The following is a 285,060-nucleotide window of genomic DNA, read 5'->3' on the forward strand; positions in this document are numbered from 1 at the left end:
ATAATAATAAAAAATATTGCCAGGCGGTGGTGGCGCACGCCTTTAATCCCAGCACTTGGGAGGCAGAGGCAGGCGGATTTCTGAGTTCGAGGTCTATAGAGTGAGTTCCAGGACAGCCAGGGCTGCACAGAGAAACCCTATCTCGAAAAAAACAAACAAACAAACAAAAACAAACAAACAAACAAAAAAACAAAAAAAAAAAATCCAGAATGGATGCAAGTAGCAAAGGTAAAATTCTTTTTTACGAGAATTGGGGGGGGGGGAAAGGGTTTCGAGCACAGAGAGAGAGAGAGAGAGAGCCCTCGCAGAGGGACGCCTTACAGGCTGCGCCACCGCCAGTTTGCTACAAAGGTAAAATTCTTGTGTGTTGGGGTTGGTTTTGTTTTGTTGACACAGTCACATTGTGTAGTCCTGGTTGGCCTCAAAATCTTTAGTTAACCCAGGCTAGTCTCCAATGCACAATACTGCCTCAGCCTCCTTACTGTTGGTATTTGTATTAGGCAGGATTCTCAGAGGAATGAAACTAAGTGTGTGTGTGTGTGTGTGTGTGTGTGTGTGTGTGTGTGTGTGTGATAAAGAGTGATGTATAAGACTGACTTACACAGTAGAGTTTGAATGGCATGATGGAGAGGCTGAGAACCCAATAGCTGATCAGCCCAGGAAGCAAGATGACTCAGCTCTAGGTCTAATGCTGAAGACCTGGAAGATTCCTGGAAAGCTACCATTCAGTATTCAGTCCATACCGGAAGCTGTAGTGTGATAGATGGCAGTGGAGATGGTGGTGGCAACAATGTATACTCTGGCAACAATGTATACTCGTAGGATGAAAGGAAGGCAGTCAAGTGATACTGCTTCTCCTTGTACCTCTTAATGTCTGTACATCTTCACGTAAGATGGCAACTAATCTTTTCTCCCTCAATACTCTCTGGAAACGCCCTCACAGACATGCCAAGAAGTGTGATTCTTACGTGATTTCAGATCCTACCAGGTTGAGGAGATTATCACAGGATTACAGGCAAGCCATTGCACTGGCTAAACTCTTACCTCGAATGCTGTCATCATATGGATGACACTGATAGGCTGGTGAGATATGAGTTGTGGCAGAAAAAGGCAAAAGTAGAATTTATCTAATATACTCTAGTGCAGCTTCAGCTGGCAAAACAGTATGAAAGACTGTCTGGGCGCAGGCATTCTAAAGGGCTCTCTCTAAGGGAGGCTTTTCTGTGTGGGCAGTTAGACAATGTTACAATGTCACGGTGCTCTGAAATAATTACAGCTCAGGTTTAATCTTGGTTAGCAACAGTGTAATCTTGAGTTGAAAACAGTCTTCTTCTGAGTCAACAATGGTTCAGCGAGATCATCCATCCTAGCTGGGCAGTGGTGGCTCACACCTTTAATCCCAGCACTCAGGAGGCAGAGGCAGGCAGATCTCAAGACCAGACTGGTCTACAAAGCCAGTTTCAGGATAACAAAGGCTACTCAGGAAAACCTTGTCTCAAAAAAAAAAAAACCCCTATCTCAATTACCCATTCTAATCTGGCAACCATATCTTGTAATTAAGGCTTATTATCGTCAACTCCTTTTGAAAGGATAATGGTCCAGAGTCACCTTGCTCTGAGACCAACCTGTTCTGAGCCAAACCAGCCTTGTTTTGAATCACAGCACAGCCATGGCTCTTAGGAAATGTTCACAAACGCTTTTGTAATTTTCTTCCACTGCTTTTTCTTTTCCATCTGGAAACATATGCTTCTTAACAGAGAGGAGGCATGAATGCAAGAGGTGCTTCCGCTTCCGGTTGTATAAAGATGTAGGTAGCAGAGAGGCTAAACTACAATTATTCTAAATAACTTAGTTCCTACTGGTGAGATGCTCCTGAGCAGAGAGCAGGCCTTGGTGATGGCCCACTGCTCCCTTAGTGGAAAGAGATCAAAGACAGGCATGTCCCCATTATGTGCTCTTTGCCAGCAACCTCACAGGTACAAGATGTACACACACACACACACACACACACACACATACACACACACACACGCTGACATGTATAGACAGAAACCCATGGAGACCTTGAGGTACCCACTAGCAGACACCTTTAGAAGTGCACTTGTCCGTGTGCCCACTTGGTGCTGAAACTCACAGCTGCCTGTAGCTTGAGCTACATCTGATGCCTACATGGACACATGCACATGTACCAAAGCTCTCACGCTAGCGTTCGAAGCTCTGCAGAGCTGCGGGGCACATCCTTGTTACCAGGCAGGGACTCAAACACTTCCCACACCAACCTGTTATGCACTAATACGGAGGAGGGAGTAAACACTGACTACGCCCCTCCTTGTAATGCCTCTCTTCCATTGGTTGCGGGAGCAAACCTCTCCCGCCTTCTGTTTCTTCTGGTTCAGCCTTCGGACCTCCATTGGCTTAGGCAACAAGTCCTCCCAAGAGAGGCAATGGGCGTGGTGCGGAGGCGTTAAGAAATAGATGGGCGAGCTTGCTAACCAATGAGTACGTGTATACACCTCAGCAACTGAGATTCGCCAATGGCGAGGTAAAGTGGGCGGGGCTCTGCAGCTGTCAAGCGCCCCCGGCCGGTGGGGCGTTCGAGGGGCCCGTGGCGCTTGGGGACCCTCCGCCGCCTGCGCGCAGCCTGGGGCCGGCATGGGAGGGGTGGCTGGGACGGCATGATGAGCTCCCTGGGCAGCCCGGTGCGGGCCTACGATTTTCTACTTAAGTTCCTGTTGGTGGGCGACAGCGACGTGGGCAAGGGAGAGATCCTGGCCAGCTTGCAGGACGGAGCAGCCGAGTCTCCTTACGGCCACCCGGCGGGTGAGCGCGGCCGCAGCACCCTGAGGCGCAGCGCTGGGGTGTCGGTGCGAGCGGCCTCTCCAGCGTGGGTCTAGTCCCGGAGCGGCTGGGCAGGGCTAGGTCCCGCGTGTTGGGGAAGATTGTGCTCTGTGGGCGGAGTCCGCAAAGCAGCTCAGGGTGGGCGTCGAGGGAGATCGCAGGTGCGAGCGACATGTTTGGGAGAAGTGCGTGGGATTACAGAAGGCGTGGGCAGAGAGGCAGCGGACCATGGTGCAGAGGAGACAACAGTCTCCGAGGCTATGACCTTTTGGTGCGTGGGACTGCAAAGCAGAGAGTAGCAAGACTGGACTCCAGCCTTTGATTCCAAGCACCAAGCTCTGTGTCCTAATGGACAGCACTTCCAGAAGGAGTAGGAGGAGTCTAAGTGACCCTGTAGAGTTGGCTAGGGTGTAGGAAGGAACTCAACTAAGAGGCTGGAGTCCAGGAGACTGGACACAGGTGAGACCAGAGCGTCTCAGGCTCCACGGCAGTGAGCAGTGTGTGTCCTAGAAGCTCGAGGTTTGAGACCCTGCACCTTAGAGGAAGGAGAAAGAGTGACAGAATCCTGAGCATAACATCCAAGAATAGTCACGCAGTGATCCGTCCCTCAGACTGGCTGTGCACAGACATTCTGTGACTGCCTAAGGTGTCACTGTGGGAGTTTCAACCCGCCTTTCAAATACAGACCCTGTCCTGAGGCCTGCCACTTTCTGTTCTCTGGGATTGCAGACTGCTTCCTGCATCTCCAGCCCCCTGGCAATGCCACAAGGGCTAGCAAGGGTCTAAAACTGTGTGGCCCGATGCCAGACTGCCAGCCTGGACAGTTTAGGGCATAGCTCTGTTGGACAGCGTTACTGTGAGAGCAAGGGCATGGATACAGCCCTGTCTTCCTGTCCTGATGCTCAGTGAAGGCCAGGCTTCAGCAGAGGCAAAAGAGTAAAACGTTTAACAAGTCCCCAAAGGCGACATGAATTCCACAGTAGATGACTGGTGTGGGCAGAGGGAAAGATGTTGATGGTGAGCAGACTTGCTACTTGTTGGCTTGAGCAAGGCCCACTGAGCTGTTGCTTTCCTCTGTATTCTGTCGTCAACATGGTCTAAGAGACTGCGGGGACCTGATGCCGTGGTTGTGGCCTTTTGATTTACTACATATTTCTTCTAGGGCTAAGAAAAGAGCATGGGAAGAACAGGCTAGATATTGTGGCTCACACCTGTAATCTCAGCATTCAAGAGCAGAAGGGCTGGGGAGAATTGCCATGAGGCCAGCCTGGGCTACAATATGAGACCCTGTCTGGAGAAAAACAAAACAGAATGAGAGAGGGAGTAAACTAGGGAGGAGAGATTAAACAGGAGAAAGGTAAACAAGTGGGGGAGAGACAGACACTAAGAAGCTTGGTCTTTATTTTGTTGTAAGGACATCTCAGGAGGGGGTTCTCAGTGCTCTGGCAGCAGAAGGTGAGTTGTTTGCAGCTTCATGCTCCACTCTCTGCATCCATGTCCGGGTTTTGTAGCCCACTTTCCAATTTTCATACTGCAGAGGTTCTTAACATTCAATTTTGTTTTGTACATATAATATCAGTGCTTGGTATTCATGTAGTATTTAAATGAATTCAGCTCTGGCTAACTCTTAACTATAGCTACTCCTGAGTTCCTTACAACGCTGCTTCACCTCTGAACTCAAAAACTTTCTCGAGTTGCTTGCTCTGAGAGCACATGGTCTGTCTTTAGCCTGGTAACGTGTTCACTGTATGTCTGGCATTTGACGTTGTCATGGTGAAAACATCATGTCAACTGATTTTCTAAATGGGTGATTTGCCTTGTTTTTAGGAATTTTTGAAGAATGTTTTTCTTTGCCTTACCTTGCTTAATCAGGCCATGACTCAAAAAAATTTGATATGTATTCTGAATTCTTAGATTAAAAAAATACTTTCTTAATTTCAGGGTAATTTGCTTTATGTCCATAAAATATCTCCCATTGCTTTTGCATTAATTTCTCATTTTCTGTTACAAAAAATGACTACAAACTGTCTTAAAACAACAGAAGTTTATTCTCTGCACAGTGTGGTGTCAGTAGGACAGGGTTTCTACGTGGAGCACTAGGAAGGTGTCTTCTTGTCTTTTTCAACTTTAGGAACCTTGCTGCACCCCCAGGGTTCTTGGCCCCTTTCTTGGTCTTCAGAGACATTGGTAGCCAGTGATCTTCTCAGGTCCTTTCTCTCTGACGTGAACTCTCCTGCTTCCTTTTTTTCCATTTCACAGGACACATCGATAATTCCTGTCCACATCGACAATCTGAGACAGTATCTCTGTCTCAGTGCTGTCTACGACCACCTTTTATTCCACTGCAGTCTTCAATCTTCCTTTCCATACACCCTAACATTCACACATCACGTAGGGTCAGTGTGTGCACTGACTACAGGTCTGCAGCTCTGCCTCTCACCGCTATGCTGGACATCATGGCGTAGTTTCCGTGAGCATTTACCTCTTTCTACTTGCTTTGCTCATTTTTTTTTGTCTCTTTCCTCCGACTTTCTATGACTGTCTTGTCTTTTTTTGTTGAGCATTTTGATTTTAGTAAATTGTTTACAACTGTTTCTGTAGTTGTTAATTCCAGAATGATGTCATTTCTTTTCTTTCTTTCTTCCTTTCTTTCTTCCTTTCTTTCTTTCTTCTTTGCTATTTTCTTTTTTTTTTCAATTCAGTTTTTACATTTCATTAAAATCTCCTTGAGGTGCTGGAGAGATGGCTCAGTTAAGAGCACTCGCTGCTCTTCCAGAGGTCCTAGGTGCAACTTCCAGCATCCATACGGTGCTGAAACTCATAACTGTCTATAACTTCATACATGCATGCATGCAGACAAATCATTCATAAACGGAAAGTAAAAACAAATGAGTCTTAAAAAGGAAAAACGGGGGGTTGGGTAGGGAGATGTGCTGTTGAGAGCACTGACAGCTCTTCTAGAGGACCCAAGTTCAATTCCCAGCACCCACATGGCAGCTCACAACCATTTGTAACTTCAAGATCTGATACTCTCAGGCAGACACACACGCAGACAAAGCACCAATGCACATAAGATAAAAAAAATATTTTTAAAAACTGGAAAAGAAAAACCTCTTGAATTTATACTTCCCAATTTAATGTTCTGTTAACTTGCTTGCTGTGTTGTCAAAGTGGTCAGAGTGAACTTTGTTGTTGCTGTTGTTCCTTGCGTCTTTTGTCATGTTTTTCTTTCCTCTTAATGTTTTGAGGTGGAATACATGTATAGAATTGTGCACACTCTGTTATTACATAGTTCAGTGGATTTCCACAAACCTAGCATGTCATGTCACCAGTGTCCAGTTTAAGACATGACACTGCCAGGCTCCTGAAGCCCATGTTGCCTCTTCCAGTTACAGCATACCCTCCAGATAGTCACAGCCCTGGATTTTGACAGAATGGATCACTCTTGTCTGAATTTACCCTGTGGGAAAGAGAATCACACAGTGTATGGCCCTCTGAGTGCCTCTCCTGCTCCTTCATGCATGTGAGGGTCTCCACTGTATATGCAGTCATGGCTGTTTGTTCTCATTATCTGTAAATCCCTTGTGTGGCCATACTATGGCCTGCTGATCCTGCGGGTTATGAGAGTTTGTGTGGTTTCCAGTTACTGATTACAGTGGTTTTCTTTGCTGTACCCACATAATACATGTCTTTTTCGTTTCTGTTAGCAGTACTGAGTTTGAGATGTGTATACGGCTGACTGTGTAGCCTAGCCATACAGAACGAGCTTACCATATGTGTGGCTGTGGGCCCAGTTCCAATAGGCGCACAACACAAAGTAACAGATAGGGAAACTTACATATACCTTGAACTTGGGTAAATGCGCCTAAATTTGCATGTCTGCCTGTCAGTTGCAGGAGCTGAGGTGTCTGGAGCTTCACCAACAGTTAGTACTTTCCTTTCCATTTTATCTCTTCCCAGTTGTTTGGGTTTTTAGATTTTTTTTTTTTTAATTGTATTTTGCCTTGTTGTATGTAGGTACTCCACATCCATACCTGGTGCCCATAGATATCAGAAGAAGATACTGGATCTCCTAGAAATGGAATTATGGAAGGTTGTGAGCTACATGTAGGTGCTGGGAACCAAACCCGGGTCCTTTGCAAGACCACCACGAGCTGCTGAGTGCTGAGCCATCTCTCTAGTCCCTCTTATTATTTCTTTTGGAACGGCTGGGTGTTTTGCTCATTTGGCAGAGTGTTTTCCTAGCACACATGAAGCCATAGATTTGCTCCTCAACACCACAATAAAAAAAACAAAGCAAGGGGTTGGGGAGGTTGCTCAGTGGTTAGAGCACTGGCTGCTCTTGAGAGGTCCTGGGTTCAATTCCCAGAAACCACATATCAACAGACAACTGTAACTCCAGGTCTAGGGGATCTGCGGCACCAGGCATGCATGTAGAATATATGTGTGTGTGTGTGTGTGTGTGTGTGTGTGTGTGTGTGTGTGTTTGCAGGCAAAATACCCAAACACATAAAAAAATTAATCATTTTAAAAAACTATATGTAGCAGCATATATCAGCAATCTCAGCATTTGAGAGAACAGGTTGAAGCAGGGGGATTAGGAGTTCAAGACTATCCTTGGATATGTAGCAAGTTCAAGGGCAGCCTGGACTACATAGGGTCAGGCCTTAAAAAACAAACAAAATTAAAGCATTTATTTAGGATTCTTAATTTATCTGATGGCTAGTGAGATTAAACACATTTTTATTTTTAAATTTATTCTTTAATAAAATATTTAAGTCTTTGTCTTTTTCTTGTAGTTTGATTATTTTTAATGTTGGGAGGAATGTTTAAAAATATTATTCCATGAGTATTTATGTCAGTTAGTTGTTCATAGTGACTCTCCTCTGTGCATCAGTTTGTCAGTCATTTAGTAGTGATTTTGGACAAACAGAAGACTCTAATTTTAACATAATTCAAATTACCAGTGTCTCATGATTAGAACGGAGTTTCGAGTAACAAGTGTCTTCCTATTGACAAACAGTGATATGTTCCCCTCTCAAAGTTCTGGTGTTCTACCTTTGATACTGATGGCTGCCTTCCAGCTGGAGTATGGTATGGTTTGTTTTCCTATTGCTGTGATAACCATCACAACCAAAAACAACTTGAGAAAGGCTTTATTTCATCTTACAGCTTAGTCCATCATGAAGGGAAGTCAGGGCAGGAATGAAGGCAGACACCATGGAGGAATGCTATTGACTGGCTTGCTCAATTTGATTTCTATATATACAGAGGCCACCTACCTAGGGATGGCACCGCCCAGAGTGGACTGGGCCCTTCCACATCCATCATCAATAAAGAGAATGCCCCCACAGACTTGCCTACAGGCCAGTCTAATGGAGGTATTCGTTCCATTGATGACTCAAGCTTGTGTTAGGCCGACAAAAAACAAACAAGCAAAAACCCAAAACAGTGAACACAGGAAGCAATATCCATTTTTAATTTTTTTTGACAGTTAACTGTGCAGTTGGAGAGATGTCTCTCTTTCTTTGTGCTACATCTTAGACAGCATGCTTGGCATACCCTCTGGGTATGAGCAGTTGGTCTGCATGTTAGCCAGCTTCTGGTTTCTTTAGCAAACATCTGAGGTATTCACTTTAGGAAGGAGAACGGGTTTATTTAGCTCACAGTGTTGGAGGTTTAACTCATGATCAGCTGGCCTTGTGCTTTGGGGCATGGTGCAAGACAGCAAGTATATCATGGTGTGAGAACGTGAAGGAGGAAAGCCCCCTATCTCTTCAAACAGAGAACAAAGAGCGGGCTGAGGTCTCACTGTGACCTAAGGCTTCACACAAGCCTTCTCAAAGGTTCCACCATTTCCCAAACTGTCACCCTAAGAGCAAACCTTAAGCGTGTAGGCCGCTGCAGACATCCATTCAGACGATAGTGGCTGGTTTGTCTCCCCCTGAGCGTCTGTCATTCAATCTCTTCCTGTCTTGCTGAAGGATTCCTGCAAGATGCATGTTCTCTTTATCGTAACCATGTGTAGGTAAACCTTTTTATCCATCATCTTGGACATTTTACTATCCTTTGCCCTGCAGCCTACGAGGATTCTTGCTATAGTATCTGTTTCCTGGGGGAGCCATCTTCCATTCTTGTGGTGACTGTGGTAATGTTTCTCCTGCACCGATCCTGCCTAAGATTCTCACTCCAGTTCAGCAAACTCTAGCTCAGCCCTTCTGGAATGTCCTTTTTATTTTCTTTTGCCCCAAGCAGGCATGGAATTGAAGAGGGTCAGAAGCCACACCATATTTCCTCTCATAGTCACCCCACCACAGGTTTCTTCTTTGCCTCAGCTGGTGACACTTCCCATACCAACTTGTGACCTTCTGAGGGCTTTTCTGCATTTTGTGAATTTCATTAGTGGTGAGAAAGGGTAGTAGATTAAACAGACCCCGAATGCTACATCTGTTGCTGCCCAAATGTCTCCAGGAAACTAGGCATGTCATGTTTTCTGACTACTTCCCTTCCTGGCTATGTCTCCAGTTCCTTTTTCTCAGGAAAATCTCCATGTATATGTTTGAACATTGTGTAGCATCCAGGAGGCCCTGTGTTCAATACCAGTACCACAGACAAAGGTGCAAAATGCAGCTTTATTGTTTTCAAGCACACAGAAGCATTTCTATGTAATAATACAGAGGTAATAATAATTTTTGCGTATCAAAAGTGCGCAAGAGCCATTTCACAAGACAAAGTTATATTATTAGAGGGTGAATAACGCCCTTAAGGTCGCATGTCCTTTGGAAGAGCTAGGATGTGGGCAGGAAGGCTGGCCCAGGAGGCGGAGGCGTCTGCACTCAGTGACTCAATTGTAATCTTTCCCCCTTTCTTTGTGCTCCTGACAAATGTTCCTCCCAGACCTATGTGCTTCCTCATCTCTCTGTTCTCCCGGCTCAACCTTACATTTGCTCACTTAAAAAGCTACCCTGCTGGTTTCCCATGGCAACCCCTTTAAGACTTAAAACATGTTGTATAAAGTCATTGCCTCTCAGTGTGAACTCAAGAGTCCTAACCTGAGCCTGTGCCCTCTGCAGAAGCTCCCCAAGGAGAGACTGATTCCCCACTGCTTTACAGACAGTGGTACCACTCAGAAGCACACAGTGAAATTTTTAAATGCATTTTTTTAATGTTCAGAAATGCTTCTGTGTGCTTGAAAACAATAAAGCTGCATTTCGCATCTTTTCTGCGGTACTGGTATTGAACACAGGGCCTCCTGGGTGCTAGGCAATGTTCAAACATAGCCCCTCCCCCCTCTCTTTGTGTGTGTGTGTGTGTGTGTGTGTGTGTGTGTGTGTGTGTGCTATATCTCATAGGTATAGGACAACTTTGAGTAGTCAGTTCTTTCCTTCCACTGTGTGAATCCTGGGGATTGAACTCAGGTTTTGAAGTCTGTGTCTGAGCCATCACTCTAGCCTCAAGGTAAATGTTCAAAGAGTTTACATGGGACTTGGTACGTGGACTGGCTATGTAGATAGAATGCCGGCCTGGCACATGTGAAGTCGTGGGTTCAATCCTCAACACTATGTATGCTAGTCATACTGATACACACTTATCTTCCTGTTGCTCAGGTGATGGGGCAGAAATATCAGAAGTTCAAGGCTAGCCTGAAATAATGAGACTCCATCTTATTTTGAAAATAAAAACGTTTATGACTTAAAGGCATAGCTCACAGAAATGTCTTCATGTTTTGTGTTGTCTCAGTGAGGCTTTTTAGAACTTGTGATGAGCTTTGGGCTTCGCCACTGGCCCTTTCTTTATCACTTGGAGGTGGCTTTCCACCCACAAGTGGTGTGGGCAAGACATCAGTGCAGAGAATCCAGGAAGACATCTCCAGGTATTGGCATGATGTCATCTCATCTCCACCTGGCCTACACTGTCTCCAAGATGGTGGACAGTGGGTTGACAGACTGGAGCATCTCCCTTTGTTTTGTAAGCAGTGATGTGTCTAGTACCTGGTATACTGTTGAGTCCTGTAGAGTAGACAGAAGGTTTCTCTTCTTTAAAAAATAATGTATACAAGTGTTTTGCCTGCATGTATGTCTGTGGACCACATTCGTGCAGTGCCCAGAGATCACAAGAGAACATTGGATCTCCTGGAACTGGAGTTACAGTGGTTTGCTATCCATCACATGGGTGCTGGAAACCAAAGCTGGGGCCTCTGGAAGAACACGAACTCGTGACTAACTGAACTATCTCACCAACCCACTAGGTAATTTTTAAAAAGTTTCATTGACATTCACAGAGGTTCGTAAGGATGGAACTATCTGTATGACTTTGGGTAATTTGGATGGTTTTAGCTTTGTTTTTCCACAGTGTGATTTTTTTATTGACATTTTATTTATTTATGATGCATGCCAAGGCATGTGTGTTAAAGACATTGGACAATTTATGGGAGTTGGTCCTGTCACTTCTACCATGTGGGCTCCAGGGATGGAATCTGAGACATTAAGCTTGACATTCAGTGCCTTCATTCTCTGAACCATCTTACCAGCCTACAAAATATTTTTTTTTCATGGATGAATTTGGCTATATGCTACGGCTTTTTTTTTTTCCTTTTTTTTTTTTTTTCTTAACTGGATTTGCTTTTTGTGATATTAAACTCTTGTCGGGAGTTAGTTGTTGCTGTTGTTTTAGTTTGAGACAGAATTTCACTGTGTATCCCTGGCTGGAACTCACTGTGAAGAGATCAGGATGGCCCTGAACTCATAGAGATCTGCTTGCCTCTGTCCCCTAAGTTTTAAGATTAATGGCATGTGCCACCATGGCTGGCATAGATCTTAAATTTCCTTCTTCCCCACAATGAAAGCTTCATTGAAAGATTGACACCCAAACAGGAAACCATTGCTGTGTAACTTACAAAATGTCTTGGGAGAGTAACTGAAGCTGAATTAGGACGTTCTGTGAGAGGGCATCACCAGCGTTGCTTTTTTCTAAATGAACAGCCTTCTGCGAGTCTGGCTTTTCCTCTTATATACTGGAATAATCTGCACAAAGAACCACTGTTTGAACATGACCAAAACTGTGATAATCTCATGATATCTTAGACATTTTACACCTACAAAATAAGAGTTTGGACTTTGGGGCTATCTAGATGGCTCAGTGGGTAAGGGTGTTTGACATCAAATGCATGTCTGTATAAAAGTGTGCAGTGCTTGCTGAGGCCAGAAGAGGGCATTGAGTCCCCTGGATCTGGAATTACAGATGGTTGTGAGTTGCCATATGGGTGGCTGGGAATTGAACCTAGGTCTTCTGTAGTGGTGTTTTGTTTGTTTTGTTCTGTTCTGTTCTGTTCTGTTTTGTTTTGTTTTCTGAGATGGGGTTTCTCTCTGTAACCTTGGCTGTCCTAGAACTTACTCTGTAGACCAGGCTGGCCTCAAACTCAGAGATCTGCCTGCCTCTGCCTCCTGAGTGCTGGAATCATAAGTACTCACCACCACTGCCAGGCTACCACCAGTGCTCTTAACCACAGAACTATCTCTCCAGCACAATGATTTTAAACTCTTAATGTATTGTATAGCATTCAAACCTCTACCAGGTCACAGTTGAGTCCCGAACCCTTTATTAACAGGAAAACTACCATGTGATTTTTGTTGTTAGCCTCAGCTGAGAGGATGACAGCAGTACATCTGCACCATCAGGAGCCCAGGTAGAGAGAAGCTCCCCTTGTGTGTTAGTGCCACAGCTGACAGGCAGGCTAAAGTCCAGGGTGACGTGGTCTCAGCAGGGTTTCCCTGGTACTAGCTGCTGACAATCATGTCTTGGGAGGAATCCTATAATGTTGTTGGTAAAGAATTGCATAGGCCCTCACAAATACTCCTCACGTTTTTGGACCTGAGGTAAAATGGGCCTCAAACAGTTGCTACATTGTATGGACTGTGTATTCCAACCTCTTGAAGCTACTAGTTAATTACCCTCCTCCAAACATGGCATTTGAATTAACAGTGTGTTATTTACATTGTAGCTTGTGACAGGATTGGTTCGATTGGTTTAATTAAAAATAAAAAAAAGCAGGCTTAGAGAAAAAGACTCATAAATATCCATATTAAGCAGTAATTGGCTTTGACATGTAGACTGTTAATTATTAATACAAAAGGTTGTTGTCTTAACGGGAAAATATTCATTTACTACTATGAATAGTACACCGTTCTCTCTTAGAGTAATAATATTTAACCATAGTTGAAATTGGTTTCTTCCAGTCAGAATGCTGTGTGTGTTGGGGAGGTCACTGACTGACTGTGGGGTTTGAGTAGAGTCAATTCAGCATGGTGCAGAAACTAATACCATAATACTTGGGGGCCAAATGGCTGGTGTGGGAGGAGCCTGCAAAGGAGTGTTTTCAACATCCTTAGCCTGTGATGTCTGCCCTGGAGCCTGAGGCTGCTGAAGAGTGGTACAGAGGGAGGTGGGCGTTTCACGTGCTGGCAGTGGAGGAAGGGTTCCTGAGCTGCTATGACGAGTGATATTACTGAGGCCTTAAAATACAGTAGTGATTCTCTCCTAGAGCTAAAGGCAGAGCCTAGAAATCAAGATGTCAGACAGCCCTGATGACAGGGATGAGGAGAGGACCCTTTTTTGCCACCCCACTTTTTAGTACTGTTAATCTTTGGTTATTTGGCATAAGGCAGGCTGGCTCTAGTCTCCGTCTGTGTTGTCATATGGCTTTCCCAGATCGCTACATCGCCTGTCCTCCTGAACATATCAGGTACTGGATTTAGGGCCCACGTTAATTCATCATGGTCTTACCTTGGATACATCTGAGAAGATCATATTTTTCTTTTCTGTATAAGGTTACATTCTGGGAATCCAGGAAGACAGGAAATTTAGAGTGAGAACATTCACATTTTCAATACCTGAAAATGGGTATTGACCCCATTTTAAAAGACAGAGTTTTGCAAGGCCAGCCAAGTACTTACTATGTAGCTAAGGATGATCTTGGACTTTTTTTTTTTTTTTTTTTTTTTTGAGGAAAGTCATACTATGTAGCTCTGACTATTTAGAACTCTATATAGACAAGGCTGGCTTCTGCCTCCTGAGTATTGGGATTAAAGGCATGTGTACCACACCCGAGAACCCTGAACTTCAATACTCCTGTCTCCACCTCCTTAGTGCTGGGATCATAAGACATACACCGCCATTCCTGGTTTATGTAGGGCTGAGCATCAGACTCAGAGCTGTACAGTGCATGCTTGGACAAGTACTTTGCCAACTGAGCTATACCCTCAGCCTGGTGTTCCTCTTCTCATGAAAGCAGAACTAAGAACTTGGATCCCCCAAAAGACCTCTTCTTCTTGCAGCTTAAAACTGGGACCCCTTGCCCATGTTGGTGTCTGTTGACTAGGACCTTATCCAGGGATCTTCTTCTCCCAGGACCTCCCCCATGGTAAGCCTCATGCTTAGGGCCCTCACCACTGGAGTGGTCCTGCTAGGCTCTCCTGGTTATATGGTGACTGGGCTACCCCAGCCTGACAAGCTTGCAGGTGACACAGGGGCTTTGCCACAGTCATCCATTTTTGTTGCCGTTATCCAGTCTCTCCAGTAACATTTTCTAAATTGCAAAGGAGAAAAAGATAGATGTGCAAATAACTTTTTAAAAAGATTTACTTATATTTATTTTATGTGAATGGGTGTTTTGCCTGCACATATGTTTGTACAATATGTGTATCCAGTAGCCACGGAGATTAGACGTGGGTGTCAGGCCTTTTGAACTAGAGTTACAGTCATTTTTTAGCCACCATGTGGGTGCTGGGAGCTAGACCCAAGTCTTCCACAAGAGCAGCCAAGGCTCTTAAGCACTGAGCTATTTCTGCAGTCCCCCCATGAAAGTAATTTTATCTACTATCTCTAATAGCCTTTTATTTCTAATAATTGACATTATTACCCATTCACTATTCTTCACTACATTAGATGAGATACAAATTATATAGAGAGGAACTGGAGAGGTGGCTCACCAGTTAAGAATACTGGGTGTTCTACTCTTTCAGAGGTCCTGAGTTCAATTCCCAGCATCCACATGGTAGCTTCCAATCATCTATAGTAGGATCTGATGTACACTGATGGTGGTCAGACATATATGCAGACAAAGACATTATACATAAATATTTAAAGATATAAACCTTTAAAAAACAAAACAAAATATATGCAGATACGCTCACATGTATACATATAAACACATATTTTAATCGCATTATAAAGTTACTGTTGCCTTGAAAAAATTGAAGAATATTACCCAAACTATAAGAAAATATATTTTAAACAGAGCAGAGGTGGCACACACCTTTAATCCCAGCACTTGGGAGGCGGAGGCAGGCTCTGAGTTCGAGGCCAGCCTGGTCTACAGAGTGAGTTACAAGACAGCCAGGGCTACCTGGAGAAACCCTGTCTCAAAAGAACAACAACAACAACAAAAAAACAAAGTATATTTTAGAACTACAAGTTGTATCAGTTTCTTACAAGTAATGTTAAAAATTGTATCACCTGTAATATTACTTTGTGGCAGGAAGATCATATAGAGAAGTAATGAGGTGGAAAGTACAAGGAAATGTCTAGATGGCCCAGTGGTTGGCCTGTGGGAAGTAACATTGATTCACTATACAGACCAGTCTAACTTCAAATTCAAGGTCCTTCTGCTTCAGTCTGCCCGTTGCTGTGGTTACAGATGTGCACCACCATGTCAACACCCACACTCATTATATGCTCGCTTCCAGAAGATGGCTGTGTGGCTGGAAGCAGCTCCTGGGACTCTCCCCTGCTCAAATGCCTGGTCAGCTCTGCTTACTAAATAAACACTTGTGGAAACATACAAGGAGCTGGAGTAAGGGTGGAGCCTTGCAGCCTGGTCTCCCACATGGTCAAGCCTCAGAGCCTCTCCATGAGGAGATACAGGCATCTTTGACAGTGGTAGAAAATTGATCAACTTGAGCTGTGTCAGGTCTGGAGAAGGATAAGTTAGCCCATGCCTTGTCTTAGTTCTAGGGAATCATGGCCAGGGGATGTCCATCTCAGCACAGAGACTCAGGATGTGCACTGAGCTGGTGTACCTTAATGGTACCTTAATGGTACAGCAGAGTACCAGAGAAGGGGGTGCTCTATGCCCTGTAGACATCCTCTCCCGAGAGGATGTCTCTCCCTAGGCTTTGTGCTAATGTTTCTTCTCTGGATCATGCAGCTCTTAGCCCATTAGAGTCAGTAGCTCACAAACACTAGGACAACTGCTCCTGTAAGCTCTATGGGAGCCCAGTTCCTTCATGCTTTCTAGTTATCTGCAAGGGTAAAGGCAAGACAGAAAGAGGCCCTCACACGTGCAGTCACCTGCCCTTCCTAATCCCAGGATCAACTTCAGTGTACTGACATCATGATTCTCTAAAGTCAGATCCTAGCATCTTCTAGGTTAATGGGGAAGGTGGCTCCCTGTTCAGGCCTTCCTAACCTCTCTTCTAGAACAGACAAGTGACTTGCTATTCTTGGGCTGAGTGTAGTCACAGCCACCAGAGCCTCCTTTAAGTCCTCTGAGCTAGGTTCCAAGGAGGCACACCTTTACTCTCAGCATTCAGGGCTATGGGGAGGCAGTGGCAGGAGGATCTCCATAAATTTGAGACCAGCTTGGTCTGCAGACCGAGTTCCAGGACAGCTAGGGCTACACAGAGAAACCCTGTCTCAAAAAAAAAAATTTTAAAAAGTCAGGTTTTTAAAAAGTCATGCTCAGAAATAAACATGTTATAAATTACATTTAATCAATATTTTCACCACAAGTGATCTTCTTGTATGAAGGAGCATATACCTGGCAGCTCACTTCCATAAATAGAAGGAAGCAGCTAGTGGAGGAGTCAAAATAGATTACTAAATCACTTATTCATCTAAGTGTGTGGAGAATAGTCTGTTGTTTGTGTGTGTGTGAGAGAGAGAGAGAGAGGTTTTCTTTTAAGGGTAACATTATCTTTCTCTTAATAACCCTGTTATTCTGACTCATTCAGTGAACATTCTGACAAGCTTTGTTTTAGAAGCCCCCTTCATTTTAATCATATTGTTTCTCAGTGTTTATTATATGTACACACACACACATGTTCTTGCATGCCATGTCACACCTGTGGAGGTAAGAGGAGAGCTTGCAGGAGTCAGTTCTCTCCTTCCACCAATGGTGCCCCAGGAATCATGTACAGCTGGCAAGCGCCTTCACTTACCCAGTCATCATGTTCTGATAGTCGAGTACATTAGTCACGTTGAACACATTTGAGTCATATTTTTTTATGCTAACACTGACAGCATCAGTGTCAGAAACGTTAGTGTCTCATGGGCCAATTGGTAACAAAGGAAAAGAAGTGGTAAGACAACAAATGGGGAGCCGAGATCAAGAAAAGAACTGGAGAGAATAAATCAAAATACACCAGAAACTACATTTATGAAAGATTCTTGTGTTGGTGAACTTAAATCTAGCTGTGTGAGCCTTTGACTTTTGTGTGTCTGTGTGTTATGTGGCCATATGGCCATATTAGATATTTATCTTTGATGAAAGGAAGAGAGAGAGAGAGAGACAGAGAAACAGAGACAGACAGACAGACAGACAGACAGACATAATATTTAACAGAGTACTGGTAGCTTCTCCCAGGACCTGACATCCTAACTCTGTGGAGGGGATGGGGATGGGCCACAGACCCTCCTCAGGTGCCAGGATCTAAGCAAGCATAGTACCACAAAATGCAAAGGCCTCATCAAGGCATCAGGGATCCTGAAAGAGGTGGATGTGTCCTATGCAAAGGTGTTTCAGGCTCCCTCAGGGACTAGGCCTCTGACTAGAAATCCAGAATGTGTGATTGACTCAGGTAATGATTGGGAAGTAGAATGTGAACACTTGAAGCCTGTGTTTCCTCTGCCTCTTCCCTATGTGTGGATGAGGCCCTGGGTATAAGGCTGTGGAATGCTGGTAGAATGTTCTCCCAAGCTAAGTACCATAGGCCCCGTGGGGCATAGGTCTACAGCACAGTGGAGCATCAGGAAAGGGCCAGAGTGGACTAACTTGACCACAGATAGTAGCACCTAAGCAGCCCCCATTTGGTACCAGGACTTCCCTCCCTGGCCTTGGTTAGGGGCCTTTTGCCTTCTGGTTAGTTTGGGATGACAACAGTTACTGGTTTGAGCTCTTTTTTGTGAAACTCTCATTGTGATCAACTCAAAAGAGTTAGGTTTGTTAACCAAAGCTGTTGCCAAATGCAAAGGCCATTTCACTTCAGGTATTAGTTCAAAGACAGTTGGATGTTAGTTTTTCCTTTTTTTTTTTTTTTTTCTTTTTTTTCTTTTTTAAAGAAAATGGATTCTATAAAGGTTAAAAAGCATGCCAGAGGAATAGGTGCCAAAATTGGCAATGTAAACATTAAAAGGACACCTTCTGTGTTCAAAATAAAAGTTGTGACTCATCCTAATGACTTTGCCTTTCATAGCACTTCCTAGTCAGAGAAAAAGTTAGCTGGCATTAATTTTTAAGTGCTTTAGAGTCAAGGATGTGGTGACAAGCCCACAGAGATGATGAGTGAAAACCAAACAGAGCACAGGCGATAATGGACGCCCCAGGAAGAAACATGATTGTACACGGGGTGTCATATGGAGACCACCAAAGGCCACCTATATTAGGTGGGACCCAAGGTGCTGAAAAGACATGACTGTACCCACCCTAGGCAAGGACTTTTGAGTTGTGGCAGGAGAAGGTGAAGAAGCTGCTGGTGTCAGGGTCTCATGTGGGTACATTAGTGTCTTGATCATCATGGTACTACAGCAGGACCTGCAAACCCCGGTGGGTTATGCTTACAGATCGCCTGTCTTGAGCGACTCCTCTATGCATAGAAGTGAGGTGAAAGCTCCATCTCCTCATCCTGAATACGACAAACTGAATGTGTCCCTTCTCCCAAATTTGTATCTTGAGATTGTGATGATTGTAGGATGTGACGATTGTAGGTTAGGGGGTGCGAGTGGAGTCTCACTGATGAGTTACAAACAGAGCCAGGTAACCTCCCTGGCCTCCTGGGTTGAGAGACAGCACTACTGGGAACCAGAAGGCCACACTTTCCAGATCTGAGTCTCCTGGTGCTTGATCTTATACTCCCTTCTCCGAGTTGTGAGAAACACTTCAGTTGTTTAGAAACAAAATTATGGTGTTTTTGTTATGGATAGCCAAAATAGTCTGAGAAAGCACCCTACCAAGCCCTGCACTGGCTACGGAGAGGGTAGGGAAAACAGATAGCATCCGGAGTAGAGATAAAGTAACTGAAGAAAGATCAAACCACTCACTGCCTTAAAGGAAGTGAAGGGTCCACAGGGACAAGCCTTCTCTCACCAGAGCACAGATGCTGGGAAAGTCACTCATAGCCCTCAGGGCTCTGGGGTCAGGCCTGCTGTTTCCTGCCCTTTGAGACCTGGTCATTGGGAGCAGGTTGTTCAGGCAGAGCACCTAATATTGGAAGTCTGAGTTAAATGGTTTTTGTTGCTATAGTATGTTTTCTTTTTAAATTTTATTTATGTGTATGTGTGTGGATATGTGCACATATATGGGTGCCCACAGAGACCAGAAGAGGGTGTCAGAGGCTAAACATGGTGGCACACACCTTTAATCACAGCACTCAGGAGTCAGAGACAGGGGGATCTTTGTGAGTACAAGGCCAACCAGATCTGCAAGTTCTATGCCAGCCAGAACTACCTAGTCTCAAAACAAAACCACAAAACAAGCAAGTAAACAAGCAAAAAGCCATAAACAAAGAGATTGTTGTATATCCTGGAGCCAGAGTTACAATAGGCACTCTGAAATGCTGAGCCATCTCCCGGCCCCCTAGATAGATTTTCTTCTAAATTCTTGTTTATGGAGGTCAGTAGACTTTATGTACGGAATCTTTGAGTGTATCTTCAATGGCTTTCCCAGCTTAGGGGTTTCCCCTCCCCATTCCCTCCTTCCCACTCTCCTCCTCTTCTCCCCCTCCCCCAAATCTTCTTCGTTCCTTTCCTCCTTCTGGGCATTGTGCCCTGAACATTTTTGGTGAGCAGAAAGGTTAACTCAAAAGTAGTTTAAGCAGAAAAGATATTCCTTCATCATGTATCTGCCAATCAGGTTAGGTCTTATTCCAGGAGTGGCCAGATCCCAAGGCTATCAGGATTCCCACAGACAACTCCATGCTCAAGCCTGTGTGTTGTGCTGCCTCTCGTGTTTCCTATATCCCACCTAGGGAGGAAGCTGGTCCAGGACCTCTAAACTGGGTGGGTGTTGTCAGTGATGGTGGCACATAGACCATGTAATAAGCAGTCTGTCCCTCTGTTCAGTCATTGGCCAGAACTCTTAGGTTTCTGGCTTTTCTCTTTGTCCAACATTGTTTGCAGGATGACTGGGCCATGCCAGAGCAGAACATCAGAAAGGAGAGGGCTTTTCATTCTCCTGAAGAGATTCTCTCTGGTGGTCACATGAGAAAGCCTCTTCAGGATCCCTGATTTGAGAAAAATAGACAGGCAATAAGAGCTTAGCCATTCTCATGGGAATGAAGTCAGTGTCTGATGCTGAAAATGCCCTGCTATCCTTCAGGTTAGGAAAGAGACAGAGACAAGGAACATTGAGAGAGGGCCAAAGAACACACAGGTTGAGAAGTGGGGGAGGGGTGTCAGGGGGTGAGACATGGCCAGGTCAAGGAACGGCCAAACCAGAGGTGTGCCAGCGTCTTTTTGTGTTTTCACTAATGGGATAGGAGATACTGTGCTTCTGACTCTGAGTTTCTTAAAAAGAACAGCAGTTATTCCTCTCTAAGAAGCAGAATTTTATTTCTCCATTGATTCACCTGTCCGCTGACATGACGGACCCTCTCCTCTGTACAGAAGCTTAACAGGAAACAAATGAAGACCCGGAACCTTACTAAGATATGGATTATTAGAGATATGATAGGCTGGGGCCTGGACTGGGGAGTTAGACCAGAAACAGGAGGGAGTATGTCGCAAGAGGCTAGGGTAGGGGATGTGTCCTTGACAGTGGGGAAAAGCATTGTGGGTAACTGATAGGTGGGTTCAGGAAGAGTTCAACCACTGTTCTATCCACATGGAGCCAGAGTACATAGACCTCAACTCCTGGGGCATCGGCTTTGCTGCCGACATGGGGAGAAGCTACTAACTCATATATTGTCTCCTTCCTGCCTTCCTGTGTCTTGCACTCTGCAGATGGAGCTGCAGCTCTTCTCCTGGGACTGGGGACTTATAGTTGAAACCCAGACATCTAGATTTCTCCAAGGGACTCCACTGAGCTCTAAGGATATTCCTTTAGTGTTGATGATCAAAAGAAGCATGGTGAAGTTGTATGCCTAACCAATACAATATTTACTTCTCAGGCAGGGCATCCTTCAATCTTAGCACTAGAGAGACAGAAGCAAGCTGGTATCTGTGAGTCTGTGCACAGCCTGGGTAATAAAGCAAGTTCTAGGCTAACCAAGGTTACACAGTGAGACCCTGTCTTTAAAAAAAAAAAAAAAAAAAAAGCCAAACAGTGGTGGAGCAGTGTTGTGGCCTGAGCTGCCCCACTTTGGGCGCCAAAAATGTTGAGAGCTGCTTTGGCCCATGTTTGGGGGCCAAAATGTCGGGGACCACTCTATCAATGTTGGAACCTGCACTGCCAAAAGCCTTGGGGGCTAAATTGTTAGAGCCTGCACTGCCCCAAGCTGCTCTGGTCCATGGGTCGGGGCTCAACAAGAGAGAGAGTGAGGACAGACATGAGGAATGGAGACCAGACAGAGTGTGATTCAATCCCGTTTATTCTTCAGTCTCTCTTCTTCTCTCCAAGTTACCAGTCTTGAGTTCCTAGTCCCTAGTTCCTAGTCCCTAGTGCCTCCAAGTTCCAAGTTTCCAATTCCAAGTTCTAGTCCTGAGTCTCATCCAAGTACAAGTGTCTAATCCTAGTTGACTGTCTCGAGTCTCAAGTGCCTACTCCAAGTGCCTAATACTTAATAATTTCTTCTGTCTGCCTCTCACCTTTTATATGTCTCACTTCTAAACCACGCCTCTAAGTCACACCCTTAAGTCACGCCCTTAGGTCTTATCTCTAAATCACACCTTAAGTCATGCCCTTAAGTCTCACACACCCAAGGGAAAATCCTGGGTATCTAAAACAAGATGTTATCAGAGTTTGCTCAGCTGTTGTAGGCTGTTGTAATCAAGTCTCTTGTCAGGGTATATGGCTCAAGATGGCTGCAAGGATGATAGCCACCTTCTGTCGGCTCCCCATAGAGCAGGTTACAAACTTGGTGGCATTTGTGATACAAAGGGTGTACCTCTTACTGGTGTTTTTACTGAGCTCAGTTTCTGGGCCCTATTTTCATCAGCTCTGAGCGTATTCTAGTCTCCAGATCTCACTATCATCCAGAGACACCAGAAGTGAATGCACAGTTTCCTTTCTTTCTTTCTTTCTTTCTTTCTTTCTTTCTTTCTTTCTTTCTTTCAAGAGTCTCTGGAAGCCCAAGCTAGTGTAGAATTTGCTATGTAGGGGAGAATAATCTTGAATTCCTGTTCCTTCTGCTTTCACTCCACCAGCGTTGTGATTATGGACATGGGTCATCACACCCATCTCAGGAGACAGTTTCTTCTTTTAATTTTTTTATATGAGTGTTCTGGATGTATGTACATCCTGTATGTATCTTGTGTCTGCAGAGGCCAGTAGAGGACATAGGATCCCCAGGAACTACAGTGACAGATGGTTGTTAGCTGCCATCTGGGTGCTAGAAACTGAACCTCCTCTAGAAGAGGAGCCAGTGTCTTTAATCTCCAGCCCTACTAGGTGTTTGGAATTTTTTGTTTGTTTTGTTTTTTAAGAAGTAGAAAAATGGCCGGGCAGTGGTGGCGCATGCCTTTAGTCCCAGCACTTGGGAGGCAAAGACAGGTGGATTTCTGAGTTCGAGGCCAGCCTGGTCTACAAAGTGAGTTCCAGGACAGCCAGAACTACACAGAGAAACCCTGTCTTGAAACTCCCCCCCCCCCAAAAAAAAAGAAGCAGAAAAATGGTTTCTGTTGGGATGAAAGAAGATATATTTTTGTTTTTAAAAATAGTTTTTGGAGGCTAGACATGATAGTGCATACCTGTCATCCCAGTACATGGAAGGTGGGAAACAAGAGGAAGCCTTTTCTAGCTACAGAGACAATTTGAGGCCAGCCTAGACTACATGAGACCTTGTCTCAAAAACTACACCAAAACAAAGTTTCGGGAAATCTGGGATGCTGCCTTTTGGTAGCATTTGTGCAGCCCTAAGCTCCATTCCTAGCAACACACACACACACACACACACACACACACACACACACACGTACAAAAACAGTTTTCAACTTTTATCTTAGAAGAAAGGCATATTTGTTAAAATAAAAGCTTTCGGTAGATGCAGTGGTGCAGTCCTTTAACCCCAGCACTCAGGAGGCAGACGCAGGTGGATCTCTGAGTTAGAGGCCAGCCTGGTCCACAGAGAAAGTTCCAGGACCACCAAGGCTCACAGAGAAACCCTGTCTCAAAAAACAAAGACAAAAGCAAATAAAATAAAAGCTTGAGGAGACTAGTGAAATGGGACAGCAGGTAAATGCTCTTACCACTGGATATAAAGCCCTGACTTTGATCCCTGGGACACACAAAGCAGAAAGAGGAGTTGTCTTCTACGAGTTCACATATGTGCATAAGTGCTGTGGCATGCATTCTTGACGATGAATGTAGTAAAAATAAAACACAAACCTTGAGGGGCTGCTGAAATGGCTCAGCCGGTGCAGTGCTTGCCACGCACAAAAGCATGCTGACCCGCGTGTAGACACTGCCCTTACCCACAGGATCCACGTCAGAATTCAGCTGCATGTCTGTAACCCTGGCACTAGGGATTGTGGAGTTGACAGATGGTGACAGTGACAACCTGAGTTTGAACTTTCATACTCATACAAAGGTGGGAGTAGAGAATTGATTCCTGGGGGTTGTCCTCTAACCGCATGAGTCCCACAGCACACACACAAATTAAACATAAAATCTTAAGGCAAAAGACCAACCTGAGATTAACCTCTGACCTTCACACATGCTGGGCACATGTGTACAGACATAGACATGTATATACACCACACCCACACCAACAAATCTTGAAGAGAGAGGTAAGTTTAGAAAAATTACCCATAATGTCTAGTCTAGAAGTTACCTGGCTTAAAGCTGTTCCCCAGCCTACCTTCCTGTGCCACAGACTCAGAGTTGGCATCTTCCTGTCTGCCCCCACACTGCATTTCCTCACATTTCTAGCTGGATACCTGAGGACACACTCCTGCTGCCAGGGCTGCCATTTTAACTTTGTTCTCTTGGATACAGCTGAGAAGGGCTTTTGTGTGCGGCGTAGGGTGGCTAAAACAGAGGGCAGAGGTAAGGAAGGACAGATAAAGAATACAAAACCCGACGGGCTTCATCACCACAGCAAATCCATCAGCCACCAGGTCATACACGGCTCTGTGAAGACTTAGAGTCGTTCTTCAGAAGGTCCAAGTTAGCATCACAGGCTCAGCCTAGGCCCACTGGCTCCGTGCCCATCCTCAAAACAGCAGCAGGGGATGAGCAAGGCCCAGCATACCCAGTTGGGAAACACTGAGCTGATGGCAGCCAGTGTAGATGCACAGTGCTAGAATCTGAGTGGTTATCCCCCAGTAGGTCAGTCTGGGGTCCAAGGGAATCTTCAAAAATACATATACAGGGTCTCACATGAATGTCAACATGGAGCTATACAGTGAGAAACCTGTTTCTCTTTCAATGCAAGAGTTACACATGCTTCATAATTTTGTTATGGGTGATAAATCTAGCCCAAAAACCTAAGGTGTCCTCAACCCTTTTGCAGGAATTGATCACAAGACGACTACCATCCTGCTAGATGGCCGAAGGGTGAAACTGCAACTTTGGTGAGTTGGGTGGGGGCTATTCTAGTCAGGATGTCCAGTCATGGCCCTGGAGCTATGCCCCTTAGTGCTAGCTTGAACTAGTGGTTTTCCTCAAAAGGTGTTGATGTAGTTGTCTGGGTCCACTGGATCCTATTACCCCGTTGTTCAAAGGGATGTGTACCCAGGGCTAAGATATGTCCAAGAAAGAGCCTTTGTTGATAGAAGACACCTCATTGTCGCCTGAATCCTGTTTCACTTCACCTGGTGTCATCAGAGATAGGAGTAGAGTGACTAGGACAGCCCAATTCTCCCACCCCTAGCTCTGACTGTACCACTTGGAGCTCAAAGTGCTCTAGTGCCAAGGGCAGAGAACTTGTTGACCACCTAGGCAACAGCTCCCTCTGCTCTGGCTTCTACAGGTACTAGGCCAGCCATAAGCCTGGGAATTATGGTCTCATTCTCCCTCCTGAGCCCCCTTGACCTGTGGGGAGATACATCGGAGGTTGCACCTCTATCCCTGCTGCCTTTGCCCAAAGGTGCTGAATCTACAGCTGTGTGTATGGCCTAACCTCACAGTGGAATTGGTCTCTCCTGAGTCTCCGGCTCCTGCTTACTTTTTTTCAGGAAGCCAGGTCCATTTTACTGCACCCTCCAGAGGCCTCGGGGACACTCATCATGCTTAAAACAATCCCAGGAGCTGAAGAGGTAGCCCAACAGTTGGGAACAGTGGCTGGTCTTTCAGAAGACCTGGATTTGATTCCCAGAACCTATATGGTGGATTACACCCATCAGTTCCAGAGGATCTGATGCATTCTTCTGGCCTCAGTGAGCACTGCACACATGTGGTGCACAGACATAATTGCAGGCAAAACATCCATACATAAAATAAATAAAATTTCAAACAAAAACAAAACCCAGTCCCTGTGTGACCTGAGGCCTCTCTCAGGTGGTATCGGTATCCACACTGGCTCTTCCACAGTTAACATTTCCACTCTAGTTTTCTGTGGTCCAAGGCCAGGCCTTCTGCCAGCCTCCAGCTTGTTTCTCCTCCCATGTCTGTAGAGGGCGCTGTGGCTATGTGCAGGGCTCTCATGAGCCTATGTGATTACGCAAGGTCAGCAGATACAACTCCATTTTACTGTCTTGCCACAGGCTTTCTAATGGCTTCCTGTGGAGTCTGTTGAGGCTGGTTCTGAAATCTTTGATTGCTTCACTTCTCAGAACAGTGAGATGGTCCTTCCTGTGTCTCTGACAAAAGTCACTGCCTCCGGCTCAAGCCCTTTCTGAGCCACAGCGTTCCTCTCATGTGTTGGGTTAGTCACCAGCTGTAGACGATGTACAACAAACAAACATCCATTCCATGGGCATTGTGAAGACACGCCTGGTATACATGTCCAGGAAGCTCTTCATTCCCAAGAGTAATGCTGACGTGTGTATGTTAGCAGTATGTGCAGATGTGTATCCACGTAGCTTTTAAAAAAGACTGAAGAATCAGTGTACACTCTAGAGAGTTACCACCATGCGTGTGCAATACCAGGAACCCACCCTGGGAGCCTTCCTTTTCCCTGGTAGTTTCTTGGCATGCCGATCTAACCTTCTGAGTGCCATACTCCTGTGTGCCATTGTCTGCAGAGCAGGAGTCCTACCAGTTCCTTCTGTTGATCAGTTTAGGGACGTATCTGGAAGGTCTGTTTATGGTACAACTGGATGTCAAGAGAAGATCTTCCCTATCATTGGGAAAAAATGTTTATTCTGTGCTAGGAATAGAACCCAGTGCCTTGCTTTCATGAGAGAAGTGTACAGCCAAGCTACATCCCCAACCTTAAAATAACTGAGAAATTATACTAGGTTTGATTAAATGTCTGAGAATCATGTTAAAACCCACTGTTAGGTTTCTAGTCTGACTTTTGTTGTTGTTGTTATTTTGAGACAGGGTATCACTATTTATCCCTGATTACTGAGAACTTGCTATATAGACTGAACTGGTCTTGAACTCAGAGAGATCTGCCTGTCTCTGCCTCCAGAGTACTGGGATTAAAGGAACCTGCCCCCACCAGTTCCATTTTGGCCTCTGTAGCATGCACACAGCACACAAAACTCACACGGACACATAGATGCACATAAATAAAAACAGACAAATATTTTTGTAAGTAAATATTAAAGCTAGGCTTGGGAACCAGGTGTGGTGGTGCATGCCTTTATTCCCAGCACTTTGGAGGCAGAGGCAGGTAGATTTGTGAGTTTGAAGCCAGCCTGGCCTACAAAGTGAGTTTCAGAACATCCAGGGCTATACAGAGAGACCCTGTCTCAAAAATGACAAAACAAAACAAAACAAAACATAAACAAAGCTAGGCTTGGTAGTACATGCCCATAATTTCAGCACTTGGGAGGAGGAAACAAGATCACTGTAAGTTTGAATCAAGGCTGAGTTATATAATGAAACTGTCTCAGAGCAAGTGCAGAATGGTGGTGTTCACCGTTATTGTCAATGCTCAGGTTGCTGAGGCTATGGAACCTTTCTCAAAAAACAAATCAAGATGGCTCAGTGGGTAATGGCACTTGCCACCACTGAGCCTGATGACATAGATTTGAACCTCAGAATCCACATGATGTTAGGAGCACAAATTGTCCTCTAACTTCCACTCATGTATCCTGGCTTATGCATGTGCACCCAGACATATGAACACACATGTACACATGAATGCACACATGTACACTCAACACCACACACACACACACACACACACACACACACTAAAAACAACAACAATGAAAAAGGGAATGATCCCAGAAGGATGTGTTGATGCCAAGATCACGCCAGAAGATTCAGGATGGCACTGTGGCTCTTTGTCTTGGACTGGCAGGTGATGGCCACCAACACTAAGACTGTAAAGTCGGCTGCGGCTCCAAAGTGAGAAGATAGTTATCAGGAAGAAGCACCAATTAACAGTCTCCAACATCTTTTTCAGGGACACCTCAGGGCAGGGGAGATTTTGTACCATATTCCGCTCATACTCCAGAGGCGCACAGGTAAACAGTGTTCCAAGCCTGGGAGTGAGTTGATTTTGAAGAATAAGTTTACAAGTTTTTACTTAGAAATCTCCTTTATGGCTAACTGGAGGGTGAGGCAATTAAGCATGCATATGGTTGTGTCATATGTGGTTGTAATCATACACTATATAACCTGGTAGCTCATGTTTTCTCAGCATCTCAGATGCTGTGTGTGGGGATGCGTTCTCGTGAGTGCCTGCATGTGTGTGTATGTGCAAGCATGTGCATATATGTACTTGAGCTTCTTGTATATGTGTAAGCATGTCCATGTGTCTGCTCTATGGGGAGGGGGACTTGCTCTGCATTAGGTGGCAATGTCCCCGCATCGTATGCCCCAGAGCAGCTTGTGGATGAGTTCCACCTCCTGCTCAATTCAATAGTTGAGCATCTATCAGTGAGTGCATGAAACATCATTGCAACTGATGATGTAACTCCTGTAAAAACAGATAAATCAAAATTACATGCTTTTGTCAAAGTAAGTAAAATGATTAGTTAGGGACCTGGCATAGTGGTGCGAGCTTTAATTCCAGCACTTGGGAGACAAGGGCAGATGGATGTCAGTGAGTTCCAGTCCAGCCTCATCTATACAATGAGATGCTGTCTTCTATTTTTAAAAATAATGATTGGTTAGTTATGTCTCTGCAAGTCTCTGGACCAAGCCTGCTTCTATGTTCTTCTATGTTCTATGTGTGCTGACTTTCGTGACTTCTCCCCCAGGGTGTGATCCTGGTCTATGACATTGCCAACCGATGGTCCTTTGATGGCATTACTCGATGGATTAAGGAGATTGATGAGGTATGACACATGATATTGGCCAGCGATTGACCCACGTGGCTGTTGGCCAACAATAGGGAGAATGCTTCACCTCATGGATAGACCCAGCAGCATGACAAAGGGACCTTAATTAAGGCTCAGGAAACTGGCTCTGCCATGCCTCTGCTCAGGCATGTGGGTTCTGCTTGCCCCACTCCCACTTGGTGGGATGGTGAGTGGGCAGGGATGGAACTGCTGCTTGCCCAACTACTAGTGGAGCCCTAGTGGGTAAGCATCAAGCCTGCTGATTAGGGTCTTGTGGCTTTCCTATTAAAGGGCCACAGGTTAAGTGTTTTAAAACAACATTGATTTTCTTCAAGTTCTGGAGGACAGAAATTGGTAGGGCCATGTTCTTCCGAAAGCTTCAGGACAGTCCTGTCTCAGCTTCTGGTAGTGGTAGCTGTCTTTGACAGACACTTCATCCTATGCCAGCATTGTCACATGGCATTTCCCCGTGCCCCCTCTGTGTCCTCTCCTTATGAAGATGCCAGTCATTAGAATAATGCCCCCTCCAATTCAATAAGATTTCATCTTAAGTTATTACATACACCAAGACCATATTTTCTAATAAAGTACCATTCTGAGGTTCTGGGAGGACAGGAATTTGCAGGGCCATACAACTCAATCCATTTTCCTTGCTTTTCTCGTGCTCTAGCATGCCCCTGGGGTTCCTAAAATCTTGGTAGGAAACCGGCTGCACCTGGCATTCAAGCGGCAGGTACCCACCGAGCAGGCCCAGGCCTACGCTGAGCGCCTGGGTGTGACCTTCTTTGAGGTTAGCCCTCTGTGCAACTTCAACATTACAGAGTCCTTCACGGAGCTGGCTAGGATCGTGCTGCTGCGGCATGGAATGGACCGTCTCTGGAGGCCGAGCAAGGGTATGCTAAGAGGGCCGGTCTAAGTCTCCTTTAGCGGCCCCCAGCCCCCGCCCCATCAGATATGAGGTGGTTCTGTAGCTCCCTGCATAATTGTCTGCCTCCTAGAACCTATCTCAAGGCTTCTGTGGCCATTCTCAGAAATCAAATGCATTCAGGGGTTATGAGATAGCCCAGTGGTAAGGATATGAGATTTCTCAGTGGGTTAAGGGTACTTGCTGTCAAACTCTCAACCTGAGTTTGCTCTCTGAAACCTTCATGGAGGGCTTTCGATGTCCACATGAAGGGTTATGACACTGTGTGAGTGAGTGTGTGTGTGAGAGAGAGAGTGAATGTGTGTGTGTATGCACTAAATAAATGTTCATTTTAAAAATCAAATATATTTGAAAGGAATAATTATTACAGCTTTGGAAGAAAGCTCATGATAAGATTTTTCTGTGATCTGTACACGGGGAGAGGTGGAGGCAGAACAGGGTTTGCTACAGTCATCAGTGACACAGCCTTCCCGTTTGAGATCCCTAGTTCCTAGAGGGAGGCAATCAGATGTGGGGCTTCTTCCCCGTGGTAACTAACCCTAATCATAGAAAACATAAAGTAAGCAGTTCTCTTTTCTTTTTCCAAGTACTGAGTTTGCAAGACCTCTGCTGCCGAGCTGTGGTGTCCTGTACCCCTGTGCACCTGGTAGACAAGCTTCCCCTCCCTGTTGCCTTAAGAAGCCACCTTAAGTCTTTCTCTATGGCCAACGGCCTGAATACCAGGATGATGCATGGCCGCTCCTACTCCCTCACTGCCAACTCCAGCCATAAGAGGAACAGCTTCCGAAAAGTCAGGACCATCCGCCCACCCCAGAGCCCACCCACAAACTGTGCCAGGAACAGCTGCAAAATTTCTTAGAGGCTGGAATTGGTGGCAGTGGCCTGTAATCCCAGCTACTCAAGAGGCTGAGGCAGGGGGATCACAAGCTCAAGGCCCATCTGAACTACAAAGTGAGTTCAAGGCCAGCTTGGGTAATTTTGAGACTGTGTCAAAATTAAAAAGTGGGCTGGTTCTCTGGGAGAGTCTGGAGACAGACATTTCCAGACTCAAGAAACACATTCTCCATCTCTTAACGGTAATGATGCTGCTTCCTTTGGAATGCCTATGCCACTGATGTGGTATGAATGCCCAGTGGTGCGCTGTGACTGACACTTTTGTGTGGATGTGCATGAAGCTCTTGTTTTAGACTTGTGTGTGCAAAGGGAAAAATTAGTATTCTGCTCCACCCTTGATAATATGAAATTATGATGTTACTTTTTATCATGATTGTTGTCCAACTTTTTCTGTAACTGCTTTTATATGGCTGATAAAATGTGTAGTGAATACATGTTCAAGGGAATTTCAGAAGCAATGATAATCAGATAGTCTAGCATTACTGATACTACAAGAGGGACCTTTCGTAAACATTTTAATGTCAAAGCCCCAACTTATAAAAAACAATGCTGCAGGTACACATAGAAATTATGTACAACAGGTCTGTCCCATTTGGGTAGGACATGGATTTGATAAAGTTTTTGCTATGTTGTTTACTACATTTTGAGATTAATAAGTAATCTATATTCATATTTTTCTGGAAACCTACATATTTTGTACAAAGTATCCTACAAGTTATGAAACTACGGGAAGAAAATGCCAAAGATATCTCCAATTATGTTGAACACAGCCAACATTGTTTCAACAGATTAGCAAGGAGAAAGGTATTTCAGTAAAGGAGAAGTAAAAACAGTTATTTAAGGAAATATTTCTCAATAAAGTGGATACTTGCTCCTCTCTTGGCAGAGTCATGACGTCTCTTTCTAGATCCAGGTACATGCGTCTCTTTTCTCCACTTGTCTCCTTGCCTACTTCATGTTTACTGCAAAGCTTAGTTTTGTCCTATGTCACCTTTGGAAAGGATTTCTTCCCAGAGAAGAAATGCACAGAAAGAAAGTAGTCGTGGGTCTCATGGCTAATGCCTATTATCCCAGTTCTTGAGAGGTTGAAGCAATATTGCTGTGATATTTTGACCAACTTGGAACTAGACCCTGAGTTTCAGGGTTAGAGAGTGAGACCCTGTCTCAACAAGATCAAGTGGAAATACTAAAAGACAACATGTATCTCCTGGTAAATGTCCAAGGTTTGCAGATACTACCCTAGAGATGAAGCCCTTGTCACTCTCAAAAAAAAAAAAAAAAAACAAACAAACAAAAAACACCACAACATTTTTATCCGGCATTATAAAGGCTCAAGTATAGGTCTCTTTTCTGGCCCTGCTGCTTAGGAAGCTAGACACTGTGAGGGATTCAACAACAGGAAAACTGAAATAAGATAAAGCTCAGATATTCTAAGTTTTTATTAGTGATTTACGTTTTAACAATTTTTGAGGCTCTAGATACATAGTAACAATGTCCTTAGAGAAGATGGAGTGAAGACCTGAAGCTGGGGTCATCCAGCTCTGTGGAGATGAGGTGAACAGATCCACAGAGAAGCAGGTGAGTGTGTAAGCCAGTGAAACCTGAAGGAATAAGGCGTCCTTGATAGTAACCAACTGTGAAGACATCCTGCCAGGGCCTTCACAGGCATCTAATTGTTATGCAGATGCTCTTACAAACATGAGAACATCTAGGACTTGGACATTCACGCCTTGGCTGTACTTTCTTAGGTTCATAACTAGAGAGATGAAAGGGCAGGTCAATTAAGTCCCTGAAGTGGTTTTCCTTCCCCTCTTCAGTGCTGATGGGATGGATGGTGGGCTGTGTGGACTAAGACAGGCCAGCCAAGTCCTTCTGTTTCACTTCTTGAATACTTCTAAGATGCTACAAGTCTTTGCTTGGAGAAAGGATGGTAAAGAGGTAAGGGGAGAGGCCTGTGAGGAGAGAGGGGAACCGGAGAATGAATGATAGTAGAGAGGAAAACACCAGCTTCCACAGACACTGTTTGACTCTTGACAAACTGGAGTCCAGATCTCTGTAACCAGGGCACCCGGAACAACAGTCGCGGGGCGGGGGGATCTTTCCTGTGGGGTTGTGTCCTATTAAACTTTTGTCTTAAAAAGAGTTAGGAAGATGTCTCTTGGGGAATTCGTGTCCGTGGGAAGATGTGTCTGATGGTTGGGAAAGCTCGGGAAGACATAGGGGATAGCGTGTCCATTGGAAAACGCAGGTACCAGTACAAGGAGGCCGCCTCTGGTCGAACAAGATGTGTATCGTGGGAACGTGGCGAGGGTTCCGGGAGATGGTGTGTTGCGGGCAGGAGTGCTGGCGAGGTCTCTTCTCTACCCTGCCCCTGGTCCTGTCAGTCCTGCCCTGCTGGTGTGAATGCCGGGGCACCCACCTCCCCCCGCAGCTTCCCCTCTGCTCCGTCCTGCCCCGCCCCTTATGGCCCGACGCGTCTGGCGCTCGAGCACGCGCACGCGCGCACGCACGCGCACGCGCACGCACAGGTCCCCGCGCACTGACGACGTAGCACTGACGACACACGCAGGACGCAAGCCCCTAGGACCCTCGCTTCCGGCCGCGGCGGCCCTAGCGCCGCGCGAGCGGATAGGTCGCCTGGTTCTGAGCGGTATGCGGTGCTGAGGAGCGACGGACCCTACGACGGCGCCATGAACCTCCTGCCGTGTAACCCCCACGGCAACGGGCTGCTGTACGCCGGCTTCAACCAGGACCACGGTGAGACCGCGGGCCCGGCTCTGCGGTAACACCCCAACCCTTCCAGGAGACCCAGACCCGACGCTGCCGCGACCGCCGGGCCCCAGAGCTGTCGCGAGTGTCCCCCGGACCCTAACCGGAGACTCGGTCACGCCCTGAGGTCTCCGACTCACTCTGGCGGCTTTTCAGGAAACCTCCGAACCGCCCTGTAGGGAGACCCCTCCCCTTCCCACCCACCCCACCCGTCCGCACGCTGCGGCCGCCGGGGTCGGCGGGCAGTGCCACTTGTTTTTACGGGGTACCTAGAACCCGCAGGCTTACTACCGGGCGTCCGGGTCTCAAGTGCTTACGTTGCCAGCGGGTGGCGTAGCAGGACCTGCCCGTCGCGGGGCGGCAGCTTCGTGAAGTGTAGCTTCTTCGCCTTGATGCGTGTCCATCCTAGCAGTACACCTCGCCCTCCCCTCTAGTATGTTCTGTTTAGTAGAATGAAATGATTTATGTGATTTGCGTTTTCGGGAGCTGCCTCTTGCCTCTTGAGTTTGGGGTCTTAGAGAAGGTATTCTAGCTACTGATTCTGTGCTCCAAGATGTGGGCGGGAACTCCTCTTGGTGGGGACTGTATTCTCTGCCCCTTCTATTTTATTGCTTCTTCGGACACGGTTTTTCTGAGTAACCCTGACTGTCCAGGAACTCACACTGTTGACCCTGTCTCTGCCTCCCTGAATGCTGAGATTAAAGGAGTGTGCTTCATGCCCAGCTAACTTCTCTTTTCTAAGTCTCCTCAAGTGGGGGGAAGGCTAAAGGCTGATACTCTGGACTTCTAAGAGTTTTAACATCTTAGCTTTCATATGTAAAATTTTGAGGTACTTAGGCAAATGTACTTGAATTTTGTTATTGTTGGGACTGTATCTTGCTCTCCTGTTCAAGCTTTTCTTGAGCTGTGCTCCTGGGAAATTCCCTCCACAGCCTCTGGAAAAGGTGGGTGCCCCTGACTAAGAAGATGAGTTGTTTTAATTTTTTTTTAAGGGTTTTTTTTTTTTTTTTTTTTTTTTTTTTGAGACAGTTGGCATTGTGTATCTCTGGGTGGCCTGGAACTCCCTAAAAATGTTCACCACCCAGCTGTTTTTGATTTTTGAGGTGGGGGGTCTTACTATTGCAGACTATAGTTGGCCTTAAACTTTGCAGATCCTCCTGCTTCTGTACCACCAAACCATCCTCATACCATCCCTCTCAGGATAATTTTAAATAATTTATTTTGAGGTGTTGGGGTGTACAAAAAACTGGTTTATGTAGGTAGTACTATTGTGTATCCTATCTGTATATATTTACTTGGAGTTGATGTGCTAGGCATTTGAGGAGGTTTGGAGGGTGCATTCAATATAATCAAAGCCTGTAGGATAGCTATAACATTTCCAAGGTAAGCCGAGGAAAGAGGCATAGAATGTGCATATCCTGTGACAAGTGTGAAAAGCCTTCCTTTTAGATCAGAGAGTTGTCCTGTGAAGGCACAGACAGTTCTGGGAAGAGAGCAGTTAGAGTCAAGTCTGGTGGCCTTGAGCAGTATGGGATCACTGGCCTGGTGATTGATTGCAGTGTTAGTTTTGGTCCTGATGTGGAGACTGTAAAGGAACAAGCACATTAGCATTTAACATGTGAGAGGTGAGGTGCCCACGGGCATCGCCTGATTGAACATTCTGAATTTTCAAATCAGTAATTCTTTGAATAAATTTTGGTAGTCAAACTCTTTACAGAATTAATAGTTACACAGTTCCTTAAGAGATCAGCTTTTACCCGGGCGTGGTGGTGCACGACTTTAATCCTAGCATGTGGGGAAGCAGAAGCAGGCAGATCTCTTTCGAGTTTGAAGCTATCCTTGTCTACAGAATAAGTTCCAAGACATCCAGAGTTACACAGAGAAACCCCGTTTCCAAAAAACAGAGAGGGGGGGGGCTGGAGGAAGGGAGGGAGGGGAGGAGGGAGGGAGGGAGAAAATAGCTCTTGAGCTGGCAAATTGTCCTAGTTACTTTTCTGTTGTTGTGGGACTCTATGACCAAGTCAATTTAAACAACAGTTTATTGTGAACTTACAGTTTCAGAGGGTTAGAGTCCATGACCATGATGGCAGTGGGGAAACAGGCATGTCACTGGAGCAGTAGCTGACAGCTTACACCTGTTCCACAAGCAAGACTGAGACTAGCATGCTGAATGACACACCTTTTCTAATAAGGCCATGTCTCTAAATCTTTCCCAAATCCTTTCACTAACTAGTGCTCAGAAATATGAGCTGATAGGGGCCGTTCCTAATCAGACATTCACAGGAATGTAGTCAGTTAATGGAGTATTGCCTAGCTTTCTTGAGGTCACAGGTTTGGGCTCTAGTATTTCCCTTAAGTGGGAGTGGTGATACAGTCCTGTAATCTCAGCATTGGGGAAGTGGAGGCAAGAGGATCAGGAGTTCCAAGGTCATCGTGGACTACATGAGACCCTGTTTCAAAAAGATAAAGACTTTAATGCAAAGTTTCTGGCTGCAGTTAAGCCTTACAGTGTGAACTCATATCAAACTGTTAAGTCCATCACAATTTGGTTTGGCATATACTGATTTTTATATTTGATGGTTTTTGTTTTGTTTTTGAGACAGGGTTTCTCTGTAGCTCTGGCTGTCCTAGAACTCAATCTGTAGATCAGGCTGGCCTCAAACTCACAAAGATCCTCCTTCCTCTGCCTTCCAAGTGCCAGGATTAAAGGCATGTGCCACCACTGACCAACTGCTGTTAGTGTTTTAAACACTTGTTACAAAGTTGAGTTTAGAAATCGTGTGTGTGTGTGTGTGCGTGTGCGTGTGCGTGTGCGTGTGTGTGCGCGAGTGTGCGTGCATGCATGCATGCATGTCCTTAGATATGATAATGTATGCATAGGTACACATGCAAGCACACTTATGTGGGGTCCAGGGGTGGGCAATGGGTGTCTTCCTGTACCATTCTCCACTTTAATCTCTTCAGACAAGGTCTCTCACTGTACCTGAAACTTGCTCTTTGAGTTGATCTTGCTGGCTAGTGAGCTTCTGAGGCTTCTGGGGTGCACTTCTCTGCCCCTCAATAACAGGGTTTTATAGGTACGTGGGACTGTACTGGCTTTTATGTAGGTGCCAGGCAGGGATATGAGCTCAGTTTCCATGCCTGCATAAAAGCACTCTTACTGTTGATACCTTTCTAGTTTCAGAAATCACTGTTAAGTACATTTGAAGGATTGGAGAGATGGACTTAGTTGTTCAGAGCACAGAGGATGGGGTTTTGGCTCCCAGCACCTATATCAGGTAGTTTACAACCCTCTATAGCAGAACCTGGTTCAGGAAATGCCAGAGCAGGATCCTCCAGTTGGGAAACTGCATCTTAATGGCCATCCAGAGCACATCCCAGGAAGTGACATGTCTGAATTAGCTCTGGCTCACTGTGCAGCATAGATGGTTTGAACATGTGACAGAAGCTTTCCTGGGCCCCTTTTGCTGGTGGCAGTGTGGGGATTAACATGTTTCTTTCGTATTTCTTGCTTTAGGGTGTTTTGCATGTGGAATGGAAAATGGATTCCGAGTCTATAACACCGATCCACTCAAAGAAAAGGAGAAGCAAGGTAAGGGATGCTGGTTGTCTCCTGGGCTCCCATAGTAGCCCTCAGGCCTGAGAGAGGGGCGTAACTGAGAAGGAAGGAAAGTTTGGCTCTTTGTAACTGTAGGTTCTTTGGAAGAGCAGCCAGTGCTCTTGACTGCTGTGCCATTGCTTCAGCCTCTGCAGTGCTCTGGGGCTTGTATGCCTTTAATTCTTGTGACTGCTTTATTTCAGTGGCTCCCTCTCCTGAACAGTGGTGTAGGAATTGTGAACTGGTTCAGTACTGTCCTCTGTCTGAGTCTGTGTTGTCTCCAGTGTGACTCTTTCCTAGTAAGGAGCCTTTGAGATGCGCTGTCAGAGGAGCAGCTGCCACTTTCCAGGGACTCACTGCACACACAGGAAGCTAGGGGCAAGAGAAGCAAGCCCCTCTTGAAAATCCTAACTCTTCTAGTTTATAGTCCTGTGTCTTCTGATTATGCTCAACTCAGCCATCTGAGCAAGTTGGCTAATTCAGGAAGGCTGAGGAGCTCAGGGAAGGGCTGCCTGGAGTTTATAAACAGATCCTGTCTTGGTCCCACTGTAATGTTGTAGGATCACACTCACACTGAGAACATTAAAGAAAGACACCCAAGGATGATACATATGAATGAAGTACTGTATTTATTAGTTGTAGAACTATAAACATTGTAAAAAAAAAAATCTTTGTTGCGAAACACAATCCTTGCCAGGTGTGGTAGCAAACACCTAGCACTCAGGGTTAGGGTTAGAGGCAGAGAGAGAGAGAGGCAGAGAGAGTGGCAGAGGCAGAGAGAGTGGCAGAGGCAGAGAGAGTGGCAGAGGCAGAGAGAGTGGCAGAGGCAGAGAGAGAGAGAGGCAGAGAGAGAGAGGCAGAGAGAGGGGCAGAGAGGCAGAGAGAGAGAGAGGCAGAGAGAGAGAGAGGCAGAGAGAGAGGCAGAAAGGCAGAGAGAGAGGCAGAGAGAGAGAGACAGAGGCAGAAAGAGGGGCAGAGAGGCAGAGAGAGAGACAGAGGCAGAGAGAGAGGCAGAGAGAGAGGCAGAGGCAGAGAGAGAGGGGGCAGAGAGGCAGAGAGAGAGGCAGAGAGAGTGGCAGAAAGAGAGGCAGAGGCAGAGAGAGAGAGGCAGAGGCAGAGAGAGGGGCAGAGAGAGGGGCAGAGAGGCAGAGAGAGGGGCAGAGAGGCAGAGAGAGAGGCAGAGAGAGAGAGAAGCAGAGAGAGAGAGAGAGGCAGAGAGAGGGGCAGAGAGGCAGAGAGGCAGAGGCAGGCAGGTCTCTGGCCAAACCTGGTCTACAAAGTGAGTTCTAGAACAGCCCGGACTATCACATAGAAACCTGGTCTTGAAACACAACTAAATGAAGGAAGCAAGTAGGCACAGTTCTCTGTACAGAGTTGAATGGAATGTTTGTGACACATGCCTCACCTAGCTAAAGCCGTCATGGGCATGCTGCTGTTGTTACTTTCCTCAGTTTCTCTCTATACAGGTGAGGACTACTAATTGTGGTATCAGGTACCTGTTGGTCTTTGGATGCTAAGGGCTGGAGATACACGGAGTAGTGGCATAAACTGCCCATCTCAGTTACCTGTTACCAGACCTTATGCTGACCATAGTACCCAGGGCTCCTGCCCTCACCTTGTGCCATAATGTCTTCATACTTGAAGATCACCAGCGTTTTAAGGAAGGTACCAGGGAAATTGGAAGTTTGGAGGCAAAGGCCATTCCTGCTTGGCTGAGAATGAGGTGAAGACGGTTCACAGCTCATGTGGTGGTTTATAACCTGGTAAAAGTTTCAACTTGTAGAACCTTGTCTAGTTTGGATGTGTGGGTTCATTTTATATAAATAAACTGGTTGATACTATAGTTGTACTTAAAGGATTTCAACTAAAAAAAAACGTGGGGAAAGATACTAAGACACTGTATGAAGATAATACTTGGAGCAATTTTTAATTTAAAAAAAGTCATAAAAAACATTGAAGATAGGTAGGTGCTGAATGACCTTCATTAAAATTCCCTTGGTTATGGCCCTCCTTACAATTATGTGTGCCTGCAGTAGAAATGTCAAGATTGATCTGCATCCTGACCTGAAGAGAGGTGGCATTGACACAGCAGGGTGGGGGGATAGCTCTCAGTCAGTACTGTTCTATGAGAGCAGGAATAAGAGATAATTTTCATGATGAGAAATTAGATTTTCCATATTTAAAAAACTCCATAAAAATGGTGAAGTAAGGGATGAAGTGAGATTGTTGTACAGATAGCTGTTCCTGCCCATCCTAGTACTCTCTTCCAAAGTAGAGGCTATTGGGAGTCTAGACCTCAGGTACTTTTTGCCTGAGTGTTGAGTCCTGGTTACTAGGAACTTCAGTGGCATGTTCTTAGGTAGCCCATGCCCTAGTGACGAGAGATAGGGACCCCGATTTCCTGGAGCCTTAAGTTCTTAAGAGGTGCCCTTAGTAATACTTAGTGCTGTCTCTGGGTCTTACAACCTAGAGTCTTAGAAGGCAGCCCCAGTCTTTCTTTTGGGAGACCCTCATGCCCTTACTTCAGGGACAGTAGGGTCAGATGGAAGGCCTTCTTGACAACTTCAGGTAGATGAAGCTTCAGCTTAGATTGCTTCTACTTGTCCCACAGAAAGCCTTAACCTTCCCTTTGCAGCCCTCTGCAATTGACCATATAAAGCTGTTCCCCCCACCTTTCCTCCCTTGCTTTGACCTCCCCCAAAGTACAAAAGTACAGCAATCGTACAGCTATTTATATAGTCTATTTGTGGGTTTAGAGATTGCACATCACATAGTAAGCACCACTAACTCTACAAAGCCACATCTTCAACCCTGGATTGTTCATTTATTGGCCAAGGTCTCACACTGTACTGGATGGCCTCAGACTCCTGAGTATGTAGCTTAGGCTGGCCTTGAACTTTGATCCTCCTGCTTCAAACAGTGCTGTGTCACTTTACCAGGCCTCTTATTTTAACTCTTAGGTCTGAGATCTTAGTGACTTGACATTTGTACTGGCTGGTTTTGTGTGTCAGCTTGACACAAGCTGGAGTTATCACAGAGAAAGGAGCCTCCCTTGAGAAAATGCTTCCATGAGATCCAGCTGTAAGGCATTTTCTCAATTAATGATCAAGGGGGGAGGGCCCAGCCCATTGTGGGTGGTGCCATCCCTGGGCTGCTAGTCCTGGGTTCTACAAGAAAGCAAGCTGAGCAGACCAAGGGAGACAGTCCAGTAAGCAGTACCCCTCCATGGCCTCTGTATCATCTCCTGCCTCCAAGTTCCTGCCCTGTGTGAGTTCTAGTCCTGCCTTCCTTTGGTGATGAACAGCAGTGTAGAAGTGTAAGCTGAATAAACCCTGTCCTCCCCAACTTGCTTCTTGGTCATGATGTTTTGTTCAGGAATACAACCCTGACTAAGACAACATTGATATTTTAAATTTCATCTGTCAGCCAGTGTGCACACACAGGAGTGGGGTGGTCCATATGTGCTTGTATGCTTGTGTAGGTCAGAGGTCAGCCTGAGATGCTATTTCTCAGTTTGCTGGTCACCTTGCTCTTTTGAATGATATCTGGGGTTTAGCATAGTATAGTCTGGCTGGCTGACTAGCCCCCAGGACCCTCCTTTCTTTCCCTCAGGACACATGGCTTTTTATGTAGGTGCTGGAGATTGAACTCAAGTTTTCTCAACCCCTTTACCTTTTAATTAAATACTACTTTTAGGATTATTTTGTTTCTAAAAAGGCACAGGGAAAAATAACTGCCAATAAGATTTTAAAACATTAAAAATACTTTTAGGTTGCATGTGATGGTTCATGATACTAAAACTAGGGTAAGATACTTGTGTGAAGATATTACTTGGAGCAGTTTCTAATTTAAAAAAATCGAAAATAGGTAGGTGCTGAATGACCTTCATTAAAACATTAATTACCTTGGTTATGTCCCTCCTTACAATTGTGTGTTCCTATAGTAGAAATGTCAAGATTGAGCTGCAAGAAGTAAAAATACTTTTAGGTTGCTTGTGATGGTTTGAGATAGCAGGCACTGCACAGTAAATTTCAGGCCAGCCTGGGCTACAGTGTGAGAGCTTGCTCAAAAAAAAAAAAAAATCAAAAGATAAATAAAAATGTGTCTTGTTGCAGGACATTTGATCACACTGTGAACTCCAAGATTGTGTTGTTTGTTGAAAAAAACTTTTCTAGTTGTGATGTGGCTTAACTCTTAGCACATACCTTTAGTCCCAAACAATGAAGGTAAAGTTAATTTGTAGAAGGAATCATCTAATTTGAAAGTGATATCTAATTGAGTGGCAGACAAAGTGACAAATTGGAGAAAGATTTGACAGAATATGATCTGCCCAACTCTTGAAAGAAGAGAAGAAAAAAAGGCTACTTAACAGGGTAGCACAGAGAAAAAAGGAGGCGGTTTTACTGGGACAGTTGTACAGAGACAGGATGCAGAGAGAGAACAAGCTGGACACAGATGAAGACAGAAAAGGCCAGAGAATGAGAAGGAGCCAGAAGATTAGAAACAGATTGTAGTTTGAGGCCAAGCAGAGCAATTCAGGAGAAGCTGAGAGAAGCCAGATTTGAATCAGTCAACTTGGAGAGGAGTTTTGAGACAGAACAGCTTGAGTTGACCAGCCATCCAGAGTTCAGAAAGAGCTAGAAAGAGTAAGCTTATTCACCAGTAAGTCTGAGGCTGAAAAATTCTAGACCCAGGTAAGATTGTATGGAGGCTAGAATCTTCCAGGAGTAGGCCTGGGTTAACAGAAGAAGGCAGTTAGTCTCAGTTGACAATTAATACAGGTGAATAAAGGATACTTTCATAGCATTTAAAAAGAACTCTTTACAGGCTTTTAGTGAAGATCTTCCGTGCTTTATGTAAGTACTCACTCAGCTTTCATGCTTTTGAGGCTGCAGTCTGGAAGTTGTCTCATTCTGAGTCACTGCTCTGAAATTGTGCACCCACCAGCAGTTCTGCATTTCATCATTGGATGGAGTGTTGTTAGCATTAGGGCGACTAGTGAGTTTAAGGTCACACAGCATTAAACTTCTCTTCCATTTGAGCAGAGACTAAAGAATACACTGGTTATATCTGGAGAAAATTCTCAGATTGCTGCTACTTGGCTTTGTTTCTAAAACTAATTGAACCAGCATTGAGGACAGAATCACTCACTCTCCTGATGCCCCGAGACTAGGAAGTTTTTAAGTAAAACATCTTATTGTTTGTATCAGGGGTAAAGTGTCGCTACCCACGTCAGACCAGCGGAATAAAGCAACGGCAACCGTGTTCTTCTTCAAGCGGTTTATTCAGCTATCCCTGTACAGCGAGCTTCTTCTCTTTCTCCCTCTTCTCTTGTCTTCCCTTTCTCCTGTTCCCCCAAGCCCCTTATAAGCATTGCCTTGATCCTATCAGCATCCGCCACGAAGTCACTGCTGATTGGCCATTCTCAATGATGTGAGGTGGGGTGATCAGGTAACCACCCCTCTCAGTGCATACTACTCCATATATGGAGTTGTCTTTTCTCTCAAGCAATGCCTATGCCAAGCGCCACCTTGTAATGGCGAGAGCAGAGCCGCTTCCCACAGTAAAGATTTTAAAATTTACTAAATTAGTCTTTTTTTAAAGTGTGCAGATCAGTGTTCTAGAGAACTGTTTAACATTTTCATCTAGAAAAAGCAGAATTCTTACTTCCTTCTCCCTGGTAACTAGCAATTCTGTCTCTAACCTGACTTCTGCAGAGGCTTTCTGTGGGCACTCCTACAGTTACAGTACCAGCCTTGTGCCTGATTTGTCTCTTAGAAAAATGCTCTCAAAGTCCACTTGTGCTGTATCAATGCCAAAAGGCAATTCCATTGTGGGTGTGTCCATTAGTGGACATTTGAGTTAACACTTGGCTTTTATGAACAGTGTTGCTGTGTTTGTGAACATGGGCATTCAAATACCTTTTAATTTCAATTATTTGGAGCAGGATTGATGGATTCCTTTTTCTTGTTTGTTTAAGGCAGTATCTATTACGTAGCTCTAGTTGTCTTGAAACTTGCTGTGTAGACTAGGCTGGCCTTGAGCTCACAGAGATCCACATGCCTTAGAGTATGAGACTAAAGGCATGTACTACCATGCCCTCTGGATCTTGTAGTAGTTCTGTTCTCAAGTGTTTGAAGACCTCGTGTTTCCACCTTTTCACTAATGCTTACTGCTTCTTGTTTTTCTGGTAGTCAGTATGCTGATGAGCAGGAGATGAGAAGTCTTAATTTAAGGTGCAGGTAGACCAGTCTGGCTTTGAACTCACAGGGATCTACCTACCTCAGTCTCCTCAATGCTGGGATTAAAACCCTGCACCACCACTCCTGGCTAAAAGTGTAGCCCAGGCTGGCCTTAAACTCCTGATCCTCCCGCTTCTAACATAGCCTACTGACTGTGCCAGCACAACCTGCCAATTCTTTAATAATAGTATTGCTTAGGTTTTGTTGTTTGTTGTTGCGTATTCTGTTTATCCTTCTCTTATGAAATACATGATTTCTAGATACTCTCATATGTATAGCACCAGTGCATGTATGTTTGGGTGTATGCATGTGCATGTGGAAATCAGAAGTAACCTCTTGTTTCATTTCTCAGAAGCTACTTTTTTTTTTCCTTTTTTTTTTTTTTTTTTTTTTTCTGCTTAACAGGCACTTTATGCAGCTGGAGCTTGCTGATTTGGCTAGTCTGACTGGTCACTGGTGTTTAGGGAATCCTCCTTTGTCTGCTTCCTCATGTGCTACTATGTTCAGCTCTTCTTTTCCCTTCCTCCCCTGGATTCCCCCGACACATAAACCCACCTCCCTTTCTCTTTCTTATGAGTTCTGGGGATCAGACTCAGACCTGCATGCTTGAATGTCACTAACTTTACTTACTGAGACAATTTCATTCTAGTTTTATTATTAGAGTGTGTGTGCGTGTGCATGTTCTATGCATGTGGAAGTCACGATAATTTTCAGGAGTTGGTCCTTTCCTTTCACCATGGGACCCAGTGATTGAGCTCAGATCACCAGCTGTATGGCTTTCATCAAGCCATCTCATGGGCCCGTACAATTTTTAAAATTTGTTTTGTCTCATTTGTTTTGACTTTTCTTGCTTGTACTTCTCATGTCATAGCCAAGAAGTTAATTTCAAAACCAAATGTTAGTAAAGGCTTTCCCACTAGTAATTTTATAGTTTGGGGACTTGTTAATAGGTCTTTAATTCATTTTGGGTTATTTTTCATATGTTGTATAAGGTGAATGTCCAGCTTCATTCTTTTTTATGTGTACCCTCAGGGGTCCTAAAACCATTTGTTAAGGAGACTATCCTCTCTTTACTTGAGAAGTTACCATTTGGTTTTGGGTGATTTTTTTTTTTTTTCTTCCAAAGCTTTGGCCTGTTATGGTCTGTTCACCTCTTGAGGAGCTGAGAGGCTGAAGAGCCGGTGTTCACTGCAGCTGTTGCATGATGAGTCGGCTTAAGGAAATGAATGACGGCCTTTTGTGTTGCCAGGATAAAGAGATGATGGCTGTTGTATTCTGGAAACTGTACATCTAACCCAGTGGATAAGGACCTGTTATAGCCACTTGGCAGTGCTAGCGACTTAACATAGGGCCTTATGCATTCAAGGCAAGCATTGTTACCACTGAGCCACCACCCCAGACACCCGCTGTTGTCATCTAAATCTGCACAGTACACATCTTACTTAGTAGACCCCTAATTACTTTGAGAGAGCTTGGGTCAGAAAACAGTTACATTTTCCTTGAGAAAAGCTGATTTTCATTGTGGATAATATTAACTGTAAGTCCTTTCTGGCAGTATTGCTACACCTTGAGAGAGCTGATTTTTTGGGGGGTGGGGGGGACACTCATTTTTTGGAAGCTATGACTAAAAAGCTCAAAGTCTGTTTCAGGCTTTGCTTCCTGACTTGTGTTCCCTTGTTGTCTCAGGTGCTATAGTCTGTTGCAGACTAAAGAGACTTGTGCTAGTGGGTGTACTTAGTTACATGAGTCCCCATAGAAGGAGGGAGTTTGTCCTCAGGGCTCTAGGTACTATACTTGAGAGAGCATAGGGTATCCTGTTGTCACAGAGGACATGGGGGAATTTTGTGGTATTTTCCTCTAACATAAATTGTGGCCCAACTTTCTTCCCAACTTTCTTCCCGACTCAGGGCCTTGTGCATATAAAATAAGCATTCTTCCCTGAGCCACATCTAGCCCTTGAAATGTTCTGAACATTACCTGCTCAACAGAACAAATGGCTAGAATTCTCATGCACATTAACGTCCTCACACATGAGGTGTGGCCAGTCTTAGCTGCTTTGTGGGTCTTCTTCTTTTCATACCCTTTATCCTCCTGGTTTCACTAGACAGGAGAGAATGAAGGATGGGGGGTGAGGGGGAATCTGTGAATCTAATGTCTTTCTTGTTTCTTTGAGCATTACTACTAACAAACTGCAACCAACCCCCCTGAGTGACGAACAACCAGTGACACACACCCCCCCAAATCGGGGCCCTAACATTTATATACCCTCTGAAAAATTCCCAGAACTCACACAATTGCAGAAACTAGCTGCAGCTTGTAAAACCATGCCTCTGCTGGAGCACGAGACAAATCATAGTCTCCTGCTGTGGACAGTTCAAAGCAACCCTACATCCCTGCTCCTCAGATTAAAATGAAAGCATAGGCTTGTAATATTTCTGTGGGTTGGTTTTTGTTTTAGAAACCAAACTTGCAGAATTCTCACTACAATGAAGTCACTAACTGACTTAGCTTTGCTTTTAGTACACTTTCACTTATTGTTATTTACTTACTTTTGAAAGTAAGCCGGGCAGTGGTGGCCCACGCCTTTAATCCCAGCACTTGGGAGGCAGAGGCAGGCAGATTTCTGAGTTGGAGGCCAGCCTGGTCTACAGAGTGAGTTCCAGGACAGCCAGGGCTACACAGAGAAACCCTGTCTCAAAAAACAAAAAAAAAAAAAAAAAAAGAAAGAAAGAAAAGAAAAGAAAGAAAGTCTTTGCATATAGTACAGGCTAGCTTTGTGTTCCATTTTTGTTCATTTAAATTTACTTACTGTGTGCGTGGACATGCATATTGGCATGTGCATGCATGCCATGATGCACACATGTTGAAGTAAGGAAAGTTCGTGGGTTCTGTTCTTTTTTTCTACCTTTATATAGGTTTAGGGGCTCAAACTCAGATCAAATTGTCAGGCTTTGCATGGCAAACTCTTTATCAGCTGAGCTGTCTTGTGTTCTTAATCCTCCTGCCTCAGCCTCCTGAGTACTAGGATTACAGGTGTACACCACAATTGCTTGCTTCTTCATTTATAGGTCTTGCTGCATCTTAAAATAAGAATTTGGGAGCTGGGTATGGGGATATATGCCTTTAATCCCAGCACTCAGGAGGCAGAGGCAGATGGATCTCTGAGTTCTAAGGCCAGTCTGGTCTATAGAATGAGGTTCAGGATAGCCAGGACGATGGGGTAACACCCTGTCCTTTGTTTTGTTTTTATTTTTAAGGCTGTCTCTCGGCGTGCACACACACAAAAATTTAGAAATTTTCCACTTTTACTGAGTTAGTTTCTCGGGGAGTTTCTATCAGGAGACTATTGGTCACACTGACAAAAGCTGAGAGAAGTCAGAAAAGCTGTTTTATAGGCTGCTTTGTTTTCTAAAGTAGTCACCATTTCTACTTCAGATGATATTTGGTTACAAGTTGATTAAGAATAAAATGTGCCAGGCATGGTGGTACATGCCTTTAATTCCAGCACTCAAGGCACAGAGGTAGACTGGTCTCTTAAGTTTGAGACCAGCCTGCCTGATCTACAAACTGAGTTCAAGGATAGCTAGTGCTATTACACAAAGAAACCCTGTACTGAAAAACCAAGAAAGACTAAAATGCTAGGGTCTAGAGGAATGGCTAAGCAGCCAAGAACACTTGCTGCCCTTCCATAGGACTCAGGATCAATTCTTGGCACCACATGGCAGCTCACAACTGTCTGTGATTCCGGTTCCAGGGTTTCTATGTCCTCTTGTAGCTTCTGTGGGCAGTAGGTACACACATGGTGCACAGATACTCATGCAGGCAGAGCACCTATACACATAAAAGAATTTAAGAATGAAATACTAGATAGGTCAGGTGTGGGGATACATACCTTTAATCTTAGCACTCAGAAGGCAGAGACAACCAGATCACTAAGTTCTAAGCAAGTCTGATTTACTTGGTGAATTTCAGCCAGCCAGGGCTTCTATAGTGAGACTCTGTCTCGAAAATAAGTAAATAATAAGATAAGATAATTAAATGCTCAGTATTGTATGATTTAATTTGTTAAATTATCTTTTTTAAAACTATCATTTCAGAATTTTTAGAAGGAGGAGTTGGCCACGTGGAAATGTTATTTCGCTGTAACTATTTAGCTTTAGTTGGCGGTGGAAAAAAGCCGAAATACCCTCCCAACAAAGGTAAAGTAATCCATCGTCTTTAAAAACCTTGTCGTGTATGTAGTGGTATCCTAAACGTTGTAGGACATCCTGTGCTTGCAGTCATATGAGAGCCTGCCTACTCAGTCCTTTGAGGTGTTGGGGGCTAACCACTGGGAAAGAAGCCTCCAGAAGGTGTGGATGGAGGGAAGGCTGGGTGTCAGCAGTTACTGGGTGTGTGTGGATGGGCTTCACGTTAGGCAGGTATGTTGAAAGTCAAGATTCAGGGTGAAGCAAGGTCTAAGAATGGTGTTTCCCCTGCTGAAAGCCATAGACTTAGTGAGATTAACTCATTCACATAGAACAATGAGCCAGGTTGGCTGTGGGTGCGTGGATTGCAGTATTGGCGTGGATTTGTCATTGTATATGGTGGTATAATTTGTTTTCCTTCTTTTCACTGTAGACATCATGCTCTTAGTTGGGTTTAATCTAACTTCTGTTTGAAGGAGGAAGTGGACATAGCTGATCTCCATTAAAAGAAGAAAACTTGGGGGCAAAGAGGTCTCGGCAGAAGGGAAAGCACAGGAAGGGGGAAGGTTGTTGAGAAGGAAGTGGGACATACCTTGGGGATGGTGGAGACTTAAGTGTCAATTGCGGGTATACTGGGAGGGTAAGCTGGTGTCTGGTAGAGAATTGGAATAGTTCAGGCCTGATGTCAAAGCAATGGAAAGGATTGTGAGTCTGTAAGGGTAGCTCAGGGGTAGTGCATGCCTGGCATTCATGAAGCTCTGGTTCTATTACCAAGCACCCAAAAAGAAAAGAAAGTGGACCGAGTACCAAGACAGAGGTTATCATTCTCGACAGAGCTCTGTGAATATGGGAAATTTCAGCACTCAATGAGGTTGACCCTGCAGTTCTGCCTTTAGAATCGGGAGCAGAGAGATGAAAGAGAAAAGTAGTATAGTTATGAGTTGGAGATCTTGCTCTTTCCCCTTTTCTTTGTGGTACTGGGAATGAACCTATGTCCTATATTCTTAACTACTTGTCATTATTTTTAAAGGCTTTAAAATTATTAGGTATTTATGCATGGGGTGGGGAAGAGAGAAGTTTCAGGAATTGGTTCTCTTCCTACCATGGATTCCAGGTATTGAATTCTGGTTATCAGGCTTGGTGGCAAGGACCATCACTGGCTGAGCCTTCTCTTTGCCACCTGCCTATTTCTTTTTTCCCTTTCTCATTTTCCTGCCCTACACTTCCCCTTTCTTTATGTGCTGGGAAATGAACCTAAGGCCTCAAGAAGCATGCTAGACAATTCTCAACAATGTATATTCCCAGCCAATTTTTCAAAATCTATTTATATATATGTGTTTGCGTGTACACCACATGTTTGTGGGTGTCATGTCAGAGAAGGCCAGAACAGATAATTTGGATTCCCTGGAACTGGAGTTATAAGTGATTATGAGCTGCCAGACATGGGTGCTCAGAACTGAACTTGAATCCTCTAAAAGAGCAAAAAGCATTCTTAGCACTAAACCATCTTTTCAGCCCCACTTTTCAGTTTTTGACACAGGTTTCTCTCTGGCATTTAAACTCTTAGTAACTACAGTCAGGTTTGCTTTTAGCTCAGTCAGGGGAAGCTGTGCTTGAGTGTGTAAGACAGGTTGGTTTTCTAAGATCTTGGTTATGCTTGTGTCTGTTGCATTAGGAGTGGGGCTTAAGTGAGTAGGGTAAGCCCTACCTAGCCAATGGTATCCCACCATTGCCAGGTACATCTTCTGGGTGTGCTTGGTCTCATGTCAGGGGCTATCTACAGTTCAGGCCTGTGGGCTATTTGTGATGACACATGAACTCTTCTGGTGTTTCAGTGATGATCTGGGATGATCTGAAGAAGAAGACAGTCATCGAGATAGAGTTCTCCACAGAGGTCAAGGCTGTGAAGCTGCGGAGAGATAGGTGGGGTTTGTGTTACTTTTCTAAATGCAATTTCATTTCTTTAAAATGTCAGTAACTGTAGCTTGTGACCCAGAGTGGGAAAAAGAGTTTTCTCTCCTGCCCTGAGGAAGGCTGGAAATTAGATTGCCTTCCAGACTCTTCAGAGGGATATTCTAGGTAGGCAGGGGGATGTCCACAGGTCTGCTGTGAAGCCACCACCTCAGATGTCCGGTAGGCCTTGTCACATGCTGGGTGTTCCCATGTTTAAAGTAGAGGAGAACTTGGAAACTGATCTTAGCATTGATTCTTCCCTGGGGAACGTAACAGGCTCTGCTCAGCAGTGCACTATAGTGCCTGCCCTGTCAGTATAGAGCCTGCTTGTCGACCAAGAGAAAGCAGAGGTTCATCATTTGGGTTTTAATTTGATGTGATTTATGTGTCATATTCTTTTTTGTTGTTGTTTTGGGTTTTTTTTGTTGTTGTTGTTGTTTAAAGATTTGTTTATTTATTTAATGTATATAAGCACACTGTCCTTGAAACACCAGAAGAGGGCATCAGATCCAATTACAGATGGTTGTGAGCCACCATGTGGTTGCTGGGAATTGAACTCAGGACCTTTGAAAGAGCAGCCAGTGCTCTTAACCATTGAGCCATCTCTCTAGCCCCCTATGTGTCATATTCTTAAGATTTCTATCAGTTGTAGAGAAGGGGAAAAAAAAAAAAAAACTACTTAAGTTTTTTTAAATGCTGTTTCCGCATCATTCTTTGATTCACTAGGGCGGTGCTTAAACCAAACTAATCTTCTGTTTGAAAACTTTTGGGGTGGTATTGTGTTCTGGTTTTGTTTATTTTGTTGAATCAGGGTTTTACTAGGTAGCCCAAGCTGGCCTCACTATTGTGCCCCAGCTTCCCAAGTGTCAGGAGGGAATTCAGACATGTGCCAGTACTTCTGACACAATTTTCTTAACTGTAGACATGTTTTAAGAGGGTAACTATGTGATGTGTTTCACCATGCTAATGCTCTTGGTGAGATGTCTGGTCATAATGTTTCTCTAAGCTTACAAGTTTCTCTGAGGCTGACCTCTGCATGGTGATGGGCCCACTCGGCTCTGCTCAGCCCTTATGCTTTGGTCTTGGCAATATGTAGAACCTGTTTCTAACAGGAGTGATGACACACATACGTAATTTCACCACTTGGGAAATAAAGGCAGGAGGATAAGGAGTTCGAGGCCACCCTCAGCTGCTTGCTTGCACTTGGCCATTTTGAACCATGTGAGACCATATCTCAAAAAGTAAAGCAGATGTGTTACTGTATCCTTAAATCCCAGTGCTCAGGAATCAGAGGCAAAAGGACCACTGCAAGTTTGAGGCTGAAGCTAGCTAGCTGAGCTACAAAGTGACACCCTGACCAAAACAAAACCAATAAAAAAGCCCAGCCCTTGTTATATGAGGTACTTCCTGTGTTTTTTTTCTGAGTTTCAGTATGGGAACAGAAATCACAAAAATGATTATTTTACTTTTGAGAAGAGGAGCTCTGATTGCATTTTTCTTTCCAGAATTGTGGTGGTTTTGGACTCCATGATTAAGGTGTTCACATTCACGCACAATCCCCATCAGTTGCACGTCTTTGAAACCTGCTATAACCCTAAAGGTGAGGTCGGTCTGCAGAGAACGAGCAGTGCTGGGAAATGGGTCCATGTGGGTAAAAACGAGGCCCGGGACCCGTCCACCAATGGGTCCTGATGTGAGCAGTGGAATTTGGGTTCTGTCATGTACACACTTTAAAGGAGTGCTAGCTGTCGAGTACACACTTTAAGGAGTGCTAGCTGTCGAGTACACACTTTAAGGAGTGCTAGCTGTTGCTTCCCTGCCTGCCTGAGCTCCCTTAGGAGCCTCCTGGGTGAGGTTCTGAAGCCACAGCCTGACACAGGCTGAGGGCTGGCTCTTCCTCCGCTCCTTCCTGCTCAGCAGTTCTCAGCCATCACTAGCCACATTGGGAGCCACTGAGCTTTGGCCTGTTGTTTCTTCCTTGGAGTAAACTATACTTGTTGTGTATTCAGTTGTCATCCTCATACTGTTGTAAAAATTGTGGACTTTTTCTCTCTCGGTTATGTGTGTTAGAAATTACATTGCTCACCCTACTCATCTTGCCCTATGTTTTTCTCTTTTGCTCTCTTGTCTCTCCCTCCCCAGCCCTCGCTCCCCTTTACGCTCCCCTTTATTTTTCTTTTGAATGAAGTCTTACTAGGCTGCTCAGGCCAGTTTTGTTTATTGAGACAGTGTCTCACAGCTCAGACTGGCCTCCAACTCTCATTCCTTCTGCCTCAGCCGAGTGGTGGGATTTTTACAAATGCTGTGCTCCGCCCTGCTGCTGAGAACCATTGTACTGTGTTGGTTTTGTTTTGTGTTACATTACTTCCTTTTGTTCAGTAAGAATCAAAACTCTGTTTTGGCCTCTCCATTATTTTCCAATGATCCATATGCCAGTATCTTTCTGCCATGATTGCTGAAACTGTAAAGTCAATCTTGAAGTTAGGTCATGTCAGCCTTCCAGTCTTCACTGAGAGTTTGGTCTTTAGTACTTTTACCCTTCCTCATGGCTCTCCCTGTCAGCCTGTGTGTTGAGGTTTTAGCTGTGTCTTTGAAGACTGAATGAGATGGCCAAAGACAAATCGGGCTTTCCAGCCATGGCCTTGAGAGTTATGTCTGTGTCTCTGCATCTTGTGGTCCATCTCTCTCCAGATTGATTCTAGATTCTAAGTATTGAGGGTTTTGTTATTGCTCGTGGAGTAGTTCTTAAACTGTGTCATTTCTTTACTATGCTCTCAGTAGCTAGTATCATGAAAGTCAGGCACCTGACAAATGAGTAGTAAGTTGTTCAGCAAATGCTCCCAGTTAGAAACAGGTCTCATGGGCAGCAGCTTTGTCGGCCCTGATATTCTTTTCAGTGACAACAGTTCCAAGGTAAATGCACTCCACAGATAGTTAAGTTGTGACTGAGGGCTGAGGGCAGGAAGTACATTTGGGTTGCAGGAATCAGGCTTTGACCATTGTCATCTCCCAACCAGTTTTGGTTTTTTTTGTCTTTGCATAGGCCTCTGTGTCCTGTGTCCCAACAGTAACAACTCCCTTCTTGCCTTCCCCGGCACTCACACTGGCCACGTACAGCTTGTGGACCTGGCCAGCACCGAAAAGCCACCAGTGGACATTCCTGCACATGAGGGTGTCCTGAGCTGTATTGCTCTAAACCTGCAGGGAACAAGAATTGCAACTGCATCTGAAAAAGTAAGTGCAGGCCATCTGCGAGAGTCTGATCTGATGACGGGACGGGCGGGGACTCGGCCAGGCCTTCAGACATTGTCTGCTGTGTTTCCTCTTCGTTACAAACAAGCTTGTTGTTAAAGCATAATAAAGATAGAACGCTAACCTGGGTGTAGTGATGCATGTTTATAATACCAGCCCTTGGGAGATTGAGACCGAAAGGATTTTAAGATCAGGGCCACTTAATGCCTTAGTCTTAGTTGTCTGATGACACTTCAGAAGTATTCTTCACACCTGCCTAAGAATATTTCCTCATTGAATTACCAGTCTTAAAATTTGAAGTATTGACCATCATATTCGTCACTTTTTGTTGCTGTGATAAAACACCATAAGCAAAAGCAACCGTGGAAGAGTTTATTTTTACATACATTTTCAGTGGGGGATCCATAATAACAGGGAAGCATGGCTAGACCAGAAGGCTGAGCGAGCACATCTTCAGCTGAAACACTGAAGCAGAGAGAATGAAGTATAACTGAGACTGGGCTACTCCCAGTGGTGCTTCCTCGAGCGTCCCCTAATCTCCCCAAATAGTAACAGCAGCTGGGGTCCAAGTGTTCACATATTTGAGCCTTTGGGGGAACATTGCTTATCCAAACCCCTATAACTATGTTATTCTTTATTTTGTCTGAAGTGAAAACTGATGATTTACACTCGTTTTTAGGTTATGTGGTAGGTGTTGGGTAGCTCAGGGATAACTTTGTGAAGCGGGTTCTCTTTCTACATTTGTGTGGTTTCCAGGGATTAAACTCTGGTGGTCAGGTTTGTGCTACAAGTACCTTTACCTACTGACTGTTGCCCAAGTCTCCAAAAATTAGCGTCCTTTTACTGCGGTTTCTATTGACAATGAGTCCAGCACCACTTTGTATGAAATCATTCATTAGAGTGTATCCATCTGTCATTCATCCTGCTGAGAGAACAGGTCGCACTTGTGGTCTACTCTGTCTGTTGTTTCCTGAGTTGTGGCTGACAGACAGCAGTGGTCGGGAGCAGAGAAAAAGCAAGGTTCTGCTTCTTGTCCTGGAGGCCTAGGTATCTGCAAATACTGCTGCTCAAAGTGAAGTTGAGAAACTGTAGCTAGCCTGTGGTGGCCCAGATTCTCCTTGGTGCTGGAATCACAGACTGATCAGACAAGTACAGTTTTGGGTTTTATCTTGCTTTTGAGACAGAGTTTCTCTGTGTAGGCTTGACTGCCCTGGCACTAACTTTGTAGACCAGTCTGTCCTCAAACTCACAGATATCTGCCTGTCTCTGCTTTACAAGTGCTGGAATCAGAGGTGTGCCCCCCACCGCCTGGTGACAAGGTACAATTTTATCTAAATTTAGAAATAGGATTTTTCAAGCTGGGGATGTAGTGTGGCACATAGAATGCTTGTCTGACATGTACAGATCCTGACTGTGCTCTCCAGAGCTGTATTAATTGTGGGAGTGCACACCTTTAGTCCTGCCACGTAGAGACAGAGGCAGATGGATCGATCTTAAGTAGATCAGGGTCAGCCTGGGCTATACATAGCAAGTCTCAGGCCATAGTGAGACCCTGTCTCCAAAACAAAACAAAAGAAATAAATAGGAAAGGAGAGAGAAGAAAAAATGCCACTTTTTCAAGTTTATAAACCCCATTATTTTTCATCACTCAGTTGAAAGGTTGAGGCAGTAAGATTATACAAAGTTCTAGGCTAGCCTGAGCTATACAATAAGATGTCGCTGTTCTCGTCCTCTTCCTCCTCCTCCTCCTCCTTTTTTATGCTATTATGGTGGCATACACCTTAATCTCAACATTTGGTGAAGAGTTTGAGGTTAGTTTGGTGTACTAGTGAGTTCTACTAGACTGACCAGGCAGAGCTACATAGTGATAGCCTTACTCAAAACAAGGAAGAAGAAGAAAAAAAAAGGGGGGGGACATAGCCAGGCAGTGGTGGCGCATGCCTTTAATCCCAACACTTGGGAGGCAGAGGCAGGTGGATTTCTGAATTCGAGGCTAGCCTGGTCTACAGAGTGAGTTCCAGGTACAGCCAGGGCTACACAAAGAAACCCTGCCTGGAAAAAAAAAAAAGAAAAAAGAGAAAAAGAAAAAAAAATAAAACAAGAAGGGACATAATGATGCATACCTGTGATTCCAGTTCTTAGGAGATGGAAATAAGAGAAGCAATTCTTGATCCGTTTGCTGTGTATAAGACCCTGTATGGTTTTTTTGTTTTTGTTTTTTTTTTTTTTTTAAATAAATGGTAAGCAAACTGATATACATGGGATGGCTCATCAGACAAAGGATTTTTTTCATATCCTTTTTATCCTTAGATTCTCAAGTTTCAACTTTCTACACCGTATTCATGTGTATGTAGGTGATCCTGTGCACATACATGTGTGGAGGATACAGGTCAGCTCTAAATGTTCTTCAGGTAACCTTGTTGTGGTTGAATAGGTTTGGCTGGTCGCCATAGATTCATGAGTTTCAATCATTGGCCATAGGGAGTGGCACTATTAGGAGGTGTGGTCTTGGGGTGAGTGTGGCCTTGTTTGAGGAAGAGTCATTGTGTAGGTGGGCTTTGACTTCTCCTATGCGCAGGTTCCCCTCAGCCTCCTGGCTGCCTATGGAAGACAGTCCCCCTTCTGCTGTCTGCACATGAAGATGTAGAACTCTGAGCTCCTTCTCCAGCCCCCTGTCTGCCTACATGCTGCCATGCTTCCTGCCATGCTGATGACAGAGTGAGACTGAAGCCAGCCCTAATGAAGTGTTTGTCTTTATAAGAGTTGCCTTGGTCATGGTGTCTCTTCACAGCAATAAAACCCTAAGACACTCGTGTTTTGAGATGGTCTGTTATTGGCAGGAAACTCACCAAGTAGTCTATGCTGACCACCTGGTGACCCCTAGTGCTCCCTCTGTCTCTACATCTCCGGTGTTATCACAGATGAGTGCCATTCCTGGATTTTTAAAAATGGTTTTGAGATCTAACTTTGGTCTTCATACTCATGTAGCCAACACTTGAGTAAGTGAGCTATCTCCCCAGCCCCTTACTGGGCTTGTTACCCAGCCATTGTAGCTGAGATGATGAGCCCCAGATAATCAAGTTTTAAAATACTAAGGTTGAAGGTGGTAGAGAAAGACACCTAACACTGGCCTCGGGCCTCCAATCACACACAGGTGTGGACGGCCACATACTCAGGGCCACCACGCGAGTGACACAGTCAGAGCCTCATTAGAAATAGGGGTACACATATGCTCTTTCTCTGTTTTCTCAACTCAGCAGTGCTCTGGGGATTTACCAGTGTAACTTTACTTTCTTCTCAGTGATACAGAGAGAACTCAGGCCTTATGCAGACCAGGCAAGCACTCCACCATTGAACCGCACTCCCAGTGCCAGCTTAGGATGATGTGACTTGTATTTCCTTTCCAGCTTTATAGTGACAATAAAACTACACATTGATTACAAACTTGACGTGCTGGGGGAGTAGACGGCAGCAAGCCTCAGCTACCTGTCAGGAGAAACACTGATGCTCCACGCTGAACTCTGCTGCCAGAGCCTTTTTGAGAGACAAGGCATCAGTGTGTGTCCCAGGCTTTCCTGGAGCTCACTGTGTAGACTTATCTAGAACTCGGGAGTTTGGGGAAGTGTCTTGTTTTATTTTGATTTTGAGAGTTTTACTACCCTGGCACGCTGTGATCTTGATGTCTTCTGTGCCATCATGCCTAGCTCCAGCATGTTCATGGATATAAATATTCACCAGTAAATACACGAGATAGTCACCTATTGTTATAAAATACGCTCTGTGTAAAAGCATTTTACCCAATGTCAAGCTGTTTCATTTTGTCAGTTACAAACCCTTTATATTCTATCCTGTCACTCATTTCACCTAATGTGTATATTATGAGCCTAGTAACTATAGCCAGGCCTAATGGCTTACATCTGTAATGCTCGCACGTGGAAGCCAAGGCAGGACAGTTGAAGCCTGAACATTCATTCCCTCAGGGCCAGCTGGGACCAGCCTTGGCTCCGGTGTGAGACTGTCAAAAATTTAAAAAGTAGAAGATAAAACGAACTAGTTAACTACAAGGGCATTGTTATTCTGATTTCTCTGGAGTGGGGATTGCTGCTATTTGGGGGGCTTTGTTTTAATTTGTATTTGTTGTTTTCATTTTTGTTTGAGACGGGCTCACAATATATGTAACTAGGCTGGCCTCAAAGTCAGAAATCTACCGGCCTCTGCTTTCCAAATATTAAAAAATGTTCTGCCATACCTGGCTTTTATTTTAAACAAATACTGTTTTGACATTGGCTTCTGAAATAATTAATGTTTTCTTCCCCAGAATTTACTTCGGCTTCATCTTGTTAGACTTGGTTCTTACGGCCTTATCATTGATAAGGCTGAGCAGTGTGTTTGGTGGGTCAGGTGGATCAAGTGAATTTCAGGGGTATGGGTTTTTTTTAGGACACTATCTAGCAGTTTAGTCAACTTGAGAGCAGGAGAGTTTCTCTTCTGGTTCTGCACAGGAATGCTGCTGCATCTCCAGGAGTGGGCCTGGGGGACGGCTTATTCTAATACAGGGTTGCCAGGTCATTTTCCACAAACACTGACCACTCATGTTTATCCCAGTACCAGAATTGACTAAGGAGTTTTCACTTTTAATGAAACTTTTAAAAAAAGTTTTGAGTAAAGTATAATTTTTCCTCGGGGAGGTTAATGCATTGATATTCTAGCCTTTTGTTCTGTGCTGCCTAATTTGCTGAGAGGAGGAATACTTTATTCTTGTCTGAGATGACATTGCGTTAGCAAGTAACAGGTCTTTGAGTAAGGAGCTGGAGCAGGCAGGGATGGGTCCAGGCCTTCCCACAAGATGTCTTATGGCTCCTGCTGTGCCTAAGTTAGCAGACAAGAAGCTTACTGAATTTTAGGTGATGTGGGTGAGTCAAGAAAGGGCTGTTTGGCCAATGGTCTTAATATAAATCGTTTCAGACTAATGAAAGAGTTATAAATCGTTGATAATGAAACACTTCACTGTTTTTCAAAGGGGACCCTTATAAGAATATTTGATACTTCATCAGGGCATTTAATCCAGGAGCTACGAAGAGGATCTCAAGCAGCTAATATCTACTGGTAAGGACTTCCCTCTGGGATAGTAAAGCCAGGGTAACGGTAGGGGCGTGAGGGTGCAGCCTGGTGCTGGGCTGCTGGGTCTCATCTCTTTGTTAGTCACTTTACTTTGTTTTGGGAAGTGTGCACAAAGATGCAATATTGTGGGCCCTCCTTCCCTTGTTTGAGCATGGATATGTTAGCCACATTCTGTCCATCTCTCCTCTATTCCGGCTTGCTTTCTGTGGTAGTTTATGGTAGAGGCCTTGCTGATTTGTCTATAATTATTATAACCACTTGCTTCCGAGAGTGAGTGCTTCGTCTGTAGTGCTCCAGCCCAGGCAGGCAAGATTTCGTACCATGTGTACAGCAAGAGCCTGGCACCACCCCGGCTACCCCAGGCTACCCCAGGCCTGTGGGTATTGAGCCAAATTTAGGAGACTAACCTGTGTGCCCTGGCCCTTGTGTGTAACACACTCTCCTGCACGTCTGCTGTCAGTACAGAATGCATATGGCCATGGCCTGCTTCAACACACTTGATAGCTACTTCCTCATGACAGTATATGCCTTTCTCACCTGAACCTCCTGAGACTGGCATGGAGGTCATTTCAAGAAACCCACACCCTTCACTGGCATGCAGGCATCAGCCGTTGTGCCTATGGGGCCCTGGTGAGCAGACAGATGGTTCCCTGAACTTTTGGCCTGTATCCTGACTCCACAATGGATTTGAAATCACTGCTTTTGATATGACAACACTGAGACCAGGGGTGTGGGCTAGTGCATTGTGTGTTGATGGCAAGAGAGTTGGATGTCTGGTCCTCTGTATCTGACCCAAGCTCTGTCTGGTTTCTCTGCAGCATCAACTTCAATCAGGATGCTTCTCTCATCTGTGTGTCCAGTGATCACGGCACTGTGCACATTTTTGCAGCTGAAGATCCAAAAAGGAACAAACAGTCTAGGTGGGTTTAGGGTTGTGGCAGGGGACAGCCCAAAGTTAGAGGATTACCTGGGCTTATTATATCTTATTAATTTTGATGTTTGTGGGTTTGAAACTGAATTTAGATTGATCTCAGCACCCATATTACAGCTCACACCGGTGACTCTACTGTCAGGGATCAGATGCCCTCTTCTGGGCTCTCTGGGCACCAGGCATTCATGTGCTGCACAGATACATGTGCAGGCACAATACCCATACACATAAAGTAAAGTAGTTTAAAAAAAAAAAAGTCGTAAACTGTAAAGACTTTTTAGAATTTTCATCAGCACCCTGGAATTAAGCCGGTGACTTCTGTGTCATTATCTGTGTGCGCATAAACCCCTCTTTTCTTCTTGTTCTTATAGTTTGGCATCAGCCAGTTTCCTTCCAAAATACTTCAGTTCCAAGTGGAGTTTTTCCAAGTTTCAGGTTCCTTCAGGCTCTCCATGCATCTGTGCCTTTGGAACAGAGCCCAGTGCAGTCATTGGTAAGTGTCTGTCCTGTGGGGGCCTCGGTGTGTGCTCCAGGCTGCACCAACGCCCAAGTGTTCAGAGCGCTATTGGTACTGGGAACTCCAGGTTCCCAGGAGTGCTTTGAGAGCAGATCTGGGCATAGTGAAGATGACCCAAGGCTATTTTCCAAAGTCAGCCCTCATTAGATAAGCATATACCTTGGCAGGCCATAATTCCTGGCTAACTGTGCTCAGGTTTCCTGAGTCTTGTTTGACTGCGGGAGGTAACACTGTGTATCAATCTGGTCTCCTTTCCCAGCTATCTGTGCAGATGGCAGCTACTACAAGTTCCTGTTCAGTCCTAAGGGCGAGTGTGTCCGGGACGTGTGTGCACAGTTCCTGGAGATGACCGATGACAAGCTGTGACTGTGCCTGTGAGTGCAGGTGATGCCACCACCCAGCCGCCTGTGGATTCCTGGGGCTGGTGCCAGTGCCCCAGGCCTGTAGGTGAGGGGCTCAAGGACCCCCCTCGAGGACCTTGGTCTTGAAGCCATACATGGTTGTCTGCCTTCCTGAGCAAGGCTTCTCATTCTCATAGGAAAAGGATCATCATCATGGCTCTGCAGACACTCCGTGGCTCTGGGCATCTTGTGCCCTTGCTGGCCACTACCCTTTAGTTCAACTGTGATGCTAGCATTAGTGGCACTACCATACCTTCATGCCAGTAGGCTCTCTGCAGTCCCTGGGAACTATTCAAGCACGAATCAACGGAAGCTTGTAGGAATGAGTGTATCAGGACTCACATACTAGACAATTCCAGTTAAGATACTACTACCAGCTTGTCTGGTAGAGCGCCCTCTGCCGCACATGAGGAGCACTGTTCAGAGCACACACTGAGGTGTTCTGACCTTAGCCATTAGAGTGAGTCCCATCCCAGACCTACCAGAGAGCAGAATGCTTGTGGCACCCATATGAGGCACAGTCCTCAGGCTGCAAGGGGTGCACGGTCTCCTGGTTTAGTTTGGGTTAAAACAGAAGGGAACAGAGTAACACATAGTCTTTAAAAATTAGTCCCAGAAGAAAGCATTACTTTACTTAGGGGCCTTCTCGTACCGTGTCCATGTGCCTCTAGCTCCCGTTGGTGTGCAGGGTACTGCCTTGGCCTGTGGCGTCTATCCTGTCTCATCTCTCCCAACATCCATAGGAACACACTAACATCGGGGATGGCAGGCACATCCTGGTACTGACACAGACTATAGATTCTGTGTCTGTACCACTTGAGGTATATGTTTAGTTTTTTTTTTTACATATCTTCTAAGAAGCTCAGTTTTGCGGTTTTGATTTCAGGTTGCAAACATTTAAATTGTGTACAGCAGCAGGTTCTCAGTTCTGCCAGTTCCTTTATGCTCCTGTAATCGGCTAACTGTGGATTTGATGTCAAGTATGCATGTTACCTTATGTGTATTTAATCATGAAACTTAATTTTGCACACTTGTTTGTACTGTTTTCTTTGAAATAAAAGTGACTAATTTTGTTGTACTCTATCTGTAAAGAGCAGAGCCACGTGTAATGAACCCACGGATTCTCTTCCTCCTGTCTGTAGAATGGGGATGGGGGTCCTGAACCTGCTGCAGGGCAGACCTACAAGCTGTCGACCCGGTAGCAGAGTGCCCTGTTATGTGGGCACTTTACCAGCACAGCCATTGAAAAGAGAAACTGAGTGTGTAAGGTTTAGGGTCAGCCAGGGGGCAGGTACAGTTGTATAGATGTCAGCATGCTGCCCTGTTAGAAGATACAGAGACACAGTCATCTATAGATGTGGGGGGCAGGCAGTGTTATTTCTAGCTTGTGTTCCTGAAGGTACTGTTAAGAGAATCCGTACAGAAGAGTGGGTCTTCCCACAGTGTGAATTGGTGCTTCAGATGCTTCAGAACTGAGGGGTGGGAGGTAGGGCTCCCTCAACATCTGAAGTTGGTATCAGCTTTGACGAACCTTACAGGGGATCTTCCAGGCTCCTCCTACTTCTGTAGGGACAGTGAGTACATGTTGCTCCCCATGGGTGGCAGGGTAAGTGTTAAAAGGAGATCCTAGAACTGCTTGCTCCCCAGACTTGAGCTTGTCTCTGGGTAAAGACAAAAAGTGGTGGACTGCCGGGCTCTGTGGGTTTTCAGGGATCAGCAGACAGTGTTTTCAAACATCTACTGCTGTGTGGGCCTGACCCAAAAAGGGACACAACTGTGAATGCCCTTCCAGGGATTCCAGAAGCTCCTGATTGGCTATTTCTCCCATGGATGTGCAAAAACTGCAGTTTGTTTCTGCCTTGCAAGATAAAATACCACCTTTTCCCCTGCAACTGCCAAGTCGTTCCCCTTCATTCACCTCAGAAACCACAGGCTCACATGCTAAGTGAACCTCACCATATGTGACACTGGCCCTGGGTGTATCTTTGGTCATTCCTCCTGCCCTTTTGGCCAATATCTCTGTAGGACCAAAGGTTCTTGTTTAATGTTTTCTTTCTGCAGGCAAAGGATACCTCTAAATGGAAGCATGGTTTGTAGCCTGGAGGTCATAGTCATAGTACAGTCCATCTCTTACAGTCGCCTGTAAGAGACATTTGATGATGGACTTTGACATTTTGGAACTGGTATTCTGCCAGAGTTTTTCTCATCAACATGGATTGGAAAGTACTTAATAATTTAAAAAAAAAAAAGTAGGGCTTTTTGTTTTGTTTTTGTTTTTTTAAGACAGGTTTTCTGTGTAACTCTTGCTGTCCTGGAACTCCCTATGTAGATGAGGCTACCTTCAGACTCAAGAGATCCTCCACCCTACCCTGCCTCCTGAGTGCTGGAATTAAAGGTCCTTCAAAAATAGAAACAGAGAAATAGAATGTTGTAGAATTGCCCCATACTTCGACCACCAGAAAAGACCCTAGACCTTGATATAATAATTTTAATTGGGTGCTTTTTTTTTTTTTTTTTTTTTTTTTTTTTTTTTTGAGAACATGGTCTTATGTAGCCCAGGTTGGGCTTAAACTATTATGAGACTAAAGATGGCCATGAATTCCTTGAGCCTTCACATTACAAAAGCTGTTTAAAAAAAAAAAAAAAAAAAAAAAGGAAAGAAAAGAAGTTCTAACTTAGAAATACTGGGGCCAGGCGGTGGTGGCGAACGCCTTTAATCCCAGCACTTGGGAGGCAGAGGCAGGCGGATTTCTGAGTTTGAGGCCAGCCTGGTCTACAGAGTGAGTTCCAGGACAGCCAGGGCTACACAGAGAAACCCTGTCTTGAAAAACAAAAACAAAACAAAAACAAAAAAAGAAGAACTGCAGCTGCACACAGACATCTGCACTGTTTACTGCACACAGACATCTGCACTGTTTACTGCACACAGACATCTGCACTGTTTACTGCACACAGATATCTGCACTGTTTACTGCATAACCAATGTTAAGATGGGAATACTTGTGCACAGAGACTTAAAACCTTGGCGATTTTTTTTATTTTTGTAATAAAGGATCTGTAATTGCTGGGTCAGAAGGTTTTCAGTTATTTATACATTATTTACACATTTGTTTGTTTTTATTATTTATGGCAAGCTGTCCTGGAACTTGCTGTGTAGACCAAGCTGATATCCAACTGAGAACCTTCAGCCTGTGCCTATGGCGTGTTGGAGTTAATGGGATTAAAGGTGTGTGCACCACACAGGGCTCCAGAGGAGGTGTTAGCTTCAGTGCTCGCTCACTTGTTTAAACCTCAAGGACCAGACTATGAACAGACACATTTTTAAAAATTTTATTTATTGACGCAGTCTTCCTATGTAGTCCAGCCTCAAAACCAATATTCCCTCTTGCCTTTCCTGGGATCACAGGCTCTGCTCTTAGCGCAGCCCATTTCCAGTCTTTGAAGAGTAAGATTTTGGTGTAAACAGGTTGGATTATCTGAACATGCTAGTCATCTGTGACTTAAGTGCTTATCACTTTCTGTACCTGTTTTATAAGACTTTGCGTCAAATAGATTTAGGTGTTTATTTCTTAACTGTTTAGCTTTTTTAATTTTTACTGTTCTGACTCATTGTCTCATGTAGCACAGGTTGACCTTCAATAACAGATTCTCCTGCCTTTGACTCCTGAGTGCTGAACTACAGGTGTGCACCACCATGCCCGCCTTCCTTCTTAGCCACCTGGTCTTTTGAGACAGGCTATTGGTCTCTAGCTTAACCTGGCCTTGCACTTTCAGCAGTCTGACTTGGTTTTCGGAATACCGAGATCACAAGAATGTACGACTGCTGGGCTCTCTTACTCTTAAAAGTTCTTCCTGGTTTGGGGCTAGAGATAGGGTTGAGTTAGTTGAATGGCTAGCATACACACACAAGACACTGAGTTCAAGTCCTAGTGCTGTACAAAGGATTACAGGCATAGTAGGCACTTTGTAATCTTGGGGAAGTGAATGGCCTGCCTGTCTCAAAAATAAAAACAAAAAAATCCCAGTTGTCACTTATCACTTCATTGTTTTCCTGCTAACCCAAAGCACTACTCTAGAAAAAACAACTGACTCAGGCTGGAGTGATGGCTCACAGTTAAGAGCACTGGCTGCTCTAACAGAGGGCCCAGGTTCAATCCCCAGCACCCACTTGGCAGATCACAGCTGTATGTAACTCCACTTGTAGGGATCAGGTAGCATGGAAGGAAACTGGGGTACACTGAGGATTTGGAGACTTGAAGGGCACATGCATGCCACTAGGAATACTGAACTTTGTCCAATTTTTTTTTTTTTGTGCTTACAGAAATGATTGTATCTGGGAGGGAGGATGGAATGGGGGTCTCCAGAGGGGAAACTGGGAAAGGGGGTAACATTTGGAATGTAAATAAATAAAATATCCAATAAAAATGATTATATCTATTTTCTTTTTTTAAAGGTTTAATGTATTTGTTTTCTTTTTAAAAAGATTTAATGTATTTTGTCTTCCTATATGCATATGCATTTGTGTACAGTGCCTGCAGAGTCCAGAAGAGGGCATTAGATCTCCTGGCATTGGTGTTACAGGTGGTTGTTAGCCACCATGAGGGTGCTAGGAAATGAACCTCAGTCCTGTGGAAAAGCAAACATACAAAATAGTTTATGGGAGGCTTACAGTGTGTAGAGGGTTTGAGCCCATGACCGTCATGGGGAGCATGGCAGCAGGCACTGGAGCAGCAGCTGAGTGCTCACATCCATATGCAAGAGGTACAAGGAGCTGGAGGGACAACTCAGGGTCTACACCCAGTTATGCATCTCCTAATCTTTGCCACTCAGTTCCAACATCTGTGGACCAAGCATTCAAATACATGAGCCAGTGGGCCATCATTGAACCACAAACAGGTTAGGGTTTTGTTTGTTTGTTTTTAAATCAAGTCAGACCATGTTTGGCATGTGTCATGATTAAAGGGCAACTTGCAGGAGTTGGTTCTCTTCTTTCTACCATGTGATCTTGGTGATTGAACTTTTACGGTTTGGGCAGGAATCCCCTTTACTTGCTGAGCCATCTCGCCAAGAAAGCCCAGCCCTATGGCTCAGCTGGCATCACACTGGCTTTCTGTACAAGAATCACAAACCACCCAACAACCAAATATGTGCTACCATGTTCTCTGCAGTTTTTGAAAGTTTTGTGCTGGGAATTTAACCCAGGGCCTTTTGCATTCTAGGAAGGGACTCTATCACTGAACTATATCCTAGATGTTTTTTAAAAAAAAAAAAAAAGCTTTTGTAGTGCTAGGTCTTAAAGTTTCAAACCTGGAACAAAGGTCTAAGGTGCCTATTTCACACATCAAATGAGATCTGGCCACCAGGTTCTCCCAACATCCCTCAGTCTCTACCTCTTACAGGGTGTAGCTGGCATGCCACACCCTCTATCCTGAACTCTTCAGCCCATAGGCTAGGGCTGGGCTGCTCTTCCTCCCCCACCCCACCCCCAGAGGCCTTTCTCCCCTATTTAATCCAGACACTCTGTTTATTTTTCCCTTTTATATCTTTGGCCTCCTAGCTGCAGGACCTGGTTCCCTCTCCCCCTTCTTCCCGTCCTCCCAGCCCAGCCGAGCCTGGCCATGTCCATTCAGGATTCTCCCAGATGTTCCTGTTCATACCTCTACCTGTGCTCTTCCTTTTCTCTACAGAAACTTCTCCACCATACCTAGAAGTCATGTCCTTTGATCTGCTTTTTCTTCTCTCTCCTTTTTTTCTATTCACAAGAAACTGAAGCTGGGGCTTTGCATGTACTAGGAAAATACTCTACCAGTAAGCTGTACTGACAGCCCTGCCTCTGTAACTGGTATCCAGTAAGCTGTACTGACGGCCCTGCCTCTGTAACTGGTATCTCAGGCCAACTATGCTACTCATTACCAAGAGTACTGTATATGAAGTTTGTTTCCCTCCCTACTTTCTTTTCTGCATTTTTCTGAATTGTTTAAAGGAAAAATAAAAACTCACCTGTGGACTTTGAGCTGTTTACTAGGTTAACAATTAAATAGTAGAGTATAAAAAGCTAGCTTTCCAGTATGAATTTTACTATTTCAAAACTCTGCTTCCTTCATAGAACATTAATCAACATTAATGTTCTAATTTAACAATGAGAATTCTGAAAGTCAAATTGCAAATTTTGCTTTGAATGACTTCAATAAGGAGGCAAGTTAGAAGACGACATTTTTAAAACATGAGAAAATTAGTTTATTTGCTCAAATAGCTCAATATTTTTTTCATTCCTGAAGGTTTAAAATTCCCGGCCTTTACATGTTATGTGTGATAATCCATCAAATGAATGAACAAGGACTTCCTTAGCAGGTGTAAGCAGCTGGGCAGAACTCTGCCTTTGCTTTCCAAGAACACCTTGTTTTGCTTGTTCTTTAGGCCTTTAAAGTCTCCAGTTTTGCTGTGTCCCCTCCCTTCATGGATCTAAGATAACTTGTCTTCCGTGGAGCTACAATGGGTATAGCCTCTACCCATGGCCCAAGCACACGCACTCACTTTTCTTCTAAGCTAACTCCGTCTTCCTCCTTTTGCAGGGAACCAAGGAACATACATGTCCCTGAAGCTTACTTTCATTTCCAAATGCTCTAACCCCTGAGCAGTTTATGTCTAAGATCTGTAACCTGTTGATGGATTTAAAGAGCATTTGCTCAGCTTCAGGAAGCATAGCTGATTTTAATCTAATGGCATCTGTTTTACCTACATTTGGGTCCCACTGGAGTTGATAGCCGTCCTTAGGTTGGGCTTCCTTTGGCCGTTTGCTTAGTGAGTTTTACCTTGGCAAGCACCACCGCTGAGCAGACTTCATGTTTGCGTGTGGGAGTTCTCCCGCCTTTTCTGAACTACTTGGGTCACACCCTGCATGCATTGCTCAGACAATTCAGTTCTTTCAGGTCAATTTTGCCATGACATCTGCAGACAAATATGGGGCACAGTATTACAGGGAATTTCTACCTCCCTCTGCATTCCGGTACTTCCAGATTCTGTCTCTTTGGCATTCTTTCTGTCTGTGAAAAGGTTCACATCTTAGCCTCCCTATGCTACAACAGGCTCAACTCGGGTCCTAACAATCAGACCCACCAGCCAGCCAGTGTCCCAGTCCCATCTTTTCTTTAAGAGCCGGTCTCATGTAGCTCAGACTGGCTTCAAACTTGCTGTGTAGGCAAAGATGACCTTGAATCTGATTCTCCTGCCTCTACCTTCTGACTACCAGGATTACAGGTTTACCACACATACAGTGGGACCAAACAGTATTCACACATGCAAGACAAACATTTACCAACTAACCTTCCCAATTCCTTGCCCATGTCCTTCCATGTCTTCAGTGTTCCCAATGCCACTGCTTGCAGGAGCACTGTGGGCAGTTCCTATTGCTGCCTATATGGAATGCTTGCTTTCTCAGGCCAGGCCACTGTGTAAGTGCTCCTGGCTTTGGACACGCCTCCCCAACCTGCCATTCCCATGTATTTATTATTGGTTGTGTGGGCGGCCTGGGACAGCAGCTGGGACAGCAGCAGTTGAGGGTTACAGAGGACGTCTGCCTGTACACCTTTTCATTATCCTAGGTCACAGGGCAAGCACTGGGTGTGTGGGGACAGACAATCAACGTAGAACACTTTTCTTAACTCTAACAATGAATGTCAGTAAGATGCCACACAGCTGACTGTACCCTGTGCCCTCAGCTCTGAGGGAGCCTGTGCTGCTGCCCATCTGTGTTCCTGGTCCAGTCTCCCCAGCACAGGCTAAAAAGTAAGATAGATGTATCTGCTTATCAGAAGACAATGATACTCTGTATTCAATTAAAATTAATAAAAATATTTTATTGAATTTCAGGAACTTGGTACTTTTTAAAAATTCCAAATCTTTGCACACAGATCAGCACTCTGCTTACTCTGGAACCGCAGATGCTTGGACTTCACGATTGTCGCTTCTCTCCTTGTATCACACAGCATAGAAAACCCAAGTCCTGATGTTCCCCACCCTTCTGAACTACTACAGCTACTCTGTGACCAGGCCCCCAGCAGAGGACAAGGAAGTGGGGTGGGGTGTTTATGGAGACCGGCTGCTGTCTGTGAACACATTCTGCAGTGTGGGGACAGCTATACAAAGTTATGCCACACACACATTCTGGAATGCACTGTATCCAGGACACAGGTAAATTTCCCTTTGTGTTCTGTGTGGTTCAAGCCAACGCTGCTGAAGTTATCCAGTCCCTGAGGGAGCTCACAAGTTTGGTAAAGGTCAAAGAAAGACTCCTTAAGCATTCAACAGTGGTGCTGCAGTGGACCTGGGAACTGCTGCAAGCTACTTGTGTCAGGATCATATGTCCCCACATCAGATATCTGTTGAGGGCTAAAGCCCATGAACCCAGCTCTGGTGTGTGGAGGGGCTTCTGGGAACTCAGATGAACATAAAACTAAAGCAGTGTCTTAAACACTGGGAAGAAACCTGGGTTTAGTACTCAGTTAATCTACAGTTCAGCTTCTGCGGCTGCTCTCTCCGGCAGCTTTACATTCCTGTGTTCCAAAGCAGCAGCAAGGCCGATACAGCAGCAAGGAGAAGAGATGAGTGTGTACCCGTCGGCACACTTCACCCACTCGAGACTGACAAGGTGGCCTTAGAGAAAAAGAAAATTCTCCTTCCATCTTTATTTTTTTTCTATGATCCCCAAAAGAAATCCCTGCAGACCCGTAAGGTCTGCTTGGGGCCCAGAGGTAATGAGTGCAGACCTCACTCACACAGGGAACAAGCCCTGGTCGAGCATGCTACACACACGTCTCCAGATACACAGTATGTCCAGCTGGTGGTTACCTGAGCCACCCGTGACTAGGGTGGCCTCCTGCCAGCGCACCATGTTAACTGAGGCCCATAGTCTGGACGCACATGCTGGGCACAATACACCCAAAGTTCTTTAAAGTACTCTGCACACTGCAAACCTTGACGAAATAGATATTCCGAGGTTACCTGCAAAACGATGGCGGAGGCAAACTGCTGTGGGCACATGCGTTCTCACTCACATGATGTCTCACCTTTATTGTTTAAGAGGCTGAGTTATATAAACCCAGCTGTGTGCAGTAACTCCACATCAACACGCATCATCTGCAGTAACATTGTGACAGCTCCGTACTGTGGGTGAAGCAATACTTAGAACAGACTTATCATATTTGGTCTTTATGTAAATAATGTTTTAAATTGCCTAAATATACCATTCTGAGCCATTTCATTCTACCAGGAAAATACAGGGTTTCCCCCCCTCTCTTAAAAAAAAATTAAATACCAAAATAACTACATTTAAATAAATAACGTTATGATGATGACATTAGGAAAAAAACTCACAATGAGGCTAACGCCCTCTGCCTGTTGCTCAGCTCTAAGTCCAGAATGCTCGGGAAAGGTGAGCGGTGATCCTGAGTGTGGGCCGGGCTGCTGGCCTCCCACCCCGTCACCCTCGCCTCTTAGTTTTACTCACTCTATGACATAAGCAAGGATTAGTGTGGGACTTCTTTCTGAAAAGCCAGAGAAACCTCTTGAGAATCAGAAAATGGCCTGGGTGCTTGATTCTTGGCCACAGGGTCTTACTTCCAAGACCCTCAAGTTAACTGGCAACATCTCTCTAACAGCTCTTGCTATGAGTGTGCCATGTAGATAACCAGTCAGAAGCCAGAGCTGACCCCTAAGATTCCCCAGGTTCTGGGAGAGATTTATGACCTTGGTCAAAAAAGGCGTGATAGAGGCCTGGATCTGTTTCCCACGGAGGGAGGGAGGATCTTTTGCTTTAAGCATACACAATATGTAGGAGACTTGTTTTACTAGAGTGGGAAATTACGCCAAGGACAAAGTCTACATAAAGAAACAGACAACAAAACCCGCAAGTTACAGCAGGTACGTGCAGCCTGAAGGCTAGAAGGCTCCCAGAGTCTCTTGTCCCAATGACCCCTGGCCTCATGGGTCCATGCAGCCTCAGCCCACCCACCCTCTACAATGGCACAAGGTAGGTCAAATTCATCAGGTAACTGCTCTAAACGGAAATGGGCAGGTCAGTGTCCTAAGGGAGAGCCACCCATACACAGGCAGGACAGACTAGAGCAAACCATCCCACGGGCTAAAATCAAACCACAGAAACAAACAGAATGACGCTCTTTCCCCCAAATGAATCTAAAATTTCCAGAGTAGAAATGGAGTGATATGAAATGTCAAAGACCCCATTACTTAGTAAAGAAAGGACATCCCCAAGTATTCTAATTCCACATGTGGACAACAAAATACTGTCTTGTCTCTCAGCCACAGCCAGCAGTTCCCATGAGGGCAGCAGGTGGCTGTGGCTCTGTCCCCTAAAGGAAAGCCAGCGAGATCCACTTGTAGCAGGTGCTGGGTCCTCACAGGAGACTCAGTCCTTTGGGACCTGGAGTTCTTGCTTGTAGTAAAAGCTGAGCCCACAGACGACAGCCCAGCGAGTGCTCTGTCGGAGACACCACCTCTGGAACCAGGGTTGCTGTTGTGGGTCTGTTCAAGTGTAAGATGTCTTTAAATTAAGGAGTTTTAAGGCCACCTGGGTTCATGTTTTCAGTGCTGAGAGGTGAAGTCCAACCGCAGGGCCCTTTACCCACTGAGGATGTGCTCCCTGCTTCAGTGAGAGGCAGCATCTCCTTTTGGCACCACAAAGTTGATGTCTGAAGAAAAGGTCTCCCGCAGCTAGTTCTGGACCGCCTTTTCTCTCACGGCTGCTGGTGGTGCATCCACGCTCAGGGCAATGACGATGCTCTCGCCATCTTCTGCTTTAACTCGTTTGAGCTCCGGCTGCTCTGCCTGGTCACCATTCTGGCGCTTCGTGGGCAGGGATGCCGATGCTGATGCATGGGTGGCCAACATATGGAGAGGACTTGCCACTGCTGAAGGGACACAGTGAATCAGAACCCATGCTACTGCAAACACCACACCCTCTGAGCCTTACACCGAACCCCAGGGAGAGCCCTACAGGGACAAAGCCAGAGGTTCCTGAGCAGAGGAAGCCAATTCCCATCAGTACAAAGAACTCTGTAGCTTCTACAAAAAGCACAAGCCACTCAGGGCAAGGAGGCTTCTGTTCACTGGGAGGATGGAGAACTGTTCCCTCCAAATAAGAAGTAAGGCTGTTCTGGTTTGAGAGCCATTTCTCAACTGTTCAAGACATTATCTAAAGCATATGTCGTCTACAAAGAAGACATGCTTACACTAGGAAGATAGCTTAGAACTTGCCACCCAAGCCTGAGAACTTGAATTCTATACTCAGAACACACATGGTGAAAGGAAAAAACTGACCCACAAGTTACTCTCTTGACCTTCATGTGTATGACCCCCCCACACACACAATAAATGTTGGGTTTTCTTTGTGGGGGGCGTCTAGGAGATAGATACCCACATCTCACCCACCCCTTCCTTTTAATTTTTAAAAGGACTATGGCTCACTATGTGGCTCTGGAATTCACCCCACCCCCGCCTCCAGAGTGCCAGAATTAAAAGGGTGCAACAGCACACCCAGCCCTGACATTCTCAAGGCTGACTTCCATACAGTGGGCAGTCTCACAGTCAGCTTGTCTGAGGGAACCACTATTACCTGTTAACTAGTTAGGAATCTAACTATCACCACAATGATCCTGAGGGTTTCTGTCAAAGCTATTGTTTATGTAAGATAAACACTGAGCAAAGCAAATTACCTGCCAACCTAGATGGGCCTCTCACCACATTAACTGAGGAACAAGCCTGAGGACTCTCAGTGAGGACGAGTCCTGTTTCCACTCGGCCCTCCTACTGCAGCAATCCTCTCTCCTGTCCGGAAGGTCTGTCTGTCACACCTCAATGAACAGCTTTAGGTCTATTCTTCTCAAGTTGTGATCCTCCTACATGTATTACCAGCATGTGCCACCACAACCTGCACGGTCTCTTTTCTCCTAGCTGCATATATTCACGTACGTTAAGCCCCGCTGGCTGTTACTCTGGATAGCTCCAGAATACAGGTGCCAATGGGAGGTTGTTACTGTTCTTCCAAGCTTTAGCTATCCTTGTTGCAGGTGGTGGTATTCCTGATATATGTAAGTCATCACGTCACAGGGGGACAAGGCTCAAGCTGAACAACCCAGAAAGAACACACTGGCTTCGTCACACCAGCTCACTGCGTATAAAGGGAAAGACCCCTGTCCTCCAGCCCAAGTCGACAAGTTCCATTCTTTAGAGCAGAGCCCTGTAACTCACAGGCACCAGTAAACATAAGCACAGCATGAACATACCATGAAGGAAAAGACCCTGCTTTGTCCCACACTCAGCCTAACTGTTTTCATTACTTTTTAAAGGCTGGAGGATAGAACCCAGGGTCTTGTGTATGCGAGGCAAGCTCTGTCACATCCCTACCCCACTGTACACGCAGCATGAGTTGCCATGAGGACTTAGGAAAACATGTTAAAATCTAGGAAGGGGATATCCAACTGTCAGTGGCAGGCATGTCATCGAGCAGCTATGGAGAAGGCACTAGCTACCCTTCTCAGCTCCCGAGACGTGGCTGATGCCGAGCGTGGCCATGCCTAATCATTCAGGGTCTGGGCAAGTGGTCTAGGCATCCTTAGGCCCAGGCTATCTCCAGCTTATCTTGAAACTCAAATCTCAATCCACAGCCTCTTGCTGTGGTATTCTCCCTCAGCTCGTGTGTGCACTTCTGCTACAGATGGCTCCCACACAGGTCCTGCCCGCCCACTCTGAGCTGTGAGAAACATAGGCAGGAGAGCCTCCCCCCACTGTGGGGAGCCGACAGAAGGCGGCTATCATCCTTGCAGCCATCTTGAGCCATATACCCTGACAAGAGACTTGTTTACAACAGCCTACAACAGCTGAGCACATGCTGATAACATCTTGTTTTATATACCCAGGATTTTTCCTTGGGTGTGTGAGACTTAAAGCTGTGATTTAGAGATAAGACCTAAGGGCGTGACTTAAAGGCATGGCATAGAAGTGAGACATATAAAAGGTGAGAAGCAGACAGAAGAAATTATTAGACACTTGAGAGTAGGCACTTGAGACTCGAGACAGGCAACTAGGATTAGACACCTGAAAGAGGACTTGAGACTTGAGGCAGGTAACTTGGAACTGGGAAAGAGACTAGCAACTTAGAACTAGGATTAGGACTTGAGACTTTGGTGCCAATGCCCAGGACCTGAGACTTGGTACTAGGAACTAGGGACTTGGAGAGAAGAAGAGAGACTGAAGAATAAACGGGATTGAATCACACTCTGTCTGGTCTTCATTCTTCACATCCGTCCTCACACTCTTTCTTGCTGAACCCCGACCCGTGGACTAGAGCAGCTTGGGGTAGTGTGGGCTCTAACAATTTAGCCCCCAAGACTTTTGGCAGTGCCGGTTCCAACATTGATAGAGTGGTCCCCGACATTTTGGCCCCCAAATGTGGGGCAGAGCGGTTCTCAACACCCCACCCCAGGCCAAGGCTATGAAGCTGGGAGTACTGCTGAGAGCAAGAGCTGCTGTGCAGTCCTCACTGCATGCCCTCCTCCTGTGACGACAGAAATCTAACTGGAAGAAGATATATACCTTCAAATACATGTGTCTGGGAAGTGTCGACAGAGCACCAACTCAGGACACAGTGTCACTGCAATGGCTTCAGCATGAAGACTGTTCTCACAGTAGATTAGAGTCATTATGAGGGACCCTGCTTTCTGCCACACCAGCAGGAAGGTTTTCAAAGTAGATGGTGCCTTGATATTGACCAGGCCAACAACCTTAAGAGACAGTAACTTTTTCACTAATTATGACCTCCCTAGTGTGAGATACTCTTACAGTAACACAAATGGACCAAGACTGATGTCCAGCCTGATGTGGAGTCAGTTAGTTCTCTAACTCACAAGTCTTAAGTTATAATTAGTAATTCTGAAAACCATGACAGACTAATGGTACATTCTTCAACCCAGCCAGAGAGAGCAGCAGGGTGTACAAGCACAGCCCAGAGGAGGTACAGAGCACACAGGCTGGACAACAAGTAGCCAGAGACTCAGACAGCTGAGTTCTCGTAGACATAAATATCAGGTGTCAGACATCTGGGCCAGCCTTTATGGAGTGACCCTCTCCGCATGGAGACGTGCTGCTTCCGGGATGGAGCAGGGAACTCTAGTTCTTCATCTTGAAGTGCTCAACACCGGGCTCAGGTGTGGACCTTTACCCCGCACTCAGGGACCAGAGTCAGACAGACACTGAGAGGGAGGAAGAGGAAGGGAGGAAGGCCATGAACTGAGTAGGTGTATCTATGTAAGGGCTGTGCAGACCTGACCCTGAGCATGAGCCATGAGAAGGTGGGCTGAGAACCTCATATCCCCTAAGAAGATGCAAAGTCCCAGGTACCAGTCACCTAGTCTTTCCCACCACACGGATGTTGTGAGTGTCAATACTGACACAGCTACCCTCAGGAAGAAGTGCTGACCTCGGGTAAGAGCTTTTGGTACCAGGAGGGCACATCGGGTTTGTCAATACAACAACTTGAATTAGGGTAAGCAGGGGTACAAACGAGGGTAGATGGGCATGCCCATGTGTGTGGACCATCACTGGATGTCTTCCCTCGTCTCTTCTCCACTTTCATTTTGAGAAAGTCTCTCACCTGGCCTGGAGCTTCTATAGCTCGGCATGGTGTTACATACTATAGCTGCAACTACCTAGGAGGCTGAGAGTAAATCCCTGGAACATGCCAGGCAGCAGGCAGTCACAGAACCGCACCAGCCGTAAGGTACTCTTGTACTCTTGTAAAGAAGCACCAGCCCAACGATCCCAGCTCTGACTGAGCTACAGGTGAGCCACAATCACAGAGTGCTGGTCCACTTCCAGAGGACCCAAGTCTGGTTCCCACTGCTGGGAACTGAACTCACGGCCTCTAGAGGAAGAGCAAGTGCTGTTCATTCAATAATATCTTCAGCCCCAGCTTTTCAAGAAAGAACATAGCAACTCTGAAAACTGTGAAGCTGCTCTAAGTCCTACACTATCAAATATTAAGACAAGATTTAATTCTTTATGTAAAAGTAACTAAGCACATACATCTTATTAGTATGCAGTTGATTTTGTCTTTATGGGTCAGCATAAAGTGCCTCAGCAGATAAAGGTGCTTGCTGTCTACTTGTGACAACCTGACTTTGATCCGGAGAACCCACATGAAGGCGGAGGAGAGAACCAACTCAACAAAGGTGTCCTTTGACCTTCACACTCACAGTTTTTATTCCTACTGAGTTAGGAAGATAAACCTATGCACCAGCGTTCATCTCTCTCTGCTTGCACCAGTAGATACAATGTGGCTGGCTACCTGGAGCTCCATGGAGGATTACATCCTCAAACTCTAAGCCACAGTAAATCCTTCCTTCATGAAATTGCTTCCTGTTAGGGATTTTGTCACAGAGACAAAGAAGGTACCTATCTGCATACCTATCTATCTGGAATGTTGTAAAATTTCTGGGGGAGAGACTGGGAAATAGCTCAGTGGTTACGAACACTGCTGCTCTTATAGAAGAACCACGCTCAATCCCAGAACCCACGTGGCAGCTGCCTGCACCTGCAGTCCAGGGGTCTGATGCCCTCTTCTGGCCTACATGGGCACTGGATGCATGTGGTGTGTACCCATAAACATAAATGAACGAAAGAACGAAGATAGAAAACTCTCTACAAATTAAGGGGCTGTGGCCCTACTCATGTGGAAGGCCCATGGCCAACTCCCCAGCACCACTGCACTGTCCAGGGCTTCAAAACTGCCAAGTCAGGACAGAAGCAAACATGGAAGCCCCATCTATGAGTTAGGAGTCTCATAGTTATGCTCCCAGTCGCAGCCCCAGAGTGCCAGTGAGGGCCATCAGGAGCGCAGATGCTGCTTACCATTGTTCACCTGGCTGTGCACTGCTGTAGGCATTGGTACCACGTGAGTTCCGTTCTGCGTTACAGTTTTTATTGGAAGCTGGTGTTGACCTAAAGGCGCCTGCTGCACTATGGTGACTGTCTGAACAGGGGTGCCCTGTGATGTCTGGATGATCCGGCTAGCAGCGCCCAGTGTGGCTGGGCTAATTGCAGGGACAGGTTCTACTTTCACTGAAATCAAAAGAAAAGGGAGAGATTTAGCAGTTTTAAAAACAAGGCTGGCACAATGCCGAATCCCAACATCCCAACATGAGTATCCAAGACAAGATCACAATAAGGCAGTCGTGAAACCGTGTATCTAAAAGGCTGGGCGGAGGTGGGGGGACATAGCTCAGTAGAGGAGTGGAAGAGCAGTGGCCTAGCATGTACACGGCCCTGGGTTTGACAGACAGCATTGCAAAAAAATGTTTAAAACCAAGTAATGGAGTAGAGACGCCTCAATGGTTAAGACAGACAGACAGACAGACAGACACACACACACAAATTGAAAAACAAAAACAAAAGTAAAATCTTTAAAACCACATAACACTGGGTTGGGGTGTAGCCTGGTGATACAGGGCTTCTCTAGGATTTATGTCGAGCCAGGCTTAATTTCCAGCACTGCTAACCCCAAAAAGGCAGCAAAGAAACAACAACAACCCCCGAGGAACACATTACAACAGGCAGAACAAAGCAACAACCCCCGAGGAACACATTACAACAGCCAGAACAAAGGCTCCCATGGTCTTGGGTGAGTCAGGAATGAGAAGCTAACACAAGGCTTTTCCGTGCTCACCTCTGACTTCTCTGTGGTCGCCATTCTCTTGCGGTTCAGCCTTAGGAGGAGCCAGCACCGCAGCCTGAGTGACCACAGCTTGTCCAGCAACTGTGTATGTGTTTGCTGGGGCCAGTCCAGCCACACTGGTGACGGACACTGCTGGTATCTGATGGACAACATGGACCGTCTGCACAACAGGTGGCTGAGAGGTGGGGGTGGTCACTGGGGTTGCAACAGTGTAGGTGACAGGCTTAATGGCCGGGGGTAGCTGCCGCTGGACGGTGATTAAGACGGGCTGACTAGAGAGAGGTGACCCTGTTGGGAGACAACATGAGCAGTGTTGAGCGTGCACGGCCCCTTCATCTGACAGTTCCCACACTAAGTAAGCTCTTACTAACATGAACATGGACTTTAAAATACAGACCATTACTAAGGAGAGACATGTAATATCGTTTTACTAAATTTTTCCAAGATTTATTTTTTTTACCTGCTTAAGTGTTTTGCTTACTTTTGTGTCAGTGCACACAGAAGTTTGAAGACAGCATAGAATCCTTGAGAACTGAACCACAATGTGGGTACTAGAAACTGAACCTGAACTCAGGACCACTGCAAGAGCAGGGAATGCTCTTAACCACTGAGCAATCTCTTCTGCTCAGATGTAGTATCTTAACAGAGACACTCAGTTTCCATATCTAATTACTAAAAACTGCGAACTCTTTTTTTTCATTTATTTTTTTATTGGATATTTTATTTACATTTCAGATGCCATCCCCTTCCCCTCCCTAGAAGACCCCTATCCAGCGAACTCTTTTCTGATTTCTGCTTCTTTCCATGAGTCCTCCTTCAAGGATATGGCCCATACGAGGGCCTAAAGACCTGCCATGTGCGCCCAGAACCAACACTGTCACTCTGGTAGGACAGAGGCACAAAAGCAGAAGCAGACCCAGGGATGCAGAGCCACTGCCTTTGTCTTTCAGCAGTGGCATCAGCAGCTGCAAACAGCTGGCAGGCAGGGTCTCTCTGGGCCATTGAGCCTAGAGGTCAAAATGCCCATCCTCTAACTTTACCAAGGTATGCATTTTATTCCATGTTGTAGCTCTGCAACTAAACTGTAAATATTCATCTACTCACTAAATGGATACATTTTTGTTCCAATCAGGGCCTAGTTTGTGTAACTTCTTTTGGTGGGGAAAGGGCTTTTTTTTTTTTTTTTTTTTTAATTTAAAGGAAGCAGTTGAAAAATATGAATTCTTTTTAGCTTTGTTTTTAGGAACAGGGTTCCACTATATGCCAGGCTGGCCTTAACCTCACAACAACCCTTGCCTCGGCCTCTTGGTGCTGTCATAGTGGTCACACACTACCATACTTGCATGCTGATTAAAAAAAAAAAAAAAAAAAAAAAAAAAAAAAAAAACAATCCCAGTGCCACCCCTTTTTCCAAAACCTTCCTTCCACATAACACTCAGGTACAAAGTGCCAATTGGCAGGTCCAAAGCTTCTCGAGGCTCTACTGCTACTTCAGTGCCAGATGCAGGCATCCGTCTGGCCCCACCCAAGCCCCTTTGCCACCTCTTCTCCTGTGGTCTCACCTGGTGCACTTTGGGCAAACCTCGCCTCCTGGATGACAGCAAGTTTGGGCTGTGAGGCTCCAGGCTCAGGCTCCAAGGGGGCTGGGGAGCCTTCCCTTGACAGGCTCTCGGGGGTCTGGGCGCCACTGGAGTGAGCAGACAGCACTCCGGCATGGTTGGGAGAAGCTGGGGCACTCCTGGGTCACCAAAAGAAGACAGTGGGATTGTTACAGTGATGACCTAAAAAGGATGTGTCCATTTAATCTTTATAAAGGAGGGCTTCTGTCTCCTGCCAACTGAGTGCAGGTCTGTGTGTCTGACTTTCTCTGTACTCACAGACTGAGCTGTAGACCCAGGGACAGTACCAGTGCTATGTCATACAGGCCACGGGCTGCTGGGTTCCATGAGAAGGCTGCTACCTTCTCAGAGCAGTGTCTATGCAGCCAGGCAGCAGTAGCTGGCAGTGAGCAGACTGTGGGACTAAGGCTCCTACTAAACTCATTTCTTTTAGGTTAAAAACATTCCTAATGAATGTGAAGCATCGGGCTCTAAACTCGGGCAAATGAGAAGTCTTGAGTTTACAAAACTGAAAGTCACTTTAAAGAACTGTTCACCTACCAAAAGAAATGAAAACTACCACCACGTGGTGCCATGACCTTCCTACTGGAGTCTAATTATTCTAAGATATGCATTAAGTTCAAGGAAACAGCAAGCAGTACAAGTACAACCAACCTTTCCCAGTTCCCCATCCCAACACCAGTATGGGCATCCGCAGATCTTCTTTTTTGGAAGAACTCTCTGCCAACATGCTGAGGTGGCATTACTGACAGTGAGTGCAGGCTCTGGCTCCTGTGTCCTTACCTAGAGGAGAGAGGTCCCAGGGGGGTTCTAAAGCAAGGCACGCCCCTAGGCCGTCTTTTCCTAAAAGCCTGCTCTACCAGCTTGCTCTCGGAGGCAGGATCTATCCTCCAGAAGGAGCCTTTGCCTGGTTCTTCCTGGGAACGCGGCACTTTGATGAAATAACGGTTCAGAGAGAGATTGTGGCGAATTGAATTCTATGAAACATAAAAAAATACGTAGAATTCATTTTGTTGAGAAATGAAGATATGCCCGAGCCTTAGTGTCCTGTGAAGCAGAAACCTAGGTGCTCAACTGCAAACACAGCAGTGAGGCCTCAATACCCATCCCTCCCTGTTGATCCGCTGACAATCAGACTGCTCTGGGTTGGAGCCTTCGTGGCCACAACTCAGGGAATCTCGGGTAGGGAGGGGAACCTGGGCATGACAAGGGTTAAGACTCTGCCATTTCCCATTTCTTCCTATCAAGGTAGGAAATAGGCCTGTCATTACCACTTTGGCTTCTGCCAGATGGGAGTAAAGACTATATTGCCAACTCTTTCTGTTTGGAGACAAACAGCGGACACAAGCCACCCCTTTAAAATGTTTATTACTGAGTGTTTTTGATGAAAGAATCTGTCATGCCATTTAAAGAACATCAGTATAGTATAAAGTATTTATTTAGCAAGTCAGCAAAGACCAGGAGTTATAAGTGACTCCACCTTCCAGTCCAGTACTTGGCTCTGTATTTGCAAAGTACATCCATGTGATTATTTGATCTTCATCAATAATTCCATTGGGGAAGGAGAGAAAAATCAACTCCTAAGCCATCATTCTTCTTCAAAAAGTTCAGCTTCAGGTTTTCCAAGGTCTGAGACAGTGCCTGACTTGTGACCACTTGGCTTGTGGCCACAACACTGAAGTACACACAGGACAAAAGTCATAAATTAATAGCTACTATCTCATATTCTTACAATCTTTGAGTACATTTTAAAAAAATCAAACTTTCAAAATGGTAATAACTTAAAATATGGGGATATCCAAAAAACTTCAATTTTCTCTATTCCCCATTAATATTCTAATAAATCTAGCCATGGCCTGAAGTTCTAACTTGTCATAGGCAGCTAAGAAATCTAACAAATGTTCAGTATTTCTTTACAGTCATTCCCAGAGACTGTTCCAGAACCAATTAGTCATAGGTAGGAAACAAGGCCTCTGACTGTGGACCCAAGTTACATCATGGGCAGTGTGAAGGGGCCTGGCTGTGTCTGACTTTCGAGATTTGGAATACTTGAATAAACCAACATATATTGCTTCGATGTTTTGTTATCAGGTATTGCTGACAACCAACCTTTCTTCCAATTCCAGAAAATCAAAGGGGGCTGTTCTTGGTGCCCATCAAACACAGAAGGCAAACCTTCACCAGCTGCATTCAGACCTTTTAGGTTTGGAGGAGAGGCAGAGTCAAAGGCTGTATGTTAAGAGAAGCAACCCAAACAAAGATAACACAGGCTCAGTCAACATCCCTAATTCAAAAACCCAAATCCAAAACTTTAAGGAAACGTGGTGCTCCAAGTAGAAAATCCCCACCTGTCCTCATGTGCCATGAAGCACTGGCACACTGCAAAATTACAAAAAATTACCCTCTGACTATGTGTACAAAAAAAAAAAAAATCAATGAATATCATATTTAAATTGGTTCTTTCCCCTAAGAAATCTTGTTATAGACAGGCAAATATTCCAACATCTGAATCATTCAGATAAAAGTCAGTCAACTCAAAAAACACCACCTGAAAAGCCCTGCAGCTCCTGTGGATAAGCCACTCCCATCACTGAAGACCCCTGTCCCTTCAGAGCACAAAGCCACAGAAGAGACATTCAGAGACTGCAGCTACACTATGCTCCCATCACCAAAGATTCCGGAGACCACAGCGACACTAGCATGGAAACAACTTAGCTTGCACATGGTCACAGTGGGAATGTGGAGGCAGTAACTAGGCTGGCTGCCCCTCTCCCCCTCATGTGCTGAGGACACTCACGCAGTGCTTGGGATCAGGGAACTGCTACTCTCAGTTCTGAATATTACAGCCTCCACCCAGTCTGGGTCCCCTTCCAGAGAATCTGCACACAGCATGTGGTCAAATTCACAAATGGTCACCTGTAATATCTTATCCAACACTCTACAAATAAGGGAAACAACAAGATTCTTAGTTCAGATACAAAGAGAAACGCACCCATTTTTCGTTATTATTTTAGGCCTGCATACTATGGCCAAGCCTTCAATCTGCTCTTACAAATGAATGTAATCTTAAGAAAAATTCTTCATCCTTCTTCAAAGAAAAAAGAGGGCTGCAGTTCTTCAATGCTAACCATAAAGAACATCTAAATCAGCCCGGGCTCAGCTCCCAGCCTTGCTCGCACACTGCTGTGCAGCTTCAGTTCCCACATCACAGCGCACTGTCACCCACTCTAGTCCCCTCCCAGGGCGACAGCCCACCTTTCCTACTTTTTTGTAAGTACAACAAACACCCAACACCTGGCTGGTAAAGCTATAAAGAACCACTGGAAGCAGGCGTAGAGTACACTTATAACCCTGGTTTCTGAAGAGGCTGAGGCAGGAGCATTTCAAGTCTGAGGCCAGCCTAGACAACACAGGGAGACTTGCTAGATAGGGAATGAAACGGGGAGGAGCTATAAACAGAAACGGAAACCTAAGAAACAAATACCCATCTTTCTATACAATCTAGTTGCCTCATTTTGTGGTAGAATTTCCTCTGTAAATTACAAAATAGCTAGCTGTTCAACACAGAGACCCTGTAATATCCTAAAAGTTAAGACCCAGAGGCAGTCCTATGGATGCAGAGCATTTGAGATGAGAAGGAAGAACACTGCCATCCTGCAAACACACTGCTGGAGATCAGGACTCAGCTGGAAACCCACTGCTGTGCGTGTGTGTCTGTGTGTGCCTGTGTGTGTGTGGGGCTGTGCATGTGTGTCTATGTGTGACTATGTGTGTATGTGTGGGACTGTGCATGTGTGCCTGTGTGTGTGCGGGCTGTGCATGTGTGCATGTGTGTGCCTGTGTGTGTGTGGGCTGTGCATGTGTGCCTGTGTGTGACTATGTGTGTGTGTGGGACTGTGCATGTGTGCCTGTGTGTGACTATGTGTGTCTGTGTGTGCCTGTGTGTGTGTGGGGGCTGTGCATGTGTGTCTGTGTGTGTCTGTGTGTGACTATGTGTGTGTGTGACTGTGCATGTGTGTCTGTGTGTGACTATGTGTGTGTGGGGCTGTGCATGTGTGCCTGTGTGTGACTATGTGTGTGTGTGTGGGGCTGTGCATGTGTGCCTGTGTGTGACTATGTGTGTGTGTGGGGCTGTGCATGTGTGTCTGTGTGTGACTATGTGTGTGTGTGGGGCTGTGCATGTGTGCCTGTGTGTGACTATGTGTGTGTGTGGGCTGTGCATGTGTGTCTGTGTGTGACTATGTGTGTGTGTGGGGCTGTGCATGTGTGTCTGTGTGTGACTATGTGTGTGTGTGGGGCTGTGCATGTGTGTCTGTGTGTGACTATGTGTGTGTGTGGGACTGTGCATGTGTGTCTGTGTGTGACTATGTGTGTGGGGCTGTGCATGTGTGCCTGTGTGTGCCTGTGTGTGTGGGGGGCTGTGCATGTGTGTCTGTGTGTGACTATGTGTGTGTGTGGGGCTGTGCATGTGTGTCTGTGTGTGACTATGTGTGTGTGGGGGGTTGTGCATGTGTGTCTGTGTGTGACTATGTGTATGTGTGGGGCTGTGCATGTGTGTCTGTGTGTGACTATGTGTATGTGGGCTGTGCCTGTGTGCCTGTGTGTGACTATGTGTGTGTGTGTGTCTGTGTGTGACTATGTGTGTATGTGTGGGGCTGTGCATGTGTGTCTGTGTGTGACTATGTGTGTGTGTGGGCTGTGCATGTGTGCCTGTGTGTGACTATGTGTGTGTGTGGGGGGCTGTGCATGTGTGTCTGTGTGTGACTATGTGTGTGTGGGGGCTGTGCATGTGTGTCTGTGTGTGACTATGTGTGTGTGTGGGGCTGTGCATGTGTGCCTGTGGGGCGGGGGGGGAGGGGGCAGAAAATAACCTGGAGTTTCATTCCTTAGGAGCCAAACATACTGGGAAATTTTTGAAACAGGGTCTGCAACTTGCCTAAAGACTCCCAAATAGCCTAGGTTTTTTACATGAATTCTGAAAATGGAACTCGGGTCCTCCTACAAACCTTGTTTATTTATTTATTTACTCTTTTTAACCAACTGATCTGTTTCCTCAGTCCTGGAGATCCAACGTTCTTAAATAAGCTGTTCTGTTAAGAAGTCTTCCTCCTGACCCAGAGAAAGGTCAGACTCAATGGAGAGCTCTCATGGCAGGACAAGACCAAATGAATGTCAATACCCCAAAGCCAAGGACAGGAGCACGTTACAAATGCACGCCTTTAATCCCAGCACTTGAGAGGCAGAGGCAGGAGGATATGAGTTCAAAGGCAACCTGGTCTACATAGCAAGTTCCAGGACAGCCAGGGTTGTTACACAGAGAGACCCTGTATGGGGGTGGGTGAGTAGGGGTGCCTGTCTATGAATTAAAACAGATTCCAGAGCAGTTAATCTCTCTCACGCTAAATATCTGGAGCCAGTAGGAATGAAACATTCCACACTCAGGTAAGAGACACAGTCATCTTTATGAACCTTGATCTGTACAGAGAAGAACATGTCTGAGTAAAAACAAGAGTTAACAGCATTCTTTAGCAAGAAAACCTCAGGAGCTCAGGATCCCTCGGGGCAACATATACCAGAAACACACAGACAAGAGACAATCACATAGCTTGAGTCTTACTCAAGCTTTCAAAACCACCTCATCTCAAAGCCCCTGGGAACTGATATTTCAAATCATCAGCATTTTGAACATTAAAAAACAAAACACCCTTAGACCTTAGGGTCCTTACATGCTCACACTGACTCTGTCCCAGGAGATCCCATGGGATCGAGTGGATAAAGTCAATGCTCTTTGGGGCCTTTCAAAGTCACCAGTGCTTTAAGCACCAAGTCCATTCTGGGGAGGGCAGGCAAGTGCTGAGGATCAAAGCTACAACATGCTGAGCATTCTACTGAAGAGCAACGCCTCTAGCCCACAGGCTATGTTCACAGATTAAAAACTACTAAATACAGTTGGGACTCAATATGTAGTACGTTAAGGCCCTTGACACAGACCAGATGATGGCAATGTTCTCCAAATCCCGTGACTTCTTGGAGATTATTAAGCACAGTCTGTGCAGATCAGGAAGGGAAGGTGGAAAGGTGAGGGCCTTACTTTTCACGTTCTATGACTAAAGACTCTTTAAAAGTCAGTAGCAAGGATCTAGTTAACACATCTATACATCTGCAGGAAAAAAGGGCTTTTAGGGCAGTGCATGGTGGCACACGCCTTTAGCCCCACACTCAGGAGAGGCAGAGCTCTGTGACTTCAAGGTCAGCTTGATTGACACAGAATGTTCTAGAGCATAATAATTTTTTTTGGTTTGTTTCTGTTTTTTGAGACGGGTTTCTTTGTGTAACAGAGCCCTGGCAGTCCTAGAACTCACTCTGGCCTGGAACTCACAGAGATCCACCTGCTTCTGCCTCCGAAGCACTGGGATTAAAGGCATGAGCCATCACTGCCCAGTAAGCAGACTAATTCATAAAAAGTATAAAATGTTTAAAAAGTGTAAAAAGTATATAAAAAAATTAATTTTTAAAAGTTTTTCCTTTCAATAAGCAGAAAAATCACCCCCACATAACCACATTATAATCTCAACTGAACATTTTAAAAACTGATCTTTATTCATCAAATCAAAGCCCCAAAATAACACTGCTGTCATTATTGGATATTTTATGAATTAAGAAAAAAATCATAATACATCTCTCTTCTTTGTTTTTTGTTGTTGTTTAACACTGCATGGCAAACTTACCCTTTTCCAAATCACTTCAATTCCTAAAGTTTTCTACACACCCAGTAAGTGGTAATATATACTAGACACACAGAGAGAAAAGCCTGTGCAGTGTATGGTTTAAAAGTTACAGAGAGACCAGGTATGCATATCATTAATCCCTGCACCTGAGTGCCAGAGCCAAGCAGACCTCTCAGGAGTTCAAGGCTAGCCTGGTCTATACGGTGAGTTTCAGGAATGCCAGTAAACTATACAGTGAAACCCTTTCTCTAAAAAACAAAACCCAAACCCACCACCAGCACCAGAACCAGCAACCTTCCAGGGAACCCAGGCCCCAGAACAGCAGCATGGTGAAGAATTTGGAGGCTCTTCACGGGGGAGATTACAGGGCCTGTCTGTATCTGTATTACCTACAGGCCAAGTATAAAAGCTACATTCTAAACACAAAGTCAGGATAACCATGGTAAAACAATTTAAAAACCAGTCTCTGTGAACTGTGAAGTTCCTGTACTTCCAGAAGCACAGGTGGATGAACATGAGAGGAGAATGAACTTTAGTTTAAAACTCCCCAACATTTTCAACAACCAGAAATGAAAATCCCCCAGGCTTTATGCATCCCAGGGAAAGCCTTTTCCCAGACAGAATAAGCATCTGTTTCAGTTTTCTCCAGAACTGCTGTTCCCTCTCTACCAAAGGGCAGGGCGAAATCAGGCCTAGGATGCTCTCAGGAGACTCCCTCCCTAATGACCTCTCTGGTGTACATCCAGGTCAGAAAAAGCAGCATCCCAGTAACTGAGGCAGACTTACCTGCCAGCCCTTGTCCGCAGTCCTGTAGTACGGATAGTTCTTAGTGATGTGTGTATAAATCCCATTTAGGGTAAGTTGTTTATCAGCAGCCATTGTAATTGCTTGTACTATCAACTGTGCATAGGAATAAGGTGGTTTCGAGTCATCCTGTGTTAGGGGGAAAAAAAGCACCTAAGATTCCAGAGTATTCTTTTATGCATTCTTGTAACAGTATTTTTATTATAGAAGTAATATAACTGGGAAACTTCCGGAAACGTTAGTTGGAAATCTGTAGAATGTATAGAAACATTAAAAATCACCTGAGGAACCAGCACTCGAGGCAGAGGCAGGCAGAGCTCTGACTTCAAGGCCAGCCTGGGCTACAAAGAGAGTTCCAAGACAGCCAAGACTGCTGCATAGAGAAACTCTAAAAACAACAACAACAACAAAAACACAACACAAAACAAGCAAAAAGAAATAATCAAGAAAACCAAAAACAACCCAAACCAAAACAAACAAAAAAAATCACATAAGGAGAAAATTTAAATGGCAAGAACAAAACAGTAAATATGAGCAAAGCCACTGGACTTCAGAGCCCAGCGCAGTACAAATCAGGAGCGCCTGTGACACGGAGAGGAACAGGCATGTCCAAGTGTGATTCTGAGCGAGCACAGCACAATCGTGGTTCTGATAGGGATCTTTCCACACATCAGAAGTCACAAGGGCACTTGAGGTAGGACTGTTCAAATGCCCATCTACTGCCAAGGCTCTGCATGCGAGGACATGCCTGTGTAGGAGCCTCGTTTCTGTATGAACTTCTAGAAAATGCATACTAGCACTGGGAAATAGCAAAGCAATGTAAATTAAAAGAAGCAATATATAAAAGTCAGTATATTCAAATGATACCACTTATTCAAAGCACACTCAGCAATAAGCCTGGGTTTGATCACCATCACTGCAAGGATGTGTACTGTTCATAGATGAAATACGTAATTTATTAATGTGTAGGTGTGATGCCTGAGTGTGTGTCTATCCAGCACGTGCATGTAAGTCATGTAGGAGAAAAGAGCAGGGCCCCTTAGAGCTGGAGTAACAGTTGTTAGCCCTGTGTGGGTGCTGAGATTTAAAGCAGGTCCTCAGGAAGGGAAGAGCAGTTAGTATTCTTAACTGCTAAGCCATATCTCCAGACTCTTCCCCAACCCTGCCTTGTATTTTTAGAATTTACAGTTTTAAAGCAAACCACTATTGTGCTACACGTTGAGTTAAGGCCAGCCTACAGAATAAGACCCTGAATCCCGATTCAGTAGAGATGCACTTAGGGATAATGGCAAAATCAGAAGGCATAAAGAACGAGGGCTGATGAAAGCTCAGACGGCATGAGCTGACGTGTGGAGATGTTTTTCAGTTCTCTAAATGGAAACCCTTAACACACCACCCACCACTGGCAGCATCCCACCTTAAAGGGCTAACATTTTGCTAATGATTATTTTGCTGGAAGAGAATCAGGAACATCAAATACCCAGATCTGAGAAGTGGCTGAGCAGTGTCCTTGCACCTCCATCCTGCTCAGGAGGCCAGGGTGTTTCCTAGCAAGTTCTTCTTACCTGTTTCTAAGGATGTTCTCATTTGTTCCAGAAGTCAATTTTCTTCTCCTGCTATGTGGATCCCAGGAATCAAACTTAGACATCTGCCTTTATCTGCTAAGCTATTTGCTGACCTTAAAAATGCTATTCTTGCATTTTTAGAAACAATATCTCACTATATACCTCCAATAAACTAAAACTCGTTATGTAGACCAAGATGGCCTTGAACTCAAGAAATCCTCCTGGTTCTCCCTCCCAAATGCTGAAATTAAAGCATATACTACCATTTTTATTTTTAAATAATTTAACATAGAAAACGGTCAGAATATCCTCACACGGGTAAAGCAGACTTTGTAGCTCCTGTTCAGAAACCACTCTCGGTTCTGGTACTGTAGCTGCCATATTTCTACTGCGACACTTCAACCCAGCGCCTAACACCACTTCTGTGTGCACAGGAACATGGCTACGTTCTGCTCACTCCATCCATGGCTTTTGTGTGTTTTGTAAGTATGTCACATTTTATAATGATACAGCAGAAGTAACAATATGTACAGATTGTTCTTCTTAACTACAGCAACTGCCCTTCTGTGTTACTAACAATTTCATATAGTCTATAGTTGCCCTGGGATCCTCACACAAGTGTTGAATAATTTTTTAAAAATGCACTATAAGCCAGGCAGTGGTGGCGCAGGCCTTTAATTCCAGCACTTGGGAGACAGAGGCAGGCGATTTCTGAGTTCAAGGCCAGCCCGGTCTACAGAGTGAGTTCCAGGACAGCCAAGGCTACACAGAGAAACCCTGTCTTGAAAAACAAAAACAAAACAAAACAAAACAAACAAAAAAAGCACTACAAATCCTGATGCCTATGTCACACTCAGAGTGACATGAGAATCAAATCCACATAGATGCACATGTCCCGTGATGGTCAGCTTTTGTCCACTTGACAAAAACTAGGGTCAACAGGGAAGAGGGGACCTTAATTGAGGACTTGCCTCCATCTGAGTAGCCTGTGGTGCATTTTTTTAAATTATTAATTATTGGCATGAAAGAGGCCAACCATGTGAGCAGCAGTGCTACCCCTGGGCAGGTGGCTCTGGACTGTAAGCAAGCAAACAAGCAGCACTCCTCTCCAGGTGTCTGCTTCAGTTCCTGCTTTCAGATCCTTGCCCTGGCTTTTCTCAATGGTGGACCATTATATGGAAATGCAAGACAAACAAGCCCTTTCCTCCCCAAGCTGCTTTTGGCCAGCGTTTTATCATAGCAACAAAAACAGCTAAAACAACGTTTTAGCTTAAAAGACTTGTTCCCAATGTCTGCATTATGCCCTCAGGTCCACAACTACAGAACACTCACCTTTGGGCTGTCTCCACCTGAAGCTTCCTTTTCATTTTCTGGCTGTGAATTGTCAGCCATTAAATTGAGGTCAGATGGTATCACACGGCCCATTTTGTACCCTGAAGACCCTGCTCCCCGAGGACTGGATGGGCAGGAGTTTGCAGCACTGTGAAAGAGAGGGAAAGAGTCTACTTTAAAGCAAACACAGTATTGGTCTTCAATGATCAGGGAAAACAAACATTTCTTTTTAAAGATTTATTTATTATGTGTTTTGCCCACATGTGTGCTGTGCACATGCCTAAAGGAGGCCAGGATAGGGTGTGGGATCTCCTCAAGCTGGAGTTACATTTCTCTAGCCCCATTTATTTTTCTTATACTTCATTCTGCACTGCAGGCTGGTCTTAATGTGCAGCAATTTTCTTGCCTCAGTTCTTAAGTACTGGGATTTTTTGCGTGCTATTATGTCTAATTAAACTAAAAAAAAAAAAAAAAAAAAAACCCAGGCAGTGGTGGCGCACGCCTTTAATCCCAGCACTTGGGAGGCAGAGGCAGTCGGATTTCTGAGTTCAAGGCCAGCCTGGTCTACAGAGTGAGTTCCAGGACAGCCAGGGCTACACAGAGAAACCCTGTCTCAAAAAACCAAAATAAATAAATAAATAATAAAAATTTTAAAAAAGATTTATTTTTAAAAATATTTTTAAAAACTGAAAAAAATTGAGAATAGCAATATTTCCTACGTGTAAGGAAATGTAACTGTGAAGACAAACTGGGAAGGCAATGTCCCTTGTGTCCTGCCAGAGAGAGTGAGCCACCACAGCCAATAGGAACTTCTTTTTTTTTTTTTTTAATTTTATGTGCACTGGTGTTTTGCTTGCATGTATGCCACCTGTGTTAGGTATTAGATCCCTGGAGCTGGAGTTACAGATAGCTGTGAGCGCTGGGGCTGGATCCTCTGGAAAAGCAGCCAGTGCTCTTAACCACTGAGCCATTTCTCCAGCCCCAAACTTAAAAGAAAATTTGAAAGATTTATGTTTCATGTTTGAAGTGAGTGTGTGTGTGTGTGTGTGTGTGTGTGTGTGTGTACTACACACAAGCCTGATGACTTCTGATGACGGCCAGAAGAAGGTGTTGGACTTCCTAGAACTAGAAGTCGATGTTTGCGAACTGCCATATGATACTAGGAACTGAACCTGGGTCTTTCTGCAAGAGCAGAACGTGCTCTAAAGAATGAGCCGTCCGTCCGTCTAGCCCCTTACAGTTTTAGATCTCAACTTTCAGTGTGGTGCCTAGAGCCTCAGTCACTCTCCGTCTGTGAGGAGATCTGGAAGAATAGAACTACACAGTCTGTCAGCTCCTCAATGAAGAATACCCCAGACAGCCCAGCCTCACCCCTACCCCACATACCCCAGACAGCCCAGCCCCACCCCTGCCCCACATACCCCAGACAGCCCAGCCTCACCCCTGCCCCACATACCCCAGCCCCAGCCCTACTCCACACTGCTTCCCTCAATGCTTGCCCATCAGCAAATGAGAAAGTCACGAATGCCCACAATTCTTAGAATATTGATAGGTGAGGGTTCAGTCAGAAGTAAGGCATTTACACTATCTATCCCCTCTAAGGCTCAGGAAACAAGCAGGAAGACAGAGACAATGGCTGTGAAATCCCAAACTCTAGGCAGGACACAATCAATGTAATCATAAACTCATAGCAGGTATAGTTACTCAGTCTGGGTCTGCACAAGGCAAGCCCTCTTCATCATCAGTCATGGATGGCAGAGGGGCTCATGGGACCCTAACTAACTCTTACCTCTGGATTACAGCAACTCAGGAGACTTTGGGAAGAATGCAATTGCCTTCAGTTATGTAACACTGGTGTGCCCACCAGACTCCAAAGGATAATTCCAATTCTAAGACCACAGAAATGGCCCTGGTAAAACAAACCCAAAGGGGTGCAGACAAAACAAGAATCCCATAACCTGCCAACCCGTGAGAATTACAACTTACAACACGGAAACTGAGGAGACTCTTGGTAGCCAACTGCAGTAAAATCAGGTAGGGTCACTTTGGGTATGCTTAAAGACCTGTGGATGTGCCACCTCGTGCCTCTGCTGTACCTGATAGTTCCCGTGGGGGAGGGGAGGGGGCTGATGAGGTGGGCCATCGTGTCTGGAATGTTGATGGTCAGCGGTGAGATGTGCGGTTGCACAGGCTTCACTGGCGACTCCGGTGCCTCCTGCTTCTCTCCTTTCTCGCTGGACAGGGCTGTGAATGTTATCTTGATGTTTGTGCTGGGAAACCTGAAAGTGCACCTGGAAAACAGAACCTGACGGTCAGTTCATGTCTGCGACCACCAGACACCCGAGCTTTCCCCACAGGCCCTGCAAGGACACAGGTCCTCACCACCTCAAAAAACACCTACAATGTATACCAAGGCATCTAATGAGCAAAACCACAAACAAGGAATTTCATAACACTAGCCTAGTGGCACACACCTGTGAACCCAGCACTTGGGAGGCAGGAGAAGTTCAAGACCAGCTCTAGCTAAACAGCAAGTTCAAGGGCAACCTAGGCTACATGAGACACCCCACCTTCACCCCAAAAAGACAGAAGAGAGTGACAGAGATAGTGTGAGAGAGACAGAAAGACACACAGAGAGAAACAGTACTCAGAGCAGCCATTAGAAAATAAAAATTATAGAGCAAAAAAGGAAAAAAAAAAATCAAATGTGTGCCAGGTGTGGTCCCCAGCAAGGGCTAAGAAAGATCTAAGCTTCCGTTACTTGAACAAAAGTTACACTTTGAACATTTTCAGCTCTGGCAGAATCCTTCTACTGGCCTCTACTGTACTAGCTGACAATGTTTCCTTTGCTGTACTATCCAGTCAGCCAGTCTGGAGCATTGAGCTGAGAGACCTAAGGCTCTACCAACATCTATGTTTAGATACAAACCAGACCTTTACGCTAATATACAGCCCCATGGAAATCAATCATACTTAAACAGTCTCTAAATAGAAAGGCAGTTTAAAATTAGAGTTGTCTCGTTATACAAAACAAGTTCAACTGACTTATCAATCTGTTTTCAAGTATTCCCAATAGATTCCTTACAACCAATCCCTCTCCCCCCAAGTAACGAAGCACTGTTCCTGTCCTCTGGGAAACCAACACCTACCTGGCTTGGAGTTTCCTCAACTACCCCCCACCCCACCCCCGGTGGTTCTATGTTCCACTGCATTTCAGGTTTTGAGACCAATTCTTTCTCTCTTACCTCTTTCATACTGACATCCATGATCTTTGGGTCTCATGAGTTAGTTCAGGTTCCTCACAAACCCTAGAACAATGTTTTGACTGGGAATTGTCTCTCCCTGTCTCTTTTTCCCCACTTTCAGAACAGTGTCTCACTATGCAGTCCACTGTCCTAGAATCCTATGTGGACCAAGTTATCCTTGAACTCACAGAGATCCTCATGCCTCTCTGCCTTGACCTCTGAATGCTTGGATTAAAGATGTGTGGAACACATCTGGTTTTCTCTCCTTTAATTCTCTTTAATTACCCCCCCCCCCCCCCAATATGTGAATGGGTGTATTGCCTGCATGTATGTCTGTGTATCCGGTGACCCATGGAGGTCAGAAGAGAGGTCATATCTCCTGAAACTGAAGTTACAGATAGTTCCAGGCCCCCATGAGGCTACTGGGAATTCAATCTGGGTCCCCTGCAAGAGCAGCCTATGCTTTTTAACTGTTGAGTCATCTCTCTAGACCCCTAAAACACTTTCTTAAACTTCAATTCTGAAGCTGGTGTGACAATAAACACCTGTAATCCCAACACTTCAGAAGTAGAGGCAGGATTACTAGTCAGCCCTAGCTACATGAGCCCTGTCTCAAAAACAAACAAAACAAAACCAAACCAGTAAATTCTTAAAGAGAAAAAATCCCTCCTTCTTCCTAGGGTAGAGAAAAAAAAAAAAAAAAAGAAAGTGCAGAAGAGAGAACAAGCAAGAGTGAGAGCAAGAGAGTGAGAAAGCCAGAGAAAGAAAGAGGGGGGAGGGGGAGCTTCCAGTGAGCCCACATTTACTCTCACTGCCACCTGTGTCAGTCAGGAATTGAATAAACATTGAAACTTGGTAACATTAGTGGCCCTTAGCTATTCAGTGTGCTCACACACAAACTAAGTGAACAAACAAACGAATGAATAAATGAAAACATTAGCAGGTAATACATTTCCACAGATGGACTTGTTTCTGTGCACACCTATCACAGAACCTTGATTTTGGACTCTCATGACCTGATGCAGGATCCCAAAGGCTTGTGATAGCAAGCTGAGTGACTCATCTGAGTTTCTTTATACAGACAGTTTTGTCTTGACTTTTGTCCCAACTATCCCCTAATTCTATTAAAAACGACTCTGAAAAGAGCTGTCCGCCCACTATTCTGTCTGACAATTTGCTGCCGGAAAGGCTGGCTCAGTAGTGGTACAGGCCAGTAATGCCAGCTACTCAGAGAGCAGAGACAGAGAGGATCACAAGCTCAAGGCCTGCCTGACTACAGAGTAAGACCCTATCTCAGAATAACGAGTAAAAAGGTAGGGAAGGACCAGATCAGTTCAGTGGTTGAGTGTGTGTCTAGCACATATGAGGCTCTATCTTCAAACCAGAAAGAGAAGAAACCAAGGCAATGGGAAGACAGGTAGAGCAGAGAGCAGCTCCTGCATCGTAACACAGATATCCAGCAGTAGGAGAACAGGCACACACAAGTTCACCCGGGCAACAGAGCGCCACTTAACAACTGTAGAGCCACCTACTCATGCACAGATGCAGTTCACAGACGGAGTTTGAGCCATCTGACTGCATTAATGAAATCCTGAAGATTACAACTGATCTTTCCTCAGGAAGATGATCATGCAATTCTGAGGGTAAATCTCATCTCCATTCTCCAGACTGAGAGGCAGACTGCCAGGATGTATATGGGCATCAAGCAAACTCTTTAAAAAGGCTCCTTCAAACTAGGTTTGTTCTGTTCTATAAAAAGTATACTTCAAAGAAAGGTTACTTAAAATAGCAACCAAGTCAGGAAAATGATCAGGGGCTGGCAAGACAGACAGACAGCTGTCTGCTGTGTGGCCCTGATCACCTGAGACAGACAGCTGTCTGCTGTGTGGCCCTGATCACCTGAGAACCAAGGCTGGAAGTTAAGAACAGACTCCTGAGAGTTGTCCTCTGACCCCAACACATATTATGTGACAAGTGTGCATACTACTGCTATACAATAATAATTAACTTAAAAACTCAACACCAACCAAACAGTAGTGTCCTTACCCCCAAAATGTCAAAAGATTAGACACTACAGTTTAGGGTGCACACATATAACTCTGTACAGTTTAAGGTGCACATATATCAACTCTGAGAAAGTATCACTTTTGTTTTACCTATACAGGGTCTGAGCAAAATGAATATAATGTCTAGAAATGTTTTATGTAATCACTAATAAGGTTGACAATTACATATTTGACTTTGGGTAAAGTATATCAGGACTCCTGATAACAAGACTGTCCTCCACCAGTTAGGCACCTGCAGGGAGAAACATCAGAAGCCCACCATGATTCCTTATACTGCAAGGCTTCACACCATACCTCAGCTTAAGAGGATTGTCTTTAAAATGTCACCAGAATAACTAATAAGCACACAAAAAGATCCTCAAGTCACAAAGACCCACAAAGGTCTGGGTAGGACACACACACACACACCAAACTTTTAAAAAGCTTCCTCACTTAAAAATCTATCCAAAGATATCCAAAAGTCAGGAATGGTGGTATGTGCCTTTAATTATGACAGTCCTGAGAGTTCAGCAGGAGAATCAGGAGTTCAAGGTCATCCTCGGCTACATATGTCCTTGGTCAGCCTGGGCTAAATGAGACCTTTTCTCACAAATGTAAACAAGAGTACTTGAGACTATTCATAGCAGCAATGATAGCTCCAAATAAAACTTATTTTATATGTTCATCTGTAGAGTAAATTTTACTAAATTCACATTCTTAAAAACTTTACAGAAATGAAATGAGCCACAGTTTTGTTAAAGAAATAAGACTGATTTCTTAAGCATACCATTCAAATTCCTTCACCTCAGGGTCCCTTCTTTATTCCATATGCATCCAAAGGGAAAGATGCCCAATCTATGGCTTAGAAGTCAGGATAGTTGTTCCAGAGCTGAGAAGGAGGCATAGCATGTGTGTGGGTGTGAGGGTGTGTGTGTGGGGTGACAGTGTGTGAGGGGGGTGACAGTGAGGATGGATGCTAATGACCTGCGTCCTGTGATAGGCTACAGGAGCGGCAGAAGCAATGACAATCATGTAACTATCTCCTGTGATTCAAGGGGGGTTGGAGAAATGTTTAAGTGAGAAAGAAGGCACAAGTAAGTAGTTCTGTGGACTCAGAAAAGCTATGAAGAGGATGGATCCACCGGCTGTGGAAGGACACCACTCTCTCCAAGGAGGAATCCTGGAAGACAGAAACAGCGGGGCTGCAAGAGCACTGTCACCCTAAGCCTTTGTTCTCCTGTCCTTCCCAGGGGACTTGCTTTGGAGGTCTATAGTCCCTTCTCCAAACTCCAAAAGCAAAGGATCTGAAAATCTAATCTCAAATCCCCTGGCAGCCCCCTCTGACCTGCATTGAAGAGGAGTTAATTATAGCCTTCAACTGCCCCACTTAGTGAGAACAACTTTGTGTTTCTTCCTCCGAAGTCTAACAGTCTGGATCACGAGGTGCTGGGAGTGCTGAATCATATGCAGTGTCCACCAGACAGACCTGGAGGCTTCCAGTGGACCCACAAGCATCGCACCTAACACAGTACCACTTCTCACAGGACTTCTCTAAAATACCCTTATTTGTTAAAGAGGCAAACCAGACATTTATATGGGAAGGAGTACGTTCACTAAGCTGCTGCCTTAAACCACTAATTAGTATTCCATCGTTACTGATAGGCAATGTGCATCCCCACAATACTTATCAGTGCCTTTGATCCTCTCACAACAGTGAGAAAATTACCTAGAGAAGCAAGCAAAGAAGCAAGCGGTTAACTCCTGCCCTCTATTGGCCATCGGAGTCTCAGCACCAACATGGCAGCCAGCAGCAGAGGTTCACATACCACTAGAGAAAAGTACCCAGCTGCTGCCTATTTAGTTAAGCAAAATCTCAACTCATAGTTTATATGACCCTTAGTCATCAGACAGAGAGAATAAAGAAAATGTCTTTACCCTTTACTTAACACACTGAACCTGTAACCGTGCAAAAAACATGTTAAAAAGATAACATTTCAGGCAGATGGTGGTAGCACACACTTTAATCCCAGCACAGGGGAGGCAGAGGCAGGTGGATTTCTGAGTTTTAGGGCAGCCTAAAACGTCAGCTCCAGGACAGCCAGGGTTGCACAGAGAAACCCATCTCGAAAACCCCTCTCTCCCCAAGAAAAGATATTTCAAATGCTTTGACAATACATTCAGTTTTATTTAACAATTCCAAACAGTTGGAAATAGACTTGGAAGTATCAAAGAGAACCCATCTGGAAGGTGACACTTGGGGGCCACTATGAACACACTGAAGTCAGACCCACAGTATGAACACACTGAAGTCAGACCCGCAGGGGTTGAAGGACTACATGACTGCACACAACCACAACACTATACTACACACTATTCATCCATTCAAAAAGCATAAGTGAGCTGGGCACAGTGGCACAGGCCTGTAGTCGCCACACTTGGCAATCGTGCAGCAAGAGGACTGCCTGAGCTACAAGATGAGGTCTTGTCTCCAAAAACTAAAGTTTAGCTCATGTCACTTCTTTCTGGATAGAAGGAAACACAACAACAACCTCCTGCATTTAAAGACAATTAAAGGGGAGTGTAAGTGTGAAGATCTGAGCTTAGATTCCTAGCACTTTTGTCAAAATAAATGCAATGTAAACCAAACACCAGTACTAGATTAGGTAGAGAGACGATAACACAGGGTCTCACTGGCCAGCTAGTCTACAGCCTATCAGAAAAGACCAACTTCAGGTCCAGTGAGAAGACAGAAGACAGACAGACAGACAGACAGACAGACAGACAGACACACACACACACAGACAGACAGAGAGAATACAGAGAGATAAACATGGGGGCTGGAAAGATGGCTCAGCAGTTAAGAACACTGGCTATTCTTGCACAGAAGACCTGGGTTTGAATTCCAGCACCACATACATAGTGGCTCACAGCTGTATCTGTAGCTACTGTTCAAAGGGATTCGACTCCCTATTCTGGGCTCTACAGGCACTGGCACTCACATGTGTCCATATATACATATATATACATGGATAAATAATTAAATAAAATTTTAAAAGGAGAAAAGAGAAGCTGGATGGTGGTGGTGCACACCATTAATCCCAGCACTGGGGAGGCAGAGACAGACCCCTGAGTTTGACTCCAGCCTGGTCTCCTGGATGAGTCTAGGACAGCCAAGGCCAAACTATTTTCAAAAGCAAACAAATAGTAAAAAGAAATAACCCAGCCAACCATGCCCTACGGTGGCTGGCAGGCTCCACTCTAACTGTCTCCTCCACTCACAGCTTCCTTTTCTCATCTCACATCAACCCCAGTTCTTCACATCCAGCATCAGAGACGAACATGTGCTTTCAGAATACTGTCCACTAATAGAATCACTTGTTTTCAAAGCATAACTCTATACAATCCCACTGGAGAGGGAGGGAGGAAAAGGAGTTCAAGGCCATCTTCAACTACCTGAGCTCAAGGCCAGCCTAGGCTGTATAAGACTCTATCTTAAAAAATAAATGACATGGCTGAGAAAAGGCTCAGCAGCTAAAAGCACTTACTGCGGACCCTGCCCCCACCCGCCGCACCAGGTAGACACACAGTACACACTACACACTGCCCCCACCCGCCACACCAGGTAGACACACAGTACACACTACACACTGCCCCCATCCGCCGCACCAGGTAGACACACAGTACACACTACACACTGCCCCCATCCGCCACACCAGGTAAACACACAGTACACACTTCACACTGCCCCCATCCGCCACACCAGGTAGACACACAGTACACACTACACACTGCCCCCACCCGCCGCACCAGGTAGACACACAGTACACACTACACACTGCCCCCATCCGCCACACCAGGTAGACACACAGTACACACTACACACTGCCCCCATCCGCCGCACCAGGTAGACACACAGTACACACTACACATGCATGTGAACAAAACACTCACACACATTGAAAATTTACATTTTCTTTGAGTAGTCACATCTGATTGTCACTTGTCTCTATTAATTTATAACAAATACATGTTCATAAGTTGAGAAGCGTAAATTATCATTGAAAATTCTAATTCTAAACTGTCTCAGAATCACTTATATTCTTAATTTTTTTCAACAAGCCCTTTATTCTTACCTAACCCCACTCTCTAGAAAAAGGTTCACCTGCCACACACATATGGACTAGAAGGCAAAGCTAGAGACAGCGTGTGCACAAAGAAGCATACTCAGGCTCAAACAGACTCTAGAGCTTCATGACTCTCACCAGAGCATCTAAGAAGGAACTGCATGCAGATTCTTCACTGCCATATACACCCAGCATGAAGTCCCTCTGAGTAAGAAAAGTATTTAAAGTTCTGTGAGCCTACAAGTGGCCACTGCTCTTTAGAACAATGTGTTTCACACTGAGAAGCCCAAGTGCAGTGTACTAGGAAATCTGCAAATGCTCACTAGAGCAGATCTCAGCTGTCAGTCTCCTTAGGGAACATGGAACTATCTAAAAGACACAAACTTGAAATGTAAGATGGTCCCTTCCCTCAAGGGCCTAAAGAGAAAAACTGGGAAAGGACTTGGGCTAGAACCCTGGTGCCTGGTCACACAGGAACAGAACCTGAAGCAGCAGGGTGTGGGCAAGCAATGGAGAAAATGGCATGAGAGGAAGAGGAGTGGGCACCAGGCCACAGCAGAGCAAGTCCAGAAGAGAGAGGGAATAATGTTCAAGGAGAAACACACAGGGGTCCAAGCCGCCAGTGTAGGTAACATGGAGGGGGACACCCAGGTCACTGTGTGCATAACTGAGGGGGAGGAGCAGTTCCACACAAATGCTTTCAGTGGGTCAGCTGCAGGTCAACAAGAACAAAAAAAGACCACTAAGGAGGGGGAGGGGAAGAGAAGGAAGAGAAGGAGGAAGAAGAGGAGAGGGAAAAGGAAGAGGAAGAAGAGGAGAATATGGTGGCCAATGGGGAAGTTAAGGTAATCATCTCTTATTTCTAATTCCCAAAGCTGCTTAAAAATTCCATTCTCAAGCTAGGGAGATGGCTCAGTGGTTAAGAGCACTTAGCTCCTCTTCCAGAGGACTCAGGTTCAATTCCCAGCACCTACATGGCAGCTCATAACCATTTGTAACTCCTGTTCCAGGGGATCCAACCCCACACACATGCAGGCAAAATTCCAATGTACATAAAATAAAAATACGTACATTTAAAAAATTCCATTCTAGGGCTAAACACAGCTCAATTGGCTATGTTTTCCTGAGGTATATGAGGACGTAGGTTCAATCCCTTCCTTTCCCAAGTTGCACAAGATGAACAAACAAAATTTCAGTTTTAAAGGAAGTTCAACAGTTACCCATTTATGTATTTATTTGACAACAGGAAATGACATTTCATTTTTCTTAGTCGTATCTCCCAAGTTTAACTGTTCCTACTATATGCCAACTTTATCCTCATGAACGGATTCTACGATGTAGTCACCACTCGACAGGTTTCTGTCTTCCCACCCTATGCATCACCCAACCATCTTTTTAATGAGATGATACTAAGACCAGGGTTAGTTACATGGCAGGATTTGTAGCAACTTCTTAAGAGTCCAGTAGGTGCCTCATCACCTAAACCCATAGCAACATTCAGGTCCAAGAAAGTAGACTAGAGAAGGAGCCGGTGTTTGCTTGGTGTAGAAAATCTACCAACAGTATGAACACAAATGCCACAGTAAGCCAGGCTCTCCCTCACCTCCCACTGCAAGGCAAGAAACTTTTTCCATTCACCTTAAATCCAAGAGAAACAAAGTTACCAATGCTGTCAAACGAGGGACCAGAGACAGATCTGGGCAGCAAATCTCCCACTAAAATCAAACAAACACACACACAGACAAAAAAAAAAAAGAGAAGAAAAAGAAAACAAGTTTGCGCCCTATAAAGTTTTACTTAAATTGTCTACGAACTTCAGATCCTGATAACAGTATTAGTCCGCACAAAGAATTTAATCTTCACAATAATCCATTAGCTCTTTGCTAGAAACTTTATTAGGCTAATTTATTTGAACATGTTTATTTATTTATTTGGGGAACGCACTGCCCACCAGAGTATGACACTTGGTTCTCCCGTCTATTATGTAGGTTCTGAAGACTGAACTCAGAACTCAGGTGACCTCCTTAGCCTCTAGCCAGGGAGCTGTGTTAATGGCTGAACTCAGAACTCAGGTAACCTCCTTAGCCTCTAGCCAGGGAGCTGTGTTAATGGCTGAACTCAGAACTCAGGTGACCTCCTTAGCCTCTAGCCAGGGAGCTGTGTGAATGGCACACATTAGTTTCATTTCTTATAATCCCAGATACTGAACCCACATTTTTAAAAACATTTTCTTTTTTTAATCATGAGAAAAACAGACTTCAGAGACACCTTACCTGCAGTGGCTGGGCCGTCTCCAACATCCGTTGTTACACCTACTCCAACCCTCTGAACTCTGATCAACAAACAAACAACACTAAACACCATCCGGCCAAGTCAACAACCATCACTGCTCTACTCAACGATAGTTCAAAACAAAACAACCCTGAGGCAAGAGCTTTGAGAGCTTCAAGGGAATCAAGACCTTCCAAAGTACCAGTATACACAAGAATAAGAATGAGAAACTTGGGCTGCTCCCCAGGCCAAGTACTTGAAGAGGGTGAGCCCAGTCAGAGCCATTCCAGAACTGGGAGGACTTCTTGCCTTCTAGAAACCTATCAAGGTAACAGCCAGACACATGATACACTAGCTAAGGAACAAATACCTCAGTTACTAAATGAAAGGTTCACATGGCTCAACAAACCAACGAAACCCCAACAAATTACAAGGCAAACATGATTTCCAAAGCTACCAGTTTTCAACGACACAAAAATCCTAAGTTACATACATAAAGAAGCAGGAGTGACTCACAAGATTTATGTATAGTGCTTGGTGCTAGACCATATGCTTAGCTTAACATATGTTAGACCCTGGGTTCAATCTCTAACATACACACCCACACACAAACAAGAGCAGTACAACAAAAAGAATCCAGTCCTGAAGAAAGACCAGATGCTGGACTTACTACACAAAAACTTTAAACAATTTTCTTAGCAAAACATGGTGGGTCATTTTTGCAGTCCCAGTACTTAGGAGGCTGAGGTAGGAGGATCACTCAAGGCTAGCCTGGGCTACACAGTGAGTTCCTGTCTCAAAAACAAAGGAGAACTGGCTCAGTGTTTAAGGGAGTGTGATAACCGCAAAGATCAGAGTTCAGGTCCGGCAAGGAAACTGTGAATGGTTCACAACCACCTACAACTCCAGTTCTAGGCTATGACCCCTCTGGCCTCCCTGGGAACACACACTCACATGCACAGACACAAATACAAATAACTTAAAACAAAGAAAAGACAGCCCAGTGTGGTGACTCACCCCTTTAATCCCAACCCTCAGGAAGGAGGCCCAAGTAGCTGGGTTTGAGTTCAAGGAATATCCTTGAACTCTAGAGTATGAGAACACCCAGGACTACATAGAGAGACCCTGTCTCCAAAAAATTATAAATAAATAAAGGAGAGCAGTGGAGAATACACACTGAGAAACGACCACAGAGAACAGGATGCTCTTGTTAATCCTAGCACTCAGAAGGCAGAAGCAGGAGGATCACAGCAAGTGTGTAGACAGCCTGGTCTTCAAAGTTACAGATCAGCTGAGGCTACACAGACTGTTTCTAAACAAACCAAAAAAAGAAGAGTATTTTTATCTTTGAGAAGCTAAGTTCAACTAGTCAGACAGCATCCTGTAAGAAACAGGGAAGAGAGGGAGAAACTGTCAAGCTACCATGCCACTAAACTCAGGTGGTCCAGTTAGGAAAATGTGCGAACTAGAAAAGGTCTGGTTTGGTAGGATATGCTCCAGTTTGGACACTCTCAGGAGGACAATCACCAGAATGAATAAGACAATAAACAAAGACCACCACACCCTACTCCTAGCCCAAGAGGTGAAGACGAAATCTAGGTCAGACAGGAGACAGAGTCACACATAATCTGTGGGAGAAGCAAAAGCAAGCAATGCAGGAAGATCAGGCCCCTCTGCGTAGCATCAAGAGAGGATCAACAGCATGCTGGCTTTCTTTAACAGACCGACAATGGTTTTCCAGTACCACTGTGAGTTCAATACCCTGACACAGTTTTACTTACGAGACCGTATGTACATGTGTCCCAGCTTCTACAGTATCAGCCGTCTTTAGCTTTAACACACACACTAGGAAAACAAAAGCCACTTTGGATTGTCCGTCATCAACCAAAACAGGAATGGGTGACTGGGAAGCCCACATCAATAGCCCCAAAACAAGAGAGGCATAGGCAGGCAGATGTCTTGAGTTTGGGGTCAGCCTGGTCTGCATAATGAGATCCTGTCAAGGGCACTCAATGGTACAATACTTATTTAACGTAAGTAAGGCCATGGATTTGACTCTCCAGATTCCCCAAAAGTGGAATTATAGTCAAGTGTGAATTGCCTGGAACATTTCTGTCTTGTTCTGCAACATTCATCAAACCCTAAGGTTTTCTGGTGTTTTGCTTGTAGGTATGTTTGTGAATCATGTGCATGCCTGGTGCCCAGAGCCAGAAAAGGGCATTGCACCCTTGGAGCTGAAATTACAGTCAGTTGTAGGTGTTGGAGCACCTGAGCTGGGTCCTCTGCAAGAGGAGCAAGTATTTGTAACTTGCTAAGCCATTTTCTCTAACTGACTCCCAAGTTGTGTTGTTTTAAGATTGGGGGGGGGGGGCGGGAGGAAGGGGGTCTCACTGGCTGGCCTGTTACTCTAGATTAGGCAGGCCTTTATAGAGATCTGTGTTTGCCTGCTCCCAAGTGCTGAGATTAAAGGCCAGCCCTAAGATTTATTTTTATGTATGTGTCTGTGCATGGGTTCTATAAACCGAATTCAAGTCCTCTGTAAGAGCAGCCTGTGCTCTTAACTGCTGAACTATCTCTCTGCATTCCCCAAAAGTCAAGTTCTGAAAGCCTATGACAACTGGTGTTTAATTCTAGCATGCAAGAGGCAGAGGCAAGTAGATCTGAATAAGAAGCCAGCATGATCTACAAAGTGAGTTCCAGGACAGCCAAGGCTACAGAGAAACCTCATCTCAGAAAACAAACGTAAAACAAAAAGCCCATCAGGCAGCTTCGCCTGTTGGCTCAACAGGTGGAGGCACTGCTGCCATGAATGCCAACCTGAGTTCTTTTTTTTTTTTTTTTTTTTTTTTTTTTTTTTTGGTTTTTCGAGACAGGGTTTCTCTGTATAACCCTGGCTGTCCTGGAACTCCCTCTGTAGATCAGACTGGCCTCGAACTGAGAAATCCACCTGCCTCTGCCTCCCAAGTGCTGGGATCAAAGGCGTGCGCCACCACTGCCCAGCCCCACTGAGTTCTATCTCTGCAACTCCTATAGGAGAGAACCAACTCCCATGGGTTGTCCTTTGACCTATATGTGTGTGCCCCCTCTGACCTATAACACTGTGTACATACTGATATGTGCACTGAATACATCCTTTTTTTAAAAGCTTACATTGAACAATTCACTAGCAAATACTGGGGAGGTCACAGGTCACAGTGCTAAGAAGAGAACCTGAAGAGGCGCCATCTAGGCCACAGGATGGTTACTTAGGTGTCTTTAGGATATACTTCAGTAGAAGAGTAGGACTAGTAGGCAAACACTCACTAAAAGCCAGGGTGGACAGCTAACTTTAAGCCACATATTTCCAGACTAAGCTCAGATTGCCATGAAAATGATCCCTCTAACAATTTAGAAATGGCAAAACATAACATTTTTACAACTCTTCTAGCTGTCTCTAGCAAACCTGTTTACATTCTGTTTAAGAAAGAATCAGGAGACGCTTTGGTCTTGCAGCTGAGTGAGTCTCAGTGTCTTGGACAGCTATCACTTAGTATGGCTATGGTGACTCTAATGCATATCTAACCACTCCAGTAAACCAGAGTGGCAAAGAGAGAATGCCAGTTAAAGAACAAAACAAAACCCCAACCAGTGTTGATCCAACCCTTATTAACCATATAAATGTGTCTAGAGGACCATGTCAGGCTAAAGTCAAAAAAGCACAAATGCCCAGTGGACGAGCAGCAGCTACCACAACCCTAGAACAGAGCATCCGTCATTCAGAACACAGAAGGGCATGGCACTGACAAGTCTGCTTTTTTTAAGTTCATTTTTTATACTCTTTTGGATATGAAGAATCTTTTGCTAGTTTAATGTTTGGTGGTCCCACACAGAGCCTAAACACTTCCAGGCTCCTTTTCTAGGTTTAGAAAAGGCATATTCTGCTGAAAGCTATCAGGACTCTAGTCAGGTACCATTTATATAAACACTCACCAACAAAACCCAACCACTTGTTGGAGTTTGGGATTTTAGGTTCCTTCAGAACTGTACTAAATCTTTCCAAGCTACTTTGGAACCACTGTTTGAAGCTTCAATATAGCTACTACAAGGTTTAACTCAACCTTGACCTTGGAGTCTTTTCAGATTCTCTATGAAGAAAATTCCCCCATAAGATTCACCAGGCTCTCATCCAGTCTGCTTAGAATTGTTGACAAAGGATCTTCAAGACTCAGATCTCAGTTCTAGTACCCAGGACCTTCCCCTCTACCAGAAGGCCCACACCGTGCCTCAAACAAGAGAGACTCAAGCAAGAAACCAGAACGCCCTCTGTTACAGGCAGAAGCCAGATGCTATTGTGGGGGCAAAATTGAGATGTCTCTCTCATAAGCCACATACAAACCCAGTCTGAATGGAAACTAAGGTCGCAAGGGAGTTGAGTGTGACCCTCAGATGTGCCTACAGTTGTGGCTATGTGAATGGAGTCACTTGGAGAATATAAAGATGAGAATTATGAAAGTCAGTTTAGAACTGAATTTAACCCATTCTTTCTTGCTGCTTAGTTAACACAGGTGAACCATGCTACTCTGCTGGGACAGGAGGCACAATAAGTTGGGCTTAATTTATGCATACAAAGAGTTCTGGGCTTTTTTTTTTTTTTTTTTTTTTTTTTTTTTTTTTTTTTTTTTTTTTAATGTTTTTTCCAAGACAGGGTTTCTCTGTGTAGCCCTGGCTGTCCTGGAACTCACTCTGTAGACCAGGCTGGCCTCCAACTCAGAAATCTGCCTGCCTCTGCCTCCCAAGTGCTGGGATTAAAGGCATGCAAGTTCTGGGCTTTTTTAAATAATTAATTTATACTCTTTTGGATATGAATAATCTTTTGTTAACTTAATGCTTGCGATTTTTAAGAACTACCTGGGATCTGAACATAGGTACTGAACATAAACATTCAGTACATGTTTACTTTTGTATTTAACCCAAGAGGTGCCAACAAGTCTCAGGAAGTCTAGGCTATGAGATAAAATTCATTAAATTTAGGAGGCTACTGGCATTGTGTGTAATGTGCCTTTAATCCCATCACTTAGACGGTAGAGGCCTAAAGATCTCTGAGTCTGAGGCTAGCATTGTCTATATAAAGTTACAGGCCAGCCAAAGCTATGTAGTAAGACCCTGCCTCAAAAGAGGGAGGTAAGAGTGGGCAGAGAGGGGGAAGGGAAAGAGGAGAAAGGGAGAGGAAGGTAAGATAGGAGACTAAGAGACTGAGAATAAATGAACTAGGTAGTATGGTTAGGTGTTATAATTGGGTTTTATGAAATGCTGGTTAGGGTCACTATTGCTATGATGAAACACCATGACCAAAACAACTTAGGAAGGAAAGAGTTTATTTGGCTTATGCTTCCATATCACAGTTCATCATCAGAGTCAGGACAGAAACTCAAGCAGGGCAGGAACCTGGAGAAGCCGATGCAGAGGCCATGGAGGGTGCTGCTCACTGGCTTGTTCCTCATGGCTTGCTCAGCCTGCTTTCTTACAGAATCCAGGATCACCAGCCCAGCGATTACTTCACCCACAATAGGTTGAACCCTCTCCCATCAACCACTAATTAAGAAAGTGCCCTATAGTCTTGCACGACCTTATGGAGGCATTTTCTTAATTGAGAGTCGCTCCTCTCAGATGACTTTAGCTGTGTCAAACTGACATAAAAGTGTCCAGCACATACAGTTCCTAAAAATTGGAACTGAAATTTAAAAAAAAAAAATTTTTTTTTTTTTAAATTGAGGTACCAGCCGGGAAGTGGTGGCACACGCCTTTAATCCCAGCACTTGGGAGGCAGAGGCAGGCAGATTTCTGAGTTGGAGGCCAGCCTGGTCTACAGAATAAGCACCAGGACAGCCAGGGCTATACCCTGTCTTGAAAAACCAAAACAAAACAAACTGAGGTACCAGAGTCCAGTGAAGGATCCACTGCCCAAGGACGCATGAGGATCTGAGCTCCACACCACCAACCCGCCCACTGCATACAAGAAGCCAGATGTAGTGGCAAGCATTCCAAATTCCAGCACCAGGGAGAAAAAGACATGGTACTAGTGACAGAAAATACGGTTGCAGCATCTAAGCAACAATACCCAAGGTTGGCCTCGGGCCTTCAAATGCATGTGCATACACCTTCACAAAAAGGAAATGGTATTCAAACCTTGCAGTACAAAGTGTGTGTGTATTATTAGGTTCACAAAAGAAAGTAATAGTGCTATGCTTCTGCAACTGGGATCCAAAGGAGCCTTTTAGAACATGGGGAGAACGAGTGAGGGAGCACAACCAGCGAGAATCCCACCCTATTATATCAGCACCTGAACATGTTTACTTAACAGTAATGTTAAACCAGCAGTAAATGCATAAATGTCAACTGATACCAGGCAACTAGGCTGTGCCATTTCTAGGGATCTCAAGTTTGTTTGGGATTTGGTGCCTCTGGAAGACTAGAGAAAAAGCTGGGCAAGAAGAGGAAGGAATTAGAACTCAAGATGCTAACGACAACAGATCACAAAGCACTGTGGACAGCAAGGAAGCCTTCTTGCTCTCTCTCTAAACTAGGCGATTCTAGGGGCTCCTGCCAGGTTCTTGTTGAGAACAGTGCATGACCAACCACTCTTCCATACCCTGAGCTGCTGTGCCTCCTGGAAAACAATAGACGGCTTCCACAGCTTACAGAGCTGTTTCAAATACACCTCCTTCCCATGGGCCTCAAGTATGTATAAACATAAACGTGAATTTAAAAAACACACATAAAAAGAGATTTAGAGACTGACAGAAGCCAAGGGGGACAATCACAGCACTATCAGACCAGATTCCAGAGTCTACTGGGATCCCATAAGGAAAGAGTAAGTCCTGATTCTCCACCTACTAGGAAACAGGAAAGTGGTTCACAACGTGAAATGAAGAAAGCAGTGTCTTATACTGGAAACTGGAGAGCCAGGACCTAAGTACAAAAGGAGACTGGGAACTTAAACAGCCTCAGGCCAGTAAGAGACACAGGAGAGAATCCTTACTTAGGAGAGAATCTCGAGGTCCAAGGGTGACAGACTTGGATAACTGCTCTGTGGTAGTCCTGCTGACCTCCACCTCCTCTGCACTTCCAACCTCCAGCAAACCAATGCTACAACTATGATCTCTCCATTCCAATTTTTGGAAACCATTCTCTGAGGAGCAGCAGTGCGCCTCTTCACCAACCACGCTCGCTCATCCTGGAGAACTGTCTGGGTGGGAGCCCTAAAACAAGATCCCTCATGGGCAGTTCCACATCTTCCTGGCATTGTCCCGGGAGACCCGGCCTCCAGCAAGCAGAAGTCAAATTCTTATGACCATTCCTATCCTCTAGAAAGACAATCAGAACCAAGAAGGATGGCACATGCCTGTAATCCCAGCATTCAAGAAGTAGACGCAGAATGATCACCACAAATTCAAAGCCAGCTTGAGCTACCCAGAGAGAAATCCTAACTCAAAAGTCAAATCAAATTAAAAACCAACCAATCAACCAACCAACCAAAAGGACACCTAGAAACTGCTGTTTTCTCTCTAAAGAATAGAGCGGTGTAATTTAAAAACCAGTAGCTCCTTTCTCCCCTAATAGAAGAGTAAACTGTAAACTTAAATGAAAACAAGCTTTAAAAAGGAAAAGCAGGGCCAGAGAGATGAGCAGTTAAAAGCACTGGCTGCTTTTTCCAAAGGACCTAGATTCAATTCCTCACACCCACATGGCAGTTCACACACTTCTCTAACTCCAGTCCCAGGTAACCCAATGGCCCTTCTAGCCACCGTGGGCACAAGACAGTCATGTGGTATTCATATATGTGTGTATGTAAAACATCCTATGCATGTAAAATAAATAAGATTTTAAAAAGGAAAAAAGAAAAACATCACCAAAGGTGTAAGGCTAAGGAACAAGCAGGCCTCTACTATCCCTGCTCTCTGGATCTGGTGCTGCCAAACTGGAAGATAGGATAGAGACAACAGTGGTGCCCGCCGTGTGCGCAAGCCTCACGGCCCTTCAGGACCAGGTTCTAAGCACTAAGCTGAGGTCTGTAATGACCAAAACAAATGAGGCCTCAGGTTTGTGTCCCAACTGGGACACAAATACAATACAACTGTGTTGTGATGTAGACACTTACTCCTCTAATCATGGAGGGAACAAAACCAGAAAGGTTAAGTGTGCTGGAATGTAGGTACCATCTATCCAGGAAGCAGTCCTTGCTGTCAGCCAGCAGGTATGCAAATGACTAACCTAAGTAACAAAGACACAGGCAGATCTCTGTGGATTCAAGGCCAGCATGGTCTACCAAGTGAGTTCCAGGACAGCCAGCAGCCAGGGATAAGTAAAGAGAACTGTCTCAAAGTTAAAAGTCGACAGCTCAGCAGGAAGAGGCACCTGACATGGAACCTGTTGACCTGAGTCCCATCCCCAGAACCTACATGGTAGGAAGGACTTCCACAGACTGTACTGACTGCTCATGCACAGGACGGACGGATGGACACACACACAAAGAGAAGATATATAAATGCCTTCTTTAAAAAGCAGCACGGTTGGTGGTGATGGTGCACTCAGGAAGCAGAGGCAGGTGGATCTCTGTAAGTTTGAGGCCATCCTGGTCTACAGAATTCCACAACAGCCAAGGCTAGTCCTGAAATAGATAGACACAGATGGATGAATGGATGGACAGATGGACGATACAAATTTTAAGAGCTGGGGCCAGGAGATAGTGTAGCAGATTAACAACTTACGGTAGCAAGCCCAAAACAGTACTTTCACCTGAAATCCCAGCACCCCTAAGGTGAGACGGGAGGTGGAGGCAGAAGAATCACCAGAAGCTCACAGGCCAAACTGAAGCCTGCAGAGTAGTGGAAACAAGAAAATTCTACCTTAATCAGATAGAGGAAAGGAGAACCAACTCCTGAACTGCACTCTGACCTCCATATGCATGCAGAGCATCCATGCAGGTGCCCGTGCTTACACACACACAAAAGGAAATTCTTTAAGATGTTAAAAATGTGAATAACTTAAATCGAAGACAGCCTACACTATCAAGTAAACATTAAAATGAACAGTGGGCAGGTCAGTCAGGAATCCACATAGTAGAAATGGTTCCTGCAGCTGTTCTCTGACCTCCACGTGTACTGTGGCACATGTACATGGACATATACATACACAAAGAGAGCATGATGGGACACACCTTTAAGGCCAGTACTCAGGCCGGACGGTGGTGACACACGCCTTTAATCCCAGCACTTGGGAGGCAGAGGCAGGCAGATTTCTGAGTTGGAGGCCAGCCTGGTCTACAGAGTGAGTTCCAGGACAGCCAGGGCTACACAGAGAAACCTTGTCTAGAAAAAACAAAAACAAACAAACAAACAAACAAAAAAAACCAAAAACAACAACAACAAAAAAGGCCAGTACTCAGGACACAGAGGCAGGCCAGTTTCTGTAAATTTCAGGCCAACATGGTCTATGATCTACACAGCACTTTCCAGGGCAGCCAGGGCTACATATTGAGACCCTATTTCAAAAAACAAATACAACAACATCATCAAAAGACACAAGTACAGAGATGTCTGTTACAGGGAACTGTGTCTCACCACTGGAGTGTCAAACAAATCCCTGGGCTGGCAATGGGTTCTCAACATAGGGAAGTGCCAATTCTATAGTGACTGCCCCCAGTGTCCACAACCAGTAATAAGATGCACAACTGTGCTGAGTGAATTGCACATGGACCTTGAGGGCAAGTCATGAAAAGCAACTACTGGCACAGCAGAGCAGTGTGTACAGCAGCTTCACCAGATCCTGGTCCTGACTGAGTCCAGGCTTTTATCTGCTCAGCTAAGCTAGAGTTGTTAAGCAAGGCCATCTTAAGCAACCCTCACAACCCTTGGTGAACAGATACCAAACCAAGCCTTAAGCCTTGCTGGGGTCTGCTTGGGTCCTTTCCAGCAGGGAACTATTCTCCAGCTCACACTTGTCATTCTGCCTTTAGGCAAGCAGGGTCTTTCTGCAAACCTGCTGAGGTACAAGGTCTCTAGGTCTCATCTTACCTCTCCATCCTCTCATGGCCCCTTCTCTACATCCTCTATCCTGTCTCTGTCCTCACCCACACCTGACAGCTGCTTCTTACTTCTCCCTTACTGATACTAGCATCATCCGAGAACCAACTCATTAGAGGTTGACAGGTCACTAAGAGTCCCTCCACTCATCTGACAAGCTGCAGAAGCCACTGACTGAACATCTGCAGTCTCTCTCCAGTTTTCTCTGACTTACAGAACAAGTCTCTAAATATGACCCTACTAAATACGATCTTCAAGTCAAACGCGATCACCAGCCGCTGCACACACATCTGTACTGTTCCAGCCATAGTCAAGTCTGGCTACATCATGAAGCACTGCAGAGAGCCAGTTAAATCAGTCTGAGATGGGAATAGGGGTCACTTTTCTTAACAAGGATAATTTATTTTGCATATTAAATAGATGGGGCAGCAAACATGGTGATACACACCTGTAATCCCACCCCCAGAAAAGGCAAGGCAGGAAAATCACAGAGTAAGGACACTGGCCTAAGCTATACAGTGAGACCATCTCAAAAAAATTACTTTTAGGCAACAATAAAATCAATTCTGTTTATGATGGCCATCAGTCTAAACTCTGATTAAAATTATGGACTTGGGGCTGAAGAGGTAGCTTGGCAGCTAAAAGTACGGGATGCAGAGGACCTGGGTTTGGGTCTCACACAGCAGCTCACAATGTCTGTAACCGAGTTCCAAGGGATTCAACACCCTCTTCCAGCCTCTGACGACACTAGGCATGCCTGTGGTACAGACACGTGAGAGTAAAACACTCATATAGATAAAATTAATTACATAACTGACATCTTCAAAGTATAAAAACAACCATTAAGCTGGGCATGGTAGTACATGTCTTTAATCCCAGCATTCAGGAGGCACTCAGTGAGTTCCAGGCCAATGTAGAAAGACTGTCTCACATACATACATACATGCATGCGTACATACATACATACGTGAATGAATGAGCGAGATGCTTATGTGAGGGCTGAGGATGGGAGCTGGAATAGCTAGCTCAGTGGTTAGGAGAATGTACTGCTGTTGGAGAAGATCTGAGTTTGGTTCCCAACACCCGGTCAACTCACAACCACTGTAACTCCAGCTCTGAAGGACCTGGCGTCATCCATACCCACATACTTATGTGTATCTTAAAAAGAAAAGAGTTTTACAAGTTGCTTATTTTTGAAAACAAAATTTGCTAATTTTGATGTTATATTTAAGTTCGCTACCATGACAACAGGAACAAACCCAAACTTTCTGGTCCCACTGATTTCTTTTATCCATTTTGTTTTTCGAAACAAGGGTTTCTCTGTGTGGCCCTGGCTGTCCTGAAACTCATTCTGTAGACCAGGCTGTCCTTGAACTCAGAGATCCACCTGCCTCTGCTCCTGAGTGCTGGGATTACAGGTGTGCAACACCACTGCCTGGTTACCCACTAGGTTCTTAGAACTTTAATCTTAGGCACTAAACTCAGTCATTGGATAGCGAAGGGCCCCGTACTCTAAGAAGGCTTTCTTCACTGACTGTATAGTACTTTTCTGTTGCTGTGATGAAATACCATGCAGAAGAAGTCTTACAAAAAAGTTTATTTTGGCATATCTTTATCTAGAGGGATAAATATTCATTTTGGTGGAAGGCATAGTAACAAGCAGCAGAAGCAGGAAGCTAAGAGATCAGATCTTGAACCGTGAGTTTGAAGGGGCGGCGGGGGAGGGGGGCCCCAAAACAAAACAAAACTAGGAGAGGCTTTTTATTTGAAAAGCCTACCCTCGTGACATATTCCTGCAAGGCACACTTCCTAAGCTTCCTCAAACAGCACACCAACTGGAAACCAAATATTCAACTATCTGAGCCTACGGGGTGGGGGGACATTTTCACTCAAGTGAAAGCAATGTTTCGACTGGCGGTGGTGGCGCACGCCTTTAATCCCAGCACTTGGGAGGCAGAGGCAGGCGGATTTCTGAGTTTGAGGCCAGCCTGGCCTGCAGAGTGAGTTCCAGGACAGCCAGGGCTACACAGAGAAACTCTTGTCTCTAAAAACAAAACAAAACAAAACAAAACAAAAAAAAAAAAGAAAGAAAGAAAAAAAAAGAAAGAAAGTAATGTTTCACCAAGTCCAGACAAACCCACACCTGCACTTGCACACCCTCCTCTCTAAGATCCTTCCCCAGCCTGGATTGCATCTTGGCTGATATGCATAATATGATATACATACTTGGCTGAGTATGCAAAGACAGGGATCTATAGAATCATGTAGATTTTTGTTTTTGAAAATATACATGCCAGGCTGGAGAGATGGCTCAGTGGTTAGGAGCACTGACTGTTCTTCCAGAGGTCCTGAGATCGATTCCTAGCAACCACATGGTGGCTCACAACCATCTGTAATGGGATCTGATGCCCTCTTCTGGTGTGTCTGAGGACAGCTACAATGTACTCATATACATAAAATAAATAAAACTAAAAAAGAGAGAAAAGAAAGTACAGATGCCCCCGTTGTCATGTATACTGAGTCCCAAGTCCACATCCACAGCGGGCACTGGGCTCACCAGCTACTGCAAAGATATCTGTACTGTTCCAGCCATAGTTACTAAAGATGCTCACCAAAGCTAGGGTAGCCCTACCCAAATAGGTATGCCAGCTCCATAGAGTATATACTGTTTCGATGAACTAATCACACTTTAAACCACAACTATTGTATTTCATATCCTTCCAAATTACCTTTGAATTCTGTTTTCTTAGGCAGGGTGGCACTTGTAGACCTGGCTAGCCTAGAACTCAAGAGATCCTCCTGCCTCCTCCTCCCAAATGTTGGGTGGGATTAAAGACATATACTAAGATGATAGCACTTCTTTGAATTTTTAAAGTAAACTACAAAATGCAAACATATAAAAACTGGAACTAGGATAAAATCATGATGGTTGAAATACAAGACCAACCAGCAGGGCGGTGGTACACACCCTTAATCCCAGCACTCTGGAGGCAGAGGTAGGCAGATCTCTGTTCAGTTCAAGGCCAGCCTGGTCTACAGAACCAGAGATAGTTCCGGGTCGCCAAGGGCTACACAGAGATACCCTGTCTCCAAAATCAAAACAAAACAAATACAAGGCCAGCCATAGACAGAATGCTTCCAAGCAGAGTGAGTCAGTCATGGTAGCTTATAGATCCCAGCACTCAGGGTTAGTGGATGCTGGACAGCGGTGGCACACGTTTACTCCCAGCACTGGGGAGATCTGAGTGAAGCCAGCCTGGTCTACAGATCAAGTTCCAAGGCAGCAGGGCTACACAGAGAAACCATCTCCAGAGGAAAAGAAAAAGCTGGGGTGGGAGACTGAACAAAAAGTTCAAGGCCAAGTTTACCTAGACTACTGAGGAAGCAATGTATCTGGAAACAAAATAACAAGAGTATTCACACCAGCTGTACCATATACCAGTTCCTAGGTGGAGGCAGTAAGGTCTCCAGTTCAAGGTCACCTTGTCATAGTTAGACTATCTCAAAAGTATTTCAGCCTCGGCATAATTCTTCCATTATACACTCTTTTACGTGTGTGTGCCAGTACCTATTTGTTTGTTTAAACTTAGAAAGATTTTGGGTGGCCACAGTGTTGGTTCTGTGGTTAAGAGCATTGGCTATTCTTCCAAAGGACCCAGGTTCAATTCCCAAGACCCACATGGTGGCTCAAAACTGTGTAACTCCAGCTCCAAAGAATCCAAAATCCTCTTCTGGCCTGTTCAGGCACCAGGCACACATGTGGTGCACAGGCACACACTGGGAGCTGGACAGATGGCTCCTCAGTTAAGGACATGTGCTGCTTCAGAAGAGCTAAGCTTGGCTCCCAGCACCTATGTCCAGTGGTTCGTAACTACCTTTAACTTCAGCTACAGAAGGAGCCTGCAATGCCTCTGACAACTACTTCACATGTACATACCAACACAGACACACACTCATGAGTTTTAACCTAAGGTTTTAATTTAATTTGAAATTTAAAAAATAACAATAAGAAATAACTTATAGGCCAGCAAGACGGCTTACTGGTAAAGTCTCATGCTGCCACATCTGATGATCTGAGTCTGATACCCAGGACCCACACAGCAGAAAGAACTGACTCCAGCAAGTTGTCCTCTGGCCTCCACATGTGTACTGTAGCGAATGCAAGCAAGGCACAGGTATAAGCAAATGTAATTTTACTCATTATTTTATTTAGTTAGAGGCAAGGGTTAGCCTTGGCTGGCCTGGAATTCTCTATGTAGACCAGACTGTCCCTGAACTCATGGAGATCCACCTGACTCTGCCTCCTAAGTGCTGGAATTAAAGGTCTATACCACTAAACCTGGCAACAAATGTAATTTTAAACTTTTCTATTTTATGTGTATGAGTATTTGCCCACCCGTATGTCTGTGTACTCTGTGCATGCATGGTGATCACAGCATTCAGAAGAGGGTGTCTGACGCCTAAAGCTGCAGTTACAAGCGGTTTTGAGCTGCAGTGTGGATGCTGCGAACTGCAGACACGTCCTCTGCAAGAGCAACAAGTGCTATTAACCAGACTGTTAATATTTTAAAATAAATAGATAAACAAATAAGTGAACTTTGTAGGCAAGCACAGTGGTGCATACTGGAACACCCTCCCAATTCCAAGAAATATGGAATACACACACATCAAACCTAAGTTAAAACCACAGCTTTTACCATTATCTCCAAAAACTGAAGGCAATTAAAAACTTCAGTCTGTGGCAAAAGCTACACTAGCAATGATCTAGAAAGGAACCCTGAGTAATAATTAGCATTTCCTGGAGAGCAAGGTTGTTTTTCAAGCACAGAAAATGTAAGTTTATCCAACCACAGAACCAAACTGAAATTGTTGTGTACCATGATTGGCAGTTCCCTATGAGGCTCCCTTGTCACTCTACACAATCTTGTAATTATTCCTTAAAAAACCAAACACTCTTTGTTCTGTCTTGCTGTTGTTGTTTTATGAGACAGGGTCTCACCATGCAACCCAATCTGGTCTAGAGTTTACTACACAGTCCAACCTAGCCTGGAACTCAAATTTCTTCTGTCTCAGCCTCCAGGGTGCTGGAATTACAGGTTGAAAGCACTACATCTGACTAAAGATGCTTCTTAAAAATTACTTTGCTGAAATTAGTATCCAGTTTTCCCATATTTCTAAGTTTCTGGACAGGCTTTTAACCCTTCATGTATAGAGTTTTCAATATTTAGGCTGAAAAACACCAGGGAAAGAGAACTGTTAGGCTGAAGAGGCTACCTCCAAAATATCTTGCCACTGAAACGTGAACAACAAAAAAAAAGGTAACAGGTATCTAGTCTTCATTTTAGATAGGTATTTTAGTCCAGGGCAGTTTTCCCACACACTGCTTAACCTCTCCCTTAGGTGCTTCCTCCCTGAAGGTTAGGCACAGAGCACCCGTAAAACTTCCACCCACTAAGGCTAGTGACGATGGCAGGGAGGGCAGAGGGTCGATGGCAGAAATGATGGTCTGTGTTCTGAGAGTCCCGTGTCAGGCTGGACAAAGGGCCGTGGGCTAGAATACCGGTGCCTGGGACCCGGCAGTCCGGGGGGGGGGGGGGGGGGGGTTGGGCAGACATGAGTGGGCCAGCAGGTTAAATACTCCGGGTGGAGCGCTGGGGGCTGTGGTCCCAGTTCTGGTAGCGGGCATTAAACTAGGGTAGGTCAGAATCAGTCAGGTCTCGGTTATGGGTGGCGAATGGGTCACGGTGGTGAGTCTAGCATTCCTGGCTCCTGGATAGCGGATCAGGATGCCTCCCTGATGGTGACCAGAAGGTCTGGTTCAGGGTCTGACACTGCTCATAGGTAGCTGACGTGGGTCTTCTGAGTCCTGCCAGATGATGGGCAGTGGGTGTGGGTCCCGCCCCTCCCTGGGGGTGGCTGCTGTGGGCCGGGGTCCCTCCCTGCTCGTGGGTAACACCGTGGGTCAGGTCCAGGCCGCAGCCCCCGCCCGCCACTCACACGCGCGGCAGCTGCAGCGGCGGCGCCCCACGCCGCTGGAACACCCCGTCCACGAACACGCCGTTCTTGCCGAGACAGCGCAGGTAGAAGTCGCCGCCCGCGTCCGGCCGGGGCTGCGCGGGTTCCGGGGCGGCCGCGCTATGGCCGCCGCCCGGGGGCGTGAAGATCTCCAGGTGGCGCCGCGAGATGAAGCTCGAGTGGCCCATGCTCACATCTACGGAGCCCTGCGACGAGTTGCGCCCGATGGTCACCGAACGCTTCTTCATGAGGTACTCGAACTCGCGGCCTTCGAGCCGCGCCACGGCCCAGCCGCCCGGCGGGGATCCGCCGCCCCCGGCCCCGCCGCCCGCGGGAGGGGCGCCCGCGCCCGAGAGCGCCGCCGCGGCCGCCATCGCCTGCGAGGCCTGGCCGATCCGCGCGGGCGCCCTAGCGGGCCGAGGCCCGGGCGCGGTCGTGGGCCGCGCGAGCCGAGCACGGTCGCGGAGACCGCCGGCCGGCGAGGAGAGCTGCGAGGGCGGGAGCTCGCACGGCCGCGCGCCGGCCCTACGACGGACGGGCACGCCGGCCAATGGGCGCGGCGCACGCAGTGGGGCTACCGCGGCCAGCCAATGGGAAGCTGCGCCGCCGAGCGCCCGCACGTCCGGCGTCGTCGCGCGACGCAGGTTGGCCGCGGCGGCGCGGAAAACCCGGGGCGGAGTGAGGAGTTGGCGTGGGGCCGCGCGCGTTCGCGGAGTGAGCGGGGGTCCAAGGTCATGACGGGCGCCAAGTGCGCCCCGGGAGCCGCTGTCCACTCTCACACTCCGCCCTAGGCTGCGTAGAAACAGGCACGCCGCTCGGGAACCTGCCGCATTGACCGGTGTGTCACAGCACGGGGTTGTAACAGAAATTACCCCAGAATACGTACAGTTCTGCACTCAGTAATTCATAGCAAGGGCTGCAAATCTGAGCGTTTTGCCAATCTCTCTGTCTCTCTGTCTCTCTCTCTGTCTCTCTCACACACACACACACACACACATACACAGAGAGAGAGGAGACTCCATCTCTCCCATTAATAAAGAAACCACTACGGGGGGCTCGTGGGAAGAGCAGAGCTATGAGTGCCAACACAGAGGTGAAGCCGAGACCCCTAGTGTCTTTCCCCAGGACCGAAGGGCAGTGGATGCACCTGCTTTAGCTCTGCTAAGAGAGGCACGTGGTCATAAAGAACGTCACACCAATATGGTGGCCCCTGGGTGCAGGCAATGGGACGCAGTGTTCTCTCACTGATGCACAAAAGGAGTACAGGTCAGGGAGAGTGGAAAGGCTGAGAGAGGTAAGATGGACATTCTAGCCAAGAGCTTCTAGAGGGCCCAAACTAGAGGCATCGGAACATTTTGCATCTTAATTCATTCTATGTGTCTGAACTTACAATAAATTCAATGGAAATTAATGTGTCTTTATAACATTTACATATCTTATTTGACATATATGTGTAATTACAGTATAAATTCCTGAGGGTTCAAGCTGCTTTGTACTATAAATATGGCAGAGAGCCATTTCATTAATTATTAATTTGAGGCATTGTAGGTGATGTAGAGATAACTATGGAAATGATAACTTGGTAAATATCTAGAGACAAAACACAGTCAAAGGAAAAAGCACGGTCAAGAGCAAGAAATGTTTTTCCATTACTATTGACACTGGTGTTGTCCTGAGCTCTTGTTCTAATACATGTTTGAGCCTAGGGCAGGTTTGAGGCTCTGCCATGTGCTTCTAGCATCTATCTATAACAGGGCTTAGTCTAACTTTTTACATCTGGCTATCCAGGTATATAAAGTAAACATACAAAGCAAACACTTGTGCTGCTTTGTTTGGCTTTTATGGTTGGTTTAGGTGTTTTGTGTGGGGAGGGAAAGACAGTCATATATAGCCCTGATTGGCCTGGAACTTACTATATAAGCCGAAATCATCTAGAACTCATAGAGACCCACCTACCTCTGCCTCCCAAGTGTTGGGATTAGATGCATGAGCCACCATATCTGGCCAAATCAAACACACAATAAAGATATTTATTTTAAAGCAGTTCTTCAATGTACATGTAAACTTAACAATTTATTACAGATGAAAACTACTCTGTATACTAATAGGATGCATGTGCTTGTCTGTTCCTATGTATTACAGTAGAGTGTATGTGTCCCACTGTGGGACATGTAGACACCAGGGATTGATGTCAAGATGTCTGCCTCAATGGCTTTTCTTCCTGTCTTTTTCTGAGACCTGGAGTTCACTGTTTTGGCAAGGCTGGCTGACCAATGAGACCCCAGGATCCACTTGCACATCCTCCTATGCCGCATTCCCACCGGCTGAATATTTGATCCTGTAGAATATAGAGCATCTTTGATGTTTTCAGAGTTGATCCATATGTTTGTTTGTTGTTTGGTTTGAGACAGAGTCTCACTATATAGCCTCGACTGGCCTAGAACTTAATATGTAGACTACCAGGCTGGCCTGGAACTCAGGAGTTACCTTCCTATGTATCCCAAGTACTTTGATATAATTTATACTCCAGCAAATTTTGATTTTATGATTATCAATGTTAAGAACACTGATTTATATAAACACACAGCTACAAAATAGCAGAAGTGTGTTTAAAATCATTTCAATAGTTGGCAAGCATTTCTCCAAAATAAATGTAAACAAAAATCATGATACCAATTGGAGGGAGTAAAATTATTAACATGACTGACATTATAAAGAGCTGGCGATGACATGAAGCAACTTAGACTAGAAACTGGTGAGGCACCATGAGAGATGGTTTGTCTCCTTCTTTCCTTCCTTTTGAAGTACCATGTACCCCAGGCTCACCCTGAAAGTTCTGAGGATGACCTTGAACTTCTGACCCTAACAGCAACCCCCATTTGGTGGGATAAAAGGCACTTGCCATGGTGTTCATATGGTGTTCAGGATAGAGCCAGGACCTTGTACATGATAGACAAGGAAAATACATCTGATTTTTTATGAATTTCGCAAATGAATAATATGTTCTATCTTGAATTTTTAAAAATATTCTAGGTTTTGCCTTTTGCAAGGGAGGGGGGATAGGTTTCTTTGTATAGCCTTGGCTGTCCTGGAACTCCCTCTGTAGATCAGGCTGGTCTTGAACTCAGAGATCTGCCTACCTCTGCCTGCAGTGCTGGTATTAAGGTTTAAAAATTTTTTGTATCCTTTGTGCATATGGATACTGCAGAGGCCAGAAGAGGGCATCAGATCCTCTAAAGTTAAAGGTGGCAGAAGCCAGAAGAGGGTATCAGATCCTCTAACTTAAAGGCGGTTAAGTCACCTGATGTAGGTCCTGGGAACCAAATGCGGGTCCTCTAGAAGAGCAGCAAGCATACTTAAGTGCTGAGCGATCTCTACATCCACCTCGGCCCTGAATTTAGTCAGGGTTTGAAAGGGAATAACACTAGACATGGTGGCTCATGACTCTAACCCCAGCACTTGGGAGGTGATGGAGGCAGGAGAATCCATTTACAGAAAGCCCTGGCTAAGTGTGACCATATCTCAGAATGAAGCAGAGGGAGTTAAAGGGAAAGGACATGGGAGAGGGAGACTTAAGTGTGGCTGGATGTAGTCTACAACTGTCCCCAAAACACGGAAGTCTGAAGAAAGGAAGCAGGAAGGCAGGCAGAGGGAAACAGAGTTCTTGTTTTGTTTTCTGAGATGGTTTCTCCATCATTTATTTCTGGCTAGTCTGAGACTCACTATGTAGAGTAGGCTGGCCTCCAACTAAGACATCCATCTGTCTCTACCTCATGAGTGCTGTGATCAAAGTTCTGTGCTCTCATATCTGTGTGAAAAAGTATGATTCTGAGACTTCATTGAATCTCCGCCATCAGTGACATGAGCCTGTAGTCACATTTGCTGGGCTGGCTGAGACAAGTGAATCCCATAAGCCATGGTTCAGGGACCAGGCTGTTTCTGTAGGGGGGAGAGTGAAAGGGAGAGACGGGGAGGGAGAGAAGAGAGAAAGCAGAGGGGAGGAGGGTGGGTAAGGGAGAAGGAGAGCTGGGGACAGAGCTCAGTAAGCAGAGTGCCAGCTTAGTATCCCCCAGCTCTGCATGCCGTCCCACCACTGTAAAAACAGAGCATGGTGGCGAATCTGTAATCCTAGCACTTGGGAAGTAGAGGCAGGAGGATCAAGGTGGAAAGTTCAAGGCCAGCCCAGGCTACAAAGTGAGCTGAAAACTTGGATGACTTAGTGAGACTCTGTCTCAGAATAAGAGAGCAAGAGAAAGGGGTTGTGTGTGCACTCGAGATATGGCTCAGTTGTAGTTTCTGCCTAGTACATGCCATACCCAAGTCCTATTCTCAGCAGTAGACAGGCAGGCACATGTGCGCACACACACACACACACACACACACACACACACACAAGATACGGTGCTTTATGAACAGCGAGATGTGAGGTGTCTTCTCTGACATAATGGACTGACTGCACTCTCTCAAATGGTAAACCAGAGTAAATTCTTCAGGCAATTTCCCATCTGTAGATGCAGAAGGGAACCCACACATAGTATGCCAAATGGAAAGGAAGCCACATTCCCTGCACTTCCAGCCAGCTGTGCCCCTCAGGTGAGTGATGTGCCCAGGGCAGCACCTACAACTTAGCTGCCAGCTGCAACCCCAACTCCTGTAGTTGGCTCACGTGTGATGCACCTGGAAAGTCCACATGCCAACCAGTAATGGATAAGGCACACACTGAGTCAAATCAGTATCACCATACTTCCATTGTGATGTAGAAACAGAAAGGCACTTGCAGTCTTGAAGAGCCCACGGGGCCACAGCCTGGCATCGATGAGACAGAAGGCCTACATCTCATATCTTAGCATCCAGCCTCGCTCGGTTGCTATTGTGGATGGTGCCATGAAGTTTGCAGGAAGTCAATCCCTTCCCACACTGACTCCCAGTGTTCCAAGCCTTCTCCTGACCTATCAGAAAAAGGTAGAATCACTCAGGCTGGGGCATAGTGGGGGAGGCAAATTGCAGGGTGTAGTCCAGGATAGTAGAACACCTGACTCCTTCAACTCCACACTCAAGACCCCGTTGCATTGTTTATTCCATAACCAATTACTTTGGGAATAGATACCCAGGCATATAGACTAAAAGCAAAAAAAAAAAAAATCATAATTTATAACAGTAGTTCTCAACCTTCCTATGCTGCGACACTTTAATATAGTTTCTCCTGTTGTGGTAAACCCCCCCCCCCCAAACAATTATAAAATTATTCTGTTGCTGCTTCATAACTGTAGTATCTCTACTGTTATGAATTGTAATGTGATATGTGACCCCTTTGTAGGGGTCACAACCCACAGGTTGAGAACCACTGGTTTACAACAACATATCCAGTTATGTTCCTAGACAGACTCACAGGAGTAACAAAACATAAGCCAGAGCTGACAATACTGAGGGCCAAGGTAGTCACATACTGAGCAAAATTCAGGGGCTTCATCAAACCCCTTTATCTCCTGGATGGACTCTAGAATGCGTCACATGATTCTGTGAGTCCCACCATTGGGCAGCTATTTCTGTGTGGACATACCGATTCCCCTAAGGCATGCTCATACTAGCAGTAGTGAGGGCTGAAGGGATGCTGTCCCAGATCAGTGGGCTTTGTGGAGAAGAGGGGCACTCCAGGCCTGTTCATGTGAGAAGGCACTGGGGAGTGTGTAGAGGAAGCTGGACATTACAAAGCTGTGTCACCCATTCCAGGGACCATGGAGCCTCAGCTTCATCTTCCTGCCCCACAGCAGTAGCCAGTGAGCTGCACCTACCTTAGAGCCCCAAAGCCTTGGTGGGCTACCCTCTTAATTCTCTACTTATTTCTTTTTAAATATAAATTGCATCAAATGCAGGGCATAATGCATGCCATCCTTGGCAGCCTTTCTTCTGAGGTGAGTCTAACTCAAAGCTACTATCAGGTCAAGTAAAAGAATGACTCATGCACACCAGTGCCCAGCTTGCCAAGTCTGCTGGCCTTCGGTGACTATGAAGAATATGGCTCACTGTTACAAGGACTTAAAACTACTGTAATGTTCTTTATGGTTATTTGGGGGTGTGGTCTCAGTGTTACATGTGTATACCATGGTGCCTGTGAGGATAACTTGTGGGCATGGTCTCTCCGTCCACCATGTGGGTTCCACAGATCAAACTAAGGCTGGTACCAGTGAGCCATCTTGCTGGCCCCAGAATTCAAAATTATTTTAAAAACTGTATACAAGTAAAAGAGCCAAATTGGGCCAGAAGCCTGGGCCTCTATAAAGGCCATAGTTATCCACTATGCAACAGCCTGGCCCTTGCTTACGTCTCCATTTCTGCAGCAATAATCTTAGGCTCCTGGATCACAACCCCAGGGTCTGATTCTTTAAGAACACATTTTGAACTTTTTTTTTTAAACCTGTAAATCAGGGGTATGTCCCTGGCCTCTTTGGGATCTTTCTCACAATCTTGGGATAAAAGGATAGGCAGAGAGGGAAAATGCTTCTCCCATGTGCAAACATTCCTCTCCCTCACACACTACAAAGATAGCACCGTGGAACTGCGTGTCCTGGAGTGCTGGCACAGCTGCAGTGACCCGTTGTTTCTTGAAGCACCCACCACTCTCCACTCAGAGCTGTCCCCTCCTGCCCTTCAGGCTTTGTCACCACTTGATATCCAGGCTGTCTGTGCAGGGCTCCAAGCTCCGGTAGCTGGTGTGCAGCACCTCCTGGACTTTGGGGGATTCGGTACCCTCCAGCCACTCCTGGTACAACTGCTGCACGTGGGCACTGCTCTCTGGGGGCCGCACGGGGATGCCGGAGTAGATCCCTTCCATCTGCTGCAGTAGTGCACGGTCTGTGTGGCCATCCTCAGCCTGCGCCTGGCCTCTGCCATTTAAGCATCCTGAAAGACACACAGGTGGGCCTCTTCTTCCCTGTGGGCGGGCTGTTAAGAGAGCTTTACCTCGGGCACACAGCTGGAGGCAGGTCAAGCATGGAATAGGCAGCACTGTGTGGCTTGAGACTGTTACTGGGGCTCACAGGATTGTCATGGAGCCTGCCCGGGAGGAGAGCCCTGGGTGTTCTCACCATATGCACTACCGGTAAACTGGTCTTACCTAAAGAGCACAGAATGGCCTACAGGCTACAAGCACATTGGCTTGCACACTCTGTTGTCAGTGTGCAGACCCAACAAGGCTGGATTAGGGCTGAGTGAGGTCTATGAGCTCTACATAAACCCACACTTCCCAGTCATATGGTCTGAGTATGTGTCGCCTCTGTCAGTACAACCTGCAGATGACACCTTGATGTTCCAAATGCCATTAAGGGCATAGCGGTGGGAGCAGCTTGGCAGTAGAGTGTGTATCTAGTGTGTTCGAAATGCTAGTCTCCAATCCTAGCATCAAGACTTTCATTTAAAAGAACCAGGAGATAGGCTGGGAATATAGCTCAGTGGAAGAGCACTTACCGACCACATACAATGCCTTGAGTTCAGAATCCAGCACCAGGAAAAACAAAACAAACAAACAAACAAACAAACAAACCAAAAAGCCGCAGCAGGAACGAATTCCCACCTGGTTAGACCTACCTAGCCTCCACTGGTCCAAGCCGCCTAGCAGCTGGACTGTTGATGTGCACCCTTTCAGTGGGTGTGACCCTACTTCCTCTCTTTTCCAGGCCTATACAGTTTTTCCCAGAAAGTAAGATGAGCCTCCAAGAGGCTCCATTTTGTCTCTACCTACTGTAGCACAAGCTCTAATACAGCATCTGCCTTGCTGAGCCTCAGGAAAAGTAGATGGCCCCTGCTTTCATCCCCTCTTCTAAATGCTGGATACTAACCACTTCCCTCTAGAAGATCCCTGAGGACATGGGCTAGAAATACAAGCCTCTCCTCTGTCAGACTCTTCATGGATCCTTTCTTCATTTCTGACTATTGTCAGAAACTGCCTGGCTCCTTCTGGGCCTTTCTGAGAACTCTAGTGTCCTACTTGAGTATTTTTCATTACCCCAAGCTCAGGATGACCTAGACATTCCTGATCTTGAGATAGCTCCTCATACCCAGGGGTGCAGAGGGACTATTTCAGATGGCTCCCTTCACTCTCCAGTACTTACACCTACTGTATGAGCAGGAGATTCAGGCACTAGGTCCTGTCCTCACTCTGGCCTGCTCTCATTGTCTCCCCATCCTAGCTGGGAACTTTCCTAATTTGCCTGGGTCAATTTTCCTCTGCAGCATGGGGAACCCTTAGACAGCAAGTAACATCTGCCCTTTCCTGCGGCCACCGTGCATGCTTCAGCTTCTACTCCTAGTAGACCCGTGTACTGACTCCATGTCAGTGACCTGAGAAGCTGGTTCCCATCTGCTATCAGTTGGGGTTTGCATATGGCACCTACAAGAGAAGGTCTCAGGATACAACTAGCTACTTCTCACATGACAATTGAGGGAAGGGAGCCTTCATGGCTGAGGATGGCATGACATGGTTACTTTTGGGCAGGCTGTCAGTGGGCCTGCTGAACCCCTTACCTCTGGGACACGCGAGGACCTCCACAAAGTGGTATGGGAGCTTGCCCTTCTTGAGCTTCAGGACCATGTTCTGGATGTTGCGGAAGCCGTATGCTGCAGCAAAGCGCAGTAAGACCTCCCCATTCTTCTCAAGGGTAACCTCATGGAAGTCTTTGTTTCTATAAACCAATAAAACTTACTTCAATGGCCAATGACCTAAAGATCACTCCTATCAGTCTGAGGTACAGTCTCATCACATAGCCCAGGCCGACTCTGAGCTCACAGTCCTCCCTCGGGCTCCCCAGTGCTAGGTTTAGTATATCTGCCCACTTAAGTTTCAAATGTCACCAAGATAATGTCAATGGAAAGACACACAACAGGCCTGTCTGTTGTAACCAGTACTGGTTTCCCCACGGAACAGCCACGGCTGAGCAGGTGAGTACACCATATACCTCAGGCACACCACCCATGCTGCACTAGCATCACACCCCAACTCTGGCTGATCTGTCAGCGCTGCCCCTGGTGCTAGATATGCTGGCTCCAACCTCAGTGCACGGTAGGTGATCTCCTCCACGTGCTCGCCAAACAACTCCTTGGCTGCATGTCTGAAGACGTGAGCCAGATGCCCATCAGAGCTCACTCCATCATGACGCTGGACCGCTACCTCCTTCACATCTCCAAACCTCAAAAGAGAGGACAAAACCTTCATTGGGCTGATGAAGAGGCAGCAAGCACTGACCCAGGTTTTATAGGAACAGAATCCAGGGAGTCACTTAGAGGACTAAGTCACTTTTAAACTTGGGGAGCCATGTGGGTGCTGAAAACCAAATCTGGGTCCTCTGAAAGAGCAGTAAGCAATCTTAACCACTGAGTCATCTCTACAGCCCCCAAAAGCACATTCTTCTTAATGAGTTCTAATGAACAATATCAAATGTCATTTTGCATCTAGCCCAAGATTGCAAATGGGGCTATTTCACTGGGTTCACTTGTTTCTTTGTGTGTAGCTATAAATGTACTCAGGGCAGGGTGACGAGTGACTTAAGCACGTGCTTAACTATGTCCAGGTTGTCACAGTGAGTTCCCTTGGTCACCCTAGGTCGTCAGGTAGTCTCTGACAGCAGGTGCTCCAGACTTACTCACCTCACCTCCCATAGAGGGGGACAAATGTAGCACCCAGGCTATCAGTTGGGCACTTGGTCTTTGCAATATACTTTGAATGGGACCCAGGATGCAGCAAGAGCCAAAGTCCTGGCTGGGCATTGGAGTCACCATGGGAAAAAAGAAACCCAACAGCTGTGTTCTTAATGAAGAGAGACTGGAGGGAGCCACTGCGTTAGGTGTGGAGCTCCGCTCCACACAGCTTCTATGCTTGCCTTCCTCCCTGAAGGAAACAGTATGGCCATCACTCGAGGAAGCCCCCGAGCCCCTGGCAGTACTAGAGAACAGTGTTCTCCTCCAGGATCCTGCCTGAATCCATTTCAAGGGCCAGGTTGGTAAGGCTGTAGGAACCTGTCAGCACTCACACGATCTAATCAGGGCAGCTCTGGGGCCTGCAAGGCTCACCAGAGGCCCCTCCCAACTTACAAAGACGCCACTTACAAAGTATCCACAGCAATGTCTTTCACCGAGAGGTCACTTTGCTCCATTATCTGAGCAATTTCACCTGGAAAAAAAAAAGAGGCATGAGTCACAGACAGGAAGACAGGTGGCCAAGGGCTCTGGGTCAGGCTTTGCTTCTCCCCGAGATTCTGCATTAGGAGCCTGGGACCCCTCCTTGCTATATAATCTATTCCATGTAGCAGGAGCCCTTCACCAGGATAAAGTAATGCTAACATCAAAAAACACTAAAAGGATGTGAAAACAGAATTTCTCCTTTGGGCCCTGAACTGAGGCAATTCTGTACCTGCTTCATGTTCCTTGAAGTGGAAGCCTGCGTGTGTCCACACTGCTCTGTTGTGTGGACACTGTGCTGATTGACAACTGCTCGTAACCAGAGGCACTTTCTATATTACCTTCTTTCTACAAAAGGGTTCCCAAGAAAAGCCCCCATCAGAGTTCCCTAGAGAACAGTGAGACACCAGGTACCACGAGACATTGAGAACATACAGCTTACACAGCTTACGTTCTCAATGTGGTTCTAAGATAGTCCGTCCCCGTGAAGGTTTTTATTCCATCAATATGAGTAGAGACCCTGGGCCCCCTGGTCAGGAAGCATAGAACAGCACCTTTAACCATCTTGCCCTCCCTGCAACACTGTCCCACCTTGGGGAAGAATCTTTCCATGTGTCAAAGCTAGACTCCCAAGACAGGGAGGAAGAGAGCCCCTGATCTTTAAGGTCATCCTGACAGATAGTAAGGACACGTGAACCTAGTCTGAACACCTTCAAGAATCAGTTTTCAGAGTCTAACTCAAGTAGATGAGCCTGGATCCTAACACGCTCCCAACAAATGCTCTTGGGCTTCTTTCCGAAAAGCTCCCGGGACACCAATGGATAATTTCCATTCCCAACCAAATCTGCCACATTCTCCAAGTCAGTGGTTCTCAACCTTTTTGATGCAATGACCCTTTAATACAGTTCCTCATGCTGTGGTGACCCCAAACCATAATATTACTTTCCTTACTACTTCATAACTATAATTTTGCTACTGTTATGAGGTGTAATGTAAATATCTGATGTGTGACCCCTATAGGGATCCTGCATGACCCACAGGTTGAGCATTGCTGCTCTAAGGCATAGCATCTGAAAAGTGTTACCAACGGGGCCACCAAATACAGTATCACTAGAGTACAGTTGAATTCCTCACGTTATTCAGCATAAAAACATTCTTTGTGTCCAGTAGTGTATTGGTTTTCTCACATGTGGAAAAGCAAGGAGGGTCCCTGCAGGGTTTATAGCAGGCAGAGAAACGATCTGCCAAAGACAAGAATGAAACTCAATTCAGGGCTGAGACTTGAGAGTCTGACCACCAGTTCATTTATTTTAGTATACTTAAGCACAGCATGATTTCAAAAAAAAAAAAAAGTTGTTTACAATTAACTCAGCTTAAGACATGTTTACACCGAAGCTCTTTACAAAGTGCACGTGGCTTCCTCCCTAAGATGGGTTCTTACTGATTTAGATACTACATCCATTCCCAGCATCCCATGAGGAAGACAGGTCAAACATCTCTTTAACCTGTTTAACCTTCCTGGCTTCTCTCTGCTTTCTGTGTGCACAAGCACTTTGTGGCTTCTACAGGAAGGCATGCTGATGGAGTGTGGGGTAAGAGCGCACCATCTAAAAGCCACGCTGTCCGTAAGGCTCTCCCAGAGACCTTCTCATCTGGAGAAAGACTCTGAAGAATCTTCTTCACTTTAGGCCACTGAGACCCCAAGAACCCTTGGCTATCAGTGCCATCAGGCAGCTTGGTCACGCTGGCCTGTCGGGGCAGCTATCACCTCTCACCTGAGGTCAGCACACAGTCAGTGCCCCTCGCACCATGTAAGGTAGTGGACAGTCCCTCTCGGAGCGCTTCCAGCTTCTTATCATAGCAAGGGGCCACAGCAACATGGAAGATCTTCTCTGGAGACAGATTCTGTGGAGGAGAGCACTCAGCTCAGCGAACAGGGAGGCAGTGATGGCGACAGAGCGTGGGGTAGTCCCAACTGCTGCTCCCACGCTGCCCCATGGGTGTTTCTGTCTCATGAGCTCTGCACAGGTAAGAACAGGTTTGTGCTGCCCCTGCTTTACCCGAAGACTTTCTGAAACTGTTCAAGTGACAACATCTAAGCCACCCCTCTGCTGAGACAAACACAGAGCCAGCAGTTGCCAAGTGACTTTTACACTGAGGCCCAAGAGAAAAGCCCTACTCAGGGCAGGGGTAGAGCTTAAGAGGAAACATATTTGATCCTAACCCCCAGGGGTTTAAGCCAAGAAGTTGCCAAAGGCTAGAGCTGTAGGCCCAGCTGTCCCCACTAAGCGCTGCAAGAGGATCTGTAACTTGGGCTCCCCTCGGAGAGCACAGGGCTGGCAGCCGGAGAACTCTCAGTGGGTGTAAGAGGCCAAGAAGAATATAGACCACTCCATAGCCAATTTTCTGTCCCATCAACTCCATGCACATACGGGAGTGGTGGGGTAGTAATTTGCCAACTGTGGTGACTTTATAAGTGAAGGGATGTTTTCTGTGGCTAAATGAGGTTGTCGGGTGGTGTGGCCTTCAGGCTGCTGCAGTGCTTGGGACGTCTGTCCGTTGGTATATTTTCTAATTACTGTGGGACCCAAACAGTTATTCAAATGAAAGAAGAAAGGCAGGGTGCAATCTATGTCTGGCTGCCCAACGCCTTTGAACTGAGGAGGAGGATGCACTGAGGGAAAGGTCATAAAGGAACACTTTATCATGTGACAGACAGTGTCAAGACCATAGGACCAGGGACTAGAGAGATGGCTCAGCACTTAAAAAGACTGGTTGTTCTTCCAGAGGACATGGGTCCAATGCCAAGCACCCATGTAGCAGCTCATGAATAGATGTAACTCCAATTTCAGGGGCTCTGATGGTGTCTTCTGGCCTCTGTAGGTATCAGGCATGCAAATGGTGCACAGACAGACAGATAGACAAAACATCCATACCCATAAAATAAGATGTAAAATTAAAAAAATAAAATAAAATAAAAGAGGGCTGGGTGTGGTAGCACATTTCTTTAATCAGCAGTGGCTGGCAGATCTCCGTGAGTCTGAGGCCAGCCCAATTTATATAGTGAGTTCTAAGACACCCAGGATTACAGAGAGTCCCTGTCTCAAAAAACCAAACCAAACCCAACCAAAACGGCAGACTAAGGATGCTATCTGTGGCCTGGCGCAAAAAGCCAGGATAGAGATGAGGCTTAGCTTCCTGAGGCAGCCAGAACAGCCGTCAGGCAGTGTCTCCATGGGTGTGGTCCAGGGCCACGCTATCCACAGTGTGCAGTGTTTCCCTTCGGGCTTTGCTCACCTTGAGTCTACCCTATGCTGCTACTCTCTAGAGACACTGGCTTACCTGCTGTCTGGCAAAGTAATCCTTCACCAAGGAGCCCATGACCTGCTGGGGGGACTTGGCAGTACAGAGATACGGGATGATGGGGTGTCCCAGCACCCGCTCAGCATATCTGACCCAACCTAGAGAGAGAAAAAGGGAAATAGAGTGGAAAAGAGAGAAGGGAGGGGAAGGTAGGGAGAGAGACAGAGACAGTGAGATGGAGAGAGAGGAGAGAGAACACACATATGAAGTCAGTTCCCACTGTTTTCTCCTTCCTTCTAGCACTGGGTACAGTGAATTCCTGAGACTGTCACCCTAGAGTGAGCCAACACGCCTTTATACTGTTCCTATTCATAAAGTGTTGTTATGTTTTGTATATGCTGGGCCCAGGGAGTGGCACTATTAGAAGGTGTGGCCTTGTTGGAGTAGGTGTGTCACTGTAGGTATGCGGTTTAGACCCTCACCCTAGCTGCTTGGAAGCCAGTATTCTGCTAGCAGCCTTCAGATGAAGATGTAGAACTCTCAGCTCCTCCTGCACCATGGCTGCCTGGATGCTGCCCTGTTCCCGCCTTACTGATAACGGCTGAACCTCTGAACCTGTAAGCCAGCCCCAATTAAATGTTGTCCTTATAAGAGTTGCCTTGGTCATAGTGTCTGTTCACAGCAGTAAACCCTAACTCAGGCAGGTGTCCTGCTCTACAAATCTGGGTGGGATGGGCCTGCCCTCCTCCAGCCAAAGCTAGGGCCATGATTCAGTTCTGGTGAGATAGTACCAGCATTGTGCTCACCAGGACAGGCAGAGGTCAACATGGGCAGCTCACGCTGTTCCTCACTGTGTTGGTGATACCGACGTACAAATTCCTTCTGACTCTCCAGAATGCTGAAATCTGCAGCGATGGTGGTATCAAACACATAGTGCACTCCTGCAGGAAAGAAGGGCATGGGTTCTTCTCTCAGACCAAGGATGGATCCAGATCACATCTGACTTCTCTGTACTCTGTCTTTCATTTTATACTAAGACAAGATCTTACTATGGAGTCCTAGCTGGTGCAGAGCTTATTGGGCTATACAGCCTTGGTTGTGATGTTCTATCTGATTCCCAAGTGTTCTGATACAAAGCACACAACACTTGGATCACAACACGTGGCTTTTTGTTGTTATTTTTGATAAGGTCTCTTTCGGCATAGCCCAAGCTGTAAACTTGGAATCTTCCTACCTCAGGCTCCCGGATGCTAGAGCTACAGGTCAAAACAACTATCCATGGCTTCTGAGCAACCTAACTATTGCTCAACTTAGCCACAAACACCGATCACAGATTTGATGGCACGTCTCTCCTTAGCCACTACCACAGTTAGTCTTGATACTTTTCTTACAACAGTGGCCTGGTTCGGACTGGTGTTTTACTTTTTTTCTTGCCTGAAACAAAGTCTTGGCCAGCCTGAAACTCACTGGGTTCACCAAGCTGGCTGGCCTTAAACTCAGGGAAGGTCCTCCTGCCTTTGCGTCCAGGATGCTATGATTATAGGTATATGTGAGAATGTCTTCTTGCCTCTCACTTTTATGTATGGGGTTGGGGGTAATGACTACACACCAACGCTCTCCTGTAAGGAAAGCCCTTACTTGCTGAACCATCTTGCTTGCCCTCCACCTTACTTTTGGAGATAGTTTTCGCACAGAACCTCAAGTTTGCTATTTTGGCTAGACTGGCTAGCTAGGGAGCCCCGAAAATCTACTTGTCTTCCAATGCTGTAGTTATAGTTGACCACCATGCCTAGCTTTTTTTTTTTTTTTTTTTCTTTTTTTTCAGGCAAGGGCTCACTGTTTACCCCTGGATGGCCTAGTACTTACTATGTAGCCCAAACTGACCCTGAACTCATAGAGATCTACCCACCTCGGCTTCCCAAATTCTAGGATTAAAGTCGTGTACAACCAGCCACTGTGGCAAACTCCCACTTTTCATTCCTCATATAAAGATCATCTGCCTGAGGGTGGAGATGGAGCTGAGTCCTACAGCTTACCTAGCTAGAGAGAGGTCTATAGAAAAATGGACATTAGTCATTGCAGAAACAATTATCAATTGATCATTCTGTGAGCTGGAGGCAGGTGTGGGAGCCTCCCAGTAACCCCTGTCCCTGGTTCACAGGTGTTCACTTCTTACTACTGAGGGCCAAGCTCACTGTAACAAGCATCCATCCACACACAGCAAGGCTGTGTGATGACACAGGGAATGGGGTCCTTTTCTCATTCCAGGAGCCTCTCCTCAAGTTTCTCTCTTCTGTGCTCTTGAAAGTTGAACTTAAAAAATGAAAAGGGCCCCTCATGAGCTCAAAGTATATATCCGTGCTAGTATAAAGAGGTGACTTACTCACCAAGACTTTTGAGGAAGCCACACAGCCTTCTAGATGCATCAGTGACACTGAGGTTGAATTTAGCAGCAAAATAAGGTAGAGACTGAGGACACACAGACACAACCAGCACTCTGTGCTTTGAGGTGTCACATCTCTAGAGGGAGAAACAATAATGTCAAATGTTTAATGGAAAATAGCATATAGTTTTTTGGTTGGTTGGTAGGTTGGTTGGTTGGAGTTTTTTGTTTGTTTATTTGTTTGTTTGTTTGTTTTAGTTTTTCAGGATAAGGTTTCTCTGGGTAGCCCTGGCTGCATTGGAATTCGTTCTACAGACTGGACTGGTCTCAGACTCAGAAACGCACCTGCAGTGCTGGGATTAAAGGCATGCTCCACCACATCCCAGCAAAACATAAAAAAGTTTAAATTACATTTTAAAAGAGAGGGGTGGGGAGAGAAAAGAAAAAGATGCAGGCTACAAAGCAAGTTCCAGGACAGCCAGGGCTACAAAGAGAAGAAAAACCATGTCTTGAACCACGTCGCTCCCCCCACCCCCCCACACACACAAAGAAAGCACAGGATCTTGGTGTGGTGGTGAGTGGTTGGCTCTTATCACCCCAGAGACTGGACTCCGGAGGATTTGCACCAATCTCCTCCATGCCGAGGCTCCAGTGTTTGCTCCAGTGATGGAGCCTCTGAGGCTCCAGGTGGGGCTCATCATCTCCAGGTGAGATATAGGATGACAGGGAAAGCTACATTTCCAACAAGACTCAATTCAGAAGTCAGCGTTAAGCTTCTAGGTTTTAGCCAGAACCACTTACCATTGTTGTTACTTTGTACCAGTTTAAAAGTTCTAGCCAGGGGTTAAGTGCACTGACTGCTCTCCCAAAGGTCCTGAGTTCAATTCCCAGCAACCATGGCAACCATGGCTCACAACCATCTGTAATGGATCCAATGCCCTGTTCTGATACGTCTGAAGACAGCTACAGTGCTCTCATATACGTAAAATAAATCTTTAAAAAAAAAAAAAAACCTATAAAACTAAGATACTTTGATAAAACAGCCAAATATTAAATTTATAAAATGCCACATACTGCCAGATGGTGATGGTGCACACCTTTAATCCCAGCACTCAGGAGGCAAAGGCAGGAGGATCTCTGTGAGTTCCTGGCCAGCCTGATCTGCAAAGAGTGAGTTCCAGGACAGCCAGGGCAACACAAAGAAATGTTGTCTGGAAAAACCAAATAAAATAAAAATACCACATACAAGACAGACATGTTAACCAACAGAAGAATTCCAATACATGGAATGTAACAATTAAATGTAGCATGTTTCACAAAACATCAGTAAACCCCATCACATCAAGAACAAGTTGCAGATACAAAGAATCAAGGAGCAATGACACACATGGATGGTATCCGTCAGGCACATAGCTGTCAATAATCCTGGATGTACTTATCTAATCATTTGAGTGTGTGTGTGTGTGTCTGACTATGATGGATAGTTTTATGTCAACTTGACACAAGCTGGAGTTGTCTGAAAGGAGGGAACCTCAATTCAGAAAATGTTTCCATAAGATCCCCATTATGGATGGTGCCCTCCCCAAGCTGGTGATCCTGGGTTCTGTAAGAAAGCAGGCTGTGTAAGCCATGATGAACTACCCTGTAGCAGCACTCCCCAATGGTCTCTGCACCTGCTCCTGCCTCCAGGTTCCTACCGTGTTCTAACCTGACTTCCCCTGCAACGATGCACTAATATGTAAGCCAAGGAAATCCTTTCCTCTCCAGCTTGCTTTTGATCATAAACTGGTCATAAACACTGATACTGTGTTTCATTACAATACACAGTTTGACCACACGGTGTCAACGTGCTTGTCCCCCTGAATGACCTCACAGGGGCCAGCATCTCATGTCTCTTACACTCCCCAGCATCTCTGAGAGCCTAGAAGGTGCTTATGTGCTCGAGGTTAGACGAGTGTCATAGCTCTCCCAGAAAGTGCAAGGCTCAAGTTCAAATCAGGAATGAGTAAAAAATGAAATAAACTAAAAACAATAGGACTCTATCATCCATCCATCCGTCTATGCTAAACAAATGTTCTACCACTGTAGTTGCCCAGGGTGGTCTTGAACTCAGTTTGTAGCCTAGGCAGAATTTGAATTTGCACGTCTTCTGCCTCAGCTTCCCAATAGCTGGAATTGCAGGCCTACACCATTCGTTCAGGCTGACACCATACCTTATTAAGATTCAGGACCTGGAAGAAGTCCTTGGTGCTCTGCTGGGAAAGCCGGACACCTTCCTCCACAGTCACACAGCTGTCACATGCCAGGCAGTCGCTCAGAAAGACTTTTGCATCAGCCAACTTATGAAATTCTCCCTTCTAGGAAAGAAATGCTGTTAACATTGTTTCTTTCTTTCCTTTCTCCCTCTCTCTCTTTTTTTCTTTTCTTTTCTTTTTCTTTTTCTTTTTTTTTTTTTTTTTTTTTTTTTTTGTCTTTTGAGACAGGATTTCAAGACCAGGCTGGCCTCGAAATCCCAGAGATCCGCCTGCCTCTGCCTGCCAAGTGCTGGGATTAAAGGTGTGTACCACCACTGCCCGGCTGTTTCTTTGGGGAGGGTAACTGCATAAGCACAATAAAGAAAAGAATTGACATTCAACATGGAGACAGAGTCACGGCTGAGGTGTCAGGAGCTACTGGGCAATGATTTCAGTTCTGAGCAACTCAGGGTGGTGGGGGCACATGTCATGGCACAAGGCCATTGATAGCTCGGAGGAGTCGAAGATGACAGTCAAGGGTGAACTGGCCCCAGCATTGTCCTGTGGGTAGATGATACTCCTGCCTGCGGCAAAGTGGCCTGATGGCCATCTCCTGCTTCTCTTCTTACACCCTTCCTCTCCAGCGCCTGTGAGCCAGTGTCCGGCCTCCCTGCCTAGTTCCTCCAGCTCCACACTAATGAGCAAACTTTCCATACAGTCAGGACTGGCTTGAGGTTTCCACCTGTGAGCACCACAGACCTCAGACCTCAGTTCCCAACTCTGAACTGTTGGTGTTCATCGTTGTTCGACCCCCGCCCCCTTAAGAAGGGGGACTGAACACCTGGATGCTGGGAGGCTAGGACCTTGGTCCCTTTAACCACATTTTGAACCTCCACCTCCCACTCCCTACTCTGGCCCTTTTTAGTCCACAGAGAAATCTGCTAAAGCACAAGCCACGTTTCCGTGGCTTGAAGCCCTGACAGCACTCTCTTGGAGCAGGGTTCCCAGCACAGCGTTTGCCTGCCCTGCCCTGGCCTGCCCCTCGGGGCTGACATTCAGTCAGACTGGCTTTGACTGCTCTTGAGTCCTTCCAGAAAATATCCCAAATGATCTCACTGGCTCCAACAGAGCTGGCATCCTGAAATTTATTTTCAGGGTTCATTACTACACAGTGTCAACATGCTTGTCCCCCTGAATGATCTCACAGGGGCCAGCATCTCATGTCTCTTACACTCCCCAGCATCTCTGAGAGCCTAGAAGGTGCTTATGTGCTCGAGATTAGGCGAGTGTCATAGCTCTCCCAGCAAGTGCAAGGCTCAAGTTCAAATCCAGAATGAGTAAAAAAAGAAATAAACTAAAAACAATAGGTGTTTAGTTAGTATTGGTCAGTTAACACAGGAAGATACTGAAGTAAGCAGAGTCATTTCAATCAATTACAGAAGCTCTATGCAGTCTCATTTTTTTTCATAGTTTGATATTTTTTAAATATTTATTTATGTATGTATTTATTTATATGTATGTATGTGTGTATTTATTTATATTTATTTATTTACACTGTAACTGTCTTCAGGCACACCAGAAGAGGGCATCAGATCTCATTATAGATAGTTGTGAGCCACCATGTGGTTGCTGGGAATTGCAGTCAGTGCTCTTAACTACTGAGCCATCTCACCAGCCCCTAATTTGTTGATATTTTTAGATAGGATCTTGCTATGTAGATCTGATCTGGTATTCACTATGTAGCACAGGATGGCTTTGAACTTACAGCAGTTGCATCTTAGAACTCTGAGTGATGGGATTACAGGTGTGTATCAATATGCTTGCTTGGGTTTTGGGGGTGTGTGTGTGTGTGTGTGTGTGTGTGTGTGTTACTTTAAAATGTAGTTCTTAGCTGAGCACCATGACATCATGCCTTTAATCCTAGCACTTCAGAAACCAAGGCAAGTGGATCTCTTGAGTTCAAGGCCAGCCTGGTCTATATAGTGAGTTCCAGGCCAAATAGAACTGCATAGTGAGATCCTGTCTCCAAAATAAGTAAACAAACAAATAAACAACATTCAGGGTCCAGGCTGGTTTCTTCCTTCCTTCCTTTCTTGTTCTTGTAAACTGCTAGACTCTAGGGAGACCCTCTTCTTTTGATACAGTCCTCACCATTTCCAAAGCAGCCTTCCCATTCCTGTCACCGGGGCCCCCAGGTCAACCCAGCATCCCCGCTGTACCTCTGGCTGTCTAACTAGGCACTGGAAGCTGAAGATGTCTTCTAAGTGACTTCCATCGATTCTCCTTCAGCTACCTGGCTTCATGATGATTCTGTAACCTATCCTAAAGCATACATCTGGGTGGGTGGGGGGCACATATACACAGATTAAAAAAAAAAAGATGCTAGGCTTAATGACACATGCCTTTAGTCTCAGGATTCCTGAAGCAGACAAAGGATCACTGAACTCAAGGCCAGCAGGGTCTACATAGCAAGCGTGACCACCTCAAAAGTAAATGGATAAACAGGAGCTGGAGATGGCTCAGCAGTCAACAGCACTGGCTGCCCTTTCAGAGGAGCCAGGTTAGAGTCCCAGAATCCATACACTGGTTAACAACTATCTGTAACTAATTCCAGGGGATCAAACATCCTCCTCTGACCTCAGCGGGCACCAGGCATTTATGTAATGCAGACTTCTGTTTGATGTTCCATCCCACCTTGAATTTTTACCTTCAGCGCCCAGTCTACCAACTCTTCCCCAGGACCCCTCAGCCTTTTAAAAATTATGTCCACACTAAACTGCCGAGAGGCTGGTTAGACTGTGTTCAAACTTATCTCATCCTTACCAGAACCCTGGGAGGGAAGACACCCAACTCTTCACAACAATGATAAGAAACGGGCCCTAAAAGGGTTGTTCTAATTTTTTGGAGATGGAATTTTGCTGTGTAGTCTAGGCCTCTATTTCTCAGGTGTGCACTAACATGTCAATGGGATTTTATGTGACAGGATAGGCCTAGTGTCCAAAGCATTGGCCCAAATTGACCCAGGACTCCAGGGCCCACTGCCTCTTGGTGCACTGCTGCTCCCCAAAGGCCTACTTCCCAAAGCACAGCACTGGCACACAGAGGAGGGCCAGAACTATGCCCATCAGATTAAACAGTACATCAGAACTACTAGGTCAAAGAAAAAAAAAATCCTGCCGCCTACTTCTCCCATGTCATTAATTCTACACTTACATAAAATGAAGTTTTATATTACATTGGCTGATTGTTTTCCTATTTGAGGTTTTGTGTGTGTGTACATATGTTGGTGTAGCGGTAGAAAGACAACTTATAAAAACTGGTCTTCTCCTGTCACCTGTGTTCATAAGTCACCAAATGTCACATATGGGTTCTGGGGCTCAAACTGACATCCTGAGACTTGGTGACAAGTGTCTTTACCACCTGAGCTATCTAGTAAGCTCTAAAATCTGTTTGTTTGTTTGTATATGATTGAGCTCAGAATTTCAGGCTAGCTAGCTAAGCAGTCGATCAGTTGACTAATCTTTAGTCCTCAGTTATTGTTTTGAGACAAGGTCTCATTACACAGCTTAGGTTGACCTTGAGCTGGGACTCCAGAGGTGTGCCAGCATTCCTGACTAGTCCTAATATTTTCTAAGAGAACAGTGACTGTAACCTTCTCTGTGGATCCATAGCATGGTGGGACACATGCAGAAGCAAATGCCTCTTCAGAGCATGAAGTGAGGCAGGTATAAATCTCAGCTCCAAGTGCAATACAGTATTTATACACATAAGCATTACTATTAGCTAAAACAAGACCTGAACTAAACGAGCAGTTTAGTTAACTTCAACAGCAAGCTTAAGGAACCATGGAACTTGAGCTTCAAGCCTTTGCATGCATTACAGAATGTGAGTTCCTTCCATTTTATAGAATACAGCTCTTAACACTGTACTACAATGCTCGCATTCCCCCCATGCAGTACCTGTCTGAGAAGACTCAAGACTGTCCTACACATGGCTCTTACCACTTTTCCTTCAGTCTTTCTTAGAGCAGTGAAGGTCAAGGTAACATGAGACCTTGACAGAAGAAACAACAACAGTAGCCACTCCATTCACGTTAGGCTGACCCGAAACCGAAATGTTTACTTGCCTCTTCCTTCTCCTTGGCTGCGCTGGGTGCATCAGCGGACACATTCTCCTGGTCATCGGTTTTTGATTTTTTACTACATTCCTTAAAAAAAAAAAAAAAAAAAAAAGGAGAGGGATGTTTGAAAGGAAAATTATTTTTATTTTCTCTATTTTTATTTATCTAATTTTTCTTTTTTAGATCAAGTCCTTCTACATAGTCCTGCCTGTCCTGGAACTCACCATGTAGACCAGGCTGACCTCAAACTCACAGAAAGTTTGCCTCTGCCTCCTGAGTGCTCCAATTAAGGTGTGTGGTACCCATAATAAGTTAGAGAGAGAGAGAGAGAGAGAGAGAGAGAGAGAGTCGTGATAAATTGCACTGTCTAACTTTGAGCTTATAATCTCCTGCCTCAATCTCTCAAGCACTGGGGTCATAGGTGTGTACCACTGAGCTCAGCCAAGAATAATTTAGTGCGATGCCAAAGACCAGAACATATCCTGAGCAATGGATCTTACTTCTAGAAACCCTTTCTACAAAATAAAATCATCCATACTTACAGAAGGATACACATAAACACACACATCGTCCACTTGTAGTGTTTGTGATAACTAAGAACAGAAGTGATCTAACCGTAATGGACATAAAAACACTTAGATGTGGCTATTACACAAGAATACAGGGGATTCTCTGAAAAAGAACAACGTATAGAGTATTTGGATATGATAGAATTCCTGTAAAAACAAGACTCCTGCACACGCATCACATGTGAGAAAGCAAGTGCGGCGGCTGTCAGTCACTTCAGCCACCTAGTGGAGCAGGACAGGAGGGCCAGCCTGCTGCCCCTGATTCCTTCTCCACTTCTTTTCATTGAAGTTTGTTGTTGTTAAGTGTAAGAGCCGCTCAAAGCATTTCTAATTACTTTATTAATCGTTCACTTCCACAATAAGGTGCCAGGACTGAGATCAAGCACTGGCCCCAGAACAGTCCCGGCGGTGCCCTCGCCCGCAGTGGACAACAGCCAGCTCGCCGCCCAGTCCTCCGCAGACAGGTGATGACTGTCAGAGGCCGACATAACACAGAGGAAGGTGCATCCGGCCGAGCCCGACCCTCACCATCGATGCGCCGCCTTGGCTTTCGCCCCTAGCCCCACCGCACGACGCACCCACCTTTCGTGTGCAGTGCTCACACTTCATCTGGAGTGGGACTTGCGGGAGGCCGACGCGCCTAAGCTGAGAGGAATAAGGAAGACTGGAACACCGCCGCCTGCCGCCCGCTAGCGACCTGCGACCCTTTGTTGTCTTCATCCACGGAGGCCCCGCCCCAAGGACTGGAGTAAACCAATGAGAGAGACGAAGCAAAATGAGCCACACCCCTGAGCCAATGAAAAGAGTGCAAGGATGGTATGGCACGCTCACCCCGCCTCCGCCACCTAAGCCAATGAGAGTATCAGGAAGTGGCCGGTCCCTCCCAGGAGCCAATCAGAAAATGGGGGTGGAGCTTGTGCTTAGGCAAGCAGCTGCTGGGCCGGAGGTATCCTCCTGGTTTTGCCTGGTTGAGGTCTGATGGTGAACGTTGGTAAAGGTAGCTGCATGAGGCAGGAAGAATGCTCTGACCGAGCGGAGGAGGCCGGGCCGCGGCGACTTCAGAGCGCCTTGCTCAGGGGCCGCGGCCTGGCCAGCTCAATCAAGTTAACGTCGTAAGGTCGGCTCTACTGCATCTCCTGGAGGGCGGAGCCGGCGCCGCCCTCTGCCGCCGCCATGGCCATCCAGCGAAGCCTCACGTAGGCCGGTGCGGCACAAGTGCACATGCGCAGCAGGCTTGCATTGCTTTGAGGGCTTTGCTGAGTCTGGAGGGTAGATTCAAAGTAGGCTGACCTTGAGTCTTGGTGAGTTAGTGCACGCCTTTAGTCCCAGAACCAGAGCCAGGAGGCAGAGCCAGGCAGATCTCTGAGTTCCAGGACAGCCAATGCTACACATGTACCTATCTACAAACACAATGGCAGGTAGGATACGCAGGCATACTGGATCCCAACACTCAGGAGGATGAAGCAGGAAAATGGTAAATTAAAGCCAACACTGCCCTATACTGCTACACAGTGAGACCTGTCTCCAAGTCAGACTAAGTGCCTCATTCTTTTGTTGTGTTCCAATCCCCTGGGAAAGACCAGAGACTTAGACTCAATTCAAATTTAGATTAAACAAATGTATTCTTACTGCTCCCTGAAGGACGGCAGCTTTAGAGCCAAACAACAGGCTGGAAGAAGGCTAAATGAAGGCTTTGTAAAGTGGATATCATAGATGTACATCACCTACAGAATAGCACACATTACATAATGAACAAAAGATATACATTATCCATGGAATCCACAGCTGGGTAAGAAAATTGTCCTGTGTAATAATTTTCATATAACTCCCCTGGGACAGCTAAAGAAACTTGCTATGGTACCAGGCATCCCATATTGACCTGGAATGTCAATAATAAAAATGAAAGTATAGGATAAAGGTGTTACTGAGGGAAGTGTCTCTAATGACTGGGAGAGAGCAGTCTGTTTCTGGACCTGCAGTAACAATGCCCTTAGGTTAAGGCTGGCTGTTACATCCTCACACTTGCTCTGAATTAACTTCTTAAATGGAGTTTGTTTTTCAGTATCTTCTAAAAGCTGAGTTTAAACATTATCATTAGGAATCTAAGGGAGGTGGGGAACTGATGACTAAGCACTGCTGTTCTTCAGAGGATCAGGGTTGGTTCTTGGCACCTGTGCCTGGCGAGAAACATCCCTGGCTCCAGCTCCAAGGATCGCCTGCCCCCTTCTGGCCACTGCAGGCAACAGACACACAGTGCATCCGCACACATGCTGCCAAAACACTCATAAAACAAAAAGAAATATGAATTTAAAGTCCAATGAAATGGTTTAGTGGTAAACCAAGGTAAACTCCTGCAAGTTGTCCTCTCCTCTATTTGCCTCTATGGATGAGCACACACACACACACACACACACACACACAAAATGTAAGCAAATAAATAAAAATTGTAATGTCATCGTGAGTCTACCTGACTTTTAGTTCACTAAAATTATTTTTAGTGATGTCACGAGTATGGGCAGTCTCCTGAGAAGCTCCAGGTTCCATCCCCTGAAACCAAACACTGTTCTGTTGCAAAGGCTAGCCTTTTGTTCTCTTCCTCTCTTCTGTATCTTTGGCAGCTTCTCCATATATATGGAAGTATATATGGCTATGTGTATGTATATGTGCATATATAGTGTATTAGTGTGCATACATGCAAACAGATAGAAGTTTGTCCTCTCCTACCATCTTGGTTCCAGGGATCAAATTCAGAACCAGCTTTAGGAGCCTAGCCATTTTGCTGCTCTTCTTGACTAACTGCAAGGTTGGGCAAGACTAGGGAAAGGAACTAAAGACAGGCATCATAAGACTGTCTATTTGGGAAGTTTCTTTTTGATCTACATCCTTTGAGCTACACTCACATAAACTATCATCACATTCTTTTAGTTCTGCACACTTATATAGCTGAAAGTGGTTTTGTTCTCAAAATTCTGGCAGAAATGACTTGATATCAAGAAGTCTCTGCATTAATTACCTATATAATTAAGATTCTACAAACATTCAATGAGATATTACATCTGATTTGGTTATCCTGCTGGGAGCCAGACAGACAGTATGATCCATACCTGCAGTGACTAGAAGCAATAAACAAACATTTAAGTCCAACACCCGACTTGTGGATTATTTACTTGAGCTTTATTAGGATGGGATCTTGTGAGGCTGGAGAACTGGCTTAACAGTTTAGAGCTTTTGCTATTGCAGAGGACCTGGGTTGACTCTTGATTTCTGGTGTTGGTTCCCAACACTCCCATTAACTCCTGATCCGAGACTATGTGACACCTGCTTGGTTTTTGTTATTCTTTTGTTTTTGTTTGTTTTGTTTTATTTTTGAGACAGGGTTTCTGTGTATAGTCCTTGCTGTCCTGGAGCTCATTCTGTAGACCAGCCTGGCCTCGAAATCTGGGGTCCACCAGACTCTGCCTCCCAGGTGCTGGGATTAAAAGTGTGCACTATCACTGGCCGGCAGCAACACCCTCTTTTGACCTCTGTGAGCACCAGACATGCATGTGGTACACATACTACATGCAGAAAAAACATTCACACACACAAAATAAAATACAAGGCCAGATGTGGTTTTTCATTCCTTTAATTCCAGCACTTTGGAGACAAGCAGATCTCCATGTTGTTAATGCCTGTCTGGTTTACACAGCAAGTTCCAGGCAACCCAGAACTGAAGTGAGACCCTATCTAAAAAATAAGTAAGTAAATAAAAATAATAATAAAATAAGTATTCTATACTGAACTACATTCCCAGCCTGCAAGATGTCTTTTATGTCATACTGAACTCTTCAGGTATATACTTATTTATTATTTTTCATTGTTGTGTGACAGAACTTCCTGATTTGCCATGTATGTCACAACATACATACTCACCCCAGAGAGGGTGCCCATGACAGACCAAAGTATGGATACCACAAAAGTCTAACTTGGTGAACCAACAAGTTCTACCGGGTTACTTGCAGGAATATGGGTGAGGGGTTACTTATGGGAGCAAAAATGACTCAAAGACAGCTACATCACAAAAGCCAACCACAGCTTGGGTGATAGCTCACAAATCTGGGACCCTGAAGCACAAGCCACAGCCTATGGGCAGCTCAAGAGGTTGGAGAGTGTCTCTTTTCTAGGTGTCTCAGTTGGTCTAAACCTCTTTCAGGCAGCTGGTCTGGTCTGAGAGTCTTCTTTGCAGTTGATCTTCCCGTCTGAGAGAGACTTTCAGCTTTTGTTGCTTACATGCACTTTTCTGCTGAAGTACTGGGGGCTGGGGAGATGGTTCAGCAGTTAAGAGCACTGGATGCTCTTCGAGAGGACACGGGTTCAATTCTAAGCCCTCACATGGCAGCTCACAACTGTAACTCCAGTTGCAGGGATGCTGACACCCTCAGACATGCAAGCAGGCAAACACCAGTGAATATATAATAAATATAAAAATATTTATATTGTCCTGTGTTGCTATTATAGGTCTGCAAGTGGATAATTATAAACAAGTTTTGCATAACCAGAATCAGTTTCTGGGAGACACAAAAATTGTTCAGTTTCATTAAGCATAGAGGCTGGAAAAACAAACTACCCCCACTGAACCCCTAGAGCTTGTTTTCATTCTGCCCTCCAGACTCTCAGTTCCACTCAGAAAAGTTCCACTCTGGCATTTCTGCGCACTAGGTAAATGCTCCATCACTCAGCTCTACCATTTTACTTACTACATAGGTACTATGTCACATCTCTGCAAGGAAAGGCTTTCTCAATGAAAGCAGTACAGCTTTGCTCTGAGGGGAAAAGTTTTCCACAATATAGTGTTGCAGCTCTGAGGGGGAAACACCAATGTCATTACATTGTTGTTACAGCTGAATGGCTTCCCCAACCAAGATGCTGCAGCTCTCGTGGAGAGGGTTTCCCCAGTGGAAGTGTTACAGCTCTGAGCAAACAGTTTTCCCCCTACAGAAGTGTTGCAGCTCTGAAAAAAGCATCCTAGCAACTGAGAGCCAAGGAATACCACAAAGTAACCCGGCACAACAAACCTCATACAAGAGATTTACTGGGACAGAAACAAAAGGGTGGCTACCTCTGCTTGGGTGAGAAGAAGTTTGGAACTGAACAGGAGACAGGCTTATATACATAGGGGTTTCTTCAGGGAGTTTTGCCAGGAGCCTGCCCAGGCAGTTTGTCAACAGGATAGCCCAGCCATAGAGGAGATAAAGAAAGGGAAGAGTGAGTGAGGACAATCTTGCACCTCTGACTAGCAATCAGGTGTTTCTTTATTTTATAGGTTTCACAGAAAAAAAAAAAAAAAAAACTCTTTCACAGAACATTGACTATCCAAGAAGTACAGATTGGATTTGATTTTTCATTTTATGTCCAGAGTTACAAGTTCTGTCACAATTAGGAAATACAAATAGAACAGATTTTATTTTTATCATCAGCTCTATAAGGCTAATGTAAAAAATCTAAAGACTGTCTTCTCCAAAGCAGACACATCTATTATATGTCAGCCTGCTTTTAGGCTGGCAATGTTTGCAGTTTTAAAGCACTCCAGACAAACAGAAAATATCTGAACCAGTCTTTATTAATAACAAATACTAATACCTAACTTTTTAATTACTTCATCTATGCTATAAAGTAGGAAAAGTTTATTTTAGTCAATCTATCTTATTTACTGAGTTATATTCCTCTAAGAGTGTATCCTGTACGACCTCCTATATTTAAACTTCATTTTCAGAAAGCTCTAAGCATACTGTAAAGGGGGCCTTGAATGTAACCTATTCTCCTGGCCAGTCAGAGTTTGTCAGTTGTCTCTGTATACCCTGCACCAATTATACTGTTTGAGTTAGCTCACTGGCTGATACACCAAGAAGTTTCCTGGAGTAATGGTCTCCAGGACCATTATGTGTTTATCTGTGCTTTAATGATCTCCAGAGCATAAGGAAGACTTACAAATACAGCCAGATAAAGTTAATTTTAGGACTTTCCTAAAAAGGACTCAGACATATTTTTTCTCAGGAAAAGACATAAAATGAATCATAATGCAGAAAGTCCCCAAACATGTACCACATAGAGACCAAAACCCAAAAGTGAGAGACAGACTGCCAGCAACTGAAGCATTCAGGTTATCTTTACTGGAACTATGTCAAGCAGCTGTGCTGGCTTCTTGACCTTCACTGTTCCCAGTAAATGTGGCTGTGCTCAGGTTTTCCAGGATGGGGATTGGTGAGATGTCAGTCCAAGGGGATTGGTGGGATTTCTAGATAAGGGACTGGTGGTTTTCATACTCAGGAACTGGTGGGGTTTGATACATTTTCAAACCCAGAAGTGAACTTGGATCTTTTACCCTACAGGTACAGGCAGAGAAGTCACCTACAGCAAACCTATTAGGAGAAATAATTTATTGCTAGACTGTGTGACCTCCAAAGTTATTTTTAAAATTAACTAAAAGCAGCTAGGTATGGTGATGCACACCTTTAATCCCAGCACCTAAGAGGCAGAGGCAGGAGAACTGCCTGGTCTTCATGGTGAATGAGTTCTAGTGTAACAGGGCCTCAGGCTTTAGCACAACTGACTCCATGATGGAAGTACCATTCAAGCTGTAAATCTCAGCACACAGCACAGTGATGGCCAAGATGTTCATGGCTAACGCTAATGTTATGTTTAAAAGTTTATCTCTGGGTTTCTTAGAGAACTATAAAGCAAAATTAGACTTCCAAATGTTAAGGGCTGTTAAAGGTTTTTTTTTTGTTTGTTTGTTTGTTTTGTTTCTTTACTTCTGTTTCTGCTTCTGTAAATAAAGCTTGTTTTGTATAAGAGAACCTTCTGCTTGCACTAGAAGAGAATGTAACTTGTGTTCTTTTTCTTTATAAACCCCTGACTGAGGGGGCTAGGGCTCCATTCAGGAATCTCTAATCCTGGGTGTAGACCTGGTGCCAGCCTATAAATAAAAGTTTCTTCTTGAACTGGGCAATTCCCAGCACTCAGGAGGCACAGGCAGGCAGATCTCTGTGTATTTGAAGATAGCCTGGTCTACAGAGTGAGTTCCAGGACAGCCAGGGGGATACCCAGGGAAATCTTGTCTTGGAAAAAAAACGAAGAAAGAGAAAGAGAGAAAGAAAGAGAGAGGGAGACAAAGAGAGACAGAATTGAAAAGAATGCCATTTTTAATTTATTCACTAACTAGCACTGGAGATTGAATGCAGATCCTGTGTGCATTCTTAGCAAAGCAGTCTCCCACTTTGTCACACCTCCTGTGTCACTAGGCTGCCCATATCGCCTTGAACTCACTCTGAATCCCAAGCTGGCTTTTCTGGAGTGATTCTCCCCCAGTCTTCCATGCACTTTGGCTACAGGCATGTATCAAAATGCCTCATCCAGTTTTCTCAGTATATACTATCCCTATCTATTGACAAAACTTCCGGGGTTATGCATGCTGCTGTGTGCTTTTATAAAGTCATTATAAAATTATGAAACATGTAACAAGTAGATCTAAAGAGAACGGCAAAGTAATGGAAATCTCTGCTCCAGCACCCACAGATCACCATATGTGTATTGGAGGCAGCTACAAAATAGGGACAAGTGATCCAGGTTTTAATGTCACTAGTTATTGTGTGTTAGAAACCAGGGACAAATGGCTAACTGAGGTGCTTATTTACTATCAAAGTGAATGATGGCCAAGCTCTCAGTAAGTACCCGGTACAGAGTCCTGGTTGCTCAGCTCCTGCCCACTACGTTAAGCCTCACTAGCCCCGGAGCTTCCCTTCCCTTCCCTCCCTCCAGCTTCTCTTTGCCTATAAAACTCGGCCATTGTGACTACGTGCTGTCTGCCCTCTTGGTCTTTTCCCTCTCCGGCTCTCCCTCTGCGCCTCTCTCTCTGTCTCTGTCTCTCTGTCTGTCTGTCTCTGTCTCTCTCTCCTCTCATGGCTCTGTCTATTCTGCTGGTCATGTTCAGTCAGACTCTTCCACGTGCCCGTGACTGTGCTCTCCCTCACATCTACAGTAAGAACCTCGTCAGCAATACCTAGGAGTGGCCATGTCCCCACTTTCATTTATTGTGCATATTTTGTTAGATTGACTTCAGATGGTCCACGTTTGCTATACTCTAGGGGTCTGGTGAATATAATCTCTCATTTCCTTAAAAGTTCAGATCCAGCCAGGAGGTAGTGGCACATGCCTTTTTAATCTCAGCACTTGGGAGGCAGAGGCAGGCGGATCTCTCTGAGCTCCAGGCTAGCCAGAGCTACACAGAGAAACCTTGTAAGTAAAACCGGAAAAAAAAAATCTCCCCACACCCCCAAAACAAACAAACAAACAAACAAACAAAACCAATCCAGAACCACTCCTATGGCTTCTAAACCACGCCCATATGCTGCTTGGGTAGGAAATGTCCCATGAGTGACATCTTCCTTGGCCGGCTAAGGGGTTAAATTCAGGAGCCCTATGGACCGCCGGTCCCCAGGAGTGTGGAAGCACAAAGGCACTACCCGGGACTGCGTAATCACTCAGTCTCCACCCTTGGGAGGTTCCTACCCGGCTCTTATCCCGGAAGTCCGGGGAACAGAAGTCCGGAAGTTCGAGGGGCTGTTCTCGCCCACTAATTCTCGTACACGTCCCTCGGTGCCGGCATAGGTGCGTGTACTGCACCTTTTCGGGTTCCGACCCACTGTGCCCTGTGCGGGTCACCGCTTGCGGATCTGGATTGGGCGCAAGGCAGATTGAGCAAACCGGGCGTGTGCACTCCTCCAGAAGAGCTAGCGGAACGGGCCGCTAGTGGCGCTTTTTGGTAACTGAAGCCAGAGGGAGGCAAGTTGTGTGTGTGCCTAAGTAGGATTCATGAGGATGTAGGGTATGAAACTTGATTGCCCCTGGACATCCAAGGAGCCACTCAGAACTGGGGCTTTAGGTGCTAATCTCCAGAGGTCCTGCCGCAGCGTCCCATTAATTCGGAAGCGTTTGGGCCATTGTTAGGTAGTCTGGAGTCAGTAACAGGGGTCGACAGCTTGTGACTGTAGAGACTCATACACGGTGGTACTTTCACTTCCCGTTCTTGGTGGGAAGAGTTGTTTCTGGAAGATTCGGGTAAGGTGCCGGAAGCCTGAGTTGTGTGTCTGTGTCGGGGCGGGGGGGGCGGGGGCTACTAATGGAATAACTTAAAGATGAGGGTTCAGTCAAGAAAAGGGTTCACAAGACTGGGGTTTGGAAGTGAGACCAGACAAACACTGGATTTGTGAGCTGTGTATCCCCGATGCCCATACATAATTGTGAGTTGAGGCGGGCCCCTGGCCTCCTGACTGGACTGATGACGTGCTGCCTATGTGCAGTGGTTGCAGGCTTCAGCTGTGTTTTTCCAAGCCTGGTCGGCTGTGCAGTGGAGCCCAGGTTCCAGGGATGTATATGCAGGTGGAGACACGCACCAGCACCCGCCTCCATCTGAAGAGGGCTCCAGGCATCCGGTCTTGGTCCCTGCTGGTCGGTAAGGCTTCCCAGTTTTTCCCCACACAAATCTAAAAAGCGACATAAGCTTCTTTGTGTCCTATTAGAGGTTCTCCTCAATACAAGGCCTTGATAAAGCATGTTTCATTAACCCTCAGTGTGCCCTTTCCTTCAGATGGTATGCAGGACCCCTTTGCATGCTAGGCACACTCTAACATTGAGATGCCCTCCCAGCCTTGCATGCTGGACACACTTCTTCAACACTGAGATGCACTCCCAGCCTATCTGCTTTTTTTGAGGTCACCATAGTTTTCCTTCCACGTGACAGGTGATTGTGGGTTCCCATTTTTCCTCTTCCCGGTCTCAGACCTCTCCCTAAGTGCACTCAGTCTCTTGTACTCTTCCTCCATCACTGCCTATCAGCAGGCTCTTGTATCGCAGGGACGGCTGCACTTGTGTTGGCTGGGCTGTGCAGAGTCTGAGGTGAGGCACTAGCTGTGGCTTCAGCAGCATCTCTGTAGTTTGTCCTTAAAATATACACATGCCCCTTCTTCGTGTCATGCTGTGTTGTAATTCTCTGTGTAGTCTTCATCCCTCATCCCATGTAGGCAATACCCACATCAGGGTCATTTGTGCATTTTTCATTTGTTTGCAGACAAGTCTGGTGAATGCTATGATGGCATATCCTGCTTTTTAATTTTATTTTTAAATTATGTGTGTATATATATGGGGGGCGTCTATACAGGTGCATATAGGTGCCTGTGGAGTCCACAAGAGCACATGCTCTCTGGAGCTGAAGTTACAGGAGGTTCTGAATGGCCTGACATGGGTGCTGAGTACTGAACTGTGTCCTCTGCAAAAGTAGTATATACTCTTAACCAATAAGCTCTCTTTCCAGTCCCCTTGTCCTCTGTTTTGAAACAAACTTCTTAGCTGTTTCACCAGCTCTGCACTAGGTAGGCTCTACCTGCTGCCCCTGAACAAACTGTCCTGCTTGCTGGCAGCTATAGCACGGTGAAGAAATGGGACTTCCCTTGGCTAGTTAACAAGGCACTCACGCGCTCTTCTCTCTACAGGAATACTATCCACCGGCCTGGCTGCTGCCTATTACAGTGGAGGTAAAGTATGCTCTTTCCCCATCAGCTTCCTTGCACTTGGTAATGAACAAAAAGCAGTCACCTGTGAGCAGTCTTGGTGTGTGTGGCTTTGGGGTAGCCTTGCCTCTGCCTTGCCTTGTGTGGGACATGATCCCAACCCATGTTGTATCTTAAATCTCTCCCTGTGTTACAAAGTCCTTTTGGAAAGCTCTTTAGCCTTTCTTTGCCTTCCACCTTGCTACAGGGAGGATGTGTCCCACCTCTGTGACAAGGCTGTATAGAGCTACCCATCTCCTAGGTGGAATTAGGTGGAGTGTGGGATGCACATGTCTCTGGTGACAGAAGCACATTGCCTAAGCCTTTAATCTGAGCCAAAAGAAAGGCTAGGCTGGGAAGGACCACCTATGGACATATCACCTTGGCTCCTGTCGCCAATGAGCTGATACACTTTGCTTGCAGATAGTCTGGGCTGGAAGCTCTTCTATGTCACGGGCTGCCTGTTTGTGGCTGTACAGAACTTGGAGGACTGGGAGGTAAGATGGTACAGTAGTGCCCTTCCCATTTAGAAGCATCTGCCCCAGTTCAGAGGCATTGGGTTACCCGGACTCAGCCCTTCCCTTGACTTTGCTTATAAAGATCTCTGGACTTTTCTAGAAGCTACTCACAGCTCTTTCACCAAGGTTCTGTGTACTGTGTTTTGTTGCAGGCTTGCCTCAAACTCAAAAGTAAGCCTACTGCCTCAGCCTTCTGATGGGCATAAAACACCACACTCACAGCTCTTCTCCCCCCCCAGTACAAGTCTGTATTGTTTCTTGGCTGGGCTGGCTACACAGGGCAGGGACCTGAGAACATTCTGCTAATTCAGTTAGACTTTGAAGTTCGCGGGTTGGGGGCTTCCTGACCACCCAGGTCCTCACTGTACACCTACAATAGCTGACAGAAATCTGGGCCTGGGTAAAGTCAGGTGGTACCTTTTGGGGAAGCCCCCTTCCCTTAGTCTTGGACTTCTCAGAATTCTTGAAGCTGCCTGGCCTGGGCTTCTGCTTTTTTGCTTAATGGCCTCATTACCATCCTGTCCTTTTGTTCTTTTATTTACCCAGTACTTAGGGTTGAACCTGGGGCCTCAGACCTGCTGGGCTCTACCACTGGGCTGGATTCCCCAGCCTGGTCTTGTTCTCATGTAAAGAGAAAAGGGCACCCACTCTATCTGCTTTCTCTCATGTCCCCTTACTTGGGAATACAAGAGGTCAGGCAAAGAAGTTGGCTCTGGAAGAGTCCTGAAAGCTTTGGGTTTCCACTGGGCAAATGAATATTTGTACCAATGTGGGTGGGGCTGATAACGTCAGCATCAGCTTGGGCCTCTCCCTGGAGTTCTGTGTGTGGTTAGCATACATTGGTTTGCAGGAGGCCATTTTCAACAAGAGCACTGGGAAGGTCATCTTAAAAACATTCAGCCTCTACAAGAAGCTTCTGACTCTTCTCAGAGCAGGCCATGATCAAGGTAAGATGTGGGGGACCTACAGCTTGGTGAAGGTTTGGTGAGGCCTGGATGGCTTGGGTCCAAGTTCAACTGCTCAAGGAATGAGGGTCCCCACACTTATCCTGGCTTGCAGGGATGGATCCAGGCAGATAATTTGCATATTTCAGGACTCAGCCTGTCAGGAAGGATGGAAATTCCTTGGCAGCTCTCCTAGGTTGAGTGAGGGTGACAGGTTACTGTGCCAGGTAGACTAACAGGGAGCCATCCTAGTCTTCAGGAGCCACTCGGCCTTTCTTGAGTGTCAGCTCTGCTAGCCCTGCAGTGAGATGGTCAGAGGAACCCCACAACCCTTCTGGGCTTGGGAGGTAGCCTAGTTGTAGCAGGTTCTCATAGGTCTCCTTCCTATGAATCCAGCCCAGCTATTGTGCATTGCAAACATGAAAGTAAACCATGTGCATGCACAGGCCCCTCAGTGGGCTTTTAACATGAAGAGTTAGGCCCCAAGGCATCTGCTGGCAGTGAACAACTGAATGTGGCACAGATGAAGACCAGAGCTGGTTTGTGGGGCGTGAGTTTGTGCACTGGCTGAACTTTCCCCTAGGCTGCTTGTTGGGAGCCCTTGCGCATCTGAGAGCGAGTCCCCGCAGGATCCAAGCCACATGGTCATCCCCCATGTCACTGTGACAGTGAGCTGAGATAGTGGCTCTCTCATAGAGTGAGTTTTCCAGTGGCTCTTGGGAAAGCAGTATCAGCCATACATTAGTTATGCAATGGTTTTTTTTTGTGTACAGAACTAACTGGCAGGGCTACCCCACTGGAGCCAGACAGGTTTTCCAGCCTAAGGTGAAGTCAGGCAAAAAGGATATCACAAAGGTGGCAGCTTGCATAGGGTGAGAGCATAGGGTGATTGCACATGAGCAAACCCTTCTGTTCCCAGTGGTGGTCCTGCTGAAAGACATCCAGGATGTGAATGTGGAGGAGGAAAAGGTCCGTTACTTTGGGAAGGGCTACATGGTGGTGCTCCGGTTTGCAACAGGCTTCTCTCATCCCCTTACACAGAGTGCAGTCATGGGTCGACGCAGGTAAGAGCGGTATAGAGCAAGACTGGGGTATCCCTTGGTGCTTCTCAGGGCAACAGAGAAGTTCTATGTTGTAGACAGGATATGGGGCTGTGCTTAGGATGTGTGTGCTTAGGAGCAACTCTGCCATAGCTTCGGTAGGGGAGGCATCAGAACAGGATTGGGGGTCTGGTGAGAGTAGGACTGAGGCCAGAAATATTGGGCCCATTTGGGACCCCTGGGGGTGTTGTAGATATATCTTGGGGGATGAGACAATGTGGGTCTTTTGTGGTGTGTTGTGGAACTGCACCCTTTGCCAAGGTGACCTGCTTTCTTGATGATGGCCTAGTGATGTGGAAGCCATTGCTAAACTCATCACTAGCTTCTTGGAGCTGCATCGCCTGGAGAGCCCCTCAGAACGGTCACAAAGCAGCGACAGTGAACCTGATGTCCCTGGTGGCCAGAGCTGACAGTGTGGAATGGCTGCTGGAAAATGTTGCCCACTTCTGACACATTTCCAACTGACGTGCTAATTATAAGGGCACAGGCAGATCTTGGGCACCTGCCTGTGGCTCCATGGGGAGTTCTACTCCGGACCACCTGCCTTTTGTTTGTTTGTGCTTCTACACTTTGCAGAACCATGAGCTAGACCTCTTCCACAATCCAGAAAGGTTGCATCTATCAGGATGATGGGGATGGATGCTACATCTAGGGGGAGGGCAAGGTCTCAGAAATTAGTGCCTTCCCTAGAGGTATACTGCAGCTGTGGGTTGGGCAGCACAGCCTGGTCTGGATAAGCTCACCCAAGGGCAATCTGAAGCATAAGATGCCAAGCTTTCTTCAGCATAAGCCTAGTGCCTGCCTTCAAGACGCCTTGCCACCCCAGGCTACTGCGGGAAGACTCCACTTCACAGTGAGAGTGAGACACCCACATTCACGTAGGAAGGACCCACTCCTGTACACGCTGAGGTCTACTGTCCCTCACCATCCCTCAAGATGGACACTCTCGGTGGTCAGGGGCTTCCCTGAAGGCAACTCTGGATGTTGGAGCTGGTTACAGAACTCTCAGAGAAATCAGAGTGCTGCTGACTACCCTGTTCCTTCTTAGGCCACTTGTCTGAGATCGCAGGGTGTTGGAGTGCAGCTGTCAGGAATGGAAGGCTCTCCCAACCCAGCTGGGGAAGGGAAGGTCACCTCTTTTGGCATCCTGCAGCCTTTAAGACCTGGGAGCTCCTTTACAGAAACTGAGTCTTAGCCTTTCAAGCCTGGAAACCACCTGGAGAAAATAGGCACGTGGAGACACAGCCCTATAAATCCCAGTGTTCAGAAGTGAGGCGGGAAGAAGGTTCCAAGGCCAGCCTGGGCCATGGCCTCTTCTAATAAAGTTGGTACCAACCACTAATGGTCCTTTTCTGCCCTTCTAGTTTCCTTCTGAGTGGACTCAAGTCCCTCAAAAGTACATTGTTTACTAAGTTCCCAGCTTGGCCTCTAGGCCTAAAGCTGTGGATCTCTGGGCTACACGCAGCTCCTCACAGCTGCAGACCTGTACCTCAGGTAGAACTGGGAAACTAAAGAGTTATACAGGCACAGAAGTTAAGGCAGCCTTGAGGCCACTGTCCCTAGGCTGAGCAGAGTAGTTAGACAAGAACTGTGACCAGGTCTTCTGAGTGACTGCCACTAGTCCTGATTTGGGGACATTGAACATGCCATGTCATGTCCCTTGAACATGCCAAAGTGACCTTTTTAAATAGTTAAGTTAGAGATTTTTCTCCCCAGGTGAAATGTGAAATATAGCTTGTTGCTTTTTGACATGTTGCCTACAGACTCTTAAGGTACTTTAGACAAGAGAGGAAGGAGTCTGTCTCTTAGGTGCTGTCCTGTCCCCTTTTGATACTGCCCAGTGCTGAGACTCATTCCTGGGTGAAGGCATGAAATTCTTTGTGGTAGTAAAAAGTTGAAGTTTCTGTTGGTGGGACTTCCACTTCTACCGGTCTTTTTATTTCAGAAGTAATAAAGTTCTACATGCAAATTGCAATTGTGCTTCTGTGTTTTCTGCTTTGCCCAAGGTTACTGTTTATACAGTTTGAGGGCCTGTCTGCACAGATGTCTGGGCTTAGCAGGAAGAGCACAGGCCCCACATGGCTGGGTCACTGAGGCAGAAATCTTGGTGTTGTCCAGGTTGATATACAGGGTCCCATCCCCTCAGGGGTTCTGACCTGTGTCCCAGCCTGGGCTGGTGGGTGGTGGCTGTTGGGCTGCCGCCTCCCCCAGGTCCTGCAGCAGAGCCTGCAGTCGCTGTGTACTCGGGAGCACGTTCTCCTCCATCCACTCCTCTATGGCGTCCGGGTAGAAGGCCAGCTGCAGGGCCGCCTCCAACTGCTGCACAAGCTGGTTCCACCTGCTCAGAAGGCTGAGGGAGACAGCACCCAGGAATTGACTTGAGTGTTCCTGCTAAGGTTCAAGTTTACATAGCTGCACCCATCTCCTCAGTCCCTGGGGCCAGTACTATCCCATGCCTCTGTTTAACTTTGGGATTAGCAAGTAAATGACTGGTCACATTTTAACAATCAAAAGCACACCACTGCCTGGCAGTTTTTCTCACAACCGCGAACGGGTCATGCTATTGGCAGCATGTTATTCATGTTACACTTATTAGCTTAGCTTAGAGTCTTAAACCAGGAAAGGACAATGCAGGTAGCCTAGGACTCCAGCCACAGGGCACTTTACCAGGTTGTGCCAGGAAATGACAGGGCCAGCATGGACCCCAGGTGGCCTGATTCCAAAGATGAACCTTGGGTCAGCCTGGGCATGTGGTTGATGAGGCCAGGAACCACTTAAGATTCTTGCTACTATTAGGGGAGGTGCTACTAAGAAGTAGCCTATCAGTTCATCCAAGATATGTAGCTGCAAGACCTGGAGAGCCTGTCTTGCCTTAACACTGATAACCATAGTCATCACTACTGTGTGTTCGTGAACGGGACAAGGTGTTCCGGGGCTGAACACCTGGGAGGATATGATGGTGGCTACCTGAGTGCCTCCGGCTGTATGTGCTGGATCATTACTGGGTGAACAAGCTTCCGCCTGCGATGGTAGGGGCTGAACCAGCCAGTGACATACCTGGAGCAAATCCAGACAGTGTCAGTGGAAACTTGGTAAATATTTTTATAAGTCTTTCTAGAAAAGCCTTTGTAAAGAACAATGGCAGGAGACATGCAGGAGGCACTTACCGGTTCCTTTCCAGAAGCGTATCCACAGAGCTGCGCAGGTGGAGACTAATTTGTGTGACGAGGGCATGGATGTCACTGCCAGGGAAGGAGCCAGCTCCCTCGCTGCCAGAGAATCACACTAAGAACAGTGGTCCCCGGGAGGGGGGGGGGCATGTCAGGGAGTGTGGAATTACCTTACAGTATCCGTTATTTCCAGGCTTGAAACCCCAAGGAAGCGTTCCACTCTCAGCCTCACATCCTCAGCAAAGCCTCCTGAAACCATCCACAGGCAGAAGTGGTCAGGGAGATCCCTGACCTTTGGGTGCTATGGGCAAAAGGCACAGCATCTTGGGGAGTCCCGGCCAGGCCAGCTGGCTGCTCTTCATTGAGTACGTGAAAGATATTTGTTATAGATTGTTGTAGGTAGCAGCACAATCTGCAGGAGCCCCTGGCCTCAGCACATGGTTCATGTACAAGTGTCCAGGCTTAATCAAAGGTGGAGTATTCTAGACCACCTGAAACAGGGTGTAAGACCAGAGCAGACACACCTGCACAAAAGACTGTCTCAGGAAGCCATTGACAGAGGGTTCCTGGCTCTGCACTGAGGGATCTGGGTCCCAGCATAATCACTCCTCCAAACCAGGAAGGGCTAAAGCCACACACTCACATCAGTGCGTCTTCAGCGTGGTGAGGGCTGTTTGTGATTATCACTTCCTGTTTTTCTACACATTCTAGACACTTTACAATGAACAACTGTGGGAGGGGGAGCCAAAGTAAGACCACTTCTCCATCGTCCCCCTGGCCACAGAGCCTGGCTGTTGGGCCTTCTTTACATGTGGACATCCTCTGAGTGTTGTAAACTCCTGCATAGTTTTGTAGTTTACATGAACATGGTTTATTTCACCAAGGCTGCATGGCCTACACTCGCTCTGAGCGGTGCCCATGCCTGTTTTCTACAGCCGGTTGTTTCCTCAGGTCACCTGGGTGTGGGAGCACTGGGATCAGGCTCCTGCAGCAGTGGAGCACCCAGACCTGGGTGTGGGAGCACTGGGATCAGGCTCCTGCAGCCGTGGGGCGCCCAGTTCTGCAGAGTCCTCAAAATACTTAAGCAGCAAAGAGAATCTGCATCTGCACCTGAAGCATGAATTTCTCACGTACATTCTCTGAATCTGTGGGGCCATGTCCCTTCTAAATTCCCAAACTACTCAAGGCTCAGGATGAGGAACTGGGTATAGGCAGTCCTGGACCAGTGGCATTTAGGCAAGTGGGCAGACTAGAAACAAGAGCCTTCTTCATCCCTGTGAAGGACAACAGTCCAGACAGAGCAGGACAATGATCAGGGGAAATCAGCAATTGGCGCCTTTCTTCCTGTCTGGCTAAGAGTAGGTAGGAGGACTGGGACATACCATGTACAAGTGACTGTAGACAGGCAGCCAGGGATGGGATTCCCACAGGGAGCAGCTCACACAGCACAGAGAAGTGGTCGTACCTATGTCCAGAAGAAGACTATTCAGCTCTACAGCCCTCAACCATTTCAGCCTGATGAGTATGCCTGATTTGGGATGCCTTTTCTTATGTTTTGAGGGATTCCCAGACTAGGAACCACCATGGGTAGCCTGGTGTATCCCATTACCTGGCTCAGGATATCCAAAGTGGGTTTCATGTCATGGGGATTTTGCATTAGGTTTGCTATGATGCCCGGGAGGAGCCTGTATAGGGGAAATAGGGCACACTCCACAGTGTATGCCTGATGTACAGCTTCTGTAAAGCCTTTATTATCCCTTTCCTGTACCGGTCTGCCTCCCGGAGGCCTTGTCTGTGGCCTGTGTCCCATCTATCCACCTCATGCTTTTCCACAAAGCCCAGGTTAGAGTGGGCATCCTCCACCTGGCCTGGCCTTGTTTCTTCAGCCATAAGGGGCTACAGAGATGGTCCTCAGGTGAGGCAGATGGAGGCTGACAGGAGGGCCAGTGATTACATCACTCCCATCAGTTTTCCTTTACCTCTGTGAGTCACTAGCCATCATCCAATGCATAGAAAGAGCTTCACTCTCTGTGAGAGTCTTGGTTTAACTCACACTTCCATATACTCTATTAGAATGGTGAATGCTTGGTAAGTCCTCACGAGCCATCTAGAATCATCCCTGAAGCCAACCAGGGGACATCTACTGAAACCACGAATACCTCCAACGACCACACTAGATAGGCTCAGCCAGCTGAGCACCCTGCTCTGCAGACACATTTTGGGACCTGTGAAGGCCTCAGGGAGATATCTTTCCAGCTCTTCCTAGTGGAGTTGACAGCTTTGACCAGTCCGGCTCAAAGGCTGAAACCTGACACTAGGACTTGGACAGAACCAAAGACCAGGTTCATCCTATTTCATAAAGTATATGACATCCTAAAAGAACTGGGACTAATCTTCATGCCCTGCTACACATGAGACACACATGTATCACTCATGGAACATGCAGACCACAGAGGCTGCATGTTTATGGCTCGACCACTCAATTGTCTCCTCAGAAGAGTAAATGAGGCAAACAGAGGCATGTAGAACATGATTTGGGAAGAGGCAAGACCAACACTAGCCAAGCTACCATGATGGATGGTGGAACTTCCCACCTCCCACTCCCAGCCTCTGAGAGCTTACCTCTGCCAGCCAGTCAGGATGATCCCTTGTAGAGCATCCACTGGTCCACTGCCTGCCACCTGCAGCCACAGCTCATGGTTTCTAATGTGGTGCTCAACAGGGGGCAGAGCCTGACTGGCCCCTGTGGCCCCCTTGAAGGCACTGGCAGCCCACAACCTCTGGAAGCCACACTCCTGGTACTTTCCTATAAGGAAGACTAGGCAAGAAAACAAGCAGATGAGCAGCTCTCATAGAGAGGCCCTGGATACACAGCCTATTCCAGCAGAGAGGAGACACCAACCATTCCCACAATGCCTCTAGTTTATCATTCATTAGGAATAAGCACTTCAGGAAGAGCTGGAAAGGACCTGGGATGAACTGGAGCCAGCAGGGGATCCCAGGCCAGGCCAGGAGTCTCTGTGGCCTTTCTGTCCCATGCTGGTCAGCTAAGCTAAGATGGTGCCCATATTTCCAGGCTGAATAGTTCAGGTTACAGGGTTATAAAGGACTGGGAAACAGTCATGCAGGTACATGTACCATGAGGAATGTATTGTGAGCAATCCGTACTGACTTTTGCCATGGACATCCAGGTCAGCTCCATAGTCCCAGAGCACAGGCTCCACCAGTTGAGGCACCCCAGATGCTGTCAACAGAGCAAGGCCACGAGTGTGAGAAGGCCCACTCAGGTCACACCTCTGCTTCTTAGACGCATTTGTTTTGATATAGGGGTCTCACTTTGCTGCCCAGACTGGACTTGGACTCCAGTCCTCCCATCTCAGCCTCCTAAGTACTGAGATCACAGTCACGTGCCATCATGCTCATCTCTGCACATTCCTTTAATGTTAAAGTTATATCAAACATAAACCATCTTCTCAGGTCTAGTGAGTTCTAAGTACAGCCTGCAGCTGTGCTAGGCTTTTGGCCATAAACATCAAAGCTACAAATGATGTCTGTAGCTGCCTAAGCTCTTCCCCAAGCTGCCTGCCTTGCAGCCTCGGGGCACTGGAGCACATCTCTAATTCATTAACATAAAACATATACTAGCCTCACAGAACATAGGTACAGCTGGCCCTGCACTGAACCTCAGGGTTCAGCGGAGCTAGGTGATTTGTTTAAGTGGCAATCTTCCAGGCTGGGGAAGATACCTGTTGGCTTTCATCTCCAGGCTTTGGGCCAGTGTAAACTTTTGGCCCTGACATCTTCAAGGCTGGCCACAGAGTACACATGGGATTAAAGCTATCAGAACCACTGGACATGGCAGTGGCTCTCTGCGCCTGACAGCAACCACACCAATTTCTGTCCACACTCCTGGAAGGCTGTACAGTGACTTGAAGGGAATGGAAAGAACCCAGCACTTTCACTAGAGTGTACGTTAAGAGCTCACTTCCATGGCCTCTGGAACTTGAGGTCGTGGGCAGCCACGTGTAACCCCCATCTGCACAGGCCCTGCCAACCTTTCAGCTGTTCTGGAGGGATGTCCCGTAGCATGTCATCCCACACCAAGGGTGTTACACCAGGATGCTGGGTCAGCACATGGCTGGCTACCGCCTGCATGTGGCTCAGGCACAGTTTCGAGTGGCTGTTCTGTTCCTGCTGTAGCCACTGTTTCGAGGTCTCCCCCTCACCCAAGTAGTAGACCTAGGAGGAAGAAACAGGGTGGGATTGCATCCAGTGCCATCCTTAGGACTACAGAGTTCACATCTGCCCTGACCCTTGTGGTGGCTGCAAGTACAGAGACTAGAAAGGGGCTTAGTTTCCTTGGTCTCAGGAAGACTGCCCTTACACTGGGTTCACTTAGGGCCTCCTGGGTTCAAAGCAGCTCTGCTCAGATCACTAAGAGGCAGGACGACCTTGCTAACTCACTAAGGAGTGAGTGGGTGGATACGTGACCCCTGTGCCATGGCTGCCCCAGACGGGTGACAATGCTGATGAACCTTGTCCTACACTCACAATGGCAGTGAAGCCAGACACAGAAGGCAACATGTAGTGTAGTGCTATCTGTGACACACACACACACACACACACACACACACACACACACACTTTTTCTGAGACAGGGTTTCACACAAGATTATAGAAGGTATTATTATTCCTCTCTCTTTTTTACTTTATTTACCTTATGTGCATTGATATTTTGCCTGCACATATGTCTGTGTGAAGGTGTCAGATACCCAGAAACTGAAGTTAGACAGTTGTGAGCTGCCATGTGGGTGCTGGGAATTGAACCCAGGTCCTCTGGAAGAGTAGCCAATGATCAGAACTGCTGAGTCACCACTCTTTGAGACAGATTTCATGTAGCCTAGGCAGGCTTGTAATGCCCTATGCTATAAAGCCTGCTGGGTTACAGGTGTGTATAATCACATCTTACTTTCAAATTTCCTTATTTTGAGATACCATGGCCCAAGATGACCTAGGACTCATTATGTAGCCCAGGCTGGTCTCAAGTTTGTGACAATTCTCTTCACAATCCTCCAAGTGCTAGGATTACAGGTGTCAGCCACCACATCACGCTCTAACTTACTTTTAAAAACGGAAACCTCAGGGTGGAATGTCTACAAACCCAGGCAAAGAAGCCTTTGTCTCAAAGCCTACCCCAGCCTTGCCCACATATCTGGAATCAAGCCAGAGAAGCAGAGTAGAGGCTAGCCCTTGGGTTGGCTAGGTAAGAGGACTTACCACAGATACTCCGGAGGAACACTTCTCCCAAACAGTGCTCCAAGATCCAAGTATAACAACACCTTTTCCTGTCAACACCTCAACTGGCTACAACTGTCTGAAAGGGCATTTGCTCATGGCTAGGGCTGGCTCTGTTCCTGTAGGAGGAGTAAAGCAGCCTGGTCCCTGGATGATATCATCTGGTATACAGGATACCTTACTTGGGCCCTGCAGGACTGCCCTACACCAGCCAACACTCCTCTCTAGAGATGACATCCCCTCAATAGGCCCATCTCCTTGGCAGTCCCGGCCTTTATTCTCTAGTATTCAGACCGTTTCTCTATTTAAAAGAATCTAAGAAGCCATAGGGCCTGGCATGGTGACACCTGCCTTTAATTCTAGTGTTCGGCAGGATGAGATAGAGGATCAAGAGTTCAAACCAGCCTGGGTGATGTAATGAGACTATAGCTCAAAATGTTTTAAATTAAACCAAACCAAACCAAATCAAAAACAAACAAACAAACAAACAAAACCACGAAAGAGGGGGCTGGAGAGATTACTCAGTGGCTAAGAGCACTAGAAGCTCTTCCAGAGGACACAGGTTTGATTCTCAGCACTCATGAGGTGGCTCACAACCACCTGTAACTACAGTCCCAGGGGATCCTGACGCTCTCTTCTGGCCCCTGTGGGTGCTGCATGTTATCTCACACCAACTGTACACAGGCATATATGCAGGCAAAATACCCCTACACATAAAATAAGTAAATACATAAATATAAAAAGAAAAGCAAAGAAAGAAGCCTTATATGGCATATGACTGAAGCAAAGCAGCTGCAGACTTGAGATCACAGGCACTCACCTCATCGCAGCCGATGTGGAGCCACCGGACATCCCTGTGTAGCTCCAGAATTTGGTCGATCATAGCTTGTACCAAGGCCAGGGACTCAGCCTCGTGAGGGTTCAGGGTGTTGGGGAAGAGGGCCACTTCACGGAGATGTGCAAACGCTGCATGCTTTAGCACAAACTGAGGAAGAGACGGAAGCTGGTGTAAGTGTCCCGGTCCCCTGCTCGTCCTTGTCAAGCACTCCAAGCTTATGGTGCCTGATGGCCAGCTGGGTGGCCCTCACAGATTACTGCCAACTCTTCCAGATGTCTGCAGCGGAGATCAGCTTCAGAGCTTCTGATTCTGCCTGAGCTGGGCTCTGAACCCTCTAGCTGGTTCCTCGGCAGCCCTCTCCCGCCACACTCCACCCCTCTCTCTGTGGTGTTGGTACTCCAACAGGGGTTTTGCACATGCCAAGTGGGTTATTTTCCAGAGCTAGATCTCTAGCTTCACCTTTTTACTTATATGGGTGTTCAGCTTGTTAGGGTTAGGCATCTGTGCACCACATGTGTCTTGTGTCCAGAGGCCAGACCAGGGGCATTTGATCCCTTAGAACTGGCTGTTCTGAGCTGCCTTGTAGGTGCTTGGAATCCATTTTGGGTTCTCTGGAAGAACAGCACTGCTCTTAACAGCTCCAGCCACTCCAGTCTTTTTTTTTTTTTTTTTTTTCCTTTAAATTTTATTTTAGAGGAGTGAATGAAGCTGTATCCTACAAGCCATTAAACCAATACTGTGTTTGCCTCGCAGCTGTCTGTCTTACATATGAGAAACAATTGTGGATACTGGTAAAAAGACATAAGCTTTTTACCGACGGCTTCCTTCCTTCCTAGTGAAGCTGCCCTGTCCAAGAGTTAGTTGTGCTCTCTGACTGCTTAGAGATTGGTGCTGCTGAGAACAGGAGTTCAGGCAACACTGAGCTGCTGCTGCTGCTTACCCATCAGACCCTACTGCCCCGCACTGGAGCCCAGGTCCAGTCGCTGAGCCTCACGCTCATGACAGTAACTGTCCTCCCACTCACCTCCATGTGTCCGAATGTCTGCACTAAGGGGACAACTTCCAGCTCACTAAGCCTGGCCAGGCGCAGGATCTCTGTAACTTCGGAAGGGCTGGGGTAATAAGAGTACACAGAGGCTTGTGTCAGCCTGGTTGGCACACCACTTTTGCCCAGCCCAACCCTTTCTGCCCCACTGCATCTTGTATGAACTGGCTACAGAGTCATCCTGCACAAGGTGGGCAGACTGACCCAAGGGCAAAACTTGTTCTTCAGCTGATTTTGTACAGCTCTTAACCTAAGAAATGGTCCCTTCACTGCTCCCACCGAACCCTGTTAACTTTGAAAGACAAACAGATATTCAGTTTTTAGAAAACAGCAGAACACAGAGAGCAGGCAAACCTATAGCAGAGGCATGTGCAGGTGCAAAGGAGAACTGGGATCCCCAGAGCCAAACCAGCCTCCAGCATGGTGGTTATGCTCCTGCCCGAGTCATCCAAGTGCTGGAATTATAGGCAGTTACCTAACTAAAGAATCAGCAAGGACTGTCTGTATCCTCCTCTGACCTGCTTGTGTATGCGAGGTAAACACTCTGCCACTGAACCGTATCCCCAGATCCACTGACTCAGCAGCTAAAATGACCCTGCAGAGTTGCTTTCATCTTGATGTCTATGAGAGTCTTAGTATTTTCCCACTTGCTTGTGCATTCCAAGGTTAGAATCTAACTGTGAGAAGCTGGGGAGACCATTCAGTGGTCAAAATGCCTGTTGTGTAAGCGAGAGAACTAGAGCTCAGATTCCCAGGTCCCAGGTAGATGGTGAGGGCATGGTGGACTTTCTCTACTTCCAGTGCTCAGAAGGCACAGACAAGGGGCATCAGAGGAAGCTGGCTTGCCAGAGCAGCCAAAACGGTGTGTTCTAGTTCAACCAAAGATGCTGCTTCAGTTAGGGGAGAGTGATAAAGACTTGGAGTGTCAACTTCAGGCTTTCACATGTACTTGCACACATGTGCACTCATACACATGTAAATATAAACACACACATGCGCACAAACACACACACAAAACACATGAGGAAAAAAATCCAACTGTAGCCATAAATGCAACCCAGTCCCAGCCATGACTTCTTACTCTTCCTTGCAGAATCAGAAAAGATATTTATTTCCTCTTTTAACTGTTTCCTGATTACCTTTAATGTACATGTTTTGCTTAAAAATATGTTCTGCATATGTATGTGTGTGTGCTAAGTGTATGTGCGTGTACCATGTGTATGCAGGAACCTGAGGAGGTCAGACGAGGGCGCTGGCTGTCCTGGACCTGGAGTTGCAGGTGGTTGTGAGCCACTACATGAGTTCTGGGAAACAAACCCAGATCCTCTGTAAAAGCAGCAAGTGCTCCGTAACACAAGGCTGTCTCTCGAGCCGCTACAGGAGGAAGGATTGTAGGAGCCAGAGGGGTCAAGGATACCACAGAACACGGCCCACAGAACCGACTAACGGGGGCTCATAGGGAACTGACCCAACAATCAGAGCACCTGTGTAGGTGTGAGCTAGGACCTCCAAATCCATGTCAGTCGTGAAGCTTGGTGTTCTTGTGTGACTCCTAACAGAGGGCACAGGGGCTGTCTCTACTCTTTTGCCTACTTTTGGGACCTCTTTCCCCCTACTTGGCTGCTTCGTCCAGCCTTGACGTAAGGGTATGTGCCTGGTCTTATTGTAACTTATTAAGCCAGGAGTGGTTGATATCCCTGAGAGGCATGTTTTTTCTGAAGGGAAACAGGAGGAACAGATCTAGGGGAGATGGGAGGTGGAGGTAGGGCTAGGGGGGAGACAAGGGAGGGGAAACTGCAACTGGGGTGTAATATATGAGAAATAATAAATTTTAAAAAGTGTGTGTTTTGCCTGCATTTGTCTGTATACACGTTTAACATGTGAGGTCAGTAGAGAACAGCCTTGTGAGCTACCACATGGGAGCTGGGAATGGAACCTGGGTCCTCTGGAAGAACATTTAGTGCTTTTAACACCTGAACCATATCTCCAACCCAATGTTTTATTTTTCTAAGTGTTTTAGGTTCGTTCATTTGTTTCTTTGTTTGTATTTTGAGACAGGGTTTCTTTGTGTAGCTCTGGGTGTTCTGGAAATTGATTCTGTGGACCAGGCTGGCCTCAGACTCAGAGATCCACCTGGGATTAAAGGCATGAGCTACCATAACCAGGCCAGTTGTTTTTTTTGTTTTTGTTTTTTGTTTTTTTTTTTTTTTTTTTTTTTTTTTTTTTTTTTGTTGTTGTTGTTGTTGTTTTTGAGACAGGATTTAATCTACAGCCCAAGGTGGCCTTTAACTTTCAACAATCATCCTGTCTCAGTCTCAGCCTCCCAAATGCTGGGATAATAGGTGTGAGTGTAAGCTACATGTTTTAACTTTGTGACCACATTATTATATATGTATATACATGCACTTAGAAAGACAAAAAGGAATGTAAAATGTTAGTTTCCAATTATCCTACCCACAGTATGCCCATGCCTTCCTTGTTGGTGGTCCTTCCCTTCCCCCCAAAACTTGGCATCCTCTGCCAGCATTGATACCTGTACGCATGCTTGGCCCTCAGCAGCCTCAGGTGGCCCTCATAGGGAAACATGTCTTCATACTCAATGAGGAGGCCATTTGCACCAAGTGCATGGAACAGAGGAAAAACCTGGATAGAGACAGAGGGTGTTGGAAAAGTGGCAATCTGAACAACACACATCTCAGATGAAGAGGATAGAGACAGAGGGTGTTGGAAAGTGGCAATCTGAACAACACACAATCTGAACAACACACATCTCAGATGAAGTGTGCACTTTTCCTTTCCAGGTTTTGGAGAGGGATGGGAGCTGATATTCATATTTCTCTCTTGCAAACCTTAAATCTAGAATGTGTATTTGATGCTTGCACAGGAGTGCTATGTGCCACTGAATAGCAATCAACAATGCTGGCGGTCCAGCTGAGAAGGGAGGACTTGGGACAGCTGAAAGAGTCATGCTGGAGCCAGGCCAGAGGGGTGTAACACACAAGAACCTGTGTGCCGTAGCATCAGGGGTACCAGAAACAGCTCTGAAGAGATGAGTTTAGCCCCTGGGAAGGAAAAGCAGGTAGGGGTATGTGTGCAGATAGCAGGTGGTGTGTGTGCGCATGCGCCAATGTCTGCATGTGTGTGCAAGCATGCACGGATAGGACTCAAAGTCTCAGAGGTCCTTCCTCCTGTTCTCACCACTTTCTTCCTTATCTTTATGTTAAGGGTAGGGATTTCCCTGTTTCAAGGACTTTTATGATCTGTTCATGCCTACTATATAGAATAATTGGGATTCGTTTATGTATTGGTCTGAGATCAAAGCCAAGGATTTAAAAAAAGAAAAGCACAATGTAGGCACTAATAAAGGGGCCTCTATCTATATTTAAAACAAATACCAATCTCCAAATAAGGCTCCAAATGTTTTCTGTGATGTGTATCTTGTTTTCTTTCTTAAAGCGCAGGAAAGTTCTGAAGCATGCTGAATCAAGGAAATCAGCTGGTGACTGAAAATTAGCTCTGGATGATTCACAAAATGGGCATTAAAGGAGTACAACTCAGAGACAGCCTGATCATGGAGAGAAGTAATCCGAGATCAATGCAATGATGGTGGCATCTACTCCCCCGGGGTTCTTGCCTCTCCTGACACCTGCTTACAGCTCCTGGGCAGCTCTTGCTGTGGGCTGAGATGTCTGAGAGGCTGAGACTAGAAAGACTCGGACCTCACAGACATGAGTCCTCTGGGCTTTCATGGTTTAGATGGTAGCAGAGGTTTTCATTGTTAAGCTGTATAAACATACACCATAAGCTAACTTTTACTTTTCTTTTTGTCTGGAATACTTTAAAGCAAATCCAAGACATCATTTCACTTGCAAATGCTTCGATTTATATTTCTAACTGTTTGAACTTAAAAGGCAATAACCATAACCCTAGTCCCACCAAACCAATTATTAGAACCCATTAACACTCCTCATTCTCAAATTTCCTGTTTCAAAAGGCTGTGGCTTGGGTCAGATTTATAACTTTTTAAGTAGATTTGTTTGTTTGTTTGTTTGCTTGCGTGTATGTGTTAATGTCTTTTCACATGTGAAGAGGCCGGAGGTCTACTTCACAAGTGCTGAAATTATAGGTAGAGGCAGCTCCCCACCCCCTCAAGCAGATAAAAAAATAATTTCTTTTTCTAAACATTTATTGTGAGGTGATGGTGCCTACGTGAAGATCAGAGAAGTTGGAAAGCAGTTCTCTTCCTTTATGGAGGATCCAGGGAACAAACTCACACCACCGGGCTGGCAGTCCCTTTACCCACTGACCACCTTCCTCCCCTCGAGCAGATTTTTAAAGCAGTATCTTGTGCTAATTCTGAGGCAGGGTCTCAGAATTACATGATCTCCCCCTGCCGTAGACCTGTGTAGACCTGGCTAGCCTGGAACTCACTGGGATCTGTCACTGCTTCCGTTATATACTGTTCTTCTGAGACAGGATGTGACACTGCACTTCAGCCTTTTAAATCTTGTAACTCCAGGATTTGAGAGGCTGATTCAGATTTTTTTCCCAAGGTTGTACTGCCCTGAGTTATTGTAGATGGTATTTCATTAGAATTACTGATAGCTTTCCTTTCTCTCTACCCTACTTCCTCCCCTCCCCCTTTTTTGGCAGGAGGTGTGTATGTATATGTCAAAATAGGAGCTCTCATGCAGTAAAACCTGACCTTAGAGTCAGTATGTAGCTGGCCTAAGTCACCAGAAAGACTCCCTTTGTTTCTTCAGTTTCTTTGGGACATCCTTTCCTTCACAGGCACCTCTGGCTGAGGAATGATGTGGTCCTTTTCTGTGAGGATCATCTAGACGGCAGGGGGAGATCATGTGTGGGTTAATCCCTCATGGGCTTTGTAAACGGGCTATGAGTGTCAGGTGCTTTGCTCACTTGGCTATGTTCAATGACTAGACAGTACTTCTAACCCTCTAAGTTCACCACTGCTCTCTTGTTGGTGTTGTTTATTTTGTTTTTTCTTTTTTTGAGACAAGGTCCCACGTAGCTGATCTTGAACTTACTACATAGGGGAAGATGACCTCAAACTCCTAGCCCTTCTCTCTGCCTCCCAAATGCTGACTACCGGATTGCACCACCATGCTCAGCTCTTGTTGGGCTCTTTAGGGGGGAGGGGAGATAGCTCTGTGATTGGGCTCTTTTTTTTGGGGGGGGAGTGTGAGGGAGGTAGAGGTATCTCTGTGTAGCCCTGGCTGTCCTGGATCTCCCTCTACAGACCAGGCTGGACTCAGACTCCGAGATCCACCTATTTCTGCCTCCTGAGTGCTGGGATTAAAGGAATGTCCCATGACCACCTGGCATTTGTACTGCACTTTAAGGACCCGCACCAAGAATTTAGTACTCCTTTTGGGTCACTGACCCTAGGCTTGGCCCCACTACTTGGCCTTGACATATTCATTGACTCTATTGTTATACCAACTTGACCACTATATATCAGAAATGATATATTCTGCTTCTTAAGATGACTTAAATCAGATGCTTTGGGGTGTGTGTGTGTGTGTGTGTGTGTGTGTGTGTGTGTGTGTAGGGTGTGGAGGAAGAGGACACGTGTGGGAGTAAAGTCTCTCCTTCCGCTATGCTGGTCCTGGGGATTAAACTTCTGTCTTGGTACCAAGTACCTTTCTTTACCCTTTCTTTACCGCCTCACTGTGCTGTTTTTTTTTTTTTTTTTTTTTTTTTTTCCGAGACAGGGTTTCCCTGTCACTGTGCTGTTTTTTAAGATTTATTCATTTTATATGTGTGTGCCTGTGTGAGTTTATTGCACCAACTGCAGGGAGGCACCCTCAAAGGCTAGAGAGCACTGGATCCCCTGGAAATGGAGTTATAAGCAGCTAGCTGTGAGTCACCTGATGTGGGTCCTGGGAACTGCACACTGGTTTTCTGCACTGAACCATTCCCTTGGTTGCCTTTTGAATATGCATACCCTTGGTGGTTTGGGAAATTCCTTGGCTTCTAAAACTGAGTAGTTTTTGTTTGTTTGTTTTTTCAAGACAGGGTTCCTCTGTGTAACAGCCCTGGCTGTCCAGAATTCTTTTTTTTTTTTTTTTCTTTTTTTGGTAGACCAGGCTGGCCTCAAATTCAGAGATCCACCTGCCTCCGCCTCCTGAGTGCTGGGATTAAAGGAGTGGACCACTAGGACCCTCTTGATTTGTGTGTTTTGTAGTCTTCTAGGCTAAATGAATAGCAAACCATTTCACAAATCATCTCAGGCTGCTTACGGAAGAGCTCATGTCTTTTTTATACCTTTTTATGTTGGATTTTGCCATTTACTGGCAAATACCATGCTTTTTATGGTATACTACTTACTTTTATGCTTCCGACTTAATCTTCATTTCTGAATTTTCCCTCTGTTTATTCCTGAGTTCTGAAGGCAGCAATTTTGCATCCGTTGTCTAATCCTCCCAGCCTAGCGTCTTCTGCCTGATTCTAAACTTCTTTCATAGCTTCTTTTACCTCATCTGAGTACCTTGCTTTATTCTGCTCCATGCTACTGTGACATGCTTGTTTCTGTGCTATTAAGACTGTCAACTTTTTCTGTGGTGTTCTATAGTCACGCGGAGTTTAACCACAATCTACTTACTATTCACTGAGGAACTACAGATTGAACTTAAGGCTTCCAAATGTTAGTCAGGCACTTACTACACTTCTAAACCTTCTACCCACCAGTCCTGCTCATTTTGAAGAACAGGTACGTGTGGCTGGGATGGAGATGGGCCTCTGGTCAGGCTCCTCTTTTGTTGTTGCCATGGGCATTAGGAACTCCAACTTGCTACGGTCATTCCTGAGGTCACTGTTGGTCTCTGCCTCCTTTCCTCTGGCTACATTCTCTTTATTTTCCCCTGATATTTTGCCCTTATGATAGGTCTCTGATTTCTTTGAGTCTTATGGTCCTCTAGACGCCCCCGTACTTTTTAAATTCATTTTTATACACTCATCCTCAAATTCAAACCAGTTAAAAACATCTCCCAATTTCTTCTGGCCATGGGTAGCATTTATTTGGGCATATTTTCTAGGTCCTTTGGTCATAGCATTGCTACAATTCCCCTTTCTCTTTGCTCTATCACCTCCTGCTCAGGCTGCTCACCCTACATGGGCTTTCTGTGTTGGGATATGACTGTGCTTATTCCAGTTTTGGAATCTATGGAGCTACCTAACACCTAAATCTCACTTTTTTCATTAATTAATCAATTAATTAATTTGTGTGTTTGTGTGCCCCAAGTATGTGTGGAGGTCAGAGGACAATCTGTAGGAGCTGGTTCTTGCCCCTCATAATACAAGTCCCTAGAACTCACACTTGGGTTATTAGGTCTGTGACAAGCACTTTTACTACTGGGCTATCTTACCAATTTCCCATCATCACCTCTTTTTTGAGACGATGTTTCATGTGATTCAGGATGGTTTTGAATTTGCTTTGGGATCATTGCTGGCCTTGATCTCCTGAACCACCCACCTCCGTTTCCCAAGTACTGGGATTACAGATGAGTGCACTGTATTCATGTTGAAGAATGTATTGGGATTCTAGGTCTGCTGTTAGAAATGACTACAAATGAAATGGTTTCAAATAACAGAATTTCTTTCATAGTCCTAGAGGCCAGGAGTTCCAATTGAGGAGTTGGCAGGGCATGCTTTCTCAGAAGGTCTCACGGGAGAGTCCTTCCTGCCTCTTCCAGCGTCTGGTTCATTAATTTGTGACTGTATCACTTTGCTCCTGTTGTCTCAGGGTGTCCGTATTTATGTGTCTTCTCAACTTTATGTCTGAAATCTCCCCTTTTACTTGAGTTTGGATCCCTAACACTCATATAAAAGCCAGAGATGGTGGTGTGTGCCTGTAACCCTGGCCCTGGCAGGGTAAAGACAGGCAGATTCCGGGGTTTTGCTGGCCATTCTGTCTATCTGAAATGGTGAGTTCCAGGTTCAGTAAGAGATCCTGTCTTTTTAAAAAAATGTTGTTGACCTCTGATCTTCACATAAACACATGGGAGAGCATACACTGTTCTCTCCCCCAAACATAGACCCAAACGTAATCAATCAATCCACTTTTCTTAATCAGGCTCACAGAAACCCAGTATGACCTCATCTTAACTGGTCAATTCTCCAGAGACTATCCAGGTAAGATTATATGTACAGGCACCAAAGTGTTAAGACTTGAACCTGTCTTTTTGGTGGATACAATTCAACCACAGCAAAGAGTTCATGGATTTCTCTGTTCTTTGTACCACCCTGGTGCTCTGTCTGGTTCTGAGCAGAACTGGGAGAAAATGAAAAGCCTACGCTCTGTCACCACCTTGATCCAGGAGGCCTCAAGGCTGTTTGACTAGTGCTCACTTCCACAGAGTAAACGGTCATGAGAGGTAAAGGGAGTCCTTACCTCAGAGAGATAGGAAACCTTTGGCGGTGCTCCCTTAAGGTCCAAATGAACTAATCTCATCTTAAATGGCGTCGAGGATGACATTTTGTTTGTTTGTTTGTTTGTTTTTAATAAACTCCTATAACAGGATCTCTGTCTGGGACTTCTTCCTGGCAGAGAGAACTTAAGTTACAAAGAGGAGCAGACACAGCCCTTCCCTTCTGTTCTGATACCAGCCAACTGTGCTCTACTAAACCGGACGAAACTAATTTTACTAATATGAAAATAAACCAAGTCTATTTCCACATTCAAATACAGTATTTGCAAACTGCCCTGAAATAAGAAATCATTGATTTCCTTATGAGATTATTATGATTTACAGCAACAAAAAAACTTTGCGAGCGTAGCAGAGGCACACACCTGTAACACCCTTCCCACCCCGACCCCTACTGAGGAAGGATTAAAGTTTAAGGCTTGCCTGGGCTATAATGGAAGGTCACGGCTAGCCTTGGCAACTTAATAAGACCCTGTCTTCATACTAATAAGTAAAATAAGGACTGGATAGCTTAGAGGCACAACACTTGTCTAGCATGCAGAAGGCCTTAGGTTCAATTCTTAGTACTGAAAAACAATGAAGGCAATGGTAATTTGGGGAGATGGTAGCTAGCTCCATGATACAGCACTTGCTCATTATGCCAAGAGACCTGGGATCCATCCTGGCTACTGCAAATAATAACAACAATACTCTGAAAAGGGAGTAAACTGTGCATATATCAGAGGCTACTATAGTTTCCATTACAGTTAATTTCTGGATGATACTGAAACAGCCAGGATATTAAAGAAACAGTTTTCCTACCTATTGTAAAATCACAAACGATTATTAAAGAGAGTTACTGAGTTGTGCATCCAGTTGCATGATTTCACCTGCTCGTGCTGTGCAAGGACTCAAAGTCCTAGCCTTAGGAACCACACCCCCGTCCGCGCCCCCCCACCCCGCCACTCTCAGGCAGCTCAAAGTCCGACAGGATCCTCAATGCAGCTCTCCGGGTTGAGGGCTGCGGCCTTAGGAGACAGGTCATCCTGGTCCAGCCCAACCAGTGGCTATGGGCTTGACTCACCCACGTCTTCGGCTAGCACTGCTACAGCAGAACTCCGCAGGTGCTTCAGGGGAGCAGCGCCAATGGCCGAGAAGGCCCCGCCTCCCCCCGCATCCGCACCCCCCACCCCCGCCACCGCTCGGCCTCCGATTGCTCACGTCTGGCCGTGAGCCGGCTGAAGACCGAGCAAGTCGCTCCCGCGTCCCCACACCGTTCCCGCCTCGCTTTCGCTGTCGCAGCTATTGCCCTGAATTTGGTAGCTCTTGTGTCCCGCCTGGCTCTGCGACGGCTGGGCCCGATGGCACCTCAGCGGAGGGGACCACCCAGAGTTCCTGAGGGAAATAGTGCAGCAGAGCGCCGGCGCGCAAACAGGTAGCGGGATCCTTAGGATCAGGAGGCCGCGCGCAACAGCGGGCGGAGCCTGACTGGTGTGTGGGCGTGGCCATTCCGAGGGCAGGGACGGAGGGAGGTGGAGCGTGGTCGTGATCGCAAAGTGGGGTGTGGCTATCCCAGGGGTGGAGCCTGACGGGGTGGGGCGTGATCATGAGAAGGCGGGGTCTGACCTATGTCTGGGTCGGCTCCTGGGTAAAAGTGTCAAGTGGGACTAGCCGCACTGCGACCTGAGCGGGCTTGACTTAGAGGCCGTGGAAGTAGTGTGGGCGTGATGTGTTGGGGCGTGGCCTGGTTGGCGCATCCTGCGGCATCCCTTCTATAGTGAAATGTCCACGTGGCTGCCCACTTCCAAGCTCTGGAAGCTTCTCCTTGGAGTCGAACTGCATTCAGTCACGTGAGCGGGTTTCTCTTGCTAGGGACCATTTCTGAGCCTTTATGACTCCCCTCTGCTGCGTGGTCCACCTCCCCATATCTCTGCTGGTTACATCATCCCAGCCTTTCACACCCCACCTGTCCAAAACTGACCTTGTACGCCTCTGTCAGACCCACACCTGAATTGGTAACTAAGAAATGGAGACTTTAGGGACAGGGACCTAACTCTGACAATTCTGCGTGTATTTCAAGATCTTTCCTGAGACCTTTCCTGGGCAGCAGAGCTCAGGTACGTTAGTTATACACACGGATGTATAGAGACACAGACAGCTTCATCAGGGACTGGACCACACAGACCTGGGTCATAGAGACAACTTTCACACATCATTTCTGACATTCTTCTGTGCTCTTTCTGGCTACAGGCTAAGCCTGGTGACATCCAGTGTGAACAGCTTGTGGTTTTGATTGGCATACTTAGTATGATGGCTGCATCCAGTGGTTATGTTCTCTATCCTTAGTTCCAAGAAGGACCAGCTGCCTCGGGAGGCACAGAGGACATGGCTAAGGATTGTGGCCCTTGGGGTCGGCCTTGCTCTGGTCCCATTCCTGCTCTGGAGTACTGTGGGGATCGACGATGATGTTACTGAGGTTGTGGCTCGTCGCAGTGAGGTCCTAGAAGGCAGGTTCATTGAGGTTCCCTGCTCTGAGGACTATGATGGTCACCGAAGGTTTGAAGGTATGTGCCACAGGCTTCTCAGAAAAGAGTGACAGGTAAGGGGCCGGAGAGATGGCTCAGCATTCAAGAACACTTGTTGCATTTCCACAGGACCTGAGTTCAGTTCCTAACACCCTTGGCTGGCGGCTCACAACTGCCTGTAACTTCACCTTCAGGAGATCCAACTTCTTCTGCAGGCACCTGCAGTCATGTGTATATACTTATACACAGACACACACGAAGTGACAGACATGAAACTCAACATTGCCTTTTGCTATAGTTAAAACGATATATGTGGGCAGAGACAAACTTTCCCTCCCAGATAGGCAAGCACACACTTAGTTGGAAAATAAAGATGTTTCAGGGTTGGCCTCCAGTGCCACTCAGGTGTAGACAGCATCTCAGCAAGCTTCTGTGCCTGGAGGTTGCCTGCAGAGAGGTGACAGGATTAGGGAGTTGAGAAAGGGTCAGCGAGAAGGCTTGGCGGTTAAAGCACATAATACAAACGGGATGACCCGAGCTCAGCATCCTGAACCTACACAGGAGGAGAGAATCAACTGTATGTAGTTCTCCAACTTCTATACACACGTTGTGTGTCCACGCACATAAAATAACAAGTGTAAAAGAAAAAAAGTTCCAAAAAAGTGGGAGACCGAAAAGGTAAGGAGCACCCAGAAAATGTGAGGACAAGAATGTACTCAGGTCACAGCTCTGCTGATGGTCCTTGTTGGGGCAAGAACGGATATCCAGATAGTTATAAGCTGGAGTCCTGGGGTTGGGGCCAGGGGAGCAGAGGGAGCTGCAGTGTCAGGGCCACGGAGCCAGGTGAGGATAGTCAGCCGCCTAGAGAGCACACGCCTCTGGACTGGGTTGGTAGAGTGGGGTGTAGGCCTCCTTGGGCTGCTGTTTTCCTGAACATTTGATGCCATCCAGATGCATTCTGTTTCTCAAATGTAGCATTTGGACCCAGCTCTATAAGGATGGTTTATTTTTTTATTCAAAGTAATGTTTTGGATGTGAATGGGGGGAAAGTTCCGTGTTCTTCCACAAGGGGGCGCTGTCGTGATGCAGAAGAACTCAGGCCTCAGCCACATGTGAGACAGCAGAGGAGTGCTTTGTGGACTGGGTGGTCAAGGACCTTTTCTCCTTCTGCAGTCAATAAAATAAACATGTTTCTGTTGTGTTGGATGCTCTGTCCTGGGAGTTTACTAATTTACAACACACACACACGCACACACACGCACACACAAAATTATAAATGGCGATTTACCAGCCAGCATATCTTGTAGGAAGGTCCCCAGAGTTTATGGCCCCGGCTCACCAGTAAGAGCACAGCTCACTCAGCGCAAGGGAACTGCAGGAAAACAAGGACCGGTTGCTTGCTGAGCTTGCTGCCGCTGCTCTACTACATCTTGGCATCTCTCCCGCATCACACTCACCCCCTTCCATCAAAGCTGCTTCCAACTTCCACTCTCTGGGTTTCCGCATGACACCAAGGTGAAAGAGAAGCAGGAATGAGTATGGCAGGCAGATGCTGTGGTCCTGGAGATGGATGGTGACCAGAATGACAGGCTTAGCTTGGGCTGTGTCAGCACTTTCCAAAGGGATTTTAGCAAGCAAGCAAGATAAGGAATGTTGCCAGACTGTTCATGTGCTAGCCCAGGCCTGTAATCTCAGAACTCAGGAGGCTGAGCCAGGAAGTTCTCAAATTTGAGTCAGCCTGAACTACATAGTAAGACCATGTTTTTAACAAACAAGACAAAGCAAAACCAAAATGTCAATGCAATGTCTGGGGACTTCCTTGTTTTTCCAGGGTTTGGGGGCAGTGACAGGATCAGCCTATGTGAGAAACCCAGGACACCTGGCAGGAAGGAGATGTGAGTTGAGATTCTGCATAGGGTGAAATTCCAGTGAAAAGTTACTTTTTTTTTTTTTTTTTTTGGTTTTTTGAGACAGAGTTTCTCTGTGTAGCCCTTGGCTGTCCTGGAACTCACTCTGTAGACCAGGCTGGCCTCAAACTTAGAAATCCGCCTGCCTCTGCCTCCCAAGTGCTGGGATTAAAGGCATGCACCACCACTGCCTGGCCAAAAAGTTACTTTTTATTTGAAGTTGATTTTTAACCAGGTGTTTTAGCCAAACTGGCCCCCTGGTCATGCTGGAGGACTTTGTCAGCTTGGCCATGATCTTGGGACAATGGCTTCAAGTTACCATTTCTCCATGACTGTCGCCTTCCAGGCTGCACCCCCAGGAAGTGTGGCAGAGGCGTCACTGACATCGTCATCTCCAGGGAGGAGGCGGAGCAGATTCGAAGGTACCCATGCACCTCTGCACTTTGTCTAGGGCATCCAGGAGTTGGGTTAAGCAGGGAATGGGAGTCAGCCAGGGCAACAACAGAGTTGAGAGAACCTTCATGGTTCCAATGGACCATCCTCCGAGGGTTTCGGGGGTCAGAGGGCAGGCTTCCTGCTTCCTTTGAGGGCATGCTGTGGCCTTAGCAATGTTTCCGATGATTGAGCAGTCTAGAGGCCCAGCCTCCTCCACAGGAAGCTTACTCTGCTGTGGAGACCAGGGCTCCTCCAGCCTTAGCTGACAATCAGTAGGTAATAATTCACCTCTCGGTGGCTCATAAATGCCAGCTCAGAAGCAGCTGATACTGGAGTTTTCTCTGGGTGGATTTAAACAACAAGATCTTTAAAAAGAGAGATTTCATTTTCTGACTAGCTGTTCAGACTCAGTATGTGACCCCTCATTTGACCCATGATTCCCATTCTTCTCTGTCCTTATGCTGTTCCTCCTACGGTACCCACCAGGGAGCTTGTCCTCTGTATCCCACTCCCCACACTGATCCTATACCTCTGCTATACCTGAGGATTATTAATGCTTTACTGACAGGTTAGTGTTCCTTGGTAGCTTTGTCAAAGCTGCTTGCTCCTCAGTTGGGTGGTCCTCTCTGGGGTGCTCTTTGGCAGTCTGAGCTCTAATTACCAAAATCCCCATCAACTAGGGAACTGTCAGACCACAGACTAACTAAGAGGTTCTTTTACAATAGTTCGGAATCAGGCCAGTGGTTTCCAAGTAGGCCATGTGTTAGGAGCAAGAGGATGCTGGTGTATCCTCAGCTTTGAGAGTTACAGTTTTGAGTTTCCCTGTTCGTTTGCATCATAAATGTTAAACAAGAAGAACCTGTAAATAAGGCATTATTATACTGATGGATTTGCCTAGATGCTTTATGGATAATGCTGTCAACTAAATTTTAACTTAAAGTTGTTTTTTTTTTTTGTTTTTTTTTACCCCCACAGAATAGCAGAGAAAGGGCTCTCCCTAGGTGGATCAGATGGAGGGGTGAGTTGGCATGGTTCTATTTTCTTGATACATTTTAGGTTTGCTCTCCTTGGAAGGGAAGGAAAAAGTGTTGGACATACAAGGTCCCCTCTGTTCCCCACCAGAGACATGGCTTGGTATGTCTGTGGTGTTTCTCAGACAGTGGCTGGTATCCCTCTTGGGAAGAGAATGTATAAAGTCACACATGGCCATCTCTTCAGGCTGCCTGGCTTCGGGTCTCACTGGCATTTCAGATACTCTGGATAGAGACAGGAAGATAGGGGAGAAGTGGAAAGAGGAGAGAGGGAGGGAACTGACAAAGGAGTCGAGCCTGGTGCTAGGAAAAGCAAAGCCCCTTAAGATGCTTAAATGGACCCCACTGCAGCAGGCCAACAGAGTCCTGTCATCCTTTGCACAAGGGTAAATCACACAAGGAACAGGATGGTGGGTCCACCTGGAACTTGTGATATAATTTGGGAATGGGATCGTTGTAGTCGTAACTGAGGGGAGTCCTTCTCAGGGACCTCAAGTCCAGGGACAGGTGTTGTCTGTGTAAGACACAGCCAAAGGGAAACTTAAAGAGACGAGAAAGCCTATGGGCAGATAGAGGTAAAAAGTGGGTTCTGTGTTCACAAACCAAAGACAGCCTTGGGTACAGATACTGGAGGACAAGGAAGGACCATGCCCTAGAGCTTAGGCCAGAAACCAAGGAAGCGCCACCTGCACCTCCTTGGTTCTAGACTTCTGGCCTCAAAAGTGGGAGAATGAACTCATGCAGCTGGAAGTCCTCATTCTGTACAACCACAGGAATAAACTGGGCTAGCCACACCTCTGAAAATGGACAGTTGGGCCCTGGTCACTGGGACCTTGGTCTCTGCTTGGTGTGAGGGAATGTCTGAGGATGGATTTCCTCTCCCCGTGTGTTTTGGCAACTGCTTTGCATTGTAGTCTGTGTCGGGCCCAAATCAAGTATGCAGAAGGTTGGCTTTCAGACTTTGTTATAATTTCAAACTGTTTCTGTGATTGCACAACTTCATCTGTAACTCTCTCTTTAGAGTTCTGAAAATGGAATTCCTTTTGAGTTTGGGGAGCTATTTGCTAAAGGATTGTCAGTGAATGACTTGTCTCCTCCTCTTTATTCAGCACAACCTTGAGAGTCCCTGTGTAATAGGCTTCATACCTTTAAGTTCAGTAAACATTAGACCCACGTCGTATCCATGCCTTAGCTAAGTAATTGTAGAAATAAGAAAAGGGGCCAGCTTTCTGTTACTACCAGCCATGCATGGGGTAAAATGGTTCATACTGATGGCTGCTTTCTTCCTGAGACACAGGGGAAGACTCAGAGTTAGGCAGTTAAAGTTAGAAAAGATTTGGCAGTTTCTTTCTTTTTTTTCTTTTTGTTTGTTTGTTTGTTTGTTTGTTTTCGAGATAGTGTAGCCCTGGCTGTCCTGGAACTCACTCTGTAGACCAGGCTGGCCTCCAACTCAGAAATCCACCTGCCTCTGCCTCCCAAGTGCTGGGATTAAAGGCTTGTACCACCACTGCCTGGCAATTTGGTAGTTTCTTAAAGGTTACTAACTGGTGTGTAGTTCTATATGAGCTGTTGAACTGGGAGCCCAAGAACATGGCCACATGCACCTGTGGCCAGTATGTACAGAAGAACCAAAGGCTATTGCCAGGATAGGCCAGCAGGTCTGACACATCTGAACAGTGAATAGCCTTGTTGCTTAGCTGTGAGAAACAATGTGAGTTATGCCAGGGAAAGAGGCACATCACAGGGTCTTCTCCCTCAGTAGAACACAGGCAGCTTCTCACAGAAAAAGGAGCTTCAGATGCTCAGGATGGGCTGGCAGATGGGAGCGGAGGATAGAGAGAGGACAGAAAGGGTGGCAATTAGTGTACGTGCAGAAGTGTGCACTTATGCAGAAACTGGTCACACTGCATACATGGGTAGAACCATGTGTCTAAGTCCTATCTTCACAGACCTAGTGGAGGGAAAGAAAGATGGATTCATGAGGGTGGGCTGTGACTCACCATAATCACCCTCAGATGTGTCTGGGGGGGGGGTGTCTGGAGACGTTCCCGAGAATGTTAGGCCAAAGAGTTTGGTTATCTCTTTGGACATCTGAGAGTGTCACATTTGTCCAGGCAGACAGTGCATAAGGCAGGGTTTTAAGAAGTCAGAGGTAGAGTGTTTATACAATGGATTGTGGCAACTAGGGTTCAACTTTGGCTACTAAAGTGACCACAGTTTATGCACATTCATCTTTTCAGGCATCTATCCTGGACCTGCACTCTGGAGCCCTGTCCGTTGGGAAACACTTTGTGAACCTGTATAGGTGAGAGGCTGGAGGAAGTAGAAGAGGTCGGATGCAGGTGGGCGTCCAGCAGCTGCATGGGCTTCAGAGAGCTGCAAGGTTCCTCTAGGGCTAGAGAGAGACTTGAGAGAGTTCTCAGCCTCCACGCCATCATTCTGTCAACTGCTGATTTCCCACTCTCCCTCCCTCCTCCCTCCCTCCATCTCCCTTCTTCCTCCCTCTCCCTCCTCCCTTCCTCTCTCTATTCCTCTACCCCTTCCTCCACCCTCCTTCCCTCCTCCCTCTCCCCCTCCCCCTCCCCCTTCTTACTTTCTGTTGCTTTTTCCTTCTCTGTAACATAGTTGTCATTATAGGAATAGAATAACTCTCAGATGATATGACAGATCTACTTTTGGAGATTTGTTGGTTAACTTGAGGAAGGACTGATTAAAGAAAACAAGGAGCCTGGGATGTGATAGTTTATACCTGTGGTCTGAGCCCAAGTTGAAGATCAGCCTGGGCTAGAATGAGACCCTGTTTTTTTAAAAAAAAAAAAAAACAAAGAGCAAGGAAAAGATTAGTAACACCTGTTAATGTTATTTATTATTTCACAGATACTTTGGGGATAAAATACAAAATATCTTCTCTGAGGAGGACTTTCAGTTATATAGGTAAGGAAGATGGAGAGGAAGAAGAGATGGGCGTGGCCAGATACACAAAGTGGGCTGAGGTCAGTTCCATGATGTCCTGATGCATCAGGCCAGGCCTGTGTCAGGGATGAAGACCTGTGGGTGTAGACGAAGCTCAGCCTGTCTCTGGGTAGTGGACAGCTCCACTAGTACTTTCTAAGCCCTCTTGGTCCTGTAGCCGACATGTCCTGCTGTTGATCACAGCCCAGCACCTGTTACATGATTCCTTACCCAGAGCAGCTTGCCTATCTGGGGAATTTTTTTAAATTAAAACTTTAATTTAGCCAGGCGGTGGTGGCACACGCCTTTAATCCCAGCACTTGGGAGGCAGAGGCAGGCGGATTTCTGAGTTCGAGGCCAGCCTGGTCTACAAAGTGAGTTCCAGGACAGCCAGGACTACACAGAGAAACCCTGTCTCGAAAAAAAAAACAAAAACAAAAAACAAACAAACAAAAAAAACCAAAAAAAAAAAAAAACCTTTTATTTAAAGATTATTAAGAGGCTGGAGAGACGGCGGCTCAGCGGTTTAGAGTAGTGGCTGCTCTCGCAGAGATCTTGAATTCAATTCCCACTAGGTGGCTCACAACCATCTATAAAGGAATCTGCTGCCCTCTTCTGGCCTGCAGGTGTACATGCAGCAGAGTACTCATACATAACCCAAATAAAATTAAAATATAAAAATAAAAATAAATCACTAAGATGTGTGTTAGAAGTCCACCGAGATTCCACACACTACTCAGTCCTGTCACTAGTATTACCTAGCTGCAGTATGACATCATTTCCCAGAATGGGCACTGGTACAGCACTCTGATCCTGTTCAGAATTTCAGGCTTTACCTGTAACCAGGTATGGACGTGTGTGTGTTGAATTTCATGTGATTTTTACCACCTACTAGATTGTGTTGAGCCAGCCAAGGCACTGAATAGGCCACCAGGGCACCGAGCTCCTGCTGCCCTTTGCATGCCCATGTCCACCCATCACTGATGATCAATCAGCCTTGTTGCCAGAAACCCTAGCTGACATTTCACCTTCATTATGTTCCCAGGGAAACAGCTGCTAAACAAAGCCTCTGGTCCAGAGAGCAGGTGAAGGGCTTGAGTAACACTATGTACCTGGCTGTGGCAGCCATGAATTGTCACTGAATGCACACTACATGTGTGATTCTTTAAGTCCACTGTTGCAGGTGACACGGAGCCGTCAGAAGCTTTGCAGCCACTTTTGAGAGTCCCCGCTGGCATGCAGCTCCACTCTGACAGTCTTAAGACTTAGGGCCCAGCCCACAGCTGCCTCCAGCTGAGCGGTTGTCCTCCTAGCCTCACTGGTTTATGTTGTTCTTGATGTTCATTCTTAGTATTAAGTATTCCTAGTAGTATCCACACACACTGGCTTTAGTAGAAACTGTTCTGTGATAGTTTGGCATCATGGACACACAAACCTCCTGGAACTACAGAGAGCAGAGACAGCACCTTCCGCAAGGCCTTCCTTTCACACAAAGAAACTGAACAAGTGTGACCTAGGAGCCAGCCCAGAGGGAACATAAAACTTGTGTTTCTGGGTGACAGCAAGGTGACTCCTACAACAGCAAGCATGGAGACCATTGCCAGCCACAGGACTGTTCCTTACAGACGTTGCTACCTGCAGATGGTATACAAGAGAGTTAAAGGTGGAAAACACTAAATACTGATTTTTTATCCAAAGGTCTGCTAGGTTCTGTTAGGCTTAAGAGTTAAGTGGAGATTTTTAATTAGGAAGAAAATTGAAAAAGAATGTTCTATAAAACATCTGAAATAATCACAACTTACAAAAACACCAGACTGACCCATCGCGTTCCCCTGCAGGGACATTCGGCAGAAGGTCCAGCTCACCATCGCAGAAGCTTTCGGCATCAGTGCATCCTTGTTGTACCTGACAAAGCCCACGTTCTTTTCCCGAATAAATAGCACAGAAGCCCAGACAGCTCACGATGAGTACTGGCACGCACATGTGGACAAGGTGAGCATCTGGTGAGCGGGTTCTCTGTCTTGTCTGTGACCAGAACTCCAGGCACCTGCTCTCCATTTCCGTTCACTATTTTGGATCTCTTCTTCCTGAGGTTCTAGGGTACATTCCCAGCTAGGTGATGCAATTGAGGAGATAGAATTTGTGTCACGGGGGTCGAGGGCTGGAACGGAGGGTGTGGTGGCTGCTGGAGCAGCATGGGCCTGTGGTGGCCTTTGTCATACTTGTTCCCAAATTCAAGTGCAGCCTTTCTGATTGGGCTGTGTAGGCAGAGGGACCCTTTCGTTGCTTCCCCGGCCCAGGTCTCCATATCCCCACAGGATGTCCTCTCTCTGGCACAGACTTTTGTTTTTATTTTTTTTCTTTATCCCCTCCCTAAGGCCTTGCCGCCAGCAGCAGGATAGCCGCGAGGGTTCACTTGTGTCCCTGAAGAGAAGTTAGGATGTGTCGGAAGCAAAGTTAGGAAGTTTATTGATGATGTAGGAAGATAAGATGCACCGGAGGAGAGCTGGTCTGGGTCTTAGGAAAGGAGCATGTGCAGGAGCCTCGGAACTTGATGATGTAGGAAGACAAGAGGAGAGGTGGTCTGGGTCTTAGGAAAGGAGCATGCGCAGAAGCCTCGGAACTCACCGCCACTGTGATTGGGGGAGGTTTGGAGCCGCCTGGTCTGCAGCTAAGTTTGGATGTTAGGGAAAGTTTTGGCTGGCATACTTTTTCTTACTCGCAGATTTTTCTTCTTGAAGAAGAGTCCATTTTAGGTACAGCCTTGCTGCTGGAGAGGGAAGTACTACAAAACATTCATGCTGGGCTATGACGCAGTTGATAGAGTGCTTGCCTAGCATGTATGAGGTCCTGGGTTCAATCCCCAGCGTCACACAAACTAGGCACGATATCTCATACTTGCAACTCCAGCTCTTGGGAGATAGAAGCAGAGGACCGTGAGTTCAAGATCACCTTCAGCTATTTAGAGTTTGAGTCCAGTCCGGGCTACATGATACTGTCTCAAAACAACAAAAAGACAAACAACTCTATTCATTAAAATGGCTCCTTATTTGTATGTAAGTTACATGAAGGCAGGTACCATAAGGCATACTTTATTAACTATTTTAACAGTCATAATTTGTGATGTTTCTTGGAAAGTGGGTTCAGTTATTTTTCAGGTATCCTGATTAGTAATACAAAAATTCCTGGGGTGTCAGCTAGTGAGAGATGGAAACCAGAGCAAAGAGAACGAGGAGCCCTTTGGCGTCTCGTGCCCTCTCTGTTTTCTAAATAGTTATCTTGCCCTGGTCAGTTCATCCCTGTTGAGATTCCTCAGCCCTGTAGATCAGTTATACCCAGTCACCAGAACCTCTCTATGAAGGTCTCTTCCCCCTCTACTGTGGACAGCAGGTGAGGACTCTTACCTACCGCCCAGTTCAGAAACATAATGCCAGGTAGCAGCTGCCAAGATACTATGAGAAAGTGGAGTGTCACCCCTTCTGTGCCATAATCTGCCCCTACCTGTTCCTTTGAGCATGGTAACTGGCCACTGTGTCGTTTAGGAGGCTCCTCTGCAGTATGTGAGGGTAGGCTGAAGTTTTTAAGGAGTCAGACCAGGGCATGGATCCTGGATCCTCACATGCTTTTACTGGTACTTCTTGCCCTGCCTGGATCTTTTGATGTTTGATGTGGTTTATCTTTGCTTTCTTTGACTTGAGTTTCACTGCAGAAACTATTGGAGTCACGCCCTGTTGGCTTGCTTGCAGAGTTCGGGTTACTTTGGAATTAGCCTAGGGTGGGTGCTGGATTGGGAGCACTCAGCTCATGAGGTCAAGCTAGATCCACCAGCAGAGACTAAGACCCACAAACAGAGGGGTCTTACATGGTGTCCTGTTGAGTTTCAAGACTATTCTTCCAGGCCTGCTTACCTTTCAGGGCCTGCTGCTCACTCCTGCACACTCCATCCTTGTTAGATGATTGTTGCCATGGTGATTGGTTGAGGCACAGAAGAAGCAGGGAAGAGCAGGGCTTGGACTTGCTCAGGAGAAGTTGGCTTTGTGCTCTGTTCCCACAGGGCCAACCAGGCTGATCAATCCCTTGATTCTGTCTTTAAACCAGGATGCAGGCAGTGGGGAATCGGGGACGGCCAGCAGGTGGTGGTGGCTCAATGTTTGCAGCTGGGCCTCACAGTCTCATTATTCTTATCTCTTACCCCAGACTTGCTAGTTGAATGATTCACCAGGCTGGAAAGAGTTCTAATTTGATTGAAATTCTGTGCACCTCACACAGCACTGTCTTTGTGACACACCTCACTTTATTACCTAAATGTTGATCTGTGAGTGTTCTCTCTGACATCCCTTGGAAACAGCTCTGCATGCGGTAGCCATGTTCTCTTCTAGTTGCAATACAGGGCACTGGAAACTCCTTAAAGCACCTGCCATCTGCAGTATGTTCTGAGGATGCTCCAAGTAGGTGCTCAGCAGAAATGATGTCTGCCTTGCCTGGTGTGCTCCTTGTAGGACCTTGAACCTCCTGCTTCTTATTTCAAGAAATATGAGTGTGTGTGTGTCTGTGTGTGTGTGCACCAGCATAGAACTGACAAAGTGAGGAAGCTTCTGACCTTGCATTGAAGTCTGTCCTTTAGAAGCTTAGCTGTTAGGATCATAGCTCTCACTTGTCACTCCTGGTGTGTTCTTCAGGCCTGGGGATGGCCATGGCTACTGTGCCACTGTTTGCCTCTCTGTTCAACGTGACCTCCTCTACCTGTAACACTCTCCCGTGAGAGTTGTGGCTTTCCCACCTACTGTGTCTTGCTTTGCTCATCCAGTTCCTGAACTATAACCAGCCTAAGAAAACATGTACAGTTTTTTTTTCTCCTTTCTTTGGGACAGGGTCTCACTGTGTATCCTTGGCTGGCCTAGAACTCACTCTGTAGACCAGGCTGGTCCTGAACTCATAGAGATCCACCTGTCTATGCCTCTCAAATGCTGGGATTAAAGGTGTGTGTCACCAAGCCCTGGTCTGTCATCCTGTTCTTTCAGAGGGAACTAAGGCTCAGAGAAGTCAAGTCAGTTGCTAAGTGTCACACAGTAAGAATGGTCTACAGAGGCTAGGGAGATGTCTCAGTAAGTAAGAGCACTTATTGATCTTGCAAAGGCACTAAAGAATTTCCAGCTCCCACATCAGGTGTTTTACAACCACCTGTAACTCCAGTTTCAGGGGTTCTGATATCTCTGGCCTCTGTGGCACTGCAGCACTGTATTCACATACATATACCCACAAATAAAATAAAACAAATCTTTTCTTTCTTTCTTTTTTTTTTTTTTTTTTTTTTTGAGACAGGGTTTCTCTGTGTAGTCCTGGCTGTCCTGGAACTCACTCTGTAGACCAGGCTGGTATTGAACTCAGAAATCCACCTGCCTCTGCCTCCCAAGTGCTGGAATTAAAGGTGCCACCACTGCCTGGGAAAACAAATCTTAAAAAAAAAAGATTTCTCTACAATATAGGGACAATCCCCCTGCCGTAAAGCTTTCTTATAATATCGTTTAATTACCCTTATTTTGAGAGTGTATATATGTATGTGCATGCACATTCCATGGTGCCTGTGTGGAGGTGGGAGGGCAACCTGTTGGAATCTGGTTTTGCCTTCCACCATGTGGGTCCCAGGAATTGAATTCAGGTCTTTAGACTTGTTAGCAAACACCTTTACCTGCTGACCCATTTCCCGATGGCCTGTAGTCATGCTTTGGCAATGAACTTTCTCTCTGTATTGTTGTTGTTGTTTTGTTTTTGAGACAGGATCCCTATATAGCCCTGGCTATCCATCTTAAAACTGACGATGTAGACCAGGCCAGCCTCGAACTCACAAAGATCTGTCTGCCTCGGCCTCCCTTGAGTGCTGGTACAACAGACATGCATCACCATGTGTATTGGTTAGGGTCTTACTGCTGTGAACAGACACCATGACCAAGGCAAGTCTTATAAATGACAACATTTAATTGGGACTGGCTTTCAGGTTCAGAAGTTTGGTTCATTATCCTCAAGGTGGAACATGGCAGCATCCAGGCAGGCATGGTGCAGGAGGAGCTGAGAGTTCTACATCTTCATCTGAAGGCTGCTACAGAATACTGGCTTCCAGGCAGACAGAACGAGGGTCTTAAAGTCTATGCCCACAGTGACACACCTACTCCAACAAGGTCATACCTCCCAATAGTGCCACTCCCTGGCCCAAGCATACCATCACACCATGCCTGGCCAACATTTTCTTTTCTTTTCTTTCTTTTCTTTTCTTTTCTTTTCTTTTCCTTTCCTTTCCTCTTTCTTTCTTTCTTTCTTTTTTGTGCTTGGGATGGAACCCAGTATCTAACACATGCTAGGAAAGCATTGCTTCACTGAGCTACATCAAAGCCTCTCAGGGATGTTTCTCTATGTGCAAGTTTTTGGTTTTTGTTTTCAGTTTTTAAAAAATGTATATGAGTGTTTTTCTTGCATGTGTGTATATGTACCACATGTGTGCCTGGTGTCAATGAAGGTCAGAAGAAGACATCAGATTCCTTGGAACAGGGATTACAGATCCTCATTAGCTGCCGTGTGGGTTCTGGGAACTGTATGTGGGTCCTCTGGAAGAGTAGTTAGCACTCACAACTGCTGAGCCACCTCTCCAGCCTCTGTGTGCTGGGTTTCTTGTTTTGTATTTTTGAAACAGGGTTTCTCAGTGTAGCCATGGCTTTCCTGGAACTTGCTCTGTAGACTAGGCTAGCCTCAAACTCAGAGATCCTCCTGACTTGGCCTCTAGAGTTCTGGGACTAAAGGTGTGTGCCACCACTGTCTGGCCAGTTTTTTTAAAGTGTTATTCTTAATTATGTGTATATATAAGTGTGTGTATATTTGTACACGTGAACGATTGGAGGTGCCCTTGGAGCCTGGAAGAGGACTTCCGATCTCCTGGGGCTATAGTTACCTGCAGTTGTAAGCTGCCCACTGTGGGTACTGCTGGAAACCAAACTCAGGTTTTCTACAAGAGCAGCAAGCACCCCTTACCACTGAGCCATCTCTCCAACCCCTCTATATATGAAGCTTTAAGTGGTTTTTGAAAGCTTTAAAAATATTTTTCTATTTCAGGTGCTTTGTTACTGCTTAGTGGTAGAGTGTGAGCTTAGTTACTACATTGGGAGAGTTTGGAGCCATCATTTCCTTATATGGTTTTCTGCACTACATTTTTGCTTCACTTCATGGGACTCAGTGACAGAGTATCAGAGCTTTAGGTATGTTCCCAAGGCTCCACTTCCTAGTTCTTTGTCCCTCAGGTCTATGTTCCTCTGTCGATGGCTTATACCACACCTCCTTCACCTATCAGCTTTGAAATCCAGTGTGGTTTTCAGATTGAAGAATTCTGTTTATCTGTTTGTTTTGAGATTGGGTCTTTGTGTAGTCCAGGCTAGACGTAAACTTTCTGTACAGCTGACACTGACTCCCTCTTCCAGCCTCTAAGGGCACCTGCAGTCTTTCATGGTCCATACCTACACACACTGATATATACAGAGGTGCTGCCCCTACCTCTGGAGTGCTAGGATCAGAGGCTAGTACCAGCATGCCTGTCTTTCTTCAGTTTCTGTCGAGCTGTGAAGTTGCTGTCTTTGCCTGGTAGACAGTGATTACTTCCAAGATCCCTGTGGCCCATGACTAAATTCTGCCTGTCTATCAGAGAACCAAAACAGCATGTAAGGTATGTCTTTTCTGATGAGATGTTTGCTTTGGCCAGCCTGGTCTACACAGTCAGTTCCAGGACAGCCAGAGCTACATAATGAAACCCTGTCTTAGAAAAATAAATTGCTTCAGTGAAACAGAACTAGGTGGAAATTTGGGTGACTGCCACAGTGTTCTGCAGGGTACCGTGCCATATGACTTCTAGCCAGTGTGCTCCATTTTACGTTTGGTTGCTTGAATAGTAATGTACCCTACAAGGTTCAAGGGTAAAAAGAATGTAAGAAGACAAGAACCCCCTTTCCCAGAAAACCCTCACTAAATCAACACAATGGCCAGATTTTAGGGTCCCTTCTCCAACTACCTTGTTTGTTTGTTTCTTTTTTCAAGACAAGGTTTCTCTATGTAGCCCTGGCTGTCCTAGAACCTGCTTTGTAGAACAGACTAACCTTGAACTCAGAGATCCACTTACCATTGCCTTCCAGGTGCAAGGATCAAAGGTGTGCGCCACCACTTCCTGGAATCTCCAACTACTTTTATGCAAAAACAAAGGCATAAAATAATGTGTTTTGTCATCTGTAGAGAATCATAGTTTTTGAAGTTGTTTCCTTTCCTGTCAAGCAACTGATCTTGTTAAGCAAAATTTTATCTTGAAGACAGTGGTTTCATCCACAGAACCCTGCCATTAGGGGGTCTACACCTGTAGTGCTCTTTAAAAAAAATGAATTTAATTTACGATTACTAGAATATGTGTGCCATGGTGCATGTGCAGAGTTCAGAAGATAGCTTTGTAGAGTTGGTTCTTTCCTTCTATCTCTGTACAAGGTCCAGGAACTGAGCTACCCATTGGATCATCTCACCCTTTTCATTGTTTCTAAAGGATACTAGGTAGTTGGATACTGAAATATCCTTTAAATAATGTTTGTAAAATATTTATTATCATTACTGTGCATGTGTGCATGTGCATGTGTGTACATGGTGTGTGTATACACAGTATGTGTGTGTGTACATGTTACTGTTAATATTTAATAAAAGGAATTGCGCAGGCCAACCATCTAAGTGGCAATGGCTCTGCCTAGCTCAAGCTGCCATGCTCTGTGGCCTGAAGCCAAGCACTCCACAGTTGGAAGCGGCCAGAGGCCACAGGCGTGCCACAGCTAGAAACAGCCTGCCAGAAACACCAGCCTTGGTACCCACAAGACGCCACCGTGGGAGGTGTCTCCACCAATCTCCCACGCTGTCTTCACAAGGCTGGGCTGAGCCCAGACCATCCCACCATCCACGCAGTACCCAGTAGAAATGAGACTCTAATGTTTAAAGATTATTCAATAGCTTTATATATTTGGTAATGCTCAAATAACAAGAAGCCCACACAATTAGCGTGTTACTCAATATTACAACTACCTTAGACTGCTAGAGACACGCACACATCCATCGCCATTTTCCCCTCTCCTCTTCCTTTATCATAGCTGTTGAGAGCCGCTCTACCCCACATTTGGGGGCCAAAATGTTGCGGGCCAAGTTGTCAGTGTTGGAACCCGCACTGCCAAAAGCATTGAGGGCTAAATTGTTAGAGACTGCACTGCCCCAAGCTGCTCTAGTCTGCGGGTTGGGGTTCAGCAAGAGAGAGAGTGAGGAGGGACTCGAGGAATGGAGACCAGACAGACTATGATTCAATCCCGTTTATTCTTCAGTCTCTCTTCTCCTCTCCAAGTCCCAAGTCTTGAGTTCCTAGTCCCTAGTGCCTCCAAGTTCCAAGTTTCTTCTTCCAAGTGCTAGGTGCCTAATGTCTAATACCTAATAATCTGTTGCTTTCTTCTGAGTTCTCTTATCCAAGTGTCTTCTTCCTCAATGCCTAATTCCTACTCCAAGTTGTACTCTAAGTTGTACCCTCTAACCTAATTCCTAGTTCCAAGTTGTACTCAACTCTTCTGTCTGCCTCTTGCCTTTTATATGTCTCACTTCTAAGCCACGCCTTTAAGTCATGCCCTTAGGCCTTGTCTCTAAAACTGATCTCTAAGTCATGCCCTTAAGTCTCGGCTCTAAATCACAGCTTAAGTCTCACACACCCAAGGGAAGATCCTGGATATCTAAACCAAGATGTTATCAGAGTGTGCTCAGCTGTTGTAGGCTGGTGTAATCAAGTCTCTTATCAGGGTATATGGCTCAAGATGGCTGCAAGGATGATAGCTGCTTTCTGTCGGCTCCCCACAGGTCCCCCTTTTTAAATTTTTTTTCAAAAGGGAAGGCTGGGAAAACTTACGGAAACCGTGCCTGTCTTAGGTTGGAACAAATGACCCCAGCCTCCCTTTCCCATCTTTGGATACTCAACAGCCATTGGTTGAGCTCCTGTCTTAGGATGGTGAGGCCTCCCTTTTTAGGGGAAAGGGTCTTGAAGTGTTCTCTTACCAGTCATTGACTATCCAGCTTAGTGGGTAAGTTAGGGGATAATCCTCGTTAGTCTTGATGACAGGTTTTACAATCCCCCATTTCCAGCCTGTAATAATAGACGTGTATGGGTTTCACTTGAATAGCGTCTATCTGTTGTACAAAAGCTATCAGTTTGTTGAACAGCATGGACCTGAGAGACAAGAGACTTAACAATGCCTGAATAATCAGCATAACAGCAATACTCTTTTTTAAGGGCAACACATAACTCCCTCTGTCTGAGGGGTAAAAAGTATAAGCCTCTTCTATTCTGTTTACAAATGTGTTATAGCAGAATCTAAATCTATAAAAATACAGAACTGATCATGGCTTTGATCTTAACAAAACAAGTAAGGAAATCCCTGTTCCTGCTCTAGTCAATCTCAAACCCAAAAAACAACTATAATGACTGTGATAGTGGGTTTTCTCCTAGGTCTAAACAATGTTCTCCACTAAATCATAAGTTGGGGAACTAAGAGTCCAATAGAGCCACCCTGGAGGTACTGGTGGTGATGTCTCCTTCCACACCGGGGACGTCACAAGCCAAGTTTGCTGGTTGATCTGTTCCAGTTTGAAGGCAATTGAGAAGCATCTTCATGTTTCCTGCAAAGAAAAAAAATACACTTCTCAGGGGGTTTCTCTTCCCTGGATTTGTTATTGTTGTCTATTTGTTTAATCAGTCTCTCTGGCAGCCAACGTGCAGCATCTGCAGTGTGGGAATATATGCAAACAGAACCTCTTCCCCAGATAAGCACTGGATCTGGCCCATTCCAGGTTCCAGTTAATGGGTCTTTCCAGAGGACTGTTGCAAAATTCTTTTTGGTTTCAGGATGCCAAAATCTATCTGCAGTGGATTTTCCTTCAGAATCCAAAGTTAAAAAATTTAAAATAAAGAGCGTGTGATGAAGTATATTTCTGGGGGATCCCTTGGGGAATGGTAGGGTACCATTCCCCCTTTTTAATTTTTTCAAATTGACATTTAATGGTTCAATGTGCCCTTTCTACCATACCTTGGCCCTGTGGATTGTATGGAATACCCGTTTTAATGTAGTATTCCCAATTTTTCACAGAATTAGTGGAAACTGGAGCTTGTATAACCTGGGCCATTGTCAGTTTTTATCTGTCTAGGCACACCCAATACAGCGATTGTAGCAAGCATATGAGTGATCACGTGCTTGCTTGTTTCTCCAGATTGTAATGTCGCATAAATGAAACCATTGTATGTATCTCCATACATGTATATATTTTTGATTGCCAAATTCATTATAATGAGTAACATCCATTTGCTAGATACTGTTTGGTATCAGTCCCTTTGGATTTACGCCCAAATGAGGAACTGGTAAAAGTGTAACACATGATTGACATTGTTTAACAATTTGTCTAGCTTGTTCTCTGGTAATTTTAAACATAATTTTTAAAGTTTTAGAATTAAGATGATGTAACTCATGAGCCTTTATGGCCTGATCCAAGTTAGATAGTGGATCTGATAAAGTCACTGCAGCTACATGAGTAGCTAGATCTGCCTTGGTGTTTCCCTCAGAGAGAGGACCTGGTAGTCCTGTGTGGGCTCTCAGGTGTCCCATAAAGAATTTACACTTTCTCCTCAAAATTAATTGTTGGCACTGTAAAAATAAATCAGCTGCTTCTGAGGAATGCTTTATTTGCACAGCAGTTTCTAGCAGAGGGATAGATTGAGCTATATATGAGCTATCTGTATAAATGTTAATGGGTTGATTTGGAAATGCTTGAAACACAGCAATAACAGCATGTAATTCAACCAGTTGAGCTGACACAGATGATGTAGCAAAGGAGACTTCTTGATCTTGAAAGGCATAAGCAGCTGTTCCTGATGAGGAACCATCAGTAAAAACTAGCAATGCTTCCTCGATGGGTGCATGTGCAATATGAGATGGAAAAATGAATTCATGGCAATTACAAAACTGAATCAATTTATCCGATGGATAATGATTATCTATCTGACCAGCAAATGAGGCACATGGAATAGGCCAGACTTTAGAACTCTGCATAAGCCAATCAACCTGATGCCTTGTATAGGGTTGTACTATGACATCAGGATCCTTTCCAAAACATTTTTGACTGATTTCTAAGCCTTGAGTTTTCTGCAGTGCTGTCTCACTGCATCTGGTAGGCCTTGCAGGAGTATTCTGATGATTGTCTATGATGGTGTCTGCTTCAATGGCCGTTCCCCTAAAAATCAGAATGGAGCATTTATTGTGGGATTTTTCAGAACAGTGTATACTTTCACACCTGGTGTTGGATATGTGTGTGCTCTATGTGTGTGTAGTGTATATTCAAGTGTGTAGGGCAAAGGAGGATGTTGGCTGTCCTGTTCTATCACTCTCTGCTTTGTTCCTTTGAGAAATGGTCTCTCCCTGAACCTGGAATAGGACTGGCAGCCAGCAAGCCTGAGAAATCCTCTTGTTCCCACCCCCAACGGTGCTACAGTTTCAGATATGTGCAGTGACGCCCAACATTCTAAGTGAATGCTAAGGATTCAAATTCAGATTCTCATACTGGTGTAGCAAGTATTGCTACCTTGAACCCTCTCCCTAGATGCCATTCCCCCGTCCTTTGTGTGCGTGCCTGCGTGTGTGTGTGTGTGTGTGTGTGTGTGTGTGTGAGTGTGCGTGTGCGTGTGCGTGTGCGTGTGCGTGTGTGTGGCCTTGTTTGCATTGTTTTGTTTGCGGCAGTGTCTTTGAGAATGACCTTGAACTCTTGATCTCTCTGCATCTGCCTCCCAGGAGCTGTGTTTACAGGCACGTATAACCTCGCCCAGCTTCCTCTGTGCTTCTTGTTAGACATATCTCTATTCTGTGTTTCGAGTTGCTCTAATAGGGTTTTCCACACTCACACTGCTTTGGTGTAAAACATATTTTCTGATAAATTATTGAGTATCAATTCTGCTTGTAACCATGGGCTTTTCTACCCAGCCTCTTTGTTCCCCGACTCTGAAACTGGATTATTATGAGTAAGATTATGAATTATTTGCCTTGGCCAAAAGCTTTGGCTCATTCCCACTAGTTCATAACTCATTTATCCCATGTATTCTGTTCTAAGTCCTACCACATGATTGGAACCTCTCCTCAGTTTTATACAACTGCCTTCCTCTGAGTTGGGGTGAATCAGCCCCCTCCCACATCTGACTCTAACCCAGAATCCGCTCTCCCTGCCAGAACTCCCACCTACTAGTTCCTGCCTAAGCCTAGGCCAATAGGTGAGGCAGGAGACTCTCTGTGCATGGAGTTTTCCTATATTCGATTGCTCTGTTCTCTTGGTATCTGTCTTAGTCTCACCAGAGCCTAGTAAGAACTGGTGTGGGGAGCCCTTGTAGAGATGTATGCAGGAGCAGTAGAATGAGAGGAAAAGACCAGTTGCACTGAGCCAACCCAGGCGCTCCATGGTTGAAGTGGGACTGTATGAGACAAAAAGGAAGCATCCTGTGCCCTCAGCACTGGCTCTGTGGGGATCCTGGGTACAAACCTCCGTATTCTGTGGTTAGTGTCCCTTCTTCTATGGAGACGGCTACAAGGCCTCAGGAAACATCAACTCATCATCCTTGAACTGGAGCCCGACACCAATGAGTGAGGGAGCAGGCTCTCCTCTGTCCCCAGTGCCTCTCTGTAGCTACTTCCTCCTCAAGGCCCATATCATGGTCCCCAGGGTGAGGTTTGTGCTGTGGGTGCTCCAGGAATGTGAGGGTCTGAAGCATGGATGAGCACGAGTGAGCTTGTCCCTGCACCCAGTGAGTGTGCTCATCACACACCAACAACTGTCTGGTCCTCCATGAGGTTCCCAGAGGTGCCACATCCCCAGAGAGAACATTGAATCATGGGTGCCAGGGACCAGTTTGGGAAGAGGCAGTGGCCAGCGTAGAAGGTAGGGATGGCCGGACAGCAGTGTGTGTGCCCAGTGCTGATAGTGCATGGAAACATGGTTGGAAGTAGACTTCAAATTATGTATATTTTATCTTAATTTACAGAAATTTGGGACGGTTCCACAGCTGGCCACAATTGGCATGCTTTTCTCTAGACAGCACACTGTTCACTTGCTATATGGCCAAGGTAGGAGCCCGTTTGCACTGGCTTCTATTCACCAGCCCTGCATGTCGCTTTGTTGGAGCATAGCTGGGTCCGAAGCCTCATTTCTGGGCATGGAGAGAGAGATGGTTGAAAGGTTAAGAACACTTGCTGATCTTGTAGAGGGAATCCACATCGGATGGTTCACAACAGCCTATAAATCAAGCTCCAAGGGATCTGATACCTCCTTCTGGCCTCTTCGGGTACCTTAACACACATGGACACAGACACACACACATAAGTAATAATATGATTTCTTTAAAAAAACAAAAACAAAAAAACCCAAGAGCCTCATTCCCCATAAGAGTCGAGAAGTCTGACCTGCTCCCTTATGCTCCATCCCACAGGTGACCTACGGATCTTTTGACTACACTTCGCTGCTTTACCTGTCCGACTACTTAGAGGACTTCGGTGGAGGGCGCTTTGTGTTCATGGAGGAAGGGTCCAACAAGACGGTGGAGCCCAGAGCTGGTAAGACACAGGCTAATGGGTTGCCTAGGGTATAGATACAGGCCTGTAGTTCAGCTTCATGACATTTAAGCATGTTCACAAGCATGTACGCACACACACACACACACACACACACCTACCTGCTGTGGATGAGGTGGGCTTTACTCCAGTCAATACTACATTTATAGAACACTTATTCAACATCTTTTGGGCTTTGTCTAAGTCTGCTGGTCATGACACCCAGGGCCAGCTTTGTTACTCAGTTGCCCAGTGTCACTGCAGGTGACTGGCAGAGCCAGGCTCCTAGGGGTATCACATCGGTGTGCAGGGTCTCACTAGACTCTGCTGCTTGCTCCTCTTTTGAGGGGACCTGGCAACTTAAGGTTGAGTGGATGCTGAATGGGAAGCTTATCTAGTGCACAGAGGCCCTGAGATCCCTAGCTGCACAAAATCACGATAAAGATAAGATTAAGTGATAGACCCAGTGTAGAGACGGTGTTTCACAGTCTATCATGTCCTACATAGCACTGTGGGGCCTGCCTCAGAGCTCATATCCTTGGTGGCCTGAAGACCCAGATTCCCCAGCACCCTGCTGCATGGTTCTCCCTAGGGAAGCGGACAAACATCTCTTCCTGCCTAACCTCTGAGCCTGAGCTCAGGTCCCAGTAAAAAGCAGAGTCTGAGCCCAGCTCCTAGCCAGGAGGTGGAGCCTAAGTCCGGGTCTTAGTAGGGGATGAAGCCTGAACCTAGGCCCTGGTGGGGAGGTAGAAACTGAGCCTAGGTTGAATAGGAGGTGGAAGCTGAGTACAGATCCCGGTAGACTGGTGACGACTTTGGTGACTCAGGAATTTTCGCTATGTGGGAAAGTGCAGGAATGGGTTGCCCACCTTCCTGAGATGTAGTCTCTGCCTTTGGCCAAGACCCAGCTGACATGCAGAGACACACACACTGGCCATTGCACCAGCATGTCGTATGTGTCATGTTCTCCCTGTCTGCTACAGTGTCACCCTCACAAGCTAAGTGGTCCTGTTGTAACTCTCTGCTTACTGACAGCTCCATCTAAGGAGCAAGGGTGTTCATACAAGGTGAGTCAGGGAGTCCTTTTGGACTGTGGCTCCAACAGTTCCTTGCAATGGCATTTGCTGTGACTGACTAACAGACAATGGGGAATGAAGAAAGCACAGGCACACACATAGCAGCCAGATCTCACACTGCAACCCAGGTCACCTGTTAGGGCTCCCAAACACTTCATGGATTGAAAGCCAGCAAGGCTTTGGTGTCACCTGTCACCTAGGGGCTATGATCACATGAGGAAACATGAAAGATTCTAGAAACCTAGGTCACTTTGTGGTTTGGTTTCTGTTGCACCCAATCTGGCTTGTTCTTAATCAGCCGCCATCTTCCCAACTAGCCTAGGCCTGAGAATATGCCGCTGCTGCTTGCTGCTTGGCTCAGGCTGTCGGCTCAAGACGCAGGCTCAGGCGGCCAGAGACACTGGCCCTGCCACCCACAAGATGCCAGCATGGGAGATGGCTTTGCCAATCTTCCATGCTGTCTGTCTCCACAAGGCTGAGCTGAGCCCTGTCCATCCCGCCATCCACACAGGCCTGGTAGAAATGAGACTCTAATGCTTAGATTATCCAGAGGCTTTATATGTTTGGTAATGCTCAGTAACGAGGTGCCCACACAATTAGAGGTGTAATGCAATACCCAACCTAGATATATCAACTACCTTTGACTGCTAGAGACCGGTACACATCTGCTTCCATGTTCCCCTCTCTCTGGTCCTCTCTCCCCTAGCTCCTCCTCTTCCTTCTCCTCTTCCTCTCCTTACTCCTCCCACCTTAGCTCCTCCCAACTTGCAGGGGAAATATGCTGCTACAGGTTTTTCCATTGCCAAGTTAATTCCTGCTCTAAGGAAGTAGGTAGCCATCAGATAGCACTTCCCATGGACTGTGGGTGCCATACAATCCCCTGTTCTGAGAAATGGGGCGTCCTTACTTGTCATCACAAGAAGCATTAGAGAGACGGAGAGGGTGGGAACAAATGAGTTAAAATATGTTTTTCACTTTTCTTTGTTTTTTTTAAAGTTAAGGTCTCACTATGTAGCCCTGGCTGGCCTAGAACTCACAGAGATCTACCTATCTGTCTCCCAAGCTAAGGGTTAAAGGTGTGGGATTCCTGAGCAAAATACCATTTTTTAAAATTTTAGTTCCTACTGCTCCTGAGGAGAAGCCAGCTGCTGTTTCTTGTATATGTTGGTTTTTTTTTTTTCTGCTATTTTCAAGGTTTTCAGTAATCTTGCTTTATCAGCTTGATTGTGGTATGCAGTAGTATTCATTTATATGCGTCCCATAGGGGCAATGTTTGATCATTGATTATTTTAGTCTTTTTTTAAATCCCAATGTGATTCTCATCTAAACCTGATAGTCAGCATATGGTTTCCTATCATCCCAAGCTCAGGATCCACTGTTGTCCTCCATACATTGTGTAAGATGTGCAAGCATGGTGGGACCTGTGAGGATCCCACTCTTACTGATACTGACACACAGAAGTGTGTCTGTCATTAAGGAGGAGCAGGGAGGGCAGACAGCCAAAGGGGCTGAGGTTCTCAGATGGCCCCTCCATAGGGCCTGCTGTGCACTGGGGCCTAAGGGTCTCAGATGGCCCCTCCATGGGGCCTGCTGTGCACTGGGGCCTAAGGGTCTCAGATGGCCCCTCCATAGGGCCTGCTGTGCACTGGGGCCTAAGGGTCTCAGATGGCCCCTCCATGGGGCCTGCTGTGCACTAGGTTAGCCTGCTTGTTTCTATATCTCAGGATTAATTGACAAAGAAGGACTAAATGTTCTTAAAAACACATTAGCTCAAAAAGTGGTGCCTCCCCTCACCCTGGAAAGCCTGGTCCTTCATACACAGTACCTTTTGGGTGCAGGAAGAAGGAAGGGCCCAAGGTTCTTCACACTTAGTTTCTCTGCTCTGCTCTCTCAGGGTTGTGTAAGCCTCCCCACAGGATACAATGCAGGTCAGATGGACTTTTCCCCCCTTTTGAAGGGTTAGAGGCAAGTCCCAGTAGGAAGAACTGTGGTGGCCAGAAGGGGAACAGCACTGTCATGAAGCATTTGAGCCCAGCTGCATGTTAGATGCTGCACCTTCTGAAGCCCAGTGTTCCTCAGACGTTCACAAAGCTGAGTGCAGCACTGAGCAGTAAGCACTTACAGTAAAAGTACATACGGGCCAGTTAGATGTTCAAACAAGTATACATTCTCCTGGAATTGAGGTTTGGAAGGACTGGCAGACCAGGGAATGTCACTAGGAGCAGCCCTGAGGCTGCAGAGCGGGCTGTTTCTGTCTTCACCAGTCATCTATCTTGACATGCTGGATGCCAGGCCATCATTATCACCCTCCGTAACTGATTCTTTTATTATAAAGTTTTATTTCTGTTTCACGTGTATGGATGTTCTGTCGGCATGTATGTCTGTAAACTGTGTATGGTGCCTGTGGAGGTTAGAAAAGGCATCAGATTCCGTAGAGCCGGAGTTAGAGCCATCTGTGGCTGCCACATGGATGCTGTCAATCAAACCCAGGAGGCTCTGGAAGAGCAGCCAGCGCTCTGAACTGCTGAACCATGTGTCTGGCCCCTGTGATTACTTTTTATTTCCCACCTGTCAGACCTGGAAGGCTATGAGCAAGCCTCTGCCCTCCCCACCACAGAGAGTCTTCCCTGTAGCCAGGAAGACTGGAGGTGTCCCGTGCCCCCCGTTACGCACCCAGTACTGCTGGTTTTGTTCTCTCGCTCCTTGTCAGGGTTTCTCCATCTTGTCCAGTACTGCTGTGTTTATTGCTGTGTTCATCCTGCAAACGTGGCCTAGAGGTCACCACTCTTCTCTCTATCTCCAGGTCGAGTCTCATTCTTTACCTCAGGCTCTGAGAACCTGCACCGGGTGGAAAAAGTCCTCTGGGGCACCCGCTATGCCATCACCATCGCTTTCACCTGCAACCCGGACCACGGCATCGAGGACCCAGTGCTCACGTGACCAGCTAGGTCGAGTCCTGAGTACCATGTCCAGAAGCCTGTTCATGGCACCCTTGTGTTGTGATACAGCCCTGTCAGCAAAGGCACTCCTAGGCTGGGCTGGCTGTGCTCCTCTCCCACTTCAGCCCAGTGTTGCCGCACGGAGTGCCTTATCCCGAGTTGATCTGCTGATGTTTTAATCTTTTCATCTGTGAGTAAATCAAGGAAGGAGCCTGTTACCCGAGAGCTCTGAGTGTGTGCTCTGGGCGCTGCACATTGTGACTGGCAGGCCTCATTCCTCAGGAGGCCTCCCCAGGTGGGGAAGAAACAACCCTCTGTTAGTGAAGCTAGACATCTTGCCCCAGCCCATGTAGCCCAGTGAAGGTGGTCCATTCTAGAACAAACTGTACAACAGGGAGGGGACATAGGAACAGAAATGGTAGCATTTTGGAAAAGGCTCCAATAGTTAGTATCTCTGGGAACCCAAGAAGTTTCATGGGTGAAGGATAAGTCTGTGCATTTTAGGAGGAGACTGACATTCAGCACCTGAGAACCAGCCTAGGTTCAGTCTTGCTGTGCTGGGCCCTGCCTGTCCCCAGCATTATCCCCAGAAGTACAGGGTCCACGTATGTCCCTGCCAAGGAGGGTCTCAGCATCCCTGTGACCAGCCCTCAGGATTTCGTGCCCAGTAAGGTACCATCTTCTTCCCATCAGCAACAAGCAGAGGAACTGGAACCAAAGTGCCATAGGGGAGGCCTGGGTCTCAGGGGCAGCTCCGTCAGCCCAGTATCTGCCAGGTCAAACATGGGCTACAGTTGCTCCCTGAAGCCACATCCCCAGGAGAAGGCTGACCCTTCCCTCATATACACATATAAATGGAATCCCAAGAATGCCACCCCCACCCCTGCCCCATGCCCCAAACCAGACTCATCCAGCCATCTTGACCTTACAGCCTGGGAAGAGTTGCCGATCACCACTCTTCTGTCCAGGCAGCATGGCACATGGTACGTGGCGTGCACCCCTGAGGCAGATGGCCTTGTTGTTGAAATTACACCCACAGTCTATATGCCCTTAGTGGTTGCCCAAGACAGCTCAGTCATCTCTGGCCATTGCTGCCCTATAGCCTGATTTCAAACAAACAGACAAAACCTAGGAGCTCTACGATCCTCGAATGACTAGCTGTGAGGCCATGAAGGCGGGGGAGATCTGCAAATAGAGGAACCTGGTCTGCACTGTAGTGCTGTTCTGGTACCCATCTCAAGGTGTCATCTCCACATGCAGAGATCATTGTTCTAGCAGGTTTTACCATAGACAAGAGTTCTGTGAGTGCCGAGGCGTCTGCTGCCCCCTACTGGTCATCCGGAGTAGATCACAGTGGGGACAACAGCTCAGGCTGCTGGTGGATAATGCTGATCTTGCAGGGCTGCTGCTTCCTGGCCCTGTCCAGTCAGGGAGGCAGTCAGGTCTCACTGCGGTTGTCAGCTTGTATCTCTGGCCCTTGAAGTTCTGGTTGTAGTTAAGACAGGCATGCCATGTCTGGTACTTCCTCCATAGTCATAACCCTGATGTCCTCTGTGTCCTTTGGAGTACTAGGCAGTACTTACCTGGTGAGGAGGTCTGGCCATCTTGTCCTAAGCTGGTCAGACACAGCATAAAAGGCAATACTTAAGTGGGAATAGGCAGTGGGTCTTCATGAAGGTCCAGAAGTTTCTGGAATGGTCACATGGCCAATGACATTCTTCCCCAGCCAGATCAAAGCTGGGGTCAGGTATCAGCAATAGGCAGAGGGCAGGACTAGAACAAGGGGGGTCCTGCAGGTCCTAGTAGTTAAGGAGAATAGCCACAGGCCTTTGAGCAAGCATCAGCTGAACAGCCATTATGAGGGACACTTTCGACATGGGTCCAGCCTATGTTATTCTACCTGACCAGTTCCTTCAGAGCAAGTGCACAAACCAAGTGTAGTTTCCTCCCTCAGACTCCACAGCCAAATCTGGTGAGCCCTTTCTAGACAGTGCCAAGGAGGCCCCAGAACTCTTCTCTTTTAGCTCTGCAGTTGTCATGGAGACATTGCCAAAGACAGGTCACATGGAAGCCAGGGAGTGGAGCGAGGACCTTCCTTCACTTCTTCTGGGCCAGCACCTTCACCTGGTGTCATGCCTGAACATAGTTGAGAGTTCTATGGATGTAGCAAGAACTAGCCATCCTGTATGATTCCTAGACAGCATTATCAGCCTCTGCTGATCTGTACCCAGAGCCACAAGACTCCCAAGCTGTTGCCGGTCCTGGGGGCCTAGCTCATGTGAACAGAAATGAAGACACTTTTGCTTGTCGGTGAAACGGAGATCAAACCTAAGACAGCAGTTGCATGGGTGCTTCCTTGCAAAGGACTGAAAGGTTTCTGGAAAGGAAGCCAGGTCTGGGAGGCAGCGAGTCTGGGTTGATGGCCACCTTGCAAGCTCAGGTATGGGCAGGGTAGCCAGGAAAGCTCTAGCCACATGACACTAATCCCAGACCCTCACATGTGTTCTAAGAGTCCCATCTATGATTTTACACACCCAGTATCTGCAGAGGAACCCTGTAGGTCAGAAAAATGTCCACTCACCTATCCTACATATCCAGATTCTGTGCAGCTTTAATTTGGGTACTATCAACCTCTGGAGCCTCTGTCAAGCCTCCATTCAACAAATGTCCCGCCTGTCCGATGCTCTTGACTCTGAGGCAGGAGGCAAGCAAAGCAACAGCCAAAGTTTGTGTTTCATGTGCTCAGTTGACACATTACTTTCAAGATAACCTGGGGGAGCATCACCGAAAGTTCAAACCAGCAAGACAAACATTAGAACTAGTGGATTGAAATCAAGCAGAAGGAGACCTAGATATACTTCCCCAGAGGCTCACTGATAAATTGCAATCCAGCCCCCTGTCAGCAGTCTCTCCTAGGATACCTGACACTGTAAATATCAGGGTTTCATCCGTTTCTTGGATGTCTGTTTTCATCCCCGTGAGCTGCTTGGTACCAGGTCTTTCTTTAGCTCTCTCCATGGATCTCTCTGTCTCTGTCTGTGTCTGTCTGTCTGTCTGCCTTCCTCCCTCTTTGGTCTCACAGTCTCACTGTGTGACTCTAACTGGTGTGGAACTGGGTATGTAAACCAGACTGACCTCTAACTTAATCTGCCTGTCTCTGCCTCCCAAGTGCTGGGAATAAAGGTGTGCACCGCCACGCCTGGCTCTCTATGGGTCTTAACCTGAGCATTGTTTCTGTGCTTTCATTTCCTTCCTGTTAGCACCAACTAGGAAGAGCAGGTCTGGGCCATTAGGAGTTAAGACCTTTGTTAACACCCTTTGTTCCCTCTGGGGCTCTCAGCTGCTCTTCTGTACAATGTCCACCCTTGGTATCTGACCCTGTGTGTCAGTACATTGTGGCCCTTGTATGCAGGGAAGAGTCTGCCGCCTGTGCACCAGACATACAGAGGACCTCAGCTCCGACTCAACCCTATCTGGCTTTATAGTCTGCTATCCCTTCTTGAGGCCTAGATTAGGCTGAACAAGGGGTAGTCGGGGCTGTATCCCTATTCTTAAGAAGGCTGGCAGGGGCTCACAGAATTCTCTCTAGCTGTGCCATGTTGGGAGATCACAGCCACTCCAATGCCCCCTTCTATGGCTTTTGATAAGAACAGAGAGTTCTGGCTGTAGACTCTTTAAAAGGCCTGAGAGGTGTAAAGAAATGGGTATCCTAGGGTCTCCATACACCCATGTAGTTTCTTGAACCTCATGCATCTTGCCTCAATCTCTTGTCTTCCCACAGTGTGCCCAGTCCCTCAGCTCAGGCCTGCCCTAGCTGTCCACCCTCTGTGACAAAGTATCTTTTTACCTACAGGGGAGACTAGAAGAAGTCAAAGTGAGAGGCCTTGGCAATCCATAGGTCCAGACCAATGAGCCCTCCCCATATCTGTCTCTCAATGAGGGCAGACACAGGGTGGGCCTGGGAAGGATAACCACTGGTGTCTTCTGTCCCCCATGCTTCTGGGCCCCTCTCAGAGGCCTTCAGCTCAGACAGACCTGATGTATGTCTGTATTTCAGGCTGTATGTGCATGTTGATTCATCCATCAGGGCCCAGACCCAACCCTGTTCAGGGTCCCAGCCCTATAAGAGTTCTAGGCACACAGTAACCACCACTGAACACCAATGCACAGGGCGCCACCCTGGACACCTGTGGTGCCTTTGAATCTCACACTGATGCATATTTATGGAGTGAGACACAGGATCTGGACTTTCAATTATGCTGCAAGTTGCCAGAAGCTGTGGAAGGACCACTGTGTCCCTGTTGGCCAGCCAAAGTAGCTATGTTCCTGGCTCATGGCCACCTGGGCAGACGGAAGCCCCACCAGCACAGCTTCAGGGCAGTGTCTTTGCTAGAACCCTGCAAGAAAGCATTGGTGTTTAGCATCTAACCATATATCCTCTCCCATGTCCCCTTCTGCAGAGCTCAGGTGCCCCTTAAGCACCTAGTCTCTTAGCTAAGAGGACTGAGTAGAAAAATGGCCTAGCATCAGGACAGCTAGTGAGGTCACTGTAATACCTGAAAAATACAAATGACCAGCCAATCTGTGTAGTCTGAGAGCACTGCAGGCAAAAAAAAAAAAAAAAAAAAAAAAAAAAAGATGGGTAGGGAAGGAAGAGACATCCCCAGAAGGTGACCCTTGGGCTTGACAGAGATCATGGAGGTATCTCAGGCTGTGTTGATAGGGGAGGGTAGGCAGAGAGCTCCCTGGCTGCTGGGTGCCCAGTGCTGCTTTTTATCAGTCCACACTCAGCCTCAACATATGTGGCTCCAGCAAGACAAAGCTGTAGTATACCACTGTTCAGCCGTAGGCCACTGCCAGCCTATGTACCTGTTAGGGGACAGGGACAGGGATCCTTTGGAGCCACATCAGTCCTGAGGGACTTGACCTTCCTGACCCAACATGGGACAGCGTTCTCACTGGCCTAGGAATGGCCTGAGACTGGAGATGTCTGCCACTGGCTCCAGCAGCCTGGCTTTCGTTCATCCGTCATCTGTCTGGAATTCAAACAGAAAAACATGCATGTGGTGAGGGGAGATGCCAGGAAGGGCTGAGACTAGTTCCTGAGGACCTTCCCAAGGGTATTTAAGAACCTAGCTACCCTCGCCCTGCTGGCCCTTCTGGTGGCTCAGCAAGATCAATGACCCCTGACCCCAGCCCCAGCTGGGTAGAGTTTCTGGGCAGGAAGTGTGTTGGCCTTCACAAACCACTGACAACCACAGGCTCCTTATGACCTTGCAGGTCTGGACAGTCTCATGTTTCAGCACTGCCAGTATCATCCCCATAGGCCAGGTGGGGTTCCTGCCGTTCCCTTTAATTGAGATAGTGTCCACCACAGGAGGGAAGCAGAAGCTACTACTTGTAGGTGATACTTACCGAGGAGGACTTAATTCCTGGAAAGGTTATGAATGCAGGAAACTTTGGTGCGTGGAATTTTCCATTGATGAATGACATACACAGGTGTAGGAGTGATCTGAACCATGATACCATCATGTACACCTTCACTGATATACCCCATGCAGTCATGTAGATGCCCCTGGGTACCTCCTACCTTCTCCAACTTGGAGCTGTAACAACATCTAGCCTAGAGATGTGTCATTAACTCTGAGCTGAGGTAATATGATCTGAAGATAGATCAACCTGGCTTGGGAATGAGATCATACCATGCCTCCTCTGTCCTGCTTTTGGGACTGACAGCTTGTCAAAATGTTATCACCACTCTCTGGTTTTGATCTGGCCCAATACAGCTGAGTAACAGTTCAGGTATAGACACATACATATGTCTTATCTCTGTGGCCCTCTCCTGAGGCACATGGCTACTCAGTCCAGCCAGGCTATCTGGCTGCAAGGCTCCCTGAGGTCTTGTCATGAGCTTCTTGTCCCACATTTGGTAAGTCTTCCGTTCCTAAAATTCTCAACATTTAATTCTGCTCTTTACAAAACAGAACCCCAATTCAGTCAGCGTCTTCCAGTGAGACATCCACCAGCATTCTATGAGAGGAAATTTGTTCTCAAATGCAAACGAAATACCTTGGATCAGTGGTAATGGCCGAGAACAGGAAAACCCCAGCCTTTCTGTGAGCGCTCATGGCCTGACCACTACGACAGGAACTTGACTCTTACTCTAGACAAGGGCTGGCTCCGTGGCAGCCCCACTGTGGGTTTCAAATATCACGGTGCTCCTGGCAATCTTGTTGATTGCTGCACTGTGTGAATCCACACGTTGGCCTGTAGATTGTGGTTCACCCATCAGCAGATTACTTAAAGCCACAGAGAGGGAGCTATGGCCATTGCACAGCATGTGCCTGTCTGAAAACCAATAGGATGCAGACACACAGGGCCACAGGTGTGATATTCCACTGTGACTTTCCAGAACAGTAGTTGTCAACCTGTGGGTCAAGACCCCTTAGGGGTCATATGTCAGATATCCTACAATACTTACGTTATGATTCATAACTAGCAAAATTACAGTTATGAAGTAGCAATGGCATAATTTTACAGTTGGGGGTTACCACAATACGAGGAACTTTTATTAAAGGGTTGCAGCATTAGGAAGGTTGAGAACCCCTGTGTAGCAAAACCTGACTGACAGCAGCAGGAACGTAGTCTCTAGGAGACTGGGCATGGCTGGGCCTTTGGGACAAAGTATCTGGGGATGCTCACAGGACATGTCCAGGTCCCGTCTTGTAGGCAATATTAGCATGAACAGGTTAGAACCAGCTGCTTATTGTGGACAGAAAAACCTCTTGCTGAAATCTTCCGGTTGTGGTAGACAGGTTTCAATAGCTGCTTGGTGTGTAGGAGCCAACGTTTTCCTTACCCACAGTCCCTCACTCTGAGTACACCTCACAGAGTAGAGCCAGCAACCATGAAGATTCATGAAGCAAAGGAGCCCAGGACCCAGTGCTTAGGGCTGGCAGCAGGGCTGAACCAGGCCTAAATAATGGATGGACACTTGAGAAAGGAAACGCTTAGGCAAAGTGGGGCCTCCAAAGACAGAGGACTCCTGGTGGTTGGGCAGCGTAGTCTGGACCTCACCCCTTCCTAGGCTCCAGTTCCTTCTCCCTGCGGCATGGCTGACAATGGCCCGGTGTAGAGGGGTATTAATCTACGGGACCCGGGAAGGCACAGGATTCTTGTTATTCTGAAAATGCTCTGATCCACCTAAACTTGGGGTGAGAGTGGCGGTCTCTGGCACTGGAATGCTTAAATAACACTCCCAGATTTAAAGCTGCACACATCCTCTGGGAGAAACTTCAAAAAAGTATAAGAAAACAAAAACAAAACAAAACAAAAAAACCCAGCACTACCACCACCACCAAAAGCCAACTGGCTGGGCAGTGGTGATGGATCCCACAACCCTAGAGGCAGAGACAAGCAGATCTCTGAGTTCAAGATCCTGGTCTACAGAGCAAGTTCTAGGACTGCCAGGGCTACAACAGTGAAACCTGTCTTGAAAAATTAAGCAAACCAAAAGAAACAACTCAACAACAACAAAAAAGCCAAACCACCAAAAAACCGGAAAAACAAAAACCCCAAAGTTTTCCCACTGTGAGGTAACTGTTGATATTTAAGGTATTTCTGTGGAGATTTTCTTTTTGCATGTGTGCATGTGTGTTCACACAGCATCCACTCATGCTCACAAGGCATACTTGTGCACAGACACATGCATGTCTACACACAACCACACCCCAGACTCACATGCACACAGTCACAAATGCACTTTGTTTGTTTTAAGTGAAACTTGAGATTACACTATACAATGTTACACTCTCCTTTCTGTCCATGACCACAGTGCCTGAGGTCCATCCCTTTCTGACCCCGCAGAACGTTGCTCTTCTTTGGAGACGCCATGCCATGACCTAGTTAACAGCTGTGGGACATTTCATAACAATGCTGAAATCAGCTCCTTCCTGGTAAGTCCTAATCCACACCTGATACTTGGATTTCAGGATAAAACCCTGATTGCTCAGGAGAGAGTTATAAACATGTGTGTGATTCAATTTATTTATTTATTAGAATTTAAAATAGATTATCTTTTACTTCTCCTTTGACAGTTTCATACGTGTAAACAATGTGTCTTGATCATATATCCCTTATACATCTACCTAGCTACCTACCTATTTGTTTGTGGTGCCGGGCATAGAACCCAGTTCCTCATGCCTTTTAGGTAAAGGTTCTATCAGCCAAAGGGCTCTTAAAAAAATAAAAATAAAAGGTCAATTTTTTCGTTTTGGGATTTTGTTTTGTCACTACAGAATCTCTATTTGAGCTTGCAATGGTTTTTTCCTGCATCACATTCTAAATGGCTTTTGTAACCAGAGATTTCTTCCTAGAGAGCTCTGGATTCTGGGTCAGGCTCCTCCACCTCCCCTCCCCCCCCTTTTTTTTTTTTTTTATTAGACGGGGTCTCACTTTGTAACCCATACAACTTGGTATGTAGACCAGGCTGGCCTTGAACTCTCAGTAATGCAGCTGCCTCTGCCTCCCAAGTGCCAGGACTAAAGGTGTGCGGCACCCCTGTCTGCTGGGTCAGACTTTCTTTTTTAGAAATATGAGTGCTCACCTTTCTCCTTCATTCTTTTATGATTTTATATTTGACATGAATGTTCAAAATGCCACCTGAGCTTTACTTTGCTTGAGAGACACAGTCATCTGCCTGGTGGGGTGTCCCATCTACCTAAGGCAAATCTCTTGTCTCCAGAGTCTTCTGGGCCGGGCTGTCCCACTGGAAGGCCACTGTGTTAGGATGTTTAGCACCTTGGAGTAAAGTGATCCAGGGCCTTGCAGCCTCCACTCCCCTGGCCATTGTCCACACAGTGTCTAAATCAGAAGCAGATGCTCCTGACTCTCCACCCAAATCCCATGGCCTCAGACACAGGCATCCACAGCCAGGCTGAACTGCCCAGCAGCTCCTACCCAGGTTGGATGCAAGACAAAGCCAGAGCCCAGGGCAGGAGGAAGGGTAGGAACCCAGAGTAGGGAGCTTTCCCTCCAGGTGGCCAGGGTGAGAGGACTTGACATCACAAGGGTACATGAGCCTGGGACACTGTCCTGGAGCTTAGGTGTCCCAAGAAGCCAGCTCATCCTGAAACAGCTCAGAGGCCAGGGGTTACACTCAAAGGCCAGCTCCACCTTCCTGTAACACTCATACTGACAAGATACACAGTTCGCACCACACGGATGTTTCAGCTTGTTTTCTTCTTGGCTAGACTTTACGTGTTGGGTGGATGACATTTAAAAACTAAAGAACTTGATCTATCACCCTGTGTCCCTCAGCCTCTGTGGGCTCATCAGTCACACAGGTCAACAGTTCCCCCTCCAGCCACTGGCTGCCGCTGCCTGGGAGGCCACCCCTGGACTCTGATGGAGAGCCCACTCAGCTTACTGACAGCCAGACCCAGCCCTAGGAGCATGGTCACTCCACCCCTTCCCCTCCCTGCGATCATCGATCCTCCACTTCCGTCCTGGCTGGCCAGAACAGCACAGGCTCTCTCCATCATAACTTCCCCTGCTTGTATTCCAAATCCCAGACTGGTGGTCTTGTCCTTGCCCAGGCTTGGGCCCTTAGTGGACCACCTTTCTTGTCTTTTCTGTTATGATAGCCTGAAGGCTCTGGAAAGGCCCATGTCCTAGAGAGCCCTGGGTACCAGCCAGAGGGACTTCCTGTCACCCCAGCTCAGTCTTCCGGCCTGCACTTTCTGTGAACACGTATCCTTTCCTTATCTAAAACAGGGCGGGCAGCGAAAAGTTCCCCGAGGACAGAAGAGGGGAAAGTATGCTGTTAGCTGACAATCACGGCTCCAGGAGGGCACTGGCCCCCAAACCTGGTGGGTGAGCAGGCTCAGGCCAGTGATGGACAAGCTGACAGAGCAGTAAAATCCTGCATACACTATTGGAGTTGTTGAGCAGAGCCTTCAGTCTGTGCTGGAGATGACAGGAAGATTTCAGTGGAGGTCAGCTCCGGCTCCCAGCGAGACTTGAGAACAGGCAGGCCATGGACAGGCCTACCACTGCAGCCGTGTGCCAAAGGAGGACAGAGCCAAGGTGACTCTGTGACAGTGGCTTTGCCCAACCCCACTGACCTCACCTCTCTTGATTCCCAGGGAGATAGGGACTTGGAATCCAGGCTTAGGATCATCCGTGTTGAAAGCTGACATGTTACACCCCCCCATTGTCAGCTTGTCATATCACCCGTGTTGAAAGCTGACATGTTACCCCCCCCATTGTCAGCTTGTCATATCACCCGTGTTGAAAGCTGACATGTTACCCCCCCCCATTGTCAGCTTGTCATATCACCTGTATTGAAAGCTGACATGTTACACCCCCCCATTGTCAGCTTGTCATATCACCCGTGTTGAAAGCTGACATGTTACCCCCCCCATTGTCAGCTTGTCATATCACCTGTATTGAAAGCTGACATGTTACCCCCCCCATTGTCAGCTTGTCATATCACCTGTATTGAAAGCTGACATGTTACCCGCCCCCATTGTCAGCTTGTCATAAGCAGCATTTCTGGATGATGGCAGAGCGTGCAGTGAGTGTTTAGTGTGTTCGTATATGTTGTATGTTTTATGTACGTGATATGCTGTGCCTGTGGTTTGTGCATACATGCATGTGTTGTGTCTGATCGATGTTATGTTTGACATGGTATGTTTATTGGGAGGTGGATGCGTGAGGTGAATATTATACATTTGTTATGTGTGTTGTGGAATGTGTGGTGGGATATATGGGTGTGGGATGTACTTATTGCATTTGTTATATGTGACATGTTTGGAGGGTGTGTGTCCACGTGCACACATATACACATGCATAGATTATTGCTCTGGCACCAACCTCTGTCTGTCAGTGCTGGTCCCAAGAGGCCCTGAGGCCAGATTAGCAGGTGGCAAAGACTGAGACAGTGACTGTCACAGAGCTGCTTTCCCCAGGACAGCGGTACTCTCATAGAAACCGTGCACACCTAGAATAAGAAGTAGCCCTTTGGAAGTTCTGGTTCCCTCCCTGATGTTGGCTATGGGATGAAGCTACACTCCATGTCTCAAGCTTTTCCAGTTCATGGCCACCCCATCCAGTACTCCAGGATAGTCCCCAGGGGTGGAGGGTGTGAACCTCTCTGCGGATGGTAACCATGGTAACCCCTCCCCTTGAGTTGTGTACTGACTCTGGGTCAAATCCCCTATGTGGACACACAATGTTGCATAAGCTCCCTTCTCGGGATCATCTGAGCTGTGGAGAATGAGGAAGCCTCCCAGAGAAATGGGGAGCCGCCCCTGCCCAGAGCTGAAGCCACAACATGAATGAGTGTCAAGTAAAGGTGCTACCAACTCAGACCCTGGATTGGGCTTTGGCAAGAAGGAAGGAGCTTCCTGAAGCTGAGGCCCAGTCTAAGAGACAGTGGGGCTTGGGGCATCAGAGGAGGAGCACAGGGGCTCCACTACCCACACACTCCTCTAGTGAAGTTGCTAATCTGTTGTCTTGTTTTGTTTTGCAGAGCTGGTGGTGAAGCCTAGGGCCTTTCACATGCTAAGCAAGTGCTCTGACACTGAGCTATTCCCAGACCTTTACATTTTTGTTTATTTGGAGCTGGGCATTGTGGCACATGCCTTTAATCCCAGTTCTCTGAATGCAGAAGAAGCAGGTGGATTTCTGAGTTCAAGGCCAGCCTTGTCTATATAATGAGTTGGTGGCCAGCAGAGGCTACATAGTGAGACCCTGTCTCAAAAAGATGTTTTGTTTTGTTTTGTTAAATTTGGAGACAAAGCCTTTGATAAGTAGTACAGTCTGACCTCATGTTGCAGGAGATATTTAAAACAGTGGCACCTGATCTGTCTTGTGAATCAGGGCTGCCATGTTTCCCACTAGCCTAGGCCTGCAGCCAGGAGCAAGTGGCAGAGGTGTGTTTTCGCTGCTGCGAAAAGAGATGCTGGCCCTGCCACCCACGAGATGCCAGCGTGGGAGATGGCTCTGCTAATCTTCCATGTTGTCTCCTCAAGGCTAGGCTGTGCCCAGACCATCCCGCCATCCACACAGGCCCGGTAGAAATGAGACTCTAATGCTCAGATTATCCAAAGGCTTTCTATGTTTGGTAATGCTCAGTAACAAGGTGCCCACACAATTAGAGGTGCTTCCCAATTAGCTAACCTTAATATAAGTCGTTACCCAGGACTGCTCTCCATACCTGCGTGGCTCTTCATCCTCCTACCTCTCTCTAGCTCCTCCTCTTCATTTTCCTTCTTCTCCTTACTCCTCCCACCTTAGCTCCTCCTACAACCTCAAGCCTCCCCAACTCCTGGGATTTCAGGCTGAACCCCTTCAATTGTGTGTGTGTGTTCGTATATCCCATGTGTGTCCCTCATTTTTTAATAGCAAAATAAAAAAGCACAAAACACTGTGGTCAGACATCAGGATCTGCTTCTGGAACATTTTATCACTGCAGAGACCTGCATTCCATGTCCTGCCACCAGAGTCTACATGGCATTCAGCAAGAGCACTACCAGACTAAGGTGCTGTCCCAGCCTCTGATGGTCACCCTGAAAAGGGTGGGCAGCTGTCTTCTGCCCATGGTAGGAGAAATTGTCACTCAGGGGAAAGATGTTCCGAGGATGGTACTTAGGACATGGAAACAGTTTATCCAGGAACAGTGAAGCCAAGACCTCATCGTGTCAACATGAGCCACATGTGGGTTGTGCTGCCTCCTAGGAGAACTTCGGCCTGTGGGGTCTCCTTCCTGCACTTGAGCTTCAGTGCTAGCTGGGCAGCGTCTCCCAGTCATCCCGCCCCACCCCAGCCCCTCATATCTCTCAACTACCTGCCCTCCTTCCCACCCTAAGTACAGGGGAGGGCTTCCATGTAGGGATATCCACAGGCAAAGGCTTGGAAACCTTGCCAGACACTCAGGTGCCTAGTGCTGGGGATCTCTAGGTCCAGGACCCCCACCCCACCCCAACTTCCATCTCCAACACTGAGGCAGGACACACTTCAGAGTACAGGGTTTATTGTTCCATGTGCATACGGAAGCAAGAAGCTACCATGGGATGGATGGGGAGAGATGCCTGCAGGCCCCTTACCAGCCAATGGGGGAAGGTCCTCGGGGCTGGAAGGTCTTACATCAAAGGTCAGGTTTACAGCCTAGTACTAGCTGCTCTGGGTAATTAGGCCCTAGATGACTTAGTTCACCGGGGTCTTCAGAAGAGGGTCTGGGCCACAGCTTCTGAAGCTCCTCGGAGACTGGTTTGAAGCAGGAATGTGTTGGCATCATTGGGAAGGTGCTGACAGAGCTGAAGTGAACAACAAACAAGAAAGAACAGGGAACTTTCCAGAAGAGGACTGAAGAAGACAGACAAGCGAGTTGGGTTTGAGTGGGGGATTCTGGGAGTGGCCTGCATTTAGGTCCTTTCCAATCCCAGGATCGCACAGAGCACTCTCAGACAAAGGCCCCATTAGGGGGAACTGGAGACAGCATGAAGTTCTCTGTGGCCTGTTGGCTGCTGGAGGAGAGCGAGCGGCCCGAGTCCTGCTGGAGGTGGACTCGGCTGGGAGGGAAGCTGCCAGCACTCCCTGGGCCACGGCAACTACTACCCAGTGACCGCTGGCGGCCACGCAGGTACTCCCGATAGTTCTTGGTGAGCAGAGTGTAGAGGAAGGGGTTGATGCAACTGTTGCCGTAAGTGAGGCAGGCAGTCAGGTAGTTAACAATGCGCGCAGTCTCAGGCGTCAGTGGCATGGCCTCGTGGTACTGGGCTAGCATCTGCCACACCCAGAAGGGTAGGAAGCAGGCCCAGAAGAGAAGGACGATACCAAGGATGAGGTAGAGCACCCTGGGGTTGGGTAGCCGCCGTGTCTGCTTGAAAGAAGCTTGTTGGGATAGCCAGTAGGCCCTGGCCAGACGGACGTAGAGCAGCCCAATGATCAGGCCAGGCCCCACAATGCTGGTCCCAAAGAGCAGCGTCAGGTAAGTACGATGGGCACGAGGGCCCCAGGCTGGCAGGCAGAGGCTCTTGGAGCCCCTTCGGACCAGCCGGATGGCAAGCATCATGGGTAGGGTCAGCAACAGCGCCAGCAACCAGGTGCCCAGCGCTAGCAGCTTACGGTAACCCTTGGAGCGCCGGACCGTGTCCAGAGGCCTCAGTACCGCCGCATAGCGTTCACTGCTCATTACGGTCAGGGTGAAGATGCTGGCGTGCATTGTCAGGAAGTCCAGGCTAAAGAGAACTCGGCAGCCCACATCCCCAAAGTGCCAGTCCTTAGTGACGTAGGTAGCTATAATGAAGGGAATGCTCAGCAGGTACAGCAGGTCAGCCAGTGCCAGGTTGACCACATAGACATACATGGAGGCCGAGGCACGCAGAAATCGGCACATGACCACCAGAGTGTACACATTTCCCACCATGCCCACCACACCCATGGCTGAGAGCACTGCCCCGATGACACCTGTGGCCACAAGGTCTTTCAGGGAGCTGGGATCTGTTGGGCCAGTCCAGGAACTGTTGAGGGACACGTTGGAGCCTCCAGGCAGCTCAGACACAGAGCTTCTGGACATGGTGGGCATGGGAAAGCTTGTTGTAGACTCCAGGCTCAGCGCCATCTCTGTCCTCACACCGGGCTTCTGGTGGGAGTACCACTGGTCAGTGAGGCGAGCCTGTGGGAAACTTGTCCTGCGGGAGAAGACTAGTGTCGGAGGTTCAAGGCAGCAACCTACTTCCACGCCCTGACAGCCTCTATGATAGACACAGGCACAGTCCCTCTCAGAGAGACAAAGGCTCACCAAGCCCTGTCTCGTGTTGGAACCCTCAAAAGAATCCCTTTTGTGTTATCTCCCCAGCTATACAGGAGGACCCTAGAGCTACTGGGACCCACTGTCCCCCAGGACGCTCCCCAGCAGAACCCTAAGTCACACCCAAATGCCTTTTCTGAAAAGTTGTCCACAGTGAGGCCAGGGTCAAAGTGGGCAAAGTCCTAAGTTCTAACCACAGCTAAGGTCCACTTCCCATTTTTATATTATGTGAATGCTTTTAAAAAGTGATTTCTTCCAATCACAAAAGTAACAGCAAAAATTATGAGAAAAGATACATCAGATCAACGGACTAGGGTACAATATACACACAAGAACTGTAAATCAATAAAGAAAAGAGTGATTAGCTATTTGGAGGACGGGAAGGCAAACTGAACAGGTATGTCTAAAAGAAAATGCGCCAGAGGCCAGAAACTAGTGAAACGACTTACACAGCCTATTGCCATCAAAGAAATGCAAATCAAAACCATAAAGAAACTGTAACAAGTACACATACACACGCACACACACACACTCCACTGCTTTGGCCTCCTGTAACCCTGACCTTGTCAGTTCATGAACTCATCTCAGAGGGAGCCACATTTGCACTCCTGCCTGCGTCTGTCCTTCAAACCCTATCTCACACAGCCTGCAGCAGCAAGTGTCTCTTCCTCGATTCTCCCTACTGCGGTATCCCCTGCTTCTGCTGCTGCTATTTATGGTCATTTGGGTCATTTCAAACTCATTAAACGTAAAGCCGCTGTTCTTCTGGGGGCGAGTGGGCTCACTGGTGGCATGGGACACACCTGTTTTGCTACATTGTAATGCCAAACTTTTCCAAAGCTGCTGTAGCATTTCACATACTCAACTGCAGTAACTGACAATTCTAGTTCCTTTCCACCCTCTCTCTCACAACTCAACAATAGGTGCATTGATATTTCTGGTTATAGGCACACCGTGTGTGTGTGGGGGGGGGGGTGTTGTATTGTGGTGTGTGGTGGGCGCATTGTGTGGTGTGTGTGTCCATGTGTGTGTGTGTGTATGCCATCTGCATTGTGTGGTGTGTGTGTGTGTCCGTGTGTGTGTGTGTGTATGTGTGTGTGTGCATTGTGTGTGGGGGTGTATGTGTGTGTTCTTTCAATGTAGAACACTGGAAATCTCTTGGAGTTGGTTATGCCTGCCCTCCACAGGGGTCATACAGGTGAACATGTCAAACAAAACAATAACAACTCCCCCACCCTTACCCCCCCCCCCGAAAAAAAAAAAAAAAAAAACCCTCTAAGCTTCAGCCAGGCAGTGGTGGCTCACATCTTTAATGGCAGCACTCAGGAGGCAGAGGCATGTGGATCTCTGGGTTCGAGGCCAGCCTGGTCTACATCTCCAGTTCGAGTTCCAGGACAGTCAGGGCTGCTACACAGAGAAACCCTGTCTCAACCAAACCAAACAACCAAACAAAAAAAACCTCTAAGCTTCGTGTACCTACGACTCCTGTCGACTGGATTAGGTTAGCTCACAAGAAAAAGAAAGCCCTAAAGGGTAGACTTTCTGAGAGGGAGTAAAGAAGACCTCTTTGCACAGGCCTCTCCAGCATCCAGGTCTGGGGATGATGCCTCTAGAAGTCATCTTTCCCCATAGTTAAAGCTGAAGAATCTGGGCAGGTCTGGGGTGAGGAGACATCCTCAGGTTCCCATTCTTGCAGCTCCTAGCTTCATCTGTTCCGACCCCCCCCCCCCACACACACACACACCACCCCGCTGCTGTCTCACCTCACAGGTCAGCTCCAGAGGCACTGAGGTCCTCCTGACCTACTAGGAAGGTGAAAGGACTCAGAAGCCACTGCCTTCCAGTCACCAGTTCAGGGACTGTGAAAGTTTTCAGTGCCAGGCGCTGCTGCGAAGCCGGCCAAACCGCGCTCACAGGCGGCGTGGCGCTCCCCGGCACTCCGGGCACCCTTGCGGCCTCATCCTCCGAGATCAAGAGGTGCAAGCTGGGTTCAGGGTCCCCGGACGCCCCGCACGCCCAAGGCCATGCGTCCCGGGTTGTGGAGCCCGTGAACGTGCGCTCACCTCTGTCACGAAGTCATCGGCTGCCTCCCAGCCCCGGGTTTAAGAGAGGCGCCGCCGCGTCCTGTCACTCAGATGCTCCAGACCCAGTGGCCATCACCGCGCACAGGTTGGCTAATATCGCGCGCCGCCGAAAGCTGTGTTGCGGGAACGTCCCCCAGCCGGGGCAGCGGGGAGCGAGGTTCTGAGCCCACTTGGACTCTGGGCACACGGTGTGGTCGCGGATCGCTGGCCTCCCTAGAGTCCCACCCTGCTCTGGCTCCTGTGCTGCTGCCGCCGCCACCTGTCCCACTGCCAGCTGGGAATGTGCCGGTCTGGGTATTAATAACCGGCCACGCGGGCCCTGGCGAGGTCTCCTCAACAGAGATAGGCGCCAGATCCGGGCCGAGGTAGCGGCCACAGAGGGGTTTGCCCGGCTTGGGAGCGGGAAGGATCTCTGTGTATGCTGGGGGCTCATCCCCTTCATACCTCTTGTAACCACCAGTGTCAGACTGAGGCTCAAAGATCTATGACTTACTGTAAAGGTGAGCAGTGAGGCCTGTGCTCATGGCCCAGGGAATGTGAAGAGGGAAAGAACCCTGGGACCATGATCCAGGCTCCTGGAAGTAACAGGAGCGTGGGTCTGGGTAGCATCCCTAATGTCTTATCGTTGCTGACATCAAATGATGTGGCTGCTTTCACCTTTTCAGGTGACTCGCCCCTCTGGGAGGGACCATATAGGCAAACTCGGGAACCTCTCTCCACTTGGCCCATATCTGATAAAGGCACCCTGCGAAGTGGCTAATCCCAGCTGATATGTTGAATGGGTAGTGCTTAGAAGGGCTGCCCATGTTAGTTCTATGCTGAATGAAAACGATTCCACATGGCTCTAAGACAGGAAATCAGACAGTCACAAAAGAACAATGTAGAGAAATGAATCCTGAGAGATTACTCTTTCATATGTGGAGCTCAGATGTGGGGTTTGAAGGGAAACCTGAGGGTGGAGACCAGCCTGTGTCCTCTGATCAGATTGCTCTACTTCAGGTCTCACCTCTGCTTAGGTTGCATTCTCCTTCTGTGCCACCTCACATTCAAAGCAGTCGGATTTTTATCCCTTGAAACCCTGGTTCCCACCTCAGGCTCAGTACTTTCGGCCAGGGGAGATACGAGGCTTTCTCATAGGCATCTTTCTGGGTATAGAACCACTGGGCCCCACTTTCATCCATCTGTGTCATACATAGGTCTCGAGCATCTGAGTGACAGGACCCGGCGGCGCCTCTCTTAAGCCCGGGGCTGGGACAGAGGTGAGCGCACGTTCACGGGCTCCACAATCCGGGACGCATGGCCTGGGGCGTGCGGGGCGTCAGGGGACCCTGAACCCAGCTTGCACCTCTTGATCTCGGAGGAGGGTGCGGCCACAAGGGTGCTGGGAGTGCCGGGGAGCGCCACGCCCTTCGCAGCAGCGCCTAGCACTGAAAACTTTCACAGTCCCTGAACTGGTGACTGGAAGGCAGTGGCTTCTGAGTCCTTTCACATTCCTAGTAGGTCAGGAGGACCTAAATAACAGAGGCTGGTGGGCAGTCACATCTGCACTCTCCTTACACTAGAAGAACCAGAGTTTCATTCAGTTCTGCTAATGCTCTGTGGCCTGAGGAGAGCCCCAGACTACAGAGAGAGGCCTCTAGAAGCCAATGTCCTGCCTAGGGGAAGCTGTCCATGTCACTGAGGCTGAAAAGCCACAGATATATGGATGACCAAGATCATCGTAGCTGCTCTCTGGGTCTCTGCACTTCTGGCGGCAGCTATGAGCCCCCTTCTTTTGATGCCATTTTCCCCTTCTATCACAGCTGGGCGGCACTCCACTGCTGAGCCGAATCCCAGCCCAGCCCCTCATCTCTTGATCGTGCAGAGCCATTTTCTAAAGGGCAGATGCCTATCTAATGTGGATGCTGGAGAAACCCTTGGACAGTGGAGCTGCTGGGTCATCCCAAGGGAGGTTAGCATGGATGAGAGCACAGGAAGGGGTTAAAGGGAAATGTCAGAGTGAGAAATGAGAGGTCATCTGGGAACACTTTGCTTAGCTGCATAGATAGCCTCAGACTTGGCCTAGGAAAGGGGAACCTGAGTGTCCACGGGGCCCCAAATGCACACACAGATCCGGACTGTCCAAAGGCAAATGCGCCCCACATCTATTATGTTCTGTGAAGAAGCACACTACCTGTCCGTGAGTGGCTTCATGGACCATTAAATCACACACTCTGGTCACACAGCCTGCACTTCCACTAAATGTGACTTTTAAAGCTTTGTTCTGCCCATAATAGCTTCATTATATTTTGGAATGATAATTTCATTCTGAAAGAACTAATTTCCAATTGCATTACTGCACTCTTCAGAAAATGAGGATCTGTGAGTGGGAGCCGGTTTGGGGGAGTCTCTTCTCCGGTGCACAGCCAGCCCATATGTGGGGAGCCGACAGAAGGTGGCTTGAAGGAAGCCATCTTGAGCCATATACCCTGACAAGAGACTTATTTACAACAGCCTACAACAGCTGAGCACACTCTGATAACATCTTGTTTTAGATACCCAGGATTTTCCCTTGGGTGTGTGAGACTTAAAGGTGTGTGACTTAAAGGCGAGACTTAAAGATGTGATTTAGAAATAAGACTTAAAGGGGTGATTTAAGGGTATGACTTAAGGACGTGACTTGGAAGTGAGACGTATAAAAGGCGAGAGGCAGACAGAAGAGTTCAGTACAACTTGGAGTTAGTTATTAGGCATTAGGTAGCAGGCACTTGGAGGAAGAACTTGGAACTGGGAAAGAGACTAGCAACTGGAACTAGGATTAGGACCTGAGACTAGAGACTAGGAACTGGGGACTAGGAACTCAAGACTTGGGACTTGGACTAGGAAGAGAGACTGAAGAATAAACGGGATTGAATCACACTCTGTCTGATCTCCATTCTTTTTGTCTGTCCTCACACTCTCTCTTGCTGAACCCGACCCGAGGACTGGAGCAACTTGGGGCAGTGCGGGCTCTAACAGTTTAGCCCCCAAGGCTTTTGGCAGTTCCGGGTTCCAACATTGACAGAAAGGTCCGTGACATTTTGGCCCCCAAGCGTGGGGCAGAGCGGTTCTCAACACCCATACACAGGTGCTTTTTTTTTACTTATTAAAGAAGGGCGATGGTGTATAAATATACCACTAGATGCTCAAAGACCATGGGCCCCTCTCTTCATCCTTGTAGTCCACAACAGCAGCGATTTGTTATGGAAAATGTTGGGAAAGGTAAGGGAGGCTGAGAGTGGGGTAGCCTAGGCTTCAATTAATTCCTCACATTCCAGGCAGGCCCAGGGAACCACAACTGTTCAGTGCAGTCATGGCTCTTTAAGCCCACCCACGCCAATGGCTGGAATGCTTCCTAGGGTGCTGTGGGTATACCACACAGCCTGCAGCTGGGATTCACTCTACACTGACTTCTGCTAGAGTACACTCCACAGCCTGAAACCACTCCACAGTTCCAGAAGGTGCTTCTTTTTGTACAAAAATTATCCCCCGACTTCCTGTCTCAGACAGTGTAGTTTCCTGCTTCCCAGCCTGATGCTCCACCCCCACCCAGACACAGCTGGAGATATGATGGCCATGATGAGATCAATTAAAGCCTGTAACAGTCTGCAGCTGGGGACAGGGACGAGTGATTAGTGGGCAGCCTCAGACATTTCAGTGATCACAAGTGATGGACACTCTGAAGCTGGCAGGTGGGCCGAGTGCAGACACTGTTCCTGACTGAAAATGCACACGCCATTGAAAGCTGAAACACGGAGACAAAACGAAATATCTAACACCTTAGGTCCCCTGAGAATCAGCCCCAGGGGCTTCCTGCTGTAGAGAGAGATGATGAGAGTCCCAACACTGTAGTCTTCTGGTCCCACGAGGCTGAGTGACCTTTGGAAAAAGGTCCCAGCTCAGGATCTACAAACACTTTACATCCTGAGTGACGGGACTGCACATAGAGCCACGGGGGAGCCTTTCTGAGTGCTGCAAAGGTGGGGTGCACTTCCTGCAAGAAAAAGCTACATGTCCTAAAAATGCCCCAGGGGAAAAACCCTGATCCTGTGACCATCTAACTTCAAAACGCCTCTTCCATCAGCATGGCCGTTCTCTCCTTCCTGCCAAGTGTTGACAAGTAGGCCAGGAACATTAGTTCACCCATGTCTAACAGCAGTGGAAGTGGCCGTCACCCTGAAACTGACAGAGGAGCCTCTGTGACAGTCAGAGTCTAAGGGGCGGGACCCTTGTCTCTCTAGGTTTTCTCTCAGGAGCTTCCTTCACTGTCCTTACTATTACTGCCATGGATCATCAGTATCACCACCATCAGTCACCATCTTTGCCTTCATCACCACCATCCCAACCATTATCAACATCATCTCTAACACCGCCATCATCATCAGTATGATCACAGCTATCACCATTGCTTTTCATTCATGGAGTGAGCAAAAGACACCTTCTCCACCTGGATCCTGAAGTGACAGTGTTTTTCACAGTTATTTCAGATTGATGTTTAATACCTCTGACTCCCATGTTCTTTGTTTTTTGTTTTTACTCTTGGATCACATGTGGCTTTTCCATATGTAGATAATAATGTATTTAAATTTTGTCACAGATGACACCGTGATGCACTTATCATCTGGTACTTTTTCTTTTCGATTGGCTGACAGATAGGAGTTCACATGTCACTCTGACCAGCTCCATACCATCCACTGCACACCTCAGCAGGTTTCCGGGGCTCCTCTGGCCCATTCCCAGGAACACATCACAGTCAGGCTCTGGGTTAGACATACAGACAATTAAAGAAGCCAGGGCTGAGGCTGCTGCATCTTTCTGTCCTTCAGTTTCCTCATCTGTGAAATGCAACTACAAGTAACTACAAGTGTAGCTAACCTTTCAGGGTATTGTGGGAGTTTGGTGAGTCTTTATCGTGAAGTGCTGGTACAAGGTTGGGGCTGTAGGTGATATTTGGCAACCATGGTGGTTAGGGAAAGGTGACATCACAGTTCTACCTTTCAGGGAGGTTGTAGTCTGTGGGAGAGGAGCCACCAGGCTCACATAGTCATCCAGAATGTCTAGAGGTACGTCTGCGCAGCCTCTGGCTTTGGCTGAGTGTAGGAAAGGCACTGAGTGGCTGTGTAGGGGACTCTTGGAGGAAGGAGTAGACCGGCTGTTCAAGGGTGGGGAAGATGATACCTTTGCTCTGCCAGGGAGTAGGGAGGGGGGTTGGAGGTGACACCTCTGGGCCAAGATGTGACAAGAGGAGAAGATTATGAAACTCAGAGATCCAGTAGCCCCCATGGCACAATATGACAAGGAGACCCCAAGCTCAAGCTGTTACTGCCACTCAGTCCATTCCTTCCTCGTGGCAACAGGGGAGATGGTGTCCTTGTTCTCTGTAAAGCTGGGATTTTGCCTGAGATCAGAAACATGGCAGAGTTAGTGGTCACAGGGCTGCCGATGTGTGATAGGCAGAAAGACACACAGGCCAGCACACCTATCCCTCCTCCTTCTGCAAGGAATTCCCAACAATTCTTTTATGGTATCCCCCACCAACAGGGCTTCCTCCCTTTCACAGAACATGTCAGCCTAAAGGAGTAGACCCTCAGGGCCATGTCCATGTGGTTCCAGGCCCTTACATATGATGTCTTTAGGCCCAAGTTTCAGGAGGGTTTGGTCCATACCACTTTTGGGGAAGAGACAAATATGGAGTAGCCTGACACTCTATTCCTAAGCACGCGGCCAGAGCTTGTGGTGTGTGTGTGTGTGTGTGTGTGTGTGTGTGTGTGTGTGTGTGTGTTTGTCCTTCCCAGGGTCCCTGCAAGATACAAACACTTGTTATCTTATGTTACTACCCAGTTGAATTTCCTTCAAGTTCCTAGGACCAAAGCCTTCTGAAGTTGGACTAAAAACCAATGCAAAGAAATTGCAGAGTGGGACTGATTTGGCGGTCTTGGGTTTCTACTTCTGTGATGAACACCATGACCAAAGACAACTTGGGGAGGACTGAGTTTTTCCAGGTTACAGTTATAGTCCAGCAGGACAGAGAGTCAGGGCAGGAGCGCAAGACAGGAACAAGGCCGTACTGAAGCAGAAGCCATGAGGAACACTGCTCACATGACTTGCTTGGCCTGCTTTCTTATACAACTCAGGACTGTTTGCCGAGGTGTTACCCATCCCAGTTCCTGGGCTCTCCCACAGCAATTATTAATCAAGAAGATTAATGGGCTACGGGAAATCTGAGGGAGGCGCTTCCTCAATTGAGATTCTTCTCCAGACAACTTCTAGCTTGTATCAAGTTGACAAAAATATCAACAACAGAATAACCAGGACACTATTCCCCTCCTCCATCTCCTTTAGTGCCCCTATGATCATTCATGCTCCTGAGCGGATGGTTTGGCTATAGAACCCCAATTCCTCTTCTGGGGTTACTTCATTTTGAAGAGTCGGGATCTGGAATCCGTTTCTACCATCTGTCCAGGGTCTGGCCATTAGAATTTAGTCACTAATCAAGGAATGGGGGCACCCCCACCACAAGATGCTCCTCCCCCACCACAAAAAGGGTCTCTAACTGGTATAGCTAGATCCCTATGGGGCAGGGTGTCCGGACCTGGGGCACTCTAAGAGCAGGAGGGTAAGACATGGACCAGACATGGTGGGAGTCAGCAGTGTAGGCTTTGGTCTCGGTCTTGTCCAATGGCATGGAACACAGAGCTGGGGAAATCTGGATGTCTCAAGGACAAAGAACATCTGGCCAACAGACAGGAACTGGCCAGCACCAGCGGGAGGAGCCACCATCCAAAGCACCCATTTTTGGCCTCCTCCCAGGATTTGGTTTCCTCCGGACACATGGCAGACTCTCAGTAGATGTTTCTGGAATAAAAGCCATAATGGAAGCATCCTGGCAGGAATGGAGGTCAGGGTTATAGAGATGCTTGTGGCTCTCTCTCTCTCTCTCTGACAATCTTACTGTAGAAACAATGGAACCCAGGGAAGTGGCATGCCCCCAGGAATCTCATCCTTCCGGGAAGGAAAGGCAAGTCTGCTGCCAGCCAGAGGGAAACACGTGCCCCACAAAGAGATTCCACACAGTGCTGACAGAGCATCTTGCAGGAGGTCTGAGCCGAGAGAGTGATAACAGGCTAGTTAGCTGTGCATACGTCCTGCCTGCTATTTAAACCTAACCCTTGTGTTAGAACCTTGTCGATGGACTTGAGGGTTGCTAGGTCTTTTCTTTTTTTCATTTTTTTTTCCTATTCCTAATGTGATCATGTTGAATTATGTTTGGGCCTCTTGGTTAAGATCAAATATAGTATCTGTTCTTATTAGTTTAACATCTGAATCGTCCTTCATCCAACACGACTATGTTGAATAACTCTTGAAGTGGAAACTTAAGGTTCTTTGGGAAACCGGTCAGATGGTGTTTTGCTGGGGTAAGCACGTGGAGGACCGTTTTCCAGGCAACACAGACAAGAACTGCTCCAAAGAACCTTTCCGAACAGGTCCACTTCCACCCCACTCTTTATCCTTTCTTTCCCACTACCTCTGGTGGGAGGTGGGCTATAAGGAAAGTTAAAGCATTTAAGAACCATCATTAAAAATAGGATTTGAAAAAAAATTAAAGTTATAAATAGTTTTCTGCTTTTCACTATTACTTGTTTAATTGACCTGTGGAAGACGAGTGGCCCAGCCAAAGCTACCAGGGCTGCCAGGGCCCTGGCTCTCACTCCTAATCTCCGGTAACAGCCACTGACAGACCACTTTGGTGCCCCGATACCTGTCGATACTCCCTGCTTTTTCTTTAGCACCAGAGGCCCAGTCCCCTACAGATGCATGGCCAGGCAGCATTGTCTGATAAAATATAGAACTCAATTAAATTTTGAATTTCAAGTCAACCACAAATAATTTATTTTAAATGTTTGGAACAACAGACCGTATGAGCCTGGCAAGCTGAGAACGCAAAAGAGAGTGACAGGAATCATAGGACTGTGGAAGCACAGAGACCAGCATTTCCATAGGCAGTAGATATACGGCTGCTCTTAGATGTGCACCTGGTTTGGTTTCCCACACAGGAGCTCCGGGGAAAGGTTGGTGCTTCCCTATCTGGTCAGCACCCTAAAACTGCAACATTCGATTAAGTTGAGGTGACATTTATACAACAAAATGATTTGATATGAAAATTTCAATGGCACTTAATGAGTTCCCAGTGTGCACAGCCAATCCCCACTATACTTGATAATAGAACATTCTGTCACTCTAGAAAATGCCTATACCTATCCAGCCATCCCTGCCATCTCCCACCCCCATTCCCGGTTGCCTCTCCACCTACTGTCCCTAAGGTCTGGTCTACACTGAATGTCGTATATAAACAGCCACACAGCATGTGCTTTTGACAGTCCTCTTTTTTCACTTACATGATACTTTGGGTGTCTGGCCATGCTGTAAGAATGAACCCCTGCTGCCTTTTTTGTCACTAAAATTCTTTTTTTTTTTTTTTTTTTTTTTTGGTTTTTCGAGACAGGGTTTCTCTGTGTAGCCCTGACTGTCCTGGAACTCACTCTGTAGACCAGGCTGGCCTCGAACTCAGAAATCCGCCTGCCTCTGCCTCCCAAGTGCTGGGATTAAAGGCGTGCGCCACCACCGCCCGGCTTTGTCACTAAAATTCTTGTGCATGGATCCTCACAATTTATCTGCTCACTGATTGTTGGGCATTTAGCTTTTTACTGTTGTGAGCAAGAGTATCAACATACCTGCGCACAATTCTTCTGGAGTTTGTTCTGGGTCAGATTTTTTTTCCTCCCTATTTTTAGATGAGAAGAACTGAGGAGCCAGTACAAGCTCACTCATTAGAGCCGGTGATCTCCTGGATAGCACCCCTACCCCCAGAATATTACACTACAGTGAGATTATCTAAAAGAGAAGTCTGGAAATACCAATGAAATGCCTCAGTGGGTAAAGACTTGCTTCCAAGACTGATAGTCTGGGGTCAATCTCATAGACCTACATGGTAGAAAGACAGAATAACCCTAAGTGTTAAGTGCCATTAATGTTGTGCATACATCACCTCAACTTCATGCATGCTGTGGTGTGGCATATTCACACTCATTCCTTCACAACCCCCCACAATAAATAAATGTAATTAATTTTTTAAAAGCCTGAAGGCTGGAGAGATGGCTCAGCTTACTGTGCAACCATAAACGCTGGTTTGGGTCCTAGCACCCATGCAACAAAGCACGTGTCAAATTCATGTCAGCAACCCAAGCTCTGAGTGAGATAGGTAGATAACCCCCCACAATAAATAAATGTAATTAATTTTTTAAAAGCCTGAAGGCTGGAGAGATGGCTCAGCTTACTGTGCAACTATAAACGCTGGTTTGGGTCCTAGCACCCATGCAACAAAGCACGTGTCAAATTCATGTCAGCAACCCAAGCTCTGAGTGAGATAGGTAGATAACAGGCAGATGCCTGGGTCTTGGCTTCCAGCCTACTCCAGGTACTAGAGACCCTGCCACAGGGACAGACAGGGAGTGCTGGAGGACACCTGGTACCTTGGTTCTGGGAGTTGTGTACATATATAGTCAGAGACACAAATCCATCAGGAAAACAACAAACAAAACAAAACAAAAACCCACTTTTTATTTTAAAAAGTCTGCATAAGCCAGGCCCTGGTGTTTCACAACTTTAATCCCAGCACTGGGAGGCAGAGGTAAGCAGATTTCTGTGAGTTCCAGGCCAGTGTAATCTACAGAGTGAGTTCTAGGACATCCAAGGCTGTTACCAGAGAAACCCTGTCTCAACCTCCCACCACTCCCCCCCCCCACCCCGCCAAAAAAAAAAAAAAAAAAAACTTGTACAAAAAATGGTTTAAGAACCGATGAGATGGCTTCATAGGTAAAGTCCCTTGCGAGTGACATGAGTGCCCAGAAGAGAGTCGACTCCTGAATGTTCTTCTCTGACCTCCACCTGTGCACAATGGCATGTGTGCAGCACCTACACTCTCAAACACAAACAGTGATAAAAGTAAAGTTAAATAATAAAACAATACAACAACAAAATGCTTGCTAGGATTGACTGCTTAACCAGGAAGGAGAGTGAGGAGGGACCACAGAAGGGACAAGGCCACTTTGTTAGGGAGAGTTAGGTTATCCATTGAACCACAGGCTCCAGGCCCCTGAAGGAGACAGAACACCAAGGCTGCCTTCTTACTGAATTCTTTACAGAACAGTGTGGTGCCATCTCTCTAGGAATGAACGTCAGAACTCTAAGTGACTTAAGGATTAACACACTTCTAGGAGACAAAAAAAATGACACTCAAAATTTAAGAGAGCAATGCTTGAGGTTAATGGTATGACAAACACCTGTAATCTCATATTCAGTAGTCTGATGCCTGGGCTACATAGTAAGACCTTGTTTCAAAACAAAACAAACAAGAAAAACCTAAGAAAACCTATAATCAGATCCTATCATATGGTTAACTGACCAGCAAGATGACCCCAGGATTGGGACCCTTATGTCTTTATCAACTGAACAACTTAAATCACCAGAAGGTGATCCCAGCCAGAGACACCCACAGAACTGCAGATATTTCTAGATGGCCCACTCAGTGTCCACTGATGAGGCACATGGGCACCTTACCCTGTTTTGTTTCCTTCCATCTCTGCAGGTCGTGCGAATGCTGAAGTGTGACTTTGTCTCCTACTAGTACATCTGACATATGAACTGGTCCACAGACCCCTTCCAACTTCAACACAGGGCTTTCTTTTTTTTAAACCCTGGTGCACTTGCTGGTTACGAAGACTGTCACAGGAGATACTACAAACGCCCTGCGTGACTCAGAAAGAGCAAACCCCGCCGTGCCGTGTCTCTAGCTCTGAGGGACTACAGGCCCACAAGCCCCTGGGCCAGAAGTTGGGGAGGTTACTCCATCAAGACCCACTTAGAAAAATTGCACAGGGCCCCCAATAAACACTGAAAACTGAGGCAACAAAGATGGCTCAGCAGATGGCTCTTCTAGAGGACCCACGCTCAATTTCCACCACCCATATAGTAGTTCAAAACTGTCAGTAACTTTGGCTTCAGGAGGTCTGATGCCTTCTACTGGCTACTCCAAGTATCTATCATGTATGAAGACGGTATGTAGAGGCAAAACCATACACATAAAACAATAAAATTTAAAACACCAACTTTATTCAACAAAAGCCCTCAGAGGAGCATGAGTAAAACAAAGAACATAAACACTCTATAAACAGTTAACCGTAAAATCAGGTATCTTGACCCCTAGACAGTGAGTATAACACACACCAAGTCAGCTAGTGCCTCAGAGTCTATACGTACACAACATCTGTGAGTGGGCCCATACAACACCCACTACACAACACTCCACCTAAACATACAGCTAGGCCTCACCTCCCAAACACTGAACACTGACATAAACATGCCAGACTTCCCTCTAAGGTTCATAAGCTACCAGGCTGTTCAAGATGCTCCCTTCAAATCCTGTATCAACTGCTCCCCTGATGCTTAGAACAGATAACCTCTTGCTCTTCACAGTCCCTCGGGCCCTGGGGGATGCCTGAGCTTTAGTGTCTCAGTTATATGCATCAGGGAGTAAGGATCAGGAGGGGGGGGAAATCAATGGAGGAAGGATTGACCAAGGCGGCAGGTGGTAGCACAAATAGTAGCATCTGTGATAAACAGCCTCTCCCCTGGCTCCCAGCTCCAGGTCTCTGGCAAGCTAATGTGCCAGGGCAAGAAGGAGCCTACCCAGAAGCCTTTCTTCCGCAGGTAGCAGGCAGCAGGTACTAACTCCATTCCCAATTCCGAAGCCTTCAGGATGCTCAGACTCCAGGGGATCAGATTCTGATGGTACAGGCCGTGCTGACCAAGTACCCTTCTTCGCAAATGGGCCACCCACATCTCGCCAGGGTTCAGCAACACCTGCCAGTGCTGGACCTGAGTCCTTACAGCCCAGCGGACATGCATGGACAGCAGGTGGCACATAAAGTGGATGCTATCCAACAGGAGAACAAACTTCTGGTCTTGCAACCAGGTCTGTGCTACTGTCTGGTCCAAGGGCCAGATGGATCTCAACTCCAACAATACAGGTTGCCCAGGAGATGGCATCACATCAAAAATATCCCACAAAGACAAAGGAGGGATGAGCTCGTGCGAGCAGGGAAAAAGGCCATTAAATCTCCAGGGAAGAGCCTGGGTCCACTCAGCATCCTGGAGGCCAAGATCCAAAGGTACAGCTTCCTGAGGCAAGAGCTCAGTGGGCACAGAAATGGAGAGTAGTACTGCCTGTGTCCACAGAGGTGTTGGTACCAGGACCCCAGACCCTTCAGAGACAATTGGTGGCACATAAAGAGGCCCCAATCCCCGCCATGCATCCTGCTGAGACACTGACTCCTGCTCAGAATCTGACTCTGAATCTGACTCTAAGTCTCCCATGAGCTCAGCACTCCCCACTTCCTCTTCCTCGTCTTCCTCTTCCCAGTCCCCCATCTCCAGGTAGAGTTTATTCAACAGGAAAGCTGCCTTGAAGCAAGCAAAACACATCTTCATCTGTTCTCCATGGACAAGCTGGTACAGCCAGGCTCGATAGAGGCAGGACATGCCCCTGGCCCCATGGCGAACACTGACTGGGGGACACATGGCTAGAAAGTCTCTCTGCAGCTAAGTGGACACACAGAGGAAGACTTGCTCGATGGGTCTCTGGAGGTCAGGTCAACAGGACCATAGACACTAGAAATAGGTGGAAAAGTCGAGAATGTGAGAGGCGGGAGAACATGGGGCACAGTAGGAGGTCTAGGGAGTTTGGGGCTCCAGGACAGGGGTACGAGAACTGGGTACGAATTCAGTGAATACCTCTCAGGAGAAGCAGGCAGGCCTGAGCTTCCAGAAAGTTCCTCAGCTTCACACTGGCTACAATGTCTGGCGAGCTAGAAAGGCAACGGAAATGAGGTTTGGCTCCCCCTGCTGGGGACGCTGCTGGGACCACGGAGGAGGGGGCGTCGGGGCTCAGGAGCCCGGGGCTCACTGCTCACTCTGAACAGGCTGGGGCGCTTTCCCCACACCCACAACTTCAGGAGTTTCCTCAGGGCTCAAGGCCCAACCTCACACTTGGGCCCGGCTACCGAGCAGAGGAGGCCGGGAAGCCTAAACCAGGCGCTCCTCTCTGCCCACCGCACTCCCACCCGGCCCAGGCCCAGCCACCCGGCTCGGCCGCGGCGTCCTTACCTCCCTGACCGAGCTGCCAGGTAGGTGGCCAGGTAATGGATGCAGGACCAGTGCTCTCTGCTCTCTGCGGGTGAACAACGCGGCCTTATAAAGGCCCAACGCCCATGATGCTCCAGCTCATTTGCATATCTCCCATGAGGCCCCAAAACCGCAGGAAGCTGAGTCACTCTGGTCCCCAAGGCGCACGTGCGGCCTGGTGCCACGACAGCGCGCATGCGCTGCTCCTGCCCGCATCAGCGCCCCATGCTTCCCGCGTGCTCTTGCGGAGCCCGATGTCCCCTCCCTGATCCTGTTCCTTCGAGTGACTTGAAGGCTCAGATCTTGTTTGGAAAAGACGATCGATTCTTCCCCGTCTCTTCAGTTCTTTAAGATTTGGGAAACTGCTCGCTCGGGCCCTCAGCTGTGTTTTCAGCACAGTTTCCCCCTCTCTGGGTCTTTTTGTTCTTAAACAGACACTTTAAAGAAATTCTTTGTAGGGGCTGGAGAGATGGCTCATCTGTTAAGAGCACTGACTGTTCTTCCAGAGGTCCTGAGTTCAATTCCCAGCAAAGACATGGTGGCTCACAACCATCTGTAATGGGATCCGATGCCCTCTTCTGGTGTCTCTGAAGACAGCTACAGTGTACTCATATACATTAAATAAATAATTCTAAAAAACAAACAAACAAACAAAAAAAAAACCAAGAAGAATAGTTCTTTGAAGAGTTTATCCTTAAAGGAGTTTGGGACTCAGAGAAAAACCAAGCAGAAGATAGAAGGTATCCAGCCCTCCGAAGTCAGCCTTGAGCTCAGCCTTGAGCATACAGAGATTCATTTGTTACAATCAGAGAGCAGCATTGCCGTCTACTCTGGACATCCCACGGGGTTGGACACCCGTGTAGTGACATTCCCCTGTCATCACAGGGCCATATGGAACAGTTTCACTATACAGATCCTCTGGCTGCCCTCAGCGTCCTGCTCTCCCCAGGCCCTGGACTGGACTTCTGCAACCATTTTGCCCTGTCCAGAGTGTCACACATTTGGCTTCAAGCATCAAGAAACTACCACAGTTTCCTTCCTTAGGAACACATGGTTTGGTTCCCTGGGTGCCCTGGGACAGCAGGAAGCAAGTTTCACTTCAGAGTTCATTAACATTCCATTAAAAGGATATCCCTTTATCCACTCCCCTTATGAAGAGTATGTTACTGCTCTCTGGGGTTTTTGTGAATAAAGCTGCTATCTATGTACAGTTGCTAGCTTGGCAGTTACCTGGGAGTCTTCACTGGCCCTGTGTCGTCTTCTTTTATCTCCACTTCTCCCCACCATCACCATCAACCTTGTGTCTGTATGCTCTTCACTCGCTCAGCTGTCTCCTCTTCAGCTTTAACTAGCCAGCTGTCTCTCCTGAGTCTTGCCTTTTGAGCTACCATGTGGTTGCTGGGACTTGAACTCAGGACCTCTGGAGGAGCAGTCAGTGCTTCTTAACCTCTGAGCCATCTCTCCAGCCCGTCTCTTGCCTTTTGGCCTTAGTGTTCAGTTGTCAACACCTGGAGACCTTTAGGTGGGGTAGGCTGACTGGAGGAAGTGTGCCCCTGGGAGTAGCCTTTGAGAGTTCATAGCCTCAGCTGCCTCTGATCTGCTCTCATCTTTAAGTTTGTGGTTAGAGAAGTCACCTCTCACCTTCCTGTCCTGGCCCCTGTTGCCTCTTCTGCTGTTATGGTCTATCCATTGGGAACCATTAGCCAAAAGAATTTTTTTTTCCAGCAAGTTACTTTGGTCATATTTTATCACAGCAGCAAGTTAATGCACCACTGCTGGCTTTCTACTGCCTCCTCACTGCTTTCTTCCTGCTACTAGCTCAGCCTGCACTACTGAAAGTCAATTAAAAAAAGGGATCACTTGGAGGCTGGAGAGATGGCTGAGCAGTTAAGAGCATGGACTGCTCTTCCTTCCAGATGTCCTGAGTTCAATTCCCAGCAACCACATGGTGGCTCACAACCATCTGTAATGGGATCTGATGCCCTCTTCTGGTGTATCTGAAGAGAAAGACAGTGCACTCACATATATTAAATAATTAAATAAATAAATAAATCTTAAAAAAGAAAAAAGAAAAAAAGATCACTTGCAAGAAGCTTCCCGGGGAAAAGCGTCAGTAGGCAAAGCATTTGCTTTGCAGGCCTCAATCCCAAGAACCCATGCAAAACAAAAAGCCAACTAACCAAAATAAAACAAAACAAAAACAAACGAACAAACAAACCCGAGTGTGCTGGCAAGTGCTTGTAATCCCAACACTTTGGCATAGAGGTGGGGGACAGAGGCAGGGGATCTCTGGGGTTCCTGTCTGTCTGAATCAGCAAGGTCCCTGTTCACATAGACACCGTGTCTCAGAAGAGAACATGGAGAAGGGTGAAGACGCCTGATTGATGTTGGCTTTTGGCCTTCCTATGTAAGTGTGAACACACACACACACACATGTACATAAACATACAAGCACAAATATACAACAACATTTTAAAAAATATAGAAAACTCTGGATGTAGCAATTCATGCCTTTCATCCCAGCACTTGGGAGTCAGATCTGTTACTTTGAGCCTTATCTCCTGTACATTGCTACACTGCTAGTTTCAGGTCAACCAAGACTACATGGTGAGACGAGAGAGAGAGAGAGAGAGAGAGAGAGAGAGAGAGAGAGAGAGAGAGAGAGAGATTGAGAGATTGAGAGATTGATTTTGTTCATCCAATACTGCAATATTTAAAAAGGCAAACAGCAGGGCATCCCCAGCTAACTCATTAAATAAGTTTAAGCAACCTGTTTAAACAACCAGAGAAAGGGTGTTGGGACTAATCAAGGCTCTTCTCACATGCTAATGAGGGTTTATGGTTCAACTAATCACAGCACACCTCACATGCAAATGAGGGTTTGTGTTTTCACGAATCACATCCTTTGCCTCAGCACAAATCTCAGCAGTTCCTCTGCTAGACCATCAGAGGAACTACTTCTCCCCTGGCCTGGGTAGAAACCATGACAGGGTCGTGTAGAGCTCACCAAAGCTTGTAATAACAGAAAGCCCTCTGCAAACTGTTGGGAACAGTCCTTGCTAACACTGCACCGTGGGGATCGAGGCTACTAGCTATGACCCATTGCACTGACTTTTCAAGGTATTTATTCTGTTATAAGGGTGGCTCGGCTATCTATGTGACTGACAGCCCTTTTGCTCAAAGCAATCAGAATCCAATAGCTGCCAATTAGGAAGTGAAATTGCCCACCCCACCCACGGCCTATTCATTTATTTACAGGAAAATGAACATTGTTGGGAAGAAGCAAAAGAAACTTATTCTAAGTACTACCATTTCATTTTCAGACTCCATTTAATCATAGGGTATTTATGATTATTATGTAATATGAATCTATTATATGAATAGTATTATGAAATACTAGAATATGAATAGTATTATGAAACTAAATTCAAGGTCCCAGGCTCTAGGGTCCCTATAGCTAAGCAGCTACTGTTGTAAACAGTTGTCTGAGTCCAGATGTCTCAGGAACAACTGTTGCCGCCCAAGCTACCCCACGTTTGGAGGCCAAAATGTCTCGGACTGCTCTATCAATGTTGGAACCCGCACTGCCAAAAGCCTTGGGGGCTAAACTGTTAGAGCTCACACTGCCCCAAGCTGCTCCAGTTCACCAGCAGGGTTCAGCAAGAGAGAGAGTGAGGACGGACGTGAAGAATGGAGACCAGACAGAGTGTGATTCAATCCCGGTTATTCTTCAGTCTCTCTTCCTAGTCTAAGTCCCAAGTCTTGAGTTCCTAGTCCCTAGTCCCTAGTTCCTAGTGCCTCCAAGTTCCAAGTTCTAGTCTCGAGTCTCATCCAAGTACAAGTGTCTAATCCTAGTTCCCTGTCCAAGTGCCGACTACCTAATGCCTAATTCCTACTCCAAGTTGTACTCCACTCTTCTGTCTGCCTCTCGCCTTTTATATGTCTCACTTCTAAGCCATGCCCTTAAGTCACACCCTTAGGTCTTATCTCTAAATCTGATCTCTAAATCACAGCTTTAAGTCTCACACACCCAAGGGAAGATCCTGGGTATCTAAAACAAGATGTTATCAGAGTGTGCTCAGCTGTTGTAGGCTATTGTAATCAAATCTCTTGTCAGGGTACATGGCTCAAGATGGCTGCAAGGATGATAGCCACCTTCTGTCGGCTCCCCACAGACTACTTGTAAGAAGACAGTTGTCTGAGTCCAGCCATCTCAAAGGCAACGTCTCCATTTTGCTGTCAGGGTCAAACAAGGAACGAACAAGGCCTAGGAACGAACACCTATCCCACTTCTCCAAACGTTTTCTTAGTTGTCTGTTAACTGGTTAAGAATGTAGACATTGCTGTTATCTAAACCAAGGTGCCTGAGTTATAAAAATATATAAACAATTGCCTATTATATTCTAATTAACCACAGCAGAGGACCAGCTCCTTTGTTCCCTTATCACTCTGGGCTCCGACCTTGGTTCTAGGAGAAAGCTTTAAGGACCTTGAAGCCAGGTGCCCTGGAAATTACCCAGTCTCCCACGGGCACTGCTTCTTTAACCCATGATGTCAAAATACAGCTGGATAACACGGTAGGTTATCCCAACTCCCCCGCCCCTCACTTTGTGTTTCCGTCCTTTAAAAAAATTGTACAATCTCCCAGGTCCTGATTCAGATCCCAAACTGGCTCCCTTCCTGAGCGCTCAGAAAATGAAGCTTTCATTTTTAAGCTCCTGTCTCTAACGTGAGTTTTCTTGTCTTCCACCTCCAACCCAACAAACATCACAAGCAGAGCCTAAAGTAAAGGACTTGACAAGCCTGTCATCAACAGTAGGTTTTTTTTGTGGTTTGTTTTTGTTTGACATGGTTTAACACCTTGCCCAGCTCTTCAGGGAGAGATAGCTCTCCATTATCTGTGTTGGCACCCTAAATTCACAGTTCACAGTGTTAATTTTCTTTATACTCTATTCATTCTTAGATTTTTTTTTTTTTTTTTTTTTTTTTTTTTTTTTTTTTTTTTTTTTTTTTAGATAAACTCTTACGTATCCTAAGCTGGCTTCCAATACACTATGTAGACCTTAAATTCCTGATTCCCTTGCCTCTCTCCTTTGAGTCCTGATATTATAAACACACGCCATCATGCCCAGTTATTTAGTGCTGGAGATGGACTCAGGGTGCATACTAGACAAACACTCTACCAGCTAAACTATACCCCTCATTCTTAGATATTTTTGTTAACTTGCTTCTTGTCTTAGTCTGCCTGGCTATAAGAACAAAATATCAAGATTTGGCAGCTTAAAGGACAGAGATGCATTTTTTTTACAGCTCTGCTGGATGGAAGTCCAAGGTCAGGATGCTGTGAGACAGATCAGAGGAACTTGCCTCTTGTGGGGCTCTGGGGCAGGATTAAACATTAGTCAATACTATGAAGTATTGTTAACCACTATTAAAATTGTTAGGTGCAGAGCTTTCTGTAAATGTTTGGTATGGTATCGGATATTAAATGTTTTCTATAAACAGCTTAAACTGCCAAAAGCAGCAGGCATTTGATAGATCCCTCCCTTGGGCATACTCCTGTAAGTAACTCTATAGTGGTTTCTGTACTTGGGTCTGTCATGGGCTCCCCATCTGGGGTGCATAGATGTGTGTGTAATGTCTCCCCAGGAAAAGTTTTGTCCCACAACAGGCTCCCATCAGGAATATGTGTTCAGATGTGTATCCTTAGTAGGAATGGGGTGTGTTGAACCCCCTTTCCACACGCTTATGGCTCTTACTCCTCCCTTTGTCGTGTTTGTGCCTTGAGGGTCAGCCACACACCTGGCCAGGCCTGAGTCATAGCCGCCCTTCTAGCTCCTGGTGTGGGAAATGAAAAAGCATGTAAGACACAGAGTAGTGAAACGGAGGCAGTTTATTTTATGACCTTGCAAAGGCAGGGGCCTCAACAGAGATTAAAATGGAGGGACAGCAGTAGAAGGCAAACACAGATCTTATAGCCCTGCATGTAGGTCTCTTCTCCGCTCTCCTCATTGGCTGACACACGAGGAGGCTACAGTCTTAACACCTTATCTGCACTTTACATTTGATTTTTTTTTTCCAATAAAGGCCACAGTTGGACTTATCTCTATACATTCTGTCACGTTGATTTGAGTGTTTTCTGACACATGGACTTCCTACATCTGCAGGTTGTTAGACAAGTGTGGCTGTTATGACCTTGCAAAGGGCATAAATACTTTTTATCTATTCTTTTTTTAAATTTTAAAAATGATTTGTTTAATTTTATTTGGATGGGTGTTTTGTCTGCACGTATGTCTGTGTACTCCATGCACACAGTGCCTGTGGAGGTCGGAGGAGGACATCGGATACCTGGAACTAGAGTTACAGACAGCTGTAAGCCATCGTGGGGATGCCAGGGATTGAACTCAGGGCCTCTGGAGGAGCAGCCACTGCCCTTAAGTGCTGAGCCATCTCTCCAAACCAGTAGTTTTTATTCTAATTTCTGATTTGATAGAGGCACTAGGTTAGCAGGTGTTAGCAGTGCAGCAGCTCCTGTGTTTCCTGTACCTGAAGCTGTATTTAAGATGACTCAGACAACTAGTGGAAATAAACCTTTAAAAAAAAGATTTACTTCTACTATTTATTTACTTACTTATTTTGTTTTTTTGTTTTGTTTTTTGTTTTGTTTTGTTTTGTTTTGTTTTGTTTTTTGTTTTTTGAGACAGGGTTTCTCTGTGTAGCCCTGGCTATTCTGGAACTCCATCTGTAGATCAGGTTGGCCTCAGACTCAGAGATTCCCCTGCCTTTGCCCCCTGAGTGCTGGGATTAAAGGTGTGTGCCATCACTGCCTGGCTAAATTTTATTTTATGTATACGAGTGTTTTGACCGGATGTATGTCAGTGCTACGTGACAAGGTAGGCCAGAAGAGATAGTAGGAGTCTTTAGAATTGGAGTTATAGACAGTTAGAATTGGAGTTATAGACAGATAAACCACTATGTGGTGCTGGAAGTACAACACACGTTCTCTGGAAGAGCAAGTGTTTCTAACTGCGGAGCCATCTCTCTAGTCTGCCCTTTACTCTTTTTTCATTATTAATTTTATTATATATCAATGGGTATTTTACTTTTGCTGGTCTCACTTTCATATTTGTTTTAACCTTCTAATTAGATCTAAAATTGCAGGATGTGGTGACACATGCCTTCGATTTTAGGAACTGAACAATGAGGCAGGCAGATCTCTGTGACTTCAAGGCCAGCCTGATCTACATAGTGAGCTCCAAGCCAGCCAGGGCTACACAGTAAGACAAAAACCAAAAACATAACTGGTCTAATTTTTCTTTTCTTTTTTTTTTTTTTTTTTTAAGATTTATTTATTTAATGTATATGAGAACACTATCACTGTCTTCAGACACACCAGAAGAGGGCATCAGATCCCATTACAGATGGTTGTGAGCCACCATGTGGTTGCTGAGAATTGAACTCAGGACCTCTGGAAGAGCAGCCAGTGCTCTTAACCACTGAGCCATTTCTCCAGCCCCTAATTTTTCAATATCTTTATTTTAACCTCCGTTGATTATAATGGATATAAAATTAATCCAATCCACATTTTCATCATTGACCACTGTTTTGGTTAGAGTTAACATAGACATTGTGTGGAGACAGTTGTCTGAGTCCAACCATCTCAAGGACAGCTTCTCCATCTTGCTGGCAGCGTCAAACTCAGTTCATGTACCCAGACCCTGGAACCAACTCCTATCCTGTTATTGGAAGGGATTAGGGTGGAATAAGAGGGTGGAATAAGGGTTGGAAGACTGATAGATATAAGGACCCAATTAAGTGTCATGCTCCTCCGAAAATGCTATAAAAAGCCCAATTCCCTGGGCTAGAAGTTAGAGAAGGGGCATTTCCTATAACTGGGAGACACAGATATAGCTGTAACACCTTGGGGAAATACAGAAATGTCTAGTGTTCTACCAGGTCACAGCCATCCCTAACATGTAGGACATGACCCAGTTGGTGCTGGCAGAGTCACTTGCATAGCAAAGCTCCATGGGTGACCCTGTCAGAGAGCAGATGTCCTTCCAACTCTTTAGAACTGTAGTTATGAGAAGAATTTAATCTGATGCCCTCTAGGATTAGAGCTGAGCCTGGAAAGCCAACAAGGGTATTCAATGAACTCAGACATTCACCCAGAAGCTCTGGCTAGCTGACCCTGGGTAACTGGGGCCTTGACAGGAACCTGCCTCTTGGGGTCTGGGCATCCTCCTAGTCTGGGAAGGTGAGGAGGTGCCTCTCCAAGGCTTTAACCGGTTGCTTCTGAGTATGCTCTAACTCATAGTCAGACCCAGGTGTACTGTGGTTATGTCCAGCTACTTAGGCCAGCATCCAGGCTTTCTGAGCTAGCAGAGCGTTACCTGCAACTGGCTGGGAAATTTAGGTGTTTATGGCTATTCTGTCTCTCACCTAGAGAATCCTACACACGTTACTTTCCTGCTAGGGATTTTGAACGCCAGTTCACTGGTGTTTGCAGTTGACAGCTATTGAGCCAGATGCAGAAACCTGCACATAGCTGGTCCTGGTGCAAAGCCCCAGCAAGGTGCATGGTTGGGTTGTGTCTGTTGCAGCAAGACTGTGTTTCTCTTCATTGAGCCCTAGGTGTCTCATCTTACAATTTTCTAGTTTACTGAAATATTTTACACGAGAGTTATTTTCTGTCTCCTCAGCTGGGCTTCAGACCATCTCTGTTCCCTCTTCCATTTTAAGCGATTCAAGTTTTTAGAGGGGCAGGATGCAAGCTGTCAGAAGAGCCTCCCCACCCTGGTTGGAAAAGAAATTTTATCAAAGCTGCTTTTAAAAATCAAACAGTCAGCAAATTGGAAGGTAGAAGCAGGAGGATTAAATTTTCAGGATTCTGTGTGTACACATATACATAAAAATAACAAATAAAAAATTTTCAAAAAGTTTCTAGCTAGCCTGAGCACTTAGCAAGTTTGAAACCAGCTTGGACTATATGAGACCCTATCTAGAAACACATAGACAAGCAAATAAACAAAACACAGTACTTAGAAAGTAGAAAGTATTTTTTTAGCTGGGCAGTGGTGGCGCACACCTTTAATCCCAGCACTTGGGAGGCAGAGGCAGGCAGATTTCTGAGTTCGAGGCCAGCCTTGTCTACAGGGCTACACAGAGAAACCCTATCTCGAAAAAAAAAAAAAAAAAGCATTTTTTTTTATTACTGGGTAGTATAGTATATAAGCCCAGCCGTTACAACAGTACTGAAAACACATGAGAGCTGATAGATAAGGCAATAAACTTCCGATCTCTCACACCAACCAAGACCTACAGAGGCAGTACACAGGGGTAAGGCCAACCACACCAGGAGGGTGTTTGGATTAACTACCTCTGACAGCTGCCATGTCCCAGTCCAAGAGGGACCTGAGTGGAAAGGTGAGTTGCTCAGTGAAGCGCATGCTGATGAATTTAGAAGAAAAAGTAGATTTGGACCCTGCCCCACCAGAAAAACCTAAATAAGACCAAGTGGACCAGACACATAGCGTAAGCAAAATGCAGCTGGCGGAATACTGCGGACAATAGGAACCAGAACCGGGTCGGTCAAGGTGGGGAAGCGGAGCTCCTCTTGTGAAGCTTCAAGCCATATGAGTAAACAGGAAGGTTTTGTTGCGTGTGACCCTGCATAATGTTAACTTCTGCACGGAAAATCCTCCTGCGTGCACATCTGTGGGAAGCGGAGGCATAGAGCAGATGTGGCTGCGACAGCTGGAGAAGTGCACACTTCAGAAGAGATGGGACAAGCAGAGGCACTTGGCCCTTGCCAAGCTTAAGCACTTGATACTCAGCCCCTGGAAATGTCATCAGATCTTGGAGGGATTCTTAGCCAGGGAGGGTGTGATGACTGAAAGGGAGCTGAGAAAGCAGCAGCCCTTTGCTGGACAGCAAGCGGCTGCCCAGTACCTCCAGGGGGAGCCTCCGGCTTTTCCACCTAACTGAACCATCTCTTTGCCCATGACGATCCAACCTTTGTTTCTGGGGCTGAGCAAGGTCTCGGTTCTCAAGCCCAAGGCCCAGCAGGGTTACGGAGACAACCCAGACTCAGCCTTGCTCTTTGCTGGATCCTCTGAGCTATCTCCACAGCTTCATTGCTGATAAGCCAGAGCCGCCTCTTGAGCTGAGTCTGCTGTAAAACTTGGGGGCTGAGGTACTGGTGGTAAGAAGGTGGGGGGCTCTCACTATCTAGGACTCTTCATTACCCACAGAAAATGAGTCTGCTCTAGGGAAGCCTGGAGTGCCGGCCGTCCATGGGAGGAGGGGGGGGGGGGGAAACGTCCTCAGTCCCTTTTGTTTCCAAACAGGAAAACAGCGGAGTCTGGGATGATTGCTGTGGTTCCCAGTCTCTTGTGTACCCAGGCACAGGAGTTGGGAATAGGGGTCCCTGGTCCCCTCGCCAGGCAGGAGGAGAAAGCAGAGCCCAGGAGGGGGTGGAACCGGTTTGGTTCCTCGTTAGAGTTCAGAGGGGCTGGGAGAGAGGGCTTTCTCTGGAGATTAAGGCTCGGAATCTTCAAGCCAAAGGCCTTCCCCTGTGGCGATCCTTGATGAAGAGCGCAGTATGGGTAGGAAGGAGGTGTTGATTCTCCATGCTAACCAGTATCGCTTCAGGGTTCCGGCCCACCTGGCCAGAGAATAGAAGGAAATGCAAATGTCGATGAAGAGCTAATATTCACAGAAGAAATTAGTTATGCATAGAAAACCCAGGAGGGTTCATACTCAGTCACTGACAGCATACTGAGCTCATACAAGTACCAACAAGAAACAGGAAGTTGTGTTCTAAAGCATGAGAGTGCGTAGGCAGTGCATGCTGTCATCCCAGAAAGCCAAAGGTGGAAAGCCAGGTTTGACTACAGAGTGATACCCTTACTCTAAGTAAGTGATTTTAAAAGCCAAGCCTAGCGGCCAGAGCCTGTAATCCAGGCTACTCAGAAGGCTGAGAGTCGGATCAAAATTTCAAGGCCAGGCTTGAGAGATGGCTCAGTGGTTAAGAGTGCTCACTTCTCTTCCAGAGGAACCAAGTTTGATTCCCAGTACACACATTAGGTGCTTCAAAACTTCCTGTAACTCCAGCTTCAGGACATGTCACCCCTTCCTCTGGTCTCTGCAAACACCTGTATAAACGTGGAATAGACTTACACAGACACATAAAATAAAAATAATAAAAATAAATCATTAAAAGTTTGAGGTCTTCGTGGGTTTAAAGCCAACCTGGGCACTGAAATGAGACTCTTGTCTCAAAACAAAAAGTAAAAAAAGAGCCGAGGTTATTGCTCAGCATGGGGGCACTTGCCTAGGGAACAAATCCCTGGTGTTAATCTTCAGAACAAAAGGACACAATTACATCAGAAAATATCAAGTCTTGAGGAATAAATAGGAAAAAAAAAGATGTTTAAGACTTTTGGGGGAAAAAAAAAGACTTTTGTGGAAACTGATTTAAGAACTATTAAGACAACGGAAGGGTCCTAAGTCAATAGAAGGGTGTTCCTCGCTGTTGGAAAGACATGCTTACTGCCTACTTGATCTGTGGGCTCACTGCAGCAGTGCTCAAAACCCTGGTAGGTCTTCTGGTAGAATTTGACAGGGCCGTTTATGAAAGAAATCGGCTTTGGCGAGGCGACTACAAGCAAACTGGTGTGGCTGCTGGGTGTTGTGTTTATAAGTTACAACTGTGCATTTTGCTCCTGTTTTTATTGCTTTTGCTTAAAAGTAATCCAAGGAATGAGGATGTAAATGACCCCTCCCCTTTAAGGTGTAAACCACAAAATCAGAGGGTTGCTGGGCTTTGGTAAGTTGGATCAAGGACGCTTCATGGCAGGAGTGAAGGCAGTAAGGACAAGGCTGAGCCTCCGGAGAAAGTGGCAGGTAATGGAAGCTCATTTTTTGTTTCCTGGGGCCACAGGACCTTCTGGCAGCAGCTTGCGTGCCCTCTAGAGTACTCTGTGTTCTTACTCTCTCACTCTTTTGCTCTCTCTCAAATCAGGTCATATTCCCTTTCACTCTCTCCAGACAGAGTTGATAAGCAAAGTGCCTTGTAACCCCGCTCCAGCAACGGGCAAGCCCAGTCCCTGAAGCCCAAGCCCAAGGTAACTTTATAATTCTACTCTTACTGTAGCCAGTGAGTACAGTGCCCCCTTTGGGGTTCTTAGTAGAAGGAAGCATACGACTATTTCTTTAGAACTTGAGAGAAGAAAATCAACAGGACACGCAAGCTGTAAATCTTAGCAGCTAATGAAGACCCCCATACTCGGGAGACCCTTCCTCAAGTCTCAGACCCTTCCTCAAGTCTCTGGAAATCACGACCACCCAAAGATCACAAGAAACCATACCTGGATGCAATCAGCAAAGGCTTTATTAGGGAAATTGGCCGCTGGTTAAACCACAAGCTCTCTCTCAAGAGCAAGGTTTGGCCTCCAGTGACAGGTTAAGGGGTCTTTTAAAGAGGCAAACCACAAACCAGGGGAGTGGGGAGGGGGTGAGGGGTTGCCAAGGATACATAACATAAGAATAGTGAAACACTCCAGAGAAACCCACCCTGAAAGGTTAATATCCATGGAAATTACTCAGTACAATCATTTTTCTCAAAAATGTAGTCTTACCAAGTCACTGTCCCCTATACCGTCATTACAAAATATTTCTCACTTCCTCCAGTCACAGCCCCACCTAGATGGCTTGTATTTTTTTTATGGTCAGGAATGTGTCTTCCTGCTCCCCCCCCCCCCAGGTGGGCCTGCTGCCTGAGGCTTGAGGAATGTAATCCAGCAAGTGTCCTCTGATTCAGGGGCAATGTCCTTCACCCGGAATGTGTCCTGGGGTAGTGAAAACTTACATCCAGTTCTGCTTTCTGGAACTTGCATTTTTCTGCCCAGGTCTAAGGGCAAAGAAATCTACACATATTTCATAAAATGGCCTTTATAATTTTCCACTCTACACTGCCATGGAGAGGAAGATGAAGAAGGGGAAGTTTAGAGAAAGGAATAACATTTTGAGTTAGGGTCCAAAGGAAGCTGGCATGCTGGGCAGTGAAGGTTGGCAGGTAGTTGTGTAGAACACGAGGCTTCAGTAGAAAAGTAAGAAAGCCCAGAGGAACTGTGAAAGCATACTCAGGCTCGTAGCCAGCATCTGAAAATGAGATAAAAGGAGGGGAGAGAGAAGAACATGCTCGGTGCTTAGCTGAGGGCCCAAGTTCAGAGGGCGTCCCATGCCATTCTCCTATGTCCTAAATCAAAGAATTTTATCAGGAAACCCAGCTAGAAATAAAAAATAGAAACTGTTATATCCAGGACTACAGGACTATGAAGGGAAACTCCTTATCTCAAAAAACAAACAGACAAAAAAAGAAAGAAACTGTAAGCCCAGAACATAACTCCGATTAAAAAGATAAGACATGATCTAGAGCCCCATGTGAATGACCGTGGTCCAATTTGGTAACAGTTCAATGGAATTTTTATAGTAACAGAACAACAACAAAGATCACAAACCCATGTGCTTTTCAAGTAGGTTGGTGAGTACATAAGAAGGTGGGTTACAACCCGGAGAAATCTCAGCCATTGGCTTCAGACGCTGTCTGACAGCGCCCTTTGCCTCTTGGGTGGTAGGAGCTAGCAGTCTGGTTGTATGTATGTTTGAATGTATTTATCTAACGGGTACAAATAAAGGAGAGCAATGACAGCTATTAAGGAAGCTAAAGATGGCTCAAGATAAGTTGGCTCTGAACTTAAAACATTTCAAATTCTCTACCTCACTGAAGTTCTTATCGGTCAAGCAGCAGTTATCGTTGTTGAATTCTTATTCCTGGTTTGTTAAAGAAAAGGCGCTGCCAAGAGTGAGTGTGAGCTAGTGAGCTGAGGAAAAAGCTCAAGAAGCTTTGGGCCACGATATGTATAGTCCTTTATTGAACATTTACATAGTACCAACCTCTCTCAAGTTTGTATATCCTGGACTTTACTTGAGCATGCTCTATTAATTATATAAAGCCCTGGTAGGGAATGGCTTCTCATTTTTCTCTGAAAAATTGTTTCTGTTATTTATTGTTTTATGTTGTTAAACTATTTAGTGTGTGTGTGTCTGTGTGTGTGTGTGTGCCTGAGTATCTGCATGTGCATTGCACATACATAGGTATAACTGTGGCTTTTCACCCACACCCCAGTTCCCCAAAATAACAACTCTGAGATGAATTATGCATGAATAAATGTCTAGGCCATAAGCTTGGGCTTGTTCCCAGACTAGTTCATAACTTAATTAACCCATTTACTCTATTTTATGAGTACATGGCTGGTTTCCTCTTCTCAGTTTTATGAGTCTGTCTCCTCAGAGTTCAGGGCGAATCTCCTCCCACATCTGACTCTATCCCAGAGTTCCTCTCTCTTTACCAGAACTCCCACCTCCTATTTCCTGCCTCAGCTCATTGGCCAATCAGCTCTTTATTGACAAGTGATGCTAGTCCAATAAACAATGCTTTCTCGTTCAAGAATAAACTATAAACAACAATAAAAATTATGAAAACTATCAGGTAAGATTTACATTCACAGTGTCCAGTCCATATGCATCTGGCGACCTTGGAGAAAGTATTCTACTGTCTATGCTATCTTGGTGAGTTCAGGGTTCTATACCTAAATCCACTTCTATCATAACTTGCTTTACTAACTTAAAGACATCTTCTTAGACCTTAAAATATTTTCCTAAATCCTGAACAACTTAAGCTTAACTGTGAGACTATAACTATGTAGTTTTCAATCCCATCAGAGATCTGAGAAGGAATACATGTTATCCGAGTATGCAGGAAGTGCACAGCAAACGACTTTCACAACTATAGACATGAGAGAGGACCTGGCTACCTGGACAGTCACCCAAAATTTCTCTGAGTTGTTGGAACATCTATCTTCAGCCTTCTGGCCCAAAATATCTGACAGACTTTTCTGTGAAGTGGGAATTACGAAGGACTGTTTACCTTGTCTTGCTAAAGCATGGCAGTTGACTTCCTTGTGTTTCATTTGGACAGCTCACTGTCAGCAGTTGAAGCAAGGGCAGTTGCTTGCCCAGTGGCTAGCATGCCACTTTTGAAGCAATCTCCATAAGGAGGTTCTTAGGTGCTGACCATCTTCCTTGAAGTAAAATGAGGTGCTGCCAGGAGCTGACATGTCTCAGTGCCAAAAAATGTTTTATTAATGAAGCATCTTTCAATGCCCTTTTATGAAGATCTCTAAGGCTTTTGAAGACCACCCGTCTGTCTATAGTATTATCTGAATTGTTTGTTCCTAGCTATTTACTGTCTGTTCAACCTAGAAAGTACCTTTCTGTAATTAACTAGTATCTGACATGACCATAGGTTTGGTTGACTCTCTGCTAACTTACATTCTTTAAATTATCCTAAACAGTTTGTAATAGTGAAGACCCCCATATTCAGGAGACCCTTCCTCAAGTCTCAGGAAATCATGACCACCCAAAGATCACAAGAAACCATACCTGGATGCAATCAGCAGAGGCTTTATTAGGGAAGTTAGCCGGCAGTCAAAACTACAAGCTCTTTAGCTCCAAGAGCAAGGTTTTGGCCCAGAGTGGTGGGTTAAAAGGTCTTTTATAGCATGAGGTGGGGGAAGGAAGGCATTTTCACACCCTTACACATGAATGTTGCATTTTCACGCGGTTACACATGATTGGTTGTTTTACAAATTTTGAACATAGCACTGGGAAGACCAAGGGAGGGGTAACCAAGAACAGTGGAACATTTCAGAGAATCTAGCCCAAATGATCTAGAGTCATGTGAAAATCACTCTGCACACTCATTCTTCTCAAAAATGTGGTTTTTACCATGCTATTGTGTCCTATCCTGCCATTTACCAACGATTTCAGATTAACTATCTTCTGGCTATAGCCCCACCTAGGTGGCAGCATCTTTATCTGTAGTCAGGAATGCCTTCCTGCCTTGAGCCTCTCCCACCCATAGGTGGGCCTATTGTTTGAGGCTTGATTCACATTCACCTGGAATGTGTCCTGGGGTGGTGAAAATCTTACATTCAGTTCCTCGTTCTGGAACTTACATTCTTGTTCAGGTATAGGATAAAGGAAAAGCCTATATATATAATTTTTCACTCTACAATAGCAGATTTCAAAAGGACTAGAATTTAACAGTGCATTTTAAAGAATTACATAGGTAAAATACCTTAAATAAGAGTTGATGTGTAGGAATTCGGTTAAACTTAATTTTTAGTTAAAGTTAATTTTTAACTGCCTCAGAACACATCCTGGGAGGAGCACATTCCTTAGTTCAAGGACACCTACTAGATTACCCTGGTGGATTAACATTCAGAGGAAGAACGGATTAACATTCCTCAGACCACAGGGAAGAGAACCCACCTGTGGGCGAGAAAGGCCCAGAGCACAGGTAGACAGATTCCTCAGGACAGGACCAACCCTTGACACTTACAGACAAGGGAGGTCCTTGCTACCTCATTCCCCAAAGACCAATCAGTTTAAAAGTCACACTGTTCTGCCAATCATATTGTGCCTAGTCACTGTTTCTGTAGTACACCCCTTAAACTGTATAAAAACTGCTCTTAACCTCAACTCGGGGTTCTCTTGCCTACAGTGCAAGGGAGCCCTGGTGCACCAGTATCATTAAACCTCATGTTGTTACAGCAAATCCCTCCTGTGTGAGTTTCTGGGGGAGCGCGTCCTCTGGTTTTGGATTTTACAGTCCAACAGATGCATGTATACATAGTATGTTATAACAAAATATAACATTAATCCATATCAATACACAAAGATCTAAACCGATGTAAGATGCTTTGGCTAGTGGTAGCTCTAAAGCTTAAGAGTAGATCCAGTAATCTACCCTTTATTCTTATCACTTCTATCTGCCCTTTTTTCCCTTTTCATCCCTACTCCCTTTTTTTCACCCTAACACTAGATAGGAAAGAAAGAAGAATGAGGAAAGAAGAAGAGAAATAAAATATACCAGGTCATCATGGCCTTGGTCAGGGTGAAAAGATTTGGTTCCCACCCCTGGGACAGTGCCAGCAGGCATGCATGGGCCTTCAAGAATGTCTGTGACTGCTGTGGGGGTAAGGCTTGTTTGTATAATAATAATAATAATAATAATAATAATAATAATAATAATAATAATAATAATAATAATAAGTATATACATATATATACATATATACACACATATATACATATTCCTCCTTCAAGGAATGCCCTCCCTGTTAATGTTAATGACTCCATGATAATCAAAGATAGCATGAGTCTGGGAGGTGAAGGTGTGGCTAATGGCTCAGCAACGTGGTAAACGCTAGGACCTTCAGGACAGTCCTTAAGGCTGTGGAAAAGAACTCTAAAATGAATTTAAAAATATATTATTTCTCTACTATGAAAAATATCAGGGTGCAGCTTGAATTGTATGAGGGGCTTCACCGTCCTGGAGTAGCAGAGACAGCTACATTAATGAGCCAGCTTGTCAGAAAGATACAAAGGCAGACAGAGACAAGTGCAGGCAGATTCCTGAGTCAGCCTGGGACAGAGAGCGGTTAGGCCCAGGGGGGGTGGAAATGGTGACAGGGTTCAGGAGGGGTTCCACCCAGCTAGTTTACAGTCTGTGCTTAACTGAAGCAGGCAGATCTCTGAATTCTTTTGCAATGTTAAAAAAAAAAAAAAAGCGTGCTTTCTGTTTCTTAAGAATCAAAGGGCAGAGCCGGGCAGTGGTGGCGCACGCCTTTAATCTCAGCACTTGGGAGGCAGAGGCAGGTGGATTTCTGAGTTCAAGGCCAGCCTGGTCTACAGAGTGAGTTCCAGGATAGCCAGGGCTACACAGAGAAACCCTGTCCCGAAAAACATACAAAAACAAAAAGAAAAATCAAAGGGCGGGCTGGAGAGATGGCTCAGTGGTTAAGAGCACTGACTGCTCTTCCAGAGGTCCTGAGTTCAATTCCCAGCAACCACATGGTGGCTCACAACTGTCTGTAATGGAATCTGATGCCCTCTTATCTGTGCTCACAACTATCTGTGATGTCTTCTGCTGGGTATCTGAAGACAGCAACAGTGTATTCACATATATAAAATCTTTTTTAAAAAGAATCAGAGGCCTGGGATCATGGAAAGCTGATTCATAGGATAATCAAAAGGGAACCTGGAGTAAATGACTGGATTGATTTGCAAAGTAAAATAAAAGACTGGGCTTATGAACTGCAAAAGAACGATCTATCGGGAGAATTTTTTAGAAGAGCAAGAGAGAAGTGCTGGGGAACTGTCTTGAGCAGAAGAGAGAGAGAGAGAGAGAGAGAGAGAGAGAGAGAGAGAGAGAGAGAGAGAGAGAGAGAGAGAGAGAGAGAGAGAGAGGTCTGGAGAGCTCCAGAAAAAGCAGAACAAAGACCAACCTGGAAAGCTGTCTTGAGCTGGACCCACGATTTGACTTCAAGTTCTTTGTTTCACAATCTCAAACAATCCTTCTCTCAGAACGCCTCTCCAAGCCAAGGTCGGTCCTTGGCAAAGAAATCCCTGAGTCTAACCTCCGTTATTTTGTTTCCTCTCTGCCCCAAGACCATAACAACTTGTAACCACGCTCCCTTAAATGACAACAAAAATTCATCATACATCAAATGACCAGAAACTGCTCACTCCACCTCTTGGGAATGGGGTGTTGTTCTCTTAAAAGTGCTTCTGGCTGTCTGGCTGCATTGTGTTCATTGGGGAGCCCTAAGAAGATTGTGATATTGGTTAGTCTTAAGAAAGCTAGCTGTAACATCCATTGTCTCTGCGTGCTGAGAAAGTTCAGGGTTTAAATGAAGTCCTGGCTGGAACAGTCCTGAGATGCTGGATGATTTAGCTACCTGGTTAGAAATTGTCCCAGATGCAGATGTTAGAGGAATCAACATTGAACCAGTCCGAGGTAGGATCAGGCAGGATGTTGGAATAAATATGGCTCGGCTTCTCAGTATCCCCAGAGTGAGTCTTGTCAGGGCTGTTTTGAATTTATTGGTGTCTCTAAACATATATATAAACTTTCACAAGATATATATATATATATATATATATATATATATATATATATATATATATATAAAATGGGTAATGTACACAAATCAGTTAAAGATGATTCTTTGCTCTCTGTTCAAGCAGGTAAGGCAACCGTCTTTCTTCATAAGTGTGTCTGGACTGTATAACCAAACTATAATATAAGTTTTTATTTATGCCATTTAAAGGGATGGCATGGTAAGTCCGGAGAATTTTGTAACAGTAAGATCCACTGGCTATGCGTAGCTGACGTTTTAGCTGGAGACATTTTCATGTCTCAGCCAGTCTCAGAGCTGTTCCCAAGGAGAGGAATCATCAATACAAGTCACCCATTATGTTGGCCTTCGTGATCTCTTTCTGTTTGCAGCCAAGATCTTCAGGGGGTCTTCTCCCTCCCCCCATCAAATCTGATTTTTGTCAATTTGCAAGGAATCCACAGTTTCTCTTTTCCTGTGGAAACAAATATAAAGCCTCTCCCCCAGTGTAACATCTTCTTCCCTCCATTTTGAAGTTAAGACATGATTGATATAAACAGACTGATTTGGTTAAGCAGGATTCCCCCCACATAATCTAATATCTCTCAACAGCTATTGGTTTTTGTTCAGTAGCACCCAAAAAATTTTAAGTTAATAAAGCACTAAGTGGTCTATCTCTGGGGTCTTTGTTACTTTGTTCTGTTTGTTTAGCATCTCCATTGACGTATGATTAGATCTCTCTACAACTGCTTGTCCTGTAGGATTGTGTGGTGAACCTGCAATATGCTTTATATTATAATATGTAAAAGTTACTTCATTTTACTAGAGACAATTGCTGGAGCATTGTCGGTCTGAATTTGTGCAGATACCACCCTCGTCCCCATACATAACTTTTAATAAATGTGTAATCACCAAACCAGTCATTTCAGAACTTAAAGCAGTTGCCCATTGAAATCCTGAATATGTGTCTATGGTATAGTATACATATTTTAATTCTCCAAACTGAAAAATAAAACACACCCATTTGCCAAATTTAATTTCTTTGGGTACCTTTTGGGTTACTTTCTGTGGGCAATGGAGTTTGGTTATACAAAGAACAGGTAGAACATTTCCTTATACTTTCCCTGTCTTGTTGCCAAGTGATAGAAGAAATCTTTCTTTAAACTTTTGATGTTAACATCGTGTTTTTTAAAATGAATTTCTGAAGCTTCTAGCACAATTCCTAATAGCTGGTCAGTTCATTATTACTTTGTGCTAGACAGCCTGGTAGACCTGTATGGGATTTGCTATGTGTTTTATATAACGGAAGACTTTTATTTCTAATTACTCATAGTTGAATAGACAGTGAAATTAATTCTGAATCATCTGGAATAAGTTCAGCAGTTTCTATATGTAAAACTACTTTATCTGCATATTGAGAGTCAGTAACTATATTAAGAGATTCTGGAAAATCTAATAATACCATAAAAATGGCACACAGCTGTGATTTTTTTAACTGAATTATAAGGGCTCTAAGTCACCTTATTTGTTTTCTCTGCCTTATTTTCTGCCTTTCCTGACTTATGTGCATCATATAGAATGTAGAGGCTCAAGAAATTGGTGTCCCTTTTATTATATGATGGAGAATCCAATTGCTTCTTTTGATAAACTGAAGTTACTTGCTTTTGGGGTATTTGTTGTTAATTTCTCCCCCCAAAATTGCTGAAAGCCTTTTGCCATAATTTTATTTTATACCCATAGTGAGGAAATTTTTGTATTAGTAAGAGGCACCACATTTCTGTTGGATCTATTCCTACTAACTGACAGAAAGTCTCTTCTTTCTTTCTTTCTTTCTTTCTTTCTTTCTTTCTTTCTTTCTTTCTAAAAAAGATTTATTTATTTATTTATTTTATGTGAGTACACTATAGCTGTCTTCAGACACACCAGAGGAGGGCATGAGATCACATTACAGATGGTTGTGAGCCATCATGTGGTTTCTGGGAATTGAATTCAGGACCTTTGGAAAAGCAGTCAGTGCTCTTAACCACTGAGCCATCTCTCCAGCCCAGAGGAAAAAAGGGGAAAAGTCCCTTTTTTCATTTCAGAATCAATTCAGAAATTTTTTCTATATAAATCTTTAATTTTTCTACTCTGTGCTAAAGCATCTATTCTAAGATATTTTCTTCTCTCTGTATGAGAATTCCTGTAGGAGAATGAGCAGAAGGCAAAATAACTAAAATATTAACCATCTTTGGATCCAAACGACCTATATGTGTATCTTGTAATTTATCTTCTACCAGAACCAATTCTTTTTCAGCCTCACCTGATAATTTTCTTGGACTATTTAAGGTTTTTTTTTTTTTAAATCACATTGTGAGGTTTGAAATAAATTACTTAGCTCTTGAATAGTTAATCCAATTGTGGGCCTTAGCCTATTAATGTTTCCCAACAATTTTTAAAATCATTAAGAGTTCTCAACTGGTCTGACCTGGTTTGTATTTTCTGTGGTCCAGTCTTGTGTAGAGCTATCTTATATCCTAGATAATTAGTAGAATCTCCCCTTTGTATTTTTCTCAGGAGCAATTTGCAGTCCCTGAACAAGGCAAAATTTTCTAAGGTATTGATATCTGAATCAGCCAGGAAGATATTCATGTAGTAGTAAATTATGGATTGAGAAAACTGCTTACAAATTATTTCTAATGGCTATACAAAATATTGGTATAACATAGGACTATTTGACCTTCCTTATGGCAAGACTCTCCAGTGAAATCTCCTTATTGGACAACTTCTTTTAAAAGTACTGAGAAAGCAAACCTTTCCCTATCACACTCATGTAAAAGGGTCATGAAAAAACAATCTTTAAAATCAATCACTTAATAGGCTATGCCTTAGGTAACAAGGAGGGCAATGGGATTCCAGGCTGTAAAGAGCCCATTGGCTGAATGATTTTATCAATTGCTCTCAGATCAGTAGATATTCTCCATTTGCCTGATTTCTTTTTAATGACAAATACAGAAGAATTCTCTGTGGACTCTTCTATATTTAAGCCTCCAGCTGCTCTTAGACTAGCTGTTCTAGGGTCTGTAACTTTCCTCTCATCACAGGCCATTGCTCTATCCAAACAGGCGTGTCAGTTTGCCACATTAGTGGTAAGGCAGCTGGTGATCAATCAGCAGTGACTCTCCCAAATAAAGTTGAAGAGTCAGCCTCTGTTGGATCCTGCGTATGAACAGCTGGGGGGGTCTGTAACTGTCTTCAATAACGTTTCAAAGTTTATTAGGAACATCTCTTTTACAGCCTGTTTCTAAAGTTGGAGTAATGCTAGTCTGGGCTTCCCACTGTTACAATAGATCTCTTCCCCATAGGTTTATGTATATTAGACACACATGGCCTTAACTTTCCTATGTGGCCTTCTGCTCCTATGCATTTAGTCCATTTTAAACTTCGTTTTACCTGAAACAATGTCCTAATTCCTAGGAGCTGTCTAGATACCCTTTGAAGTGGCCAAGCTAGATTCCAAGAATCTTGTGATATTAAAGTTATATCTGCTTGTCCATTAATCCTTCAGTCTCAATTCCATCTATCTATACTTTTAACTTTGGCCTTTTAACATTAATAGTAGTTTGCCAAAATACCTGGTTTTTTTTTGTTTGTTTGTTTGTTTGTTTTGTTTTGTTTTGTTTTTTGGTATCTTTAGAATTTCTTGTCTTCTTTTTTTGTTTATGTTTTTTTGTTTTGTTTTTGTTTTGTTTTATTTTGTTTTGTTTCGAGACAGGGTTTCTCTGTGTAGCCCTGGCTGTCCTGGAACTCACTCTGTAGACCAGGCTGGTATTGAACTCAGAAATCCACCTGCCTCTGCCTCCTAAGTGTTGGGATTAAAGGAATGTGCCACCACTGCCCAGCAGGCTTTGGTTTTCTTGTTCATCTTTGGAACAGTCTTTCTTGGTGGACAGGAAATGAATGGCTACTTTTTTATCTTTCTTTCTTTTTTTCTTTTTCTTTTCTTTTTTTTTGGGGGGGGGGGAGGTGAGCCTTGAGTGAAGTCCCTTAGTAAGTTTTTCAACATTAAGGAATCACCTTGAATTTCTTCAGATGAACTACATTCATGAGTCTCCCAACATCTTCTACATTTCACAGGAAACTTTCTCCCTGAATTATTACAGAGGTAGTTCTCCTTAGGAACTGTTTATTTACAGTCCTTTAGGGAATGACCCTGTATATCCCAGCCACAGCAATGAGCATTTTGTGTTTTTACGTCTTCCATAATTGTTTGTCCAACCACAACTGAGCCAGGAGCATTAGGTTCTATATCCACAGTAGTTTTAATCCATTGATAAGGGGGTGCAGATCTGGCCCTTAAAGGTCTAAGAGCCTTTTTGCATCCAGCATAGCATTTTCTTTTCTTTTTTCATTTAAAGGATTTATTTATTTATTTATTTATTTATTTATTTATTTATTTGTGTATGTATGAGCACACTGCTGCTGTCTTCAGACACACCAGAGGAGGGCACCAGATCTCATTACAGGTGGTTATGAGCCACCATGTGGTTGCTGGGAATTGAACTCAGGACCTCTGGACGAACAGTCAGTGCTCTTAACAGCTGAGCCATCTCTCCAGTCCCCAGCAATATCATTTTCAAAGGCTAAAGGTTCAATTTAAATTTCTCTAGCATTTGGATCTGAAAGTGTTCTATTTGCTGCCATAGTTAATCTTTGTAAGAAGTTGGGGAAAGAGTCATTCGAACCCTGGAATGTCTTTATAAATGATTCAGCTCATTCCTGTCATTCAGCTTTGTCTCAAGCACTTAAGGCTACTGTGAGATGATGTTCTAGGACAGCATCTTCAAGGGTAATCTGTACTCTCAGTTGAGAATTCAGACTTCACCTAAGTAACTGACCCTTGACAGTATCAACGTCTCTAGTTCTATTTTGTTACTTCATGATTGAAGCCTGGTTTTTTTCTGCCACGCCATCATAACTGAGGGCCAGGCTCTCGGATGACTGTCATCAACTCTCTCTAATCTTTTGGAATTACATGATTTTGTGTGGTCCAGTTATTAAGTATCTTTCTGATATGCAGTGAATGTAAACCATAGGTCATTATTGATTCCTTAAATCCTTCTAACTCTTATGTCTCTGTATGTTGCCATCCAAATTCTTGATAACACTAGGTTTCTCTCAGCACCTTCTAATTCCCTTATCAAGGCTAGGAAAATCATTTTAGGATTTTTAACAGATTTACTGACTTTTTGCAGTCTTGTTACAAGATGGTGCTGTAGGTTCTGGCCTTCTCTATCTCTAACTTAGTGTCTTCCTCAATTTTATTTATGTAATTTTCTTCTACAACTTGTCTCCACTTTCCATCTTTTCCTTTTCTTGTATCTTTATCATCTTAGTATCTTTTTCATTCTTATTTATAAACTTTTCTAATTATTTTATTGCTTGTCTCCATTTTTCATTTTCTCCCTTTCTTGTATCTCTATCATCTTAGTATCTTGCTCATTTTTACTTATAAAATTTTTGAATTTTTATTTTAAGTTTTATTTCCATTTTCTCTCTACATACAAGAACCAGCAGAGTTCAGAAGAGGCATTGGATCCCTTGGAACTGGGCCTAATAACAGTTGTTTAGCTGTCATATGTGTGCTAGAAACTAAACCATGTCTTCTTCAAGAACAAATGCTCTTGATTGTTTTAGATTTGTTTCATTATTTTGTGCATGAGTGTTTTGTCTCCATGTATGTGTGTGCAATGTGTGCATGCCTGGTACCCATGGAGGTCAGAAGACAGCACTGAATCTTTAGGGACTGGAGTTACAGATGGTTTTGAGGCTTCATGTGGGTCCTCTGAAAAGGACCCTGGTCCTCTGAAAGAGTCACCGTTGCTCTTAACTGTTGAGGTAATTCTCTAACCTCTTTTTTTATATGTAATTTTTATGTTTTAGTCTCCAACTCCCACTTTTCTGGCACATTATCTAGCATGTTCCTCCATGGCCCCTGCACATAGGCTAGCTTATGTGAATATACCCTCAAACCTATAGAAGCAAGGAATTCCATTTATTTCTTCAGATCTAAAGGTTCTTTCCTTCCATCATGGCTGGCTCCCGCCTCCTACCAAACTTCTTCTGAAGGATAGTCCATCCACTGAACTTTTAACACCACTTATTACTTAAAACACACTGCAACCATAGGTTCTAGGATAAGCACCTCTTATTAGCTGTTCCTGAGAAACTAGGAACAGAAGATTCAACAGCTTGTCTTGGGGTTGGACAGAGACTCGGTAGGTAGGGAAGCACCAGGGGGTCAGGACAATGACCATCACCAGGAGACCCAAGACCTGTATTTCTAAGAGAAAAGCCAGACATTTGTCCAGCTGCAGAGACCACCCACGGGTACAGCATGGCTTCTGTAGGATCAAGATCATAGTCAGGAGTCTGTAGGACCCAGACAGTTCATTCACCATACCTGTCAGAACTCTACCTCCACAGGGTTGGAACCTGGAGAAGTACAAAGAGGAGAAAACAGAAAACATGCACCATTTGTGAGAGAACAAGTCTGGGCAAACCAAAGAGGATTAAGACAGGGATACTGGGCTTCAAGGGACCTCAGCTACTCCAGGGATAACAGATGCTAGTTAAGGCCAGGTGGAAATTAGAAAGGTTCTATGTGAAGCCTTTTGAGCCTACTTTGTCTCATCCTCAATTTCAGAGACGTTTGCGGGGTGTAGCAGACTCAAGCAAATACACTTCTGAGCTGCCTCCCAGCAACAGCTATCCCCGCAGCTAGCCTGCTGCATTCCTGGGATGAGGCTCAGAACCACCTAAGGCTGGTGTCTTTCCCGGTTCATCCGGGAAGCTGACCTAAGCATGACTAGTGGTACCCAGAGAAACCATCCAAACCTCAAAGCCTTCAAGACTCATGAGGGATGATGGTCCAGCTGGAATCAAACCCTAAGGAAGAAAGAAAAGTGTGTTAGATCATTGGGTGATTCATCAAAGACAAAGAACCTTTTTGAAATCTATTACAATAATTGAAACCAGGAAAAAGATAGTGAATGTTGCAACTTTGATTCTGAACAATCATTTGTTTGCTCTGAATAGTTCACAGCCAAGTTTGGCTCTCAAATGCAGTCTTGGCATTTGCACAAAACATTTCAGTAGCAGATGCAATTGCATTTTTATTGGCTTTTTCTTGTCATTCCTTCACGTGATTAGTAAAGAAGATGGGCAGTTTTATATCTTTTTGCATAAATTCACGGCAGAGAACTCCTTAGAGAGACGCTGCCTGTGGGTGTCAAAGAAGGCCTTTCAGTGTGAAAACAGACGAGTTGGTGGCCAAGGTGGGGCACACCCTTGGATGTGGCAAACAGATGTGTTCTGAAAAGTTGCCTATTTTCTGACTTTTTGTATGATGGATTCTATTTTTTTTAAACTGACTTGCCTAATAAAATTAGAGTTATGTTTTCAAAAGGAATAAAAAACCAGCCACAAAGACACACAATAATTCTCTGACCAGATGGCACTAATAACATTCCAGAAAGCCTTAAAAGTAAGAAAGGGTCACAAGTTTACTGTACAATAATTTACATGGCCACTGTTTCTGCCTCCCCATCTGGGGCATGACCAAGGTCACGTAAGTCACTCTCCCCAGCTGCGTTTTTAGTCCCCTAGAGATACATACTTCTCTGGGGACATTAAAATTTTGAATGTTGTAATAAATTTATTTGCACAATAAATAAAGTACCTTGGATCTTCATTTTTTAATTACATGATACTGTCAGTGTAATTGTCTTCATCTGGATTGCTTTGTTTTTACCATTTAAAATTTAAAAATGCACACGAGTCGTCTACCTCAGTTTCTCCATCATTTCCTCACTTTCTCCCTCACACAAAGGAGTGAAATGGCTACTGGCCACTTTGACATCCAGCTCCTTCACTCTCAGTCACAGTCCCATCATCCTTTCCGCCCTCATCAGCCATAGCTATGATGTTTAGTCTCAAAGGATATCCTTCTACAAAGAAGCCAGAGCAAGCTTCAAGAGGTTTCCTGGGAAGAACCGTAATGAAAACTGTTGCTTGTTATCAAGTCTGCAGTAGAGACTCCATTCTGCGGGAAGTCACATCCTTCATGACTGTGTCCTTTGATTTTCTTCCTAGCATTGTGGTGTTGACTTACTAGTGAAATCAAAGCCTGTCTCTACTAAAATGTAGCTTTCGCAGGTACTCAGCACACCATCAAATGAATGCAAGAAAGGGAAACGGTGAGTGGGTGAGTTAATGATGGAGGGGGTGGTTGATTGGGTGGATGAATAAATAGACAAGTGAGTAGAAGAATGGAAGGATGGATTGGTGAGATAGATGGGCAAGTGGATGGCTGGATCACTGGATGTGTGGATGCATTAGTGGGTGGGTAGATGGATGGATGGATGGGTAGATGGATGGATGGATGGGTGGGTGGGTGGATGGATGGATGGATGGATGGATGGGTAGGTGGATGGATGGGTGGGTGGGTGGGTGGATGGATGGTTAGGTGGATGGATGGATGGGTGGGTGGATGGATGGGTGGGTGGGTGAATGGATGGATGGGTGGGTGGATGGATGGGTAGATGGATGGATGGATGGGTGGGTGGGTAGATGGATGGATGGGTAAATGGGTGGATGGATGGATGGATGGATGGATGGATGGATGGATGGATTAGAGAGTTGTTGGGTAGGTAAATGGGTAAGTGAGTAGTTGAATGAGTAGGTAGAAGTCTGGATCACTAGGTGGATGGTTGGGTGAATGGATGACTGAATGAGTGGATGATGGATGGATGGATTGGTGGATGAGTAAATAGAGAATAATAGTAAATAAATGAACAATAAATAGTTAGATGGCTCTACAGATAAATAGATATATGAGTGGCTGGTGGATGTATAGATGTATGAGTGGGTGAATGGATAGATGGAGGGATGAGTTGGCTGAACATTGATGGGAATTATCTAAGTGGATTCCAATATCCAACAGTCCTCTGTCCCTAAAGCGAGACTTTGACATAGAGAAGGTGAAGAGCCTAGTCTTTCCACCTGGGTCCACCTGCCAAGGTCAGATTTGAGTGCAAAGTTTTTCGACTTTATCAGAGCAACCTCAACTTGATTATTAAATTATGATTATAACTCATTTCTTGCAATGAGAGCTTGGGCTGTGGGATTTCCAGGCAAGGATTTCTGCTACAGTCCCCATTAGAAGAGGGCATTGTGGCAGTGAGGGATGAGAAGCCAGAGAGGAGTGCCATGTTGAGGGTGGAATGAAGGGAAGGGGGAAGCCAGGTGACACTGAAAACCAGTTTTCTCCATTCTCTCCTGGGCTCATGTGCATTCTGATTGGCATGAGCAGCTATGATGTGGGTTACCACTTTCTGCTCAGGGTTGTCCTGCCCTTTAGAATTGTGAATGGTCTTTGCAAAGATGCCATTTTGAATGCTTCTGGTTGAGTTTTTCACACATTTCTGATACTTGTTGAAAGGAGATTGTTATCTTTGCTAGAAGTTGTCAGAAACAGATGTGTGAAAGAGAGAGAAGGGACTGACTGCTCCGAGAGTCAGGATCTTCTTAGTCCCTTGGAAAGATGACTTTATACTGACTATAGTGGTGCATGCCTGTAATCCCAGCACTGGGAAGACTGAGGCAGATGAATCTCTGTGAGCTCTAGGCCAGCCCGGTCTACATGGTGAGTTCCAGGCCAGCCAAGGCTACACAGAGAAACCCTGTCTCGGAAAAAAAAAAAAACCCAAACAAACAAACAAAGAAAACCAACAAAAAAAACAACTTAGGTATAAATTGCATCTTTTGAATGATGTAAATTCAAAAGCCACAAGAATCATATACATATTTTTGTTTTTCTAGTTTTTGTGTGCCTGCTTGTCTGTACATGTACCATGTGTGTAACATCCAAAGAGGCCAATAGAGAACGTTAGATTCTCTGGAACTGGAATTACAGGTGATTAATTTGTGAGCCACTGTGTGGGTGCTGGAAACAGAAACTGGGTTCTTTGCAAGAGTAGCAAGTACTCTTAACCGCTGAGCCATCTTTCCAGCCCTATTGCTAATGCTGAGAACGGCTGTTTCTTGAGAAGCCTGGAGCCTAACCCTTGGGTGTGTCCTAATGGTTTTTATACTCATTTGTCCTGAAATCCTTTTAGGTGCTATAAGTCAAAATCCTGGCTGCCCTGAGTAGAGGAAAAAAAAAAAAAAAAAAAAAAAAAAAAAAACCCTCCTCAGTCTGCCCTTCCAGGTTGAGTTGCATTTGCCTACACCACTGACAGGCAGAACTCTGAACCCTGCTCAGGAGTCCGGAAGCTCTGCCTAGACTGCACAGGAGCTTAGAATTGGATGTGTTAACATACCCAAAGTCTGCAAGTTGTAAGGAATCCTGATATGAATGGATTCAGTTGTCGCCACCTGAAAAAGCATGCACTTACTGCCTCAATTCCCATGGGTTAGCCGGACCCTATTCCCATTGGCAGAATGTTTTCCCGCTTGCCGTGGGACTGAAAGTCGCAGCTTCTACTGACTGATGTTTGTCTAGACTTTAGAAGTTGTCCAGCTCCCTCCCACAGGCTCACAGTCTGGCTATCTCCTTTTTGGAGACGAGGAAGAGAAAGAGGCAGGCAGCTTAAAGTGTGTGTGTGTGTGTGTGTGTGTGTGTGTGTGTGTGTGTGTGTATGTGTGTGTGTAAAAGGTGGATCTATGAATAAAAATAAATAATAATAGTACATGTTTATAAACTATATGAGACATAAAACCCTTTTACCAACATACAACAAAGGATGTGCCTGTGAAATAACAAAATCAGGACTGACACCTACCACCTCACTTCTACTGATTAGAAGTAGAACCCCAAACCAGGGGGTGTGGCTGACTGAGACACTGGTATGATAACCACATGTTATGACGTGGTCATTGAGACTCTCCAATGCTCCCAAGGAGAAAGAGGTTTTCAGATGTAAATGCAGTTTTTAAAAGACATATATAAGGAAGATATATATCACATCTTCCCCTGAAAAAAACAAACAAACCGTTTTTACTCCAGATAAAGTATAGGCAAATAAATGATAACAGCCAATAGGAAAAAATAAATGACGACAGCCGTAAGCTCCGCCACCGTGTGCATGACAACAGCCGTAAGCCCTGCCACCGTGTGCGCGGCAGCAGTTGGCTATCGTGACAGCTGACACAGCCAAAGAAAAGGCTTCGATTTTCCATTTCTAAATCATCATCGAAGAAAATCACACATGAGGTCATCCTGTTCTAGCAGTAGTCCAAAGAGGTACACACGGTGTCTGGATTCATGTTTTCACCAATAGAAGCCAGGGCGTTACTGAAAACGAGGTGAGCTCACCTCATTCTGCAGTCCCTATATCACAGGGGCTCCCTCTTCCTGAGCTCTGTCCTTGTCTGATTTCACATGATCCCAGATGTCTTCTTGGTGGGGGTGCGGGGGTATCTCTGTGAAGTTTGTTTCCCATGATGGTTCCTGACAATGGCAACTGGATGATGCTGTGTCCTGTTTTCACGCTTGGCCTTCAGCATAGGCATCTCCCCCAAAGCATGAATTTGTTACCCTCTACCACACCTAGGCATAGCTGGTCTGGATGATGGGTCGATTCCTATGGCCACTGGAGGGAGATGGTGGTGAGTCTCAGGATACGCTCCATAGACCTGAAGCAGGGCTGGTGGAGGGGGAGCAGGCAGAAAAGCTCCCAAGGAGTGTTTAAGTACAGCAAGAATCCAGGGACAGTTGTTACAAGGACATTTGCTGCTGGATATGTGAGACTAACGTTGTCTCCTTCCTGCTGTGTCTGTTCAATCTGCATCAGCCACTGACCACAGGCCAGAGACTTTTCTCCCTGGGAGCATCCTCAGACAGGGTAGAACAGCTTTCTCAGGCGTGGCTGGATAGAAGTTTAGAAAAGAGGGTTGAATTACCTGATGAGTATGGACAGTCTTTGTAAAAGACATGTATTGATTGTGGTGGTTTGAATATGTATGGCCACATGGGAAGTGGCACCTTTAGGAGGTGTGGTCTTGTTGGAGGAAGTGTGTCACTGTGTAAATGGGCTTTGAAGTCTCCCATTGCTAAAGCTCTGCCCAGCGCTGAAGAGACACTCTTCTTGGCTGCCTGTGGAAGATGACTTCTTCCTGGCTGCCTTCTGATCAAGACGTAGAACTCTCAGCTCCTCCAGCACCATGACTGAGATCAGTGAACTCATTTGAGAGCTGCCTCTCAGTAAACCTATCTTTTTATCTCTAATTCGGCTTCGATTGGTACCTTTCCTCAAGCCCTGGACCGCCCTTGGCTGTTCCGCGCACCTCCCGCGTCCCCTTTTGCCTGTGGAAGAGAGACACGAGAGACGGAATTTGGGTATCACCACAGCGAGGCTTTACTTGTATCGGCAAACGTGAAAGACCGCGGAAGGGCCAAAAACAGGAAGAGGCACAGCTTAAATACACCCTAGAGTGACGTGTTCACTTCTGATTGGCTGTTCACTGATCACCCCATATTACGTCCCAGGATGGGCAGTGACTTTTGGCGCGCTTTTGCCTTTTTGCATCTGCGCAGTTAATTGTTTACTACTGGGAGGACAAGATGCCCGCGCCATCTTGGAATGTCGAATTATATCACCGCTAACAGCGGCTTCCTACACTTGGCCACCACAGTTCCTCTGACAACTACCATCTCAGCAGTGGGCCCACTGATAATGGGGCCCATTGCTACAACAATTGCTTATTAAGAAAATGCTCTACGGGCTTGCCTACAGCCTAATCTTTTTTTGGGGGGGGGTGTGGGGGTGGAGGTATTAACACCATCAAGGTTTCCATCTCTTGGATAACTATAACTTTCACAGTTGACATAAAACTAGCCATCACATGGGGTTCCAAACACAGGCTTGTTTACCCACTGAGACATCTCTCTAGACCAAGAGAAGAATTTTTACTGGGTCTTGTGCTGTAACATCAGGCACAGTTCAGATGTCTTTCTTGGATGAAAGAAAAAGTGAACAGACAATCTGGTTTTACAGTCAGAAGGAATATGGTATGGGTGTTAAATAAGAGACTGTGGTTTCACCCATCCCAGGCCTTATCTGGGGCCACAAGAAGAAATGTCTCCTTTTTTGTTGATAACGGCCGCATGATCATAGAGAGATCACTAAGGGTTGCCTAGCTGGAATGTAGCTTTCTTTGACTGGTACAAGCTGTTTGGGGTGGCCAAGGCTGGAGTATGTCCTTAGCTGTGGTTTTAGTGGTCTTCTGAAGCAGCTGGTCTGCTCTCAACAGCTAGGCTGACAGGAAGACAGTTAAGCCACGCCACCAGTGCTGATGCCACTTGGAAATCAGACATGCTGATGCATGTCTGCAATCTCAGTATTTGGGAGGCTGAGACAGGAGAATCACTTCAAGTCTGAGGACAACCTGGGCAAAATAGTAAGGCAGCTTCAAACATTAAAAAAAAAAAGAATAAATAAACAAGATACAGCTTGGATGATAGGTCCTTCCTCCAGCCTGGCAGGCAAAAGAGAGGCCTCAACAAATGCCTCCTCTGTTCTCCCAGAAAGCACTTATGTTTATGGAGAATTAAGGAAAGCTCTGCAGAGAACAAGTCTAAAAGCAGCTAATAACAGCACTTAAGTATTTATACTAATATTTGGTAGTGTTTAATCTCGCTCCAAAGGGAAAGTGGGCTCCTCTGATCTGTCTCATAGTTCCCTGACCTTGGGATTCCATCTTAAAGAGGTATGAGAAAATCCACCACTGTCATTTAATCTGCCCAGCTGTGCTATTTGCTCACAACATCCAAGCAGACTAAGACAAGAAGCAAGCCAACGAAGTTACTTGGGAATGAACAGACTACACAGCAAACTAACATTGTAGCCTTCTGCTACCAGGATGTTGACTTTAAAAGACCAAAAAGGTTGGGTGTGTGGTGGAGGAGGATCAGAGTTCAAGGACATGACTATCTACTGAGTTTTAGCCCAGTCTATGTTAGACAAGACTGTGTGGTTACTGTCTATTGTCAGTCTGTCGGGATCTAGTCATCTTCTGAAAGACAGGCTGCTGTGAGGGATTTTATTGCTTGCATTGATAGGTATGGGAAGATCGGCCTTAATGGTGTGTGGGATCATTCCCTTTCAGGGTATATCCTACATTTTATATATGTAGTGCAGAAAGCAAGTGGGCCTTGGGAGTGGGGGTGGGGAGATGACTCCGTAGACTAAAATGATTGCCAAGCCTGACAACTCGAGTTCAATTATGGGAACTCAAGTGGAAGGAGAAAACTGACTCCCACACGTTGCCCTCTGATCTCCTCGTGAGCCCCAAAGAATATGCACATCTCTTACATGCACAGGTAGATTTCTGAGAGAGCATAAAGAGACAGAGGCAGAAAAAAAAGCCAGCCTGCCTCCAGCAGGAGAGACTGTTTATTTTAGACAGTGAGGGGCTGATACTCTCCAGCAGGAAAGGAGGAAAGGGGTGCCTTTGAAAAGCGAAGGGGATACTTGGAGTTTTTATAGGAGTTTTGGAGAGTGAGAAGTTAAATGTAAATTCTGGGGCTCCGTGCAAGCCCGAAGTTTCTCCTCCTCTGTTGAGACAGGCTGATAGTGGTTTGAGAAGCCAGTTATTACTTCCTAAGAATTTAATTTTTTATAACCAGGGAAATCTATCATACATAATGAATTAAATTTAATACTAAATAAACCTAAAATGATGTGGAGAAAGCAAGCTGAGACCAGCATGGTTTTATAGCTGTTTTCTGACCACAGATGTCATATGACCAAATACTTCAGGCTCCAGCTGCCTTGACCTCTCCACCATGATTGAATGTAATTTAAACTGAGCTAAAATAAGCCATCTTTTCCTGAAGTTGCTTTTGTCATAGTAACAGAAAATGAAACTAAGACATTCTGTATCAAAAATAAACATCAGAGGGCTGGAGAGATGGCTTGGGGGTTAAGAGCTGATTGCTCCTCCAAAGGTCCAGAGTTCAATTCCCAGAAACCACATGGTGGCTCACAACCATCTGTAATGGGGTCAGATGCATTCTTCTAGTGTGTCTGAAGACAGCGACAGTGTCAACAAATAAACATCAGAGCCAGGCAGTGATGGTGCACAGCTTTAATCTCAGGCAGAGGCAAAAGAATCTCTGAGTTGGAGGCCAGCTGGATCTACAGAGTTGTTTCAGGATAGCCAGAGCTACACAGACAAACCATGTAAAAAACAAAACAAAACAAACCCAAAAATCCAAACAGTGTAAATAAATAAATAATGAAACAAACTTCAGTTTGGAGGCAGAAACTGGTGGATCAGTGTGAGTTTGAAGCCAACCTGGTTTTACATAGAGAATTCCAGGCTGGCCAGAACTACTTAGAGAGAATGTGTCTTGGAAAGAAGGGGGAATTTTGTTTTGTTTTATATTCCCAGAAGGAAGCCATACCTATACGATCCTTCTACAAAGGCCCATTGACTCTCTGGAGTTTATAATGTCAGCAGTTAGTGCCTGAGGCATAAGGTAGGGATGTCCCTGCTTTCCTGTAACCTTCCAGAGTATTTTAAACGTATCCTGATTTATAGCTTTCTTTGTTCTGTTACTGTGAATACTTGATAAAACTGCTACCACGCTGGATCATGGAATTCTGAGTATTATTTTAAAAACTATTTATCATTTTTTATGCGCATTAGTGTTTTGACTTCCTGTCTATTTGTCAAATGTGAGCGTGTCTATGTGAGGGTGTCAGATCCTGAAGCTACAGTCAGCTGTGAGCTGCTCTATGGTTGCTGGGACTTGAATCCAAGTCCTTTGGAAAAACAGCCAGTGCTTTTAACCACTGAACCATCTCTCCAACTCCAATAATTCTTTTTTTTTTTTTAAGTTTTATTTGTATTTGTGTGTGTGTGTGTAAGTGAGTGTGCCATATGTATGCAGGTGCCAGAAGAGGATATTGGATCCCCTGGGGCTAAAGGCTATTGTGAGCTTTCTGTCCAGTACATCACTGTTTTGAATAAGAATGTCCACCATAGGCTTGTATATTTGAGTGCTTAGTTATGGGGAGTGCATTTCTAACTGTGATCTGGCAATACTTGTTTTTGTTTGTTTGTTTTTGGTTTCTCAAGACAGGGTTTGTCTGTGTAGCCCTGGTTGTCTTGCAAGTCTGTAGAATCTTTTTTAAAAGATTCCTCAGGCCAGGCGGTGGTGGCGCACGCCTTTGATCCCAGCACTTGGGAGGCAGAGGCAGGTGGATTTCTGAGTTCGAGGTCACAGAGTGAGTTCCAGGACTACACAGAGAAACCCTGTCTCAAAAAAAAAAAAATCCTCAGGAACCCTGCCTCTTTTCGGACAAAAAACGAGGTGGGAGAGAAAGGATGGCCCTGCGTGATGCAACTCTTCGCTCAAGCTTGGATACTTTCCGTTTCTGACTGTGATAAATCAGTTTTCCGTGAGAATGGCTATTTATTCCATTCATATTCTCTCTCTCTCTCTCTCTCTCTCTCTCTCTCTCTCTCTCTCTCGTCACATCTACCGTTTTCCAGGACTTGCGAATTCATGAGACTTCAGACTCCATTTGGTCCTGAAGGAAGAGCTTCTAGGAAACGGTGCCAGTTCTCATGCGACACAAGTAGCTCACCACACAATGCAGCTTTTGTGCTTCTCTGTGTGTATTCAAACGAGACAAAAGCTTAAGTTTAGAAAACCAACACAGAGCTGGTTATGGCTTTTTAAAATACCAAATTGCCAAACCCCAGAAAGCCACCAGATATTCTTAAAGAAGTGAGTGGATAAAGGGATATCCTTTTAATGGAATGTTAATGAACTCTGAAGTGAAACTTGCTTCCTGCTGTCCCAGGGCACCCAGGGAACCAAACCATGTGTTCCTAAGGAAGGAAACTGTGGTAGTTTCTTGATGCTTGAGGCCAAACGTGTGACACTCTGGACAGGGCAAAATGGTTGCAGAAGTCCAGTCCAGGGCCTGGGGAGAGCAGGACGCTGAGGGCAGCCAGAGGATCTGTAGAAAGAGTGAAACCGGCCCTGTGGTGACAAAGGCGCGGCACTACACCGGTGTCCAACCCCGCTGGATGTCCAGAGTGGACTGCGGCAGATTTTAACAAACTAATCTCTGTGTGGCCAAGGTTGAGCTCAAGGCTGAGCTCCGGAGGGAGGCTGCTGGAAACCTTGTATCTTATGCTTGGTTTTTCCTCTGAGTCCCAGACTCCTCTAAGAATAAATTCTACAAAGAATTTCTTTAAAGAGTCTGTTTAAGAACAAAAAGACCCAGAGAGGGGGAAACTGTGCTGAAGATGCAGCTGAGGGCCCGAGCGAGCAGTTTCCCAAATCTTAAAGAACTGAAGAGACGGGGAAGAATCGATCGTCTTTTCCAAACAAGATGGCTGCGGGCCCAAATCTGGGTCCGGGCCTTCAAGTCACTCGAAGGGACAGAATCAGGGAGGGGACATCGGGCTCCGCAAGAGCACGCGGGAAGCATGGGGCGCTGATGCGGGCAGGGGAGCAGCGCATGCGCGCTGTCGTGGCACCAGGCCGCACGTGCGCCTTGGGGACCAGAGTGACTCAGCTTCCTGCGGTTTGGGGGCCTCATGGGAGATATGCAAATGAGCTGGAGCATCATGGGCGTTGGGCCTTTATAAGGCCGCGTTGTTCACCCGCAGAGAGCAGAGAGCACTGGTCCTGCATCCATTACCTGGCCACCTACCTGGCAGCTCGGTCAGGGAGGTAAGGACGCCGCGGCCGAGCCGGGTGGCTGGGCCTGGGCCGGGTGGGAGTGCGGTGGGCAGAGAGGAGCGCCTGGTTTAGGCTTCCCGGCCTCCTCTGCTCGGTAGCCGGGCCCAAGTGTGAGGTTGGGCCTTGAGCCCTGAGGAAACTCCTGAAGTTGTGGGTGTGGGGAAAGCGCCCCAGCCTGTTCAGAGTGAGCAGTGAGCCCCGGGCTCCTGAGCCCCGACGCCCCCTCCTCCGTGGTCCCAGCAGCGTCCCCAGCAGGGGGAGCCAAACCTCATTTCCGTTGCCTTTCTAGCTCGCCAGACATTGTAGCCAGTGTGAAGCTGAGGAACTTTCTGGAAGCTCAGGCCTGCCTGCTTCTCCTGAGAGGTATTCACTGAATTCGTACCCAGTTCTCGTACCCCGTGTCCTGGAGCCCCAAACTCCCTAGACCTCCTACTGTGCCCCATGTTCTCCCGCCTCTCACATTCTCGACTTTTCCACCTATTTCTAGCGTCTATGGTCCTGTTGACCTGACCTCCAGAGACCCATCGAGCAAGTCTTCCTCTGTGTGTCCACTTAGCTGCAGAGAGACTTTCTAGCCATGTGTCCCCCAGTCAGTGTTCGCCATGGGGCCAGGGGCATGTCCTGCCTCTATCGAGCCTGGCTGTACCAGCTTGTCCATGGAGAACAGATGAAGATCTGCTTTGCTTGCTTCAAGGCAGCTTTCCTGGTCGTTAAGAACATGCTGGAGATGGGGGACTGGGAAGAGGAAGTGTGGGATTCTGAACCCATGGAGCTCTCAGAGACAGGGTCTGAGCCGGAGGAATGGCCCGGGCTTAGCTGGGGAGAGGGCCAAGGTCATCTGCCACATGGCATCTCTGTCTCGGCAGGTTCTGGGGCTGTGGCACCAGGTCTTGTAGGGGCAGAGGGGATAGGGCTGGGACCCCAGCCTGTGCCCACTGAGCTGGGGCCTCAGGAAGCTGTACCCCTGGATCTGGGTCCTGAGGATGCTGAGTGGACCCAGGCCCTTCCCTGGAGATTTGATGGCCTTTCTCCCTGCTCCCACTGGCTCATCCCTCCTCTGTCCTGGTGGGATATTTTCAATGTAAGCCCATCTCCTGGGCAACCTATATTATTGGAGTTGAGCCCCACCTGGCCCATGGACCCGTTGGAAGCAGAAGCTTGGTTGGTAGATCTGAAGTTCGTTTTCCTTTTGGGTGGCTTTGATGCCATCTGCTACATGCTGTCAATGACTCCCTGCTGGGCCGTGAGAACCCGTGTCCAGCGCTGGCAGGTGTTGCTGGACCCAGGTGAGGTGAGAGTGGCCCAGCTGCAGAATGCACCTGAACAGCAGGACCTGCACCGCTGGAAGCTAAGCATCCTGGAGTCCTCAGAGCTGGGGGTGGAGCTGGTGCCTGCTGACTGCAGCCTGCGGAAGGGAGGCTTCAAGGTTCACTCTTACTTGCCCTGGCACAATAGCACCCCAGAGGCCTGGAGCAGGGAGCCGGGGGAGAGGCTCCTTGTCACAGAAGTTGTATCTCTGAGGGAGTTGCCCTGCTTCCGTTCCCCCTCCCCTGATCCACACGACTAAGGGACTGATGCTTTTACCACCCCCCAGGACCTGTGAAGAGCCTCTCAGCCACAGGTTCTGGAAAATATCCATCATCTTGAGGGGAGGGTCTGGATCAGCCTGGGGTTGAGGCCTCAAGGAATCCTAGTTTAGTTGTCCTTAGTTGACTGTTCAGTGTTTGGAAGAATAGGCCCAGCTTTGTGTGCAGGGGGAAGGCTGTTATGTATTATGGGGATGGGCCACTGGTCCTTCCCCAGTTCTGCCCTAGTTCAGGTGGGGACACTAGAAGTGTGCCACCAAGTCAGGTTGGTTGACCCCTGTATTCTGCGCTTGGCTCTTTCTGAGGGGCTGTGAGTCCTGGATTCAGAATTGACTGCTTGTGCTGCTTGTTCAGTTCCTGCCCTGTGCATGTTTCTGTTTTAATAAAGTTATCAGTTTTCATAGAAGCGTTTTACAGTCTCTTCATTGGGTCCCAATGGGTTGTCTCCTCCTGGGTGAGTTAGCTTAAGATCCCACAGAGCTGGCAAGGGGACCCTGGGTCTGGTCTGTTTGCTGGGTCATATGGTAAGTTTGTCTCAAGTGTAGCAGCCACATCTTCATAACCTGAAGAGGCAGTTTTTTTTCTGTGTGTGGTTGAGTAGGTCTTATCACACAGATTGACGGATAGCACAGGTTTGCAATCCCAGAAGTAGCATTGGAAGCTTAAGGTCATCTGTATCTCCATGCTGAGTTTGAAGCCAGTCAGGGCCAGTGATAGCCACTCTCAAAAAAAAAAAAAAAAAAAAAATCAAAGTTTTTTGTTTGCTTGCTTTTTTTTTGTCTGTTTTTCTAGTAACGAGAGTCATCCACTGCCTGATCCATGCTGGGCCAGGACTTGGGAAGCATATAATTGTGCTTTGTTTTCTAAGATGAGGTCTCATTGAGAAGCCCAAGCTGGTCTTGAACATTTGGCTGTATTTCTCCCTCAGCTTCTCAAGTGCTTGGGTCATATGCACAGGCCTCTGTTTCATGAGAGAAGTAACCATCTGTTAATTGTCCTGGAGTTGAGTACATGAGTCTAACCTGGGGGTTCTACATAAATGTCCCCTGTACATTGTATGGAGCCCTGCCTAGCTCTGCTTTGCCCACCCACTGAGCTCTGTGGCTTCTGCCTCTCCAAGGGTCCTGGAAGCTGTTACACAGAAGCTCCTCTGTGTGCTTTCTCACTGCTTGCCATTCATGCATTCAGCACCACTATGTGGTCATAGCTCAATGATGTTCCATTTGTTTTATTTATTTGTGTGTGTGTGTGTGTGTATGTCTGTCTGTCTGTCTGTCCCTGGTGTTTGGCTGCCTGTCTTAAGGAACTGGAGTTAACAACTGGTTGTGAGCCACCTGACTTGGGTGCTGAGAACCAAACTCTTGGTCCTAGGAAACTGCAATTCAGTGGTTTGAATGGGATGTCCGCCATAGTTTTCAGCATTTGAGAGCTTGGCCGCTGGTTGTGGGCTGCTTAGGAGGCCTGGTATTACTGGAGAAAGCATGCCACTGGAGGCAGGCTTTTAGACCAAAAAGACTCTTCAAGGTATCCCCCTTTCCCTCCTGCTTGCAAGTCAAGATATGAGGTCTCAGTTTGTGTTCTAACCAACATGCTGCTTACTCCTTTGCCTTTCTGCCATGAAGGACTCTTACCTTCTGGAACCATATGCCCAAATAAATTTTTCTGGAAATTTCTGTGCTCATGGTGTTTTAACATATCAATAAAAAATAACTAATACAAACAGCAGTTGCCGACAGCTACAGAGCCATGTGCTTGCTTTATGGAAGACGGAGCTCACCCTCAAGCATGCTAGGCCAATGCTCTGCCAACACTTTGTGCTCCTTGATCTTTTTATTTTGAAATAGGATCTTACTAAGGCTTATCATGATTTTTTAAAACAATTTTGTTTTTATTTTTCCGTATATATGCACGCGCACTGTGTGCATGTACTGCCCACAGAGGCCAGAAGAGGGTACCAGGTCTCCCTGAAACTGGAGTTGAAGATAATTGCCAGCTGCATGTGAGTGCTGAAAACCAAACCTGAGGTCTTCCACAAGAGCCACACGCTCTTAACACTGAGACGTCTTGCCAGCCTCTCACTCACCAAAAAGCAGATCAAACGATAATAAGAAGGCACCCTGCCTGGTCACCTGTCTTCTAAGGACAACATACATGTTCTATGTTTTTGTATAGGCATTTACAAATGTCTCATTTTAAAAAAAATGTAAAAATATAGTCTCCATGCGTTAAGAAGCCTAACAAGACAGAACACAAGCTTACACTCAGCCAACCCCTCTGAGGTAGCTCTGAGGGTGGTTCTATCTATCAATTAGTCGAGAGCCTGCAGGGTCTGTGCAGATGACAGTCCCATGGAGGAAGCAGGGGAACCAACCAAGCCTGTGCCCTTCTTTTCAAGTACCCATGCTGCCGGGCCTGGATCTGGACTCACATAGGCCTTTGATGTGCTGTAAACATGTCTGTATGTATCATTTGTTCAGGTGCCCAAGGAAGCCAGAAGAAGGTGTCAGATCCTCTAGAACTGAGATACAGAGAGTTGTGAGCTATTTGATGTGGGGGAACCTGGGTCCTCTGCAAAAGGAGTTCATGTGCTTGTCCACCCAGCCATCCTTTCACATCCCATTTTTTAAAGATTTGTTTTAATATTTATATGTTGGTATGTGAGTATGCATGCATGTGCATGCATGCACATGTGCAGGTACACACACACACACACACACACACGTATGGGTGCCTGAGGAGACCAAAGAGAATGCTGGATACCCCGAGAGCTGGAGTTAACAGGAAGTTGTGAGCTGCCTGATGTGGTACTGGGCCCTGAGCTTGGGTCCTCTATAAGAACAATACACATTCTAAACTGCTGAGCCATTATTCCAGCCCCGGGGTATCACTCTTGAAGTCTTGGCTAGCCTTAAATTCCAAGCAACCCTCTTGCTATTTCAGGTGTCTTGACATCACATTTTACAAGAAATGGTGTAGAAAGAAATAACATGTGTATGGATGTGGCACCTGTCAATAATAAATCTGATGGCCTATGGCTTAGGCAAGAAATAGAAGGTGGGACATCCGGGCAGCAGAAAGAATTCTAGGATAGAGACAGGCAGGGGATCAGCTCAGGAAAGACGTGAGGAGATGCACGCATGGTACCTGAGCACAGGTAACCAGCCACATGGCAGAATATAAGTTAAGATAAATGGGTTATCCTAAGTTATGATTCTAGTCAGAGAAGAGCCTAACTATATGGCCAAGGTATTTGTAAATATATTTTGAGTCTTATTTCTGGGAGCATGGGACTGGGCAGAAGAACCAGAATCTAATTACAACAAAGTAATCTTTGAGCATCTCTGAGCATCCCCACAGAATGTAATGGACTGTCTGGGGATGGCCCTGGGGTTGTGTATAAATGCTCAGGCCATAAGCTTTGTCTTGTCCCCTGACTAGCTTGTAACTTACTTGCCTGTTTATTCTATTTTTATTTATGTCTTCCATATTGGTTACCTCTCCTCAATTTTACATGACTATCTCTTGGAACCTCTCGTGCCTGACTCTTTCCCAGAATTCCTCTCTCTATCACTGCCAGAACTCCCACCTCCCGTTTCTTTCCTCAACTTATTGGCCATCGGTTTTTTTTTTTTTTTTTTTTTTTTTTTTTTTTTTTGGACAGGAGATGTTTCCATGCAGTTCACTAGAGATTCTGTCTACAGGGGAGGGTGTCAGCAGGCCCACCTTACCTAACTCCTGATCTGTACAGCGTCCAACCGCCATCCAGAGCTGTGTATCATACACGCACTCCCCAGCACACACTGGCACTTCTCTAGAGCAGTGAGTGGTTCTCAACCTTCCTAATGCTGTGACACTTTAATACATGTTGGGTGACCCCCAACCATAAAATTATTTTTGTTGCTACTTCATAACTGTAATTTTTCTACCATAATGCATCATGGTGTAAATATCTGAGATACAGAATATCTGATACATGATCCCTGCGAAAGGATTCCCCCCAAAGGGGTCTTGACCCACATGTTGAGAACCATTGTTGTAGATATTCCTGGAAGTCTGATGCCTTAGGGGTCTGGAGTCCTGAAACATTCTCCCACATCCCAAGGCTCTTGACCTTTGACTCTTGACCTTTGAACACTGGGAGAATACAGGCTTTCCCCCTCCTACCCCTTTTTGCCTTCTCTACACAGCAGACTACAAAGCCAGAGATGAGGTAAACCCTGTCTTGGTAACCAACAGCCATATCCAGGCTCCTGTGTGTCAACTGGCCACAAGCCTGTAGTAATAGGCACTGCTAGCCCTGGACTCTGGCAGAGACAATGAGTGAAGCCACCCACCCTGTCCCACCCAGGCTCCTATAGCAGAGGTACTTCTAGGTGCCCAGCTAGATGCTGGGGCTGTTTTGGGCTACTTTATCACCCTCCAAAATGGCAGTAGTTGCCTTAGAAAGATAAAAAAAAAAAAATCTAAACACCACTCAAGAATTAACTATGCTGGGCAAATAAGACTCAGGCCTGGCCTTTCCCTCAGCTACGGCAGCCTGCCCCTCGGGAGCGTGCCCTCGTCCATCATTCCAGTGACAGACAGTACTGCACATGACGAATAGCATATGTTAGGGTTGAAAATAGATTTAAATATTTCTATTTAACTTCCTTATTTTGAGCTTTAAGCAAAAGCAATGGTATGAGCCGGGTGGTTGGGACTCTGGGCTGCATGGGTACCTGTCTGTCTGCAGGTTGTGGGTCCCTCCCTCTTGGAAAAACTGTGGGTGAGATGCATCCTGGCAGTTCTAAGAACTCTATCTAGACTCTAAGTGTGCCTCCACTGTCCAGTTAGTATGGGACCCACTGGGGGAACCCATGAGAGATCTCTAGGGGCACACAAAAGGTCCCCAAAGCTATCAAAGCATCCGTCTTCAATCACTGCTCCAAGTGACTGATCAGATTTCTAGGGGTTTTGTCCAGCTGCCTTTTCCAGGGAAGACAGAGCCCTGTGCCCAGGAAGCATGTAGACTTGACAGACTTGGGCCAAAAACCCATTCCTGAATCCTGCTGTGCTGAGCGTCTGGTTTAAACACACACAGCTGGAGAACCAGCCCTCTAAAGTCAGGACTGAGTCCAACCCACACATCTGGTAGAGAAAAGATTATGGAAACTTACTGCTCCTGGGAGCACTTGGCTACCCCCATGGGCTTGGAGCAGGTACCTGGAATCCTGCGATCTTTGACTGTGTCCAGAAGCCAACCCCACCTCCACCATAGGGCCTCTTTCAGGGTAGACTTTGAAACTTTCTGCTTGCCAATGGCACAGCCTGGTGGTCACTTCAGGTTGATCAAGTTCTTGCATGCCTGCTTATATTCCCTAGGTCTTCCAGGCCCCGTTCCTAGTCTGTCTCTTGGGAAGAAATGAGAATCAATTGTGCGTCCCTTAAAAAATTCCTGGACCTCCAGTCCTGTGCCCTTGATTTGGGATCTGAGATGGTTTGACTTGATGTGACTTTGGTACTTTTATGGCTGATTCTGATGGGTGGGCTGGACCTAGGAGAAGGGACCTTACTCAAGTCATCCTACCATGACCCTTCCTGAGCCTTCCTGCTCTGCTAACCCACTCACCTTCAGCAAGGAAGTTGGGACTAGAGACTGAAATATCAAGATTAACATATGAAAGAAGCCAGTTTGCAGGGAAAGACTGGAAATTTCCCCAAGGGCTTCATGCAATAAACTGAGCACGTTCAGACCAGCTTACATCAATAAACAGAGCATGCACAAGGAAAGCCTGGGGCATAAAAATATGAAAATGGCAGGTGTGTTTATGAGTTATATAAAGGATTGTGTTCTCTCACTCCTCATCTCAGGAATGCCACTTCCTCCGTCCGTCTGTCTTGTCTGTCTTAGGGTTTCTGTTGCTGTGAAGAGATACCATGGCCATGGCAACACTTTATAAAAAAGGAAAACATTTAACTGGGGCTGGCTTCCAGTTCAGATGTTTAGTTCATTATGATCATGGCAAGAAACATGGCAGCTTTCAGGTTGACATGGCACTGGAGAAGGAGCTGAAAGTCTTACATCTTGATCCATGGGCATCAGGGAGAGAAACGACTTGAGCTGAGACCTCAGAGCCTACCTCCACAGTGTCACACTTCCTCCAACTAGGCCAGACCTCCTAATAGTGCCACTCTATGTGCCAAGCATTCAAACACATGAGTGTATGGGGGCCATTCCACTTAAATCCAACACAGTTTCTTTCTTTCTTTCCTTCTTTCTTTCTTTCTTTCTTTCTTTCTTTCTTTCTTTCTTTCTTTCTTTCTGTGTTTGTTTTTTCAAGACACAGTTTCTCTGTGTAGCCCTGGCTGTCTTAGAATTTGATCTGTAGATCAGGCTAGCCTTGAGCTCACAGAGATCTGCCTGCCTTTGCCTCCTGAGTGCTGGAATTAAAGGTGTATTCTGCTACCACCATTTATAGCTGTTTTCTTATTTCTAAGAGTGTCTCTGGTATAGTCCTTTGTCCTGGGACACTGGAGTCTAAAATGGAGCTCCCTCTGAGCTGAGACTGCAGTCTGGCTCGAAGCCTTTTTCCTGATCTCTGTCTCTTTTCAACACCAATTACAGTACTAATTCTTCCCCTGCCACTTGTTGCCTCTTCAACCTCTGTGCCTGACTTCAGTGGCTCCTCTGTTCTCCAGCTGCTCCAGCTGCTCCAGCTGCTCCAGCTGCTCCCTCTGGCTGTTTGCAGCATTGCTGCCTACTTACTCCCTTGTTTTTCTTTCAAACTAATAAAATGGTCTACCAGCTTCCTTTTGAGTCTTTTTTTTTATGTTTAAGATTTGTTTTTATTGACGGGCGATGGTGGCATTTGCCTTAATCCTGGCACTTGGGAGGCAGAGTTTGAGGCCAGTCTGGTCTACAGAGCGAATTTCAGGACAGCCAGGGCTACACAGAGAAACCCTACCTCAAACAAACAAAAAGATTGATTTTTATTTTCTGTGTATGAGGGTTTTTGCCTCACCAAGTGCATGGTCGGTGACCTAGCAGACTAGAATCTTGGAATAAGGGTTACAGGTGGTTGTGAGCCACCACATGGGTGCTGGGAATCAAACACAGGTCCTCTGACAGAGCAGCAAGTGCTCTTGACTTTGAGCCATTTCTCCAGCCTCCCCCCACCCCACAGTCTGTCTTTAAATGTTTGGTTTTTTCTTTTTTTTTTATGAACAACACTAAGAACTCACAAACAAGAAACCCAGTTTCCCCAGTAACACACGCTCGGACTTGGAGGGTAACTGTGTGTCTGAGGGAGTAGGCATGTTTAAGTGTACGCAGGTATGTGGCAGTTATGTACATGTTTGAGTATATGAACACCTATGCTCCTGCTAACAGGTGCGTCCTCCCAGGCAATAAGGAGTAAGTACCTGGTATACTTGGTGCTCTAGGCATGCCCATGGTGTATTAGTAAACCCTATTAACAGGCTCAAAGGAGAGAGCCCAGGGTGAGGTGACCAAACAAAGAATTGCCAGGGCTGCTGTTGTCAAGAAACGACACAGAGTGTTCCTATTTTGTGTTTGTCTGTGACTTCTAAGGGTTTTAAAGTTGACTTGAATTTCTGTGTCACAAGAAAGAACCCTAACCTCCCCATGTGGTATACAGGCCCTCAGCTGCAATCCAGCTGGACTGAGCCATGACAGGCATCCAAGATTTCCAAGGCCTGTTCATCCTTTCTTGGCTGTCCCACCATGTGAGGACATTGTGAGGATGACACAGGACAGCTCAGGAAATCGGGGTAGAGTTGAGCCTACTGGGTAGGATGGACATAAAGCTCCAACCTCTGCGCCATGAGCGGAGAGACTATCCCTTCACCATTCCTTCTTGAACTGTTTGACCTTTCCTTCTGCTTTTCCTCTGTGACAAAGGAGATTCTCCCCTATCTGCCAACACACACACACTGCTGGTGTGGCAGGTGGCTGGTGAGGTCATCAAGTTTAGCTACGGATCTGACTTCTGTAACAAATAGTTCCAGGATGGCCAGTGTTGACCGGCCCTGTCCCAATCCCTGAGCCAGGGTTAACACAAGGTGCTGAGTCAGGCCCAGGGGCCAGAAATCCAAAGACTTGCAACCTGGTCTGGTCCTGAAAACTGGATGTCCCCTGTGGTGGGGCCCACAAGAGAGGCTTGGGATGCTGGCAGTGTCATAGGCAATCCAAGGACATAAATGCTATGCCTGTGTCATGCTGAAGTAGTTGAACCCCAGAGTCTTAATGGCACCACTTAGAACACCAACTGGGCAACACCAAGCTTTTTTAAAAGACAAAAAAATAATGTGTCCCTGGGACCTGGCAGGTCTCCCACAGAGGCTGTGTAGCATGCAGGAGATCCCCCCTGTCCCTGGGACCTGGCAGGTCTCCCACAGAGGCTGTGTAGCATGCAGGAGATCCCCCCTGTCCCTGGGACCTGGCAGGTCTCCCACAGAGGCTGTGTAGCATGCAGGAGATCCCCCCTGTCCCTGGGACCTGGCAGGTCTCCCACAGAGGCTGTGTAGCATGCAGGAGATCCCCCCCACCCACCCACCCATATAACCTCAGCACAGCTATAGAATCTGATTCCAGTGGCTGTCAAGGTTCCAGAATTTACTTGTCCAGACATCTGGGCTAAAAGGAGAGTACTTCTCTCAGTTGTGCATGTAATTAATGTGTCTCCCTTATCAGGGGCTCAGTGGGTGTACAGCACCTCCCCATCTGAGCCACTAGAGAATGTAGGAAGCAAGCCTGTGCTCTCCAAGTGTCAGGAAATGGAGCGAGGGCCAGGAATTTGCTCGGAGAAGAGGCAGCACACTTGCTGATTAAGTCCAAGAGCTCGAAGGGAGGAAACGGAAGAGGCTCCCTGTTGATAATTCTTGAAACTGGGCTATGGTTGACCCTGGATACTGTTTTATGTTCTCCATCTGCGTTGATGCTTGACCTTTCTCATAATAAATAAAATCTTCAGAGCCGGCCGTATACGCTCAACCCTGAATAGAAACCCCGACTAAGACAGGCTCCAAGCTGAGTTTCACTGTAGTGACAACGTCACTTGTCGTCAAGGTCTGTTCTTTAGGTGCGTGTGGGCCCACGGGGCTGGCGTTGGTTCAGTGACTGACAAAGAATAAACACATTCAGGAATCTGCACCAGCAGTAGAGGCAGTTGAGTTTGGTGAGAAGGAGACTGAGGAAAAATCTTGAGGCCTTTGTCGTGTTGACCTCTGCACATACACAGGGAGTTGGGTTTCTGTTTTAGCACAAGGATCAGGTGTTAGAGAAGAAGAAGATAGGTACAAGAGCCAGAGGTCCTTAGAGGTTTTCCACTATGCTACGGACTGGCATGGAGACAGGATGTCACCAGCAGTAGGGAACACAGCCCGATATTGCCAGATACAACCTGAAGAGTTCCCCCCTACCAAGCCTCAGGAGCTGCTTCTTAGAAGTGACAGGTTTATTTTTTCCTCACACAACTGGTTTGTTTGTTTGTTTGTTTTTATTTTTGGTTTTTCGAGACAGGGTTTCTCTGTGTAGCCCTCCCCATTTTCTTGTATAAATTGAGAGTTGCTCCCACATTAAAGGAGACCTTGATGAGTATCTATTCCCTTGGTTTCGTCCTTTCTCTCACCCATGTTCCTTTTCAGGTGAGATCCCCCTTGAGACCCATGAATAACTAGAACCCGCGGGTCGGGTTAGGCCAGCCTGGGCTACAGAGTGAGTTCCAGGAGAATGAATATATATATGTGTGTGTGTGTGTGTGTGTGTGTGTGTGTGTGTGTGTGTGTGTGTGTGTGTGTGTTGGTTGTTTCAGACATAGGATTCACTGCTTTCTATCTCCAGGATTTAAGCAATTCTTTTTCTCTAAAGTAATAATTAAGAATATGTAAACCCGAGAGATCTACTTTTTTTTTTCAAAAAATTTTCCTAAATTGCTTTAAAATTTTTATGTATATGAATATTTCTTTTTTAAATATTTATTTATTTATTTTATGTATTCACCATTGTTCTCTTCAGACACACCAGAAGAGGGCATCAGACTCTATTGCAGATGGTTGTGAGCCACCATGTGGTTGCTGGAAATTGAACTCAGGACCTCTGGAAGACCAGTCAGTGCTCTTAACCACTAAGCCATCTCTCCATTCCTGTATATGAATATTTCACCTGCATATATGCATGTTCAGCCAATGAATACCTGGTGCTCAAAGAGGCCAGAAGAGAGCATCAGGTCCCCCAGGAACTATGAATTATAGATGGTTGCGAGTCACCATGTGCTGCTGTGAACCAGATCCAGGTCCTCTGCAAGAACAAGTGGTCTTAGCAGACAAGCCATCTCTCCCATCCCCAGCAAGTCCCCAGCCAGAGATCTAAAAAACAAGCCACTGTAATGGTAGTGTTAACTGTCAACTGGACAGAGTCAAGAATCACCTAGGAGACAGGTATCTGGGTATGACTGTCAGAGATTATCTTGATTGAAACAATTAAGGTGAGAAGAGCAGCCCCCACCCCCTGCTAAGGACCCTACATTGTGTAAGTAGAGAAAGAGAGCTAAACAACAGCCGTTGGCTTCCTGACTGGATACAATGTGACCAGTGACTTCAAGTTCCCATTGCCTTCATTTCCTCATTAGCATGAACTGTATCCTTGAACTGTGAGCCAGAATTTTTGGCAATTTCATATACCCAATATATATTATTATAAATTATTTATGTTTACTAGTTATTTTATTATTATAGCCTCTCTTATTTCTCCCCAATTATTGCTGAACTCCTTCTCCTTCCCCCACCTACTCCCCTGTCCCTTGTTTGTTAATCATGGCTGCCTACACAAGCACAGGAAGGGGTTTTTACTGGAGCATGGAGATCTTACCAATGACTATGCCACTGGAGAAAATCGCCCTCCCTATCACCCACTGCCAATGGCTCAGTCCCTCCCTGTGGGGAGCCGAAAGAAGGCGGCTATCATCCTTGCAGCCATCTTGAGCCATATATCCTGACCAGAGACTTGATTGCATTAGCCTACAACAGCTGAGCACACTCTGATACCATCTTGCTTTAGATACCCAGGATTTTCCCTTGGGTGTGTGAGACTTAAAGGTGTGTGACTCAAGGACGTGACTTAGAGATCAGATTTAGAGACAAGGCCTAAGGGCATGATTAAAGGTGAGACTTAGAGGCATGGCTTAGAAGTGAGACATATAAAAGGCGAGAGGCAGATAGAAGAGAGTAACAGAGAATTGGACACAACTAAGAGTACAACTTGGAACTAGGAATTAGGTTAGACACTTGCAACAGAGAATTAGGCACTTGGCACTTGGAGAAAGAACTTGGAACTTGGAGGCACTAGGGACTAGGAACTTAGGACTTGGGACTTGGAGAGAAGAAGAGAGACTGAAGAATAAATGGATTGAATCACTCTGTCTGGTCTCCATTCCCGACCAGCGGACCTGAGCAGCTTGGGGCAATGCGGGCTAACAAGTTAGTCCCCAAGGCTTTTGGCAGTGCGGGTTCCAACATTGACAGAGCGATCTGCAACATTTTGCCCCCCAAACGTGAACAGCTCGGGCCGCAGCACCTCCCCATTTATAATGGGACGTTGGTCCCATTTTATATAGGACTTTTATAGATAATCACAGCTGCTGGGTTCATGGGTGCAGCAGTCGTCATCTCCAAAAGACAGCTTCTGACTGCACTCTTCCCCCTCCCTCTGGCTCTTACATCCTTCCTTGTCCCTCATCTACAACGGTTCTCTGTGCCTCTGAGGAGGCCGTATTGATGCCCTGTTTAGGACACAGCGCACAGAAGTTATTTATCCCTGCACTCGGGCCAGCTGTGGATCTCTGCAGTAACTGCTGCCCGTGCAGTGAGAAACTGCTCTGACCGTGGCTGAAAGCAACACAAATCTACGAAAGTAAACATCGACGTTTTAAAGTCAGTTAGAAACCATGTCCCTTCAACAAAACAGCAGTCTAAGGTTCCTCCGTGGGATTTACGGGCTCCCCTGTCATGGGCTTCTGACCAGGTTTATAGTACTAGATGTGAATTTCCTCCCGTGGAGTGTATCTCAGATCCAGCCAGAAAGTCATTGGTTACCTCCACAACGGCGGTGCCGTTATTGTAGTACTGGGTATAGCTGAACTGTCAGGGCTGTATTGTAGCTGGAAAGGTATGTTACATAAAACTGCTGCTGATTTCTCTCCCCTAGCAACCTGTATGGCACACCCCAGCAGTGTGAAAGCTAGCCAATAGGGAAGAAGCTTCTAGATCAGTTACAGATTGATTTTTTTTTGTCCTACAAACAAAGTATGTGTGTCTTTAACATCTTGTTCTGTTGCTGAGTAGTGGTGATGAATACCTTTAATCTCAGCACTTGGGAGGCAGAGGCTGGCGGATTTCTGAGTTCAAGGCCAGCCTGGTCTACAGAGTGAGTTCCAGGACAGCCAGAGCTACACAGAGAAACCCTGTCTCAAAAAGAAAGAAAGAAAGAAAGAAAGAAAGAAAGAAAGAAAGAAAGAAAAAAAGAAAGAAAGAAAGGAAAAAGAAAGGAAAAAGAAAAGAAAAAGAAAAAGAAAAAGAAAAAGAAAACAACCAATCAACCAAACAAAGCCATCTTGTGTAACCAAGAGTAATGGCAGTAGACTATTGTTTGGGGGAAACTCTAGGAAATCTCTGATCAACAACTCAGATGAGGGTATCCAACACCTAAAAACATTTTTGGAGGACTGTTAGTATTGCTGGTAATTGAACCTAGGACCTCATGCATGCTAGGCAACCTGTGAGCTACATCCCCAGCAGCATGCCAGAATCCTAGACCTACACTGAAGGAAAGACTCTCAGGACTAGTCAAGCAATATTAAGCAGAGTTAGCAAGTTTACCGATTAGGAGGAAAGACAGACCCGCTGAGCATAGTGACATGCCAAGAATCCCATCACTTAGGAGGCTGAGGTAGGATGACTGCTCCGTGTTCAAGCCCAGCCTGGACTACAGAGTGAGTTCCAGGCTGTTCTGACCTACAGTGTGTGAAAATCAAAATGTTCCCCTGTCCAGTTCGAAAGCTAGAACTATCCTGGTTTCATTTACACTTTGATCCCAGGACAAGTAACCATTGCCCCTGATAAGCTTCTGTCTGACCCAGTGTGACTCGTAGGTTGGATAACGGTTCCTGTTCCGTTGGGAGTATAGCCAAAGGGCACCAGACCTGATCCTTCCTCCTGTGCTGTTCAGTGGCCTCCCTGAGGCTATATCCAGCCCTGCTCACCTAATGTTACCAGGAAGTTCTGGGCAGCGACTCTGAAGAGGAGGAACTGACACAGGGTCAGTTCCAGGACCTGCACTAACATAGCAGTGCAGAACTCCCTCCAGTTTATCATTTTTAGAGAAGACAGATGTGTTTAGGTTTGTCCCAGGGGCTGCCAAAACCAGTTTATTCCTTTAGATATCACACCGGATCTCCAGGCCCTTCTTCCTGATAAGGGGAAGCCTGCTGCTTGGCCACTGGAACACTCGCACACACACACATTCCCTTTCCCATAATTCACGTGACTTCATAAGCACACACAATGACATGCACATGTTAATCCATACCCTTTGGTTATACAATGCACACCTGCATACATACACACCAAGTTGTACAAAGGCCCAGGAGCTTGTGAGAAACAATCACCTCCCCCATAGCTCTGGTCAGAGCTTCAGCCGAAAGGTTGTGATTCTAGCATACACAGCTAGTAATGCCTGCCTACCAGAGCTTCAGCCGAAAGGCTGTGATTCTAGCATACACAGCTAGTAATGCCTGCCTACCAGGCAGAGTTGGCTCCTCTACTGCTGACTGTCACTTAGCACCAGCTCTGGAATGTCCTGTTACCCAGCCCCTCCCCCCCAGAACCTCTGATCTTTCCTTCTGCCTGCCCTCCTCTCTAGATGATGATTTACTACTTGACCTCAAATGTGAAATGGGAGATGCAGCCCACACACGTTTCAAAGTGTCTTTTGATCTCTGCTATCTCGTGAGAATTATAGAGCCACTTTTACTGTTGTCTGTTGGTTCACGAGCACGTGGACCACACGACTACAGAGGCGGCTGTAAGCAACCTTGGGTGCCACTCCTCAGGAGCCATCAGCCGTGTTTTTGTTGTTTAAACTCAACTCTCTCTCTCTCTCTCTCTCTCTCTCTCTCTCTCTCTCTCTCTCTCTCTCTCGTGTGTGTGTGTGTGTGTGTGTGTGTGTGTGTGTGTGTGTGTTTTGGGGGTGTCAGAGGTTAATAATGTTTGGTGTTTGCCTCAATCACTAGCCACATTATTTACTGAGGTTGTTTTTTGTTTGCTGTTTTGTTTTTTAACATATCTAAAACCCACCCACTTGACTCAGTCTAACCAGTTTGCCTCAGGGATCTCACTTTTGGGTGCTGAGTATCCAAACCCTAGACACCACCCTTTCTTAGCAAACATTAACTATTTAACCATTTCCCCAGTTCCCTAAAACCACTTTTTTTCTGACTTAACGGACAGTTGTCCTATGAAAGCCTTTTGGGATTATAGTTGTCTGTGGGTCTTCAGCTGAGGTCACTCGAAATGGATCCTACCATGTCCATAATGGGGACATAGCTACAGAGCCCCTGGGTAGCTCTGCCACCCCAAACTTCCCTAAAGTTGTGATCTTCCCAACATGGGTGTTCTCTGCAAGAGTAGCATGTGCTGTTAACTAGTGAGCTCTCTTCAGCCCCTGTTAAACACATTTCATGACTGAAATGTCTCAGCAGGTACCAGCCAGATCAATTTCAGTACCTGAAATTTCAGGTAAATTGGGCTTCCCTGAGGCTGGAGACCCTGGGACAATGTTCACCCTGCGGGGAGGAAAAGCCAGGGGTTGGGAGTAAAGGTAGAGGGAGGACTAGGCCAGAGACTAGAGGATTCTTGAGGATCCTGGCTTGGTCCGGCTGTGGCCCAGCAGGGAATGGAATCCTGGCACATCTTGGTGACCTGAAGCTAAGACACCATAGCAGAGAAAGGTACTATGGGGTTTCAGAAACCCCAGCCTTTCAAATGTGATCCCTGATTCACCAGTCACCAACGTGTAGTGAGACTTGTGTTCCAACTAAGACCTTCTAATTCTCACAGCTCTTTGGATAAAGGCAAACAAAGGGGATGAACAAGCATGAATACCTTCCCTGAGAACCTTGGGGAAAGCTTGCCTGGACCTTGTGTGGAGAGGAGACTCTAGGTGCTTGCTAGGCACTCAGACGATATGCCAGAGAGTACCCATTCCTTCATGTGGCATTGCTCTGCAGCCAAAGAGCCAGGGTAGAGCCACAGAAATCTCTGCTGCCCCTGTCCCCAACTCCCCGACTCAAGGGTCTAACAGCCTCAAGCTCTAGCCTGGCGTGGGGTGAGAGCTATCATTGCAGCTCCTGCAACGAGCTGGATGCGGTGTGCTGTTTCAGCCTTGGGAATGTGGGCTGCCAGGCTGGACTGGGAGGGTGCCCTGAGGCTGCACAGAAGTGAAGTGTTCCTGAACAGCTCTGGGTGATTGAAAAAAGGAAAAAAAAGAGAGAGAGAGAGAGAGAGAGAGAGAGAGAGAGAGAGAGAGAGAGAAACTGCTCCTAGGTAGGTATGCTGGAGGAGAAGGTTTACTGTAGATGTTTGGAAGAGCAGAGGCGGAGGCAGGGGCATGACGGGACTGACCAGTGAGGGGAGGCGGAGGAGGGACAGGGGAGAGAGTGGAATCAGGCACAGCAGCAGGAGGCCCAAAGTACAAAGAGAATGGGTAACCAAAATGGTTGGATTATACAGGGAGAAACAGCCCAGTGCCCTAGGCTAGAGAGTTCAGGTTAGTGGGTAGGATGTGCCAGCCATACCCTGTAACAAGCAAGGACAGAGGATGCAGGGAGAACTTGGTGACCAGTGTCTGCTTTGATAAATTGTATCAGCACCTCAACCCTTTGTCCCAGATTTGAAACCTACCACTGGGATTCCTCCTGGAGTATTAGCTGAAGCTCCCTACCCTTGGTTATCACAGGAATACTGATCATGGTGAACAGTCTCCACCACTTGACTACACATGACTCTATAGACATTTTCCCCCAGGCAGAGTGTGTGCTGGCAGCCTGAGATACCCTGCACGGGGACCTGTGGGGAACTTGTCAGTATATGGCATCTCCTTGGCCCAACTCCTGAGCTAGCTGGCTCAGACCTGCCAACAGTGGTAGATAATACACTCCCCAGATGACCCCTGTCCCCACCTGTGGCCTGTACATCAGAACATTTGGACAGGGCAAACCCCAATGTTCTCCACTCCCAATTTAAGAGTGAGGGCTGCAGACATCCGTCATCCCAACCCTGGTTCCCAGAAAGGCTCAGTAGCTCCTTGAAAGTGAGGCACAAATGCAGGTCATGGAACAGGACCCTCAGGACATACGTGGATAGAGGAATCTAGTGATGGGATTGAATAAGCCCTTCTAGGAAAAAAACTCTGAGCTGGGCTTACACAGAAGCTGCAAGGAAATGATAGGCTATTAACAACAGTTCCTGAAAAGAAAGAACAGGAACTCAGCTGATGCCTACCCACACCCTGGTGGGCACTTTGCCCTCTTCCTACATGCCTGAGCTCTCCAGTGGAACTACTTAAGGGACCTTTGGTCCACGGCCCATCTCCAATCATACGGGGCTCCAAACAGAATGACTTCTGCCCCAGTCCAGTAGACTCAGTGCTCCATGCCTTCTAGTGAGCCAGGCCAGGGGGAGCATGAGGAATGTGTCATCAGGTCACCTTGCAGCCAACGATCTCTGTGTATGTAGTTTCTCATTCTTACTTCAGGCCCTCCCTCCAGCTTAACATTAAGGTGAGATGTCTAAGCGGTTGGCAAGCACTGTGCAAAGATGGGGCGGGGGTGGGGGGAAGATTCAGGGAGGTCTTCATCTTCATTTGAGTAAAGAGAGTCTCCTGACTGAGTTCGGGATGAAAGTGCATGTGAACACTGGGACTTCGTGATCTTGGAGAAGTTTCCAGACAGTCTGGAATGTGGACCCTTGTTCTCCCCCACTGGCCTCCAATGTGAAATGCTTAGAGAAGGCAGGTTCGGAATATGGTTTTATTTATTTATTTATTTATTTATTTATTTATTTATATTCTTTTAAAAGAAAAGGTTATTATAGTTGGAAGTTGGAGAAATGACTCAGCCATTAAGAGTATTCGCTGTTCCTCCAAAGGACCCAAGTTCGGTTGCCAGCAGCCATGCTGGTTGACCCACAAGCCAACCTGCCACTCCAGCTCCAGGGGATCTGATATCTTCCTCTAGCCCCCTTGGACATGTGCATACATGTGACGTACACTCACGTGCATATAAATAAAAATATATACATAAAATGTATCACATGTGTTTGTTTATTATGTGTGCCTATGTATGCGAGCACCTGTGCCACAGCATGTGTGTAGAGACCAGAGTTGGTTCTTTCTGTCCACAGTGTGGGTCACTGGGATTGGTGGTAAGTCCTCTCATCAGCATTTTATTATTTATTCTTGATTATTATTAATATTTTGGATTTGTAAGATGGCCTTATTATGTATCTCCCACCGGACTCAAATTCATGGCAATCCTCCTGCCACAGACTGCTGAGTGCTGAGTATAGTCAAATAGGGCACTTCGGGAAGGTGGCTTGGAGGATGCTGGTGGCAGCTAAAAGGCCTAGCTGTGGTATCTGGATTCCTGCAATCCCCTTCTCTGACTCTTGGAGAGTGCCAGCCAGACTTGCTGCTCTGGGGAGGCACCGTTTAGGATATCTCTGGTCCCTTGTTCGTCTGTTCTAGAAACATCTCATCTGCCTGGTGGTGGAGGGTTAACCACAATCTAGCCTAGAAGTGGTGCCCAGACATGAATGGCTACCTGGCGCCCAGCAAGTCTCTGTTCCTGACTATCCTTCAGTACTTAATAAAACCCCAACTGGAAATGAGAGCAGGCAATGGGGCGCTGGGCACTTGGGTCCTTGTCAGCACCTTGTCCCCAGTAGCAGGAAAACAAGCCTGGTTCTGAGATACAGCTTGAACTCTGTCTTCCTCCCAGAGAAGAGCAGCATCCTGGGGCCGTGACCCATGGCCTGAGCCTCTAGGGACTGAGGCCTGGCTGTCTGCTAACTCAGTGTCCTCTCCTATCTCCAACGACCATCGTCCTGATTCAAGGACAGTTCTGGGAGGAGGAAATAGGCAGCAAAAAGGACAGGGTAGGACTCAGTTGGCTTTTCTGTGTGATGAGCGCCACTTCTAGCCCTAATGATCAGAGACAGCAGGGCTGCTGAGAACCAACACTGGTCCTCACAGTGCTCCCTCAGAGCTATGTGCTCCTCTCAGAGCTAAATACTCCACTCAGAG

General features: G+C 46.1%; 10 protein-coding genes, 2 long non-coding RNA genes and 1 pseudogene across 21 annotated transcripts; 7 read left to right on the top strand and 6 right to left on the bottom strand.

The window, feature by feature from the left end:
* Nucleotides 1-2,552: 2,552 nt before the first annotated feature.
* Rab40b (RAB40B, member RAS oncogene family) lies at nt 2,553-31,306 on the top strand. The gene is made up of 6 exons (XM_034506320.2): nt 2,553-2,820; nt 24,720-24,780; nt 27,729-27,789; nt 28,528-28,605; nt 29,279-29,501; nt 30,121-31,306. The coding sequence occupies exons 1-6, from the start codon at nt 2,676-2,678 to the stop codon at nt 30,390-30,392; spliced, it is 840 nt and encodes a 279-aa protein (XP_034362211.1). The 5' UTR covers nt 2,553-2,675; the 3' UTR covers nt 30,393-31,306.
* A 536-nt stretch (nt 31,307-31,842) lies between these two features.
* LOC143442575 (uncharacterized) lies at nt 31,843-32,879 on the bottom strand. Its single transcript, XR_013110821.1, has 2 exons — nt 32,680-32,879; nt 31,843-32,379 (listed from the first exon to the last, which is right to left on the bottom strand). It is a non-coding gene; the product is annotated as an uncharacterized LOC143442575 (long non-coding RNA).
* Nucleotides 32,880-32,968: 89 nt separating this feature from the next.
* Nucleotides 32,969-60,481, top strand: Wdr45b (WD repeat domain 45B). The gene is made up of 10 exons (XM_034506446.2): nt 32,969-33,184; nt 36,714-36,788; nt 47,134-47,235; nt 49,059-49,146; nt 50,682-50,776; nt 52,220-52,410; nt 57,449-57,534; nt 58,368-58,469; nt 58,852-58,973; nt 59,257-60,481. The coding sequence occupies exons 1-10, from the start codon at nt 33,118-33,120 to the stop codon at nt 59,361-59,363; spliced, it is 1,035 nt and encodes a 344-aa protein (XP_034362337.1). The 5' UTR covers nt 32,969-33,117; the 3' UTR covers nt 59,364-60,481.
* Nucleotides 52,419-55,240, top strand: LOC143442574 (uncharacterized). Its single transcript, XR_013110820.1, has 2 exons — nt 52,419-54,839; nt 55,007-55,240. It is a non-coding gene; the product is annotated as an uncharacterized LOC143442574 (long non-coding RNA).
* A 6,752-nt stretch (nt 60,482-67,233) lies between the features above and the next one.
* On the bottom strand, nt 67,234-116,340 carry Foxk2 (forkhead box K2). Its single transcript, XM_034505884.2, has 9 exons — nt 115,934-116,340; nt 90,287-90,481; nt 88,191-88,338; nt 85,276-85,422; nt 78,545-78,738; nt 77,705-77,880; nt 76,134-76,430; nt 75,320-75,529; nt 67,234-70,323 (listed from the first exon to the last, which is right to left on the bottom strand). Exons 1-9 carry the CDS (start codon nt 116,323-116,325, stop codon nt 70,127-70,129), a joined length of 1,956 nt encoding a protein of 651 aa, XP_034361775.1. The 5' UTR covers nt 116,326-116,340; the 3' UTR covers nt 67,234-70,126.
* A 4,670-nt stretch (nt 116,341-121,010) lies between these two features.
* Narf (nuclear prelamin A recognition factor) lies at nt 121,011-139,475 on the bottom strand. 2 transcript variants are annotated; one of them, XM_034507447.2, is made up of 11 exons: nt 139,313-139,475; nt 138,168-138,248; nt 134,021-134,164; nt 131,812-131,944; nt 130,231-130,365; nt 129,464-129,582; nt 127,897-128,026; nt 126,050-126,113; nt 124,996-125,133; nt 124,472-124,629; nt 121,011-122,851 (listed from the first exon to the last, which is right to left on the bottom strand). In XM_034507447.2, the coding sequence occupies exons 1-11, from the start codon at nt 139,448-139,450 to the stop codon at nt 122,610-122,612; spliced, it is 1,482 nt and encodes a 493-aa protein (XP_034363338.2). In that variant the 5' UTR covers nt 139,451-139,475; the 3' UTR covers nt 121,011-122,609. The 2 variants fall into 2 exon arrangements, with proteins under 2 accessions (XP_034363338.2, XP_034363340.1); XM_034507449.1 differs by having other exon boundaries at nt 138,043-138,248; nt 139,313-139,454.
* Nucleotides 139,476-148,067: 8,592 nt separating this feature from the next.
* Hexd (hexosaminidase D) lies at nt 148,068-172,005 on the bottom strand. 9 transcript variants are annotated; one of them, XM_034504878.2, is made up of 13 exons: nt 171,871-172,005; nt 170,637-170,785; nt 164,757-164,866; nt 162,203-162,290; nt 161,161-161,325; nt 159,101-159,284; nt 158,218-158,289; nt 157,668-157,863; nt 156,428-156,510; nt 155,216-155,294; nt 155,043-155,072; nt 154,843-154,932; nt 148,068-154,225 (listed from the first exon to the last, which is right to left on the bottom strand). In XM_034504878.2, the coding sequence occupies exons 2-13, from the start codon at nt 170,718-170,720 to the stop codon at nt 154,018-154,020; spliced, it is 1,389 nt and encodes a 462-aa protein (XP_034360769.1). In that variant the 5' UTR covers nt 170,721-170,785; nt 171,871-172,005; the 3' UTR covers nt 148,068-154,017. The 9 variants fall into 9 exon arrangements, with proteins under 9 accessions (XP_034360769.1, XP_034360768.1, XP_034360764.1 ...); XM_034504877.2 differs by having other exon boundaries at nt 155,043-155,087; XM_034504873.2 differs by having other exon boundaries at nt 155,043-155,144.
* On the top strand, nt 148,082-153,850 carry Cybc1 (cytochrome b-245 chaperone 1). Its single transcript, XM_034504885.2, has 6 exons — nt 148,082-148,220; nt 149,257-149,298; nt 149,737-149,810; nt 150,682-150,778; nt 151,695-151,839; nt 152,165-153,850. The coding sequence occupies exons 1-6, from the start codon at nt 148,136-148,138 to the stop codon at nt 152,283-152,285; spliced, it is 564 nt and encodes a 187-aa protein (XP_034360776.1). The 5' UTR covers nt 148,082-148,135; the 3' UTR covers nt 152,286-153,850.
* On the top strand, nt 171,946-198,407 carry Ogfod3 (2-oxoglutarate and iron dependent oxygenase domain containing 3). The gene is made up of 9 exons (XM_034504881.2): nt 171,946-172,084; nt 172,996-173,213; nt 175,428-175,503; nt 176,492-176,534; nt 178,788-178,852; nt 179,425-179,481; nt 181,338-181,491; nt 194,054-194,177; nt 198,054-198,407. Exons 1-9 carry the CDS (start codon nt 172,011-172,013, stop codon nt 198,188-198,190), a joined length of 948 nt encoding a protein of 315 aa, XP_034360772.1. The 5' UTR covers nt 171,946-172,010; the 3' UTR covers nt 198,191-198,407.
* A 12,801-nt stretch (nt 198,408-211,208) lies between these two features.
* Uts2r (urotensin 2 receptor) lies at nt 211,209-215,339 on the bottom strand. Its single transcript, XM_034506803.2, has 2 exons — nt 215,068-215,339; nt 211,209-212,885 (listed from the first exon to the last, which is right to left on the bottom strand). Exon 2 carries the CDS (start codon nt 212,813-212,815, stop codon nt 211,655-211,657), a length of 1,161 nt encoding a protein of 386 aa, XP_034362694.1. The 5' UTR covers nt 212,816-212,885; nt 215,068-215,339; the 3' UTR covers nt 211,209-211,654.
* A 7,026-nt stretch (nt 215,340-222,365) lies between these two features.
* Nucleotides 222,366-222,483, top strand: LOC117712240 (U2 spliceosomal RNA; annotated as a pseudogene).
* A 4,093-nt stretch (nt 222,484-226,576) lies between these two features.
* LOC117711828 (testis-expressed protein 19.1-like) lies at nt 226,577-228,441 on the bottom strand. The gene is made up of 3 exons (XM_076935200.1): nt 228,328-228,441; nt 227,956-228,029; nt 226,577-227,832 (listed from the first exon to the last, which is right to left on the bottom strand). The coding sequence occupies exon 3, from the start codon at nt 227,740-227,742 to the stop codon at nt 226,720-226,722; it is 1,023 nt and encodes a 340-aa protein (XP_076791315.1). The 5' UTR covers nt 227,743-227,832; nt 227,956-228,029; nt 228,328-228,441; the 3' UTR covers nt 226,577-226,719.
* Nucleotides 228,442-264,901: 36,460 nt separating this feature from the next.
* On the top strand, nt 264,902-267,109 carry LOC117709838 (testis-expressed protein 19.2). Its single transcript, XM_034504231.1, has 3 exons — nt 264,902-265,110; nt 265,409-265,482; nt 265,607-267,109. The coding sequence occupies exon 3, from the start codon at nt 265,697-265,699 to the stop codon at nt 266,684-266,686; it is 990 nt and encodes a 329-aa protein (XP_034360122.1). The 5' UTR covers nt 264,902-265,110; nt 265,409-265,482; nt 265,607-265,696; the 3' UTR covers nt 266,687-267,109.
* The last annotated feature ends 17,951 nt before the right edge of the window (nt 267,110-285,060 follow it).

This window comes from Arvicanthis niloticus, chromosome 6, assembly GCF_011762505.2.
Source record: "Arvicanthis niloticus isolate mArvNil1 chromosome 6, mArvNil1.pat.X, whole genome shotgun sequence".
Classification (NCBI taxonomy): Eukaryota; Metazoa; Chordata; class Mammalia; order Rodentia; family Muridae; genus Arvicanthis; species Arvicanthis niloticus.

Bases quoted from the DNA above. Each gene is read 5' to 3' on its own strand.
- Narf (XM_034507447.2), bottom strand. From the start codon at position 139,450: ATGAAGACAACAAAGGGTCGCAGGTCGCTAGCGGGCGGCAGGCGGCGG. The intron at 134,165-138,167 runs GCAAGTAAACAT...TTTCTTTCCTAG, and splicing joins CAGCCAAGGAGAAGGAAGAG to AAGGGAGAATTTCATAAGTT. The intron at 128,027-129,463 runs GTAAGCCAGTGT...TCTCCTCCACAG, and splicing joins ATTACTTTGCCAGACAGCAG to AATCTGTCTCCAGAGAAGAT.
- LOC117709838 (XM_034504231.1), top strand. From the start codon at position 265,697: ATGTGTCCCCCAGTCAGTGTTCGCCATGGGGCCAGGGGCATGTCCTGC.
- Uts2r (XM_034506803.2), bottom strand. From the start codon at position 212,815: ATGGCGCTGAGCCTGGAGTCTACAACAAGCTTTCCCATGCCCACCATG.
- Cybc1 (XM_034504885.2), top strand. From the start codon at position 148,136: ATGTATATGCAGGTGGAGACACGCACCAGCACCCGCCTCCATCTGAAG. The intron at 149,299-149,736 runs GTAAAGTATGCT...CTTTGCTTGCAG, and splicing joins TGCTGCCTATTACAGTGGAG to ATAGTCTGGGCTGGAAGCTC. The intron at 150,779-151,694 runs GTAAGATGTGGG...TTCTGTTCCCAG, and splicing joins CAGAGCAGGCCATGATCAAG to TGGTGGTCCTGCTGAAAGAC.
- Wdr45b (XM_034506446.2), top strand. From the start codon at position 33,118: ATGAACCTCCTGCCGTGTAACCCCCACGGCAACGGGCTGCTGTACGCC. The intron at 57,535-58,367 runs GTAAGGACTTCC...GTTTCTCTGCAG, and splicing joins CAAGCAGCTAATATCTACTG to CATCAACTTCAATCAGGATG. The intron at 58,470-58,851 runs GTGGGTTTAGGG...TTGTTCTTATAG, and splicing joins AAAAGGAACAAACAGTCTAG to TTTGGCATCAGCCAGTTTCC.
- Hexd (XM_034504873.2), bottom strand. From the start codon at position 170,720: ATGTCATCCTCGACGCCATTTAAGATGAGATTAGTTCATTTGGACCTT. The intron at 161,326-162,202 runs GTGAGTGGGAGG...TCTCTTCCTCAG, and splicing joins AGACATTCGGACACATGGAG to TTTGTGCTAAAGCATGCAGC. The intron at 155,295-156,427 runs GTATGTCCCAGT...GGATGGTTTCAG, and splicing joins TCTACAGTCACTTGTACATG to GAGGCTTTGCTGAGGATGTG.
- Ogfod3 (XM_034504881.2), top strand. From the start codon at position 172,011: ATGGCACCTCAGCGGAGGGGACCACCCAGAGTTCCTGAGGGAAATAGT. The intron at 172,085-172,995 runs GTAGCGGGATCC...CTCTATCCTTAG, and splicing joins GAGCGCCGGCGCGCAAACAG to TTCCAAGAAGGACCAGCTGC. The intron at 194,178-198,053 runs GTAAGACACAGG...CTCTATCTCCAG, and splicing joins GACGGTGGAGCCCAGAGCTG to GTCGAGTCTCATTCTTTACC.
- Foxk2 (XM_034505884.2), bottom strand. From the start codon at position 116,325: ATGGCGGCCGCGGCGGCGCTCTCGGGCGCGGGCGCCCCTCCCGCGGGC. The intron at 90,482-115,933 runs GTGAGTGGCGGG...TCTGTTTTCCAG, and splicing joins CCGCTGCAGCTGCCGCGCGT to GTGCACTTTCAGGTTTCCCA. The intron at 85,423-88,190 runs GTGAGTGTTCTG...CCCCTAACACAG, and splicing joins CAGGTGGAGACAGCCCAAAG to GATGACTCGAAACCACCTTA.
- LOC117711828 (XM_076935200.1), bottom strand. From the start codon at position 227,742: ATGTGTCCCCCAGTCAGTGTTCGCCATGGGGCCAGGGGCATGTCCTGC.
- Rab40b (XM_034506320.2), top strand. From the start codon at position 2,676: ATGATGAGCTCCCTGGGCAGCCCGGTGCGGGCCTACGATTTTCTACTT. The intron at 2,821-24,719 runs GTGAGCGCGGCC...ACCCTTTTGCAG, and splicing joins TCCTTACGGCCACCCGGCGG to GAATTGATCACAAGACGACT. The intron at 27,790-28,527 runs GTAAACAGTGTT...CTTCTCCCCCAG, and splicing joins CATACTCCAGAGGCGCACAG to GGTGTGATCCTGGTCTATGA.